The following is a 208,927-nucleotide window of genomic DNA, read 5'->3' on the forward strand; positions in this document are numbered from 1 at the left end:
GAGAGCAGGGTTTACAAATGATTTATTATTATTATTATTATTATTATTATTATTAATTAATTAATTTAAAAATGTCAAGGTTATGTGACCAAGAGAGTTCAAACTTCATCAGTAATGGGTATCTTGACACACACATGCACACACTGGGGATAGCCCATGACAATTGTTTAAGCTTTCCTCCCAATAGTTGTGCTTGAAAAGCTGACATGGAATAAAGGAAGTCTAGGTAGAGAGATGGCGCCCATGTGCTAGGTAAGCACTATTTCCATTTTTCCAGCTGAAAACGCAGCACTTTTAATATTTTCTCATAGTTTTTGTTTGGCTGTATTCTTATGGGGGAACATTAAGCACTCAGTTCTCCAGCAACATACATGGCATACTTATTCTTTTGTGCTGGAGCATTCTGACACAAGTTGAAGGATCAGCCTAAATTCCTCCTGTGCCTTCTTCCTAATTCACCATGAGAAGGGCGCCTGTAGTAACGGTTTGTGCTTGCTTTATTTATGACAAAAACTCCCCCCCCCCCAGTGACTATGTGGTTCCCCACATTAGAACTATCTGGTAGCCATGTGTTGAACACATGGGAGCATTGCAAATCTTAAATGATAGTAAATGCCATGGCAGAAACCTTTGCAATTACAGCCGACAGAACTTTGAAGATCACGTACAGCTAACGCTATCTAGGGTGGTGGGGTTTTTTGGTTTTTTTTTTAAGGTTTCTGGGCACAAGGGAAGGAATAGGGTGAAAGGTTCCAATCTTGAAAGGATGGGGTGACTAAAATCATTTTTCCACCGAAAATGAGAATAATTGCTTTCTGCAGAAACATGGAAAATAAGAGTGTCGGTGGCACAACATTCCCCCATACAATTAATTTGTTGGATTAAGCTGAAAGTATGAAGAAGGAAAATAACTTGGTACCTCCAAGTTCTTGTCATACTGCCCTTCTGTCTTCGTCACAGGTTCCTACCCCAGTGCGCATGGATTAATAAATGTTAAGCAGATGCTATTGCAGACCTTGTCATCTCTTTTTAAAATCCACTGTGCTTCCAGTGACATACACAAGGGCACTTAAAATTCGCTTAGGAGACCTGAGTGAGGAAACTGAGCTTAGGAGACGTGACTGAGAAAATACAGTAAATTAAAGTCAACATGCAGTTTTCTCTTCATACCCACTTGTAACTCTGCCACAATTAGGTATGGAAGCCCATTACTAATTATTACAGGTTGCACCCAACTAAGTTCTCAGAATACAGTCACTGAAATAAATCGAATTGTTAGTCAAGTCAACAGCTTTTAAAGGGTTTCATCCACATATGACTTTTTAAAAAGGGTAAAGGACCCCTGACAGTTAAGTCCAATCGCGAATGACTCTGGGGTTGTGGTGCTCATCTCGCTTTACTGGCCGAGGGAGCCAACGTTTGTCCACAGACAGTTTTTCTGGTTCATGTGGCCAGCATGCCAAACCACTTCTGGCAAACCAGAGCAGTGCACGGAAACGCTGTTTACTTTCCCGCCGGAGCAGTACCCATTTATCTACTTATCCAGGTTGGGAGGAGCAGGGACTGAGCAACGGGAGCTCACCCCGTTGTGGGGATTCGAACCACCGACCTTCTGATCGGCAAGCTCTAGGCTCAGTGGTTTAAACCACAGCGCCACCCACATCCCACATATGACTTAGTTCAACACAATCCAGTAATTCTATGCCTCCATTGTACAGTCCTAGCAATGTGAAGGTCTCCTGCTGTCTTAACTTAGTCCACTCATTCTCTTTTGCTGCCTCAGTGCCTGAAACTCCTCCCTGGACATCATGGTGCCACCTCTGTCTCTTCCTTCACAACTCTTCTCCAAACCCACCTATTTAAAGACTCCCAATTTCTACTAAAACAAAGCCCAAGTGTGCATAACTGTATTCACTCACATTAAAATGTAATTACTCTCGCCCCCCGTCTCCCACCCCTCCAGCTCTGGTTTGGGCCTGGAGGGGCCTGGGCAAGATGTTGGGGCACACCGATTCCTCGTTGTTGCCATTGCCCATTTGCTTTATCTTTTCCACTGGACGTACATCATTTTCCAGCAAGAGAGAACAGGGTATCTGGAGGTTATTGCTCCCACTTCTCCTTGCTCCTCTCACTTTCTTGCATAGGGCAGGTAAACAGGCAGCAACAGCAAGGATGAGCAGCAGAACCAAACTGCCTTATACAGCGTCAAACCACTGGTCCATTTAGCTCACTACTGTCTACATTGGCTGGCAGTGACTCTACTGGGTTTCAGGCAAACAAGATTCCAAGCCCCATCTGGAGATGCCGAAGACTGAACCTGGGTCTTTCATGCAAAGCAGGTGCTGTCTTTCAGCTGCTGCCCATTGGCAACCCCAAATGCGTAGGAGCACATGACGTGTTTAGCTGGTCAAGCACTTAAGAAACAACCACTTGTATCATAGGCTATACTGCCATATCACCTCCAGCTAACAGGAAAACCAAGGAACTGATTCAGCGCGTCTCTAGGAGGTATAATGTGAAACAGATCATTGTTCTTCAGCTGACAGTGGACCCAGGGGGTCAGTGCAGACAGTCTTTATCAGGTCCCAAGCCCTGTCCACCTGGTCCGGACAGATTGGCCAGGATTCAAATAAACAGATGGCAGGAAAGTCCGCCAGTCTCCAGCAGCTCGCCTAGGAATTCCCTTATGGTTGATCACCTAGCCCATGCGTTGCTCCCAAGGGAAAGGAGTTTCGCATGATGGGATGCAACAGCCGCCCACCCTGTGACTGGGTAAGCAGCCATTTCCTCATTTCAGAAGTTGTCCAGGTCTTCAATAAGGCCACCAGTAAGGGCAACAGGGCATTGCCCCGAAGCCAAGGGGCTCAATGGTGTGCCCATAACAAAGGATTAGAGCTACGACAAGTACCCCAGATCACCATTATTCTGACCAGAATGGAATGTCAAACTGAGTGTATGTCTAGATTATTGTACAGGGGTAGGCAACCTAAGGCCTGGGGGTCGGATGCAGCCCAATCCCCTTCTTAATCCGGCCCACGGAATCAGCGTGTTTTTACATGAGTAGAATGTGTCCTTTTATTTAAAACGCATCTCTGGGTTATTTGTGGGACATAGGAATTCGTTCATCTCCCCCCCCCCGCCCCAATATAGTTCAGCCCACCACATGGTCTGAGGGGTGGTGGACTGGCCCACGGCTGAAAAAGGTTGCTGACCCCTGTTATTGTAAATCACTCAGTGATCCTCAGATGAAGGGCCATATAGAAATTTAATAAATAACAAGAATAGATTACTGAAAATGAGGCACTTTTGCTAGTATGCATATTCTGAAACGATGTTGACCAAAACATCTTAATCACACACTGAAAGGCGAGGGATCTGCTCACTTGCTGCTTAATTTTGTCACTTGTGCCTGTCGTGGAGAGAAAGAATGAGAGCTGATGCAGTGCTGGGATAGGGATTGGCTGCAATTCTTATTAAGCATCCAAATGACTTGCTAAACAGATGGCAGAGAGCAAAGAATAGGGGCCAGCTCGAGTGAACTGAGCATCTTTCAGCCACCTTGTGCCTCTCTTCCTTTTTGTGCCCTGAGAGTATGGGTCTCACTCTCTGGCCCACTCTGTGTCGCAGCAGACAACCCAGAGGCATCTTGAGGGCATGCCTGGGACAGGCGTGGGGCACTCAAAGCATATTTCCATGTCAGCTGTGCTCTCCCAGTCTTCCTGACTCTCTCCATTCCTCTCGCCCACGCCCGGAACAACTGACCTCTTCCTATGACTGGAAGTGGTTTTTGAGCATTAGGAGCATTTACGCTTTGGCAACACACTGTTTATACTTTATGACTTGTCCAAATTTATTTAAAAACACAAAAGATTTGAAGCATGATTTATTGCACATTCTTATGTTTGGGTTGCTAAACTGTTCACAAAGCCCCACTTACCGTGTGGCGAATTTCCACATTTGGACACATCGTTTATATATCTGCGCATGCGTGTGTGTGTGTTATTCACAACCCTTTAATGTTTCAGTCAATTAAGTCAATTACATCAACTGGATTTTTTTTTAAAAAAAGCTAATAGGCAACTTCAACTGTTTGTGGAAAATAAAATATTACTAACCCCCCCTTTCTTGGCTTCATGCAGCTCAAATTTACAAAAAGGGATGAACCATTCTTGATGTGGATGTGGTCAGGGAATAAAATACAAGAACTGGTGAATGCTAATCACATTTCAAGATATTAGAGGCAGAGATCAAGAAGTAAACGTACTATTGCCCTAAGCGAAAGTAGGGCAGAACAGGGGTTGGTTTTTTTGTGTTTTGTTTTTTTTTGATAGAAAAACATATGAAGGAAAACAGAACAGTTGGAAATAGAAAGACAAAAGATTTGGCCACAGGCTTGTGGTACCATTTCCCAGAAATGGAAAAGCTCTTGGCAGTTTCTTAAAGACATGAGAGAAGTTTGGTAATAATACAACTGAAAGGTAGAGACGTGTTTATTTTTGCAATTCATAGTTTTGCTTTAACTTTACAGGCACTTAACTTATAATCCAAATCCTTATCATCCATGATTACATTGGCAGCTGATAATGTGGTCTTAGGCAGAATGGTAGTAACAGCTTGTAAGATGAGTAATGTTTTTCATTACTTTTATCTTCACCTGGACCTGAAAGGCTGAGAACTGGTCCTTCTGTCATATTTTAAAAGGTTTTTGCTTCATATATTGTGGTTCAGCAAAGAGGAAATTAAAAACCAAACTACATGCTAAAACCTCAGTGAACTTAATGGCGATCACTGAATCGGGATCTACATATTTGAATGCTCAGCACCAAAATGCACTGCATACAACCCTACTGTACTGGAATTTATGTGCAAATGACTCATCAGCTTTCTTGTCATCCTTATTAAAGAGTTCCACATGTGAGACTGGCTTACACATTGAAAACCATATTTTCAAATCATTCATACATAAGAATTCCTGCACCCAGCAGCATAGTGTGGGTTGCCAGCACCCAGGGCCATGTGGAGGGAGGGAAACAGACAGAAGACGCATGTGCATTCAACTGCCTAATGGCGTCTGCATCACCCAGGAGATTGCAGCCACAGAGATAAGAAAAGAGTCATTATGTTATCTAGTGAGGTTAACAAGGAGAAGCCGTTTTCAACGGAGGCCACTGACAGAAGTGCACAGCTGTATCGAGCCAGCACCGGGTGTTGAAATTTTGTGCCCCTAACAATTTTGTGCCCAAGGCAACTGCCCCTGTGGCCACCCCCACCCCGCACTACACCACTGCCGGCATCTGAGCCATGTCTGACTCTGATCCTCCTATTTCAGTGCTGGACTGAATGTCGTGATCTATCCAACATCTTGCTTCAGCTTTACAGTGTATGTATGCAAAATGAAATACGACCTGAGAAGAGTTCTTGGACTGAGCTGATCCCAAATCAAAATCATGGAACCTACCATATTTTTCTGTGTAAAACATGCTCCCGTGTATAAGATGCCCCCCCCAATTTTGGGGGACTTAAAATTAAGAAAATGGGGGGGGGGTTCCCCCGTGTATAAGACTACCCCCCTTTCTTAACATTTTTTTAGTAAAAAAATATATATCCTGGTCTTATACACAGAAAAGTATGGTAATTTAGAGGCACTTATTTTTGACAATACGGCACATACAGAATTAGGAATAGCTTATCTATAGCCCATGTACTTAGCCTTTTAATGAGGGTGAAAGAGGAGAGCGCAAAATATGGTCTGAAGCTCAACATCAAAAAAACAAAGATCATGGCCACTGGGCCCATCACCTCCTGGCAAAATAGAAGGGGAAGAAATGGAGGCAGTGAGAGATTTTACTTTCTTGGGCTCCATGATCACTGCAGATGGTGACAGGAGCCATGAAATTAAAAGACGCCTGCTTCTTGGGAGAAAAGCAACAACAAACCTAGACAGCATCTTAAAAAGCAGAGACATCACCTTGCCAACAAAGGTCTGTATAGTTAAAGCTATGGTTTTTCCAGTAGTGATGTATGGAAGTGAGAGCTGGACCATAAAGAAGGCTGATCGCCGAAGAATTGATGCTTTTGAATTATGGTGCTGGAGGAGACTCTTGAGAGTCCCATGGACTGCAAGAAGATCAAACCTATCCATTCTGAAGGAAATCAGCCCTGAGTGCTCACTGGAAGGACAGATCCTGAAGCTGAGGCTCCAATACTTTGGCCACCTCATGAGAAGAGAAGACTCCCTGGAAAAGACCCTGATGTTGGGAAAGATGGAGGGCACAAGGAGAAGGGGACAACAGAGGACGAGATGGTTGGACAGTGTTCTTGAAGCTACCGGCATGAGTCTGACCAAACTGCGGGAAGCAGTGGAAGACAGGAGTGCCTGGTGTGCTCTGCTCCATGAGGTCACGAAGAGTCGGACATGACTAAACAACAACAACAGCCCATGTACTTAAGTTCTCTGGAATCAGAAAAGAGCAAGAGGATCAAGATTATGGAGCAATTCCCTTATGAAGAAAGATTGCATCATCTGGGGCTTTTATTTTAGAGGAAAGGCGAGTAAGCAGTGACATGAAAGAAGTTCATGAATTTATGCATGGCGCGAGGAAAGTGCTGAGAGAGAAGTTTTTCTCCCTCTAGAGCACATGGACATCCAACAAAGATGAATGTTGAAAAATTCAGGACAGATAAAATAAAGCACTTATATAGTCAAATACAGAACTCGCTACCGAAGGAGATAATGATGGCGACCAACATGGATGGCTTTAAAAGGGGATTAGACGAATTCATGGAGGACAAGGCTATCAATGGCTACTAGCTATGATGGAGGTTATGCTCCCCCTCCTCACTTGGAGGCAAATATGCTTCTGAATACCAGTTGCTGTAAACTGCAGGAGGGGAAGTGTTTTTGGACTCAGGTCTTGCTGGTTTCCCACAGGCATTTGGGTGGCCCCTTTGAGAACTGAAGGCTGGACTAGATGGGCCACTGGTCTGATGCAGAAGGAGAGCCAGTGTGGTGTAGTGGTTAAGAGAGGTGGACTTGTAATCTGGGGAACCGGGTTCACGTCTCCGTTCCTCCACATGCAGCTGCTGGGTGACCTTGGGCCAGTCACACTTATCTGAAGTCTCTCAGCCCCACTCACCTCACAGAGTGTTTGTTGTGGGGAAGGAAGGGAAAGGAGATTGTTAGCCGCTTTGAGACTCCTTAGGGTAGTGATAAAGTGGGGTATCAAATCCAAACTCTTCTTCTTCGTCTCTTCTTTTGAATCACCGTGCTGCCAGCCACTGCACCACAAACCCGTGTATGAGGTACTTTGTAGTAAGCCGTTATTAAAACTGGACACATCAAATAGCAGGATGGACCTGCCATTCCTGCCTCAAACATGATGCCTCTGTAGCCACATCAACACAAGCCACTCTGGGCACCATCACAGTCACGTATATCTATGGTTAGTTTGACATGAACAGAACAATTTCAAAATTATCCTGACTGGGGCTGGTAAATACAGAAGTGGTTTGTAATGTTCAAGTTGGTGTGGCTGAGTGTTTTAAAATCTCCTCTCTTCTCTTCTTTAATCTGAGTTTTGCACTTCCAAACATGTATGAAGTGTCATGATATTTCCACCACTGAACGTCAGCTGTGCAGCAAACATAATGGCTTTTACATCAGAGGATATAAGAATGACTTCCAAACACAGCTGAGTCCCAGTATCTCTCATTTAGATATTAATCAGTCACACAGATTACAGAAATCTTGAGAGAACAGCCTTCCGCAGGTGGTGATGGGTGGAAAGAGGCATACTGGAAACCAAATAGCTAGATTGTGCTCACATGAGGAGCAAATAGTAGTGGCATGGCAACTGCCGGTAACCACGCAAACATCACCACGCAAAGGATAAACAGCCCACCAAAATCCTCATCATCGTTCACTGAGGGTCCACATCAACAGTGACTGAAGATGCATAATAGGTTATTCTTTCTTACTGGGTTTTCCACATAATAGGTAAATTCAAATTAAATAAAGAAAAACCATGGGCTAGCATTTTGATGATGCTGACTGCATCATACGAAAAATACAAAAAACTTCCATGCATGAGAAGCACCAGTTCCACAATAAACTCCCTTCTGGAAACACCAAAGACATACAAATGTGTTTCTTTGAGTCAACTCCCTTCCACTCTTTTGATTGGGGTAGGGGGTGGGAGGGGGTCTCTGCCCTCCATAACGCATCATGCTTGAGTTAACCTGACTAAAAGAATAGTTCCTGTAGAAGGGACTGAAGAAAATTTAACAAAACAGAGAGGAAAAGTGATTTCCAAGGCCCCCTAGTGAATGATGGGTGTAATAGCTAGAGCATCGGACTAGGACTTAAAAGAGTAGGACTCAAATTCCCACTTGCTCATGACACTCACTGGGTGACCCTGGACCAATCACAGGCTCTCAGCCTAACCTACCTCACAAGGTTGTTGTGAGGATAAAATGGAAAGGGGGAGAAGCATGTACAGTATGCTACCTTGAGTTCCTCAGAGGAATAGAGAGAGTGAGTTGGTAGAGCAGGAGACTCTTAAACTCTGGGTTGTAGACTCGAGACCCACGCTAGGCAAAATAATATTACATTGCAGAGAGTTGGGAGTACCTAACCCTCGTGGTCCCTTCCAACCCTACAATTCTATGATTTGTAAAAATAAAGATAAAAGCAAAAATAAAAATAAAAAATAATTAGAATGATTTAACATAATGATGAGCTCCCGTTGTTCGGTCCCAGCTCCTGCCAACCTAGCAGTTTGAAAGCACGTCAAAGTGCAAGTAGATAAATAGGTACCGCTCCGGCGGGAAGGTAAACAGCGTTTCCGTGCGCTGCTCTGGTTCGCCAGAAGTGGCTTAGTCATGCTGGCCACATGACCCGGAAGCTGTACGTCGGCTCCCTCGGCCAATAAAGCGAGATGAGCGCCGCAACCCCAGAGTCGGCCACGACTGGACCGAATGGTCAGGGGTCCCTTTACCTTTACCTACATACAATAATACATAACATTAGTATATAAAAAGTAGGACTGGCTACACAACGCTGCAGAGTGGTCCCAACAGACACTACATAGCATTCTTTCAGCACTGAACATAGCCAGCACTGGGCTATTTTGGAGTGCCCCCCCCAAAAAAAACCTCACTTCTGCAATGCTTGTTTCCCCCCCCCCCCCGAGCCTGCTGATACCTGCCCCTTGTCTCTCAGTAGCCTTGTTTTGGTTACACAGCAATAATATCCCAAGGTCACTTTCAATACATCTATTTCATTCTCCTTCTCCCTCCCAACACTCAGTTACCATGCCATACCCAGTGACCATGTTCAGTCTGCCTCAACCGAGCTGTTTGTGGCTTCTCCCTCACCCACCGTTCAAGGCTTCTCCATCCCTATTTGCTTGTGTGTGTGTGCCAGCCTTCAGATTGCGAATACCTTCCTCTTCTGCATAGGTAGTGTCTCTTGGCTATATAAAGGCAGGTGCCCAGAGAAAGAACTGGCCGTTAATATACCTGATGATAAAATATCAAGCTATACTCAAGTCACCACGATTTTTAAAAAAGTGAGTAGCATATCTAAGCAATTATCACCTCAACCAGTGATTGCCTGTCTTATACCACCATCAATGATAACTGGAGAGCCAGGTTATAGACAAAAGTTTCTGCCAGAGTGACGGTATGTACCAGCGGCAATTGCACATTTTCTGTGATAAGCGAACACGATCCCTGATTGAACTTTAGCAGTAAAACTTCCAGAAGAACATTCTTGTCTCCTTTTGCCAACATTAACTGGCAGACCTAAACAACTCTAACAAGAAAGTATCTGCCCCAGACATACATTTCTGGATGCAGGTGTGGCAAACTCTTGCTGATAACAGCATCAGTTTAATTTAATTTAATAGTCTACTTTCTTGTGGGGTGGCTTTTAGAGTCTTCCAATAGCAATCATCAGGGATGTGGGTGGTGCTGTGGTGTAAACCACTGAGCCTTGGGTACCGCTCTGGCGGGAAGGTAAACGGCGTTTCCGTGCGCTGCTCTAGTTTTGCCGGAAACGGTTTAGTCATGCTGGCCACATGACCGGGAAAAACGGTCTGCGGACAAACATCAGCTCCCTAGGCCAGTAAAGAAAGATGAGCGTCACAACCCCAGAGTCGTTCGCGACTGGACTTAAGTGTCAGGGGTCCTTTACCTTTTTGAATAGCAGTCATCAGTGGATTAATTTCTGAGCATAAATGCTTGGGACTGATTTGCATGGCTGAAATCCTAAAAACCTGGGATTATGAGGAGGAAGAGGGGTGGGGTGGGGAACTTTCAGGTCTCTGGCTTGTGATCCTTCTGTGCACATTTACTTGCATACAAGGACCACTGTGATTACTGGAACTTAATCCAAAGTGTGTGTGGGAGGACTGCATGAATCCAAGCTCTCTCAATCTTTCCTGAACACACCAAGCTATATCACAAAGCCTGTGGATTGATGGTCCTGCTCCGCCCTGCTGTGCGGAAATGATTTTAGACGGTCTTTTGCTAAGAGTTCTTATTTTCAAAGTATCTAAAGCAAGCCTGGGTACGTACACAAGACTTTGAAAGCGAGCAAAAGTCTCTTAAAGACATCGAGCCCAACTCCAGCAGAGGCATCAGTGTCGGGAGGAACCCCCCCCCCCCAGTGGGGGAGACTATCGCCCGCTGTCTTTGCCGATGGGTTCCGCCCCTGCCGGTCGCGCGTCCCTCGGCCACGTGGGGATGCGGGTAGCAGCCAGCGGGTCCCTCGCCCGCCAGCGCCGGTCTGACCTGGAGGCTCAGGGAGGAGCCGGGCGTCGCTTAATTGGAGAAAGGAGAGTTCTCCTCCCTGGCGGGAGTTGCTGGAAGCGTTTAGGGGGCGTATTGGGAGGCGGCCGCTGGCCAATGATCAGGAGCGCTGCTCTCAGCTGGCAGGCATTTAAATGGGAGACAGCGCGGTGCGCCTGCAATTCGGAAGCGGGGCCCGAGCTTTCCTTGCCTCTCCTTCCGATGGGCTCGAGGGACTGGGAGCAGAGCAGCAGCAGCAGCCCGAGCCGTCACCCCGCGCACTGAAGCGCCCCACGCCGGAAAGGAGCCGCGGAGCAGGACTCGCTCTCCGCCCACGCGCAGGTGAGGCGGCAGCGGAAAGGATCCGGGGCTTCATTGGGAGACCTTGGGTTGCTTTACGCCGGAGTGAAGGATGGCGACTGCCGCTCTGCTCCAGGCAGGCAGGAGGCGCTGGGTTGTAGCCCCCTGGAAGCAGTAGGGTTACTCGTGGCGTAAGTGATGAGAGCCTTAGAAACTGCAGGTCAGTGTATTCTGGGAAGAATACCGACTCTGATGGGGTAGGATAACTTAAGTTAGATTTATGCCTGGCATCGTGGATAAATTGCTTTCCTGGAATTAATCCAGGAAAGCCTGTCGAATATATGCTACAAAATACCGAAGCTCTTACCTTTCCCCGTATCTGTGTAGCGCCTGACTGGAGGGAGGGGAGCCGCTGGAATCCCCTAACCCCCACCGCACATTTCTCATCGCTGTGCTTTTTTGGGGGGGGGGCTTGGCTGGCTTTTGCCACAAATGGAACTACTGGTAGAACCAATACCATTTTCACACGTGATTTATAGCGCAGTTCCATGCATATTTACTTGGAAGTAAGGGCCATTAACTTAAATGGGGTTTACGTTGCAGTTGGTAAACATGGGGCTCCAGACCGAACAAGTTATCTCTCTGTGCACCTGAAATTCTAGTATTGACTCCATTCGTTGGGATGCCAGCTAAAAATGGGGATTCCTCAACCCTGCAGTAACAATCTTAGCACTTGGTGTTTTCCAAGCCCGGGTTGCTCGAGGAAACCTCCTTAAAAGCTCGTCGGATTGCCAAGGACACTCCCACGGAAAAAGAAGGCCCACTCTTTACAGGGTGCCCAGGATGTGACCCAAGTCCGTCTCCTTCCCCAATAAGCCTGTGCAGCCGCTCCCGCTTTCTCTGCGCTTCCAAAGCGACCGTAACACCCCGCGGGTCGGTATTCGCAACCGGCTCTCCTCTAGGCTTTCCTGGGCGCCCTGTGGTGCCACTGCCTAATGGGCTAATTTAATCGAAAGGGCCGAAAATTGCTCACAGCCGCGCGGCGGCCGGGATGGGCGAAGAGGGCCGCGGAAAACTCATTTTAAAAGGATTGGCCCCTTGCAAGGGGGCGGGCGCTGGCTGACAAAACGGGCTGGGCCGGCGCCTCAAACGGGCCCTGCTGCGCGGAGGCGCACTTAACATGCAAGCCTACTCGGAAGTAACTCCCACTGACTTCAACGGGGCTTGTCCTCCGCTGTAGCCCCCGGCTCACTAGGACCATTGGGGCTATTCCAGGTGCCGGCGGAATTTGCGGGGTTGTGTTTGCGCAGCCCCGACGGCAAACGGGCGCGCACCGCGGCGTTTGCTCCGGCGGCGACGGAAAGCCGTCGGTTCTCCCTTCCCGCGAGCGGCTCTTTCCCTGCCAAGGGCGGAGCCGCCGAGGGGAGGCGGGTGTCTCCTAAGACCCCGCCGCGTGACTTACTCAAAACCAAACAAAACGCTGGCGGAGGCCTCCTGCGCCTCCGGTCGTTGGGCCCCGCAGAGCAACCCTGGAAACGGCCTGTCTTGGGCTAGGCTGAGCTGAGGGCGCTGCCCTCGCTTGGCGGGGAGAGAAAGAGGCGCCACCCAGCGCGCCGCCGGCCACCCTCTGCTGCGCCTCCCGCGCGGCGGCCTTCTGGGCGGCAAGACCAGAGGGAACCGCCGGGCATCTCCGAGGGGGCGAGGCGTGGTTCTCCGTTCAATACAGCAGCCTTCGCCAACCTGGGGTGCTCCAGCTGCGTGGGACTACAACTCCCACCAGCTCCAACTGGCTCTAGGTTGTCAGGAGGGAGGAGTTCAGTTTAACCCTGGAGCAACACCCCAAGAAGCTTCATGGTCAGGGCCGAAGAGTAGCCCGGTTTGAGCTCTCGTCATTGACACGCTGAAACATGTAGATGTTAATGTGGGAGATAAATCCAAAAACGCATTTCCCCCCTCTCCCGTTGTATATTCCCTTCTCGTTGGCCAAACTTATTTTAAGCTTCCCATAAGAAATGCCTCAGTCTTTTGCTATGAAAGATCTATCTTCAAATACTTTGTGCTGTATGCCTTGGCTCATGCTTCTGTTCTTCTGATAAGGCTAAGGCACCTCCCACCCGCCCCAATATTTTCTATGGGTTATCCCCAATCCTTCAGAGCCATTTTGGATACATCATATTCAATCCAGCCATTATTGTCAAAAAACGACCCCACCTAAGTTGTAAAAACTTCTCAGTTCCAAGCAGATGACTGAAGAACTGCAAAATGCAGTGGGTAGGCAACTGAATGGTGATGCAAGGCAAGGACATCACCTTCCTTAGGTGCCACAAAGTGAAGTGATTTGAAAGAGAATTGACTCCACACCACTTGCTACTTTAGATATCATGTTTGTGGCCTGCCCCCATCTTACTCACTTTTTTTAAAAAACTAAAGCCCTTTAGACTGCAATGCTATACACTTTCCAGGAAGCAAGTCCCACTGAAAGCAATGGGACTTGAAAGTAGATGTGAGCAGATACACATATGACTACACTGTTAAACCTCTCGCAGTAAATGATGAAGTTTAGTTGTTCCTTTCTGCATTGTCCTGAAGCTTTGTAATTTCTTTTTAGAGATGAAAAGGCCAGAACTGCATTCCAAGTGTCTGTTCCCTTGCAAGTAGGGACTGCCAGTCATTTTTCTGAGGTCTAAAAATATGTTTCACAGTTTAAGAATGAGTTTTTTGGGGGGAGGGAGAGACAGAGAACAGACTGTGATATGAAACACACAGGTTCCAGATTCAGATCTAACAGAAGTGTATGGATGTCTGAAGGATAGTGATTTGTGAATTGCAGACAGAGATTCTAATGTTATCAAAAGATCAGGTTTCTAAATCAGTCTAAAGGAAGACTTTATTGAAGATTACAAGTGCTCCCAGGACTGCAGGGAGATTTCTTACAGCATGGACTTTTTCAGATTTTAAGGTTGCCTTCACCAAACGCTTAAAAGCCCTGTTATCAGAGAGTCAGGGTACTTCCAGTGAGATTCAAGCAAGTTGCGCAATTTAAGCTGATACACAATTTTTGCACAGCAAACCTGCTTTGCACCCCAAATCAGATATGGAAAAAATGAGGGGATCCTGCAAAGTGTGGAATAACATTTGATGCAACATCCTCTAACTTGCCTGCAAACAAATCAAGGAGGAATGCTCAGTTCACACTCAGACTAGAAACCAGAGGTGGGGAACCTGTTGAGATTACAACTCCAATCGTGACCACTGACCAAGTTATTTCCCTTAGCACTATGACGAACACAAGCCATTGAGTTGATTTGTTAGTGAAGTGATCACTTTCACCTTTAATCTTTTGTATTCATTGGTTACACCGAAGTAGTTCAAAAGCAGACAACACAGGACACAATTTTCAATATATAATCATATATAAACACACACCAAACCTTCAATTTAAAAGAAGAGTCCTTAACTGCCAATGCTGTCTGCTATGCCAACCCAAAATATGAGCTTTGTCCTGAAGGCTTTTAGGTAATTGTTGCTAATAGCAATATTGGTGTTCTTACTCCTCATAGACCATCTCACTTTCATTGTGATTTCCTTTAGAGCTGTGGTCTAATGATGGATTTAAAATAGAGCCTTTACTCAAAAGTGCTCAGGTTTCAGCTATTGAACTTAACAGAAGAGAGGTTGGTCTAGGTCAGTACTGAGCCCTTTGAAAGCCTACACCAAAAACTCTCTTCTGGAAATGGGACGAAGGTATGCAGGCTCTCCCCCCTAAAATGTGTGCTTTGCTCTGTGAATGTTCCTGAAATAGGAATATACTTACTGTTTCCTATTATATTTATTTACTCTAGTATTGCAAGCTAGAACTTTCAGGCAAGAACATGGCTATGTTTCTTGAGCAGGTTCAGTGTGCGTGTGTGGAAGTGTGTAATGGAATTGTTAGTCATCATTTGTATGTTTGAAATGACACTAAGTTGGAACCCTCAAGTCTTTTATACTGCCAACATGTTCAGCTTCTATTTCTTCAACCTCCAAGTACATTGGCTTAGAATCTACATAGTAGTCATGAAGGTCTCCCTCACTGAGTGTTGCTGCAAAATTATCACAGCAAACTTAAACATAATATAAGTATTTAAATAAAAATAAATCTGTTATCCAGCCCTAGAGTTAAAGAGTAGGGGAGGAAAATTCTTGGTTCTGGAAAATCCATTGCTTCCAGAAAACCGGGTCAGAGCTGTTGCCTTTTCCATCTGCAACTGATCAGGAGAGGCCTTTTCGTCTCTCAGCGACAGAGAGGTGGGCTCTTGTTTTCTGACTGTAAAACGAGTCCTATTGCAAATGTACAAAAGTAATATAACTGAACTAGTTCAAAAACGATGACACAGTTGTAATCCATGTTGCATGAGTGAAAGGCAGCTGCCACAACTGATGTTTTCCTCTCTCTTCAGTCCCCTGAGTGTGCACACCCCCACTTCAGAATCTTGAGGGTGACCTTCTGAGCATTATGGAATGTCTTGTGTGGCTACTGTGGGAGGAGAGGGAACTTTGTGTGAGCAGTACGAGATTGTTTTGCCTAGTTTTAGGCCTTTTGCCCTCCTTCCACTACCACCCTATAAGTCACAGTCCGCAGTGTTCAGCAAATCTCTCCTGAGCCTCAGCAGGGACTTTTTAGGGACTACAGGTGGGAGGAGGGGAGGGAGAAAATTGGTTTCCTGAGCCTACCATCCCTTTGTACAACCCCTTCGGTACAACTCAGAAAAATAAGTGCCAAGTTTACAAACTGATACAACACACAGTATGACATAAAGAAATCAAAGAATCAGATATGATGTCACAGGTTGATAAAGTGATTTTCAATATAATCATAAGAGCATACAACTAATAGAATTATATGATGGGCAGCTGGCAAAAATCTGTTCCAGCTAAGTCTTCAGAACTGCCAATGTACTTTGAAAATCCAAATCTCTTATGAGAACATAACTATCAATGAATTGCTTTGACCATCCCTTTGACAAAGCTTCTAATTACATATGGAAAACTCAGACTCATAAATGGATGAATTTCACATAGTATTCCCTGACATTCCTGTAACTCATTGCAATGCCTTCTACACATGCAGGATGCAGCTGTTAAGTGTCCTAACTGGTGTTGGGATATGGGCACATATTTAACCTGTTCTGCGCCAGTTTCTCTATTTTCCTGCATGCTTTTAACCTTGAAAGCCTTGCATGGCCAGGTATCCTCATGCTGGAAGGACTGTCTCTGTCCAAATACAAACCCGTTTTCCAGTTTAGGTCAAGTTAGCTGATTCTGTAGCTTATGTCATATACACAACATGTTCAGGCAGTGGCAACTAGGAGCCAGGTTTTTCTGTTGGCAGTCACCTGTGATAAAATTGGCCCTTGCATTTCCAAATTTTACCTGAGGGAAATTCCATACAGGTTGGAATCTCTCAAGTTGCTAGATTTGAAAGAGGAGGGATTTGCTTTACTCCCTGTCCCTTTTCTCCCATTCCTGAGAGGAAGGTTGGTATTTTCACTAGCTTTGGGATAAGGGGTGATGTGATGCACTGTGTAACTTTTTAGTTGATGCCATGTGAAATAGATATATCCTTTCTCCCCAGGATGAGTCGCACAGTTTCTACAGTTGGTGTCCTCCTTCTGTTTGGACTTCTGCTACCCACCGCAGAGGGGAGCAAGAGGAACCGTGGAGCCCAGGGCGCCATCCCCCCGCCTGACAAAGATAAACCCAATGATTCGGAACAGCCGCAGCAGCCGCCGTCGCCACCGCAGCAGTCGGGCGCCAGGATCCGTGGCAAGGACAGAATCAAGCCTCCATCTGCTGAAGAGGTGCTGGAGTCGAGCCAAGAGGCGCTGCACGTCACTGAGCGACAGTACCTGAAGCGGGACTGGTGCAAGACGCATTCCCTGAAGCAAACCATCCACGAGGAAGGCTGCCACAGCCACACCATTATCAACAAGTTCTGTTACGGGCAGTGCAATTCCTTCTACATCCCCAGGCATATCCACAGAGAGGAAGGCTCCTTCCAGTCCTGTTCCTTTTGCAAACCTAAGAGACTCACCACCATGTCTGTCACACTGAACTGCCCGGAGCTTCAGCCCCCGAGGAAGAAAAAGAGGATCACGCGAGTTAAAGAATGTCGCTGTATATCCATAGACTTGGATTAGGAGGCACCACGATGGGTGTTCCAGTTCTTGCCCTTGACTACAGACGCCCGAAACCCAACCTGTCTGAATGGGACACAAACAATAGAGAACTGCAACAAAAACAATGTATTCGTATCTGTGTGCAAGTGTGAATGCCAATACATCAATTACAAAAGCATGCATATGGAATAGCACCACTACATGGAGTGCAAGTTGTCACCTATTCCTAGGGTCAGTATCTCACTAGTTCACCTTGTGCTGGGGTTCCTGCGCTTCCATTTTCCACCAGCATCTGTGCCATTGACTTGTGTACCTGTTGCAAGTGAGAGCGTTGATGTGCTCTAGGTCCAGTGTTATTTCTTGGAACAAAATGTTAACAGGGATGCAGCAGTAGACTTACAGAAATGCCCCTTGTAAATGGTGTTCAGTAAAGGGTGCAATTATAATTGGGAATGAATGTTCAGAAGCAGCTTTGTTTGGATCGAAAAACACAGCCACTAGCATTAGAAGACTTTTTAAAGAAGGTAATGGGCAAGAGAAAGAAAAAATGAGAAAGTACAAGAATTAAGAGCAACAAGGGAAGGCAACGTGCATATTGACTCTACTGATGCTTTGAATGTACATTTTTGAGTTAAGAAGTAATTGTTAAACATTTTTGAGTTAAGAAGTAATTGTCTTGGGATGCTGCATTCTTTGACTATAACTGTAGTGTTTAATTCCATCATTAGCTTTTAGGTTTGGCCTAATAATTTGTCTAAAATCTGTTAATGTATATGTGTACACATCTTTTCTATCTCCATTATACTATCGGGTAATTCAGCTTAACACAGAAAGCACAATTCTGCAGTGATCGTTTGGGACTTCAAATGCAATAAGCATACAAAGCTATATATACTTCAGAGCTTCAGTGGGACCTGTGTGATAGATGCTGCTTAGTCTCTGGCCCAAAGGATGTACTGCCTTGCCCATTTACCTTGCATTTATCCATATTATCTTTGATTTTGGATTTGCTAAACTTTAGGTGCTGTTGGGGGCTGGGCTGGGCGTGTGACAGAGTGCTCAGTCTTTCCTTCAGCATTTACTGAATATAAGGGCCTTTTCTTTGAACAGCTCATGTATAAACATGTAGCAGTAATATATGGTGAATATTGCCTTTTGTCAGAACAGAACAGCCTTGAGAGCGAAAAATGGTTTTTAAGTGTAAAATTCATTATGTATTACTATTACATGGTTTGTAGCTGAATTCATCTTTGACCAGTTCCCCCTATGTATGATAGGATACCACCTCTCGTGCCTCCCCTTTGCTTTATTTTTATTTACATATACAGATGTGGCCACCTCTGTTTCCATCCCCATTGTAAACCTCTGGCCTTTATTTATATTGTTGAAGCCCCTGGACAGATAGACTGGCTTTTGAAAGTATGAACACATTAACCAGCTGTCTATCACAGTAGGCAATTTGTGGTTCATGCCACAAGGAGAGGACAGGTATTTATAGAAATAAAACACTTATTTGTCTGTAACAACGAGGAGCCTGCCAATAACGTGTCTGCTTCATAAGCAAATGTATTCATATAAGAAGCATTCTGGCTCTTGACATATCACACAGTCCTCAAATATACCATAATAAAACAACCCATATTTATAACCTAAACTACCCATTTATCATTTAGCTGTATTGCTGCTTCTTCCATCTTTAGAGGATAAGTCAACAACTGTTTTTCTTCTTTTTAAATGTTTCATCTTGTTTTAGAGGCTATAGCTGTATCCTCTAGTTACTTATTCCTCTATTAAGTTGTAGTCCCTTGCATAACAATTAGGGGATACCTCTTTCTATAAAACCCCCCAGTTCACTGGGACCTTGACAAGCATGATCATGCGTAGCCAGATGCCTGTCAGCATCCTTTCACGTGCAAATGTTTTTTTACTGCCTTCATCTATACAAGTAACAGATTGCAAACTTGCATATCAGCCATATCAGGATCACCCACTACAATCTTTTTTAATAGGTATTATCATACATTTATTTCTGTGTAGATCATTTTTAAAAGCCTGATTTCTGAGTTACAGGAGAAAATTTCCACTGTGTGGAATGTGAATAGTTAAGCAGAAAGATATTTAATGGTTTTGGCATTTCCATATGATCAGAGAGCTTTCCACTAACTACTTCTTAGAAGGTATCAAGGTTAAAGCATTCCCTTTGCCTTCTGAACTCTTGGGGACTTTATGTTAATTCTTGTTTCTCTTCCTATAATTCATATACAGCTCTCACCAAGCAATATATAGTTCTGGCTTTTTAAAAGTTTTAACTTTCCATACAGCACATTTTTGAAGCAACAACTTGTAAAACAATTTAAGGTTTATAGCAAGGTGGAGTTGGTTATCTAGGAAAGAATAATAGAAGATCCCTCTTCAGAAAAATATATATGTTGGTTTCATAGGCAGGTCATTTATCATTGATTTTTCAGGTTTCAAGGAAACCAAAGATGTAGCTGCAAATGATTTCAAATCAAACCATATGTACTGTACTTAAATCTGAATTTTTCTTATAAAACAATGAAGAGGAACCCAAGCTGCTGTGTGTTCTGTAGAATTTCACAATGCAAAAGCTGTTTAAAAACAACTTTGATTTTGTAACTTGCCAACAGTTTGTTCACTTGCTATAATAAACATGTTTTTAAAAAATATATATGTTGAATTGCAGGCTAAAATGAAATTGCAAGAGTTTTAGAACTGGATTTTCAAATGGGTAAATATGAGAGAGGCAGAAATGTCCAATTCCCATTCTTGGCATAATGGCTTTAGCTGCATCTCACAAGACAGCCAAGAACAGTGGTAAGGATTTATGCAGCCACCACAAGGAAGGGAACAGGATTATGGTACAAGTTGGGGAAAGCGTGGAATAAGATTCCTGTACATACTTTCCTAACTTGGTATGCAATTAAGGTAAACCCAAAATATCCTCCTGGGGCTCTTCAGATTCCTACATGGTCCATATCCCAAGCCCCATTTCCTCTTGCCTAACATGCTGGGAACAGATGGGATGAAGCGGGAGGTTACTTGAGTACAACAGCAGGTTTCTTTTTAGCCTTGTGGGTGTTTATTAATTGGGACACCTTTCACAAAACCCCAGCAGCTGCTGCAAGGGAACCCTCTGTTTGCAATGAAGCTTCTTGACCATGCCATGGGAGACTGCTGGGAACTGCAGCTACTGGTAGCTCATAAAGCTCTTAGCAGTGATGCAGCAGTGAATTCTAAACTGCAGACATGCTTCGTGACATCCCCATAGCCACCTAAGACTATGCAACAATGTCATGAACTGGTTGGACACAGAAGAATGGTGGCAGGAACCAGCTGGGGAACCGCATGGGGAAGAAGGCTCAGAGCCTGTGGATTGGTGGTGGGACAACAATGAGTGCTCAGAGGGAGAAGCCTGGGAGGTGTCAGAAGCTGAAGAGGGAACAGGGCTTAATGAGCAGGGAGAGTCTGTGGCAGAGAGCAGTCCAGAGGCAGAAGCTGAAGCAGGAGAGGAGGGAGTCCAAGAGGCAGAGATGAGTCTGGCTGGGGCAGAGTCACAGGTGTTTCCCATCTCCTGCTGTGACCAGCTCCCCTCCCCTCTGGTCTCCCAGAACTCTGGTTTCCTATGAACTGGCCAGAGAAGTTAGTTTTGTGCAGGAGCAATCTCAGATTGCTTGGGAAAAACCCTGGAAAGAGGGAACTTTGACAGCTGTGAGTAGCTGGGGACCTTCAGTCCCATCAACTGCTTCATGGGGGCAAGAGCTACCCAAGTTGAGTTGCTTTGCTCATTAGGCACTCCTGTGCAGATCTCAGTTTTGATAGTGAAGTTAACACCAGCTTGCTTGGTGTGATTTACTGCTGGCTCGCTCCTGTCAAAGCGAACATGAATTAAAAATAAATAATCAATGCATACATTTTGATTTCAATATCAAGCCAGTTTTTTGTTCTTCATCCCCCCCTTTCACTTTGCTTAACATTAAGAGTACTGAAGAATTCTGGGCAACGCTAAAGTTTGCTCACTATTTTGCAACATTTTGGTTGGCCATACTAAAGGGACTTTGGAATTGCTCAATATAAAAGTGGCAGTTTAATCTAGAACCACATATGCTAATGTAATGTAACCTGCCTGTCCCTCTGCTTGGCTCATTTGGGTTTCTCTCTGCTTGTTGGCTTGCAGAAGATTGGCCAATAGTACCTTAGAAGCAGGGGTGGGTCTACTATGGAACTAAGGAAGTTTAAACTTCAGAGCGTCTAATCTCACAATGCTTTTAAACAATTGCGTTTAGTAGACCAAATATGAGTCACACAACTCTAACTGATATTTTGTTGTATATATCACAAAAATCCCAAAGTTTGAGAGTCGGTAGCACAGGTGTTGCAAAGGCAGAGTGTCACAGTATTTTGAAAACTATAAAGTGTATGAAATTTTCATTCACGCCAGTGACTTTGACATGTGAGATAATCCAGTTTAGCAATTTTAATAAAAATCTGAGATATAGTAGTTATTTTTTAAAAAAATGTGGTCTGTCATAGAACCACATTGAGGAAGATAACAGTGGTTATCCAGGCCCATACAGTGGTATCTCAGGTTAAGAACTTAATTTGTTCTGGAGGTTCATTCTTAACCTGAAACTGTTCTTCACCTGAGGTACCACTTTAGCTAATTGGGCCTCCTGCTGCTGCACGATTTCTGTTCTCATCCTGAAGCAAAGTTCTTAACCCGAGGTACTATTTCTGGGTTAGCGGAGTCTCTAACCTGAAGCGTCTGCAACCTGAAGTGTCTGTAACCTGAGGTAACACTGTACATTATAGCTTTCCATGGAAGCTGGATTCCAGAATTCCAGTAGAAGTCAATGAACATAGACTTCCCTGGCTTGGTTGTTCATCCCCACAAAGTGCGGATATTGGAAATAGTAACAGGGCAGCCACATGATGGAGCTGAAGTTAACAGCAGCCCCTCTTAATTCATGCATCATGCTGTGTCACAGCTAGTCACTTGAAATGAATACTTTGAATTGGTCTTAGGTACTGATCAGGGACCTGCTGAACTGTGACTCATACCAGTTTTCTTGCAAGGCATCTTAATGGGCTTATTAAAACGCACCCACCCCAAAACCAATAACATTAGTTCTCAGTTGCAATCAGTTTTTTCCTAGGCGTTTTGCAATATTTCCAGACTATTTCCAGAGTGCTTACATTCTCTGTGCCTTTTATTCGAAAGTTACAGAGGGTGGCCACATACAAGCATTTTTATCATACACTTTCTGGGTGCAAGGTTAATTTATCCTAATTACTTGGTAGTATGATACAAGCCCTATTCAGGTGATTGGTACCCATGGATATCAAATGCCTATAGGATTTCCTCTACATCTCCTAGATGCCAATGCATGTGCCTACCACACTTCTAGTCAATGCATATTTGACACCAAACTGCAGGGGTCCTATGCACTCCCATACATATGAGCATATGACTGTATCCATGGGGATGGGTTGCTTGACTGATCAGATTTCCCCTCCCCATGGAGGGAGCCATACATGGGTAGGCCCTCTTCAGGATGCCCTTGACTATGCATCACTTCGTAACATCAGAGCCCAGGAAGTGGGGTAGTCTACATATTTTAAAGCAGAGTCTCCAGCTGTTGCTAGACTTAACCTATCATCACTCCTGGCTACTAGTAAAGTTGGTGGGGGATGTTTGGTATGGTAGTCTAATAGTGGGGACTCGAGGCTGAATAACACTGCTCTAGAGAGCTCCTCCATGGCGTTTGGTAGTGAATGCCTGAACATGGCTACAGATGATCAAGTTACCACCGAATAAGACCATCCTGATGTTGTTGGTTATCTGTATGCCATACGGACTCAACTAATCCCTCGTCAACTACACACACACACACACACACACACACACACACACACAGTGTTAATCTTCAACTTGTTAAGTGGTCACCTGTATTGGTAAATGGCTGTCCTGTCTATGCCAAATCCATGTACAGAAAAGCAGGGAATCGTCATGAATATCTATAATGGCATTTGAAGTCCAGTTAGCTGACTTTGCTGACTAAGAACTGTTGACTTTAATATGGTTCCACATAATACCCCATATGGCAAATGGCTGACTTCTCAGCTAAGCTTTGATGGTGGGGGTGGGAGGGGCAATGTTTTTTTAATTGCTGCTTGATTGTGCTTTCATTATTTTCCCATCTGATTGGAAACAATATTTATAACCACGTCCCTTTTAAGTAATTACAAGAAGATGTGAAAGACAAATATACTGACATAAAAGGAGAATGGTTTGATTAACAGTAAAACAGGAACATTTCTAAGATGTCTCTTTCATCTTTTGTTTGATACAGATGTAAAGTCACATCATTCAGGGATGAATCAGTTGGAGCAGAACATTTGCAGTGGTTCCTAACAAAAACACTGGCATTTATTTCTCAAATTAAACATTCAAAAGCAGATATATGCTGACAATATAGTGATTGAGTTAGAGACATGCAGCCAGATGCCCTGAGTTGGAAGATGTAGTTGAGGCAAGGTGTGCTATTGAGGCAGTAGCAGTGAAAGCTACTGAAAGGATGGGTGAAATCTGTCCATTTTGCTTTCTCCCAGTTTCTCATTTTTCAGTTCAGTTCTCCATGTTTTCTCATCAGTTTGCATGTGTTTCTTTTAAAGTCCTCATCAAAATTCACCAGCATTATAGTGCAAATCTGTTACCAAGTGGTTCCCAATCTTTGAGGATCCCTTCTCCTTCCCACCCCCAAATGTCATGGACCCAGCATACAAAAACTTGCCAAGGCTTTAAGACAATGATCCCCTCCCAGAGAGCCAGTGTGGTGTAGTGATTAAGAGCAGTAGACTCGTAATCTGGTGAACCGGGTTCGCATCTCCGCTCCTCCACATGCAGCTGCTGGGTGACCTTGGGCTAGTCACACCTCTCTGAAGTCTCTCAGCCTCACTCGCCTCACAGAGTGATTGTTGTGGGGGAGGAAGGGAAAGGAGATTGTTAGCCGCTTTGAGACTCCTTCGGGTAGTGATAAAGTGGGATATCAAATCCAAACTCTTCTTCCTCTTCTCCCAGTTGAGCCTCCAGAGGCACAAATGGAAGCAAGAGCTGTCTTGAAGCCTCTTGCAAAAGTAGACTTTGAAGCAGCTTCCCTGCTCCTCTTTTAAACACTGATGTTTGGGAATCACTGTTGTAGGCCATACTTCAGGATGCTTAAGCAAACTTTAATGCGAAACAGCAGGTTTTGTAACTTGAGAGAGAAAAATATGTACCATCCTATGTGCAAAGTGGAATGTGCCACTGTAAGTCTCAGAGTTCCTTAGTTTTTTTGGGGGAGGGGGGGCTTCTACTATTCCATATGTCACAGTTCCTGCTTGCCTTTTTGTATACAAGCAGTAGGAGCCAGTCTCCCTGGCATACTTTATCAACAGTAGTATCAGATGTAGGAGAGGACATGATGTGAGCGTCAATCCATTTGGAATGTGCATGCAATTAAGACCATTTTTTCCACAAATGAATCAGCATCCATGTGAAGTCCTGCCCAGCATTGTTGTGGCCATTTCCATGGATGGAAAGTTGCTTTCAAAGAAGCATGGTGGATGGTTTGGCTCTTAAAAGGGTGATGGAAAGAGTCACGTGTTGAATTAACGTATTTCCGCCCATAAAGGCACATACTTCCTATCTCTGAAGGAATAGCAATAAATGCATCTCAGGCAGTGTGTGGCCACACAGAACCAAAACAACAGACATACAAATATAGGCATATAAAGTGAAAAATGATTGAAGAAGTTTAAAATAAATAATTGCTCGTATAGGCTAAAATACTCTTGTCCAGAACATAAATACTGGTATTTACAGTGCAGACCATGAAGTCAAGTACATATTGACTTGGAAGCAAAGTGTTCAAATGGGGTTTACACACATTGCCCAGGTAAGTGAATAGATAGATAGAATCTTTGTTTGCATCAGCCACTAGTCTTAGCAATAAAATAAAATACAATGTACTGAGGATAGAGGGTTACATCAATACAAATGGCAGAATTAATACGTACACAAGTAAGTGAGTATGTTCCATCCACTTTTTATACAGGCTAGGTAATTCAAACTACAGACAAATAGTCACCAGGTAAGTATAACTGAGTAACAATAGTCACCAACGAACTCATGGCAATCCTATGCCAGTCTACTCAGAAGTGAGTCCCATTGAGTTCAACAGAGCTTACTTCCAAGAAGATTGGTTTATGATTGCATGCTAAATCTTTGTTGAAGCAATGATTCTTCAACATCAACTTTGTTGGACTGGTCATATTGTGCGGATGCCTGATGATCGTCTTCCAAAGCAACTACTCTATTCCGAACTTAAAAATGGAAAGTGTAATGCTGGTGGTCAACAAAAGAGGTTAAAGACTGTCTCAAGGCAAATCTAAAAAAATGTAGTATAAACACTGACAACTGGGAAACACTGGCCTGAGAGCGCTCCAGTTGGAGAACAGCTTTTACCAAAGTTTTCATGGGCTTTGAAGACACTCGAACTCAGGACGCAAGGGAGAAACATGCTAGGAGGAAGGCACGCTTGGCAAATCCACACCGTGATCAACTCCCGCCCAGAAACCAATGTCCCCACTGTGGAAGGACGTGTGGATCCAGAATTGGCCTCCACAGTCACTTACGGACTCATTATTAAAACCATGTTTATGGAAGACAATCTTACTCGGCTACGAGTGATCGCCTAAGAAGAAAGAAGAAGAAATCTCTGTTTGGGGCTTAAAAGATTTTGAAGGGCTCTTGAAAAGAGTTGAAAAGTGAAGCCACTATTTCTAGATTGTATTTGTTTGTAATCCAGATGTATGAAAAAGTGAGACTTTGCAAAATTAAAGCTGTCAAAGGGAAAGGAAAGATCAAGTTGTATGTATGACGGAGAGAGAACTTGGCAACTGGATTGCAAGATGGCAACAGGAGATGATTGGGTCTAATTTTTTGCAGTGGAGCAAATGCCAGATGTTTTCCCCACTTTGATCTTAATAACACTTTAGGCTGCAGACAATAAGATTGGTTTAAAATTTATTGTCTCTTTGATTTCTACATTCTAATGCTTTTAAAGGCCTTTACAAAAGACAGATTTCTAAATATTGGCAACTGAGGTGGCATCAAAAGTGTCAAATCATTAAGCCCCCTCACAAAAAGGTCATGATTAGAACCCCATTTATGTTTCCACGCATTATTAGTAAATGAGTTCTTGTGCAGGCAATCATCAATTTTCTTCATATAATAAAAAGACCTATTGTGTCACATATGAAGATACTTGCAGCATCTGTAGCCCAGCTTCTTATAAACCTTTCATCTTGCATTAAGATCATTGGAGGTTATAACAGTATATTAAAATAATAGTAAGGGACAGGAGTTGAAAGATGTATTAAATGATTCACTTTATTTGGAAAAATCAGCTGTTGTAGAACTTTTATCCGCATGGTAACAAATTATTTAAATATCTCTGGGATTTTATCATTGCTGTAACCAATGCACACTCACAATTTCCATTTACCCATGTTGAATGAATGCCATGAGATGTAGAAAAGTGTTGTGTATTCTGCAAGAAATTCATTAACAGCAATGATCTGGAAGCCCAGTTGCAATACATAGAAGTGCCAGAGACTAAATCACACTTATGAGAGTTTCATGTGCAAACACTTCCCTAAGCAGTATGGGAATTTCGTGTGAGTGTCATCCTCAATATGACCTTAACAGATTGGAGAAATGGGCCCAAACCAACTAAATGAATGTCAATAGGGAAAGATGAAAGGTTCAACACTTAGGAAGAAATAATCAGATGCACAAATATAGGTTGGGGTTCACTTGGCTTAACAGCTCAAAAGGCTCTAGTCGACCACAAGTTTAACAGTGTGTTGTAGCAACAAAAAAGCTAATGCAATTCTAGGCTGCATCAACAGAAGAATGGTGTTCAGATCAAAGGGAGCAATAATAGCAAGCTTGTTCTGCTGCCCAAGAGTGTAGGCCCCAAACCAATAGATTCTAATTGCAAGAAAGGAGATTCCAACTAAACATTAGGAAGAACTTTCTGATGGTGAGAGCTACTTGACAACGAAATGGACTACCTTGGAAGATTAAACAGTTTGGATGGTCGTCTGTCAGGGATTCTTAAGCTGTGATTTGTGAATTGCAAAGGATTGAACTAGATGACCCTTGTGACCCAGTCGTGTGATTCTATGATCCCATGCTTGAAAAAGCATAGTTCATTACTTCTCCCTTATTTGTAAAACTGTGACTTCATTGAATCCATCCCCATGAATAACTACTACTCTCTAGACAGTGGATGATTTCCATGCAAACATGGAACACTATCAGAACTGGCCCAACACTTTTGGTGCCTGAGATAAAGTATAAGACTGCCCCCCCCCCAATTCTATGTACAGAAGCTGACTGGACTAGCAGGTGAATTTCACTTTAATGCTGGCGATGGAATGGTGTATTCCATCCCATCCGAATGCAGCAAACTAGCTTAAGAGTTGGACCATAAAGAAGGCTGATCGCTGAAGAATTGATGCTTTTGAATTATGGTGCTGGAGGAGACTCTTGAGAGTCCCATGGACTGCAAGAAGATCAAACCTATCCATTCTTAAGGAAATCAGCCCTGAGTGCTCCCTGGAAGGACAGATCCTGAAGCTGAGACTCCAATACTTTGGCCACCTCATGAGAAGAGAAGACTCCCTGGAAAAGACCCTGATGTTGGGAAAGATGGAGGGCACAAGGAGAAGGGGACAACAGAGGATGAGATGGTTGGGTAGTGTTCTCGAAGCTACCAGCATAAGTTTGTCTAAACTGTGGGAGGCAGTGGAAGACAGAAGTGCCTGGCGTGCTCTGGTCCATGGGGTCACAAAGAGTCAGAGACGACTAAACGACTAAACAACAACAGCTTAAGAGTGTTCATTGCAGGTTGTGTGGCACATGTAGCTTAGTGTCCAAAACTACTCACTGCCTCAAAACATCTGGTGCCTCAGGTGACCATTCCGTCAAGACAGCAAACTCTAAAGTAATAAATAATAAAACCATCCATACAAATGCTAAAATCCATGAAACAATTTAATCAAATATAAAAGTTATCTTCCATAAATGACTGGGTTACAACTTCAGTGAAAGCCTTCCTAAATAAACATGTCTACTGTAGGTGCCTAAACATAATCACACTAGGTTTCTTTCTGATTTCAGCTGGTAATTGTTTCAAGAGGTTTCCAGCAACTGGTATTCAGAAGATTATGGGAAAACATAGCAGCAGTTTTCAAGTATCTGAAGGGCTATCATGCAGAAGATGAACCAGACTTGTTCTCTGTTGCTCCAGAAGGCTCAACTTAATTGATTGGGTGGAAATTGCAGGGAAACAGATTTCAGGTCGACATTTAGTAAAAACTCCTTGAGTAAAAGCTGCTCAGCAGTGGAACCGCCTCCTTTGTTGGAGGCATATATGCAGAGGTGGACAGCTATCCACCAGAGATTTGGGTGTTGCAGATTCTGAACTGAGCATGATGCTGGATTAGGTTACCTGCGAGGTCCCTTGATCCCTGTGTTTCTATTAATATAATAGATAAAATACTGTATATGATACAGAGCCTGAAAAGAAGTCATGCCACTAATGACATGCTACTGTTAGAGTTAAGATGACAAGCAGGCCCACACCATGAATAGTACACAGGACAGAAGTAGGAACAGTAGTCAGACCCAAACGTACAAGGCTTGTATGCACAACATCCTTCTCTAAAGCTGGGAGTCAGAAATACGTGTATATTTGATTCGAATGGTTTCCTGCCCGATCCCTGCTGCGTACCTGGCTACCTGGGGCTCCCATCACACTGTGGTCCATTGGGCTGACCCTGGAAGGAAGTGCAATTGAAGTTTAAACAAGGACATGTTGTGAGGGAGAACTTCAGCCAACTGAAACTCAGAGTGCCTCTTTCCCTTTCGGTTAGAACTGGATGTGGCTCCCTGAGGCAAAAGGTCAGCACGTCCGTCACGCATAGGCGAGACCGTCTGCTCTTCTCAGTTGGAGAGGGATGTTATTTTCTTAAGAAGCAGGATGTTATTCCTAGAGGTCTGCCACTTGGCGAGGTCAACAGTAATATTTTATGCCTAATGTTTATGATTAATTTTGGCTGCGGCCTTTCCTTTCAGCATTTGTATGGTGTCAACCTGAGCTGGCGAGGGTCAGAACTTGACAAGGTTATGGCGTGAACCATACATTTGCTTTTCTTCCCCAAACAAATACTAGAATAACAATGCACATGGGAGCTGGGAAACACATGGTTAACTCATACCATAAGATCTACACACTCAAGAAACTAGAGTACAATCCAGGAATCTTTTTCTTTCTTTCTTTCTTTCTTTCTTTCTTTCTTTCTTTCTTTCTTTCTTATCTATTTTCAACTAAATGGAATCTTATTAACCGCAGCTATAGTTGTAACCAAATGCCAAAATGTTGGGGTATTTATTTATTTTTGCCTTCTTTCTCAAAAAAGCTTTGATGACTGTAGAGAAGCTTGATATTATATTCAACTTGCAAAGGTGTGGTTTGTAATGTCAGAGGATTTGGGCTCCACAGCAAAAGCAACATTACTATTCACCCTTACTTAGGAGTAAGCTCAGTGGAACTTTCTTCAGAGTAAATGAGCATGGTATTAGATGATATAAAAGACAAGGTAGATTAGAACACAAACTTTCCGAAAGAAGCTGCTCTTGCAATGATGAAAGCAGAATGATTGTGAAGATTCTAGCTTACTTCTCAAAATACGATGTAGAAAATTTCAAGCATAGCAACAGCATCTGACCATGCTTGGAATTATATATACAGTAGTTTCTGCAATAGGGTAAATTTTGGCCACAGCAAAATGGGACTGCCCACCTTATAGACCTGTAAATTCACTTAGATCATCTGGGGGAGATTCTCCTTGTGGCGCTGAACCCTACAGTATATAATAAATCTGTGACTTGAAAATGGGCATTTTCTGTGGTTGTTGCTAATTTCATTCTATACCACTTTATTTTTTTCAAAGAAAAAAGATCAAAGTGGTTTACGACAATTAAAATGTTAAATAAAATAATCCAGAATAAAATGTTCTTGAAGAAAGTCAGATATAAAGTGTACATTCAATTTTATTAATATCATAAACATAGAATGTATCTGCTGCTGTTGCTGCCAATCTTGCCCATGGTGGTTCATGATGGGCGGCAGCTGTGGAAGCGCAGGGTTGATGACTTGGGTTTACACTACGAAATAGCCAAGATGTTCTCTGGCCTCTGCAGCAGCCTCAGCTGTTGTAGTTGGAGTCAGTCAGGGCCCTCCTCTCCCAGGCCAGGTGTCAAAAAGCATGCAAGACACAGAACAGGTCCTCCAGGACTCACAGCCAATATGGTCACAAGACAATTATTGCCCTGTTCTGTGGAATTTCCTTCTTTCTGCCAAGGGGGAAGATTCAGACTTCTTATAAAGACTTACCTTTTTTGACAAGGCTTTTCTTGACTCACAAGATTGGAGCCCGATAGATGTGAATGAATTCCTCCTAAGTTTTATTTGCTTTCATATTTTTGCACTTTAAAAAAATTATTTTAGGCTCTATTTTTGGTTGAATGGATACACAGAGTACACCATTTAGAGATTTTTAAATTATTAAGCAATTTAGAACGGATTTGAAACGAATGAATGAATGAGTGAATGAATGAATGAATGAATAAATATATAAAAATTGGAAGGCAGAAATATGTAGCAAGGGAAACACTACTCTGAAACAAAAGGAACAAGTGTTTTTTTTGGGGGGGAGGCTAATCAAAACACACTTATGTTCTTCCATGTGTAGCCTCATTCATGCCACCACAGTTCAAGGCACTTTGAAAAATAAGTACAGTGGTACCTCGGGTTACATACACTTCAGGTTACATATGCTTCAGGTTACAGACTCCGCTAACTCAGAAATAGTACCTCAGGTTAAGAACTTTGCTTCAGGATGAGAACAGAAATCGTGCTCCAGCGGCACAGCAGTAGCAGGAGGCCCCATTAGTTAAAGTGGTGCTTCAGGTTAAGAACAGTTTCAGGTTAAGAACGGACCTCCGGAATGAATTAAGTACTTAACCCGAGGTACCACTATAAAGATGATTTCATTTTTAATCTACAATTAATCTACAATTTTGGAAACTTGCTAAGAAAGTTGTTGCAATGCGTTTGGACCCCTCTTACAAAAACTATAACCAAATTGTGCATTATGGTTCCCGAGATGAAGAAGCAGGTTTCAACTTATATTTGGATATAATTGGATGCCATTTTGAATCAAGATGGCAGGCTGACCCTTTCAAAATGGCACTGACTTTTTTGCTTTCCTGGAATTCCTGAGCAAGACTGGGTATGAGGCTTCTAGTGGTATATTTTCCTTAGAAAGAAAGATGCAAGTCAGGTAAAACAGTTTTTTGGTTTTTTTTACCATTACAGATACCTAGTTCTCATTAGCCACAGATGGGCAACCTGTGGCTTTGAGGCTACATATGGCCCTCAGGTTTTGTTTCCCCAAAGTCCTCTGCTGGTCATTAGTTAAAACATCTAGCAAAAGTGACCTGTGTCTCTTCAGCAGCTCAATGGGTGGAGGAAAGTGGGAGACAGGGAGAAAGCAAGAGAAGGGGGAGCCAGAAAGACAAAAATGAAAGGGATGGTACTCTCTGCCTTTGGCTCTTCTTCTTCCCATCACAGTCATACGTGACCCAATCACTTACCCTCAAGGGTTACATAAAACTTAAAACAGTTGCAGACAACAAAACCAACACACTTTAAAATTCCTATTCGATTTTTAATGTATGAACTGGTAGAACACGAATTAGAATAACATGTTTCGAAAAGTATTCTGTTGATCAGGTGATCTTTTGGTGGTTATAAAGCTATGGCGGACGGGATCAAAAAGTGTGTAACAACATACAGGTTTGCAACAAATGAAAAGTAGATCAGCCATTAATGAAACACCTGCAAATGTTTATCTTGTAATATATATCTATATCTATATCTCCGTGGAGTCAAAATACATCATTCTTGTTTTTAAATAAATAAAAGTTTCCACTGCATCAGGGTTAGTCTGAAGCTAGAGATTTAGCATATAAAAATACAGAGCAATAATACGGAAAATATATTCTATTATTTACATGCAATGGTCCCATATCTCTCTCTTTGAAAAATAAAAGCATTTTTACAAATTTAACTTATCTTGAAATTTCCAGTAAAATTAGATTTTAAAATACTCAACGGGAACATATGGTACATAAAGGTATTGTAAAGAAAAACAGCATAATCCATTCTTCTTTTTAACAACTGGGAACTTCCCTGAAAGGAAGAAAAGCATTGCTATTCTGCATATCCCCCCCCCCCCTCTATATTTACATCCATGCAACAAGCATTTCCTCAGCATGCCTGGCAATGCTATTCTGGTAAAAGAGCAGTACATTCTAGAATTATTGATGGGGCAGCTTGCCTTATTAATGTCACTTCCAGAGACAGTTCCCATTTCCACCCCACTCTCCACCTTCTCATTGGTCTTATATGTATTTTATACATACTACTGTTTCTTTAACAATATTAATCCTTAGTATCTTTATACTGAGCCCCCCACCCACCCAGTGCCTCAAAACAGCTAATAAATCTTACCTCTTTAATCATTGCAACAGCCTTACTAGGTAGGACCAGTGTTATCATCACCACCCTAGATGGCAGAATCATAGAATCATGGAATTGTAGAGTTGGAAGGAACCAAAGTGGGTAATAAGGTGCAGACAGGCTAGGACCACGAGACTCCAGATAACCTAAGACTTCCCAGTAAATTTATGATTAAGACCAGTGCTATTTTTCTAGAAAACGAGGCGCCAGAACTCACCATGAATGTCTCCCTAGTTCTCTTATAATGGCAATGGTGCCCATCTGAGAGGTGCTGGAACCAAGTTCCAGCAAGTTCTGGTTGAAAAAGAAGCCCTGATTAGGAGAAAATTTGATCCATAAAGTTATTGCCATGTTCTTAACTACTACACAACCCCCGCTGTATTTAGAGGACAAGACATTCGGGCATTTCAGTTTCTTCATGCTTAAAATCTTTATATGCACTGAAAATCTTTATATCAACAGCACTGTCAAGTCTCAGATGTTGCTGCAAGCTCAGGAATTTATTTCATATCACACAAGTGCCTGCTCCTTATGCAATAGTCTGGATTGCATCATTACACAAGGATTGCTGACTTGCCTCTGAAATCTCGGGAACAGGCCCCAGAAGACTGGTTCTCATGGAATGAAGCTTTACGGAATGGCATTGATTTGAACTTCAAATCTTTCAAAGCTGTGTTCGATTAACCAACTCACGCCCAACCTAGACATGGCACACAATTGAATGCAACTTTCTCGCTTTTCTCCCTCTACCAAGGCAGTCCCAGGAGCCTGTGAGTTTGGTGTTGGTGATGGGAAATACCAAGGAAGAGGCTGCTTAACCCTGTCTGGCCACTCCTCCCCAATCCATCTATGATTTCTAATGCAAATGCACATTCAGATATACACCAAGTCCTCAGTTGATGCTACAGCTGCCAAGTAATGCATATGCATGTTCAAACCAATGCTCAAAGTCTGTCACTCTAGGTGTACCTAAGGTCCCCTGCACCCTTAACAAGGAGCTTTATTGATCTGTGCCCCCCCAAAAAAATCCCACTTCTCCTGTTGGGGTCCCTTGGCAAGGACCTGTACCAGCACTCCCCCCCAAAAAATCACTTTCCCCACATTTGATCTCGTCACAACAGTGATGGCACATAACCACACACATCTAAGTCACACACTCCATAGTCTCCAGCCGTCTACCTTCATACCTTCTTGCCATTTCTCCTACTGCTCAATTTCCAGCTCTTGCCTAAACTCATGACATTACAGAGATAACTGGAGACTGATTTCTGGGGTGGTTTTTGTGCCCCTTCCCTCAGACCTGTGCTCCCAGTAGAGCTGGCTTTGCCAACTCCTAGACATTCCTCTGTTTTAGCTGCCCTGCCACGGCTACTGTGAGAAATCCAGCCCTTGGGCGCTTGTGGCACAGAAGTGGATTGGGGTAAACCTTTCCCAAGCTGCATTAAATGTTGTGCCAAGGCAGTACAGTTGTGCCAAGGCAACGGCAGGGGTTTGCTGGTGGTAGAGTAGCACCAATGCTTGTTATTGTGCTGGCAGTGGGGCTAGGGTCAAACATCATGCCCTTGCATTCTCATGGGATTCTCATACCAAGGTCCCGCGTGCGCCTTTGTCAGCATATTGACTCATGGAACTGGGTCATAGGGGAGACACACTAGCTTTCACCCTCAATTTCAGGATGAATTTCCTTTTTAACCATTGGCCTATGAGATCAATTGCGTGCTTAATAATATTTGTTGACTGGCCGGTTGGAAATATCCATGTTTTCCTGACCTTGCTACAGTCTCTGTGGTTTCTGTAACATGCAAATTGGGAAGAGTTGTTTATGATGTTTATTTATTCAAGCACAGAGGAATGTTTTTATTGCATACCAAACAAGGAGGTGATGTAATGCAGCTGAACATCTTGATCTAACTTTCATTGAGGGAAAAATCCATTTGCATTCACTAACGAATTACTACCAAATTGCAAAAAAAAACCTGATAAAAACTTTCGTGATAGATTCTAAAAACATTTTATCCATGATTGACACTAACACCTCAAGAGTTCAACTACAAGTGAGATGCGTCACTGAAATATGAGAGGCCCTTCTTTGTTTCCTGCCAGGGGTGGAGATATAGATGATGACAAGAGATAGGGCCTTTTCAGTGACTGCACTGATAATGTGGAATATTTTGACCCACAAAGGAATACACTTAAGTTCTTGTCAGAATGGTTAGAAACGGAAGAGGAACTAAGATGACTTCAAAATTCTTTTTTTTGTTTTTTTTTTGTTTATCTAGTGCCATCTACGTACATGGCACTTTTCAAATGACGACAGATCCCCGCCCTGAGCAGCTTACAACCTAAAAATCAACACAACAGAGGAAAGGAAGAGAAATGAAGGCAGGGATCAACAGTTATACACACTTGGCTTGGTCATACTAGATATGGGAATGAGGAGGTTATGTGAAAGGCTTCATGGAAAATACAGATTTTGAGAACGGATTTGAAGGAAGAACAAGACATTATAGGAGGAAGAGGGAAAAGGGCATCAAGGGGGAAAGGACAAAATCATTTGAGGGAAGAGGAAGCCTTGGGAAAGGTGACGGTGCTAGAGCTCGATAAGAAAAGATCACCATCAGAGATACTGTAGAACTGGAGGAGTCAAGTAGAGATGGCAGGAGGATGTCTTACCCAGACCCAGAAAGAGCAGTCTGCACACAGACCAGCTATAGTTAAAAAACAACAACCAAAAACAAACCCAAGGGTACCAATTATCACATCCAAAACTGGAGGTAAACACACATAGTTCCTCAAAGTGTTATCTTATCCAGAGTTCTTTGCAGAAGGAACCAAAAGTGTTGCAGAAGGTGGTGGACAACCTTGTATTGTCCCTGGATCAGTGACATGGTCTGGAGACAAAGGAGGCTTAAACCACTTGCAAAATGCTTCAAATAGACATTGAACACAGACAGAGGGCTTCCCATAAACCAGACTTTGCAGATACTGAACTTTGTTGTGTCCATATAGCAGTATTATACAAAAGGATACTTTCAAGTCCTAAATTTAACTTACATTTTTACTCGTTCAGAAGGTACAATTATTGGGCACAATCTGGCAACAACAACATTCATCATAAAGTGTGCTTAAGTTCAAGTGATTTAAATGGGGGAGATTTAAACATGTGGTTTCTCCTACTGAAATAATAATAATAATAATAATAATTTATTATTTATACCTTGCCCATCTGGCTGAGTTTCCCCAGCCACTCTGGGCGGCTTCCAATCAAGTGTTAAAAACAATACAGCATTAAGTTGGACTTTTGTGACACAACAAATTGATATTTTGCATTTCCAATAAAAATGACAACACTAAAAGTCGATTAGCAGAGTTCAGTTAGTAGACTTCACTAGTCTAGACCATCATCTTTAGGAACAGATATAACTATCCTCCTTAACAAAGAGGTATTTGCATTTTCTTCTATACAGGAAAATTAGTGAGGTCACAAACTGAAACACACATCAGTGCCAGTATATAGTCTGAAGGCACACAAAACCAACACCCTTCTGAAGTTAGGCAGTTTTGGGTCTAGTTAAAGCTTGAATGGCATGTACACTGTCTTAGGTTCCATGATGGGAAGAAAGATGAGATATACATGTAAGAAAAGCTAATTAATTAATTAATACAATACTATGGAGTAACCCCACCTCCCCAAATTGTGAGTCAACCTCTATATGATTGTGCTGCCAGTCATATTTGATACATTACCTGCGAAAACTTGCCAAAGGCTTATAAGCTAGTGAAGCTGTTTACCTAAGTAAGATGTGTACGCATTATGCAAAACTGGATCCTCTAACAACAAACTTCAGATACCATGTTCTCTGTTTCTGATGAAGCGTCTAAGATGACAGAGGTATGAAAGGCATTTAATCAGATATCTCTGCAAAAAAGAGAAAGCATGTAATTGCTTATGATCTCATATGTGGTAGTAACTGAAGAGGGAAAAGGTAATGTCTTTCTACATTGGGAAATAACTTTGCATATTTGGCATTCTCTTCTCTAGCTGGTTTAGCATTGTGGTTTGGAGTTATTTGCATTTTTTTTCTAAACTAAAAAACTGAAGTGGTTGTTAAGACATTTTTCTTGCATAAAGAACTGTTTGTAGAGTAGGGAGTTTGAAGACTTGAGACGTGTGAATTAAAAATACCACTCATATGAAAACCTAGCTTGATCTGCTTCATATGAAACCTTAAACCTATAAAGCAGCATCGTGAAGCCTTTGGGAAACAGAATGATTTTGTGTGGAACTATTTCTCTGATTTTGGTTCTGTGTTCTGCGTGGGAGACTATTCCCATCCTAGACAGTTCAAATTTGTCTTACTCAGAACGAATGCCAACATTATTCTCAACACACTAGAAGATTCCAGCACTACTTAGAGGCCCAACAGAGGACTTCTGAATGGGAAAACCAGAGCAGCCAGGCCAACAGAAACAATTATTTCTGCTTTCTTGCCTAGCAAGAAATTGAAGATGGGTAACTATTTTATGAAGGGATTGTAAGTACCCATGTCTGTCACATCAAATGGGAAAATACTGAAAGAAAATTTATATTACATATTCTTTGGAAGGTTTCAATGTCTGAGAAAAACAAAAGTGTTATATGACCAAACTGTGATTCTAGTGCTTTTTTTTAGAATAAAGAGGGAAAGTGTCTACAGCTTTCATAAGAAAGCAACCCTCAATGATGAGATTAAATTTCCAAATGTAGCAAGAGACAAAAACTGAAAAATAACAGCTACAAGGAACTCTAGCATGGAAACAGGGGAGAGATGCACTTATAGCAAAAGCAATGCAAGAGTAGGTTCTTCTGGTATGGCAAATCGCTTTGGGATAAAAAAATGTTGGATGCAGCCACTCACTAAACCTGTTCATCAAAGAGTTCAAGTTTTCAAGCTAACTCTGCAATACTTCATTGTTCAGCTCAGTAGAAATTATACATATTATAATTTATTATTAAGTCTTTGTGAATCAAAATGGAAAGGCAGCTTTTTCTCCATTATACACATCATAATCCATTAGAACATTCTCCTGCTTCTACTTAATAGTTACACAGTGCTGTCAGAATGGTAGGTACAAGTGGCCTAACCTTAAAATAATCAACAAGGACACCTTCAAGGCAGTGAATCTAAGTTTGGCCTCATTGAGAGGCAGAATTTCAATATGAGTAGGAAAATGAGAGTAGCCCTAAACATTATTATTTTTTAAAGAAAAAATGCACTGAGTCAAGGTATTTTCTTTGTAAATATTCTTACACTTTGCATGAGTTCTGAATCGGGTTTATTTCTATTCTACTTGATTAAGGGGTTTTGTGTGAGCTGAAAGTTTGCATGATCTTTCAACAATATAAACTGTCTCGTTTTCCAAAACAACAGTTGTGCCAATTTGTGTTAGGCAGAAGAAAAACATTATTCTGGCAGACACTTGATGACATAATACACCAGCTAAATAAAATTCACATCACTGAATATTATGCTGTGGATGTTGCTGGTTCAATGCATCTAGCTTGGCACACATTAAAATGGCTGTATGAGTGCCTCACCACATATCCAACATGCAGTTCAACTCAGTTACCACATCTTTCATATAGCTTCCAAAAACAGATTGAGCAGTGATGTGGTGAATGTGGATGAAACTATTATATGACTGAGTAGTGAATCAAATAACTGTTTTCGCCATGCGCTGAACTCTGCGTATTCCCACTCAGCTCACATTCTCAACACACTAGTTTACTGTGGAAATGGCCCTGAATTTCAAGGTGTCATAGCATTTTAAATATCTTTTATCAATTTTGCATCAGGGAGTAGAATACAAAGATTATTTCCCCCCCCCCCCAGTTTGCAGCAGGATAGTTAAGTATTAGGAAACAAAAATGCAGAGCATGAGTTGGGACCAGTTGTTTACGTTCCATTTGGATCCATTTCCAGTGCTACTGTAAGTAAACTTTAAATAAACAAAACAATCCAGAAATGGGCTCTGAATAACTGTGAGATGCTAATGGGCTTAGGACAAAAGATTCTTCTCAGACTAAACAGTACTATCAGAACTCGCCAAACAAGAGGGGTGACTGTTATAACAATACTGTAAAAGGAGTTCTGCTAACAGCAACACAGTGGAAATGTATTAATGTACATTCCATACAGCTTTGGCCCAGAGATGTGCAATTTCCCACTGATGGTTCCCACATTCAGTCTTGAATTGGATACCACAAGAAGACTATCTTATACTGCTCAAGTCCAATGAAGCTGGGAGTCACATTACGGGTCCCCTGACACCCACCCACTCGCCCCACAATGCATAGCAATGACTACAGCAGCGTTTCTCAAAATGGGAGGAAATGTGTTGGGTTTCCAGCAAGAGATTACAATTTTGCACGCTGTATTGGTAGTAAGATTTAAAAACAATCAAGGCTAAGGACTTCCTTAGCACAAGCAAAACTGGCAATTTCACTGGGTACCATTTTGGGCTTTTAACTGCATCCCGCTTTAATCATCATCTATTATGAAAAGCAGAGGAGATTCAGACAGAGATGAGAGCAACAGTGAAGAGGAAAGATTTGAAAGGAAAACCTGAGGCAATTCCTTATAGTTAACACATACTATAACCATATGCTGCTCCTATTACAAATGCAAAACTCCAGCCGGACAACTGCCTTTAACTGTAGAATGGCCCAAGTGTTTTCCTAGCCTCTGTGCAGCACAGCTGCCCCATCCAAATAGGTTCACATCCCTTAGCTGAAGGCATGAAGAGGCTGAGGTTTTTCTGCCTCTACACCATCCAGAGTTTCTAGTAAGAAAGGAATGTGCTTAGAGTGCTGGACTAGGACCAGGGAGACCAAAGCTCAGCCTTGAAGCTTACTGGGTGACTTTGGGGCAGTCACTATTTCTCAGTCTAACCAACCTCACAGGGTTGCTCTGTGGATGAAATGAGGAGAAGGAGAGTCATATACACCACCTTGAACACCACCTTGAACTCCTTGAAGGAAAGGTGGGATATAAATGGAATAATAAGAGGGGCACAGGCAAATACATGTCTCCTTGTTGACAAGAACATTTCACTGCTAACCATCATAAGCTGATCCACAGGACCAGTTTGGTAAGAAAAAATGGTGATCTAAGTCAGAAAATGGTGGTTCAACTCAGAACATGTTTCACATATTTACAAGGCTGCTCTAAAGAAGAGAGGAAAAACAGCACCAGGGAAGAAGCAGTAAATTCCCGAGGCAGCAGGGCAGAAATCAGATAAACTGATTCCTAGTGAACTGTCCAGAGAAGCTTAAGTTCTAAGCAGTTTAAGATCCAGGGGATTCTATCAATGGCAGATGGAAAGATGAGATGATGAAGGGGAAATAAAAGCCTCCAAAATCACCTACGACAGTTCAGTTTTAAAGCAAATACTGAGAACTTCCACTTGGAATGGGTTTCTCATTCGCTTAAATGCCCACTGGGGCTCATGGGACTTGGAGCTCAACAAATGGAAAATAAGAAGCCAAATGTATAATTTTTGTGTGGATGCTGCTTGGCTCCACTGAAACAAGTAAAAGACACCACACATCGCACAGGGTTGCCTTGACATGGGTGCAAATGTATAGGAAAGCAGGGCCGGTCCAAGACATTTTGGCATCTGATGCGAACCACCAAATGGTGCCTCCCTACCAGGGAACAAGGAATGAGTGAAGATCTACACTGGGAACGGGGGGGGGGGGGGGAATAAAGATCTATACTGAGAACAAAAGTGGGAGGACAGCACCAGTGCCTCCTATTTAAAAGGCTGCTGTAGAGGCAACATTGGAGGGAGAAACCAAGGAGACGGCAGGCCCAGTCTTTAAGAAGTGTGCAACAGCTGTCATTGCCACCGTGGTGGCGGTGGCAGAGTGCGATGTATTCTTGGGAGGCTGGATCTGCTGCTCCTGTGGATCCTGATGCCTGAGGCAGTGGCCTCATTTTGTCTCATGGGTGGGCTGGCCCTGAGTAGATGTATTTATTGACAGTGCTCACTGGTTGCCTTTCCAATAAAAACTGGCCAATACAATTAGTAGGATCTAAAGATCCTGTGCGCAGAGTCCCATACATCAAATGGGCAGGAGGTGAATGTCTTTAACTCACTCTTTCCCCTGAAAATCTGCTCTGGAGACTAGGAGCTGGGAGAGGGAATAAGGAAAACTGGCAAAAATCACCTCCCTGCTCCCTTCCATGGGTGGCAGCAGCAGCTTCTGGGTCTCTAGCCCTTCCATTCACAGAAGGGCTACCCTGGACCTAAGCCCTCTTACAAAATAGTAACATACCTAACGGTATTTGAAATATAAGTGATAACTAATTTTTTTTTTAAATCATACATATTTACTCAGTAGTGCTTTCAAGAGATGAATCAATTTTTGATTATTTCGTTTTTGCTACTCCCCCCACCAGTTCTGGTATATTTAAACATCTGCATTCATTGACTCAAGAGGTTTTACACCTCTATCACATTGCTTTTAACATACCATTTCCAAATTCTATAAATATACTCTAAGATCACTATCAATATAAATTCAGACTCTTCAAAGTACAATATAAAAAGACAAATTAACCACGGCAAAGCAACTGTAATATTTCACATTATTATTACAGTGTAAAACCAGTGACTGGCTTACAAATAACCTGCTGTGTGCACAGAAGACACTTCTGCTCATGTGGGTGAAAGGGAATGTCACCCCCAACACTGCTTGGGGGGGGAGTGTCCCCTGACTCTCTGAAGTCTGTTTTCAAGAAGAATGAGAAACTCTCTCTCTCTGTGAATTATGATCCTGCTTCCTGCAAGGACAGGGGCTTTTCTCTTGAGCAATGGGTGTTTTGCATCCAAGCAGATATAAGTTAAAAGATCCCTAAGATATTTGAAACAAACTGTTCCATTCCATAAGCTTTGCAAAGTAAAAAACAATATAGGTTTTCCCCTCTCGTTTTCAAAATACAAACACATGCACTTTGCTGCACTGCTGTGATGATAACATTTTGCACTAAACATGGCTAACTATCATATATCCATGCCAGAAAGTAATTGCACTGAATGAAGTACACTTTTACCACTGGATATTAGTTTGCACTTACCATAAACTACAGCGTTATTACTTTCCCCTTCTCCATTTTAAGGAAGCTAAGAGAACAGAGCCCTTTCCTACATTTGTAAGTCTAAGGCTGTGTTCATACCATGCCTTTAAGGCACGTTCCCCTTCCCCCAAGAATCCCGGGAACTGTAATTTCCCTTTCACAGAGCTACAGCAGCCTTAACAAACCATGGTTTCCATGGGGGTTTTGCGGGGGGAGGGTGTGTACTTTCTATTTATGGTGCCTATGCAGCCTTAAACTTGCATCTGGCTCGAAGGAGTTTTGCCACCCGCATTCCACACTCACAACCAACTAACATTACAGAGAGTGAAATCATTCAACAATTCATCAAGCGGTAAACCTGCACACGACGACTTGGCAGCTATATGGATGCCGAGTCCTACCTGATATGGAGGAGAAAGTTTTCACTCCCCTGCTTCTTTGGATGAGGTGCAGAGGTGTGACAGGATTCACCCCACCACTTGGCAGTACCAGCTTACTGAGTGGTTCCATGCACTTATTGAATGGTCATGGGCACTCATTCGCAGCCTAGTTCAGGCATAGGCAAACTCGGCCTATGTGGTGTAGTGGTTAAGAGCGGTAGTCTCGTAATCTGGGGAACCGGGTTCGCGTCTCCGCTCCTCCACATGCAGCTGCTGGGTGACCTTGGGCTAGTCACACTTCTCTGAAGTCTCTCAGCCCCACTCACCTCACAGAGTGTTTGTTGTGGGGGAGGAAGGCAAAGGAGATTGTTAGCCGCTTTGAGACTCCTTCGGGTAGTGATAATGCGGGATATCAAATCCAAACCCTTCCTCTTCTTCCAGCTGTTTTGAGACTACAACTCCAATCATCCCTGACCACTAGTCCTGTTAGCTAGGGATGATGGGAGTTGTAGTCCCAAAACAGCTGGAGGGCCGAGTTTGCCTATGCGTGGCCTAGTGCCTCCAGCCACATTCTCCAAGCTTTCCTCTTAACAATGTGAGCCGGTGAAAGTAATTGCAGAGCACAAAGAGAGTTTTAAGTCTCATTGCTTTCAGTGGGCGAATTAAGCGTCTCTTAGATCACTTCAGATGGAGTCAGGGGATTTAAAAGTGCTTTTGGGTATCAATATTAGCTTGAGTGCCCACCTGTCCCCAATACAGGCGTCTCCCAAGATCCAGCGGCTTACATCCCTTATTTGCTTCCCCCGCCCGCAACTTCCCTATGCATATAACTCAGCTCTTGCAACATCCTGTGGTAAAGTACTGTCTACCAATCCACTGTGATTTGGACCAGTTCAGTCAAGGGGAAATTTCACTCATTCATTTTCTGAAAAAAATGATAATACTTGCCAGTGGTAGTTGTGCCTTCACACTGCTAGCATGTGGCTTTTATGTTCTGCCAGTAGCATTAAAGATCTCAAGTCTCTTGTGAGTATTGACATTACATTGCTTGTGAAAGAATACATCAATTAAGATCAATGTCAGTTGAATTAATTGTAGTGTGGCTGCTGCTAAGTTTTAAATTGTGGGTTACATCAAAATGCCCTTACATTTCAACTGCATAGCTCCATTATAACACACACACACATATTTGACCAGAAGCATGTCACTAAACCTCCACAGGATTTTGTAATAATAATAATAATAATTTATTATTTATACCCCGCCCATCTGGCTGGGTTTGATCATCATGGTCTGACTACTGTTGCCCTACTCTTTGGCTTTTCTAGACTGTATTGCTACTTTGGTCTGTATTTCTAAAGATGCTGTAATTTTCCTGTTCCTGTACTTCATACAAACACTTTCAATTGTTTTAAGAATTATGTTTCCTTCAGCATAGGAAATTGTAGGGCTATAAATGATAAATGTTTACATTAAGAGGGAAAAGATAAGTTCATTAACTGCATTCTAATGTCTCAATATTTAGGATACTAACTAAATTTCAATGACATTTGGATACCAATAGGAGACATAATATGTGCTGTCTGAGAACCTCGCCCTTGAACTGTGTAAGATAAATAGCATGTTTCATATTAAATCTTTCAAATAGGTTGTTCATACAGTTACATTAACTTCTGATAATAAGAAATGAAAAGTTATTTTTTAAGATAAATGATTGATTCAATTGTGGCACTTTGCCTAGGCCTATTACGAAATATCATTCTCCTGCATTTGTCCTGTAGGTGACAAAGTTTCCCTTTCTTCCACACTCTTTTCTCAATTTAATTTACCAGACTCCCTTATCATACTTTATTACAAGTGTCCTCTAGGACCCAGAACCCCTGTTCATCTCCTTCTTGGTACACTCTTTAGTTGTTGTGGCAACCATCTGTTAGCCTGTGTTTAAGTATTTATGATATACAGCATTTTATTTTACATAATTTTTCCATTGCAAGGACTGCTCTTTAATTTTAAGGGTGTGATTCTGTAAGTTCTCTCAACTACAGCCTAGAGGGGAGAGATCCTGACATACCTGACAGAGATTCTAAATGGCACTTCACATGAGTCACTTACAGTACCTCAATGGGAGAGCAATGAGGTATTTCTATTCAAAGTCTATGGAGCAGAGTGTATGAATAATGTATGTTCAAGAGCGCACATATGTCTGTAAATGATCTTTCTCTCACACACATGCACGTATGTACGGGAAAATGTAAACATGTTCTAAAATCAGTTTCACCAAAATGCTGACTATGAAAGAATATAGGCTTTGGTATAGATTAATGATAAATAATGGAAATGTGTGTTCTACAGCTAGAAGACCAACTATAAATAAAGCATTATTGAATATTGCTAATCTGACCTCATGTTGATACAGAAAGTATTCATTTTGCCATCAGACAAATGAAGAATATAGTATGAACAAAACACCAAACGTTAATGAATGTAGCAGTTAATTATCTATGCCTTATTCAAGTATATATATATATACCTTATTCATATATGCTTTCGTAGATTTCGTATATATATATATATATATATGAGATTTCTTTCTCCACATGTGCAAAAACAGTATTTCTACTTCCATGGCATTGATTGGGGTTCCTATAAAAATAATCGTAATAAAATACAGAATACATCTGATACACTTAACTTCCACCATTTGCAAGAAGGTAAAGTTAATCCTTTGGATACCATCAAAATCATTTTAAACAGACATTGACTTAGTAAATATTACGGTCTACCAGCACATGAGCCATCCTGCAGAGCTGGCATAAAAGCTATTTAATTCACTGTCTAAAACCCTGCTTTTGCTGTCTTTTACATTAGTGCATTTTGCATAGAGTACTTCAAACAACTTTTAAGAAAAGAACTGCATTTAAGCCACATAAGGAAGAGTTACATAGAACTCTTCATAATTCCCATGTAAACAAACTTCTTATTGTTCCCTCTTCTGCACAAGCCAAGGGATTCAGAAGTCTTTTGAGGATTGTCTGAGGAAGAGAAGAGCAAAGCAGAACTTCCTAACATCTAAAATAAGGTGCTCTCTAGGGAATGGGCAGAGGGAAGCATCATGCAAGGTATTAAGTCACACTGTGATTATGTTCATGTGTCTTCTTTCAGTTGGTGGTCGCACTGGCTTCCTTCTGACGTAGCCTCTCTTTCTGTTGTTTAAGAAAAAAAAGGAACTTTATTATCATTCTTCTCTTTAATTTTCCATCTGTTCTCAAATTGCACAGAGTATGTGGTCTAGTACACTTGAAGAATGGAGCAGTCCAAAACCAAAGTAGACATAAGCTTTTTCTTTTCTGAAAATTAATTCCTGAAGTGCCAAGCCAAGACAATGGCAAGCTTTATACAAGCATACTTAGGTTTGCATCTAAGTCACACCCAGAGTAGACACACTGAAATACAGTGGTACCTTGGGTTACAGACGCTTCAGGTTACAGACTCCGCTAACCCAGAAATAGTACCTTGGGTTAAGAACTTTGCTTCAGGATGAGAACAGAAATCGCGCGGCGGCAGCAGGAGGCCCCATTAGCTAAAGTGGTACCTCAGGTTAAGAACAGTTTCAGGTTAAGAACGGACCTCCAGAATGAATTAAGTTCTTAACCCGAGGTGCCACTGTAAATGAATGCAAAGGAGTCATGACAAACTTATTGATTTTAATGTATCTACTCTGAGTATGACTTACCTGGATACAAACTTAGCCTCTCATATCATCCTAAATATATGCCACTGTATTCTGAAATGCCTTTATAGTTAACATTAGCTAATATTGCACAGCCACAAAATATTAGTAATGTGAATGCAAACAAGAATACTTGGGGAGGGATTAATGTCTCTAGTTACAGAAGTCGATTTTTTATTTTTTTAAAAGAGAAATGTACTGGAGCTGATTTTAGCAGGGGCATCCCTTTCCCACAAAGTGGGACAATACTGTAGTGGTTTCTCATTGCACATACGGAGAGGTCCCTTGATAAAAAAGGAAACTGTAATAAACCCTGATTGTGTGGACCTTGGGTACATAGAAGTTGTGGACTAAAGCCAGTATAGACCAGATAAATTGGCTCACACTCTTCCTTAGGCCAAACTGATAAATGACCATCTCCCCTCCAGGATCACCCCTTTATACCAGACTGTACCAATAATAAATGGCACAAGCATGATTTAAGCACAGTTGGTTGTTTTTCCCCCTCAAATATTGCTGCTAAATTGGATCCACCTTAATTTGGCAAGCCAGCACTGGTTGCATCCAAATATGGCAAAAGAATTTTCCATTTGTCTGTGCACAAAAAGAAGAGACAGCAGCCTATACTGGAGAAAACCCAGGAAGCCAGGCTCGTTCCTAGATAAACAGGGTGACAAATGTAGGAAAAGGCCGAAAATAATGCCCTATTTGCTGCCATTTCAATCTGATCTCCACTCTCATCCCCTTCAGAAATGTGATGGAATTTTTAGGAGCACATGTTGTAAAAGCAGCCCTTGAGATTATTCAGAGTACAGAATGCAGCAGGAAAGAAGAACACCAATGGGTCAGAGACAAGTGACAAAACCGAGACAGCTCCTGAGGACTGATTTTTCCCCCATGCAGACTAGTTTTCCTGGCAAAGGTCTGTGCATGGACATACTGAATTTAAAATTGCAAAGGCTTTTGAATTGACTCCCAGTCACTGCTTCAATCACTCAAACAATATTACTTGAATATATGTACTTTGGGATTGGAAAGGACATGATAGTAAATTGCATTTGAATGGACTAAAACATGCATCCTATTAGCTGTTTTTAAAAGCAAACTAGAAGACAAAGCCATTCCAAAAACACATCATACCAGGCTGGCAGTAGGGTTGATTTTCTTTGTTTCCACTTTCTTTTCTGCAGTTAACTTGTTCACTGTTTGTTGAGCCATTTTGAGCCTGAAACAAAATACACACAACAAATCTTACTGGAGCCAAAGAAACAGTACATATCCAGCATATGCAAGCTGCTTTCAGGAGCGCTTAGTTGTTGAATATGAATAAGGCTGTGTACACATGATAGCTTTATAGCATATTCAAAGCATATTTCCGTTCTCAAAGCATCCTGGGAACTGTAGCTTGTCAAAGGTGCTGCGAACTGTAGCTCTGTGAGGGGAAAATTGCAGTTGCCAGGATTAAGGAGGCAGGGAGAGGGGGAAAATGTGCTTTGAGTGGGTTTAAATGGTATCATGGGCTTACAAAGCCAGTGTGCAAACAAACAAGACAGTATCAAGCCTGAAAGGTTGAAAGGGAACGGTACGCCCCTCTCTGAAAGGCTGGAGAAGATGTTAAGAGCAGAGGCTACAACTATTAGAGGTGGCACAGTGCAAGGGCTGAAAGAGAAAAGCATCATGGCGCCAATAGCAGCATTTCCGCTTGCTTCTCTTTCTATAGACCCAGCCTGGGATGTTTCCTGATCATTGTGTTGTCTGACAGAATACTGGAATCAAGCTTTCATATACATCTGTGATTTATGAAGTTTACATGTTGTTTTCCTGTCCTCTGAAGGGTGCCAGTGTGGTGTAGTGGTTAAGAGCGGTAGTCTCGTAATCTGGGGAACCGGGTTCGCGTCTCCGCTCCTCCACATGCAGCTGCTCGGTGACCTTGGGCTAGTCACACTTCTCTGAAGTCTCTCAGCCCCACTCACCTCACAGAGTGTTTGTTGTGGGGGAGGAAGGGAAAGGAGAATGTTAGCCGCTTTGAGACTCCTGAAGGGGAGTGAAAGGCGGATATCAAATCCAAACTCTTCTTCTTCTTCTGCAGTAATATGAGAAAGCTTATTCCTTTAACAGCACTTTGTATTCCTGCAATTTTCACTGGTTAATATGCTTTATTACCTTACGCATACTACCTAAAGATTTTTTTTTTAAAAAAAACCTACATTGCTTGTCAAAATGGTGCCCATACAGCTGTTCAATGTTTGTGACTTCATTATTCTTGCTTAAGGAAAAAGTCACATTACTTTCCAGAGGTCTTATTTCAAACCATACGTACACAGTGTGCTGATAAGAGATACAGAAATGCACTCCCCGTTAATTAAGCATTCAGTGATTAAATCTCAAAGGCTTAACATACTATTGTATGTGACTAATGTTGGTCAGATTTCCTCTCCCTTCATACTTAGTACAAACATAAAACCTCCACACGTTACAGGGATTATAAATCTTCCCATGAACTGCTCTTCATTTTTGCATAACGTTCTTAAGCTTTAAAATGCATTGACAAATTATGTCCCTGGATGACATGGCGCTGCAAGACCCAAACAAAAGAATCACGGTTGGCTTTCATTTAAAAAGTTCAATGAATATGTAGCTTATATAGCCTTCAATTAATCTACTAACTGTTAGAAGCGTAAGTCCGGCTCACACATAATGCTACACTATGATGGGGGGGGGGCAACCTGTGTCCTTCCAGATGTTGCCAGACTACAATTCCCATAATCTGTGACAATTGGCTTTGCTGACTGGAGCTGAAATCCAACATCTGGAGAATCATAGGTTCCCTATCTGCACAAGGAGAAAGCAGCTGCCATAAACCTCAGGCTCCTGTACTTCCCGATATCTCTTCTCATCCCACAAGTCCAGGAAAAGGATTTCTGGCACAATTTAGTTTCACTTTCTACTTGGGTTATCATTACATAGGAAGCAGGGATCATGGCTTAAAACAAACTTTAGCCAGTTTCTGAACAGGTCAATTTTAGACCATGCGTTATGAAGCTGACTTGTTAAACCACAGTCTCTGATTCATAGGAACAAGTTGGGGCTTGGAGAAAGTGAATTTGTGCTCTCCTTAATTGTTGTTTTTACTAGAAACTGAGAATCCTGTGGCCCACCACTTCTCTTTGCATCTTCAACAGCATAAACTCAGGATCTCATAACAGTTAAATCATAACTAAACATAACTATGAATCAGGATCAGCCCAAGATTGTCCTAGTCCAGCATCCTTTGAAAGAATCCTCGCAATCAGTGAGCTCTAGGTAGCCAACTGGAGACTGGCCAATGGTTCACCACCAAAGTCTATTTTTTGCCTGGCCTCAGCATCAGGAAGCAATCTTGTCAAGCTGGGATACTGCTCCAATATAAGTTAATAGAATATGGAGAAAACTACAGTTCTGGATCCAATACAAAACTCAAAATCAAGCAGATAAGGCTACTTCTTCACATGACTTTTTTAAAATCTTGACTGGTGCCAGTGTTTGGATATTGTGACCACTTTCCTGTATCATAACTTGGGCTAAAGTAAGGTTTTTACTTCTATTTTCCATGTGTATGTGAAACTTTAGGGACAGCTTCATATTTATTCCCTCAATACATTCAAGAACTTTATGCTACACATTTTAGCATTTCCATGAATGAATGGCCTTATATTCTTTTTGTAAACAATTTCAACAACTGAACAGAATAGTTAGAACAGGACTCAAGGCATTATAGTGCCATTGAAAATAACATGGTCATAATAAACCATAGTCTTCTGTTTATCATTTTGGTTGCAGATACTTTACAAACAGATGTTTTATGGGTATATGCAAAGTGTTAAAAAATTCTCAATAGCATACATATAAACATAACTGAGGTTACTTTGTGAATAATTTTGCATTTATCAAAAATAGAGCTGTGAGTTTCTTTGGTAACTCTTTCCACTGTTTTAGATTTAACCGGCTTTAATAATTTGGTGTCATCTGTTCAGCATAACATGCAAACTACATTTTCTGTTGTGAGAACTGATACTAACTAGAGTTTGCAGCCTATTTAATCCACAGAGCAACATCCCCTCTTAATTCATATAATTAACTTTTTTGAACTTTTAGGAAGGGACTGTAACACTACTGCGTTGCATTGATCTGTGAGTGATGCAGCCGGGACCCACTTTCCATTCAAGACAATTCCCATTAATATTTTTTGAATCTTCAGTTAAAATGGAGGGGGAGGGAGGCAAAGAATCTTAAGGAATGCAGTTAGTTTAAACCATGAAATCTGACCATATGTAAGGGGAATCCGTTCAAAAGAAGATTTAGGATCACTCATCATGGTGCAAAGAAGGTCAAAATACGCAAACGAATTGAGAAGAAAGGTTGCTGGTGTCAGCAGTAATATTAACACACTTTTACAACTGTTGTGTATTGCCATGCCGTGTGGAAAACCACAACTCAAAGCAACAGAAAAAGTAGAGTTCTGTATTTCAAAAAAACCTTAAACCACCTGATTATTTGCTTCAGGAAAAAAAAAGGAACAAAACACACAGCAATTGAGTTTTGGGTAAGAAGTTAAATTAACTTCAAATGTCCCTACCAAATTCTGTTCTGAGGGATCACATTTTCAAACCTATATATTTTCAGATTAAATGCAAGAACCAGAGCTATTTTGAAAAAAATAATAATTATACAAATGAACTATAGAAGTTCAAATGAGCCTTTTTTTAAAAAAGTAACTTTGCGTCTATAAAGTAAAAGAATAATTTTCACCTTTACAAGAACATACATAGTTGTGCCAAGGGTTAGGAAGAAAAAACACTGCTTACTTAACCCTGTGGCCTCTTCTCATTCTCAACATAGAGGGAGGAAAGAATAGGAATTAAGCCATGAAGTGATCCGATACCCAGAGACTGATTATTAGCCACAGACGGCTTCCTTGCTGGCGCAGCAACCAGTAGATTGGACCTTAAGTCAACAACTGCTATTAAGTGCTTGTTGGCACTATACATCACCATATTAAATTCCAACTTGATGATCTGTATTTATGGGATGTGTAAAGGATGCTAGGGTATACTTTGCAGTATGTTATTGAACAGGGTTACTAGCTTGTTGAGGCTGTTGTGTTTTTCAATAAATACAAGCTGTAACTGACAATGTTCTGTTCTGTGGTAAGCTCAATGCTTGTTTTCAAACTGAAGCTTGGAATGTATATTACTTTTTTTGTGGAGGATACTTTTTTTGGGGGGGGGCTTTATGTCAGGTCCACATATAATGCCAAACTACGACATGGCACAATAGAAATGAGCTTGTGTGTGCCTCCCTCTCCTTGTCTGCTCTTCTTACTTACTTACTTACTTCCTGGTTGACTGCATACCAAGTTCGCCATTTCATACCTTACATCAGCATGGCATGTTTGGCACTTGCCCTCAAAACCATGATTTCAGGCTGCAAACTAAAGAGTTTCCCCACAAATCAGAAAGCAGCTAATTAAGTGGAGTTTCAGCAAAGGCTCAGTCACGTAATATGAGACATGCAAACTGACATCTATTGTATGAAAATCCATTGTGACTTATCTGAATTCGTGAGACATGCGAAGAATACCAACCATATATTTATTTTTAAAAGCACCGATATCATTCTGTACATGCTTCTGTAGATAAGACCACACATCCCCACCCCTGCTGCTCCATGGTTTCAGGAGGGAGGTGAACAGATTTTTCAGAGACTACAGTACTAACAATGGCCTTTTACGTATGTATGTGACTACAGCAGCTAGAATGCTGTATGCACAGAAATGGAAAGAAGAGACGGTTCAAATGAAGGAGGAATGGCTTTTAAAATCAATAGAATATGTGCAAATGGCAAAGCTGACAGCAGTATTAAGAGATCGAAATGATGAACCTTTTTTAAAAAAGAAGAATGAAGGCCATTTTGGACTACAGTAGTACCTCGGAAGTCAAATGGAATCCACTCCGGAAGTCCATTCTACTTCCAAAACATTCGGAAACCAAGGCGTGGCTTCCGATTGGCGGCAGGAAGTTCCTGCAGCCAATTGGAAGCTGTGGAAACCCCGTCGGATGTTCGGGTTCCAGAGAACGTTCGCAAACTGGAACACTCACTTCCAGGTTTGCGGTGTTCGGGAGCCAAAACGTTCGACTCGCAAGGCGTTCACGAACCAAGGTATGACTGTATTTGAAAAAACACTAGTCAAATGAAATCATGGGCAAGATTTGAGAAAGGAACAATGGAAGAAAAATGATAAAGTAATTGTATTAGAGGGCTTTCCATAACAGATAAGTTTGATATATAACACAGTAGAAAAGGGTTTGAAGAAAAACACTGTGGAAGTGTGGGTGGGAAGTCAATGCATGAAACAATGTAACTATTTAATTTGAAGTCAATTTGGGGGGCAAAAGGAAATTTGATAAAAATTATATTATATAAAGAATACTAACAATGGCCTGTGAGTGGATGCTCCCACAGATGGAAGGCTGGGAAACATTCTCTCACCCCTTTACAGTCCCCAGTAATTCCCCAAAAGTGCCCTTCAGAAAAGTGTTGGAGATGGTACAATGGGTTCCAGGGGAATTAGTGTAAATTCTTTCCCATCACTTCTACCATCGAGAGCCTGCACTGGATTAAAGGCTCTTCTGTGAATGAAAGGAGCCCTTCCACTTGCAGGAGGGCAAGTCTAGATTCAAGTCTTTGTAACTGTAAGTGGCTTTCCAAAAGACTATCTATACAAATGTCCAATATACTGCATTTTCACAACTGGGAAAATGCAATACTCCTATAACAGCGCTGCTCCGTTAAAGGAGAGCGGCTGTATCATCCACAATAACTGAATATACTTTTATTATATAAGAAATCTGATGAAGCAGAAAGGCCCTCAACACTCCAATGGCTGATTTTTTTATATCCATACCGAAATCAGGACTGACTAAAAGTCACTACAGATTAAAAATAAGCCCATGAAAGTGACCGTGTAAATTGACCCTAAAACGGTGTCACATCCCTGTGGTATTGAGAATACCGCATGGTACTGAGAGTAAGATAATACTTTTCAGCTACTTCATTCAAAATTTTCACTCAGCTGAGCAAAACAGCCATACCAAATTTATGACTGTTGGGTACACGTAATATATTTCTGCTTTATCCTTTTCATGTAATATTCATGTAATATTTATGTTCCTGAGGTAATCCAGGAATTTCATCTTAACTGCCTTTTGATTTAAGTAGTAAGTATGTTTGCTAGTTATATATAATGTTTGTACCTTTGAGTACCCTCAGATTCCTGTATGCTATGCAGATTTTGTCTTGGGGCGAAAATCAGCTATATTACACAGGCAGCTAATTTATTTTCATGGTAGGTTAAGTGTAGGGCAGCATGGTTAAAGTGTTTCCTCTTCTAAAATGTCTGATAAAAATCTAATTAGATTTCTACACTTTTCTTACATTAAAAGTCAAGTAGTTTTCAGACAAAACAAACCCTTGCAGCCTAGCCCATTGGTTAAAGCTACCATTAACTTGCTTTTTCTTAGTCCGCTAAGAGATGTTGCACTGTCCTTTGAATAACCTCAAAATACTCTAGTAGAACCAATAGTGCCAATAATGTTTGATGTCTTACTATGTCTTAATTTGGTGGAAGGCGCCTAGAGTGGCTGGGGCAACCCAGTCAGATGGGCACCACCATCATCTCATAATTGACAAGTTGGCAAAATAGGATCATTTTGTTGCTAGATGGGCATCCTGTATAAAATTTTGCAAACTTGCCTCTGTTCACATTTGTGTTTTAAAATGTTGTAAAGAAAAGAACAAAAATTATCAACTATTTGAATCATCAGGTACATCGACTTCCTAAATGTTTGCAAACCAAGGCGCAGCTTCCGATTGGCTCAGGCACCCAGGAAACAATAGCTAACAACCACATCGGACGTTCAGCTTCCGAAAAACATTCAAAAACTGGAACACTTACTTCTGGGTTTTTGGCATTCGGGACCCGAAATGTTTGAGTACCAAGGCATTCAAGAACCAAGGTATTTAACCTTTCTTAATCTAATTGAATGAAACTATTTTTGTGTCTCTTTATTTGACATGTAAACTCTTGTTTATGAAGATGTGCATTGCAAAAAAATTACTAAGGATTCACTGTAATTCTTTCTGGTTGGCCACTGTGAGAACAGGATGCTGGATTAGATTGGAAGTTGACATGCCCCTTTCCTATGTGTAGAGGGGGCCTTTGTTTTTTGGCACAGGGCGTTCAAACATGCAAACCTTCCTTCTTCTCTCTGAGGAATTTTAAATGCTGCAGTCCAAGAAATAGTTACAGCTTGGGTGTATAAACTGCCTCCTTTTCTATTCTGCTGAGGTTATGAAAACAATATGATTACACTAAAATACACCTTAGGAAAATAATTGTTTTTCAAGACATAATGGTTATTTCTCAGTTCTCTAAATGTGTTTCTTCCTGGAAAATACGGCTGGCAAACTGTCACTCATACTTTGTAAAATAACAACCTCTAAAGGGTCATGGTTTTCTAAGCCATTTGAATGTGATAAAGAAACAACTCATCTGTCATTCAAACTTATATACTTGACATCAGTTACTCATTGTCTTCATGAATCATCTACAAGTTGAACTGAGAATAAACTGAAACCTTTAAAGGCTAAAAGTAATCTAATGAAGTCATTAGTAAATAAACACAAGCCCCACCAAAGTATATGAATAAAATTCATGTGTTAAGAAGGAAAAAACAAACCATTCATTCTCATGACAAAATATATGCAAGTCTTATCCTGCTACTCAAGAAGGCTAATCCAGACTCAAAACAGCATATCCAAAATCACATATTTTACTCTGAATTTATTAATATGGAATTCATCACTCCCTCTAGACTCACTGTCTTTCACTTCTTAAGAGCCTGACCTGTTTAAAACTGATTTTGGCTATATACTTTAAAAGACTTGGAGAACTGCTCCACAGTCAGAAGCAGTACCCACCACTGGAAACTGCAAGAGGGGAGAGTGCTCTTGTGATGGGAAACATAGACACCTGACTGACCACTGTGAGAACAGGATGTTGGACTAGAAGGGTCATTGGCCTAATCCAGCAAACTTTTATTATATTCTTAGGTACTCCTGACATTTGAAGAAGTGATAGCATCACACCCACAGTAGAGTTGTCTCTGCAGATCCTGTTCATATTGTATCAGCTTTCCCGGTAACAGCAGGTGGAGTCTATTCCACATTCCGAAATTCCAGCTTTTCTCACTGGCTGCAGTTTTCCATTTCAGTGTTGGGTGAGAAAAGTGAAACGAAATCCAAATATTTCTTCTCCTTGCACTCTTTCTTGTGCAAGGAGAAGCATGAGAACTGCTGCAGAACCTTCCTGTTACACGATGCAAAGACTCTTCTACAAATGTTTGCAGCAGCCCTCCGTTATGCTTGATTCTTTAGTTCACCCAACATTTGGAGGAGATACGCTGAGCAACACTGTCCCCTAGCAAACATGTTCCTTGAAATGGCAAGCAAAATTCACTTGCTCATAAGTAGATCTACTCAAGTAACAAATTGCAAAAATTTCTAAAATGACCAATTTCACTTTAGAAGTATCTCTCCCCCCCCCCCAGCATTTTCCCTCTTAGCAGCGAAACTGACTATTCTAGAAGACTGCTGCTTGTGACAAAGGAATCAGCAGATCTATGTGTATAATTAGTATGACAATTTACTGGATTATCTCTATCTGCATCTAATTTAAAATTGCATGCTAAAGGATATTTAAGCTTCTAATGTTGAGCCTGATTAACACTGCTGTTTCATACAGAAGGCCAACTAACTGATAAATGATTCAGATTCCAGAGTAACAATTATTTCTTTATATTCTTAGTACACAAAATAACAGACCTCAAAATATAAAAAGTATCAAGTTTATGATTTCTGTTTGTACATATTAGGACTTGGAAGATGTGCAAAATATCTGTTTGGCTGCATCTTGCTTGGCATTCTTCATGCAATCACCCACTGATATTCACCCTAAGGGGCATGGTTCACACTAGGCCTACAGAAGCTGTGACCTGCCAAGCCTTAGTATGTGATGGATGGACTACATTTGTCTTGGTGAGTCACAAATTCTGCAGCCATCTTGTAATCTTTTACTGTTTACACACCACTTTTTCCCCCAATCAAAGGCTTGCACCTATTTAAAAGAGTGCATGCTTCTGAATGATTGCTCTGGACTCCATCTTTATCACTGAGTGCTCACTGGAAGGACAGATCCTGAAGCTGAGGCTCCAATACTTTAGCCACCTCATGGGAAGAGAAAACTCCCTGGAAAAGACCCTGATGTTGGGAAAGATGGAGGGCACAAGGAGAAGGGGACGACAGAGGACGAGATGGTTGGACAGTGTTCTCGAAGCTACGAACATGAGTTTGACCAAACTGTGGGAGGCAGTGGAAGACAGGAGTGCCTGGCGTGCTCTGGTCCATGGGGTCACGAAGAGTCAGACATGACTAAACGACTAAACAACAACAGACTAGTCCTAGAGAGCTTGTTAATTTTATCTGCTCATTTTAAACTGGCCTCTTCAAAATTCAATCACAAACTGCAACAAATTTGTTGGGAAGCACTGATGTGACTGATCATATTCAACATTTAATAAGAGAGAAAGGAACAAACAAAAAATAATGAGTCTGCACTTGTCCAGAAGAGGGAAAGGTGCACATTAGAACAGGACAAGAGGGACCTGCAACAAGATGTTGCAGCATGGAGTGTTTCTGCTAAGGATAACAGTCATGCCCTCTCCTACGATACTCCATTGGATTCTTCCCACCCTCCCATAGTTTTCCATTACCTGTCCTACAGTCAGTCAATGAGCATGCCCGATCCTCATGGGACTGTTTTGGGAGATCTCCCCCACTTAGCTTAAAGTTTTACTTCTAAACAATTTTGTGAGGTTCCCACAATGTTAATGCTACCTTGCTACACAAGGAGAGGCACTCAAGGAGATTTGTATTTCCTATTAGTGTACATGAAAAGAAATACAATAAGAGTGCTGGACTAAAAACACCTATTGGGCAATTCCCTTAATTATTTTACAATAGAATGCCATAACAGAGCAATTGCATACAGTAAAAAAAAGGGGGGGAGGAAGTATATTAAAGAAAGTGCTCGTTTTTCTTTTAATTTTTTTAAAAACAAATCTCAAGAGGTGAAACCTTTTATTTTTAAAAAAGGTTTTAACTAAACCTAATAAAATCACAAGACAGTGGGAGATGCTGCGGCATGGAGTTTGATGTCCACAGCAGGATACCAAGAAGCGGTGCTGTAAATTCAGTGTGGGACTTCAACGCTGTGCTAAGTGTGGCCTGAATCTCATAGGCTACCCTTTGATGCAAGTGTAGTATATTAACTGGAAAAAGCATTCACTTTTATTTGTCTGTCCTGTCTGCAACAGCAATATCGCCTCATTTAGAGCAGCCCAAGACAAAAATGCAAAGAGAAGCAATCTGTTACAAATTAGCACAGCTCCCCTTTCATTTTACTAGCTAGTAATTGGAAGGGGTTAAGAAAGTGTAATTTATCAGATTATATGTGTTTATCTTTTTGTGGGGACAGCATCCCTTTGGTGAATTTTCCTAGGCACCCTGAGGGAATAATCTTTCCTTGATGTCCATTTGATCTGAAAGAAAACAATGACGCCTGTGAAATATGGGAGTATAATTTGTTGAGTTTAAAAAGGACCAGTTTCCCAGACTTCTAAAAAAAATTGTATTAATGGCTTTATTAGAACCTTACCTTTCTTTGGAAATGTTTTTGCTCTCTCGTTTCCAAATGGCCTTAAAGTCGCTGCAGAACTCATACCACACCGTGAAAACGTAGTTTGGCGTGGTCTCCTTCTCGCCAGACTTTGGTTTTATCCCGAAGTATCCCACCAATTCTTCAAAGCTACAGTGTTGGGCAGGGGAGGGGAAAATTGTCAGCACATAAACCTAAGGTGGAAGTTCAGTTTCCCTCAGGGCAGATTTCTGACTCAGTAACCTAGGCTGGCAATTAACATAAATCTGCTATAATCTGGACACTGTACCAGCAATGGATCCACCCAGCACTTCTGAATTAAATAATAATAATAATGGTGCTGTTTTGGTGGGTGTGTACATTAAGACACAATATGAATGAATATGGGCACGGAAACATTTTAGAAAGCGTCTGATTTTGAAACAACATTTATTTACCAGAATCCTATTGACTTATGCTCATTACCATGGGTATCTGGAAGCCCCCAAAGTCCTAGATCTGAGGTAGCATACCTATTTTTGTGCCTGGGGCATATCTGGAAATTTAAGGAACTGTTGCGGGCACCACAAAATACCCATTTCATGGAACAAAAATTGCTGATGCTCAGTAAAATCTTCCAAGCAACAGGCTAAACCTCTCCTGCTTCCCCTCCCCCCAAAACACAAAAATACAAAAAACCAAACAAAACGCAGGCCACAGCTCCTGCCCCCAAATAAGCAAACAACAAAAGCCAAAAAGGTCAGTTAAAAAAATAAAAGATTCTGAAGGAGAAAGTGGTGGGCTTCTTCAAGGATGAATACCTGCAGACACCATAGACTAGACTGAGATACTGTACAGAATTCACTTCCGAAACAGATTTGGTTTTCTTAGCTCCTTTCCTCCTCCAATTTTGTTGTCACATTAAGGCATTTATATTTCAGTTGGCATTTGCAGCTGTGCAACTGCTTAATGGTTGCATTTTATGATCTATTTATGACTTATTTTTAATTACATTCTTATGCTGACTCTATTGCTACTGTTAATTGTGTTTTCCGTGTTTATTTCTAGGAATTTTGTTTTATTTTTATTATGGTGCTATTTTATCCTGGAAATTTGTTCTATTTTTAAGCAGTCTTTCCAAGTTGCTTGGAATAGTTTTGAGGAAAACGACTACCTGTCTTGGCAGGGGGTTGGACTCGATGGCCCTTGTGGTCTATTCCAACTCTATGATTCTATGATATATAAAACAGTTAAATTTCCCTTCTAGGGGCACCTAAGTTTAGAACTCTATTCTTACTTCAGAGCCTACGGTGTCCAGACTATGAGATGAGCCTGGCTCTGAAAAACCATGCATAAACTAACTTCACCTTCTGTGGGGCGAAGAAAACTAATTAACCAACTAACAAAAAACCTCAACCCCTTCAGCCTTTTTAAGGGCTCATTCATACTAAGTTTCCTTCACACTTTCTAGGCACAGGTTTCTCTGAGCACTTTTTTTTTGCACTGCCGTTTTGCCCACAAAAAAACCCTGCTCTTTAATGCTCTCATCAATCTGTGAAAAACCCAAATTGCCATTTGCTCCAATTCAGCGTTAAAGAGCAGGTTTTCCTGGGGAAAGTGGCAGATACGGACTAGGAAAGTATGGACCTATGGCTGGAAAACACAGGCAAAAGGTAAGTGTGGATGAGCCCAGAATTACAGCCTATATTTATTAAAAGCAATGTCAACATCACACCAGTTGATACCCAATGAAAGTCTCCAGGTATAATACCCTGAAAACGATTTATTTTCTCAGGATCTTGGTAAACTGACGACAGCAGCAATGAACAACAGGTGTTATTGCTAATACTTTAAGATTTACCTGGTCCATACTATAGGCTGAAGTACTCTTGAAATACATTAGAAAGAGTCTTCTACTGTTAAACTTGTTTTGCAACAAACTTGTATTAGAATATTAAAATGTATATTAATATCTATACACCTGAAATCTGAACATACAAATCAGTGAAGAGAGGAACAGATGTTTCAACGACAACAACAAAAAGCATTTGTTGCACCAGCTGGGATTCGATGTATCAACTGGGCTTTAGTGTAAACAACAATCTGTACCTACACAGCAAATCCCTTTTGAAGCTGATGACAATTGTAGTTAAACGGTATATAAATTGTCAAGCGTGTGGTAAAATTGTTCCTAGACCGCACCACTTCAGATTACAGGTCTGCATTAAAAAAGACACAGCAGAAATTCTCCCTTCACAAAAGCCAAGATGCTGGGATGAAATGTTCTAAGTCTGCTGCTATGGCTAAGGAACTGCTCTATGGCGCTTGCAGTTTGAGTTTGAGTTCCCAGAGATTCTCTCTTGGAGGAAGGAACACAGCTCAGTCACAGGGTGTTACATGCAGATTCAATCCTGGCATTCCCTAGTACAGCAGAGTGAGGCCCCTGGCTGCAAAACTGGAGGGCTGCTGCCAATGGCTCAGTTTGGAAGGAACGCTGAGTCAAGTCATTCCTTACCGTGAATATGCAAGTGTAGTGAACGCCACATGCAAGCATGCAGACTTATGGAGAAATTGCAGCCGCTTTGCTTCTTCTTCAGTTCTGCTGCAACCACACTACTGTGTCCTAAGCCATGACTCAGCACGCCAAGCTCAGTATGTTGCCTAAACCCAGACTAGTGGTTTGTCTCTTTCCAACAAACGTAGCTCAAAGCAGCAGCAGCAAAACTGGTGGGGGAGCAAAACATTCCCAGTCTCCTGTCTTGGGAGTCTACCCACTGGTGCATTCAGGCTAAACCATAGTTTGCTTTAGTGCTGTATGCGAACTATGTGTAGACGTTTGAGCCACGCAGACCAATGACCTCACTTAATCTAAGGCAGCTTCTTATATTACCAAGTCTCTGCTTTTTCTGTGCATGTGATTATTTTAATCAATCATTCAACACCCCTCACCAAAACCTGGAGTCTGCAGTAGAACACTCTAGGAACAGTTTTTACCACATAATGAACTGTTTTGTCTAGAAAGCTTCCATTTCAGACAGCTTGTTCCCTAAAGTCCAAGACAAGCTGTATGAAAATGTTGGAAGTATGAGCATGTGTTTAAAAATAAGGACTCTGGTGCATTTGATGATTTTTTTCACTTATTCAAATATATTTAAAGATGAAGTAGGACCTTTCATAACGCAACGTGTTAAAGAATCTGTAATACTCACCACTTCTGCACATTCTCCAAATGGCTCTCCACTGTCTTATGTTCTTCTACAGCTACAAATAAACAACATGTTTATTATTTAAGAAAGCAGAATATGTATCTGCATTCTAAAGTTTTTTTTTTTATATTTCAGATTTCTCGTACTAAGAGTGAGCTCTTTCAAGCATTATAGTGTATTCTTGTAGACACTGTAGGGTGTAGTGCTGAAGCTTTCCATCCTGAAAATGTGCAAGGATTGTGGAGCCCAGTGCAGTGGGGATAAAAGAAGTATTTCTACAAATATCATGTGGGCTCTAAACTTAATTGGATGTACATGCACAGCTTTCAAGCTGGGTATTACTTGATAGAAAGAAGCTTTTCAGGGTGCCTTTTATCAGAGAACTATTCTTGCTGTGTTGCAAAAGCATCACATTTATAGTGAGGACATGCATAATTGTCCATTTCCCTGCTTTCCATTTAGCTCTTGCATGCTGAAGCAAACCAAGACAGGTACCTTGTTGCAAGCTCATCATGGCTTCCTAATGTGTGGGTTGAATGCTTGTCTCACACTTGTTTCTATACATGATGTGAACACGAAGGACACGTAAGTATTAAAAAATGTGGCATGGAGTCACCCTTGCATACCTGCTATTGTTCCTAGAATCACAGAATCATAGAGTTGGAAAGTATACCAAGGGATCAAGTCCAAGCCCCTGCAATGAGGGATCTCAACTATCTAACACCTAGAGGATCCATCCATTACAGGTGCTCTCCTCCCTCACCCTTTAAACCACAGATTTCCTTTTATTCAGAACTTTGGGTGTTCTCGGTTAATAAGTATAGGCCCTCAATTTAGGATCTGAGAAGTTTTCCGCATCTTTGGAAACGAAGCCATTTATTTTCCATTGTCAGTATAATGAAGGCAAGATTAAAGTTCCCGATGGAATTTCAAGATGCTGCTCTTCTCATGCTAGGAAGGACAAATATATGAAGACGTCACCAGAGATCTTTCCCCAGGAATCAGAGGTAACCTATAAAGATTCATCAGTTCCTGACAAGGGACATAAGCCATCTCTCCAGACAGTCTGGCATCAGACCAAGAGAGAAAGTTGTGCTGTCTGATCCATTCTTGACAAAAACGCATGTTCTGGGAAATCTCTTCTGGAACTCCAACACAACATAGCCTCTGGAGTAGAGAGGCATATATCATGTAATAACTGGATTTCAGTAAGCATTTCTTTTGCATTGAATACGCCATTAATACCACTGATCTAAATAAAGGCCTGCTGGATCTGGTCAATGGCCACTCCAGACCGGCATCCTGTTCTCACAGTGGCCAGCCAGATTCCTGTGGGAAGCAGGACCGGAGTGCAACAGCACTCTCCCCTTCTTTGGTACCCAGTAACTGGTTTTCAGAAGCATATAGCTTCCGACAGGGGCAGCAGAACATAACCATCACTGTTGGTAGCCACTGATAATCTCATCCACCATGAATTTGTCTAATCCTCTTTTGAAGCCGCTCAATTCCACAGTTTAACTATGTTCTGGCTGTTAAACTATGTGCTGGCTGTCTTGAACCTTCCAATATTCAGTTTCAATGGATGTCCATGGATGTACTATGAAAGACAAAGGAAAATGTTTCTCTGTCCACCTTCCTCATACTATGCAAAATTTTATACACCTCTATCATATCTTCTCTCACTCGCCTTTTCTTTAAACTAAATGTTGCAAAGGTGCAAGCTACTGCCCAAAGTAGGTTTTCTTTATTTAATGATTGACAATTATGTAGGCGATAGACAAAATGAAATGAATTTGACCAGATTGTGAATTAATTCAAACCATTTTTTAAAAAAAATCATATAGAAAACTTGCTTTATGTGAGGAACTCTGTTCCCATTGATACACAGAACTAGAGCTAAAAAACCTGGCTCTAGCTAGACAATTATTGAGTACAAATTCCATAAAAGACAGACATGTTAATTTGCTGTGGCAAAAACTACACAAAGATTGGTGGCACCTTTCAGACTGATGGAGGGCATTTTCACATCTCACTGAAATAAATCTCTGAGCTTCCATTCATTTTAATGGATCTCAATAGCACTTTTTGAAAAGTAAAGTGGGTTAAGAAAGCTCCAACACCAGACTGGAGATCACCTCATCCAAATCAGGCAGGGAGACTATTTGAGCAGTGGGTTGTCTAGCACATTAATGGTATCTCTGCTCTGCTCAGAAGTCCACCATTAGGTGCATACACTCAAAATTAAAAAGGTAAAGGACCCCTGACAGTTAAGTCCAGTCGCAAATGACTCTGGGGTTGCAGTGCTCATCTCGCTTTACTGGCCGAGGGAGCCGACGTTTGTCTGCAGAGAGTTTTTCTGGTTCATGTGGCCAGCATGACTAAGCCGCTTCTGCCGAAACCAGAGCAGCGCACGGAAACGCTGTTTACCTTTATGCCAGAGAGGTACCTATTTATATACTTGAACTTTGACATGCTTTCGAACTGCTAGGTTGGCAGGAGCTGGGACCAAGCAACGGGAGCTCACCCCGTCGTGGGGATTCGAACCGCCCACCTTCCGATCGGCAAGCCCTAGGCTCAGTGGATTAGACCACACTCAAAATTAAGTGATTGCTAAACTGGACCGGAAAATAAAAATCACATAAACTACTGCAACTTTACCTCCCTGCCCTCCAGAATCACTTAGATTTGCCAGCTGCTGCATCAGGAAACCAAGTGCACAAAATGTGGACCAATTTACAATTCCTGTCCCATCCAGCCAGATCTCCAATATATGCCAGGTCAGTTCATGTATACAAGGCCAAATTCTGGATGACCAAGTCCTTGACATGTACTCGCCCGATATGTAGCATAATTAATATTAAACACCCCCCCCCCCAAATCATGGTCCTGATCCTTCCTGGTTATTTGATTATTTTAAAACTCTCTGTGTTAATTGCTTATGATCAATTAATGTTCCCAAGTCCCGTTCCCCCCAGCATGGGGGAATTACACTGGTGTGGCCCAGCTGTACCAGGAATTGGCTGGCTAAATCAGAGAACTGCTCAATCCTAACTTGCTCATCCTAACAGATCTTGGGTTTGGATTGCTCCCTTAAGATGTACAAGAGACCTGCGGGTATAGGGCAGTACAGTGGTACCTTGGGTTACATACGCTTCAGGTTACAGACGCTTCAGGTTACAGACTCCACTAACTCAGAAATAGTACCTCGGGTTAAGAACTTTGCTTCAGAATGAAAACAGAAATCGTGCAGCAGCAGCAGGAGGCCCCATTAGTTAAAGTGGCACCTCAGGTTGAGAACAGTTTCAGGTTAAGAACGGACCTCCAGAACAAATTAAGTACTCAACCCGAGGTACCACTGTATACAAATTTAATTAATTAATTAACAACAACAACAACATTTTTAAGGGGCAGTGTTTAACAAATCTTAAAAATGCCAGGTTTTATATGCGCAATACTGTAACCTAACCTGTTTTCAAACCAGTGTTGCTTTGATGTTTAAGAAGTGTACATATGTAAGTATAGTGTATACATATTTGTGCATGTGGGTGTGCAAAGGGTAAGATACTACTCATCCCTAAACTGGAGGGATTTTGGAAGTCTTAAAATTTTTCAAGTCCACGGTACATGAAATCTCGAGTATTCACATGCAAAAACACTGATTATATTTATGCATTCAGCCCACAGAACAAATTCAACTGTTTATTATCAGAAGTAACACAAGGAAACTAAGAAAATATGCTCTGTTTAAAATAGGATAATGTTGCCTATATATTTGTCAAAATAATGTTGAAGTTTAGTTTACTAGGTATTATGGCAGTGAGGCCAGCTAAGCCAGATATTATAGATTCATTTTTCTTTCGTATCTTTCAATATAAACGACAATCTTCTCCCCCTAGAAATTTGCTTTTGAAAGACAGATTGTTTTACTTAAAGAAAACTTCTGCTTAGAAGATGAAAGATGATATTTTAAATTTTGTTTTCAATTAATATATTCTTTAGCAACACTTCACTAAAATATACTGGTGCTAACAGAATACCCTGCACGACTCTAAATTTAGATTATGCTGAAAGTAATGTTTTTCTAACTGGAAACTGCAAAAATCTAATTTTGCAAAAATATTCCCACGCAAGTAGGTTAAAATGACGTTAATCTATCATTCCTTTTCCAGATGGGATTACAGATAATAACTTTTAAAACACGTTCTTATTAAACATAACAGAAATGTATGCTAGTATTACAAACAGAATGTCATTGATTCATACTTCTGAGATTGCTAAGCATACCCAAACAGTTTAAGAAACTTGAAAATTAGTTTTAATCCCTTTTAAACTCAGTAAATTTAAACTAATCTGTTCTGCAGGCAGATTTCACATATAAAATCTTCTAGCAAGAATTAGAGAAAAAACATAAAGATCAGCACATTCTTAGTACAGGGTAATATGTTCAAAATTATGATAAATGATGGTCCATAAGAATAGGAAACAGGTCTTCTCTAAAACATGAGACTGTTATAAATACCCAGCTAACAAGTAAATTGGTTTATATACCTAGCCTGATTTGTAAAGAATGGGTCATTGTGTGTGTGTGTTGTGTGTGTGTGTGTGTGAAAGAGAGAGAGAGAGAATGCATAGGGGCAGAATGAAACTAATTTTAGGAAAAAACATATGAAAGTGAAGGCTTGAAATGTTTTAGAAGAGGAAAAACCACAGCCTTACCTCCTCCTGTGGGATGCTAACAATGATTTATGAAGCTGAGGTTATTTCTTCACATTGAGCTTTGTAAAGATTGGTTTCACATGATCAGGTAAAAATACAGGCATGCAAGATGTGCAGCAGACTCACAGATCAGAACATATGCAAAACTATGTTTTCCTAAAACAGTTAAAAGGTGGAAAGGATATAAAAAGAACCAAGGGCTTTCATTTTCATTTATTTTCCCTCCCTCATTAGGGCATTCTCCTTTTATGAAGTTAAGCCACTTCTGGTGGTCAGGAGCAGAGGCTCATTGTAAATGCACAGCAGGACAGTGGCAAAGCAGAGATTAATTCTTCATAGATTTATATAGACTTTTTCCCACTGTTAATTGCTTTGTACCATTTCAAAGGTGCTTATGTTGCCTTTTTTATTGTTGGTTACTGACTTTATTCTGGCATATGGTGGTTGGCGCCAAGTCAGAAAATGAGCATTTTATACCAGAATGAAAATTGGATATTTGACAGTTTCTGAAAGAGAGCATGGAGGAAAGAAGTTGTGCGACAAGATTTATAGCATATTTTATATGGAGCACATCTGTTTCTTTGCTCATTTAAATGTATATTTCAATCACAGTGAATAGATTAAAGGCAAAAATGGATATGTGTGTAAGTGTGTGTTTGGAAAAATAAAGAACTGCAGTACTCAGTTTTTTTATCCAAGTGTTGCTTGGAAGAAAGTGAAAATTTCAATAGCTTTTTTGCTTAGAGAGTCAGAAAGCAATATCTGAGAATATTCAATGTTAGAAATGGTTTGCAGCGGCTTTAATATCCATAAAGCTACTGGTCAGATTGAGAATTGCATCTTAATATACAAAACCAGGCCACAAGCAAATGATCCTGCATAATGTTAAAAATGAAATGAACATGTGAGTCTATTTCTATTCTTTTCCTTCATAATTTACACCTTTAAAGCTGCATGCATTGATGCTGAGCTAGAGAAAGAGCTTGGCTGGACCAGTGGTCAAAACTGCGCTGAACAGGGTTGCTGTTTTTTAGTTCAGAATATAGCCATGTCTGAAACATCATAACTAGATTGAAACTACCTGCCCAAAGAGTTAAATGAATTATGTAAGCCTCTTTACACTTGTTTCTCACACTTATTTCACACTTTGGCCAACATTATAACCAGATGCAAATAAGGTACTGACAGTATGTCCATGTTTAACTTGTACGGAATTCATAATAGGTAGTAAAATCAAGTAATATTTACTATGTGTGCACACTGGATCTGTATATTCCCTGAATAACAAGGCAAATTGGGGTGATTCAGGGCACATCCTCATGTTCCCAAGTCAGAGCATACCATTAACAAGGCATGTTGAAGTGGATCATAAGAAGTCTACATGATTTCCACATCTAGGAAAGTCAATGGAAGACTCTAGGCCAAACCAGGTCACCGAGGGTACTACTTGTCTAATGAAATTGTCATCCTAGAGACAAAACAGGGATGTTGAGGGACAAATGTCTATAGAAATAGGATTTGGCAATTTAGTGACCTTGAAGAGATAGGGCCAGCCTTGGCTCTCCACACCCCCGACTCTATTCTCAAAGCAGTTCTCCTGTGAAAGCTAGTTGCTGACTAAGGCCTTGGGATCTCATTTACCTTTTCTGTATCTTCATGAAGCATGTAGGCTGAATATTCATGAAGGATTTATATCCAGTCACCTGATCCCTGTTCACAAACCAGCCTTCCTAATGTGGACTAACAAATGTGCTCACCGACATATGATGGTGACGTAGCAGACCAAATGGTGCTTGGGCTGAAAGAAGGCAGATCGCCACATATTCAAAAATCATGTATAGGAGTCATTGAGGGATATTAGGACACAGGGCAATTGTTAGACCAGTGTGAAATAGTCATTCCTTCCCACTAAACAATACTCTTAGAAGGTACTTCAGAATTTTAAACATGGAAAACCTGAAAATGAGTTTGTATAAGACTGCTGCATTTAAAATGAATAACCACATCAATGAATAAGGGTTATAAAGAAGTTAATCCATTATGGCTTGAATGCTATACAACTGTGTCTATGGACATGAATAATTCTGATGTGGTCTGAGATAACTTCCGTTATCAAAAGAATAGTTACTTCCTGGCTGAAAAGGACAGCAACTGCCAAACCAGGTGGTTTAAATGAGTTAACAAGTACTAATTTGATCCCTTTATATACAACACAACTGTGAAGAAGTAACTGTAATGGTGTTAGGACAGCTTTCTTTTCATTAGATTGCAAAATTTCAATTAAGAGTAGCGTTTGCTACTTCAAAAGGCGAGATCCATTTCAGATCCGAATTTGTGTACACTGAGCCTCTTTCTACAACTGCACACAACAATTACATGGGCAAATAAACATTCCTGTTGAAAAGAGAATCTCAGTATTATCTGCTTGTAAGATTCAGTTTTGCTGTTGAGAGCAGACAGTCATATCCTATCCCTGGCACTACTAACATTTTTCCAGTCGCCTGCAGCTGTTGCAATTCATGGCCATGGAAAGAAAGGGGAAACATGCCTGAGCATGAGGCAATGAAAATCAGGATCACAATAAATGTTTAGCAACAAATGGAATTTGAAAAACATGGAAATTATGGTTATTCAAACACTGTTTCACTAAAAACATATGCCATAGACGGAAAAATTGATGAACTGTGAAGCATATTTCTGATTATTTTAAATTACTATTCCATTATGTTTTTACCACTAATTAAAAATATCCACTAATTAAAAATAGTAATGTGGCATATCATGCTTTGGCTATCAACCATCCAGGAGTTTCTTCCCAGATCAGTCCTTTATGAGTAAGAGCAGCTGGCCTCACATATGCTAACATGTTCTGCCTCTTCTGTAACAAAGAATATAAAGCCATTTTGCTTTCCTACATGGAGATTATGTGTGAATGTTATGTATGCAACAGCAGACCAAACGTACAAAGAATAGGTGAGTAAGTAGCAGGGAATGCTTAAAGAAACGTATCATTAGACTATTATGGGATACTTCATTTAGGGCTGGGGCAGGGGAGAGTTAAGAATTCTTTTCCTTACTCAAGTTGTCAAAAGTAATAGTTGATTTTTCCAGTAATTATCATTTCTCGACCTTTATAGAGATGATTTTTTTAAAACGTACTTTTGCTCTTAAAAAAAATACCTGCACACCAGCAGATTCAACAAAATAGCAAGATTTTCTGCCTCATGCACAGCCTGTGCAAATGAAACACTTCCAATCCCTTAACAATAGCTAAAGTACTGGGAATAGGTGGTCTGCACAAGCTTTTACTAGGTAAGATATTTAGCCTTATTACTACAGAGAAGGTATCCTGCTCGCAGGAAGACAGACACTTGAACAACAACCAGTAAAGCTGTAAACTCCTGCACTAGTGGAAGGGAACACACAGCCTTTAAGGGAGGCGTGACCAACATGGTGCTCTGCAGATCCTGCTGGACTACAATTCCCATAATCCCTAACCACTGGTCTGGTTGACTGGGGCAAATGGGAGCTGGAGTCCCACAGCGTCTGGAAGGTACATTTGCTACTTTTGCTTCAGGAACTGGAGGTGCAGAGCTGAAAACTTTGAATACTTGTTTTAAGTCTAGCAATAATCAACACTATGCTATTCTCAGCAAACCGCTGAGCTGAGCTGAAATTCTGAGAAACAATTTAAAGATTAATGTAGTGTGGTCCATCAATGAACACATTTCTAGGCACAGGATAGTAATACGCGGAAGCAAGATTCTATTGCATAAGTGAATAATTTGAGGGGGTTCATCATTTTCCAACTTCATCACTGTCAAAATCAAGAGAACCATGATTCTCTCACGCTTCCTGGGGCGACAAACACGACAACATCCATGCAATTAACAATTGCATGAATGGTTGTAAAGAGCGGGTGCAAGGGCCCCAATCCAGATCAGGACTAGAGAGTGGGGGCACACTCTATTTATTCCTACCCCATTCCTAGGGCCCCCAAACCTGCTATTTCCTCTAAAGTGGTGTAACATCCATTTTGCCCCTAGGCTCCTGAATAATTTCAGCATGACAGTCCCTTTTAAGCAAACCTCGCATATCATAGAATACATTGTGGGGAGACAAGTTTATCTGTAGAAAAAGGCTGGGAAATTATTAACAACTGGAGGTAGGTTTTTCCCATATGCTTTTTTTGATTATTTAGGGTTGCTTAATTTGAACAGAAGGCTGGCTCAGAGTTTAGTAGAAGGCAATATATATCAAAGTGTGCGAGACTGCTGGTGTTAATGTGCACATATACACAGCGCTTTCTCAAGCTCACTTACTGCTGGAGCCATAAATATAAACTGCTAATTAAATGAGATGAAAAGACCACCAGAACAGACATACCTGTGACTGAAACAGTCCTACTGTGGAGGCCTTCCCTTGCAGGAACCCTGCTAAGTTTATGGGGGAAGCTTAATATATGTATTACATTTTCTAGAAACGTATCATTAGTGAGAGGCAGGAACCTATGATGAGATGTTTATAGTCTAGGGTTGTAACCCACTGCACATTTACACGGGAGTAGATCTTACTCAATACAGAGTGCAATATACTTTGTTTTGAATTTGGGAAGGTAAAGTTTCAGGTCTCTTTCACAGCCATGCTTGTGGAAGAAAAATGAAATTGTAAGACTAGCCACTCACATCATCAAACATGCCACCACGCATGTGATTTCTCAGGCATTTGGCAGTAAATTGCTGAAGACTTTTTTTGGAGATACTGCCCGCTTGGGAATATCAATTTCCTTGAATAGGCACCGCAAGTTACAATTAGCTCTGCTTTCCCTTACAAGAGTCTCGTAGAACTGCTGTGACAATAGGAGATCTGTGTTCCTAATTGTAGTAGTAGATAGGTAGCCGTGTTGGTCTGCCATAGTCAAAATAAAAAATTCCTTCCAGTAGCACCTTAAAGACCAACTAAGTTAGTTCTTGGTATGAGCTTTCGTGTGCATGCACACGAAAGATACATGAGTGTATCTGAAGAAGTGTGCATGCACACGAAAGCTCATACCAAGAACTAACTTAGTTGGTCTTTAAGGTGCTACTGGAAGGAATTTTTTATTTTTCCTAATTGTAGTTTGTGATACTCAAAAGTGCAGTCCAGAGAGAAGGAGCATGCATTAATGCTATTGACTTAAATAGAAACAAATTTTACTTTTTTATGGAAGAAGGGGCATCAAATGATAAATGAGGTACAAGGTGACTAAAGTGTAAGGTAATACACACTGGGGCAGAAGAATCACAGGGAAACTGATGGGGGTCTTAACCGGCAGTGACTAACCAGGAAAGAGATCCTGGGGTAACCGATTTAAAATCCTTTATGTGCAGCAGCAGTGCCAAAATGCAAAATTCATACTAGGGTTACTAGGAAACATATTAACACTAAAGCTGCCAGTTTTGTAAACCTCTTCAACAAATCTATGGTGCCTATGGTGCCTTTGGGATACTGTGTACAGTGCTGGTTGCCATGTCTTAAAAAAAAGAAGAAGTTATCACAGACCTGAAAAGGGAGCAAAAACAGCAGTCAAAACGCTGTGGAGAAAGTTGACAGAGAGGACTTGTTGTCTGCTCAAGAATAGAAATTGATAGGCAGTAGATTTAGGCTAGCTATGGGAAAATACTCCACAAAATAAATGTATGGAATTTGCTGCCACATTATGTGGCACAAAACAGCACTGGCTAGGGACACTAGCAGAGTTCTTATGAAGAAGGTTTTGAAATGAACTTCAGGGGCTCACAGAGGCCCACCTGAAATGAGAGGTGAGTTTTTATAGCTCCCAGATTCTTTTCCTTCTTGGATTTAACTCTGAGCTGGAGAACAACTGCTGGCTTACTGAGCTGATAACTTTGTCAGAATAGATACCATTTTGTACGCCAAAGCTCATGGAAGCTTCTCAAAATGGGCCACAAGCAATGCAAGAGAGTTAGGTTGCCGTATTATATTTCAGGCACTGAATTTAAGAGGTGTAGGGGCAAAATGTTAATGATGCTGGGAGGAAAGCCACTCCCTGTGAAGGACCCAGGAGGAGCGGCCTTCTTCCTACCCTTGGGTCTGTCCCCAGCAGGACTGGCACAAGGGAACATATCCCGCAAGTCTGAAACAGTGGTCTGTTTTTGAGCACTATTCAAAGTCCTGTGCTTACCTTTACAGTCCTTTACAACTTAGTCTCTGGGGGATCATTTTCTCCCACGTGTTTCTGCCCATGTGTTAAGATCTGTATTGAAGACATTTCTTCATGTACCCCCATCACCTGCAGTAAGCTGAGTGGCAACCAATAGGACTTTTTAGCTGTGGCACTTTTTCTCTACAACATTCTCTTCCACTGAGATTCACCTGCCACCTTCTCATGTATTTTAGCACCAGGTAAAAACCATTTTATTTTCCATGGCTTCTTAAACACTGGCTAATTTTGATTTTAATCTGCTCCATGAAGCGTGTTTTGTTATCATCTTGTCGGCTTTGTTTCGCTGTTTCTTGTTTTAATATTTTTTTACAGATTGTAATCCATTCTGAAGCAATGGTTAGAAGCAAAACCAGTCAATGAATTAATCTTACACAAAATATAAGAGATTAAAATGTTAGTAGAGATTGGCACAGAAGAATCTTGCTGGGTAGTCTGCTTCATCAATTTGGCTCCATGACTGACAAAGCCCTAACACATGCCCACACAGTTTCAGCTTTCAGAGTCAGCCCAACATTAGGCAGAATGAGGAGGCTACCCCAGACAGCAGATCACAGAGCACAATGAGCGGCAGCAAGGTGTAGGAAGACTGTGAGTGGTATGTGGCCTAACCTGTTGCTCCTAAGCTTTTGGTTTTATATGCTGAGCTCTTATTTTATTGTTCCACACTATGAGATCATGGCTGAGACTAATGAGAACTGTAGTTTAAATCATCTGGAGGGTACCATGTTGGCAAACCCTTTTCTGAGTTATGTAGTGTCTTTGTCCTTTGAATGTAAAGTAAAATTATGGAAGCTAAGAGACCATGTGGAAAATTGTTACAGTACCATCTGAAAAGGTCTCCCTTCCCCATCTGTATGAAGAGATGGGCACCAGCATTCAGTGCAGTCTGAGCCATTATTAAGACGAGAACCCTCATGTGGCTGTATAAAGTATGAGAACACATATAAACAAACGTTTTTTGGAAAGCACATACCTTCCAGGAAAAAAGTTTCCATTTTATCCTTAAAGGGCTGGAGATGTTCTTCTGGTGAGTCTCTGAAAACCACTTTCATCTGTTTTTCACAAACTGCAACGACAAGTTCAGTGTTACCTTTTAATAAAACTTTTTAACCAACTAAAATAACATTCAAGTATTCTCAAACATTCAAAAAAAAACCACTGGCTATTTCATACCGTGCCTTTTATTGTAGAAACAAACAAGAGCATGAATGCAAGAACTGTCTCCTATCAAAACAGTAGAAGTATTATTTGAATTCTTTAAGAAAAAATGGTTTTAAAGATAGTGATTCTGCTGATCCACATTGGCTGCATTCTTAGTCATTAAAATATCTGATTTTTAAAAATGCCATTCCCAGCAGGGAATATCTTAGATTATGGTTAGCTTCAAAATCACAGTTTGCTCCCATGTCATGAAACAGGATTTGTTGTGTATTAACCACCCCCAAATTAGCCCTCATCACCTATATTAAAGTACAGCACCAAAAGACACTAAAAAACTCAACAATGTGCCTTATTTTAGAGGTGTCTACATGATTCAACGGATAGTTTAGTAAAACAACCCAGATGGCTCAAGCTTTATACTAAGAAGGCATTTTGAAACATTTGGGAGTTATGATTATATTGCTTCTGTGATTACTGAGATCCTGGCTGCAATCCTACACTCACTCACTTAGCCCCAATGAACTCAGTGGTGCTTACTTCTGAGTAAACATCTAAGGAGCAGAGTGCACCCCCCCCCCGATGACTTACAAACAGAGAAGTAAGCAAGGTCCCTTCCTTATGTAATTTACAGTTTCACATCTTGGTCCCATAGTCATATTTTTGGAAATGAGGCCAGTTGACTTACACTGATATCATTTCTATATGTTCTATATGTTCCTAGGGTTAAACACTAGTCTAATACACACATCTGAAGAGAAAACAGCAGATTGATTGATTTGCACTTTGTTATAATTGCATTATCTTAACTTCAGTGAAATTATATGTGAAGAGTGGCAATTAAGGGAGATATGGTGTGGGGATTTAAAGAAAAACAATTATATAAGAAGGAAAATGTTATAGCCAATAGCGATATAAATGATTTGTAAATGAGGTGATGATGTATCAATGCTTATTTGTATGTAATGAGAATACCTCCATACAACATTGTAAATTCTCTTGCAGAAGTATATGCTTAAAAGACATCGAAGACATGCATAGAAGTTACTAGTTTCTTGTGAGTCAGTGATAATCCGGTTAATATTTATTTTACTTAGTTCTAATAAATGGAAAGAGTACCTAGATAAATGGCAGATAGGCACTTATCACTGGTTATATAGGTAGTAATGTGAGAAAAGAACAGAAAGGGAGTGATAAATGCCTGGATAAGAGCTTTAAATATGTGTAACTTAATATATTTTTCAGAGTTATGTGATTTTCAGTTAACAACTCCCCATACTCATTACTACCTATAATTACCTAAGGGAATGGCACAGTTACAATCTGTGCAGCTACTTTTGAAAATGGAGGGGATTAGGTGGAGTTTTGTAAACCAGGAGATCTAATAACACCCACTCATGGGAGGTTCAAGTCATATTTTCTTGACAGCTTTTTTTTTTTTAAATGCTATTCCATGTACTCTGCATAGTGGCTGTAAGTTATTATATAATGGGGAAAGCAGTGCAATTATTTAGTAAGAATTTGAGGCGGACTTGCTTTTATTGCTTTGGGTCGCATCAACCCAAAAAGGATTTCTTCTACTCTAGCAAATTTCAACTTCATGTTGAGTGTCAGGTACATGCACTGAAGGGAAAGATATGGAAATATTAAGTGATATCCTGTGTTTTCTCAAATTGGCAACAAGCAATGGGGCAGAGGACCCTTACTCTTTGTGCCAAACCTATTCCCTGTGCCACCATGGCAGCTTGGCACGTAGGGAAAGTATTGGCCTTATCTCAGAAGCACTGCAGTTGCCACAGCTGAAGACAGGACATATGTTTCCTCTTTTCTGATGAAACATAAGTGGACATCCTATCTATAATAATAATAATAATAATAATAATAATAATAATAATAATTAATAATAATAAATTTTATTTATATCCCGCCCTCCCCAGCCGAAGCCGGGCTCAGGGCGGCTAACAACAGTAAAATAGTGCAACATTATAAAAACATCATAAGAATTAATTAAAATCAAAATTGATGGCAACCATAAACTAAAGTATTGTAAAGATTGCCAAAGGAGGGAGTCAGGCTGTGCCCTAACCAAAGGCCTGGTGGAACAGCTCTGTCTTGCAGGCCCTGCGGAAAGATGTCAAGTCCTGCAGGGCCCTTGTCTCTTGTGACAGAGCGTTCCACCAGGTTGGAGCCGCAGCCGAAAAAGCCCTGGCTCTAGTTGAGGCCAGCCTAACCTCTCTGTGGCCTGGGACCTTCAAGATGTTTTTATTTGAGGACCGTAAGTTCCTCTGTGGGGCATACCAGGAGAGGCGGTCCCGTAGATACGAGGGTCCTAGGCCGTGTAGGGCTTTGAAGGTTAAAACCAGCACCTTAAACCTGATCCTGTACTCCACCGGGAGCCAGTGCAGCTGGTATAGCACCGGATGAATGTGATCCCGCAGCGAAGACCCCGTAAGGAGTCTCGCTGCGGCATTCTGCACCCGCTGGAGTTTCTGGGTCAGTCTCAAGGGCAGCCCCACGTAGAGCGAGTTACAATAATCCAGTCTGGAGGTGACCGTCGCGTGGATCACAGTGGCTAGGTCAGGGCGAGAGAGGTAAGGAGCCAACTGCTTAGCTTGGCGGAGATGAAAAAATGCCGCCTTTGTTATAGCTGCAATCTGCGCCTCCATGGAGAGGGAGGTATCGAAGATTACACCCAAACTCTTAACGGACGGTGCTGGCACTAATTGCACCCCCGCAAGAGATGGGAGTTGCCCCCTCAATCCCATATCGTCCCGTCCCAGCCAGAGGACCTCTGTCTTCGAAGGATTTAACTTCAACCGGCTCCCACGTAACCATCCAGCCACTATGAAGTATGGAAGTGACAGAGGCATGCATGAAGATAGGGTGGCCTGCTTACGCATTGCTGGGGTGGGGTGGGGGGAAGAACTACATCAGTGGGCAAGGTTCAGAAAACAAAAGAGGGCACACAATTGCACAATATCCACATATGCTAACTTTTATTTTTATATCAGAGATATAAATTTGTTGTTGTTTAGTCGTTTAGTCGTGTCCGACTCTTCGTGACCCCATGGACCAGAGCACGCCAGGCACTCCTGTCTTCCACTGCCTCCCGCAGTTTGATCAGACTCATGTTTGTAGCTTCGAAGACACTATCCAACCATCTCGTCCTCTGTCGTCCCCTTCTCCTTGTGCCCTCCATCTTTCCCAACATCAGGGTCTTTTCCAGGGAGTCTTCTCTTCTCATGAGGTGGCCAAAGTATTGGAGCCTCAGCTTCACGATCTGTCCTTCCAGTGAGCACTCAGGGCTGATTTCCTTCAGAATGGATAGGTTTGATCTTCTTGCAGTCCATGGGACTCTCAAGAGTCTCCTGCAGCACCATAATTCAAAAGCATCAATTCTTCTTTATAGTCTTCTTTATAAGCCTTCTTTATAGTCCAGCTCTCACTTCCATACATCACTACTGGGAAAACCATAGCTTTTACTATACGGACCTTTGTTGGCAAGGTGATGTCTCTACTTTTTAAGATGCTGTCTAGGTTGGTCATTGCTTTCCTCCCAAGAAGCAGGCGTCTCTTAATTTCGTGGCTGCTGTCACCATCTGCAGTGATCATGGAGCCCAAGAAAGTAAAATCTCTCACTGCCTCCATTTCTTCTCCTTCTATTTGCCGGGAGGTGATACATCAGCATAATTATTTAATTTAAATAGAATTATAGTACACAGGACCCTTGAGAAGACTGTGAATTGTGTATCTGCTCAAACTGCTGATTTAGGTGATAACTGCTGATGGGCAATGTCAAGATTCCTACTTTGCCTTATGGTTCTTTATCATTAGACCAGACTTGGACCAAACAGCCCTTCAAATAGATGACAACAAGATGTCCCCTGTAAAGAAGGACACAAGGCCACCTATTTATGGGAGTTAGGCAGAGAAGTACTTTTGGGAGAAGAAAGAGGATCACAAGGATCTTAACAAACATAAAGTTTCAAACAAATCCATGACATACCACTGTGTTTTTACAAGCTGGTGCAGAAGAACTCCAATCAAAGCACACGATACATGTGGACCACCGGGAACATTTAGCAGAAACCTTCCAACCAACGAAGACTAAAATAGCTATTTTTGGAAAAACACAACACTTCCCCTACAAAATGCCCCCTTCAGTATTATGTAAAATTGATCTTTCTGCCACTTAGTGTTGCAGAAAAGGCATTCCAAGTGTAAATTTCGTATCCTTAAAAATGGAATATAAGTCATTTAAAAATAAACAATTAAAGAAGAATATAAACAGTAGGGCCTGTGCTTGTCCCAAAACACTTCACAGTGCTATTTTCTTAACTGTTGACTTGGCAGCCACCAATGCTTACAACAGAGCGTGATAAAATGGGAGGAAAAAAAGAATGCAGCTTCCTGAAGAATATATTTGAAAAGAGAAAACCTCACCTTTCAGTCTGACCCCAGAACTTAAAAATTGAAAAACTAATGCAGCAACCTACAAATCAAAGTGCCCAAGTAAACTAAAGACAACTAAGGTAAAGGTAAAGGATCCCTGGATGGTTAAGTCCAGTAAAAGGCGACTATGGGGTTGCGGCGCTCATCTCGCTTTCAGACCGAGGGAGCTGGTGTTTGTCCACAGACAGCTTTCCAGGTCATGTGGCCAGCATGACTGAACCGCCTCTGGTGCAACGGGACACTGTGACGGAAACCAGAGTGCACAGAAAAGCTGTTTACCTTCCGCTGCAGCGGTACCTATTTATCTAATTGCACTTGTATGCTTTCAAACTGCTAGGTTGGCAGAAGCTTGGACAGAGCAACAGGAGCTCACCCTGTCCTGTGGATTCGAACTGCCGACCTTCCGATCGGCAAATTAAATGTTCATATATCAAAATTGATTATGAAATTCATTGATGTGGGTTTTAAAGCTTACATGACTTTTGCAAACAACCTGATTCCATTCATATTTACAGTGGTACCTCAGGTTACAAAACACTTTGGGTTACAAACACTTTGGGTTACAGACTCCATTAACCCGGAAGTAGTACCTCAGGTTAAGAACTTTACCTCAGGATGAGAACAGAAATCGCATGGCGGTAGCGAGGTGGCAGCGGGAGGCCCAATTAGCTAAAGTGGTACCTCAGGTTAAGAACAGTTTCAGGTTAAGAACGGACCTCCGGAACGAATTAAGTTCGTAACCAGAGGTACCACTGTACTCAGAAATAATTGCCAATGACTTTAAAAGTATCTAATGATACTTTTCTATATTTTTATGTGGGATTCACTACAGAATGCACTGCATATTTTTATTCGATGGTTGAAAATATTAATGGAAGCGAACATATGTATATCAATATGGAATATTTAAAGAACTGACAGTCTTAATTTCATGGAGACTTGCTAAGTAGCAACATGGCATAAGATCAGGCAAGGGAATCCTTTGTCCTTGAGCAAGTTCTTTTCTTTACAGCCTGGGAGCAGCAGAACCCATCAGTGATGGAGAAAATGTCCAAAGCATGCAGCCCAGTTCAAGATGGAAAGGTAGGCAGTATCTCCCCAGACAAGTAACTTGACCCTTCCCTTCACTGCTAGATCCCTACTGTTATTTCAAGGAAGATAATTTTATTTGTTACTTGAATGGAAATCAAAACTAGATCTCATACTGGAAATTAAAAGAAAGCTGCAATACTAAACATGCTTACTTGAAAGGTAACCTTATAAAATAAATGTAGTTTATTTTAGAATATATTGGTTCAGGGTAGAAGCATGTCATGGACTGGCTGGCTGGAGAGGAGTGGTGGTGGGAGGGCTAGCTGGGGAGAACTCCCAAGGGAAGAAGGCTCAGAGCTGGGGATTGTTGGCTGGATGATGATAAGTGGTCAGAGGGAGAAGAGGAACTGGGAGGTTGTGCGGAAACTGAAGAGGTAACAGGGTTTTATAAGCAGGAAGAGGCTGTGGCAGAGAGCAGTCCAGAATCAGAGGCAGAAGTGGAGGCTGGAGAGGAGTGGGCCCCAAAGGCCGAGATTGGCAGGCTGCTCAAGAAGCCAGGGGGTCTCCTCCTGCTGTGACCAAGACCCCTCCCTGTAGGTCTTCTAGGACCAGACAAGGTATGAAGAGGTCAGAGTAGAGACAGATGCGTCAATGGGGTCTCAGACTGCTTGGGAAGAACCTGGGGGAGAGGAGGCTTAGACAATTGTGTGAAGGCAAGGACCTTCGGTCTTCACAACTACCTCACTGTAAGGAGTTGCTGTGTTCACTAGGCCTGGCCCCCCTGAGCTGTTCATTTCTTTGAATAATGACTTAACTTCACTGATGCCGTATGAGTTATTACTGACCTGCTCCTAGCACCTGCCCCTGACAAAGCATTAATGCGAAATATATCATTTCTTTTTTTATTTCAGCAATGTAGGTCCTGGTGCAAAGCTCTCTTCCTCATACCAAAATGCTTTAAAATGAGGACGTCGGGCAGAGATGTCTTACCTCCCTTGCTGCGGGTGCTGGTCAAATCACAGCAGCTAAAGGAATAATGTTGTCATTCACGAAGGGAAAGAAGCATGCATGTTCAATGTAAAGGTGCATACTTATATTTATCCTAGTCAGTTTTATTGAGAAGTGGGGTGACTGTTTTGTTTAAACTGAAGATAAGGAAGGTTCTAAAGGAGACTGGATTCTTTAAAAAAAACCCTGAATACAGGCATGAAATGACTTCCTCAATGGACTCTTAGAGAGGTCTGGAAGGAACTGTTTCTGCTAATGACTCTTCATGCTCCTTTCCAGTCTTCTCCCTTGATAATGAAACGTACTGTAGTAAACAGTCGTTCCTCATCCTGTGCCACACTGGAATGATGGCTAAGGAATTATGGCTAAGGGCAGATCTGAGGATTAAGAATCCAACTTGAAAATGCAACACTTTTTCTCTGGAGAGATTCAAATGACTTTAGCTGGACGATGCTGTAGCAAAGAGTAGCAGCCAAGAGGCCTGGAGAGTTAAAGAAAGAGACAGCAGTGTAAATGGGACACTGTTTCATGAGGTTGGTTGCTACACTAGTGTGGCTCTCTGGTTCACGAAGGATATCCTTCCTGAATACTGGCCTGTGTATATAATAAAGAAAATACGACTAGCTGTCAAATAGGAGTGCTTCAAAGTTCACTCAACAAACCATGGCCCAAAGAACCTTGAGGTGGGCATGGAAACTGCTAGTGAATCAAACTGAATTCCCTTTGTAGTGGACTGCAATATTCAAATAGTGTATTACAAGAATAGAGCCCTTTAGCAGGCCTTAGCATATGGGGCGAACTCTCTCCCCTTCCTTCTCTAATGTGCACCCTTTCTTCTCTGTCCTGTGCTCCAGCACAGTTTGCCCATTAAGAAGTTTGCCTGAAGACCTTGTACCAACAGCTGCAGCTGCCTCAGCACAGAACACAGGATTAGTTACAGTAGGAAGAGGTGTTCCCTTGGACTGACACAATCTGGAGCTAGGATTCCATCAAATTCTTTTGGCAGAGCTACATGGAACCTGAAAGGCCTTTAGACAGGACCGACTGATTCTCATACATTTGGCATTACCAAATGTTTAGCAGTCAGAACAGCAGCTTTGCAGATCAACATATAAGAGTGATGGGGTTTCTTAAGAGAGAGCCCGTTCCAATTTAGTATCAAATACAACTAGTTAGCATCATGTGCAAGCAGCTTTATGTAATCGTTTGCCACAGTACATTTTTAAATAGATTTTCTGGATGCCTGCCGTGTGTCGGCTGCATCAACCTTAAAACGAGTATTAAAATTATCTATACTGCAAAATGTGTATGGAATGTAATGAGAGGCATTCCTCAAAATTCCTCAACTTGCGTACTGTTAGATGTATATTGTGGTTCCCACGGCAAAGCTTAGAAATCATTAGCAAAATGTTCAAACATAGCTTGAGCTGCTGATTAGCAGTTTGCCACTCTCTACAGATTTAATGGGGTATTTGGCTCAACCTGAGGGGAAAAATCCCCAAACAAACTAAAATATTTACAAAGCTGAGTGTCTCTCGCTTAATGCCTGTTGGGCAAATTGTCTTTTAAAACTCCACAGACACTTGTAAATCTGTCCAAAGAATCATGACATATAAACAAACCTTCATGTAAGGGGTACTGCAGTGTCAATCAGGAGGGAGTTGGTATTTCTAAGTGTCATTTTAAAAGTAAATGTAAAACTAGAAATAGTTCAGTGTTGATAAGAGTGAATTGCTGAACAAATACTAGGACCTACCAGTAGCGCTTATGGGAATCATCCTGACAGTGAACCCAAGTATTTAACAGCATGGACCCCTGTAAACCTGTCACTGATACTATCCTTCATGAATTACACACCAGTGAAAGTTTCTAACAGCCACTACTGTTTGTGTATCTCCTAATGTCTGCTCAGAGCCTGACAGTTAATACCATCACAGGATTGTTAAAGACATGCTTATTTCATAGTCCATTTGAAACCATGTGCCTCCTGGACAGAAGCTTTATAATTGGGACGTTAAACTCAGGGCATAAATTATTTTTCTAAGGAAATAATACTGAAAAGATTGGTATTATTTGTTATTAGCTGCTAGGTTTGTATTATTTTATATGATTTTAACACACATAGCTTGTATTTTTTTGCTGTTTATAACAATTATTTTTGTAAAAGTGACTTTATAAAAAATACAATTATTTTAAACTGAAAGTAACACATACACACCGAGAGATATGAAACAACAGAACTGAGCTCAGAAACTGACTACATATCTTTTGCTTCTACTTCATCCACAATTAATTCCTAAGTACCAAATATGTTTATAGCAACCAGTTTTTTATGTGATTACTGCCATTACAGTCGAATGGAATCCGTTCTGGAAGTCCGTTCGACTTCCAAAACGTTTGGAAATCAAGGCACGGCTTCCAATTGGCTGCAGGAAGTTCCTGCAGTCAATCAGAACCCTTGGAACCCATGCTGGATGTTCAGGTTCCAAATAACATTCGCAAACCGGAACACTCACTTCCAGGATTGTGGCATTCGGGAGCCAAAACGTTTGACTTGCAAGATGTTTGGGATTCAAGGTATGAATGTAGAAGTCTGTTCTCACAACAGGGCTTTTGCACCGTCTCTCTACCAAAGACTCCTGTTGCCCCCGCCCCCAAATGCCTCAAATGCCTCTCCTGAGGGTTCGGAAACCTTCAGGAAAGTTCTGGAATATGGTGTGAGAGGTGGAGGAGAGAATTGCAAAAAAAGAAAAGAAAAGAAAAGAAAAGAAAAGAAAAGAAAAGAAAAGAAAGGAAGGCAAAGGTACCTTGTGCAAAGTAGAGCAACATAGATTTAGATTTAAAAAACAAAAACAAATCATGCTTGGGCTTTTACAGTCTTGGTTTGATGAGGCATCTGAATGCAGCCAGTCTCACAGAATCCTTCCACACAGAAATGTCCAATAAAGCTAATGTAGATTTACAGAAGACAAAACTGCACCTGAATTTATCATCACCGCCTATAAAAACTGCACCCCTGTGTCTATGTGAACTGGTCAAATACTTGGTGCTTTGAAAACCATTTTGTAGGACAAAATGACCTAGGACTGGCGCTTTAGGCTTGCATGCTAAATAAATGAATCTCAGCCTGTCTGGGGGTCAGAACTGGTTCTGCATCAGAAGAATACTGGTGCAAAATGTAGCAGATATGAACATGAACTTTGACGTAGTATGGGCTAAAGTTTTAACATCGTTTGAAAAGAGAGATGAAAATTGATCTTTCAAAGTCTACAGTTTAGGCATGATTAAAAGACTATTAGCTTATATATGAAATATTCTGTTTTTCCAATACTGGTTAAACCATACATATCTGGCACTTTTAAAATTAACTTAGGCACACAAACTGGTTAAATTGTGGGTTTCTCAAAAGTTGTTGGAAAGAAGATAGCAGATAAACCTTTGGTTTGATCCAGCAGCACTTATGTTCAAGTTAAAGTTTTTTTGGCTTAAAGAGCTTGGCAAAGCAAAGCAGTATTTGACATCTCGAGTTTTACAAACCACCTTAAACTATTATATTAAGAAGCATCCCAAAAATAAATCAAGCTAAAAGCAAACAAAACAAAAACTGCTAGCAAAGTTAAATATTTTTCACACCATAGCAACACATCTAAGACTCTGGACACTCTATTTGCTTTAAAGCTATTGTTTAGATTTTGGAAATGTTGCAGCCAAACATTTGAAAAGGGGGAAATGGAGAATGTAACAATTATAAACTGAAATACCAGCAAAGAGCTCTTCACTTGAGTCATTCATAGTTTAATATTACGTTGACTGTTAACTAGAAAAAATCCTTTCCGATATACTGGCTTTGGAACTGTGTGTATTACTGGATATAAAGTTTTCATCATCCTCTTGGGCCAATTCCATTTGTCCTAATTGCTCTCCCCATCCCCAATGTATTTTATGTCTTACACTGAGGAATAACATTCTTGTTCCAAAGCTGGCTTCTCCAACCTGGTGCCCTCCAGGTGTTTTTGGACTACAACTACCACCACCCCGATCATTGATCATGTTGGCTGGGGCTGATAGGAGTCCTAGGAATATAGGAAGCTGCGTAAATCAGACCAATGCTCCATGTAGCTCAGATCTGCCTATTCCAGGGATAGCTTATGTGGTGTCCTCCAGGTGTCATGAAGCCAGTGTGGTTAAGAGCGGTAGACTCGTAATCTGGTGAACCGGGTTCGTGTCTCCGCTCCTCCACATGCAGCTGCTGGGTGACCTTGGGCTAGTCACACTTCTTTGAAGTCTCTCAGCCCCACTCACCTCACAGAGTGTTTGTTGTGGGGGAGGAAGGGAAAGGAGAATGTTAGCCGCTTTGAGACTCCTTCAAGTAGTGATAAAGCGGGATATCAAATCCAAACACTTCTTTCTTTTTCAGTGGTGGATCCCTGTTTATGGACTGCTCTCCCCAGGCAGGCATGCTTGGTGGTATCACTATTTGCTTTTAGGAGCCAGGCAAAAACATTCTTATGTACCCCAAGTCTTTGAACCCTAATTTTCAGCATGCCTTTTACTGGGGTGGGGTTGATTTATATATATATATATTACATGTATGGTTTTGGTTGTTTCATCTACAATACTATCCTTTATCCCTTAAAATATGTTTGACTATGTATTAGCTGATATTATATCTTTAAAATCTCAAGTGAGAAAACCCAAGTAAAGGATAAAAATACCAGTGGTCCCGATTGTGTTTGAACTCTTGGTTCCGTAGGGTCTTGGAATTTAAAACTAGAGACTTAGAGCAGAGTCATTTAACTCTGGTGTGAACAGATAATGTGGATTCTTAGCTTCTACATTTTACTTTATTTTGAAGGAATCTCTTAACAGCATTTTGAGATTTGAGTAAGATCTCACTATAGCTGAGATCTTACTGCAAAATTGCTTGTCTTCCATCATAATTTGTTTGCTTTTCTGATGTGAAAAAGTAACACCTTTCCCCCCTTTTCTTTCTTTGTTTACTCACAGAAACTACTTTTGTTATTTTTTAAAAAATTAAATATTATTTGTATGTCCACACCAATTGCTAAGGACAGATCCCACATTTCAGAATGCTCCCCCAAATGAATTCAAGAACTGTAACATTTAATAAGCTAATATAGCCCAAGCCAATCGTATGCAAATCTGGGAACTCATAAACATTAATAAAATCACAACTACCAATTTCACAGTTCCACCATACATCTATTTTTGGATCTATATACCTATAATACAGAGAACTTAATCTTGTCCAAATAACATATATATGAATGACTTTGTTTGTCTGGACTTATGCCTCTTCCAACACATTTTTTTGCAAATCACATCTGTTTCAGCTTTAAGCTTTCACTCGCATTTTGCCAGCAGCCACAGGTTTTTAATGGCTACCATAAACTACAGATGCTCATCAGATCTTTTGTATATGTACTAAAAAACAAAATGCTCTTCAGTTAAAATATTCCATGCAGAATTTTCTACAATGTTATACGGGGGGAAACTTTTTATTTATTTATTTACTGTGAATTCCCATTTTTGGAGGTCAGCAGAGCACAGTCTTCACCTCCGAGACACCTCTTCTGGGCAGACTCAATCTCTTCACCAGTGGAAGCACAGAACACAAGTCCCTCAACCTGGCATTGCTTAGCAAAGAACTATCAGCTAAACACCAAATGAAGCACTGCAACAGTTCAAACAATAACACAATAGAACTTAATGAGAAGAGTGATCCCAGTGAGGTTTTGTCTAAGTTGTTTAGGTCTGACAGATAAGCATGGTGCCCCAAACAAAGTTTCTTCCTTCCTGGCACTTGACAGCTGTACCACCTTCTCTTTCATTTGAACAAGGAACACCTCTAGCAGGACAACCAAATGCAGGACTGGCACAGCCACCAGGCAGGGTGAATCTGCCTCCCCAGGCAGCAGAATCCCCACAGGCAAAGCCACTGCAGACAGCCTAGTGGAGAAGCAGTGGCAGCATCCGCAACCATTTGCAGTGGGAGCTCAATGAAACTGCATGGCATCTTGTGGAGCACGTGAGATCTTGCCAGAAATCGACACAATGCCAACACCGCTTCTCCACCAGTGCCACTTTTCTGCTGGCAGTAGAGCTGGCAAGGCAGAACGTCCTGTTTCACCTCAAGCAGTGAAACAGGATGTGCCGCCCCTGCCAAAATGTGTAGAACCCATGAAATGGGAATATGTCAGAATCTGAATCTGTAGGAATACGCCAGAATCTGAATCTGTAGGAATGATGTCTCTCTCTCTAGAGAAGTTGCTAGATGAAGCTTCCCATTGAGCAGCTCTTGTGCCTAGACTTGTGATCTTCTTTGTGGTTGGCAAAATGTCTTCCTTTAGTGAAAATGGCCTGCTCTCCCCTGTCCCCTACACAGAGCTCTCTTGACTAAATGAATTCAACCAAATGCACTTCACTCAGGTTGATAAGGCACATGGAACTTTATGTCCCATGCAAAGCAAAGTAGCATGTATGCTAGAGAAGTGCCTGCATAATTTCTATCCAATATTTAGTGAAATCATCAGCTGCTGTAGAAGCAAAGAGTCTAACAAACTCCTCAGTTTAAACAGGCTGGAAAAGATGAAAAGTGAAATCAGCATTCTGCTTTTCTTTCTGCCTTCGTTTTGTAACTGTCATTGACATCATAAGCATGTCAAAGTCTTGAAGCACGGCCAGCAAGAATGAAATCTAGAGCACCAGGACTACACATTTGGAAAAACAGAAGACCAAACACAGATCACGTTTCAGCACAAACTAGCACAAGAGAGGGCAGGCCAAGGGTTTTACAGAGCTAAGAGATGAGAGGAGATAGAGCATTCATGTATGCCAAAGATGAATAAATAACAATTGATACTTCCTTACCACAGCTGACCTTTGAAACTTTCTTTAAGGGGACTATAGGCTAATTCAGCCATGTCTAACTGGAATAATAAATTATTTTGTGAAGACTTTTATTGTTTAACCTTAACAAAATCCTTTCATTCAATATACATAGAAAGCTCTATTTTAAGGACAGTAAGACCAATATTATTATATAGATTATTCCCTATTCTTCAAGGAGTAAATTTATCCCTCAGTTTATGGGCCCAAATAATTTAATTTTGCTAGTCTGTTAGTTAAAATATCAGTGAAACTTTAGTTTGAGTCATTGTGGCCAAAGAACTAGATGTGAACTTCTTTGTTTTCTTTCCTGGAATACCTAGAGAATAAAATGCCCATATACAAGTAAGGACAATTTGTGTGCAACTGGGCCTTCCTCCTCTTGAGTAGCTCCTTCTGTCAAACAGTCAAACCACTCTTCCTTTTAAAAGGGGCCTTTTCTTGGTTCTTTAGGAGTAGAATTTCTCTTTAATCGGCAAGCACCATCTCTATTTGCATGCAATTATTTTGACTGTGCCCAAACTGCTTATTTTATTCTCCATTACTGTGAACAATGAACAGTCCTTCACATGATTATTGCACATTACTGAACTATAGAGACAAGTATACAGGTTATTGGGCTCATCCATTTGCAAGGTTAAATTCAGAGCCCCCCAGAGAAATTAGAATAAATTTGTTTGGAATTCACACATTTCCTGCAGATTTCCTTTGGGAATGAAGAACTGAATGTGATATTAAGAAAAGTATTTGTCACTGGCTTTGAAATAAGAAGTCTACTCCTGGGACAGACCATTGAACAGCATAACCTTTAAGTTTGGTTTCAGGAATAAGCACTAATAACGGGTTGCAATCCCAACCTCACTTGCCTGGGTGTACTGAATTCAATACAACTTACTTCTGAGTAGACATGGCTAAGCTTGAATTGTTAAGCAGTAAGGCTGCAATCCTATGCAAATTTATGGAAGCTTAATAGATTTTAGGGGGACTTACTTCCAATATAACATACAGAAGATTGGCTGCAGATTTTTAAATGGTACCTGGTCCTTATTTACCTTCTAGATCTCTCTTCAGTTTTCTCAAGTCTTTTATTAGGTCTTCAAACTTAACTTGCGATGCTTGGAAGAAATCCTGCGGTTCTGGTAGAGGAAACACACTCCTTTCTGTTCCCGCATCCTAAACAAGACAAAGAAAAAAAACCTGGTAGCTATAATAGTATTAAGATTTTCTGACAAAACAAGCCATTGTTCCCTAAATGTGAACCTATCAATGTGATCAAATAAATAGAACCAATAGATTGTAAGTGCAGCATTTATTCAAGTGGCAGAATGTAAATTATTGTACCAGTCTTTCCCCCTCTTCTTATGTAGTTTAAAGATTCAAGCGGAAAAATAAACTGTTGCTCATATATGCAGCTTATGCACTAAAATTTGTTCTAAGATAATACAGCAAAAAAGAGAGGAAAGGCTATGCAATGTGCTAATGGAATTTTAATATCTGGAGCTGGAATTCTGCACATGGCTTTGTCAAACACAATGGAGAACAGGATGCCAAGCAATTTTCAAGTTGAAACTGCTGGGAGGTGGGCACCAAGTTGAAATCTTAATAAAATAAAATGGAAATCGGGAGAAGCTAATTTATAGTGTACCTAACAGAGAACCCTTGTGATACAAGGATAGCTGCCAAGAAAACTCATGTCAGAAGTGTAGATTTTGACTCAATAACTTTGGCCAAAAAAAAAGGGGCAACTGTGTTGTGTCCGGATTATTCTGAATCCCATTTGTATACTTGCATTAACCTATTTTAATCCCCCCCCCATGATCCAAGATACAGGCATACACAGTGGGAATTGCCTATTGAACTGGGGTTCCTGTGGGCTTCTATGTTTTCTTTCTCAAAGGGGAAGTTATTTGTGAACAGAACATCACAAAACCCTTGGATCATGGCTATTCATTCTCTTAAGCAATGTACCAACACACGATTTACCGTAAATAGTGAATGCAACAAAATAATTTACCTTGTCACAATGGCGTAGGTAATATATCACAACATAGTCCACAAGGCTGATATTAGTATCCTAAAAGAGGGGAAAGATTCCAAACAGTAGAGAGGTAATGAGAACACTTTTAGAAGTACTGCCATTTAAAACAAACATACACAGAAAAAGACCTGTCTCCAATTGTATATTATGTTTAGTTGCAACCAAGATGGAGTGCCAGGAGTCTCTCTGTTCTCCAGCAAGGGAGCAGAGCCTGGTTTGTGTGTGCTCAGGCAATATGAGCTCAGTCAGCAACCATCCCTGGTCAGATCGAGTTATCTCTTGCCTCAGACCTGTCCAGGGTTCTGAAGGATGTGCCTCTGACCTCACTTGCTTTCTGACCTGTGGCTTTTGAGTGCATACAAGTGCCTTGCCTGTCAATCCTGGCTATCCTGTTTCCACCAGACTCCACCATGGTCTTATCCTTGCCAGGACTGGAAAATTCCTAATGGTGGGCCCCATATCATATAATGTATTGACTTATACTAACATTTATACTGCACCTTTCTAAAGGTCAAAGATGTATACTATTTTTTTTAAAGTTCCTTACAACAATTTAAAATAGTATGCAAAATTGTAGCAATGTGCTAAATTGTCCATCATTTGGGCTGGTCATATAATACAGGTACTTCCCATGCTGGCAGTGCATCTCAACTGGACCAATGGCACCATCATGGGCAGTATTTCATGCAATCTGGACAATCACCTACTCAATATCTCTAATGAGACAAGGGACCTTTTTGTAGTAACCAAGGCAAATGGCTTTTTGAAGTAACTAAGGTTCAATTGTTGCTGTCTCCAGGACAATGAGCAATGCCTTAAGCCTAATTGCTCATTCCAGTATTGAACTTCTTAGTCCCCTTAAAACAGTGGTGGAGAAACTGTGACCCTTCAGATGTGGTTGGACACCTGTAACTTTTATCATCCAGAGCTATTTGCCATGTTGACTGGGCCTGATGAGACTTGGAATCCAGCAACATCTGGAGGACTACATGTTCTCCATCCCTGCCTTACCTAGAAAAAAGAGGAACAACTGGTTTCTTTGCATCAGCAATAGTGTGACAGCAATCACTGGTGCTTCTAGTTGCTCCCAATCCCTAATGTATCAGCTCCATGAGGGTCACTGCAGTTCGCTTAGCAGAGAAGAGCAGATGAGGAAGGATGGTGACAATACTATGTCTCCCTAATCACATGACATGTTACGTTACTATGAGATTTACGGGACCAGCCTTCCTTAACCTAGTGCCTTCCGTAAGTTTTAGCCTGCAGTTCCCATCATCCCTGTTCGTCCCTCTTCACTGGGATGGGAACTGTAGTCTAAAACATTTGGAGAGCACCAGATTGGGGAAGGCGGCAATGAACCTACAGAGGCCAATACAAAAATGTACTGTTCTAAACTAGCAGTTAAGGGACTGGCATGCAGGTTTTTCTGGAAGGGTCATAAGACAGGTTTTAAAGATAAGCTGAAAATGCAGATAGGCAGGAGACTTGGGGCTCAGCCCCCGGTCCACCTCCTAACACCACCCCTGGGATTGGTAGCATAAGCCTATGACAGGTTAACCTACACATGCACCAGTGCTATTATGTTTTTTAAGAAAAATAGGTTCCGGAGCTCACCACAATCACCGCCCTTGATCTCTTATAATGGCAATGACACTCACCCGAGAGGTGCCGGAACTGAGTTCCAGCTGGAAAAAAAAGCTCTGATGCTCACCTTCTGACCTATTTACCTCTGCACTACTGCCAGGTGTAACTTGGCCTTTTAAAGGGACTAAAAACCCCTATATAGCCTACAGGCCTTACATTATCTGCCCATTATCTAGATGTCTGAAATAGTGAGCAATCTTATGCAATGCAAAAGAAAAGGGCATCAAACAGATTATTACAAATAGATTTGTGGAGTGTCCTGTAAATATCACACAGTCATTTAAGTGAACAAATGCAAATTCAGTCAAAAGAAAACATTTTACGTAAAATAAAATGTTTTTCTTATCTTGCACTATTTGTTTGACATTGTTCCTTTATTACGCAGGGTACTGAATCAATTCAGTGAAGATTAACTAGGGAGACGGATAAACTGTGCTTTAGGTATGAAATCACTAGTTACAGGAAATTATTAAATAGCACAAAGAGAAAGACATTGAACTGTATTATATATGGAATGCCTTTGAAGTGTGCATTTGCTTTTGAATAGCATACCAAAAGCTACTGAGATAGGATTTCGCTGTGCAAAATACATCAATAGAATGTATTAAATTCAGGGTCCATGTATTCATTTTAATTTTAATACCATTGTGCAGCATCAAAATTCTTAACTGCTTGTTCTAAATATTTTTTTTAAAGAACCATGCAACACAACCTAACTGGTAACTCGACCGGCAGCGCAGAATGGGCCTAAGACTCCCAACAGCATCTGACTATGCATGTCTGTTCAGTAGCAAGTCCCACTAAGTTCCACAAATGTTTAGGATTAATGCTGCAATCCTATACTCACTTATTTGGTAGTAAGACCCATTGAGCCAGTAGATGCATATAAAATTGCACTCCTGTTTTATTATTCAGTACTTCTTTTGCGTGGCAATTCCCGCCCCCTCCCAAGATGGAGTAAATAAAGACACCGGACACCAGTATTTAGGTTTAAGGGGCGAAAATGGCCACAACTTTATTGATTACAATGCCTTAGGCATTGGCCCTAACAGACTATCCAGTCTAACCGGGAAGGGTTAAGCACCAACAGGGGGAGCCCCCAAGAGGCACATCCCTAGGCGCTCCCCAAGGGGTTACTGCTCGGAGGCGCGCTTTAGGCCCTAGCCTCCGTAGGTTTCGGATGAGGCGACGCCCCTCGGAGTCCTTTAACGAACTACCCTTCAAGAATTGGGGGAGGAGAATGTGAATGGGGGCATGAGCCCGCAACCCCCCCTCTCCTTAGTTTGGGAGTGGCTTTGCATGGCAATTCCTGCCCCCTCCCCAGATGGAGTAAATAAAGACACCGGACACCAGTATTTAGGTTAATGGGCGAAAATGGCCACAACTTTATTGATTACAGGTAAGAGCGGTATTGACCTTAGGCATTGGCCCTAACAGACTATCCGGTCTAACCGGGAAGGGTTAAGCACCAACAGGGGGAGCCCCCGAGAGGCACATCCCTAGGCGCTCCCCAAGGGGTTACCGCTCGGGGGGGCGCTTTAGGCCCTAGCCTCCGTAGGTTTCGGACGAGGCGACGCCCCTCGGAGTCCTTTAACGAACTACCCTTCAAGAATTGGGGGAGGTGATGGCGCTCCCCCCCCGAGCTCTGCCATTCTAGCAGTTCTGCTTGTGCATGAAGCTGAGGAAGACCAAGAGATACTTTATGTGTGCAGAAATGCACCTTTGGATACAAGCACTGGTTAGCAGAGCATCCTTTGTGTAAGAAATTGATAGCTACATTGCACAAAATGAGGCTAGGAATGCCTTTTAACAGCTTCGTCTGATTCGCCAGCTATACCCATTCCATGCCAGCGACAGCTTGACTATGGTAGTCCATTCATGGGTGAGCTTGAGGCTGGATTACTGTAACATGGCTTTTTGTGGTTTAGAAGCTCCAGCTGGTGCAGAATTCAGCAGTCAAACTGCTGATGGGGACACCTGGTTGATAAAATGTAATGCCACTGCTAAAACATCTGAACAGGTTGCCCATCTACCACCAAGCCAGGTCCAAAGTCCTTGTGTTAATTTTCAATGCCCAGAAGAACTTAGGTCCATGGCACCTTAGGGGATGCCTGAACCATTCCACTCTAGCTCAATCTCTGAGATTGCCTGCAGGAGCAATGTTGGGTTGTTCTCTGAGTTGGTAAGGTTCATTTGACAACAAGAAACCGAGCCCAGTGGCGAGTTTCATGCTCCGGCACTGGGGGGCGGAGAGCCAGTGGGGATCTGGGCTGGTGTGTGTCCTGGTGGCGGGGCACACCACCTGTAGGGGCATGGCGCCCAGCGCAGGCAGGGGGGCAGCCACGATGGCACCCTACTGGGATTGCACTACCAGGGGCGCCCCACTCCACTTCCTGTACCAGTGACCGAGCCTTCAGTCCTGCGGAACACTCCGCAACACTTTCTGTTTCAAACACCTGCTGAAAGTGTTTCTATTCCACCAAGCTAAGGAAGGCAATTAAAGAACACACCTTTCTATAATAGTGAGGTGAGATCTGATTATAAATTTTTTATATGAATTTTATTGTATGGTTTTATGTATGACTGCTGTAAACCACCCCAATGCTTTTTATGAGCAGCAGTATAAAATATTTTTTTCTACATAAATAAAAGTTGGGAATGAGTCGTGCTTCTGAATCAATTCTTTAAAGTTCTGAAGCGATGCCCTGTGAATCTCACTCATGAATGTTGTAATCCATGTCCGAAACTGTGAGATCTATTTTCTTACACTGGAGACAAGAATATGTGCATACGTTATTGTGGAGCTGGGTTTTTTGTGTTTTTTTTTAATGGCAAAGTCCCCAGTGAGTTCAAGAACTCACTTGTCATTTGCTACTGGGGATGGCTGCTTGTAGTGGTGAAGCTGTAGCAATAAGAAACACCCATTAATTTGTATGGAGAAAGGCTATATCCCAGTGCCTGTGTCTCAGGCATAAAGAAAAGCAAAGAATTGTAGGAAGAAAGAGAGAAGCATTGGCACTTGGCAGACCTTTGCTTAAAATGCCAATTTTAAATAAAATTCTATTAAAAAAACCACCAAAAACTACTTACTCTACTTTTAACATCCTTTAGTTTGGGAAGTATTTCCAAACCAAACCCATCTGCTTGACCACGCGTCCTGTTCCCTCCATTCATGTAATTTCCAAAAGCCAGGATCAATCCTAAAATGTCTTTCACACTTTTTATATCCAGCAAATCCTGAAAGAAGAATGCCAGTGTTTAATATCGGAAAGCAGAGGACGAGTACATACATACCATTCAAATGTTAGCCTCTTTTTACACTTATGAATGCTTTGGTGTAGAATGAAATAGAATTGCACTGACATCTTTCAAAAGCAGCTTTTCAATTTCTGATTAAAGTTTGAATCCAGAAACCTAAAGGTAAACATTATTTCTTAATGCTTTCACAGCTGGATCTGTGCAATGAAGCTACTGCGTTTATGCTGCCATTGTTCTAAAAATATTTTCATTGCTTTTGCATTGTTAGCCATCTTGGATTTCTTAAGGAAAGGTGGGACACAAATGTCTTAAATAAGAAATGAAAAGTAAATTAATACATTTTCTGGTGATGAAATGTGAGTTGTATTGCTGTATTTCCTTCTCTGCCCTCCCCCACTTTATTTGAAGACATATTATTGTAAAGTTGCTTTAGAACCAGCCCAGATCCATTATTTCACCACAAATTTACAATCGGTTCTGACAACTACCTTAGAAACACGGTTAATAATATCAGCTTTACGACGGACTGCAGTTATTCCTTCATTGAAGACAGACTGAAAGATTATACATCGAGCACGTTCTGCGAAATTGGAGATCTGGGATAACTCATATAGAAACCTGCAAAAATAGGTGGAAAAAATAACACAAAAGTTCCCAATTTACCTAATTTTACATTCATCCAATACAATTTATCAGCGAATAATGTCAAATTCCTTTCATAAAATTAGTTTTTTGTGTGATTTAAATGATACAAGATATGGTGCATGCTGCTATTTACCATGAAAGGAGGATGGACAGACTTAAAACTTCAACATTGCAGTTAATGTACATGAGAAACAGCATGAACAAGAACGAGACATAGGGAGAGATACTGCACTCTGCTGGCTGGGAACAGTTCTATATAAACTGTGTGTGTCCCCCTCGCTCTACTGCGGTTGTTTGACGAAGAGAGCAGATTGCTTCCAGATCTGAATACGAACCCAGGAGTTCAGCCATTTCTAGGGTTCACTCCAAACACAATTTGTAGAGAGAAAGTCACATTGAGTGCTATGGGACTCAACTTTATGCTGTTGGTCCCAACACAGAAATCAAGAGTAATATTGTTCTGCCAGCCCTAATGCAGTGATCTTGTAAAGATTAACGAAACAAGGACCACAATGCATTTTGCACTCTTGTGTTCACAACAGGACTTCCCCTACTTCTCTTCCACCCCCTATGTGTGTCACAGTGGATAAGGGTTTAGCATGTCATCTGAACCCAATCTCATGGTGACAACCAGTGGTTAAGGAGGAGAGAGGTGAACCATGAATCTAGGTTCAAACACCACCACACTGGGCTGGGATGAAAGGACTGGGGAGAAGCAAACCAGCTGCAATCTCCTCTCCATGAGCTGCATATTTGTGCTTAGCCGTACTTTGGCTCAGTGTAATGTGCGAATGGAGCCACTGTATGAAACAAAGACTGTTCTGAGCCTTTGGCCTACTGGAGTGGTGCATTAGTTTTTAAATCCATATCTGCTATATTTAATGAATACCAGTGGGAAGCTTAGAACATTAGTTCACTGTTATTTGCTAGGAAAAGAAGCAGGAGGTTGGAAAGGACAGGAAAGTAGGCGTAAGTTAATTTTAAAAGTTCAGCAATAGAATAAAGTGCCAAATTTTATGGAATATCGGCCTTTTGAGATTTCCAACAGAAGTGGACATCCGTCAGAATGGGCTTTCTAGTGTTGGGGTGGGTATTTCACAATATGGCACATGGGAGCTTCTTTGAAAAATTCTATTCTATTCTATGCAGTGCTGTTCCAACTGTTCTGCTTTCCAAAGACTTGTTTGAATGATAGGAACCTATGGTAGGACCCCTGGACCATCTTACTGTTCTGGTTTATCAAGAAGCTTCACTTCTTCTTCTTTTGAAGTGTCATAATGCTGCTTTATTTTCCCCAGTTCATCCTTCTGCGCTCTCTGCAATTCCAATGGGGAAAAAAACAGTAATGAGTTTTCTTAGCCTCAAGAGAAAAAAACAACCCAATGTGTTTCAATGCCCACATCTTTGGAATCACTAAATACTTCTTGGAGTGGCAAGGAGAAAGGGGCAGAATTCAGGGGTAGGTGCTGCTGTCCCACCTACAAACAGAGACTGACAGAACCATACACGCAACATGAACAGGATAGGTTTTCCTAATAAGGTATTTTCAATGTAGAAGCAATTTTGTTTCACTTGACACAATTCAGCATACCATGGACAACAATTAGATTTGAATTGCTAGTATAATTCTTAGCTAATTCTTGTTCACATTCTTGTTCACTCTTCATCCTGGGTGCTCCCACCACTGGTTTGGGAAGCAGCGTACACATGACATTAGCTGTAGTCCACATCTATCCTGTTGTGTCTTATGAAATTCTGTGTTCTGTTGCATTTTCCCGCAAATAAGCCACAGATTGAATTGGAAAAAAGAACAACCTGGCTGCACTTTAGGCTCGTAATATATACACAGCCTGACACACATTATTATCAAATACACGATGAGGCCCAATCTGTGTCATGGATGTCACAGTGTTCTCAGAAGCTGCATAAACTTTTGCACATGTATGCTTGACTGAATCACACACTGCTATGTGAACTACATTTCCCAAGATACAGTGGAACTGTCAAATTACATGTGGGTGCATCTGGAGTCTCTGAGCAGGATGTAATCTGAGCAACAGTGATTTGGCATCAGTGGCACCACTGCTATTTCAGAATAGTTATCTGATCCTGGTTGCACCACAGAAGATTCTAACCTGTGCCAGTTATAGCGGGGCCAATTATAGTGGGGTTCAAATTATATACTCAAACACTGAAAGAAAATAAGGCCAGGAGAGGGGGTTGAGCAGAATTTCATAGACTAGCCCTGCTCCTTTTTACCAATGCCTACAGAAGCCAACCAGCCACCGGTGTATTTTGGCTGGCACGTGAAGGAGTTGTACTGATGTCTGCATGCGGTGCTCCTGTATGTACTCTGTGTTCCTCCCAAGCAACGTTAGCCATCATATGAATCCTCAACTCTTGCTCTGCATGTGAATATTGTACAAGTATGGCATTACTGGAGGAAAGAATGAAAAACGAAAATGAAGGACTATAGAATATTGAAATGTCTGAACAAAACAAGAACTGTATCTCAAGGTGGATTCAACCAGACATCTATTACTAAAGACAATGGGGGGAAACCTGCATTTCTGTTGCAGGAAAGACAGCATTTGGATAAAGAGAACATGGGACATGAAGGTGGGATATGTGCCCACAGCTCACTTTCTATCTGTGAAGTAGCAGTGTGGAACTGACCCTTTTATACTTACGTTCTCATACAGTGCTTCCAGCGTTTCTAAGTCGACGATGGAATGATCCACATTTAGTATAGCTGTAGAAAATATAAAATCATAAATTAGATACTATGTCACAACTGGGTTTGTTGGCTAATCTGTTGCCACAAACAGCAAAGAAAAAAACTAGGGAATGTGTTAGCTTTCATGTGAACATTTCTCCCATGCGGCCTTCCACATAGCTATGAGTTAAGACACTGAAAGAAGGTGGCTGCTGTCCTCTATACGCAGACATTTTTCACTGACCTTTTTCTATGGAGTTTGGTTTACTACTTGACTCTTTTAGACTACTGATGGTATGGCAGGTAAAGCGAATGGTGTAAAAAGACAAAATGTGCTCTTGTATGAAAGAGTTTCTGCTAGCACATTGGCTTTTACTGTAATGTGGGGGATATTTCAATTCCATGTAATCAGAAGTGAAACTAATGTGGACGCAACCAATTCATCATGCCAGCATCTATGGCTATTTTTACTGATCACATTTTCTACAATAAGAGGAAATTCGAATTAAATGTAAAAGAAAGAAGAGGGTTGGCATTTTGATGGCAATGGCATCATGAGGATGACATGAAAAACTTGTATGCATGAATAGCACCAATTCCACAAAAAATCTCTGTGCGGAAGCGCCTTTTGTATGTAATATCACAGAAACCCATAAAAGGCTTTCATTTATTCCAAAAACAAATTATTATTTATAAAACCCACAAATTTAAGTATCCCAGGCATAACATTTCAGTTTGCATCTTAAAGAGAAATTGTTTGCTTAAATTAAAACAGTAGGAATATTAATAACTTTGACTACCAGCTATGATTCTGCATCTGCTGAAGGTTAATAGCTGGTATCTTGATTTCTGCTGCACATATTGCCTTACCTATAAAAGGAGAAGTGACCACTCACAGCTGAACAGTTTAAAAGCTCTTGCTGAGTTTTGCTTTTTTCTGTGATGTTTGAGAGAGGCAAGACAAGCATCTTTAAATAATTATTTAAAAGTAATAAGGTTGCTCCCCCTTCTACCTCTAACCCCATGATTTTACATTGTGAAATTAACCAGCAGGCTAGTAAATTTTCTCCGTGGCAGGCTAATTAATTCTATTAAAAGGTCCAATGACATTTAGAATGCTTTAAAATTCTGCTTGTCAGTTATGATTCTGTGCCTAACTTGGAAACAAAGGTGGTTAGGGAAAAGGTAAATATTATGAATGGCAAATATAAGATCTTAACAACCATGGGAAATGATTGTTACTGAACTTTATTTAAAATCTACAATGCATTCAGATCCAGAGTTGCATACACGGTACATATATCTACCCTGTGGAAAAGACCCTGATGTTGGGAAAGATGGAGGGCACAAGGAGAAGGGGATGTCAGAGGACGAGATGGTTGGACAGTGTTCTCGGAGCTACCAGCATGAGTTTGACCAAACTGCGGGAGGCAGTGGAAGACAGGAGTGCCTGGCGTGCTCTGGTCCATGGGGTCATGAAGAGTCGGACACGACTAAACGACTCAACAACAACAACATATATCTAGTGCCTTTGTGAACAGGGTTTCCCATTTACTTCAATGAAGGGAACAGCTCTGCTCATGCATCCTTTAAAATGGAAGAAGCCACCTTTCTATTAAGGTGAATCACAGAATTGTAGAATTGGGAGGTGCCCTGAGAGTCATCGCGTCCAAATCCCTGCAATGCAGGAATCTCAGCTAAAGCATCCATGACAGATAGCCAGACAACCTCTGCTTAGAAACCTTCAATGAAAGAGAGAGTCCACCACCTTTTGAGGGAGTCCATTCCACTGCTGAATGGCTGTTACTGTCAGAAAAATTTGGACTGAGCTTCTAGGAATGCATACATTGGTCAGACCAAAACTGACCTAGGTGTGAATGTTAATGTCAAAGTTTATGTTTAGTTTAATCAGAGTGTGAGATGTTCGCAGTGCAGACTTTTACCCCCTCCCCGGCAAAATTTGTAGATCCAGCACGGCTTATTCCTGCCTTTGTCACTCAAACGACACACATACAGCCTACATTTCAAATGCTGCTTGATTCTTCCTCTCTCCCCCGGCCCCCATATTTTGGGTGAGTTGCAAGCCACCTCCACCTGACCTTTGGCAAGTCTCACCTCCCACTGCAGAGTTGCGATAAGAGAAAGTATCTTGCAACCGTCCTGTAATGGAATGGGCTGTTCCATTTCAGGCCAGAGGTGGGGCTACTTCAATGACCCCCTTGGTCTTCCTCCCAAGCCTCACCAAACATTCCATTGCATATGAAAGTCTCATGCTCCATTGACCTGCATGCAGATCAGTTACACTTCTAAGCACTAGAATCCCCCAAAAAATCCTAAAAAGAGGATTAGATAATTATCTTTATCCTAAAAATATTTTTGTGCACATGAAATAAGACCCAGTTTAGAACGGAGACTCTTGTCTTTTATGATAACTTTTATCTTTCCACTCCCACAGTTACCTGAGCCCAGACTGCAACATTTGGCTGCAGGGCCCCTGCCTGAATTCACTAAGGTGAGATTATTGCAGCAAAGCCTAACACATTTAGAAACTGGATTCCAAAGCAGCTGCTAAAACCTCATTTTTACGTTTAATCTTGGTGAGCCGTCCTTCTTACACTGTCAGTTTGGTTAGGATATCTCAGCTACACCTCACAATATGTCGAAAGGAAATAGATGCATGCTGTGAGGAGCTGGTAATTTTATTGGGTTCCTCTACCTTTAAAAATCTGTTACTAGGACAAGTCTGGTTTCTGGACTCCTTTTTTGTAGGGAAATTGAGGCAAACGTTTTTATGTGGCCCTATGGTGTCTGCTCACAACAAGAAGAATTTATATACATAAGGATAATTAGCACAGTATTGCGCCCATTAGGATAAAATAACCGTCAGCAAGGACAAAAAGCAGATCAGCACCATGCATTCAGCCTAAGTGCCGCACATAAAAATACTTGCTAACTGCATTACACAAGACGGCAGCAGGACAATAAACTTACTATAAAAACAACTTTGCATATATACCGGTATACACACACACTCTCTCTCTCTTTATATCTAAAATTTCACTATTTTTTCATACCTGCATTTCCCGCCCCCTTCCCCCCCAAAACAGTGTGAACAATGTATTGATAGAACAAGATTTAAGGAAGCCTAATCATTAATTTGAGAGTATATAAAGCTGTGGGCATTTGTAGTTCTTAAAGACTTAAGTCTAAATAGTCCTCTAAATTAAGAAAGCTTTAACTAGCAGAAATTCTGCTCACATGAGAGACTGGCAGCTTCCAAAAAGCAAATATTCTAAGTAATTACTCCCACAAAATAATAATTTTACTACATTCATTTCCTTCCTTTCCTCCAAGAAGCTCAAAATAGTGTACAGTGAGTGGTACCTCAGTTTTCGAATGTAATCCGTTCCGGAAGACGGTTTGAGTTCTGAAATGTTCGAAAACTGAAAACTAAACAGCCAACAGCTAGGCCTCAGAATCTTGCACTCAGCGGAAGCTGCGTGGCATGTTCGACTTCCGAGGCGTATTTGAAAACCGAAGCACTTATTTCTGGGTTTACGGCGTTCATAAACTGAAATGCTCGTCAACGGAGACGTTCGAAAACCGAGGTACCACTGTATATGGCTCTCCCTCTCCACATTTTATCCTCACAATAACCCTGTGAGGTAGGTTAGGCTGAGAGTTGGTGACTGGATCAAGATCACCCAGGGAGCTTCTCTCTAGTCTCTTAGGTGAGGTCCAGGTCTGACACTCCAAACACTATGCCATTTTGGCTATCAAATTACCTATTTTATATACCAGAATTACAGTACTATCTGGTACTGAAGACAAACACAGATTTTTTTTTAATTGTTGGCATGGGATAAATCCTACACTGATAAAAAATTTAACAGATCCAGCCTCTTTATTTCAGATGCATAAGCTCCTCAAAAAGCTCCTTCTACTATTTGACTGTCATGCAAAAATGCTGTAAGATTAATGAGGCAGAAAAGCAGTCTGGGTATAAAAGTGGGCTTAGAAGGTTAGGAAAGCTCAACTGCTGCATGAAGTCATGAGCAAAAGACTCGGGCAACTCATGTTAACCTAACCACATCAGGCTTGGTGCCCGTAGGCAGATTCACAAAAACCATATGCTGCAAATTATCCAGAACAAAGGAAATAACGTTTAAAGGAAATTGTTTCCCAACTTCTGAGTTGTATATTAGAGCTTGCTCCGTATTATACGGACAACACACACACACACACACACAGAGAGAGAGAGAAAGAGAAAGAGAGAGAGAAGTTATATACTATAAAAGTGACATAGTTTTTAACTTCTGCATACAGTAATCTGTTACCAAAACCAGCAGCTCCTTATCAATCATATTCATGCAATACAGCTGTTGAATGATTTTCTCATGTGTCTTCCATAACCAGCAAAATCACAAATTATCCAGGGCTTTTTCATATGCCAGAGAAAATATTCTCAGTACAAAATTCACTCAATAGTTTCACTAAACAGGGTAGAACTGAGATGCATATATGTCTTCACGGCTGCCAGTTTTCCTGACCTTGTAACTGGATAGATATTTGACATGAGGCAAAGAATAAACTTTGCATGAACTTATTACAAGAAAAGTTGAAAAGTACTTTACCATCCCCCCCCCCCCAAATTGCTAAGGAGATGACCTCTCTAGAACTTTGAATGCATATATAATTTGGTGGTACTGTGAAATTATTGTTGTTATTATGTTAAACTCTTATATTGGCTAGGCAGCAAAGGGCATGAATGAAACCCCAGAATAAATTCTCCAAGTTTGGTCTCCCAATAAAAGACTTTGGGACGCAGAGTCATGAAAATCCTTTGCTTGAGATCACTGAATGTTTCTGACAGAACTCACAATACTGGGCTAAATGAGTCACTGACGACACTTAGTGAAAAGCACCTTCTTATATTAAAAATATTGCTTTGCCAACTAATGTGAAGGCAGGCTTCAAAATGTGGCTTTCTGTTTTGCCTTCTTAAAAAGCTTATTGAATTACTTGAACCATGGCACATCAAAGGGTGGTTGCAAGATGATGGGCTGTGGAAAGAGGGTTGTAGCTAAGGCTTTGAGGAAAGGTATTGTTTGCAGGACGTTATGTATGCCTTTAACGTAGAAGAAACTGCTTGAAGAACCTTCCACTCAATTTGGGGGTGTGGGAGTCTCTCAAACATCCATTCTCACTAGGAACAAAAATCAGCAAAGCTCTTGGGTAATCTGCAGCTAACAGAGCCTTATTTAAACAGCAAAGAGTGCTATGGAAAAGTTGTGCCTGGGCCAAATTACAGGGAAATTATTCGCTGTGCACCCTCACCAACGCCATCAGTATAAAATGTAACAGAGGCTTTGGCTGAGATCACACCATACATTTAAAGCACATTTCCCCATACAAAGAATCACTAGAACTGTAGTTTACCCTGCACAGAGCTACAATTCCCAGCATATACTTTAAGTGTATGGTGTGCGTATGCAGCCTCGGTCAGCGATGTGCTGTTTTGTGCTGTAGCTGCACAGCAGCCATGCTGGAAGGAAGAAGCCTGGCGAAGCTTCTGCTGACATTCATACACTACGAAGGAGGTGAAAGTTCCCATAGCCTGGGTCTCAAATGAACTTCTGTGGGAGTGAATGATGGGGTACCTAATAAAGAAAGGATCCTGACAAACCCCTGATGTTCCATGTTGTCCTTGGAATGAGCACTTATTAAAAATTTGCAAATACTTCTAAGCAGCATTTTGGGATTTCCTATAGGTATCAATTATTTTCCAAGAAGGAGACCTACAAGGTCATTCTGTATGTCCACAAAGATATATAAGTAGTGAAAAGCACTTTGATTCCAGTCAATAATGGTGTTGAGGAGACAGAGGTCTGGGAATGCCCAGCCTAGAAAGAAGCAATGACATGCTAATATATATTTGCTTTTTATGAGACACATCCCCTATTTTAATCTGGCACAGAAAGGTTTTGATTTTCTTCCAACGGAGAGCTCAAACTACACCACAAGGCGACAAAACCATTCTCTGTGCTTAATATTGTTGTCTTTTGTCCAGCAGCGATAGCGCCGTTCTACCTTTTTCAGGAATAGAAAATGTCACCCTCTCCTAAGAAACATCTGTGGATGATTCTTCCCGCAAATGTGGCGGTCCTCAATTTGTTGGCTAGTAATCAAATGCAAACCAAACCATATGTGTGCCAGATGTACAGAGCTACACATACTGCCATTGCTAGACAACATGAAAACTGCCAAGTATGTCAGTTACTGGGCTTAGACACAACCGAAGGTGGAAATCTCTCAAGGCAAAAAATCCTACACCACCCTGAGATAGCATTACATTGTCTTCCTATTGCTTCTCTTTTATCTTCTCCCTAGTTTTGCATGGACATCTGCGAATGCGATAGGTTTTCGGAGCAGAAAGAGTTTCACGTTGATGCAAGCTCAGAGGTTATTTAAAAATAATTTCTTCAGGCACTATGGCTTGGATCCAGACATGTCTTTGCAGAAGTTCCCCATTCTGTTGCAGCCCCCCTCCCTGCTCCAGTCCCATTACACTCTGTACTAAATGTTCCCTCAGTCTTCAGGGGCAGCAGCTGAGTCGTGAACCAGGAGAACCCCGGTTGCATGAGTAGAATTCCAACCATCTATCTCTGGACCCAACCTTTCATTCTAATTTTATTTTTCAGTCATCAGTTGACGACATTGGAATTACATACAGTAACAGCTTATCTCTGCATTTGGGGAGGGGATGTGGGTCAGTGGTCCTATGAAACAATATGCTGGGACAGGTGCATGCACACCTGACCTTGCTGTCACTACCTTGACTCACTCTACATCTATCCTAACACATGCCAGCAACAGGGGATACAATTGTCTCTGTCTCACCTCTCATGAGCTGACATTCGCTGCCAAGACTAGAGATGATGATGATGATGATGATGATGATTGTTACTATGCTCTGGTAAGCTGTAATCCCATCCCTCCCAGTCCTAGCACACCAATTACTACTCAAATGACATCTTAAAATCAGAAAACTCAAAAATGTAATTTGTTGATTGGCCGATGAGCTTGCTGCTTTGCTGCTCCTTCATAGGAAGGAATACTGCAAGAGGGTTGAAACTAGATATCTCTACAAAACAGCCACTTTAGGTGTAACACAGCCAATTCCTAGGACAGGAGTGCCTACTCTCTCTCAAGCAAGCGATTATACAAATGTGTGAAATAATTTACGTCTTTCTTATGAGAAATGGCTAGGCATGTTTAGGAATTTAAGAAAAATGGCAACTAAGGCAGATATTTATAGTGTTATGCATGGTATAGCGGTCCTCGTGGGGCAGCAATAAAACTGCTATGGTTTCAGATTGGATGGGGAAACAGCATGTTGAGATTCTTTCATTGCAGGGGGGATGGACTAGATGATCCCTAGGATGTCTCCCAATGCTACAATCTTATGATTCTATGTATAGGAAAAGTCAGAATAGACAGCATTATTCTCCTTTTCTCATAGCACTACAATTTGAGACCCCTTAATGGAATTGATTGGCAGCGGACTGAGAACATACAACCCCCCCCCCCAACTTCTTCACACATAATCAATTTGTGAAATTCATTGCTGTAGGATCAATGATCACTAGCTTAGATTTTAAAGTGGACTAGAGGAGTAAGTGGCAGTTATGGTGTAGCAACAGCTGAATGCTAGGGCTGCTAAGTGGAACTTCCAGTTCAGAGCCGGTGTGCCTATGAATTCCAATTGCAGGGGTGGGAAGCAGGCAGAAGGAAAAGTTACTGCCTATTTCATGTTTCCTGGAAGAATCTGGCTGGTTCCTGTGCAAAACATGATGCTGAACAAGAGGGACGCACAGCTATAGAATGTGTGATGTAAAATATGCATCTGAAGGTTATTTTATTATTGTTAACTTCTGAAAACATCTCCATGCACAAGGTTCCTTTCAAGATGCAAGCAACACTCACCTTGTTGTATGTCCTTCATCTCCAAATGTAAACTGGAAATCAAAATTCCTACAGTCTGAGATCTCTTTCCATCCAACAGTTTGATAATCTGGAAATAAAAATAGTTGGTCATACTTAAATGTCCAAATAAATGTGAAACGTAAAGCAAGCCAACACTTTTTAAAAAGTGACTTAAATGTGACTTCCTTTCCCCTTCATCTTTCATGGTATTTTCTTTTTTAAAAAAACTGTATGCCAGGAATAGATGATAATATGAAAAGTCACATTGCTGTGAGGGGGGAAAGCTTACACACAGTTCTGTGAATCCAACAGTAATGAGAGCTTTACAACCATTATTGAAATCCAGCAAATAAGTGTAACCTAGAATTATTTCTAATTCATTTTTATGGCACTATGTATCTGCCTATAGAATGGGAAAATAAAATCTATGTATACATTCCAATAAAAAAATTCACCTTTATCTGCCACCAATTTTAAGGGAGTGTGCTTAACTCTTCTACTTAGATTTCTGACTTTGATTAGGGATGACCCAATACATTTTGTTGCTTCAGAGTGAAAGACAAAATGGCACCTCCTCCTGTGTCACATACAGAAAGCAACTATGTTGGCAGTTGAATCTTACTTTGATGTTGGCAAAAGGACAGTGTCCTCTGCTACAGCTAAGGGTGGCTAGCTCTCTTAGGAGGCACAGGGCATGTTGTGTGGCACACACAATTCTGCTCTTCGACACTTAGCCAACACCTCTCACCTCCCAGCATCTGCTGCCTGAGACGAATGCCTCACTCTGCATAATAGTAGGGCTGGCCCTGACAGATTCAGATGTGCAGGGCCTATACTGTTAAGATTCCTGCTCCGTGATTGCAGTCATGGGATTGTTGTCTATCACATGATGGTGTATGTTTTCACTCCACAGTGTGGGAAGTGACGGAGACAGGATGTTTGTGTTCCGGTGTTCCGTGAAGTGGGACTATTGTCCTTTGTTCTTTCTCTTTGCTGTCTGATGCTAGAGAGAGAAGGAGGCATGTTGCAGTGCTCTCTGTGTGTTTATATGTAAATAAAGTAGATTAGCCAAAATGCTGAGTTGCTGAGGACTGTTATGCAAGCTGCAAAGACTCTGAGGATCCCTAAGTGTGCCGAGGTCTGTTGGCATCAGTTGCTGTGATGTTTGGGTAGAAGAAAGCTTTTGAAGCTCCCAAACAATCGACCAGGAGGGAGAGAACATACCAGTTGGGTATGTGTCTCCGCCAGGGTCCTACTCGAGAGTAGGATGGGCTCCTGGCATATACATGTCTATGTAGAAATAAATGTCGTTGGCTGTAACGTGCCCAGTTTCAATTCTTAGAATAAAAGGATGATGGATGCTCAGAGATTTTCTGAACTCATGTCTACAAAATAATGGGTGCATTTTTTTTTGGTCTCCATTCACAATTTTTTTAAATAACAAAACAATTTTTAATAACAAAAAATTTGAGGGATAGAAGAAAATTTACCATAGAGTAAATCTACAAGTTAAATGGAAGTTTGTCACAGACATTTCTGAAGTTATAAATGTTATTTGATGAACTTGGCAGCAGATTAAATTCTAATAGGGGTAATTAAAGGCTTAAGTAGAGTGCAATTTGTATAGCATTCACTGACCTCCAGGCTGACCCTTTTCAGAGGAAAATTCATAGGCTGTCATAAACCCCATTAGGCATGCCTAGTTTGAGGCAAAACCTTTCCAGACGACACCTCATACTGGCAATATTATATTTGAAACTACTACATTTGTAGGTACGCTCTAAAGATAGGATCAGGTTAGCTCGCACAACTTTCCTACTCCAGTATCTTATTTTAAACTGAAAATGCCTTTAATATTACATAATTTAAAACTATTAGAGAGAGGTTCACTTCAGAACAAAACAAGCTTTATATTTATAGCCTTTTATGGGAAGAAAGTACATATGGTCACAATTATAAATGCCAAACTAGACTCTGGCTACCTGAAATAGTCTGAGCAAAATGATCAAAAATCCTGTAGGGCTGAAATTTGTCACACTGGATAACAAAATTGTTAAGTCAAGAGAATAAAGGTCTACCTAGGGCACACTGGCTTTCTGTTAGCCTTGAGTAGTAGCTGAACTCTTACTGGGAAGTAAAGAGCAGTACAGTGACTGACTGGAAGGCAGATCAGCGCTGTTGTCCCAACATGCTATCTGCTATTGAATCAAGAGGCATACTGCCTTTGATACTGGAGGTAGTGCAGAGTATCTTATCCTCCATAGCCATATCCCCCTTTAAAGCCATCTAAGTTGCCAGCTATCCCAAATGCTGCATTCAGTAACGGGGTTTACTGTATTACATTAGTTTTACTGGTTATAATGCTGGCGCTTCTTGTCCTAATTTTAATGTTCCTTTTACAGCGCAGTATTTTTGTGTGTGATGGAACAGCTTTTTTAATAAGACACCCCGCCACGTGTCAGGCTAAAATTTAAACAGCAGGAAATAACTTTACGCCGGGTTACCACCCCAAATTTTTGTTACTTGAAATTGCAATGCAAAACCGCTCCTGTGGTTTTCTGCGTTAACAGGATCGCAAAACAGATCAACCCCCCCCCCCCGCAAACAACTGACATAGAAATTAGTATTAGGCCTCTCTACCTGATTTCCCAAAGTGGCTTTTGCATCATGTGAGAGATCACACAAAATGTAGACGTTATCAGGTAAGGAAACATTGGGAAAACAGTGCAGTCTACCACTCTAAGTGGTAGAGAATTCAACAACAACAACAACAACAACAACAACAACAACAACAACAATATGCTATTTATACTCTGCCCATCTGGCTGGGTTTCCCCAGCCACTCTGGGTGGCTCCCAGCAGAATTAAAAGCACAATATGTGCTGTACGTCCTTTCATATGCCCCAAATCTTCCAACATTCCGTTTCACTGAATGATGCCACCTACTGCTATTATCTGAGACAGGAAAAAATCCTCTATCGTCTTTCTCTACACCATGCACCATTTTTTACATCTCTGTGATTTCCCTCCTTCTCTCCTCTGTAACCATCAAGCTGAATGCAGCCCACCAGGCATATGTGTTGCAAAAAGAGTGCACTTGTCAAGCACCTTGCAAGCCCTAATGCACTGCTGAGAAGCAGCTTTTATCTTGGTGGATTATAGATTCAGTGGGTATGCACTAAATTATGTTTTGGAAAGACCAGATTGTTCCATCTGGCCCCAGCTAGTGAAAGATGCTTCAAGCTCCCAGAAGTACGCACTTTGTGCACAGATGACAGTAGTATGTAAGCAACCAACTTCCTAGCTGTTGCCAGTTGATGATAACGATACGCCAGCTGGCAGGATACGCCTAAGCAGCAGACATGGCAGCAAACTGTCTGCCTCTTCTCTGGTTACTAAATATACCAAGGAAATAGATGCAGTATCTCCAGAGCCTGCAACAAGAATGTAAATGCTGCAATCCCATGCTTCATCTTTCCCTTGTACAAACATGGGGATTGTCACAGACAGTGCAAGCCTTGATCATGTTATAGTACTAAAAGTAAAAATTCAAAAATAACATCCCTCCTTCTGAACCATGCTGCAGACTGATGCTCACAGGAGCAGGAATTAGGAAAATGGTGCTCCCTCCGAAATCCACCACTTGCAGCAAAAGCTTACACTCACTATGTAAGAGCAGTCTATAGCAGAATCTCACCAGGTCAGCATGTCAGACACTCAAAAACTATGCAGAGAAAGAGTTCTTCTCTGAAAGTAAAGGACAATTCACACATATCATGGTGTGTTTTTTTAATGATTATCAAGCTTGCTAACCTGGGCTCAGAATATTCTTGCAGTGATCAAGTCCTGCGAGTGATCAGCTACGACCAGATATTGTGATTTTGGAACTCTAACATGTAGTCAGTAGAGAGAAGAATAACCACTTATGGCACAACAACAGGGGTGCAATTACCAGGAGCACAAAAGGATACAGGCCCTTTGACAAGCTACTCACTTGTATGAGTTCACAGTGAGCATATTTTAAATCAGGATTGAAAGGATGGAATCACAAGCACACACATTGCATGAAATGGCCCATTACTAGTTTCAAATAAGTCAGTGAGCAATATATTTAGGAATGGGACCTTTACAAAATAAATAATACTTATAATACTATATTATACTATATTACTATATACTATACTATACTATATACTATAATACTATATAATACTATATACTATACTATATACTATAATACTATATAATACTATATTATTATTTGTTGGTAATCCTTATTGTGAATTCCACTAATAAACAGATTACATTAGTCTTAGTGGTCTTAATGTTGTGAAAATATATTTAGGATTGGCAGCATTCTTATAACATTCTGACCCACGATGGTGTAACACTGAATTATGAAGCCATCTTTTCAAGAATTGCGGAATGTTGTAATTGTTATTATTATTATCATCATCATCTCACAATTACAAAATAGGCAAAAACATAAAAAACCCTGATGACAGATATATCCTCTTTTTAAAACCACTCTCATTCAAAAATATTGACACTCATCGTAAATGAGAACATGTGCTAATAATTACTTGAAATGAGTTAGAGATAATGGACAACAGAAAAGCCATTATCTTCAGTGGGTTTCTTTTTCTGACTTTGATATGATAATCATAGCACTAAAGAGCCAAAGGTGATTGATGGAGTCTTATTTAGATCATGCAGATGACACAAATTATGTGACATTTACCCCTTGACTTTGTAGGAAGAAAATATAACGGCATCAAATTGAATGTTAGCATCCACAAGAATCATTAATATCCAGTAGATATAGAAAAAAGTAAATAATACTGTGAATATTCAAATGTAAAAATCCTACTCTCTATACATTTTTCATTCCATACATGGGACAGCCATCAAGTTTGCTACAAATACAATGGCTTTAACACCTATGCCTTGCCACAAAGTGTGAATGACAGGCATGTTTACTAAAGCATGCACCTGGGAGCCCTGATTGGCTACAGCTCCATAATGTGTTATATAAGTGTTTGTGGTTGTATGCCTATTATTCACATTTTATATGTGTATGTGGTGGGAAATATCAGTACAATATCAGTGCACCTTGGCAACACGATAGTTGTGTAAAGAATGGGTAAAAAAGATGGGGGAGGTAAAGGATCCCTGGACCGTTAAGACCAGTCAAAGGCAACTATGGGGTGCAGCGCTCATCTTGCTTTCAGGCCGAGGGAGCAGGCATTTGTCCACAGACAGCTGTCCAGGTCATGTGGATAGCATGACTAAACCGCTTCTAGTGCAACAGAACACCGTGATGAGTGCCAGAGCGCACAGAAACGCTGTTTACCTTCCCGCTGCAGCAATACCTATTTATCTACTTGCACTGGCGTGCTTTCGAACTGCTAGGTTGGCAGGAGCTGGGGCAGAGCAATGGGAGCTCACCACCATCAAGCAGATTCGAACCGGTGACCTTCCAATCGGCAAACCTGAGAAGCTCAGTGGTTTAGACCACAGTGCCACCCACACCCCAGATTCTAGGACCATTCTATGATGCCTGATCACCAAATGAACTTCAAAGTGTACAGACATATTTATTTACTGCTTTCAATAAGAGAATTTCCCCAAAGTGGCTGAATATTTGCATATATACTCTGATGTGAACTAGGTTCTTTGGGTGTGGGTAGAATCAACCCAACAGATCTCCATGCATTCACACACTCAAGCTGGCTATCAATGAGAAATGAGTCTATTAGCATGTAGAAGAAAAGGTGTCTGCTCTGCCCTGTTATCATGCTCTTTCTGTATTGCCCCAGCCAGCAGCAGCCTTTGTGGAGCTGCGAGGTCACCCTCCTGACACCATGTTGCTGTAGCTTACCTGGACAGGATTGGGGTAGGGAAAGATGGTGGATGGGTCAGGGCTACACAAGGACACTGGTGGAGCAGGCCAGTGTGCCCACACAATCTCATCCTCACTGCTGCCCTCGCCTGTACCAGCCCCATCAAATTAAGCTGCAGTGACATCATTGTGGGGAGGATGGCTCCCCACCAGCACACAGATTGCTCCTGGCCCCAGCTGAACATGAATTGGGGTCTAGGCTTGTGTGTGCTGCTAATGTTTATGCTCTGTTTTAATGGAGTTCTCAAGCCATTCATAAAAATGTGACAAAATTCCAGTATGAATTTTAGACATAGCCATAGTTAAGTACTTAATCCTATTGTCAAAGCTTCAAAGCAAGTCTGAAGACAATTCAATCCCAGGTGTGAGCAATCATTGAAAAGAAAAATCTCATCCTAAACAATGACAGATTATTGGGGGCCACCACATATAAGACCTGTCATTTGAAGATCCTTTTGTATTTCATTGTTCTTGTTGTATTATTGCAAACTAAAATGCATATAAGAAAGATACTCAATAAAAACCTAGATTATTATTATTTAAAAAGATTAAGTTAAAGGTCGCAATGCAGTGATACCTTTTTGGCTTTTGTTTTCTTTTCATAAGACTCTGCTAATGGCTTTTTCTTTTCCTGAGCTGTTTCTTTGGAGAATAAGTATTCAAATTCACTGGCATCACATATGTCAGGCTCTTCCAAAGAATCCCACAGAGTTGGTGCTGTGTTTTGACTAAAATTGGAAAAAGGCAAAATAAAATTACCACAATGTCTCTTTCAAAGTTACTTACTTACTTTACCACATATTTAAAACTCCATCAGTATTTAGTACATCTGGACTGGCCTACTATTTAGAAAGAAGTCCCATACCCAAATCTTTATACTGCTCAATACACTGTTTTGTAATCCTGTCTTCCCCTACATGGAACCTTCCACATGTTGCTGGACTGCAATTCCCATCATCCCTGACTAATGGCTATGGTGTCTGGGGCTGATGGGAGTTGGAGTCCAACGACATCTAAAAGCCATCAAACTGGGGAAGGTTAGCATATTCAATGTGTTTTTCTCACCGCTGCATAGATTGTGTAGCTCTTCAATACACAGATTGTGTATTACTTATTATTTTAAGCTATTTGCATGGACTCAAGATTGCAGGTGATCTGACAAGTATTCTGAACATATACAAAATAGTGGGGAGGGGATTCTAGGCAGAATGCAAGCACAACCTAGCCAAATATTGACAGTATCTTCCATATTCGCCTCTTCATAGTAATATTACACTTAGTATTACCACTGAATGGTGAGATCTATAATTTTAAAAACAATCTCATTTTAATGTTTCATTCTCCGTTTTCAGAATCTTTAGTAACAAAAGAGATTAGATTGCTTTTCTTTGACAACTACAGATTCTTAATAAGAAAATTATCTTTTGGTTTTAATAGTAGCAGCTGGTATTTTCCCTCCAGCAGGTGTCACTCACATGACATTTTATTCCTACTTGTCATTTCATATCAACTCACCTTTCCCCCCTGCTAAATTCGCATTAAAAATAAAAAATCAAGGCTCACAGAATAAGCAATATTCAGAAATGAAAGTATTAGATCTGGACACGTCTTCTACAATGCAAACAGATTCGAGTAAACCTTATAATTAAAAATGCAGATGAAGAAAATGTTATGAATTCTACTTTTAATATAGTACCACATTTAGTTATAGAATGGTGCTTGGGCTGTATCAACTGATTTGCTGACGGAGATATACTCTCAACCAACTTCCACAACAGATAGAAAACAGAAATTTGGTAATGGGGGAAAGGCATTTTTAATGTCTTTTCCTCAACATTTGGGCACATAAACCTGGTTCAGACATCTTAATCCAATCCTGGCTTCCTATCTTGGTTTGTCAGCAGTGATCAACCCACGCTTTCACAGTTTGGATACCCTTCCTTCCTTCCTTGGAGGTTTTTAAGCAGAAATTGGATGGCCATTTGTACTGGATGCCTTAGCTGAGATTCCGGCATTGCAGGGGGTTGGACTAGATGACCCTTGGATCCCTTCCAACTCCAGGATCCTATGAAAAAATAGCGGTAGCCAAGACAGAAACACTAAAGCCAGACATACACAGGGAGGAGGGAAGGGGAGTAGAGAACTCATGCGTACAGAAAAAAAGAAGTTCCAAATAAGGATATGGTGTTATTGTTGTTTGTTATTTGATCTCTATGAATTCATAGTCCAGCCTTTTGTCTTCATCAAGCTAAGCAAAGAACAAGAAGAAGAAAAAATAGAGAAAGTGGGCAGGCAAGGGCAGGAGAGCTGCCTGTCTAGGGTGAGTGGGAGGACATTTCATCACAAACTTAGGGGCAATACAACGGTCATCACTGCACTTTAGAATGCGGACCTTACATCAACTTACACATAAGGCATTCCTTTGTATAAATTCTAAGAATTTTGCTATGCAGTAATCAGTACTTGGTGGAGAGATGTATTTCCAGGCAAGTAAAATTATGTTGCTTACTGACTTGCGCTTAGATTGTGCTTAGCTAATTAGTAAAAGTTATGTCACTTAGGTTCCTGCTAGCTCAATGGGATTTCCCCCTCTTTCCTCCCATTGTGCCTCACCCAAATCTACTCTGGAGGGACAGGTGAGCCCCCTGAACAGAGCTTGGGAGGGACAGGGGGGACTGCTTGGGCAAGCAGAAATGCTTGTGCTGGTTGAACAATAAGAATGTGACAATGAATTCCTCCCTGGGACTGCAGACCTGTGCAAGTCAATGGGGATTATTGCTGAGAATGCATGCACAGCATTGTAAAGCCCTGGCTTTTGATGATGCCACTAAGACCAGATCCCTTAGTAGGGAAATGTGAGAAGTGTTGCTCTAGCCTAGAGAAACATAACATTTCTCTTTCTAAACAAAGTGCAGGAGCTAGAACCAAAGGTTGGTGGGCGGGGGGTTGGCTAGGATTGATCACACATCCACTGTTGGGGACATGTGTGCCGCCTTGCTCCCGTGACAGCCACTGCGTGTGACATTGGCATGCCTGTAGTGTGCGCACATCACACTGGCATGCCCATGTCACTAGCACACATTGCTGGTGCATGCTGACGTGCCACATGCTGTGTGCCACATGCTGTGTGCAAGCCACATCACATCGCACACATGGCCAAATGGAATCTGGGGGGGGGGCAGCCCCTTCATTTAAAATTTGTGGGTGCTCAGGAACCCAGGGCTCCCCATAGTCGGTGTTTGGGGCCTATGTTTGGGGCTATCTGCTGCCACTGCACAGGTATTAGGCCTACAATGTGGTTCATACAGAAGCAGGCTAAAGTTGACTATCTCAACTCCACTAGTTCTTTGTATGTACCACTAAGCTGCATTTAATTGGCATGGCAGGAAGAGCAGTCAAGCATCTGAATGGCAGTGATATAGGCTACTGGAAAGCCAATGGCCTTCTGCTGTGTCTCAGGCCCTTAAGGATTATCATATGAGCTAATCTGATGGCAGAGTATCTCCAGGACCAGGTTCTTTGTAACTCATGCCTCTAGCAGTACTAAAAATACTGCATGTCAAGTCATATTACTCTATTTGTGTGTGCCACAGGGCACAGTTCTGAACAAGAATGTTAGACAGATGATGGAACTTTTGAAAAAGGCTACTCCCTAGCAGTAAACCATCCTATTTTTTTAAAAAAATCTACATTTCAAAATACAAACAAAACCTGAGTTGAGTATTCTGCAATGTAATCTCTTTTTGCTTTAGTTGATCTTGAAATACTGCATACAGGTTTCCACTATACGTTTCAAAATAACAGGGAAGCATAACTTTACCTGCTGTCTTGTATTTGTATTCTGGTCCAATAAAGTGGCTTCATAGGACAGGCAGGTTCGATGGCAGGCTTTCGAGGACCTTGGCTTGATGACAATGTGCTGCTGAAAAGGAAACTGGATCCAGGAGGAGGTGGTGGTGGTGGAGGAGGAGGAGGAGGACCTGCTCCTGATGGAGAAAATCCTGGTGGGGGAGGTGGAGGAGGCGGTGGTAACTGACCTGCAAAAGCTGCAGGAAGTGGAGGTGGAGGAGGAGGAGGATGGGGAGATCCCATGCCTGGTGATAATGTTGGGGGTGGAGGGATTGAACCAGGAAGAGGTGGTGGTGGTGGCGGCGGTGGTGGAAACATCTGAGATACAGCACTCCCTGAGGCATGGCCATTATTGTCCGATGTGAGTGAAACACTATTATTCAAACAAGGTATAGTCAGCTTTTTAGGTATTGTTTGGTTATTTTTGACTGTCCGGCTTTCATCTTCACTTGGCTTTATAAAAGTTTCTCTGTCGGTTTGTATGCATACAGTTCTGTATGTCTTTGGTGGGTGGTCATCTTCAGTCGATACACAGGCATCCTTTGCTTCCTCGCTTCTCCTGTATAATGTATTTTCCAGTTCATTTTCCAAATTTGCAATGACTTCCTCAAGCTTTGCTATGGATGACGCGTGCTCTCCTCGAATATGAAAGACCCTGAGTTCAAACTCGGACTGTGAACAAATAATGAAAAGTCTCCGTTTAAGAAGTATAACTGCAATTGCCATGAAACGTACAGTGCAAGCCTGTGCTTGCTTTCTCAGAAATAAATCCCACAGAACTCACAGGGACCTACTTAGTATGTATAGCACTGCAGCCTTAATTGCCTTAGTTATTGCATGCAATGCCTGCAATCACTTATAGTGACACTGTCTTATTACCTAAGAGGGAAATTAGGTCTGACACTAGGGCTGGGCAATATCTGTTTTTCAACATGATATATTACCAGTGAAACATTGCGATATATCACAATGTCTGAAATAAGGATGGAGGTATATAGAGGCACTGGCTGGCTTCACAGTTTTTCCTGCATTGTGATTTTTGCCGGCCCCTGCTCTTGTGATTCGCTACCTCCTGCAGGAGACAGGGGAGAGTTGAGCCGGCAGAGTTAACAGGGGCTGCAGGAATTGAGAATCATTGGCAGGCTTCACAGTTTTGCCCACATTGTGATTTTTGCATAACAAAACACACATATCATGATTTGTGATATATGGCCTGGTCAAAAATTATGAAACCGATATATCACAATATGGACTTCAAACCAGATTTAGATGATATATTGGCCAGCCCTATCTGACTCACATCAGTGAAAAGCAATACAAGTTACAAGTAAGAAGGAAAATGTATATGCTAAGCTACATAAGAACCTAAGAAGAGCCCTGGCTGGAACATACCAGTGGCCTATCTAGTCCAGTAACCTGTTCTCACAGTGGTCAACCAGATGCCTATGGGAAGCCCCAAAGCAAGACCTGAGCACAACAACATATTCCCCATACCTACAATTCCCATCAACTGGGATTCAGAGACATACCACTACATAAGCACACTTTGATAGACAAATTCATGGAGGATACGCCCACATCTCAGTACGTAACTTAGTTATTGTACACTATTGGTCCTGCCTTTTTTTTCTTTTGAACTACTTCTATGCCAGTGATTCATGCCACTGACTATTTCCATTTTAGGAGTTAGCAAGCAGGGATTCAAGATAATTAACAGTGGTGTGAAGAAGCTGTCTCCCCTGCTTCTACTGTGGGGCTGTTACCGGTAAATAGTAGGAAATCTGGTAACACTGTGGGGGAGAAGCTGCCATCATCATCATAAGAACTGCTGTACGGAAGGGACAGAACAATCATTGCTGTCACTGTCTCAAGCCTGGCCTTTTTTTATTTTATTACATTTTTAATGTATTTTGTTTTTTAAAAAGAAAAAAGCCCCACAAAATCATGACATTCAAGTTGGTTATTGAATTTTTCTGTCACAGTCTGTGTTTCTGGGAATTAACAGAAATTGTTTATTATTCATTTAAACCACACACCAGAAATGAGACTAAAAATCAGGCTGGAGAGTGACAAAGAATAATCTGAGGGGACTTCATCAAAACAAAGTATGAGCAGCCCTGAAAGGGAGTTATCAGGGAAGGACCCTGAGTACCTGGATGTAGAAGATCAACAAAGTCTGGCCTGTCTTGGGAGATCCTTGTGCACATTTGCAGCACTAGTACAGTTCCCAGCCCCTAACCTTTGTCTTCATGGAGAAGGCAAGGACAAGAATGCAGCAAAGCTTGTTGGGACTGCTGGGGGGGGGAGGATGCAAGTGGCAACCTAATACACCTAACTCTCATCATCATCATCATCACTCGCTTCTTTGGTAAACAGTTTGAGGTCCGCATACATGTGCTAGCAATAGCCATTTGAGGAAAGATTTTGAGGAGGGGAAAGGTCTGCAAGACTATTTTCCTGAAAGACAAGTTAGTGTCTACCATTGGTAGAGAGACCCTCCCCTTGCCTGCGTAAGCTGTTCACCCATCTACATCCTGGGAGCAGTCTCTATTTTGCTTTTCTTTATACCATGACTACTGAAAATAAAACACGCTCTCCCAAAACTAATATGCAAACATGAGTCTTCTTAGTATCTTTTATACAGGGAATTAGACCTTGCAGGGGTCAGTTTTGAAGTTTTATTTATACAAGCATATAGTCATGTATGTGCAAATGGTTTTTGTACTTTGTAAACTGCTTGGAAGCTTGTGATGGCGCTGTGGGTTAAACCACAGAGTCTAGGACTTGCCGATCAGAAGGTCGGCGGTTCGAATCCCCGTGACGGGGTATGCTCCTGATGCTTGGTCCCTGCTCCTGCCAACCTAGCAGTCTGAAAGCACATCAAAGTGCAAGTAGATAAATAGGTACCGCTCCGGCGGGAAGCTAAATGGCGTTTCCGTGCGCTGCTCTGGTTTGCCAGAAGTGGCTTAGTCATGCTGGTCATATGACCTAGAAGCTGTACGCCGGCTCCCTCGGCCAGTAAAGCGAGATAAGCGACGCAACCCCAGAGTTGGTCACGACTGGACCTAATGGTCAGGGGTCCCTTTACCCCTTACCTTTAAAGTAAGTAAGTAGGTAAACTAATGAAGAAAATGGTTTCACTGCTCAATACCAGAAACATGAAGTAATGAATTGACAATAAATTTTATATATTTACCTACAAATATTTTTCAGGCAAAGGAACAAATTTAGGGGAGGGAGAAAGAGGTTCATAGACTCTTCTGGCTTATTGCATGATATTCTCCTTCTTTTCACAGCTGCTTCTTTCTTTACCCAGAAACAGCAATAACACACTTGGGCTGTCACACACTTCACATTAAATAACAACAACAACAATACAACTTGTGCATACCCCCAAAATTGGTGGCCTTGAAAAAAACAAAAACCCTTGAACAAAGAATACATTTGTTTTAAATTTCAGCAACTACAATCAGAGGCTTAACAATGAAAGGATATTTGGAAGAACCAAATACTGTATGCCAATTTGCTTAAAAATCAAAATTCCTTTCTCGAGACACCTCAGCCATCATAATCTGTTTCATATGCTGCATTAATATTGTCTTCAAGGACAAGCATTTCATTTTATTCCCAATGCATGGACTGGGAATAACATAATTCAAGACATGACACATGCAAAAATCCCCAGGACACTAAAATATTTGTGTTGTTTAAGAGGTGTCTATGGAATCCAAATGTGCATGTGAGTGAATGAGAGATGCAATTACATGTAGGAGATGTGGCAACGGAAGATTAACAGAAAGCGTAAGGTTACCAAAATACTATTCGGGGGGGAAATTGTGGAAGCATATATATTATATATGGAACTGCTTGATTTAAAACATTACATATGCAGCAGTGGATCTGGATCTGGACTTCTTGAGAGCAAAGCTCCAAGTACAGAATATTTGCAGTGGAGAATAGGCAAAACGACTTCTTCCAACTCCTTCTTCCCCTTTGCTCCAGAAGGGCTGGAGAGCCTTCTAGTACAGTGCGGGAAGTAGCGCCTGGGGGGCTGCAGTTGGAAGGGCGAATCCTCCACCGGGAATCTTCAAATTACAGTTATACCTTGGTTTTAGAACAGCTTAGAACAGCTCCCAAACACCGCAAACCCAGAAGTGATTGTTGCATTTTGTGAACTATTATTGGAAGCCGGACATCTGACTGGGCTTCCTCGGCTTCTGATTGGTTGCAGGAGCTTCCTGCAGCCACTCAGAAGCTGCATTTTGGGTTTCGGAAGTCAAACGGACTTCCAGAACAGACTCCGTTCAACTTCCAAGGTACGACTGTAGTAAATGGACGGAGTCCTGCTGGTAAGCAGTCCTCTAGCTTGCTTACTGGCTTCTGGGAAGGTCGTGCAGGGGTCCTGGGATGCTCTCAGAACCCTAGTGCCCAAAGGCTGGTAAGCAAGGCGCCACCTTCCTTACTGGTCCTCTGGGGAGGATGTGCAAGGGCTCTGAGAGTGCCCAAGGGCCCTCAAGTGACCATCCCAGTGCCTGGTAAACAAGCTCTTAAAAAGCTCTTTCTGTGGCAGGCTGTTACTCCTGCCTGGCAAGGAAGAACCGTAGGGGGGAATAAGTACAGCAATGCCACAAAGTCTTCTGCTATGCTGAGGTTCAAGATAACCCTTCTGCTTTTCAACAAGTCTTCACAAGTCAGTGACATTAGTGGCTATTTTCAAATGTACAGCTATTAATTCTAATGAATGAGACTTGATTCTCTAGCAAGAGGTAGAGGGGGAGCAACACCCTAGAATGCACACTTTATTTCAGCTGTTGCCTGGGAGAGGCAATTACAATGAAGTTCTATCTTGAGAAAATCGTAGCGCCTTAATATTAATGAGTAGGCTTCTTGCATCATTAATCTTACTGCGATCTGACAAGTTTTGTGTTAAGAAATGGGGAGGGGGGAAACCTAAGATAAAAAGATATGCCAAACAAGTTGTAGCAGCAGAAGGTTCAATGGTGTGGTCAAATGAGAGTGGTTGGATCTAATAAGAACACGGTGTGGACTAGAGGGTGATTGTCTCTGATCTTGGAGAATGTTTTTGGACACCTCGCAGCTCTTTTATTGCTGTAGCTGATTAAAATGAAAAGCCTCACAACTAAAATGTTCTTTTTGATGAGGTTTTCTTTCTTTTTTTTACCATGAACTATAGACCTTGTAGTCCAGTGGGACAGAAACCCTTTGATCTTCAGCAGTCACATAAATTCAAGGTCATAAAACAGCGTTGGATTGGATTTTATTAGTGTGGCTGATGCCAGACTTGTAGAGTTGCCATGCTTCTGAGGCAACCACGATCCCACCTTCCTATTCTTTCCATCCAGGTTTTTGTATGTGAAACCACATTACTATTTTTTTGCGATCTGAAAAAAACAAACACCAGAAAAGAAAGGCGAACTGGCAAGAAGACTGGTGGATTAAGCCATAATTTTTAAAAGCTGGTATTAGAGAAGAATATGCCATTATTCAGCGTACGTTAAGTCCATGTTTTGTCAGCCAAAAACATATATGCAGAAAACAAAAGTGAGCATCAGGGAATGAAGTCAATACATTCCTGGTTCAGCTCTGAAATTGGTCCAGTTTCATTCCAGTTCAGGTCAACTAGTGGTCAGGAACACAAATATAATAAAAGACACTCCAATTTCTAGTATAATAGACCATTTATATCCATACAAGATACCCCTTAAGAGACACTATATGTTGTGGTTGGACACTACGCATCCCAGTAGTAATTTTTTTTAAAAAATTAAACAATGGATTGTATCAAAAGGTGGCTTTGCCTTAACAGACAGCTCAGGTAAGACAAGACACCCTACTTTTATCAATTCCAGAAAACTCACTCATTCATCATTTGTGCTATTTCCCCTCTACCACATTGCTTCCTTTTTTAATAATGCTTGTTTTGGATGAGAGGACTTGTGAATATTCCATAGAATTATTTACACATTTCGAACAGTGTGAGTTGCAAAGGGAGATAACAGAAGTAATATTTAAAGAAGGTCCTAAGCCAAGAATTTTCTTTATCATTATGATTGCAATTAGGCAGTCTCCAAAACATCACTACAGCCATTTCTATATCTGGATAGTATTTACGCTGAAATACATATGGATGGGGAACAAAGAGGCTCCTTGTTGATTTTACAGTCTTCTCTTACTGGTTCCTATGAGGGTTTTTTGTGCTTTTAAAACTGCCTGTCTATTGTTTCTGTGCTTTTTGCAAAGACAGGACGTTTGTTCAGACCTTACTACCTATGGCAAAATCCCAGCTGATTGAAGTCTTGCAAGCCCGCAATACCTTGGCCTCTAACCATGGAGAGATAATGCCAAAACCAGGCTGTTCCACATTTATTTGACTGTAGTATCTCTCTTGATACCAGTGCCAGTGAAGAAGCAGGAGGGAGGCAGGGAGTTACTGCAGTCTAATAAACTCAGCACAGCCTGGATCAGACCTTCCTTTCTCTCCTGCAGTGAGGCATGGGAGGGATTGCCCAAGAACCTGAGACTCTAGTTTTAAGTTTTAAGAAACAATTTCCTCTGAGCATCAAAGAACTGAGAGAATCATGTAAATCTTCTGAAGATCTTGGAGCATACCACAGTTCTTGCATTTATTCAAACATGAACTGGAAGAAGAGCCAATACATTGTATAAAAACAATTATGCTTCTATGTTCCTAATAGTATCAAGATGTTTAGTATATGCCTTCCATGGCAAGTAAATATACCAGACGTGTAGTCACGCAAGCAGTTTAGCTTTCAACTTTGCTAATAAGGAGATTTGTATTGAAACTTTATTTCAAGCGTCAAAAATACTCTGCAGCAATACAATGCACCAAACAGTTTATGATTCCCTATATATCTGAGTGGCCTTATAGAGATAACATGAGATGTGTTATTTTAATACTTAGTTTCTTTGTTCTTGATTCCTTACAGTTCTTGTGGGTGCATGTAACTTTAAATAGCTATAAGATATAAATTATCAGTGATTATACACAAAATCCTCCTGCCAACCTAGCAGTTCGAAAGCATGTCAAAGTGCAATTAGATAAATAGGTACCACTCCGGCAGGAAGGTAAACGGCGTTTCTGTGCGCTCCTCTGGTTTGCCAGAAGTGGCTTAGTCCTGCTGGCCACATGACCCGGAAGCTGTACGCCGGCTCCCTCGGCCAATAAAGCGAGATGAGTGCTGCAACCCCAGAGTCGGCCATGACTGGACCTAATGGTCAGGGGTCCCTTTACCTTTACCTATACACAAAATCAGTGGAGTTTCTCATGGAGTTTATAAGTGCTGCACAGTGACATATTCTTAATTCCAATTACGCCAATGGCACCGGACATAGGGAGCTGGTTCCTTGTGTGGATAGTCCCTACACAAAAACAAGAGAGCGCGTGGTCACACAGAAACAACTCTCCTAGCCTCCTGCCTTTGTTAGAGGACAGCAATGCAGGCAAGACAGTTCCTTTCTTACTCTAACCAGTCCTTTTTCCTGGGGGGTACTCAAGGGTACTGGCAACTCCCCCTGCACTGGTTAAAAGTGTGCCACTTATTATAACTACTTCATGGTGAGTACCGGCACCTTTTTTTCTAGAAGAAAAGCACTGACTCTAAGTATTAAGTTGGGGAAAACTGGATTTATGGATCAAATTTTTAAAAAGTGTGTAGTCACATTAATAGGCATTATTAATGACCTGCTGAATCTTTTCCAGTTTCAATAAGCAACTGATATATGCTCAAGAGATGATTTAACACCTTGCCATCTAAAATGGGATGGCACGTCATAAAATTGCATCCCTGTTGCTGAATAATGAGATATAACACAAGGTATTGGAATCAAATAAGGCCACAGCTTTATTACAGATGTCAGAAGTTTGGCATAGGCATTGGGTACCACCACTGACTTCTGACCCACCTGCCAGAAGTAAACTCTGGGTTACCCCAACAGCGGGGTGGGGGATGGAGTGACACTATAACTTACATAAAATAGGAGTGCCCCTTGTGGGATCACCTGTCTTGAAGAGTACATACCCTCCAACATTTCTCCGATGAAAATAGGGGCATCCTAAGGAAAAGTGGGACATTCCAGGATCAAATCTGAAACCGGAACAGCTTCTTTAAATTAGGAATGTCCCTGGAAAATAGTAAAACTGTGCTGTGCCCTTAGCCCCCACCTGGGTATTAGGACAGAAGCAACTCCTCCCAGATTCTTTTAACTGCTAGCCACATGGTTTCAAATCTGAAACCGGAACAGCTTCTTTAAATTAGGAATGTCCCTGGAAAATAGTGAAACTGTGCTGTGCCCTTAGCCCCCACCTGGGCATTAGGACAGAAGCAACTCCTCCCAGATTCTTTTAACCAGATACCTATTACTCAAAGGGGCAGGCAGATGCTAAAACCTCCCCTCCAGCTTACCAGAATGAAATTACCATTGGAAGAAAGGGGGGGCTAGGAGGGGATTTCTTTAATCAATATTAAATACCTTTAGGGAATTTCCAAAGCACAGTTAATTCGTCTTCATTTGTTTTTTGTTTCAATAATAATAAGTTATTATTATTTTCCTTGTTAGTTTGAACAAACATCAGCAAAGAACATATTTAGTTGTTACACCCTGTCACCTGCAGTTTAGTTCATAAGGTTCAATGTGATTAAGGCATGCCATTTGTGCAGCTTTAAGAATAGGAACTCTCCAGAAATAAAACATCCAGCAATATTCCAACAATAACAAAGCAGAAAAGCTCTCTCATTGATACAAACAGATGCAAGAAAGAAAGGGCCATGAATCAGTTCCACTCTCACTAAAGATTCTGTGCATCAGCCTAGGAGAAATGTTGAATCCTCTTATTCTATTACCAATAATCTTCTACACCTCTTCCCAGAAGCTCAGGGCCAAACTAGATGCACACTTAACAAACATCAGGCAGCAACATGTATTGATTTCCTTTAACTAATTACAGGAGATGGGGAGCCACTGTGAAGGCAGTGCAAAGGAAAGGGGAGGGTTATCTCTTTATTCTTCCACTGAGACTGGAATGGAGATAGTTCCTCCATGTGGCTAGCAGCTATGCAAACGACATCCCTATTTGCACCAAAGCAAACAGGCCTGGAATAAGATTTATATTAAGCGGATGCAACTTCCTAGTGGCACAGGACGAGGATGGGAAGAAACACAAGAGGGAGCTCTTTGTGTGTGTTTGCCCACATGCTGCACGAGTTGCCAGAGGTCAAATTAATATTTCAGCAACAAGCACAACTAATTCACATAGGTAGCTGTGTTAATATTCAGATGTTTGGTACTAAAGTGTTATCAAATGTGTAAAAGGAGATTCTGAACATACAGACCGCACCTAGGCGCTGATGCTCCCAGCAACTAACTTCCCTGACTGTGGCGTAATTCATTTCAGGCCAACAAGGACCTACATACATATCAATGAAGTTTCCCTCCCTGTTGAGGGAGCCCAGATACATACATTTGTACACACTTAGACCATGTTCAGACTGGTGGCAATCACATGCTGCTAGGACACATATCAGTAAACAGAAGGTAGGGGGCAGACCATGTGATCTATAATAATAATAATAATAATTTATTATTTGTACCCCGCCCATCTGGCTCGGTTTCCCCAGCCACTCTGGGCGGCTTCCACAGAAACCAAAAGCACTAAAATATCATACATTAAAAGCTTCCCTGAATAGGGCCGCCTTAAGATGTCTTCTGAATGTCAGGTAGTTGTCCATCCCCTTGACATCCGATGGGAGGGCATTCCACAGGGCGGGTGCCACCACCGAAAAGGCCCTCTGCCTGGTTCCCTGTAGCTTCGCTTCTCGCACTGAGGGAACCGCCAGAAGGCCCTCGGCGCTGGACCTCAGTGTCCGGGCAGAACGATGGGGGTGGAGACGCTCCTTCAGGTATACTGGGCCGAAGCCGTTTAGGGCTTTAAAGGTCAACACCAGCACTTTGAATTGTGCTCGGAAACGTACTGGGAGCCAATGTAGGTCTTTCAAGACCGGTGTTATGTGGTCTCGGCGGCCGCCCCCAGTCACCAGTCTAGCTGCCGCATTCTGGATTAGCTGTAGTTTCCGAGTCACCTTCAAAGGTAGCCCCACGTAGAGCGCATTGCAGTAGTCCAAGCGGGAGATATCTAGACACCTTTTCACATGTTCAGTACTGAAAACCTGAATGAGTCCACTCTGTTACATCAAAAACGATAGTCTTGTAGAAGTTTAAAGACCAGCACAAGCTTTTGTGGAGTGCAGTCCACACACTTAGTTACATAAACTGTTATCTCCAGATTAAATATATTACACAGGTATAGATAAAGTTATCAAAAGCAGGAGCAAAAGACCAAGGCATGTGGGAGCTGCAACTGGTGATGCTTCCGCACAAAGCTAAAAAATATTCAGGAAAAGAAGAGCGACTATTGTCAACAACAATAATCAGCAACAACAACAACCTTCCTAATTGTGCTATGCAAATTCATGGGATACAACAGCAGCAAGCTAACTAGATGAAGTTTTGATTTGGTGCAATGGCTTCTTTGTAGGAACCAGCATTGTGTTTCACAGAAATGCTGTACATGCTTTAGGGTAATTTTGCAAACAGTTTCATCAGCTGTAGGGTTCAAAGAATCAAGACTTCATTTGTATGCTGATTACAAGACTCATATGATGTATACATGTGGATGAAACCACGTGCAAAGGGCGTGTACTTTTCAAATAAGAGTGGAATTTATTATGAACCACAAGCTGAAAGACCTTCAGCAGCAGCAACACATGAAATACTGAAAAAGGTAAAAAAGCTCATTAGGTAAAAATTGACTTGGCGACCCTGGCTGCAGCTTTGGATCTTAGTTAGTCAGCAACCAAAAGTTTTCTTCAAAATGTACATGCTGAGCTCAATGGAAGCTCTCTAACAAAGAAATTTCAAGTAAAAAAACGAAAAGGAAATACTCGAGGCATTTCAGCCCTTTAACTGTGATTGTCAAAAGGATTTGTTTCTATAAAATATGGAAAAAGTCATTTTAAAGAGCAACTTGCTTACTTAAGAGAACTATAATGCTCTACATCCAAAGAGTTCCAAGGCTGCAATCCTATACCCACTTACATGAGAGTAAGTCTCACTGAACTCAATGGAACTTAGAATCTTAGAATCATCAAATTGCAGAGTTGGAAGTGACCCTGAGGGTCATCTAGTCCAACCTCCTGCAATGCAGGAATCTCGACTGCATCATCCATGACTTAATTATGAAAATGAATGCTCAGTGATTTGAACTGTAACTGCACGTGTCATTTAGATTAAAAAATAATAAGGCAATAGGCAAGCAAAGTTGCAAAAGGGTAAGCAAACTGCAAAAAGTGCCCCAAGCTAATTTAACAATTCTGCATTCATGTGCAGGCCACCTTTAAAACATTTCCAAGTAGTCCCATCATTGCCTTCCTGGAGAATCCCTCTGTTTGCACAAATTATCCCATGTAGACATAGCTATTCACTCCCTAAACTCTTCGGCAGAACTGCCACTTTAGTCTGTTTCAGATTCTGCTTTGGTTAGGGTTTACAATAATTGCTTCTAATTCTGTTCTACATGCTGTTATATACATAACACATATATATCTCCATTGCCAAAAACATGATTACACAACTAGCCTGGCATATAAACAGGCAGACCAGCTGGGGTATTTCAACAGAGCTAAAGATGTAGGGGTAATGGATACCATACAACATCCCAATTAAAAAGCTTGAAATAATTCACTATATCCCATCATTACTTTTTAATATTTTAAACAGTAGATGAGAATACAAAGAAATCTGAACTATTAAACGTGTCACATTTCCTCTAGCACATGCACATAACATTTATTTCTGTATATTCTTGCACCTATAAATCTGTAATAGCCATGAAATCTTGTGCCCCTGACATTAAGATTAAAGCACACCTGTGTGGCAGCAAATTCCACGGAAATCACAAGGACTAAAGAAGAAGAGAAGAAGAGTTTGGATTTGATACCCCGCCTTTCACTCCCCTTCAGGAGTCTCAAAGCGGCTAACATTCTCCTTTCCCTTCCTCCCCCACAACAAACACTCTGTGAGGTGAGTGGGGCTGAGAGACTTCAAAGAAGTGTGACTGGCCCAAGGTCACCCAGCAGCTGCATGTGGAGGAGCGGAGACGCGAACCCGGTTCCCCAGATTACGAGACTACCGCTCTTAACCACTACACCACACTGGCTCTCATTCCTAGGCTGTGTCCACACTCCTGTTTACTCAGCATCCTGTGCATTCCCGCCCCTGTGTCTATCCTGTTGTTTCATATATAATACTGTGTTTTGATGCTCCCAATCAGGTTTGTTCCAAACAGAGAAAAGGCGTGGCCCAGTTGCATTTTAGGCTGGTAATGTGTACACAGCCCTAGCCTCTGTTCTTCTGCGTGACAATGAGCAGGCATATTCTGCATGCGCTACATTTTCCACACTACTTTCAAGTGGCTCTTGTGAAACCACTGAGCACTGTGCAAAACGTCAACATGCAAAGGGTTCTTTGTGTACAGCTGGCCTGTACATAACCCATTCTGTGTGACAATGACACCTAGAAGCCATGAGCAGTGGTTGTACTGACTATGGTAATTACCTCCTGAAATCAATTCTTTCATTACCGTATTTTTCGCCCTATAGGACACACTTTTCCCCCTCCAAAAATGAAGGGAAAATGTGTGTGCGTCCTATGCAGGCTTTCACTGAAGCCTGGAGAGCGAGAGGGGTCGGTGCGCACCGACCCCTCTCGCTCTCCAGGCTTCAGGAAGCTCTGCGCAACCCTCGGGAGACCAGGGCGACTTCGCGCTAGTCTCCCAAGGGTTCTGCAGAGCTGCCTGCAGTCCCGGGCTTCGCGCAGCTCTGCGCAGCCCTCAGGAGCCCGGCGCGAAGTCGCAAAGGTCTCCGGAGGGCTGCGCAGAGCTGCCTGCAGTCCTGGGCTTCGCACAGCTCTGCGCAGCCATAGGGAGCCCGGTGCGACTTCCCGCCGGTCTCCCGAGGGCTTCGCAGAGCTGCCTGCAGTCCTGGACTTCGCGCAGCTCTGCGCAGCCATAGGGAGCCCGGCACAAAGTTGCATCGGCCTCCCGAGGGCTGCACAGAGCTGCCTGCAGTCCCGGGCTTTGCGCAGCTCTGCGCAAGCCTGGGGAGACCGGCGCGACTTCCCGCCGGGCTCCCTAGGCTTGTGGATAGCAGGCTGTTCTCGGGGCTGGGGTCGGGAGAAGCTCGGGCTTCCCCCGCACCAGCCCCGCGCCTGGGGGAGGGGAAATCATTTTTTTTCTTTATTCCCCCCCCCAAAAAAAACGAGGTGCGCCCTATGGGGCGGTGCGCCCTATGGGGCGAAAAATACGGTATTTTTACACACAGTAAGATACAGTGCAGTGATTTCACCATCAGATTATCACATCAGGGCAATGTACTATATATAAATAGCAAAATACAAAAAAATATATATGCAGTAATGTGTCCCACCCACCCTGGTTCCGATGGCAAAGAGGTACTAATACAGTCCAAAAACAGCCAGGGACCAATGGCTGAGAAATACTGGTGGCAAACCCTCCTTCCCTTACAGCATGGTCCCAATCTCAGCACCTAACTTGTGCTAGCTCTCTGTTAAATAAAAAAATCTGCTAATACCAGAAAACAGAACCTGTCTCTGGTATACAGGAATAGATCAATGTACGAAGCTATGTATGAACAATTTCTTTTTTAAAAAGATGAAAGCTGCAATGTTTGGCATTTTACAAGAATCTTTCTGCGAGAGGAACATGACTTGGTCTGCAGTTTGTGTCTGACAAGCATAAACTAACATCATCTCTTCTTAACTGGCCAACAATCTGGGAGTAGCTAGCAATAATGATGTGAGATAACCTCTCCTATGAGTATGTTTGCTCAGGTGGGCCATTCTTTAAAATAGCGATATGCTGCAGATTATTTGGGTTTTGGTTTTAAAAAAACAACAGCTCCACCTCAACATACTAAAACCTCAACCACTTAAAAAAGAAAAGAAAGCTCTGTACTAAAGGGAGATTGCAAAACAGCATAAACGTTGTAGCATTCCTTCAGTATTATCACAGAATGTCATGGCAACTCTCCCAGAGGTGGACTGTACAGCTTCAACTAGCACTGCCATATATAAGTAAGCTATGAAACATAGGAAGCTGCCTTATGCTGAGCCAGACCATTGGTTCATCTACCTCAGTATCGTCTACACTGACTGGCAGCTGCTCTGCAAGGTTTCTGATAGGGGACATTCCTAGTTCTAGAATGGAATTGAACCTTGAATCTTCTGGAGACAAAGAAGATGCTCTGCTACTGATCTATGGTTTTATAGAGCACACTACAAAATTTGCATGTATACCTCTTGATTTTTTTTCCAAGGAAGAAAGGAGAACACATTTATTTTTCCTCTTTCCAGAAGCTTTTATGTTATCCAGCACAATTCAAACCTCAAGGAAAAAGTAACTTCCAGTTCTTAGAACCTCACCTATCCAGAGCAGTTTTTCAGAGAGTGTAAGGGTAAGAGACTAATGGCAAAAGTTGCTTCCCACCTTCTTCCAGTGGGAGCATCCCATAAGCAGAACGCCACTCAGGGGATACTGCTGCCAGCAGGAACCAAGTCTGGATCCCAGCCATTATTTTATTTATTTCATAAAATCTATATACCCTTGACTGTAAACAACAACCACGTCCAAGCAGTTTACAAAAAACAACACAAGAAAAATCAAGAAAAAAGCACTAAAACAGATAAAATTACCTCAGCATTTTAAGCATCTGGGTAGGTTTGTCTATGCAGAAAGGATTTTAGCAGGTGCTGTTGATGTTCACCTGCCATTCTGTGGACTGGTAACTGAATATTTTGCTTTGGATTTTAAACTTTTGTCTCACTGGCCAACCTGGATTCCACTGATGATAGACCAGAACTATTTCTAATTTAGGCAGCAATCAGAATAGAGGCCTATTAAAAATTCAAGCTAGCCTATGGCCATAGGGAATCCTGGCTCCCTTGGGGATATTCTAGGCCTCTTCCGTGAATTTTCTGCTTTCATTCAAAGCTGTTAAGTGTAAAGCATTAAATCTTCCGGTTTACTGGCCAGCAAATTAGAAAGGCAAGGAGATAACTGACCCAGGCCAGCTCCTCTTTTCAGAAATCTTATTTGTTTTTATGAATATTTAATACAATGAAATAAATGTAAACACAACACAGCACAATTCTAGGTCAACTCAAAAGTCCATTGTATTGAATTCAATGGGGCTTACTCCCCGATACCTAGGGTTAGGACTGCAGCTTTAGATCATCTTTATTTAGGTTCTGGATTTCCCACATTCATTCCATCCCCCCACTTTGGCACCTTAAATACAAAATTTTTGGCCATGGACCTGGAAATAGGACAAGGCAACTGCTCTTTAAACAACACTGCATGTACAAGATGCACTATTGTTTTTGTTTTAATATAAGTACTATACATACTCAAATAAAAGCAAGTTTGAAGCAGCATGGGGGAGAGAGAGAGAGAGAGAGAGAGACTTAACTGACCTCTGGTGGGGAATGCAGAAAATGCATTTCTACAAGAATTGTTTATATGTGGTCTTGCCTTATTGGTCCCAGGGAATGAAAGAGTTGGGCTTTCCAATTTTGTTCTATGTCAAAAATTGAGAAGCATAATGCCAACTCCTTCAAAGAAGTAGAAGACCTAGCACTGACCCTGTGGTATACTGCAGGGCGTGAAGATATGTACCAGGCATGAAACAAATGTACACAGATACTGTCTCTTCCTGCACAATATGGTTGAAGCACGTAACTACGATCACGATGGGGGAAATGTGCAAATAATTGATGTTCTAACATGATATACTGGATATAAACACATGGAAGTACGTCCCACTGTTTTAACAGAACTTACTCCCATGAAAATGTGCTTGGGATCATAGATTACAAGATAAAGATGAGATGCTATGCACAATAGCTTCTTTTGTCCTCTTGTCTTCCCTGATCAAACAAGTCTGCAAATTTTGAAGCACTACACAAACAAGTTTGACTATAGATATTAGCTGGGTAAGTGTGCACACCATCACTCATCCATTTTAATTCATCAGGGCTGCTCTGATGTTGGCTGAATTCAACAATTTATTGGTCCTAACAAGATCGGTTTAACAGATTCTTTTGCACCAAACTGTAGTCTTAGAAAAAAACAAACCAAACTCAACTTTCTCCAGGCTAAGATGAACTGAACTGCTAGTCAACTGAAAGCCATTCAAAGAGAATATATTGAATGCATAATCATATTCTTCCTAATTCTTGTGTATATAGACTGCTAAAATCATTTCACTGGAGTGAGCAGATCCACACGAGTAGAAGAACGAAACCATGGATCTGCATCCTTCCCTGGCACCTCTTGCAGGGAGCAGTGCTCTGTGTACACACTGGGGCTCCTATGCCCGTAAGGAAGGGCTCTATCAGAATAATTAGCAAGTTATACATTTCTAAAATGTATATATTTCTAAAAGGGGGGGATCCTTTATTTAAAAATGAGAATAAATATTTACCTTCAGTTTTTCAACTTCATTTTTGTGCTCCTTCTTTAAGTGCAAAATAGCAGCATGGTACTCTAAAAGTAAAATAAATGAAATTACTGGTCAGATCAATGACACAAAAGTTACTGAAGTTCCAATGTGAGCACTAATAATAATAATAATAATAATAATAATAATAATAATAATAAAAATAAAAATAATAATTTATTTATACCCCGCCCTCCCCGGCCAGAGCTGGGCTCAGGGCGGCTAACACCAATAAAATTACAATAAAACATAATAGGGGGGAAACAAACAAACAAACAAACAAACAATCAAACTGTTAATTAAAATACGGGTTACAATTTAAAATGCAGCCTCATTTTAATAGTAGCTCACAAATCAAAAACATAAGGGGAGGGAAACATAAGAGTCAGAATGAGTCCAAACCAAAGGCCAGGCGGAACAGCTCTGTCTTGCAGGCCCTGCGGAAAGATATCAAGTCCCACAGGGCCCTAGTCTCTTGTGACAGAGCGTTCCACCAAGTCGGGGCCAGTACTGGCCAGCCCTGGCCCTAGTACTCTATCTAACTTGGGCCTGCCAAAGGAAATGTTCTGGCTGCAGTACAGTAAGGAGGAACTAACAGTGTAATTATGGCATTGCGTTAGTTTGAGCATCCTGAAGACCAAGGCCTGTTAAGCCTATGAATGTCACTGTTTATGACAGCATTTTAACGCATCTAACTTTTTACTTTGTATTCTTGAATTAAAAATATTTTAATTTATGGATTTTAATACAATGAAATAAACCAAAAGTGGGTACGCTTGCCCAGTAATCAACAACTGATGCCTCTTTAAGAGAAATGTGACTTGGAGAATGATACTCTTATATGAGTGCGATGGAGTTTAATAATGAGGAGAGATGAGAGGGAGAGGGAGTGGTGGCGATTCAGGTGTATATACACACCTGAATATAGAGCCTGCTGGTCCACCCTCTATGTCCACTTGCCTCCTGGCCCCACCAAACAGTTGCAAGGAGTGCCTAGGCACAGGTAGTGAGTCTCAGGCCGGTCAAAGGTTTGCAGCTGATCAGCTGATTGAAGGCTGCTGAAAACCTTGGTTCCTTTGCCCACATGGCTTGAAATCCAACTATGTGGGCATTTGATGTCATGGTGATGTTAGATGATAGGCAGGTGGACTATCTACCCTATCTGTCAAAGTAGCCTGTGAGGGTTTGGGGAGTTCTGGCTCTGGACAAGGTAGATCCAGCCCCCACCCTTTCCTCACAGTCTTGAAAATGGAACAGGTGATACAGGAAAGGTGTTTAACATTTATTAAATGCCAATTATCCTTGCTAGGTAGAATTTGCATTCACAAGCCACAGACATTCCATCAGCAAACAAAACAGGAGGGATGGGATGAGACAGATGTTTTATGTGGAATAGACAGAACAAATAAGACTAGAGTGGTTGAACAAATAATCACTGAAGAAATTGTTTGTGGTGTTGAAAGGAAGACAGCAAAGTGATATCAAAAACAGAAAGAAGGTGGCTGTTTCATTTACTGTTGCTAGACTAATCTACCAGAATATACATTTATTCCAAGTTTATGGAGACTGTATATGAGGATTTCACTTTCTCGTTTCAAGGAAGGCAGAAAGAAACTGTCCTAAGAACAGCTTGCTTAAAGCAGCATTTGGCTCAGGAAGTAAAAATGTATAGCTAATTCTGCTTTCTAGGAAAGGGATGGAATCTACATTGGCTGTGGCTACCTGGGAAAGTTAACTTCAGGTCATAGTGGAAAGCTCACAAAAGTGACAGCACTGGGTGATAAAAGGTAAAGGGACACCTGACCATTAGGTCCAGTCTTGGACGACTGGGGTTGCAGCGCTCATCTCACTTTATTGGCCAAGGGAGTTGGCGTACAGCTTCCGGGACATGTGGCCAGCATGACTAAGCCACTTCTGGTAAACCAGAGCAGCGCATGGAAACACTGTTTACCTTCCCGCCAGAGCGGTACCTATTTATCTACTTGCACTTCATGCTTTCGAACTGATAGGTTGGCAGGAACAGGGACCAGGCAACGGGAGCTCACCCCATCGCAGGGATTCAAACCGCCAACCTTCTGATTGGCAACCCCTAGGCTCAGTGGTTTAACCCACAGTGCCACCTGCCCCAAGCACTGGGTGATACACTTTAACTATTAGGGAAAAGGGTTAAAAACAAAACAAGGATCATTAACACCACAATATAAATTACATAGTGTGTTCACATTTTGGCTGTTGTGCAAAAGCTACAGTCACCCTATGTCAGAACTAGAGAAAGACAACCAACCACCTGAGATTTTCGCATGAGAAAAGGCTCAGAGGTTGTGGCTTTCCTTTTAAAAAGATTAAAACAAGTTAAACCCTCAATAAAATAAATCTGAAAGTTATTTCTTGCTATGCTAGTTCCATAAAGTGCAGCTAAAATGTTATGGTTTTCTCTTATGCTATTTTAAGACTTGAACACCTCACATCAAAAGGACACAATTTACTTTAAAATGCTTTATTTAAGAAAGGTGTATTCTACCTAGCCCAAGTCTGTACACAATGTGACAAAGGATGACTAGTTAACATTCCTTTGATCGACAATCACCTTTTTCCTACATGTGGCCTCCACCCATGTGGGAAGGGCCCTGTTCGTTTTCTTTTTAAAGCACAACCAGCTGCACCTAGGATATAAACATAGATGAATACTTTCTTCCCTAGCAAAGTGATATTTTTAATATTTTTTAAATACTAGGTGTTCGGGTTGCCTTTCCGTGTCTAGAAGGGACTAAGATCTAACAAAGGCTGGTGGAATACAATTTTTTGTCAGTTCCCCCTTTCCCCCTTTAGAATGTCTATATATGGCACTATATGCCAGAAAATATCTCAAAGTGGTATACAATGAGGGGGGAAATATGAATGATTCATAATTCTGCATGTATCTAAACAAATTTTGTTGTTGTTTTTCTGTTGTTTAGTTGTTTAGTCGTGTCCAACTCTTCGTGACCCCATGGACCAGAGCACACCAGGCACTCCGTCTTCCACTGCCTCCCGCAGTTTGGTCAATTATCTTATATTAGTAAAGGTAAAGGTAAAGGTACCCCTGCCCGTTCGGGCCAGTCTTGCCAGACTCTAGGGTTGTGCGCTCATCTCACTCTATAGGCCGGGAGCCAGAGCTGTCCGCAGACACTTCCAGGTCATGTGGCCAGCGTGACAAGCTGCATCTGGCGAGCCAGCGCAGCACACGGAACGCCATTTACCTTCCCGCTGGTAAGCGGTCCCTATTTATCTACTTGCACCCGGAGGTGCTTTCGAACTCCTAGGTTGGCAGGCCTTATATTAGTAGCATAAGCTTATTTATTTGTATCTTGATGTAACAGGCAAGTTGGCTCCCTCCTTGAGGACAAAACAGCAGGGGTTTCTGACACCCTCTCGTTGGAATTTGTTCTTGGAAGGTACTTGCATCAATTTAATGTCATGGTGCCTGGGTGAAGTTAAAGACGAAGGTTGCATCACTATATCAAATCAGCTGTTTTTTCAATATATTGTTATGCTTATCTGTTACTTCCATATATTTTAAGAACACAAATGGACAGATGCTACTGCTGGTATTCCATACACTTTCTGGCACAGACTTGAATCAAAGGGGCCCAGAGAAGCCAGGCATCACTCCCACAATTCAGAATTAAAAATTTAGGAGGCAGGGACGTCACATGACATTTCATTTGGGCTTGGGGCGGGGAAGGTGCCTTATCACTAACTAGATACATTTTCAAGATTGTAGTTCAACAGAAGTGACCACAACAATAACTTCAGGATGATAATCAAAATCAAATTTGAGTCAGCCAGCATTTAATTCATATTGAATAAAGCTTAGGAAAAACAAATGGGGAAGCAGCAAGACAAGGCTGATTGAACCATAAAGCATAACAGAAAAAACTGCATGCATAAGAACATAGCAGTTACAATGACAACTGTAAGGTGGAAGTAAAAAAATGGGTTTTTTGACAGCATCACATTTAAACTGGGATGTATTTCGAGAAACACAGCTTCAAATTAATATTTAAAACACTTCTCTTACTGGTGTCTTAAAGACATAAAACAGATACCTAATGTAACACAGCAGAGAAACAACCAACAGGTAACACAGTATGCTTTACTGCACCAACATCGGATGGCAAAGAAGCAGGTGAAATAAAGGCAAAACCCAAATAACTTTTCTGCATGCAAATACATAGCCTATTACCCCATAACACTGGAGTAGGAAAGTTGTGGACTTCCAGATCTTGCTGTACTAGTTCCATCATCCCTAACCACTGGTCCTGATGGGACTTGGGAGTTCAACAACATCTAGAGGGCTATAGGTTCCCCACCAATGCCCTAAGGCAGGGGTGAAGTTTATGGAGAAAACATTTCAGGATGTTCAACCCACTCTCCTTATTTGTTACCTGACTTCATTTGATAATTCTCTTGACTAAACAAGATAGCTGTGCAGTATCAGTGATGCCCTCCTGGGAGAAGTTGCTTCCAGTTTTCCACACCTCCCTCCTGCTATACATGTCCCCTATCATTCTCTGCAGGAATAAATACATGGCATCAACCTATTGTGGCACTTCCACAATGTGAAATCTAAGCATAACCTGCAGAAAAATAGTATTAATAGATGAAAGTCAGGGGGCTATAAATGTCACTATTGATCAAAGTACAGCACACAAAGTTATTCTGATGAAGTGCTGGTTGTGGCCAAGAGGCACTGGAGTTTATTTACTCCTCCTGCTATGAATTCTTCTTATATTACATATATATGAAAATATACAGTGCTTCTATATTGCTTCTTAAACTTCCCAACGAATATTTCTAACAGGTCTTGAATGTTCCCTCATACAATTCATGGAAATAGACCTTATGGGACACATAAAGCACAGAGATGACAGACAAGGACATTGGGTGTCACATTTTACCCACCTGGCTTTGCCGTGAAAGATACCAAGTCAGCTAAAGAGGTAAAAGCACAGGTAAAAATGTAGTGCAGCCTCACTCAACCAAAACATCTTTATTTTCACTTACGGTAACTGGATTTACTAGCAATTCTCATAGAAAACATACATTTTATTTCAGTTATTGTTATGTACTGAGTTGAATAGGATCCAAATGCAGCAGTCTGATTGGTCCTAGAACAATGCAGCAGTATGATTGGTCTGCAGGAGCCATCCAGTCCAGCTCCAGGTGGAAGTGAATCTGCAACCTGATTGGCCTACAGGAGAATCCAGGAATTAGCCAATTATGTGTGGCCCATTGTGTAAATAATGTATATAAAGCAGATATTTTGGGGGAACTTTCATTCCTCACTACTATGAGCTGAATAAAGAGCATGAAATCCACACTCGACTCTGAGTATATTTCAGTTATGAAAGCACTTGCTTATGAAAGGTGAAATTAACTGACCATTCATTAACTAAGCTCCTAACTTTGTTTTAAAAGGAAGACTGAAAAGAAGAAGAACGGTTTTTCTCTCATCTCCAAAGCAACCAAAGGGCTATGGAAGTCACACTCCTATGAACCACAAGCTTCTATTAGCACAGGATAGAAGACGCTATGATAAGCAGGGCCAACTGACATTCTTGGCAGCTGCCAGAGTGCCCTCAAAAAGGCCTACATTCAATGCTGGCCCTGGGGCCCTCACGCTGTAGGAGATGCCCACCATTTGCGATAGTTGCCCATATGCTGCTGGGCCAACTTTAAGGCTCTTGCACTGATTTACATGACCCTTGTCAACTTGGGTCAAGTATACCTTAAGGACTGCCTGATTCGTTATATTCCGGCCCAATCACTGAGGTCTTTGGGGACGTCATCATTGCCCCATGACTCATACACACAGCTCATATGCATAGCAATGTGTGCTTAATTCTATGAAACTTCAACTTAGCTGAGATCAGAAAAGCTCCCTCCTCCCTGTTGAACTTCCCGCACCTGGTAAAATCCTTTATATTATTTCATTTTAAGTAAGTTTTACAGGTAATTTTAAATGGTTTTATTTTTTCTATATCTTTTGTCACCTTACTGTACAGGCTATGGTGTTATGCAGTATATAAATGGTTGAGATCATTCGATATGGTTTAATTATCCAGAACTGCTTGAAGCAACGCTGCATCAAAGCCACTTTTAGGAACTAATATGGCAGGTGGCTCACAGCCACCTAGCATAAACTGAAGCACTCTGGTGGACACCAAGGCAAGGGACCTGTCACGAAAGGTACCAATGCATGAGGAGGAACACCAAAGGACACCTGGCAAAAATGGTATCTGCCTGTATGACAGATCATACAATAATAATCACACCAAATACAGCCCAACTACCATGAATAGGGACCCATCAGCAACCCAATAAGCCAATGACTTCTGCTGCCTGCCTGAGACTGCAAGGCAGAATACATGCTTTTGTTCAACTGGGTAGGTTAAAAGTGGTACCAACTTTCTTTTCAGACTCTCTGTATCCTTTTAAAAGTGGTTTACAACAAGGCATAAGACAAGGAAGTCTGCATCAGCTCTCTCAGTCAAACTGTGTCACATAGCAAAAGTATCTTCTTCATCCAAATTATGACGCATAGCACATATTTGATTAAAAGGCACAATGGATGTACTGTATCTTTGTACATTAAGTAACCACAATGCTTCCTTCTTATGTAGTATCTTCAGCAAACTAGGAAACTGTTAGTGGTTTTCAAATATTTGCAGCTGACAAACATGTTATGCAGGACGATCAAATTAATAGCAGACTGTACCAGTGGCGTTGCATCCTTTTATTGGCACAGTCAAATAGTTGCTGCTGCTGCCAGGCGGGCAAGGAGCATGGAGGGTGTGCAGGGGGGAGCCTGGTTGGCCGGCGTGGCCTTTGGCAGGTGCATCCCCACATCACTGGCCAGGCAGCCCTTCAGTGAGGGGGCCAGGGGCACAATGGCTAGGCCAGGCCTAGAGACCCCCGGCAGCAGGCACCCTCTCAAAATCATGCGCCTGGGGCTATGCACCCCCCACTCTACACCCCTGGACTGTACAGTTTTCTCTGGACTTGGTGACTGGTCATCACACAAAGATATTAGATCAACGTAGTTAAAAAGAAAGAAGGATGCTATTTTATAAACCTAACAAACCCATATACAGCTCTGGATTGGCTACAATAATTCTGAAAGGAGACCTTGAAATTATAGTGCTCCCTAATGATTCCTTACCATCCTTTAAAAAAGTGACAAGTGGGGTGCCACAGGTTTCTGTCCTGAGCCTGTTGTTGTTCGATATCTTTATAAATGACTTGAATGAATTGAGGGGATGCTCATCAAATTTGCAGATGACACCCAGCTAGGAGGGGTAGCCAATGCTGCAAAAGATAGAATTGAGGTTCAAAATGATCTTAACAGATTGGAGAACTGGGCCCAAATAAACAAAATGAATTTCAATAGGGACAAATGTAAGGTTCTGCACTTAGGCAGGAAGAACCAGCTGCACAAATATAAGTCAGGGGACATCTGGATTGGCAGTAGTACATGTGAAAAGGATCTAGGGGTCTTGGTGGACCACAAGCTTAACATGAGCCAACAGTGTGATGCAGCAGCAAAAAAGCATATGCTATTCTAGGCTGTATCAATAGAAGTATAGTGTCCCGGTCAAGAGAAATAATAGTCCTGCTCTATTCTGCCTTAGTCAGACCACTACTGGAGTAATCTGTCCAATTTTTGACATCACAATTTAAGAAGGACATTGACAAGCTATAATGTGTGCAGAGAAAGGCAATCAAGGTGATCAAGGGTCTGGAAACCAAGCGTCAAGATGAACAGTTGAGGGAGCTGGGTATGGTTGGCCTGGAAAAGAAGCGTCTGAGAGGAGATATGATAGCCATGTTCAGATATTAAAAGGCTGTCATATGGAAGATGGAGCAAGCTTGTTTTCTCCTGCATCTGGGCACAACTTAGTGATGATGCTTCTAATATTACTGATAATGGTAGAAGATGCTCGTGTGTGTAAAAAGGCAATCCATTTCATCTCAACTTTCTCTCAATGGGTGACAAAGACACAAGTGCTCTCAAGGATTGCTTTTCTTGGTACTTGGTCCCTTCCCTGTCAGTTTTTCATCTTTCTAGGTTCATCCTGCTTAAGAGGTTTTGCTTGCAGAATATTCTGGGACACATGAAGCTGGTCAGGCAATAATTAGAGAAATGAGTGGCTGCCTTCATCCTTTCTTCTCCAGCTCACACTTTCACATACCCCTAATGCTTTCAGCATCCTTTCAATTCTGTGTCTCCCTCCAACCATCACATCTTCTTTTCTGTGCCCTCATGCTTCCCTCCCTCATCTCTTTCTTCACTTTTATCTTCAAATCAATGACACTGTAAAATGAGAGGTGTCAATGGCTCAAGTCAGGCTTGAAATCACTCTCTGGCCTGGACGTGATTCCTCTTCATCACATAAATTGGGGTACTAACCAGATTTTTTCAGCTGGAAGACACTTCACACACATTCAGCACTTTCCCCAGATAATTTTGCACGTTCAAGGCCTGAGTCACGGCCTTCAATTTAGGTTCTGGGAGTGCCCTATTGTAAGTTGAAATTGCAGCCTGTTCAAGCCATAGCAAGGGCTATGCAGAGCTAGCCAACTACAGTGGTGCCTCGCAAGACGAAATTAATTCATTCCGCAAGTCTCTTCGTCTTGCGGTTTTTTCGTCTTGCGATGCACGGTTTCCCATAGGAATGCATTGAAAATCAATTAATGCGTTCCTAGGGAAACCGCCTTCAGACCAGGTCTGGGGACAGTCTGTCCCCGGACCTCTTCTGAAGGCTGGGGGGGGGGACAAGGGCTTTTCTTCCCACCCCCAGCATTTTAAAAAACCCCGGGACAGCGGAGGACTTCTCCGCTGTCCGGGCGATCTTAAAATGCTGGCGGCGGCATTTTAAAATCGCCCCGGGACAGCGGAGGACTTCTCCGCTGTCCGGGGCGATTTAAAAGCCCCTGGGAAGGCAGGCAGGGGGGACAAAGACTTTCGCCCCCCGTCCGCCTTCAGAAGGTTTCCCGCCCCCCGCCCCGCTTCGGAACAGCGTTACATTGGGGGGGAAAGGGGGAGAGGTGGAGGGGGCCATGGTGGATGGGGGTGAGTTGGGTGGCGATGTTTCTATTTTACTTAATGTGTGTGTGAGGTTTTGTGTCAGCGTCATTTGTACAGGTTCTCTTTGCTATTCGCTTGTGTTCCTCAACAAGTGGTATTGATATTATCACGTATGGATGGGTGTCGACTTGGGCTGATGAAACATTTCTGGAAATCTGGTAGCTAAAAAACCCAGGAAGCAGATGTGTCAGCTTTTGGAAGTGCCTTAAAATACGTCTACATCTGGTGGGGAAGAATGAAATTACAAAACGGCTGAGTGGTCTGGAAAGAGAGAACAGGGAGAAGTGATTCACTCTCTCAACATGCAAACTCTTTGTTGCATTTAATATAACAGAAGGTTCTGGGGGGGAATGAAGACCTAATTCTGGGGTGCTCAATGTGTTGCCAATCACCCACCAAGCCCCCCTGACCCTCCCTATTTTGAGGTGGTGGTGGTGATTTGGTTAGGAGAGGGGTTGTGTGTTTGGCGCAGGGTTCTCCCCCCCCCCCCCGGTATGCATTTTATTGGTTTTTATTTGCTGCCTGTTTTAATTTTTTTATTTTTTGGAGAGGGGCAGTTTCTGAGCATCACCAGTTTTTCTTCTCTGAAACCCGTGATGCTCATAGCACAGTTTTTAAGCTTTCTAAATGCCTTCTGGGCTCAACAAAGTTGGGGACTCCTCTACTAATGCGCCTCCAGATATTGTCAAATAAAAGGCTTTAAAAGCTACATGGAAGGTAGCATGAAGAGACAAACGGTTTGTAAATTTTTCAGTAGGGAATGTGATTTTTTTAGTAGAAAAATGGCTAGAAAAAAGGAAAAGGATTAAGGAGCCCCTTCCCCTCACCATTCACTGTCCAGACTCATTGCAGAGTTGCTACAACTGAAAAGTCCGGTAAGAAATGGTAACACACAGGTCCTGTATAATATTTCCTTTGGTCCCCCTGATTCCCCCACCCGCACCTTGCAGTTTTTTAAATTTCCCTCATGTTATTTTCTAATTTACCCACTAGATGTCAGTAGCACATATTTAGTCTACTGAAGCTCAATGCCATTAAAATGCACCAGACAAGTTCTATTTTGCAAATTAGACATCCTCAAAACTGAACTGAAGGTGCTAGGCTGCCCAACCTTTCTGAAAGAATGACATTTGATTTTTCTAACTTGTACAAATGACTTTATGCAAACCAGATCGAAGTAAAAATCAAGATGCGTGGGATAATTACACTCATGACTGCTTTCCATGTGTTTAAATAAGAACTAAGGGAAATACAGATACACAACAATGAATATAATGTGATATGTTAAAAACAAGTTTCAAATAAGTTTTACAAAGTAATAATAATAATAATAATAATAATAACAATAATAATAATATTTTACAAAGTACACTTTGTGGGAATGTTTGGAACTAATCGGTATTATTTGCAAAATAAATGGCTAGGATAATTTCAATCCCAGCTCCAAGAAAAATGCTTTACAAAAGAGGGAGGAAATGCTATATTGGAGAGTGACTGGGCAAGCACAGAGTGACTCAGCCTCTTTGCACATGCCTGGAAAGAACTGCCAAAACTATTCCAGCTTCTACTGTACTAGCCACTCCAAAGTTTGGGTGGAGTGATTTAATTAACTGTCTCACAAAACTTTGTATTCCTGGATCAAACATCTGCAATGCAGCAAAATTTTATAGAAATGCTGTACCACCCCCCGCTCCCGCCCCCCCAACCACATGACAGAGTCTTTGGAATTTAAAGTGGGATCTATTACAGCCTTCTAGATTGCAATATACCTTTCCTTTGTATGGCTCAAGGTCAGGGCCGGATTTAGGTCTGATGAGGCCCTAAGCTACTGAATGTAATGGGGCCCTTTATATGTCCAGCTGTCCTTTGTCAACAACAAATTGTCGCTGTTTTTTGTGTTGAATATATGCTATATGTTAATTTATGGACCTAATAGGTATCTAAAGCCATGTGCACTTGCAGAATGTATGCACCCTATATATAGAAATGAGCAAACCAGTGATATTTTAGGGAGCAGGCTAGCAGGCGGGGCCCATTACTTACATCATAGGAACCTACACAACACAAAACACTGTTGCTGTATGTAGGTTTTATTTTATTTGTTTTTTCTTATATTTTGGAAATATACATCCAGTTTCTTTCTTTTATTTTTTTTGGGCCCCCCAAGAGAGTGGAGCCCTAAGCTATAGCTTGTTTAGCTTATACGTAAATCCGACACTGCTCAAGGTCTTCAAGACAAGGAAGAAAAGGTGAAACCATTTTCTCTCCCACAACTGGAGCTGTCTTTTGATTTCCAGAGGGCGCCCAGGAAACAATTAAGAAACAGCAAGAGGGGCCCACTCTGGAAAAGCTTTCATTCCCATTAGGAAGCATTGCTTTGACATGGATACAGTACAGTGGTACCTCAGGTTACATATGCTTCAGGTTACATATGCTTCAGGTTACAGACTCCTCTAACCCAGAAATAGTGCTTCAGGTTAAGAACTTTGCTTCAGGATGAGAACACAAATCGTGCTCCGGCGGCGCGGCAGCAGCAGGAGGCCCCATTAGCTAAAGTGGTGCTTCAGGTTAAGAACAGTTTCAGGTTAAGTACGGACCTCCGGAACGAATTAAGTACTTAACCTGAGGTACCACTGTACTAATAGAATTTCTGCAGCATTTTCTGTTGGACACATCTAATGTACCATTGCAGATGTGGCCACAGCTAGGTTGCAGAGCACATGCTTTGTCAGGGCCGGGCCCCTCATGAGATCTTGCCGCAAGCAGGTGCCACTGCCAGCACTTTGCGAGTGACAATGCAGGTAAGGGAGGCTTTGCAGTGTGGAACAGTAATCCCGTTTTGCCTCAAGCACTGAAGCAGAACGTGATGCTCCTGCGCTTTGCGTTCCAAAAGGTCCCAGGTTAGTTCAATCCCGGTTATTTCCTGACAAGGGAACCCAGGCAGCAAGGCTATGAAACAACTTTGGGCAGATATTTGAAAGCCATCACAGCAGGCAGACCTGGGTTAGCAGAGACAAGGGCCTGACTCAGCTGCACGTGTACTTTAGACATCTCTCTACCAAATTCAAAAACACTTGTCCGCACCTTGAAAGCCCTGACCGTATGACAAAACAGCAATTAAGAACTCCACACTGGTACTTCTAAATGAATGAATGAATTAATGAAGAAGAAGCAATCCTTGCATAAAAAGAAACCCAAGGTAGCTGAAATGGCTAAATAAATTTATAAAAGAATGAGCATTATAAACAGTAAAGTCCAACAAAACACAACATCAGACAAAGACAGCACAGTCACGACCCCAGTAGCTTAGGACACAAAGATGCTATAAAATAAGAACATTCCAACAGCTTTTTGAAAGGAGTCAGGGATATGGACTGCCATTAAAGAGGGAATTCTATCACTGAAGTGTCATGACCAAAAATTTCCTTGGTGTGGCACTAGTAGCCTGGCCACAGAAGCTGGCAGCAACCTCATAATAATAACCTTCATCTTGCATAATAAGGAACAGAAATGGGGAGGGAAGAGGTAACCAGCACGTAAGAGTTTTTAAAATACAAATACTTGCAAGCAAATGCCTCAACAAACCAATGAGATCCATAGCAGATCACATAACACGTACAAAGAAAAGTTTAAAAATGGTTGTCGGTAGCTGTGTGCATTGCAATTTATGCTGTGTAATGTCTGGGTCAACTGATGGTGTTGGTGTGTGTGTGTGTGTGTGTGTGTGTGTGTGTGCGTGTGTGTGTGTACTTATTGGCACCTTGATGTTTTATACCTAATATCCTCCAGGAAAAACTGGAAAAGAACAGGTTAATTAGTTAATTATTTCTACAGCAAGAGAAGCTTTGCATAGAAAAGATGCAAAGTTACTTTTGCATAAATGTGGAAAAAGCAGAGTAAACATTCTAGCTGACCTTCCCCACGGCTGCAACAAGTAAAGCTACATCTACAATGCGTTCATTTTACAGAGGGCATTAATAACTTCACCGGTGGCTCATGTGCTCTCGGTAAGAATGTAATGAAAACACCACAGCTGGGCATAGCACCTTGGTTTCTGTCTGAGTCAATATCTTGCTGTCTCCTTGTTTACAGGGGAAAAATATATTCAGCTGCCAGATCACATGCTACTCTAATTATCCTGTTTCAGTGCCAAACGTTCAAGATTACAGTACAGCAAATAATTACCACCCAGCTGGCAAACATTTAACAAGGTTAAATAGGCATGTCATTTACATGTTTCACACTCCTGTCACCTATTTCAAACAGTGCAGCGGTAATAATGGAACACCTATTTTGTTCCATAAAATCTAATCCTAATAATCCTATAAGACACATTCAGTTTAGGCACAAGTATGTTTAAGAGAATAAGGAATGTGTCATAGGCTCACATACATTTTTTACACCTTCCAAACACAGATTGGTTTTGTTCAGTACAAACCACAGTTTCCCATTACATGCACACCAACGAACTATGGCTTGCACTTGCTCTAACCAGAATCAAACAAGCAATCACAATTCTGATGTGTTATCATCATCATTTCCGTTCATGAGGCCATCCAATTAATTCTGCATGGTTTCCTAATAATATTTGCAATGCCTCCTAGTTTGGTGCCATCTGAAATACCATAAGCAAATTCCTACCACCTCCCCTAGATTACTAATAAAAATAGCAAATCTGAGGAACTTTATCAAGAAACTTTCCCTTTGACTAATCCCTTTGACAAATCCTTTGACTACTTCTCTTGAATTAGTGCCTTACTTTAACAAAGCTACACCGCACACTAAGTAATAAAACAGTATTCCGATGGCTCTTTTAAAATTTGAAACAGTGCTTCAGAAAGGGGGCAACTGGAACTGGAGAACTGCACAGGGGCTACTTATCCTCTTCATTCCTCACTTTAGAAAGTGCTGCCAGTGTGTCGTAAGTTTGCCTGTAAAGTGTACTGGATTCCTTGTCTATATTACAATCTGGTTATTGATACCTATATTTCCTAGCTTGACCTAGAAAGTGTTCTATGCTGCTGTTTGGGGGTGGGTTTGCTCGATTCCCAAGGATGAAGCCTCATATTACTTTTGGACATATAACACCGATTCTGGCCTGACTGCACTAGTTGCCAATTACAGTGCTACCTCTGGTTACGAACTTAATTTGTTACGGAGGTCCGTTCTTAACCTGAAACTGTTCTTAACCTGAGGTACCACTTTAGCTAATGGGGCCTCCCGCCATCGCCATGCCGCCACCACGCGATTTCTGTTCTCATCCTGAGGTAAAGTTCTTAACCCCAGGTACTACTTCCAGGTTAGTCTGTAACCCGAAGTGTTTGTAACCCGAGGTACCACTGTAGTTTCTGGGCCCAATTCAAAGTACTATTTTTGATATATAAAGCCTTAAACAGCTCAGAATTGCAGACCCCATATGAACTGACCCAGACCCTTCAGTCATCATCTGAGGCCCTTCTTCATGTGGCCCCTCCATGAGATCCAGGGATGGCAACATGAGGACAGGCCTTTTTATGCAGTGGCTGCCTGTTGGTGGACAGTTCTGTCCAGGGAGGTTCATCTGGTACCATCATTATACATATCTTTAGGCACGACGCAAAAGCTTTCCTCTATAACCAGGCCTTTCACCTTTAAATATCTGTGGCCTTTTAGAAGTGGGTGGGATGTTTTTAATATTATTACACGTCGTCTCCCAATCTTCACAGTTTCAGGTGCTTACCCAGGGTCTGTGTTTACTTTTGGGAAATAAGGCACAGCAGAGACTGTGGTGTCTTTATGATATATGGTTTATATAGGAAGGGGGGAGGGGTCCCCCAGCTTTACACTTGAAGAGGGTTTTTCCTCCTCCATAAATCACATTGTGAGTTATGAGGGGCCAATTCAAAACACAGCTGAAATATATTTTTTCTGTTATATACAGTTCTATTCTCAATATTTTATTTAAGGCCCTTTTGGTCTAATAAGAGGTTTCTCATTCACAACCTTGCTTTTCTTTCTCACACTGGCATAAAAATAGTGTTTATAGCGTCAGAGACTGTTGCCATGGAAATTGAGGTGCCATAGAAACAGCATGACTTTGCTGCAGGATGAAGTAACTTAAAAAGGCAATGAAGAAGCAGGGACTTGTCAATATACACAATTAATGAGGAAAATGCTATATAAAAGAACAAATGTGTCATGAATTGTATCTCAGTAAGATTATTTCCAACATTATCATCCAGTCAATGGAAATTGCTACTTTTCTCATTTTTAATATAAGCTTTTTAAATGAAAACGTTTTTTGCAAATTAGAACCACTGCTTTTGTAGCAAAACCCGCCCCAAAAGACCCTCCCCCCAAAAATAGATATGAAAGCCTTTCAGTAGACTTGGAACATGACAATACCATCATCATTTATTGTTGACTCAAAACTACTTGATCATACTGTAGTATCATAAACATAACAGTGAAATAAAACATTCATTATTTTCACACTACCAGATAACATAAGTGAAACAATGGTACACAAATTTTAACACCCTTAGATTTCACTGTCAGTTTGCAAGTCTATGATGCCTCCTACTACACATTTTTGGGGCTCAATTTGATCATTTAGTAAACTTTCTGATGAGAGAACACGAACTTAGTTTAGCCAACACCTCTGATCGATGTTTAGGATGATATGTAATTATGGCATCTGGCTTGCATAATGGATTTCTTCCTGCATTCTCAGGACTTCCCATTCTGCTCTTTCCTGCTGCAGACGCTCCAGAGCAGATTTGGGGAGCACTGCTTCCTCCCACCAGGGGAAAGGCAGGAGCCAGAGTGCTGAAGTGAGCACCCATCGCATATTTTGAGGGACCACTCCCTGCTTGCTGTCCCCTCCCAAGCTTGTCAATGCCACCAGGCCATGGCAACCAAAATCAAGATAATGGAAACAACACGAGTTCTATGCCAACAACACCAAAATGCCCACCTCTGGGAAGCACGACCCTTCCATTCAAAGGATTTATAAACAATATCAAATACATTAGGAACTGGGGGCTAGAGCAGCTTAGGAAAACAGCACAATCCTGTTTACAACCCGAGATGTGGTGAGGGAAAGAGAACAAAGGAGCTCTGTATGTGCCAGACAAGAGCTCAATGGCTCACTAAGGAAAAGCAGATTCAGTCATCACAGTGGAGAAAAAGCACACAAAACCTACTGAACACTGTCTAAAAAACAAAACAAAAAACCCTGAAATTATTATTATTATTCTTTATTTGTTTCTGTGGGTCAATGGCCCCTGATAGAAAACTCTTACTCTAAAAAGTGCCTTTGGGAAGAAACTCAGGATGAATTCCTGGGGACAAACTCTCAAAGAAATGTTAACTGAATGTAACCCACCTCGAATGGGAGGACTCTGCCTACAACCTTGCTGCCTCAGATTGAGACTTCTGCTTGCCATACTTCTGACCCCTTCAACCCTCTATGCTGTCATGGAACCTTCTGCCTGACTTTGATGTCACACTTTCATCTGAGCCCTCTGAACCAGTGCCTAACCTCCATCCTGTCTGTGACATCATCTACCGTCCTTCTGATCTTCATACATCTATGCCTGAAACGGACCCCTAATGCTAGGCCAAAGCCTGACACACAGGCTGGGCCTCCCTTAAGCTAGCCTCTAGACCATGGGAAGGCAAACTAAGGCCCAGGGGCTGGATGCGGACCAATTGCCTTCTATATCTGACCCGCGGACGGTCCGGGAATCAGCGTATTTTGACATGAGTAGAATGTGTGCTTTTATTTAAAATGCATCTCTGGGTTATTTGTGGGGCATAGGAATTCGTTCATTATTTTTTTTCAAAATATAGTCCAGCCCCCCACAAGGTCTGAGGGACAGTAACCGCCCCCCTGCTGAAAAAGTTTGCTGACCCCTGCTCTAGACACAGAAGCCACATAATTATATCTACATTATTGTCTGGCCATAGCTGCTTGTGTAGGTTAGGAAAGTGTTAGAAATGAGTATTATCAGTCACTTCCAGGTGACATGTTTATTGAACATACGTTGTGGTTTGTTTGCAAGGAAGTTAGACAGTGTTGCATCAAGCTTTACAGTGCATTTTCCCATTACTTTCCTTACTGCAAAAAAGTCTAGTTTCGGGGAGAAGCAGGCATGTTGTGCAAGGGGTTCAAATCAATTTTAATTGCACAACCTGAATTTGTCAGTACTGCATGTGATTGAATCCCACCCAAAAATAGGTATAGTCAGTAAGCATTATTTATGGCCAAGGGAAATATATTGCACAGGAAGAGAAAAGGCTGTCATTAAACATTATTTTGAATACAGTCAGTGAAAGGAAGCACATCTCACATTCTCTTAGCAAGAGGAAAGACCTGTTTGGCAACTTTTGGCATCTATAACCCAATGAACAACTAAACAAGAAATCATTGCAGATTTGAGCACAACCATTGTGATAGCATCACTGATTCTAATGGGAATGAGAAGAATTCTATGTTTATGGATCTTCTGGATCAGCTTCAGGGGTAATTATACAGCAGTGAGAAGGTATCAAAAAGCCTCTTGTATGAAGAGCATGAAAGTAAAGTTTATACATGCTCCACCTTACTCATCTGAATATGGTACTTCTGTCCTGTTACGTCTTAGTCACTGCTAAATTCCCATCTCTTTCAGTCACTGAATGAGTAATGACATTACTTCAGAATCCAAGCTCTGAGCAAATTACAATACATTTGGTACGCTGATAATTTCCACTCAAATCACTGCACTCCAACAGCTGGCAGCATTGTACACAGGATCTACAGTGTTCCACTTTTCTCACAACAATAGGTACATATATTATTTTTAAATAGGAAAGTTAAGGGAAAGAATATTAAGAAAAGAAATAAAATGCCATAATTAAAAATGTGGGGTTTTTTTAAGTCTGTACTTCCATCCCACCCACAAGCAACAAACACAGCAGGTAGGCAGCAGCACAGCTGTAAAGGCAACCCTTTCAGGCTACTATTTAAAGGTAAAGGGACCCCTGACCATTAGGTTCAGTCGCCAAGGGAGCCGGCGTTTGTCCGCAGACTTCCGGGTCATGTGGTCAGCACGACTAAGCCGCTTCTGGCGAACCATTTAGCAAGGATAATTTCACTCACAGTGGTCTCTCACTACTTCTGCCACCATCAGCCGAGGAATGGTAGAAACTGGGCCTTGCCCTCCTATTACCATGACCCCTCTCCTATGGTGGTCATCACAAAAGATGGAACCATATTGTGATGAGAGAAACTGTAGAAGAAAAACATGCACCAGGTAGGTCCCTATGTACTGCTTCATTCCTAGCATCATCATCATCATCATCATTATACCATTCTTCATCTGAGGGCCAGTGTAAAAACAGAAAAATACATAACATAATAACAAACAAAACAATACCCCGCCCCAAGTTTAAAAGTCCACAGATTGTTAATTTGCCAAAGGCCTGATAATGCCATAGGGCACTTATGAGGAAACGTAAATAGCCTATAAACAGAGAACAGAATAATTAATATTATTCCTTCTACATTTTAACTCCCCCTCTGTCTCTCAAACACTATTGAGGAATCTATACGGCGTCAAAATTGAAGTAGCGATTCGCTTTAACATGATCCTAACATCCCACATTTAAAAGCCTTTGCAAAGGATCATTCCGACACCAACTTGTATTTAGCATAATACAAATGCATACTATTAAGAAGTAAGCTGCTAATATGAAGGTTTGGCACAGAGATTGCCATAATTACACTTTATATGAGCAGAGAGCAAATATGTTTTTGTTCCTGTTTAACATGCCTTTGGATATATATGGTCGGACACAGTGGATTATTTCAAGCTATTTATTTATTAAATCTATTTTCCCTAATATTTTTTTTTACCTCTGTTGAAATACCCCAGTTGGTTTGCCAATTTAGATGCCTGGCAAGTTGTATAAACATGTTTTTTGGCAATGGATATATGTGTATGTACGGTATATAAAGTAGCAGCGTGAAAAACAAAATTAGAATCAATTACTGTAAACCCTAACCAAAGCAGAATCTAAAAAAGACCAAAATGGCAGTTCCGTTGAAGAGTTTCAGGGATGAATAGCTATGTCTACATGGGATAATTTGTACAAACTCTCTAGCAAGGCAATGATGGGACTACTTCAAAATGTTATAAAGGGAGCTTGCTCATGAATGCAGAATTGTTAAATTAGCTTGGGGTACTTTTTGCTGTGTAGCTTGCCTACCTATTGCCATAAAATGCTTTTTAAAATCTCAAGGACACAGTCAGTTACACTGAACATTCCTTTTCCTAATTAATCCATGGGTGCTTTAGTTGGGATCTCGGCACTGCAGGGGGTTGAACTAGATGACCCTCAGGGGTCTTACAACTCTACTCTTATTATTGACTTCTGTTATCAATACTGAAGAAACATCAAAGAAGGATATTTCCCCCTGCACTGAGGTAATGGGTTGTATTCAACTACCGGTAAGTCCTATTCAGACCAGACCCATTAAATTAATTAACCTGACTTAGTCATGATAATTAACTTCAATTGGTCTAAACTGAATGGAGCTAGTATTGAATGCCAGCCATGACATGTGTAAAGAAAACAGGTATTATTACGTTGTGAGTATAGTATTTATTTTACCACACTCATGTTGGCTGGGAAGCTTCTATACTAGTATAGACGGGTTTGTGACAGTCTGGATGGACCAGGCTATGCATACACCTGTTGAAAAGCTACCTGTAACAAAATTCCTACCTGTCAGCCTTTGAAAACTAATTACAGCACCAAACACAAAGCAATCAACTTTTTCTTTTGAGTATAATATAACTATTGTGAAAGAGCCAGTGCTAAAAACTGGATAACAGGTTCAGGTGGTGGTGGTGTTTTTTAAATAGACATTTTACCATGGTATATTACCTGCTTCTGTATATTTTAATCCTACTTTCTCTTCTTCATCCTTTGCTTTGGGTGGTGGCCAGACAGTCTGCAGTCTACCGGGAGTCTTGTCATCCTGATCGGAAAGTACTGCATCAGTCTAATAAAACAAAAATATTTTAAGAAATATTAACATATGAAGGCACATGGCATTGAAAACTGCTTGTTTATAAATGTTAACAAACAAACAAACCCAACAGCCTTTCCACCTTTCTTTTTGCTTAATATCCAGTCAGAAATAAGTACTGGGGAAATGTGAGAGCTTGCTCACAATTTTGTGACATTTTAGCTAGTTCAATATACTACATTCTGGATTTTTTTATGACCACCTACAATTTCTGTTTGTTTGTTCACATACGATACGTCATAATGACTGAATGCTCTGATGTGCAACAGAGGTCAATAAAGGCATGGGTTTTTCCATTACCTTTATTGTTGGGGGAAAGCCATGGGCACTCCCCGCGGCACACTTGAAACGACCCACCAGTATTAAAGTGTATGCTCTTAATTCACTGTGACACCAGTTTCAGTGGTTAGAGTGACCAGTTAAGGCTGGTGAGGTTTAGGTTCAAATATCCATGCTGCCAATAAACTCAGTAGGTGACCTTGGGCCAGCAACTACCTTAACCTAACCTACTTCACAGGATTTTTGCGAGGATAAAATGTACACAGCCCTGAGCTTTCTTGGGGGGGGGGGGGAGGAAGGCAGGATTGGAATGCTGTTTTGATGTCATGTGTGGCTGGCAGACTGCTGGCTTGGAACTCAAGGACCACAACCCAAATGTCAGATCAGCCACAGATTCAATACCTTCTGGCAAATTAGGGAGAAATCCAAACCAGCACTCCTTATCTTGGCAGGGATTTATGGAATGCTGGGACCACTGCTGCACCTGTAGCCCTGCTGTGCATAGTGACTATATAGCTGGTGCAGTGATTGGGCCCAAACTGGGTCTGATGCTGCATGGATGGCTCAGAATCCAATGGATTCCAGAGGATCTCAGCACTCCCCACCCATATAAAATCCAGCTCTGTGGGTTTCCAAGTGACGGTACATTCAGTGGGTAGAAGGGGGCTCTGTGTCAGCAGAGTGACGAGACTCTGCAGGCGGCAGGAAGCAAATGGAGGCCAGCAGGGCTAGCAGAGAGACACTTCTACACTCATTTCTGCCTGCCACCCAAAAAGGGTGTGTTGATTGCTCTGCTAATCATCTCTCAACTTCAGTACATTTCTGAAATGGGAAATTTTCTGACAATTTCAGTGTGTTGTTATGAGGTTAGACAACCCATATTGTGTATCATATTTTGCATGGTAAAGGGACTATGCAATTTATAAATAATAACCCACATTTCAACAATACCATTCTTAATGCACAGAATTCACCAATGCAGCTTAGTATTGTGACGCTGGGTGCTGTCGAAACAGGCATCCCAGTCTCAGAATGGTAATGCTACGCTTGGGTCTTTTCTATCCAAAATAAGCATTTGCCATACGTATTTTTGATCACACCTATTTATTTACCCAATTAGTATTTTGCGTTAGCCCTAGCATACAAGAGTATTAATCAACCTACTGGTTTTGTGTCAGTTGCTCCATCACCTTTAGACCTTTCAAATACTGCCTTCAGTGATTCTTTTTCATGTCTCATTTTGCGTTTTATCGCTTCTAGCTCTGAAGTATCAGCAGTTGTCTCTTTTTTGGGAGGGCGTGTAAATAAAGCTTTAAATGCATCCAATGCAGATTCAGCGGGGCTTGGTTTTGCCTCTTCAGAGGTGGAGGATGCTTTTCTCACTGAAGATTTGCTTTCTTGGCCATTCTCGCTGCTGCCAGAATCACCGGACACCTCACCAGAATCTTTTTCTTCATTTTTAGGCCCTAAGAGATGAGAGAGTTGTTCTAGAAAGGTAGGGGCCGCTTTGGGCTCTGCTGGTCTCCTCTTAGTTAACTGATCAGGTGCAATACTGGACTTTTTAACTGGCTGTTTTAATTTAAGCATAGCCAAGTCGCTGTCTTTCTGTTTGATTTCAGTAACAGTTTCCTCCTGATCTGAAGAGAATCCTTTCTTCCGTACACGTAACCCACTGAAAAAAGCAGGAAGCTGAAAGGTCTTCTCATTCAAAGATGGTTTTTGGATGGATGCCGTGCTGGAATTGCTTGCAAGAGGTCCTTGCTCATCTACAAACCCCTGAGTATCTTCTCCAGTGAGAGACAGGCCTGTATCGTTCTCATGTAGTGTATCATCCATTTCTGTTGAATGAAGCTGAGAACTTGGTAGAATCTGCTCTGTTTCACCTCCATTTATAATACCATCTATTTCTCTATATCCTTCTGTTTCTGGCTCTTCTTTATTTTGGTCATTATCCTCCAAAGACACAGTACTATTTAAAACAGATCTGTTTGCTATATTTTCATCACTGTTAAGATCTGTAGGCTCATTGTCCGACTCTGTGTCACTTGTTGCATGAACCAAAGTACCCTGAATAAGAATGGCATCCTTGTCATTTTGTTTGCCAAATTCAGACAAAAGAGAGTGTAGAGAATCTGAATGCGAAAGAGAGGGATCATTCTGCTCCTGCAGTTCCAAGTCATCTGGGCCGTAACTGTCAGGCTCATAGTCATCTGGGACAATGGTAGTGTCTGCAAAGTCAACAGGTGTGCTGCCGTAGACTTCATAATCAACATGGTTGCTAATATCAACCTCAAAGTTACCCAGGGCAGCATCAGCATCAAAGTCAGTTGGCACCCAGGCACCCACTCCTGAGTCAACTGGGGCAGTGGCATCAGCCTCAAGGGCAAACATGTCGCAAGTACTGGATTCTGAAATTTCATAAGCATTGTTTGGGCTTTCAGCCTGTGGTATTTCTGAAAGTTGATGATCTCCATCCAGATAATCATCTCCATTGATTCTGCTCCTCCCTTCCTGGTTGTCAGCATGGCTACTGATATCATTGACGTTTCGAAATCCTTTAAGAACAGCTTGTTCTTTTGAAGTGCCTGGTTGCAGTTTAGCCGTAAATCCAAAAAGGGCTTTCATAGAAAATTTTGTGTAGAGAGTTGGGCCTGGTTCAGGTTCGGTTGCCCCCTCTAGACTGGAAAGCTCATTATGGTCTGAAGTCTGATTTGCTTCCATGTTGGGCAAATCACAATAGTACTTATTATATTCCCAGAAGATATCAGTTCGTTTCTATATGATTACTCTCAGGGAACATCTTTCATTCAGTCTATTACATTAAAACACCACAGAGAGAGGCAGTTTTTCACCAGACCACACGCTGCTCTTTCTAACAATGGTCTGAAATGCACATTCCAGCCAAACTTTACAACTTGAACAGAGGCGAAACGGGAAGATTTTGCATCGTGTTGCATACCATAAAAACTTCCCAGCAGCGTCACAACTTATTATTTACACAATGGGCCTATTTTTTGTCAACGCAAATCTGCTACAAACTCCACCGCCTGTTGCACTAAGGCTCACTGTTCTTTTCTGCTACACTCAGCCTTTTTACTGAATAGAAATAGCAGTTAACAAGACAGATCTCTTTCTCTCATTCTCTCTCTCTCAACAGAACAGCTGGTACTTGCAGTTTGCTACTTCCTCATGCCGGCCCGAGAATCAAGGGGAAAATCGTCAGCAGAAAAACTCCTCAAAAGTTTCTTGAAAGGCACCCCACGGTGGTCAAAAGCTGCTTTGAGCAAAGTCGTCGAAGGAAGGCAAGATCAGAAAGCTGGAAAATCCCAAGCAGAAAGAAATGTTTCCAAATCTTCAGACACACACAAACGAGCCTTCTTTTAACTTCTGGAGATTCCTAGTTGCTGAGAAGTCCCAGTTAACGTTGGTGCCCTTGAAGCTGAATAATCATAATAAAAAGAAAGAAAGCACCACTCTTCCGCTTTTGCTTCAGGTTTCTGTCTGGAATGCAGATTCCAGCCAAGGAGCACCAACCAACGAGGCTGGTTTCGTGTTGCTGCGTCTTAAACTCTGCACAGCTCTTTCTGCGGACCATAAACAGGTAAGTTATCAGACAAGGTAACCACACCCACGGATTAAAAACAAGGTAAACAGCCACTGCCCAGAACTCGGCCATTAACTCTGCAAAAGAAGAGAGGGGTGGAAACATGCACGTCCACTGTCTTATCTTCCAAAGCGATTTCTCTTAATTCATTTTTTTCTTAATTCCCGGGTTTCTTTGCATCTTAGATCTCTGCACCTATCTTATTTCCTCAGTCTAGGAGAGGGGAAAAAGAAAAGCGCACGGGTAGAAGTCCCAGAGGGGGAGCTGGGTTACTCCGCGGCAGCAAAAACAGGTAAGAGCCGGTGACGAAACTAGAAAACTCCAAGTAGAAAACTCTGTGTATAAAAAGACTTAGAACCAGCGAGTCAAGGAGTAGCTAACTTAGAGGTAAGTTGCTTACAACGCCTCTCCCCGCCCCCCACCTCAATTCCTTTTCTGGCAAATAGCCTTATTCAATGTTTTATTTTTTCCCCTGTGGATACTCAGGCGTACACATATCCCTAAAAATTTTGTTAATCATCTAAGTTTGGCCTCATTGAGGGGCAGTATTTCAATATGGGTAGGAAAATGAGAGTACCCCTAGACATTATTATTTTTTTGAGAGAGAAAAAAGCACTGGCCTTATTAGATGATTTCTAGCGTTTAAAACTGGAAGGCTGCAACCTTCTGCCCACTTTCCTGCAAAGTGGAACTTCGTGGGATTTACTTCTGAGTAGGAGTGTATAGGATTGCACTGCAAAGGTTTTCAGAACATACAGTACTAATCACACCAGATGGGGGTGGTTAGTGGTTTGTTGTGTTCTTATTTTGTATTTTTATGTTGTGAACCGCCCTGTGGTCTTCTGATAAAGGGTGCTATACAAATTTAATAAATAATAATTATACTAAAGAAAGCTCACACCAGAAATCTATCTAATCTAGCATCCTAGCTCAGATCCTAGTTGTCCTGAGAATGGGACAGAGTTCATGTTTGTGGAACGGAAGATTTCCCTCTTCCCCCTCCGCTCTGATGTGCAAATAAAAACTTTATTGCTCCTTACACAAGCAGAGAGAGCTTAGAAGCAGGCGAGAATGGAGACAGTAGCCCCATGTTTTTCCTCCTTGATTGGTAATCAGAAGTATACTGCCCTTAAATATAGAGTAAGATGAGTTGGGATTCATAACAGACCCTTGTCTGAGGTTACACCTAAGTTATGGAGCTCTCAACCTCTTGTCTTAATAAATAATAATAATAATAATAATAATAATAATAATAATAATAATAATAATAATAATAATTCATTCCCCGCCCATCTGTTTCCCCAGCCACTCTGGGAACAGAATATTAATATTAATATTCCAACACTGCCAACACTGTTTTTTCTCATGTAGGTATTGAATTTGACAGGCTGAAGCTTTCAGTTTGTATGTTGTTCATTTTCTAACCATTTTATTGTTTTTTCTTGGGCTGGGTAACTGGGAGGGATTTCTTCGTTTTACAATTGTTATTAAACTTCCCTGAGTACTGAGCACACAATGGAAGAATAGTATATAAATCTTCGGAAACGGATAACTGAAACAAACATGGTTTTGGCAATAAATTTCATCAGTTGGTCACACTAAGTGAAGTGCTTCCTCCTCTTTGACCTGCAGCTTTGCCAGCCAGTTATACTTAGTAGCCCTGGTCTGTTCAGGTATCATTCAGGTTATTAAAAGCATACCCATTTATAACAGGAAAACTCCAGACTTGCTCATTTCAGCATGGCGCTTTCAATCTAAACAGGCCTGAAAGACCTTTTTATTTAATTTACACTCTCCAGGCCTCAGCTGCTAGCTTTCCAGATGACTGATGCAATTCTCAAGTTGTTGAAGGGGGACACAGGGAGATCCCTAATGAAATCCACCCTGTAACTCTTCCAATGACAGCCTTCTAAAAACAGTTGGCTAAGAGGACTACAGTGGTACCTCGGGTTAAGTACTTAATTCGTTCCGGAGGTCCATTCTTAACCTGAAACTGTTCTTAACCTGAAGACCACTTTAGCTAATGGGGCCTCCCGCTGCCGCCACACATTTCTGTTCTCATCCTGAAGCAAAGTTCTTAACCCGAGGTACTATTTCTGGGTTAGCAGAGTCTGTAACCTCAAGCGTATGTAACCCGAGGTACCAGTGTATACTTAAAGCCCTGAGTTGCAGATAGTCATTGAGTTTTAAGAAACCATAGAAGAACAAAAGCAGCTTGGATTACACAGTTCCGTGTCAACTTTGATCAGTGGATAAATATTTTCAGGAATATTAGGGCAGTTTGCCTGTGTTCTGGCAATCATCTCTCAGCTTAATAAAGCCAGATATGACTTCATTTGCATATCATGGCAAGCCAAACTATAGCTTACTGGGTCCACACAAACGTGAACACATCTGGAAAGGAACTCCCATCTCTGTTTTTACAGCAATCCTTGGCTACTACAGCTCATGATTAGCAAGGCCAGAGCTTAACCACAAGCCTTGGTTTGGTTGACAAGCTGTGCCAAAAAAAATGTGACCCTCAGATTGAAAAGATTTCCACAGCCCTGTGCTTCATGGCATGAGAAAATCAACCGTTTGCAGTAGAAAAACATCTCAACTTGGTCCTAAAGGAATGTGTGAAATGGCCCAGAAGCTTATTTAATAAATAAGAATACAACCAGGCCTTGGACTAATATTCTATGGCCTTTTAAATGGGTGTGAGAGAAGGGGGTTATTGTTTTGTTTTTGTTTAACTGATTATTTTGTGCTTTTATACTGTATCTTTATGTTGTGAACCGCCCTGAGATCTTTGGATGAAGGACCGTATATAAACTTAATAAATAATAAAATAATAAAAATTAGCTGAACCTCTGCTTTCCAAGGTGAATGTTCTCCTGGAGTGGAAATCCTCATTATTATTTTCCCCTCCTGCCATTATGTTCTCTGTACGTGCATAACAATTTCTTACGCTATTTACACTGTAGTGACTGCTTTGCAATTGCAATGACTCTGGTGACTTTATTCATCTGAGGCATGGTCAGCTCATGTTGGCAGGCGGCATACCATCAAAAGGTAGATAATTATAGTGTAATTGTATAATGTGCTTTTATATTTAGAGCACTACTCTGTCTTAAATGGAATAGCCAGGAAGAAGGTAGTAAGTCTTAATTTTTGTTCACTAAACAGGTCACAGCTCTCCATACAGTCAATATTTAAATTCATAATCTACTTTCTGAAATTCCTTTAGCTGAAAATGGAAATATGGAGTGCATATGGAATACCAACTCAATGGATGCTTTGCAACTGTCTTGGGTAAGGAATGGAGGATTTTCCAACGTAGACAACAATGACATTGCAAATATATAGTTTGCCACCACATTTCCTGAAGGAACTGTGACTCACTTTGGTCAAACCCTCCCATTTCTGTGTCATAATCTTTGAAACTAAACATCAAAGGCTAGGATATAACTATGCTTCAATTATAGCTAAATGCATCCTGTATTCAGAAGGACCAAGTAGTTTAATGTTCAGTTAATAATAGTGAACTCATGTGGTTTGATTTTTCTGTTTGGAAGCAAAATAGGACAACCCCCAAACAGCGGAGTGTTTCCTACATACTCTCCCCAGTATGAAGAACAGAATTTGAAATAAAATAAATGTTTAAAAAAAAACCCCAAATGGCCTGACAATAACCTATGAGCTTTTTATGGGCTTAAGTATGCTGCAAGCTGCCCAGAGTGGCTGGGGAAACCCAGCCAGATGGGCAGGGTATAAATAAATTGTTTTAAGTGTGTCTGGTTTTTTGTGTGTGTTTTTTAAGTGTTTTAAATTGTTTAATGTGCAAATTGGTGTGACACAGCAGTTTAGAAGGAAAACATAAATTGAAACACAGTCATACCTCAGGATAAATATGCTTCAGGATAAGTATTTTCGGGTTGCGCTCCGCGGCGACCCGGAAGTAACGGAGTGCGTTACTTCCCGGTTTCGCCACTCGCGCATGCGCAGTCAAAATGACGTCACGCGCATGCGTGGAAGCAGCGAAACGCGACCCGCCCAGTCGTGTCTTACGTTCTGTTCAGGATGCGAACAGGGCTCCAGAACGAATCCTGTTTGCATCCCGAGGTACCACTGTAACAACAACAACTATTATTTTCATATGTGCAGAATCACAGCTTTGGCTGTACAGCCTTATAACCATTAAGAGGTTTAAGCTTGCTATAATAATCCCAAACACCAAAGAAGCAAGCAATTTGAAATATAAGCAACAGGACTGTATTAAAGCAGTGACCTGAAGATACACTGTCAACAAGCAACTCTAGAAGTACCATCAATCAGAACTTTACTTTTTTTTTTTTACATCTCTCACTAATTATTTATAAATTTTGCTTCATTTTTGGATCTCTGTTTTGTGGATGTGACACTTCGTGTAAATATCTCTTTATTTTCCAGGCTCTGCAGGCGCACACATTTAAAAATGCAAAAGTAGGCAAAATATTTTAGGCACAGTTTATTGTTTATAGAGTTAATAACAAATAAATTGACAAACAGATTCAATTACAACAACAACAACAACAACAACAACAACAACAACAACAACAACAACAACAACAACAACAACATAATAATAATAATAATAATAATAATAATAATAATAAATTTTATTTATATCCCGCCCTCCCCAGCCAAAGCCGGGCTCAGAGCGGCTAACATCAAAGTATAATACATTAACATAAAATCAGACAATCAATTAAAATACATCCTCAAATCAGATCAGGATCAGAATAAAATCCAATCGGATGGCAACCCGCAGATTAGGGTTGGGTACCTTAAATGCTCACCAGGCCCAACTGTTTGTGCTGAACTTATATGGGCCTGTGAGAAAAATTGGGAGGCCACTTTCATGCAAGTTCTTATGAAAGGGGAGAGGGAGTCAGACTGAACCCCGACCAAAGGCCTGGCAGAACAGCTCTGTCTTGCAGGCTCTGCGGAAAGATGTCAAGTCCCGCAGGGCCCTAGTCTCTTGTGACAGAGTGTTCCACCAGATTGGAGCCGCAGCCGAAAAAGCCCTGGCTCTAGTTGAGGCCAGCCTAACCTCTCTGTGGCCTGGGACCTTCAAGATGTTTTTATTTGCAGACCGTAAGTTCCTCTGTGGGACATACCAGGAGAGGCGGTCTCGTAGGTACGAGGGTCCTAGGCCGTATAGGGCTTTGAAGGTTAAAACCAGCACCTTAAACCTGATCCTGTACCCCACCGGGAGCCAGTGCAGCTGGTATAGCACCGGGTGAATGTGATCTCACAGCGAGGACCCCGTAAGGAGTCTCGCCGCGGCATTCTGCACCCGCTGGAGTTTCTGGGTCAGTCTCAAGGGCAGCCCCACGTAGGGGAACATTGCTAACTGTTGAAAAGGCAGGGCCTATCACTTAAGTCTGTGGTGCTATAATGTAAGTAGATGTACAAGTGATTTATCAAAAAGCAACAACTGCTAACTTTCAGAATAGGGTGATAAAATCTTACAGGGTTTGGAGGTTTATCCACAGCATCTTTCCACAGACATTGTGTCTTTAAAAGAAACTGATGTATGCAGTGTTTCTAACGGCCTGTGAAATAGCTGATCTGAAGTAGCTATCACTGTAGAAAAATGTTGCACATATTGGACAGTCTGTTATTTTTCTATTTGGAATACACTTTCCCTATCATAGTACAGTCGTACCTTGGAAGTTGAACAGAATCAGTTCCCAAAGTCTGTTTGACTTCCAAAACATTCAGAAACCAAAGCGCGGCTTCTGATTGGCTGGGAAAGCTCCTGCAGCCAATTAGAAGCCGCGGAAGCCATGTTAGACATTTGGCTTCCAAAAATAGTTTGCAAACTGGAACACTCACTTCCAGGTTTGCGGCGTTCGGGAGCCAAAAGGTTCAAGAACTAAGTTGTTCGAAAACCAAGGTACAATTATTCAAAGCCCAGCTATCACTCCTTTCCCTTTAGGCTCATCTTTTTATTGTGCATTGTGATGGAGAAAGTCAACTTATGAGTCGGGTTAGAATGCCTATTTTGTTATTATGGTATGAAGGATTCTTAAATATACAATGAGAGTTTCAGAAATATTACTTATTAAAATAAGATGTTGGCAAAATTCCCTAACTTATGTCAACTCGTAGTGTTAATTGGGTGCACATTAAAAGTACAGGACTCCCAAGTGTGAAGACTGTACAAATACAGGTGTATGAGGGGGGAAAGGGGGGGGAATGTCATTAAAACAAACATTAAAATAGTTTGTGGTATCTGCTGTTGTTTCACATCAGACACAACAAACTAATTAATGAACTCATTTCAGTTTTTTAAAAAATTTAGCTCGTAACTGCTTACAACGTTAGGAATAACTAGTAATAAAGGAATATCCAATTTAGCACCAGTTAGTCATTCCCACCATTTAACTCATACGTAAAATGCTAACATAAAAAGCCACTCTGTAAAATTATAGCCAAAACTGAACATACAAATTCTAAGTTACTTTATCAAGCAAGTAAACATGCACAAAACGAAAGTTTTCTTAAGGGCATGCATGCAGCAATCTGATTTATTTCTAATCCATTCCTGTAGCTTTGCCAACAGATGTCAGCATTGCTCACGTTAGTTCAACTCCGAGCACTGCTGCAGCAGTTGCTGATCATTTGGCTGAAAACTGCTGCATGATAGTATGAAACTGGCTTCACAATATCAGAATATTAAAGGCTTTATTGCCTGGAACCCAATAATGGTCTGTAAACATCTGAGGTTGTAGCATTGCTGACGCTAATCAGGCATGGGCCTGAGCAGTCTCTTGGATAGGAGATTACTGTGAGTCCCGTATTCAGGGTAGAACAGAAGTCTTATAAATTATACATTAAAAAGAAGAGCTAATTAACTATGTCGTTAGCGGACTATTTCATAAACAGCAGTTTGAATCAATAGCAATTACTAAAGTCATTGATAAGAACTACTCACATTTAGGTCCAGGCGCAGTGAATTTCTGTCAGCTCTCTCTGACTCACTGAAACAGGTAGATGGATAAGATTCTCCCAACCTGCAACCTAAAACCCAGGCATCGCCATCTTTATTTGTGGCATGTATATTAGCTGCCTGTTCTGAAAAGTCATTCTTCAAAGCAGCATCTGCTGGAATACCTAAATGATTTTAAAGAAGAAGAAAATTATCCCCACTTATGAGAACTGCGGTGTGCCACTTGGAGCTTTACAGTACCACAACGGAAAGAGTACTATAAATTTGGCTTTCATTTGATTGACAAGATTTCAGTAGCCCGTCTTGGGTGTCCATTTTCTCGCAGCTTCATCTGAAACAGACTCAAAAGTTCATAGCTCCTTTGCAAAAACTCCTATGCTCTATACCAAAAACAGATTTCGTAGGCACACCCTGATTACAGATGATCGACTCAACAGGTCTCCCAATCAAACCTGGATTAGAGAACTAGAAAAATGCTTGTCAACAGGTAAGCAGGAGCAGGAATGGAGAGAGAGCCTGAGTAGTACCGTGGTTCTTGACATCCCAGAGCATCTTTGTATCCTTTGTACGCAGGGTTGACTTTTATCCCTTTGGACGGCCAAGTGACCAAGGGTCAGGAGGGAAAGTTTTGCCCCCAGTGAAGCATATCCCCATTAGAAGAATGTTACTTTAACTCATTCATATACGGAAAATAAAACCAAGAGATGTACATGGGAACACTTGTCATATTTAACATGGACCAGACCGTGATGATCCTGATTCCTTGTGCTAGATCTTTTCCAGCCACATGAAACATATTTAAAGGTAAAGGTAAAGGGACCCCTGACCATTAGGTCCAGTCGTGGCCGACTGGAGTTACGGCGCTCATCTCACTTCACTGGCCGAGGGAGCCGGCGTACAGCTTCCAGGACATGTGGCCAGCATGACTAAAACCGCTTCTGGTGAACCAGAGCAGTGCACGGAAACGCCGTTTACCTTCCCGCCGGAGTGGTACCTATTTGTCTACTTGCACTTTGACGTGCTTTCGAACTGCTAGGTTGGCAGGAGCAGGGACCGAGCAACGGGAGCTCACCCCGTCGCGGGGATTCGAACCGCCGACCTTCTGATCGGCAAGTCCTAGGCCCCGTGGCTTAACCCACAGCGGCATTACTTTGCTCCTAAGAACTTCATGGGAGAAACTGAGCATCAAGCCCATTCCTATCTAAGGGTCCCCACCATAAGTTCCTGTCCCACCACAGATTCTCTCAGTTCATGCACAATATGTGTGAAAAATGATTCATGCGTCGAATGGGGCAGCTGTGCCACTGGCCTTGCCTCAGCATTTAACAGGTGACTCAGCCCCACCCACCAGTGTCCCTGATCACACACAGGGTTTTCCGCACCCATTGAGGCTTATTTGAATAGGCTCCTCTGACCTACTCAGATGGTCAGGATAGCAGTGTGACTTTGGGAGCAGAGCCAGGGTGCAGCCCCCCACTGTCTCTTTCAAAGCATGGAGGGGGACAGTGTGACAAAGAGACAGAAACCAGGAACTGGCTATAAACACATTTGAATGGATGCTAAATGCAACAGCATTTAGCACCTGAGCAACTTCCAGTTATCATTTTACATACCATGCCACAAAACCATGAGAAAATACAAAAGAAATTGGCTCCGTATATGGAGGTGTACTGCAGTTTTGAAGTAGGGGGGCCACAGGCCACTGCAGCAGTAGAGACTAGCATAGACTGAATGGATGTGGGGCTGCCATGGGGAAAATATGGTGAACAGACAGAAACGGAGAACAAGAGCATAGTATGAAAGCTGCACAAGATTGAGGGAAAATGAGGTACATGTTTGGATGCACAGATCTATATATGAGAAGCACACTTGCAGATACGAAGTCCCAAAGGATGGAGTCACACTAAACAGAAGGTACCAGATAGAAATAATATTTATGTAATATCATTAATACTTACAGCCGGCCTTTCACTGAATGTTCCCAGGACTGGTTACATAAAATATCACAATTTTTAAACCAATGCAATACATTAAAATCATTAAAACCACTAAAACTGAACAAAATATCTTAATATTTAAGGAGCTGTTTTGACATTCTCTGTCTGTGTGTGTACACTTTTGGTGCAAAATTGGCTCCTGGCTTAAGAGTTTTGTCTCCCACATCTAAGAACTAACTTGACTTAAGGATTTTGTGCACTTGCATGAATGCATACAGCAGAAGACTGACAAGCTTTCCAGAATGCCAATAACCATTAGAAGAGGATCAGAGGTCTACAGCAAAGTTGCATTTCTCGCTTTACAAATAAATATCCTTGTTCAAGCACAACAACCGCAATTTAATCAGACAGAGCCAGTAAAGATTATTGTTAACCTGATTAGGTAACATGGTCGCGTATCAAGGACTTCTGGTACAATGGAGAATGCAACTGTGTTCCAACCATTATCTCCCATGGCCACTCTTTGTCCCGGCTTGGACTTTTGGGAGTAGTTTTAGGAATTGGTCTTAGAAATATATCATACAGTTGAAGGGGTAGGACACTCACTGACAGTGAATGTAACAAAAACCAGAGACTGTTATGAGGAAGACTGATAAACATCAAATATGTGTTGAATGATGAACACGCTGCTGAGCAAAAACTAGTCAGGTGAAAATGATTCCAAATTCGACAAAATTCCTGCTTAGGCCATGTTCACATAAACTTCAGTTTCGTGAACTCTTGGCAGTGTAAATTTCTTCAGAACTCTCACTAAAGGCATATTCACATGGCTCTTTGAGCGCATAACATCTATAGGGTTCTCTCCCCCTTTTAAAATCAGTTTGTGGTGATTTTCAATTGCACTGCCACAGGCTTAGCAGACCATGTGACCACCAAGCTGAATTTATATTGGATATGATTTTGATGTTTATTTGAAACTGGTGAACAACCCAATCACCACATGGTCTTATCAGTTGCCTGAGTGGCTCATACAGAAGGACTATGTGGCTCCTGTGCAAATAGGTCCTGTGAGAGAAGTATCGCAGTACAAAGAAACACTTTCTCATGAGAAATTCCAAGTAAGGAAAACCTGAAAACTTTTAGCTGCTAATGCTGGGGGTGTTACACATGGAAACATAAGTGCTACAGTCCCCTTCTTAAATAAAATATATTCTTGTGACAGTTCCCCTTGTGAACAAAAGTGCAGTTCAGTAGTGTAGCCAAGGCACAAATGAAAATAGAAATCAATGATTGTCTTTATTTCTTAAAATCCCTAAGATCTAGCGCCCTCTAGAGTTCAAAAGATGCAACAATCCCATGCATATAATATCATAATATACTAAGAAAGTAAATCAATTAAAACTACAGTATTATCTTATAGGAACAGAAAGGGAGGTGTGGCAAGATAGAATACAGCATCTACGAATGTGACTGGGAGAAATGATTAAATAACAGAATAAGCACAACCCATTTTGTGAAATATTTTTCACATGGAAAGAGGTGATCAAAATCAACAGCATTATCTCATAGCATATAACCATACTATATTAGGCACCATCTATAACTGTTATGGGACGCGGGTGGCGCTGTGGGTAAAACCACAGCGCCTAGGACTTGCCGATCGTCAGGTCGGCGGTTCGAATCCCCGCGGTGGGAGTGCGCTCCTGCTGCTCGGTCCCAGCGCCTGCCAACCTAGCAGTTCGAAAGCACCCCCGGGTGCAAGTAGATAAATAGGGACCGCTTACTAGCGGGAAGGTAAACGGCGTTTCTGTGTGCTGCACTGGCTCGCCAGATGCAGCTTGTCACGCTGGCCACGTGACCCGGAAGTGTCTGCGGACAGCGCTGGCCCCCGGCCTCTTAAGTGAGATGGGCGCACAACCCTAGAGTCTGGCAAGACTGGCCCGTACGGGCAGGGGTACCTTTACCTATAACTGTTATAAAAACTGTGGTTATGATCCTGGCACACTTAAGTGCTTTTAGGTCTCCATGATTTTACGAAAGGCTATTTTAAGTTTCCTATTGAAAGCTTGCAGCACCATCTTATGCATGTTTACTCAAAAGCAAGTATGTGCTCAATGGGGCTTACTCTCAGATAAGTAAATACAGTTGGGTCATGCCCGATATTTTAAGAAGACACTATAATTAAAAAATTGTTGATAAAAACAGACTTGTTTCCAATAAGAACCATGCAGTTGTTCATTTAGCAAAGGACCATAATTCTGCTCAGTGAAGATATTTCAACCGCATATTTCAGCTTAGGGCCACACTACACATTGCACTGCAGGTTAGTGTTTCATTTGTGTTTCCAGGACTGTGGACCTGCAAGTACAGGGCAGTATACTACTACTATACTACTACTATACTACTGATACTAATACTAGTAGTAGTATTACTACTAGTAGTAGTGGTGGTGGTAATAATAATAATAATATTAATGCATCCACAGGGGGTCAGGTGAGGAAGATGCAGACAATGTATTTGGTGGTGGTAGGTGGACATAGTGTTTTACCTTACTCCCAGCATCATTTCCCAGTAAAAAGTTGCCCTCCCCACACTAAAAGGTAAAGGTACCCCTGCCCGTACGGGCCAGTCTTGCCAGACTCTAGGGTTGTGCGCCCATCTCACTCAAGAGGCCGTGGGCCAGCGCTGTCCGAAGACACTTCCGGGTCACGTGGCCAGCGTGACATCGCTGCTCTGGCGAACCAGAGCCGCACACGGAAACGCCGTTTACCTTCCCGCTGGTAAGCGGTCCCTATTTATCTACTTGCACCTGGAGGTGCTTTCGAACTGCTAGGTTGGCAGGCGCTGGGACCGAACGACGGGAGCGCACCCCGCCGCAGGGATTCGAACCGCCAACCTTTCGATCGGCAAGCCCTAGGCGCTGAGGCTTTTACCCACAGCGCCACCTGCACTTCAGTAAAAAAACAAAACGAGAAGTTAGATCAATCACAGATTTCCTGTGTCATGTTATTGGGAATGTGTGGCATGGTTTCTCCTTTAGGATGACCTCAACTTGGAAGATATTCCACAGGCCCCGGCTGCTGCTTCCCAACCCAGCCACTGTCACGTGGAAGAGACATTGTTAGCAAAACCCTTTTAAAGGACTAAACAAGGACAGCAGCAGAATCTTCTTGTTTGTTTGTTTGTTTGTTTGTTTGTTTGTTTGTTTGTTTGTTATTTTATTTTTTTGCCTTTTCAGATGAAATCTTCTGGAGGACAGATGTGTCAAGTTTTACTGCCAGAGGAAGGCAAAACACATCATCATTCACACACGCAAAAAGGCTCCGTCAGAAGTAGCCCAAATGAATTATGCATCTGGTTTAAAGTAACCTAGTGCTTGGTTTTCCAGAATCACTGCGACATTTCCTCAACGAGAGGAATTAAGGCATGCTGTTGTTGTGTGCAACAGCATTTATTAACAAAAAGGTCATAGCATTGAAGAGTGCAATTCAACTGTCTTTGGTTCATCAACTGGGGGGAGGGGGGGGTGCTGGCATTAGGATGAGACAGAAGACTCCCAATGCCACCGGAAGTGGAGAAATACTGCCTTAACTGAACACATCTGTGTAAATGCCTGGGAAAGTTTCTGCAGGTGGAGTTCCATCCACAGACACCTAAAAATGGGCCGGAGTTGTGGGCACCACAAGAGGAGAACTGCCAATACCTAATATCCACGGTCATGAGGCAAGGTGACGATCCACAGGGGCCCTTTGTGGCTTAGGGCCCTCGTATTTAAGGGACCGCTTCCTGATATGCCCCGCAGAGGACCTTAAGGTCCATGAATAATCATAGTTTAGAGGTCCCGGGCCCTAAGGAAGTCAGACTCTGTCCCATGAGATCAGGGCCCTGCAGGATTTAACTTCCTTCCGCAGGACCTGTAAGACAGAGCTATTCCGCCTGGCTTTCAATTTGAATTTAGCCTGATCTTTTATTCCCCTTCCTTCCCTTCCCCTCCCCTTTTTATGAAGATTACCCGCTCTGGGATCCCACAGCTAATTCTCCCCTGGTCTCCTGGCTGGCCCAAATAGGACTAATTTAGCCAGCTAGCCCTGGTGATCATCTAATGTTTATTGGATGGATTTCCCCTCTAAATTGATTTTTGAATTCTGAATTTATTGTTATTCACGTTTTATACTGTATTTTATGCAGTTTTTGTTGTTGCATCAATTAAGCGTTTTAAATTTGTTGTTAGCCACCCTGCTGAGCCTGGTTTTCTGAACCAGGAAGGGCAGGGTATAAATAAAAATTGTTGTTGTTGTTGTTGTTGTTGTTGTTGTTGTTGTTGTTGTTGTTGTTGTTATTATTATTTAGCCTCCAAATAATGCATCGCCCGTTGCCACTGCCATGTGCTCCTTGGAGACCAGATCTGCTTCCAGCTCAGAAGCCCCTTACCCCAATGCTGCCTCTGCCGTGGCCTCTCAGAGAAAAGGAGGCACTGCTGGTTTCCACCCACCCCTGGGGAAGAGATGATGGAGGCTGCCCTTTGGGGTCTCCTGGACTCTGGACCTGCCCAGCATGATTCAGAGCTGACCCATTCCTCCCTCTTAGTTCCCAATGTAGATCTTTATTCCCTTGTTTCTGGTGGAGATATTCATCCACCCCTTCTTCCCTGGTGGGAGGGTGTACAGGCATGGCAGACATCTAAACCAGGACATGACACAAGTACAGTGGTACCTCGGTTCTCGTTCCAGAAGTCCATTCGAGTTCCGAAACATTTGAAAACTGGAAGTGGAAGCCTCAATATGGAAAACTCAAAATGGAAACCGTGTATCCTGTTCGACTTCTGAGGCGCGTTCCAAAACCGAGGTGTTTACTTCTGGGTTTTCAGCGTTCAAGTTCTGAAATGTTCGACTACAGAGTTGTTCAAAAACTGAGGTACCACTGTAATTCCCCTGCCGTTGACACCAATGGGAAGATGATACACAGTACAGTGGTGCCCCGCAAGACGAATGCCTCGCAAGGCGGAAAACTCGCTAGACGAAAGAGTTTTCCGTTTTGGAGGTGCTTCGCAAAACGAATTTCCTATGGGCTTGCTTCGCAAGACGACAATGTCTTGCGAGTTTCTGCTGGTTTTTTTCCTCCCCCCCTTTTTCTAAGCCTCTAAGCCGCTTATCAGCTGATCCGATCAGCAGATAAGCTGCTAAAAGCCGCTAATAGCGCTAATCCACTAATCCGTCAATGGGCTTGCTTCGCAAGACGAAAAAACCGCTAGACGAAGAGAATCACAGAACGGATTATTTTCGTCTTGCGAGGCACAACTGTATAGATATTGCTCTCCCCACCTCGTGTTTTGCCCCTCCTTTCATGAGCTGGATATAGTTTTGATGTTGTGAATGTTCTGAAGAAGTAGCTACCACAGATCCTGCCTCACTCTTCCCCAGAAATGTCACTGTGCGTGTTCTGAATGCTTTTATCTTAAGTCTGTGGGTCAGATCTGGTGCGAGTCCTTATCTATTAAACTATTTGCCATGAAATCAGCTCCGTTTTAAATGCTTGGTAGTTTAAAATACCAAATGCTATTCATGAGCAGGGTGCCCAACAGAAAATGACCGTGCTAAGCAAAGAATACCTGAAGTCGGTTCCAACAAGGGACATTAAATAAGAGTTTAGCAGGTATTGTGAAGAAAAAAACCCTGTTAATTTCTACACAGAAGAAAGCCCAAGTATGTTTGATGGGGGTTGCTCTTTGGTAACTGTGTACACAGGATTGCAGCCCAACTCTTTTGTATAGAAATCAAAAGGGATCTAAAAGGGATTACTTTTAAGCCCCTTGCCAGGTAAGTTTTGAAAACCTCTAAAAACAGAGTCAGCAATAAGATGCTGATATTCACTCCTTCATTTAATTTTACAAATCATAAGTACCAGATAAGAGAAACTAAAGAATAACATTGTTAAATCTGGGTGTAGTTCAAATTTTCATTCTAATTTATGATGTTTTGTTGCACAGATTTTCCATACTTTTACTCACCGGGCTAAATTGATTTTCCATTGGTTTTGGTCTGGGCATGTGTCAACAAAGTTGCATAATATTTTCCAACTATTTTTAGTATGGATAAAATTTAAGAAGACAAAATTGTGGAGCTTTAAAAAAAATAAAAAACAGATTATTCCATCCATTAAAATTACTTTCATGAAGGTATCCAATCATTTTTTCCTGGCCAAACTTACAGGCTTGCCTTCTGACAGTGCGGGGACAATCTGTCTCTACCACAAATGCTACCAATTATCCGGTCTGCCCTCCTTGACACGTTCTTCCCCTTGCTTTTTCCTCTCTCTCGGTTTTCCTTTCACCAGCTTCATCCTGCCTCTGTGGGCTACACTTTCCCAGTCCCAGGAGAAGCAAGGTTTGCGAATGTGGCACCCATGGGTGCAGCAGCAGCACCCTCAAAGTTCTCCCCTGTTGCCATAAAGCCTCTGAGTCACCAGCCCCAGCACTTACTACCCCCTTCGTCAGAAGGTGGCATTCCTTTTTTCTTCCTTGAAAAGCACATACAGCTGAAGGAGAAGGTTAGAAGAAAAGCACATACAGCTGAAGGAGAAGGAGAAGGTTAGAAGAATTTCTCTAGTTTTGTGGCTTGTGGGAAGGTGACACTGATCTGGGAAGAGGAGGGAGAGAAGTGACCAGTGACTGTAGGGTAGCGCTCACTCAAAGATCCAAATGGATCTTGAAATGTTGGCAACCTCTGCAGTAAAGGCTTCTCAGGCTTCTTATTCTTGACTCCCCCATCCCATCTCATCTGTGTGCCATTTGAACTACATTATTTATATTTGTATGACCAGCAATGATGTTAATGATTCCATGATGTTAATGATTCCACAGTTAGTAGTTCTCATACATCTCTGGATCCAGGGAGTGTCCTGGAAAAACTGAGGCATCCTGGTTTTTTTCTTGAGAGGATGGTGGCCATTTTGGGTGCCATGATCTCTCGTGATTTCGTGTTGTGTTTCCTCCACTGTAAAAGCTCTTGGGGGGCATGATCTCACGTGGCACCCCAAAATATGTTTTTGGGCACTATGCCCCCAAAAGTGCTTTTTCGGGGGGGGGTGTGTGGATTTTAGTGCAAAATGGCCACCATCCTTCTGCAAGAAAAAACAGGAAGGTGGCATCCCAGAAGATGGCGTCTGTTGAGGGTATGGTGCTACTGCCACTATCAAGGTGTTCCTGTTAATATACAAAGCCCTTAACAACTTGGAACCAGTTCACCTATGAGATCACCAGACCTCATATGTGTCCACTCGACCGCTTTGATCAGCAGAATCAGCACTTTTACAGGTGCCACGTAATACTTGATTGTTTAGTGTGGCAGCACCGACACTGTAATTTTTGTTTGTGCCTGCTGAATACACTTTTATTTATACAAGCCTACCCAGATATTTAGAAAGTCTGTATGACTTTTAATTTGTTTTAGTCTATTCCATTGTGGTTTTAACTTTCTATATGTTTTTAATTGTGGCTGTAAATCTTCCAATGATAATTTTATTGTTTTATCTTTTTTTGTAAACCCCTTTGAGGTTTTTTCCTATTAAAGCAGGACATAAATTTAAACACACAAATAAATGATGGCCAACCTGGTGGTCTCCAAATGTTATTGACAACTCCCAGAATACCTGACCATTGGCTTGAGTTAAGCACCCAACACATCTGAAGAGAACCAACTTGGCAAAGGCTGGGCTAAAGCCATAATGGGACTTGACCTGGAAATTAGCATTCCATTTGTTAATAAGAATGAAATTGAAGCCTTTGAATCAATACAGCTTTAAAAAATATATATTTCCTGATTTAAAACAAAAAGCCCATGCAAAACCTGTTTCACCTGTACCAGCTACAGAGGTTCACCTAGGAGCTCCTTACGAAAAACAAAGCCAATAATGAAGCATCAGTAAAACAAAAGTGTATCGTGTAATGACTGTGCAAATACACAGGCTAACTCAATGCAATATTTAAACAGCAGGCAGCTAACCTGGAAATAAGCTACGATACGAAAACAAGCTATCCTCTGAAATATGCTCACATCCAGATACACTTCCCCAAATTAAAAGGAAGGTTAATTTTATAGCTAATTTTAGAATTCCTTCCTTTCCATTGCACTTTTATCCAGTTTGCTACACTTTAAATTTCCAAAAAGTCCCAGGATAGATCAGTGAAGATCTGACCTTAATTTGCCCTCATTGCAAAGTGCTTTAATATATACTGTACAGCTGAATATCTATTTCAGAAAATGCATTGTGCCAGTAGATTCTTTCTGATCAGGGCCAGGGCAAGACATTTTGGTACCCGAGGCGAACCACAAAATGCCACCCTCCCACCAGAGGAGAAAAATGTGTAAAGTGAAGATCTACATCATAGAATCACAGAATTGTAGAGTTGGAAGGGTCCATGAGGGTCATCTAGTCCAACCCCCTGAAATACAGGAATCTTCTACACCAGGCTTCCTCAACCTCGGCCCTCCAGATGTTTTGAGACTACAATTCCCAGCATCCCTGACCACTGGTCCTGCTAGCTAGGGATCATGGGAGTTGTAGGCCAAAAACATCTGAAAGACCAAGGTTGAGGAAGCCAGTGGGGCTCGAACCCACAACCCTGGGATTAAGAGTCTCATGCTCTACTGAATGGCCTCTGCACCTGCCCAGCGTGATTCAGAGAAGGCCCGTTTCTCCCCCATGACAGCTTTTAATCAGTGGCGTAGCGTGGGTTGTCAGCACCCGGGGCAAGGCAAGTAATTTGCGCCCCCTAACCCGTGGATTTGCGCCCTCTAACCCTAACCCCCAGATGTTGTGCCCGGTGCGACCGGCCCCCCCTGCACCCCCCACGCTACGCCACTGCTTTTAATTACCTTTTCAACCTCACAGGTTGATTTAACCCCCCCACCCTCCGCCCTTGTTCCCGACATAGATCTTTATCCTTCCCTTGTTCCTGAACCTGGGAAACTATTTTGCTAAAGGAAGTAGCACAGATGCTGTATCTTCGCAAGCCCCTTTTCCTTAATTGCAGCAGTTCACCACTAGCTATGGGGAGATATGGCAACTCTCCACCAAAACCTCCAGGGTGGAAAGAGCTCGAGAGCGCAGTATGATGGGTGAGCAGCAACCTCAAAGCAGAAAAGATATAAAGCTCACAATGCTTAAACACCACCAGTTTATAAAACACCACAATCTGGATTACCACCATTCCCCACAACCTGACCTGCTTCTATAGATACCTCTTCTTTCTCACTATTTGATGGACTAGAAATCGGAACACTTGTTATATCTAAAGGTTAGCAAGCCAGCTCTTTCAATTACCTTCAGCAAGCTCTGCTTACATACTAGCATAAGGTTACCTTTGTGGAATCCCGAATTCTTTACGATGCCACAGAAACACATGTCTTTCCTTCGCAAACTGGAACGATTCTTTCTCCACTGTAAACACGCTTTCAGCTGTCCTCCTTCTTTTGAAAGAAAACAGTTCGAAAAAGAGCTCATCTCTCTTCAAAGGGGTCTAACTAACTTGATCAAAATAAAGTATTATTATTATTAAGGCTGTCTACATCTGCACACTGCATTCGCTGTGCTCTAATTTTGGACTGGGTACTGAATCACTGCTGCAACACAGTGGCCTTAAAATCCCAAGCCAAGCCAACACCCAAACCTTTATAGCTATTGTTTCCTAACCTTTGGTCTCAAATAGGTACATATATTAAAATAGCTCTCCAGTCCTCTGTGACAGCCTAATAAAGTCAGGTAAAGCTCTAGTACATTGTCCCAGGATCCAATAATGCTGAAAGTATTCAGCATTATGGATTTATTTTGGGTGATGACGTTCTACAAGAATGGGTGTAGTAAGCAAAATTGTAGAAATTTTATTTATAGAGTTTTGTTTTTGTGGTTTTTTTTAAATCACAAGCTAATGTGGAAATGGGGAGAATTGAAATGCGGAATAATGAGAAACAGAGAGAAACCAAAATGGATCCTGATCTATGTTTCTGCATGTTGGCATCCATCTGTCTCAAGAGACAATGGAGTTCACTTCCGGGGGTGAAGTCAAACTGCTGCATTAGCGGCAATGAGGTGACCTCACTGAGGCACAAGCCTGTGCGGTGTGTATGGAGCTCCAGGGCTGCCCACAAGACAAAAAAAACCCTTTTGTCCTCGCTGATGTGGTCCAAAGGAAAGCAGAGCAATACATTTGGCACCAGCTTGGCCGCAAGAGATGCGAGGAGGAGGAGTTTGGATTTGATATCCCGCTTTATCACTACCCGAAGGAGTCTCAAAGTGGCTAACATTCTCCTTTCCCTTCCTCCCCCACAACAAACACTCTGTGAGGTGAGTGGGGCTGAGAGACTTCAAGAAGTGTGACTAGCCCAAGGTCACCCAGCAGTTGCATGTGGAGGGGCGGAGACACGAACCCGGTTCACCAGATTACGAGTCCACCGCTCTTAACCACTACACCACACCGGCTCACAAGGCACCATTTAACCATCTTAGGAACTCCACTCTGGATTTGTGTAGGGCTTACTCCTTAGCCTTTTCTTCCCCCAAAGATATCCCGCAAGGCAGTAGAGGTTTAGGATCAGAATTTTCCTTCTTCTGGAAGGGCTACTTTCCAAGGTTGACGGGCCCCATCTGCCCCTCACATCCCTCTACAACACATGCCGAAACTGCTGTCTTGACCCCTGGCCCACTACTGGTCTAGTCCAGGGGTCAGCAAACTTTTTCAGCAGGGGGCCGGTCCACTGTCCCTCAGACCTTGTGGGGGGCCGGACTATATTTTTTTTGGGGGGGGGGACAAATGAATTCCTATGCCCCACAAATAACCCAGAGATGCATTTTAGATAAAAGCACACATTCTACTCATGTAAAAACACACTGATTGCCGGTCCGTCTGCGGGCCAGATTTAGAAGGCAATTGGGGTGGATCCGGCCCCTGGGCCTTAGTTTGCCTACCCATGGTCTAGTCTGCTCAATCTGCCAGAGCTTGCCTTTGCATGCTCCCTGTGCAAACAGAACTGAGCCGGATGAAGCAATGGTCTGACTTCATATAAGGCAGCTTCCTGCGTTCCTTCCTTGTTTATCCAATCAGCTGCTGGTTTTCTGTTGTGCTGCAAGTAACATATGTTTGTTGCCTTTAACAAATGAGTACAGTAACCTAAGGCTATTCCAACTCTAAACATATTAAAAATATTTACCAAATAAAACATATCACAATCTCAAAAATGTTATAACACCACCTACTTGTGGCCAATTTTTCCATTAAAAAAAGAAAAAAGTAGAAGCTGGAAAAATAAAGAGCAACACACATTGCTAATTACAAAGTGTGGGAGACAGTTCCAGCTTTTGGAGAAGATCAGAAGGCTAACAATTTCCAGATGGATTAACTGGCAAGGTAACCATGGCCTCCTGCCAAGAAAATTATTCTCTGCCCTCAAGAGTCTTGAACAAATCTCTGAACACATAGACCTTTTTTGATGTTTCTCGTTCTATAGGAATTTATTTGTGGGGGGAACTTAGCCGCATCTTTATAGGTATTATTACTGCACCTATATAAGGCAACTGCACCTGAACAAAACAAAAGAAAACATGCATCACAGGTAGAAGCAGAACAGAGAAGCCTGGCATCTAGGATTCAAACTTAAGCACCTTACATTTCATATATTCACAGGGCCATCTCAATTGTCGCAGGAAAGTTGGCATTTCAAGCTCCCACTCTAGGTCACTGATCACAGGCAGAGCTGGATGCATGCAGTGATTATATTAGGAAAACCACAGAATAAGCTACAAAGTAGGAATTCACAGCCTCTTTTTTTTTAAAAAAAGCTGAGTTTTTAGCCCTTATGACTGCAACAATATGCTGACTTCTGACTGCATAGGTTCGACTTGTAAAACATACCACGCTTTCAACAAATACTTTTAGCCTGTTGAAATATAATCTTTTAATTTGAAATGCAAATGATATTGCAAAGAAGTTGCCGCTTAAAACTGCTAGTATGAGGTATTAATCCCATCAAAGATAAAAAAGGAAAGACGCAACCAACCACTGCGCCATTCTATTTTTTCCTCCTTCTCTAACTCCTTCCTCTGTGTCAATCTGTGACAAAGTTAGAGAAACCTCATTATCATTTTATTCTCTTGCCTGAACAAGGAATGATTATCCTGGCACTCTGGCAGATTTCATCACTGCTCCTGCTCTGCAAAAAGTCCTGGAGCTGCACTTTCCCTCCCCTACTACAGGTGTAAAATAATTTTGTAGTCCAGAAATTCCAACGAAAGAGGAATGGCAGACGAAATTAATGGACTATGCAGAATTGAACAAAATGACAGGAAGGATTTGAAACCTGCGGGACCAGAGATTTACAGAAGATTGGAAGAAGTATATGAATTATTTGAAGAGCAACTGTAATCAACAAATTACGCTAGTAGGACTACAAGAAGTTTTGTAAGGAGAAATATACGAAGTGTTTTTCTACAAAGTAGAAAAAGATCGAGATATTGGTTATGAGTTTGAAATGTAATAGGGAAGATAAGAAATGCATACTGAGAGATTAGACTGGAAAATTTTCAGACAGGATTGATGCAAGTCAAAAATTTGAATAAGAAGTAAAAGTATCTTTAATTACTGTTGAAAACGATATTTTAAAAAAACTAATAAAAATTATATATATAAATAATGTAGTCCATGTAATTGGACACAGAAATGGATACCTGCGTAAGTACTTTTCGTATTAGAGCTGATTCACACACATTTTAGTTTTGACAGTTGCAGGAATCACACTCTGGGGTCAGAGAGCACCCCACCCCAGGAATTGTGTTTGGCACAGGAGCTTTCAGTGGGTGTTTTCTGCCAAGAAGAATCACAACATTTCACTTTTATCCATCCTTTAAATGGCAAAGGAGGAGGAGAAGGGAGTCATTTAGGAGAAGAAAGTATTGTGTAACTCTCCGCTTCCTTTTTTTACTGGCAATAGTTAATTCTGGCATAACTAAACAACACTCTAGACCCCAACTTGCCCTTAAAAAGCAGCCAGCTCAGATCTCTTTAAATATTTTTGTCATTTGGTTCATTTTGACTGTGCAGTGCAATTATACTACATTACTCAGGGAGGCATAACTGTCACATTTGAAAGTTCATGCGCTAACAAGAAATAAAGATCATTACCAGATCAAGTGTTCATTCCATAAAATAATCTGTCCCTGACACAAAGTACCAAGATTGAAGCAAGATACCTATTAACACCAGCGAGACAACTTCTGTCATCTCGGCTTTTGTACTAAAGATAAAACACAAGTTTAATGTTAAAAGCTCACCAGAATCCCATGATTTTCTTATGCATGTCTTTAATAGTAAATTCCAATGGATGAACAAAATTAGTACCCTAACATCACTTACAGGAACACTGAAAACAATCTGATATTCATACAGGTTATCAAAATATTGAAGGCTGCTTTAACTATTTTCTCTCTATACACTCAATGCAATGTGAGAACCATGCAAACCGCTTGGTCTCTAGTAAAATCGATTTTCTCTCCCCTTGGTTAAACATTGACTTATAGTCACTTATTTTTTCTTAGGTTATGTCAAAAGTAACTTAATATTCTGAACTATACATTTTGCTTCCATCAAAAGTGTCTAATTAGTTGCACTTCATCACACTTTCTCTTGAGGATAAGGAGAGAAGTGCCACAAAAGAACAAAGACATTTAAAGTCATTTTCCAGAAAATCCTTACACAGTCTATTGACTCCTTAAGTTCAAAAGTTAACTAGATTTAGTGGCTTTAGCTCACGGATTTAAATTACTTTTCAGTGTAATTCTCACATCTTATTATTCAAAGTAAAGCCAGTTAAAACCAGTATATTATTATTAGGCATACATATTACACTTTAGTGGTTGTAAAAGTAACTTCTCTGATACCTCCATGCAAATATTTTGAATGGATGTAATCCTTTGCCAGTTTCATGAATATGGGTAGAACCTAATGGGTGTCACTCTGCTAATGAAAGGCAATTTTGGGCAATTCCTCCTCCCCGAAGCGCACACACCCCATGTACCCTAGAGGGTTGCCCAGCAATCTGGAGCAAAAAATTCGGGGAAGGGAAGATACAAGGGGACACAAGTCAAAAAATACCTCTCTCCCTTTTCCATTGACAGATGTTCTGTTAGTTAAGAAGGATTCACCAGCCATTTAACTCTGGTTCAGATTATCATTGAACCATAGCTTAATCCTGGCATCATCATCATCATCGTTATAAGAAAAAACTGCTCCTTTTCCCTTATGGGGTACCCAAGAGCCCATATACAGTCCTTATGTAGGTTCTCTATCGGTAGGAGAAAATAACAGAGGCCAACCAGAGAATATTGAGAAGCAAAGCAGCTAGTAAGCCTGATCTTTATTAAACTGTTGCAACAGGGTGCTCACACACACCGCCCCCACGCAGGAGGGAGCAGGAACACAGAACAATGGTGTGCAAGCCCTTATATAGATTTTTGAAATTGCCACCCTGTAGCTCAAGATCCCCCCCAATACATCATACATACATCACAGAAGGGGTGGTCTACAGCAGAATCTTGTCTGGCAGGATACCTGATAATGGTCACTGATTGCTTTTACCTGGGTATCCTGGCCAGTCTTTTGTGATGGTAAATACTCAGTTCCTGAATCCAGGTCGCAGGCTCACCATATTCATACACAGATATGCCCTTAAGACAGGATTTGTGAGCAAATAGACCATGGAGAGGGTTTCCCATTTCCTTCCTCCTTTGAGAGAAACATTCGAAGTCAATTTGGGAGAGTGAAAATGGCTTCAGGACTGCCCTTCAGGCATGTGGCCCATATAATAATAATAATTTATTATTTATACCCCACCCATCTGGCTGGCTTTCCCAGCCACTCTGGGTGGCTTTCAACCGAATATTAAAAACAATATAGCATCAAATATTAAAAACTTCCCTAAACAGTTGTCTTTTAAAAGTAAAATATTTGTTTATTTCCTTGACATCTGAAGGGAGGGCGTTCCACAGGGCAGGAGCCACTACCGAGAAGGCCCTCTGCCTGGTTCCCTGTAACCTCACTTCTCGCAGTAAGGGAACCGCCAGAAGGCCCTCGGAGATGGACCTCGTGTCCAGGCTGGACGATGGGGGTGGAGACGCTCCTTCAAGTATACAGGACCAAGGCCGTTTAAGGCTTTAAAGGTCATCACCAACACTTTGAAATGTATGTTTCTGCCTGGTACATTTATGAACATTTATTTTATATCTTAGACCTTATAATTCTCACAACATCATCATCAATTATTTGTACCCCGCCCAGCTGACCGAGTTGCTAAATAAAATCAGGAAGACTTCCTTTAGCTCAATTCTGAATAGGCTCAGCTAATGTACATCATTTTAGAACATGTCAGATTGGGGGTGGGGGAATTATTATTCAGATGCCAATTCTGAATTCTGTCTGCATTATTATTATTATTATTATTATTATTATTATTATTATTATTATTATTATTATTATTTATATAAAACGTTTATCTCCCTTTACTACACATTTAGGACCTGCAAGCTTTCTTAGAAATCCCTTCATGTATTGATAAGGCAGGTTTTTTAAAAATACAAAACCCTTTTTAACACTATCATGGTGGTACAAACAGGAAATTGGTACTGCTCTTTTGTCCTGCAGAATACTGAATTGTTCATCTGTGACAACCATGAAACATTAAGCTGCGTCTGGGTTTTCATTCCAGTTTAATTCACTTTGCTACCCTTCAGTGATCGGCTTTGAGGAGGAAGCCACATTTACAAAGAAACAACACTACCAATGTTGCTTAAGAGTGTCCTGTTCAAAAACTATAACCGGAGACGCCTTTTCACAGTATCATAATGAGAACACATCAACAAACAACAGATCAGCTGTCTTTTTTTTCAAAGGGCCTGTAAAAGGTTCCTCTGTTTTGTAAACTGGTTTTTTTTTTTACTTAAGGGCACATCACAAGACTTTCCGACTGAATTCCTCTTATTAAGCTTGCTTGTTTCTTTTTAGATCAAAGATCCAATTTCTTGTTCCAGCAACTAGTTGCGGCGGGAGAGGCGGCTAGAGTCTTTGCTGGACTCAGGTAGTGTTGTAGCAATGGGGTATAGCCTTGAGCGGTATTTTTTCCTTCAAGTAAAACTTTCTCAAATACAACTTTGATCACTGAAAAATCGATGCTTCCTGCAGAAATAATTTCCTGTCTTTTGCGAAGACTGTAAAAAGCAATGGCTATTCTACAGGCCAGACTTTAATCTTCTGTACACAGCCATCAGGACTGGGCCATAGGCAGCCAAGCGCATGGGAAGTCAATGTGCCAATCTTGGCAGGATGGAGCACAAACAGCGGGGGTGGGGGTGGGAAATGACAAAGAAGGTCAGTCCAGGGGCAGGGGGAAATGAAGAACAGATTCTGAGCCAAAAGGTCTGTCCAAAGGGTGCGTTGTGCATGCATGCTAGAATGAGCAAACGGTTGTACAATAGCAGGCAGTTAGTTATGCAAGAAACCGGATAGGGAAGGGCAGCCAACTCTCGAAAGCCCCAGCCAATATGGCCAGTGGTCAGGAATGATGAGACTTCTGGAAAGCACAAGGTTGGCTACCGCTGGGATGGGGCATCAGGCAGATTGGGAGGGGAGCAGGAAGACATGCTGCAACAAGGCCGGCTGACAGGTAGCCACATTTGATACCCATCAACTGCCCTAGAAAAGCCAGGGCATCCTGTTTTTTTCTGTGAGAGCACAGCAGCCTTTTTGGGTGCCTTGCGATCATACAATTTCGGGCTGAGCTCTGGCCCCGAAAAAGTACTTTTTCTGGGTCCGCAATCTCATGGGTCACATGACTCATGCAGGATTTCGGACCCGGAAGATGGTGTCCCAGATTTGGGCTGCATCATGTTGGAGGGTATGACATCATCCAACGACTGTTGCCATTTAAATTTTACTATGTTTTTTAACAATTCTTTATGGTTTTGTTACAGGTTTTGGGAACCTTTTGTCAGCCTGAAGGCCACATTTCCTCATGAACAACCTTCCGGGGGCACATGTCAGTAGTGGTTGAAGGCCAGAGGAAAAAATAGACGGAACAATGAGTGTTATTTTTAGCTTTGTAAAGTACCGTAGGTTGTTTGGGAACGATTGAGGGCACAAGGAGAAGGGGACGACAGAGGACGAGATGGTTGGACAGTGTTCTCGAAGCTACCAGCATGAGTTTGACCAAACTGCGGGAGGCAGTGGAAGACAGGAGTGCCTGGCGTGCTCTGGTCCATGGGGTCACGAAGAGCCGGACATGACTAAACGACTAAACAACAACAACAAACAACAACAATGTAGGCAGTGTTCCAGGTCAGAAGGTTCTACACACTCACACACACATTTCTCTATCCAGTGAAGGAAGAGTTATCATCACAGTTCAAGGATATGCAACAACCAGGCAAAAGCACTCAATGGGGGGGACATGGTGTGAGATGAGGATATATGGCTTAGAGTGGGGGTGGGGGGTGTGCACTGAGCAGACTCTCAAAGGGCCAGATAGAAAGCCCTGGAGGGCCACACTTGAAGTTCCCCACCCCTGTTTTATAAGTCACTATGGTTATAGTTTATAGAAAAGCATGGCAAAAATACAGCAAACAAATATCTGGAGCAAGATTATGATGCTTTTGGAAGGCCTATTGTGCAGTTGCCAAGAGAAAGACTCAGACTAGGTCAAAAGGACTACTATGAATAGTCTACCTGGGGTATAGCACTACACTAGGATCTAAGGAAACAATACCTGCCCCTTCTTCCTTCACTGTGCACACCTGAGTAGCTTACCTTAAAAGAACACAGTGCTTAGATAGGGAGGTTGAGCACAACAATAGCCCACAACCCAATTCGAACCAAGTTTACTGAGAGGTAAGCCCCGCACTGATTTAAACAGAACTTGCATGCCTGGCATTCCAGCTATTACTGCAGATACCTAGCAGTAAAACATTATCACGTACACTGATCAGAGAGATACTTTCTATTCAAAGTGTAATTAACATGCCAACTCATTTCTGTTAAGGAGGGCTTCACTGGAAAAGAAAATGAGAAGATATAGCAACATCCCAAATTGTTACTGCCATTATCCTAGCATCTATTTCTATGCAATCTTTCCAATTTCTGATTGCTATATTGATTTTAAGCAGTCCTGGGGCTTGTCTGCAGCAATGAAAGTGACAGTAATTATTCAGGAAAGTTCATTCATCAGAATACAAGCATCTGACTCACCAGACTTGCCTTGTGACTCCAGTTAAAACTACAGAAGGCTTTTCAGCCGTGGAACTGCATTAAATTCTTTGAAACACATTTTGTTTAGTTCATAAATATCCCTGTTTTGTAAATAGGAGAAATTATCTGCTGTGAAATTGGGAACTATTTTACCCTTAATGTACTTCAAAAACATTAATTAAATTATTAAAAGGGAAACTCTGTATATACCAGCACCAATTTTAGAATTAACATTTCACAGAGGAAAGATGATGCAAAATGCAAGACAATTTTAAGAAATAAACTGACTGACATTTTAGGTATTTTTAGGATTTCTGTCTTTTGCATGTGAAAAATTGTATTTTGTCATACCTTATTCAACAATGAATGCAAAACATCTAAACAAAATACATTGGACAGCTATTGCTGATAGTAACAAGAGATTATAATAAAAAAATCTGTAGCAACAACACATTTAACTACATCCGCAAAGCCTATATTTAGAATGCATAGTTAAATTTAATTTAGGCACCAGATTTTGAGATATCAGTTCATTGTGGGCAGAATTCCACTGAAGACTTTGACTTGTTATTTTGTCTTTATTACCATAAACATATCTTACAGGACGGTCCTATAGATGTCTACTCAGAAGTAACTTTTATCAAGTAAGTATGTATAGCGTTTTAGCTTAGTGCTGCAATCTGATACATACCGTACTTATCTAAAAGTATGCCCCATTGGACTTACTTCTGAGTAGACACATAGGACTGTGGTGTTAAAGATGTGTGTTCAGAAAAATAACATCATATGGATGTGTACATATTTCTCCATGAAGCATGCATAGTTGCAAAACCTGAAAATTAAGGTCTCTTGACCAAAATTGTTGCTATGTTTTCAGAAGTAACTCAGGGGGAAACTGCTCCGACTGCCACTTGTAGGTAAGTAGAAGAATATACATTTTAAAATAAATTTTGAAAGCTTTAAAAATAAAATAAAAACAGTATAGAAAAACAACTGAATGTGCCGTGTTATGCAGACACAGTATTATTTTAGTTTTGTGATTCCATTATGCATTTTAAAAAGTGCTGTATGGCAGATTGTATTTGAAACACGATAAAGCAAGTGTTTTTGTTAATTTGTTTGTTAAATATACAAGAATCAAGAAAAGTCTTTGGCATATTTTGCCTATATTTGAAGGCTTGAAGGAAAAAGGTTATTGTGAAAATGTAAAAACATGACTGGTCAATTCACTAGTGGAAATAAAAACAAGCAACAGCAAATTTACAAGGTTAATCTAACGAATCTACTAAACGTTCACACCTTACGTGCATTTCTATATAGATATACACTCCAACAGCTTGTCCTTTGCGGGTCTCATAAATTTCAATAGGACTTACACAACAGAAATTCCCAATGATTTTTGGCTTATTCTTGGCATTTTAAAATATTTTAAATATGACTAACCTGGGTGCAGTTTGTGCTGTAGTTGAACACGGTTTTTTTCTTGAAGGGTGCTTTTTTCAAAGTCGTCCTCACTGGCAACTTGATGTAGCCCTGGTTGTTTCACAGAAAGTCCGGGATGTCCAAATTCAGAAAACCTGAGTTGCAACTGTGCTTCAAAATCTTTGCCCAATGAGAAATTTGTAGTGGAATGTCTTGAACGGCAATCATCACTAGTGCCAGACTCTTCTTCAGTGTCAAGCATGGGCAATGGAAGTATTCTGTGGTGTAGCTGTGGGCTAGGCAGACTTGAGGATAAAGGAGAAGGAAGAGGCGACATCTGTTTGTATGTATTGGACAGTGGATAGGAATTATTAAAAACATTGCTAATTGCTACTAAGGACGGAGACAGAGGCCTTTTATCTTCCTGTTTAATGATGGTCCTTGCCTGGCAAGTATCGGGATTCAGATTTATTGGCAGGTGTAAAGACAAATGCTTTTTGTCCTCCTGGGGTACCGTAGCTCTTTTTTCATATACCAAGCCTGCTGGGCTTCTGTCTGCTCTTGTAACAGCCTGTAATCGCTTCCATTCTGCCGTTTCATCTAATCTGTCATACTGTGTAACTTTCAGTAAGGTTTTATTGACGACTCCTGCTAGACTACATGAGTCGTCAATAACATGGTCTTGTTCTCCTTTATGTTGTGGAATATAGCCTTTCTGCTCTTTCTCCTGTTTTACAGTGGCGAAACCAGAACCGACGGATTCTTTGCTCCCCTCACTTGAGGCATAAGGTACTTCGCAGTATTCCCCAGAGGCGCGTCCAACGTTCTGCAGGTAGCATTCAGAGACTTCCGCTTTTGAGACCACTCCAACATGAGGCTTGCTTTTGCAGTTTCCTGCAATACGCTCATAACCGTGCACCATTTCAGAGGCTGAGGTCTTCTCAAAAGCCTCAGATTCATTGGTTGACGTTCCCTGGAAAGAGGTCCGCGACGGGCTGCTCTGCTGCACCTGGATCCCTTTAAGGGTGTCCTCTACATCATCTAGCAGACTATGGCTATGTGCAAAACAGTGTCCAAACACATCATTGTCGTACTCAGAGAAAGAAACAGAGAGATCTGTATCAGACCCCAAAGCCCGGCTGTTCTCAAGCAAATACCACTCTCTCCTTGATCCTTCTGCTAGTTTATTCACATCTGATGATAAATCATCTTTGTCTTCCACCTTCTCCTGATGAGAACATGCAAATGAGCTGGAATATTTGGCAGAAAGAAATTTATCATTTCCCAACAACATTGCTTTGCTGTTTAATGCTGCTGGCTCCAAAACGCCAGGTGTCTTCCTTTTCATTTTCTTGTTTATGAAGTCCTCAATGCTTTCTCTCCGTTTGCTGAATCTCCTGGTTTTTTTGTTTTTTGGAGTGGACCTCTTCTCCATAGATCCCGAAAGAGACTCTTGTTGATCCTTGAAACCCTGCCTGCCATCATGGCTATATTTCAGGCTTTCAGAAATGTCTTGCAGCTTCCCCTCCTGGTTCCCCATTTTAACACCTAGAATGTGGCTTGAACTAAGGAGAGTAGCCAACAGCCTCTCCTTCTCAGCATTCAGTTTATACAACTCAGTGAGAATATCCTTAGTAGTTGTTTGCTTGAAGAAGATGTCTCCAATGTTTTCACAGGTCTGCTCTCTCGATCCTACTGCCTCCGAGCCTTCGCTCACTCGATAGCAGCGATGAAAATGTTTACTGGACTTGTCCAGAGTTACACAGCCCTTGTATGTGAACCCTCTGACTTTCCCCTTTGGGAGATAGAAGCTGACGTAGCAAAGCTCCATAATGGGTCTGTGCAACTGGAGGACAGTATAAGTGCCTTCCATTGTGTTTGTCTAATTATTTAATTTAAATTATGAGGTCAGTATTTCTAACCTTGCATGACACACCATGTGATGCAAGGAAAGTAGAGGAGGCATCTGACTAATCTTCTACAGTAACATTTCCTGTTAAAAAGAAGAAGAAAAGCTTGTCAGAAAGATGTTATCCTCCCCAGAATTTTTTTTAAAAACAGAACGAAAACAAGTATCTAATCTCCTTCAAAATATAATCCAAAATACCAGCCTGTCACAAGAACTGTGACGCATATGAGTTATTGGTCACATTGCTAGAAAAAACACATACCGTACTTCAAACTTTTAGCGTGTTTCTGAACTATGTTACTATTTTCTTATTGATCTGCTAAACATTAACAAACTGCTTGGCCAATGGAATATGGCTGAAAAGATTTCTCCCAAAATAACTTTGTATTTGTACTGTAATAGGACTATAGTTCAGTGGTATCTCTGCATTTAGAAGGTCCCAGTTTCAGATTGTGACACCTCCAGAATTGTGGTCAGAAAGACTTCTGTTTGAAATCCTTGCAAGCTGCTGCAAGCCAAAGTAGATAATACTGAGCAAGATTTGACAAAATGTTCCTACATACTGAACCAGTAAACACTCTAAAATACTAGATTACACTATTGAAAGTTCAAATGCTGGTGTAAATATTAGTATGAAATAAAACACATCCAAATAAATTAATAAAAGTAAATAAAACAATTTCAATTTGCATGTAATCCAATTATCATTTTTGATATAATGAGATATTGCGTTAACAATTGATTAAAAGTTGAGCGTTGCACCTAAGAGTGCATTCAGATGTGTTAGATTTGCTGATTATAATGCTAGAGCTTCCATCCAATTTTCTAATGTTCCTTTCATACCGCAGGACCTGCTGTGTTATGGAACAGTGGGTTTGGGGCTGATATAGACCCATGCTATGCTAAATTTTATTTACCCTAATGGGTACGCTGTGACACAATAGGTAAAGGACCCATGGATGGTTCAGTCAAAGGTGACTACGGGGTGGTGGTGCTCATCTTGCTTCAGGCAGAGGGAGCCAGCATTTGTCTACAGACAGCTTCCCAGGTCATGTGGCCAGCATAACTAAACCGCTTCTGGCGCAACAGAACACCGTGATGGAAACCAGAGCGCACGGAAACACTGTTTACCTTCCCACTGCAGCAGTATTTGTTTATCTGCGTGCACTGGCATCCTTTCAAACTGCTAGGTTGGCAGGAGCTGGGACAGAGCAACAGGAGCTCACCCCGTCATATGGATTTGAACTGCCGACCTTCCGATTGGCAAGCCCAACAGGCTCAGTGGTTTAGACCACAGCACCACCCGCGTTCTCCTGTGACACAATATCATCACTGGACAACGTCACCACTAACCCCATGAAAACATCAGGAAAGAACTGTATACAGTGATACCTCTGGTTAAGAACTTAATTCATTCTGGAGGTCCGTTCTTAACCTGAAACTGTTCTTAACCTGAGGTACCACTTTAACAAATGGGACCTCCCGCCGCCATGTGATTTCTGTTCTCATCCTGAAGCAAAGTTCTTAACCTGAGGTACTATTTATGGGTTAGCGGAGTCTGTAACCTGAAGTGTCTGTAACCTGAAGCATCTGTAACCCAAGGTACCACTGTACTGGTATACTGCCCCAAATTTCATCACTTTACTCCCATGATCTGAGTTAAAGGGACTGAAAATTGATTTTTTCTGGAAAATGTGCATTAGAAATGTGCTGTATTCCATTAGTTTTCTACAAGTGGTTTTTACTCATATGAAACCTCAATTTTAATGAAGAAATTACCAGCTAGGGAAATGTCAGAAAAAAATAGAACAAACTGCCATGTGAACGAAGCCCTAGCGAATGTTATTCTGAGAAGTCAAGCACTGGGTGTCTCTGCTTTGTGCTCAAGAAGAGCACTTTATATGGAACTTTCCTAATACAGAGTTCTGTCCAACAAAGTTGTCCCATTGCAGGGGGTTGGACTAAATGGCCCTTGGGGTTGCTTTCATCTCTGCATTTCCACAAACCTATTATCAGCGCAAGGACTTCTGCCTGTATAGGAGGACTTCCTCTCCCTGTGCTCTCCCAAATCTGTTCTAGATTATTCCTCCAACTCTCTAGGGCAGATATGGGGGGGGGGGAAGGTATAGAGAGGGGAAGGAGAGGAAGTGCCTCTGTGCACATATAAATAGCATTTCTCCTAAGTGCTCAATGTTATTCATCCATATTAATATCACAGTCCACAAACTGAGGGGATACTATATTTTTAAAGTAGGTTACCAAAGACCACCCAGTGAGATCTTTGCATAAAACCAAATAGAAGGAGGAGGAGGAGGAGGAGGAGGAGAAAGAGCTTAAAATACAGTGGTACCTCGGATTACATATGCTTCAAGTTACAGACGCTTAAGGTTACAGACTCCACTAACCCAGAAATAGTACATCAGGTTAAGAACTTTGCTTCAGGATGAGAACAGAAATCGGGCTCCAGCGGCGCAGTGGCAGCAAGAGGCCCCATTAGCTAAAGTGGTGCTTCAGGTTAAGAACAGTTTCAGGTTAAGAACGGACCTCCAGAACAAATTAAGTTCTTAATCCGAGGTACCTTTGTATATAAATTGGAAATTGGCATGATTTACAAAGCTTTTAAGATCAGTTTTATATTATTTAGCACAGAAAACATTTGTTTCTAAATGTGGATTTCAACCAAAACATTTATTGCCTGTTTTTTGCTTTCATATCTAGTTTGACATACTGTATTATTGATAAGAGTATGATAGATGAGTGTGTACTAGCAGCACTGCGGAAGCTAGGGACACAGTGATTACATTATGGCTCTTTCTAATTTAATTTAACCATGCTACATGCATAATATGCTCAATTCCAGTTCCAGGTCATTTTGGCGTACTCTGTTCAATATGCTCTTTCTTTCTCAAGCAACAGCAAAAGCAACAGGCAATTGCTTTTACCATGTACAGTACTTATGAAACATCTGACGAGATCATACATCTCAATAGGATTTTGACAAATGTGATGCAAAAAGATCATGGTTTCCCATTTCCATAATTGTCAGTACTGCTAGTTCCCTGGAAAACGCCTTTTCTTTTCTTTCATATACAAAATTATCTAGATGTGTCTCTGTTTTTTACAACTGCCCAGTTTTTCCATGAAAGTGGCAGGAATTTAGCAGCACACCCTATTTAACTGATGCAGTACCTCATACAATCTGGCCAACAGATAGCCTGTGGCTCTACAAGTGTTCTTCAACCACAGATCCCATCATCCCTGACCGCTGGCTGGGGCTCATGGGGGAAGGAGTCAAAGAGCTCCGGAAATGCCACAGGAGGAACTCTGTGCTAACTACTTAGGCTGCATAATCTTCAATACAGCTTAAAGTCTAGCCACATGCAATGCCACTGGAGTCGGACAATGTCCAAAATTAAAAGATGTGTAATAAAAATGTGTTATTTATAAGGGCCGTCTTGTGCTGAATGCTGAGCCTGTGTATAAGCTTGACCAAATCACACGTTCTCAAGATGATTTCACGGTCTATAATATGGAAGCATACAGAAAAACGAATTGTTCTCAATACTTAACCCGTGAAGGACAATAATATGTCATGTGGCTAATTCTTGTTGCTTAGGCAGAACAACCAATCAGGGCTAGAAATTCTTGTGGAAATCAAGCATGTTCTTTTCCTAGAGTCTAATACTGCAACTGAAGAAAATTCCTTACAAAATCAATTATCTTCTTCTTGTTATATGATACAGCACCCAGACCCCAAAACTATTTCAAGGTACATAGCATAATTTATTCCTCTTGCTCTCCCCCAAAATACTGATGTGCTTCCAGATGGGGTAGAACTAGAAGCTGTCATTCAGTACTCTTCCACTATAAACTACATACAGAATTACAATTGCTTTCCCACACTTCAAGGGTTATAGGGCTTTGTGTGTGTTTGTGTGTGTGTTTATGTACATTCCACTATTTTCCACCCACACTACTGAGGGAGACACAGCTGTGTGGGTATGGAAGGGGCAGTTCCCCTGACCATACTGTTTTTTGTTTTTGTTTTAATCAATTTGATCAAATTTCAAAAATTATACCAATGTAGTTTTATTTAGGCTCTCTTGTCCACTTGATTTAAATGATTGGGTTTTTGTTTTCTGAAGTCTGGATCCAACCTATTATGTTTGTCCACTCTCTTACACAAACTTACTTGAATTTTTTTTAATTGCGCATTAAAGCTCTAATGATGCTGGGAAAAGATATCTTATCTGGAGACACCTATTATTATCCTCTCTTTATTTAAAAATATTTATAAACCACCTTCCCTCAGTAGAGAAAACAAGACAGCATCAAAATAACTAACAAGTATGAAACAGGCTTCAAGCTGACATGCAAAATAAAACAATTTGCCAAAAATAAAAACAGAAGAGGTGCCAAGCATTTTTCTTCAAGGAGGCTTTTCCATAGTGTCACCCTGATAACTACCTACCTAGGTTCCATAAGTGGGGAGGTCCAGAGCAGAGCATCATAAGCAAGCCTTCAAAATTTTTAGCTCAGTAGTTCCCAAACTTCCCCCTCCACACACATAAACCACTTGAAAATTCCTTAAGGTCTTAGTGGACCACTTACTAATATTCTTCTGTCTGATGTGGCCATTGTGCTAGATGTTATATGATTTTTTAACTGCATTTTTATTTCTTCTTTTATTTCCAACATTGCATTTTATTGTATTGCAATTTAATTTCATAGAATTTAAACTATATGTGTTATTCACAGACGTGACACAAACCACCAGAATGAAACTAGTGAACCCCTGGTTTGGGACCACAGTTTGGTGGCCCTGCTTTAGTGTTTGGCCATTGTAGGCTTTATAGGTCAACAGCAGTCTTTGGAGAAAAAAAATGGGTAAAAGAGAAGAAATGCTGGCATTTGAGAGGAAATGCTGTTCTATCACTCTTCCTTTCTTTTGACCAGAATCATTATGGCTCTGGTCAGATGTTACTTTTTAAATGTGGTTTTGGGGGCAGTGGGTGTCAGGCTTTTGGATAATATAACGTTGTTCTCATTCACTCTCTTCCCAGCCAACTGCTGGTCTAAGCTTACATCAAAGGATTCAGAGTTTAAATTATTAGAGCAGAACTGTTCAAGGAAGAAGAAATAAAACTTGGCAACCTCTATCAGAGATCAAAACGGAGCTCTATGCATGCAAAATGATATATACTTCCACCATGAGCAGCAAAGCAGACAAGTTGATTTGTGAACCTTGCCCAGCTCATATAAAGCGTCAAAGGGATGACTCAGAACATAAGGTTGGAGATCACCAAGATAAGCCACAATGAATCTGTGTAGCGTCTCAAGTACAGGCAGTGATAGTTTTTGAAAACAGAAGCAAAATGAAGCAGAGGACCATGAAAAGCATTGAAAAAGTACAGTGGTACTTCTGGTTAAGAACTTAATTCGTTCTGGAGGTCCGTTCTTAACCTGAAACTGTTCTTAACCTGAGGTACCACTTTAGCTAATGGGGCCTCCTGCTGCCACTGCACCGCCGCCGTGCGATTTCTGTTCTCATCCTGAAGCAAGTTCTTAACCTGAGGTACTATTTCTGGGTTAGCGGAGTCTGTAACCTGAAGCGTATGTAACCTGAATCATATGTAACCCGAGGTACCACTGTAGTTAGGTTTTTATTCATAGTATTAAAAGGCCAGTATTTTCTAGCTGGTAAAACAGTAATACGTTTCACATGCAGACTATAAAAAAACTGTTCAAATACTTTAAGACAAATCTTTGGATAAAAATCAGTTTCCCATCTTCCTTTATGGCATACCATGATGACTACTGTGGTACCTCAGGTTACATATGCTTCAGGTTACATACACTTAAGGTTACAGACTCCACTAACCCTGAAATAGTACTTTGGGTTAAGAACTTTGCTTCAGGATGAGAACAGAAATCGTGCTCTGGCGGCGGTGCGGTGGCAGTGGGAGGCCCAAGGTTAAAGACAGTTTCAGGTTAAGAACGGACCTCCGAAACGAATTAAGTACTTAACCTGAGGTACCACTGTATATAAAGATGAAACAGTAACATTTCAATAGAAGGAATGCATTAAATACTCAATTTTTTGGCAAAAGGTTAGCAATCATACCACATGGTAAACAGCTGGCATAAAACCTACACTATTTTGGAAAAGCAACAACATTACTGTGCCAAATTCTTACAAATACTACTGAGATTAAGTTGTTTCAATGAAGTCAACAGTAACCTGCATTTCCCCCCTTTAACTCCATTTTTGGTTGCAAAGTTTCTTGTTTGTTAAGGGTCAATTGTGCATTGGCTGTTTGCATGTTGCTTTTCACAAGGATACCATCTAGTAATCTATGGCTAGCCTTATGCATGATGCCACAGTCTTTGCTAATACTGTACAATTAATTGTATTGACCCTGAGGTCATGACCCAATGGTGCATGTTTAAATTAGCAAAACTTGTTTAGCTTTTTAGTGCCTGTTCATTCTGCAGAATCTCTTTTAAGTTAGTTATCTGAAGCCACTGCTCAGTTCAGCTGCTTGCTGTTTAAATTACAATGTTTGAGATTGGTGCAATCGTCTTCCATACTTTGAAAAAAACACTGTTCTTTCTGTATATATTCCCTGTGTACAAGACTCTCAGCTGAAACATAATTTCTGATCAGGAGGGCTTATGGCTCAAGCCCCATCATATCTGATTCCAGTGGCATTTGACCTTCTAATATCTGGAGATGACCATCTGTCATGGATGCTTTAGTTGAGATTCCTGTATTGCAGGGGGTTGGACTAGATGACCCTCGGGGTCCCTTCCAACCCTACAATTCTATGATTCTATGAGTCTGACAGTATCTATGTTAGAAGATCTTGGTCAAAACAGTAATGCCAAACAGACATGCCCTTATAATAAAAAGTGCTTTTCTGGTCATACCTTACTGAAAGACTAGGCAGAAGAGACTTTCAAACCGCCTAGCAGTTCTTCAAAATGGGGGTATTTAGAAATGGCTATTTCTAAATGCCTAAGTGCTTATTTAAAATGTCATTGAGATTTATTCCCAAATGAGGCTATGCTGCTTGGGAGAGCACCAGATTGGTGAAGGGCTGCATTAGATGAATAACACGCCCTTTACTGTGTATAGCATCACATCTGCTCTATTTAAGCAAAACAGAAAGCTTTTCTCAAAGCAAAACAAAACTCAATAACCCAAGGCTTGATATTATAAAAGATATTACAGCAAAATATATCTACCTACTCTAAACTGCAGGCCCAGAAGCATGGGAAAGATTCAGCTGATCTCAAAGTCCAAAAGAAAAAATAATAAAAATAAAAAATAATTGCAGGCAGAAGGAAACGCCAATAGCCTCGGGATACAGAGGTCTGACACGGAATAGCTATTTAAGAGAAGGGTTCTCCCCCCCTCCTCCAAGTTAACAAGCTATACAAAGGGCACATTATAGAAATCGTGTTCTAACAGCTTATGGATGCCTGTGTTCAAGCTGCAGGTTCAAGGGTGCCTATGGCAAAATGCCCTTCCAAGGCGCCTCCTTCATCACACTCCTCTCCCTGCCTTACTTAAACAGTGGGCACCAAACCTTCTAACCAGCCCTGGTGACTCCCAATGGAAATTCCACAATGCTCCTGATATAGCAGAGCAACACCACATCAGGGGCATGTGGGGAATTCGAATGGTGGATCTTGACTCAGTTGCAAAGCACAGGAAGGGATACTTGTTCGTAGCGATCACAGCACCATTTCTGGAAGTGTAAACCAAGGGCTTCTTTCAGTGCAAAGCCTGCATCAAGATTTCATTATTATAAGCTGATATTAATAAACTAATGCATTGTACCTTGCCAGCCACAGTCGTTTTGTGTTGATGATGTGTGCTAGTCAGTTCTGCTTGCTCAATGCAATGAAAGAACCAGTGCTGCGTTGAAATGCCTTTGAATGTCAGTAGCTAGGAATCACAAGTGATGTTGCACTCAGATCCTGTTTGCGGGACTTCTCATAGGCATCTGGTTGGTCACTGTGAGAGCAGGAAGCTGTACCAGATGGGCAATTGGTCTGATCCAGCAGAGCCCTTCTTATGTCTTTCTAAAATCTGTTGTCTAATTTTTTCAGTGTCTGCCCCTGCCAGCCCTGTGAAAGGGGCTTTCATTTTTCTGCCTCATTTCCAGGGCACTTTAGAATTTGATTAGAATTTCAATGAGTTGGGAACCTTGAAATTAACTTACAGTATTGTTGCAATGTGGCTGGGGGGAGTGTGTGTACATTTTAAAAAGAATGTTTTATAGTACCCATCTCTTCAGCACTCTGCAGCCTCCCTAGATGTCGACAGTTCCTGATCCAAAAAAAACCCCTACACGAGGAATGACCTCATGATGGTTTTCCCTGGGCATTAATGGGCGTTCTGGCTGCAGAGTGCAGACCACTAATGAGGCGATTTGTCAAATGAAAGAAGGTTCCCTCACAAACAGCCCTCAGCGAACTAAAAAATAAGGTACGTACAAAAAACCCCCAAACCTGCACCCCACCCTTGAGAATTTTATTTTTTTCTCTTTTGAAAATTTTTGAATGCAATTTCTTTTCTGATTAATTTGTGAGGAATGGTTGTTAAAACATGGGGGAATTTTTCAGCACAGCGTTTCAAGGAACTAAAGTATCCCAAACATTTATTCAAGTAAGGGACTGCATCTCTAATATCTATTCTAGAATTCCTAGAGCTGTGGCTTTCAAACTTTCCTCTTCAGAGAGCTTTTTCCTCACCAAATCATCTGTCAACAAACCTTGTACAGGGCAAAAGAGTCTGAAACACATTCTGCAATGGCACAAAGCAGCACTGATCAGGCCTGTTGGGCACAACCAATGCTCTGTGCCCATGACATGTGCACCCTAGTACACACCCAATATACCCCTGCAGGCATGTTAGGGAGGAACATGGGTAGCAGTGGGCAAGCTCTCTTTCAGGGATGTTCATCTACCATTGCTAATCTTATCACTGAGGAAAGCCTCTGAAAAACTGCAAGGTTCCCTGAAAAATAGTGGCCACACAATAATATTTTAGATTTGAAATTAGTAGACATTGTGGCATTAACATGACATCATTCTTCTACATTCAGTTGTTACCGTTTCTCCATATGGGAATTTCCATTTTATTATTTCCAGCTTCTCGGTCATTCTTAAAGCCTATTAGGAGGCTACAGATGGTATCTTCAGGGGGTGGGGGTGGAGAGAAGAGCCTTCATCACAAGACTGGGTTCCTGGAAGTAGTAGCTGTGTTTTGTTTTGCAAACACAATACACTGTACTACTTTCAACCTCTGAAACTTCACACCTCTGCAAATTTTTTACTCAAAATAATTCTGTGAATGAAGCTGAGAGGTGTTGATTGGCCTGTGGTCAGCCAGTCAGCTTTGTGGTTGTATAGGGAATTGAACCTAGATATTTATACTCCAAGTCCAGCTTTCTAACCACAACACCACAGTGGTTCAAGCTCAACTGAGACCATCCATTTCACCTTCTTCTATACCAATCCTCACAAGGGCAGGGGAATTGATATAAAGAGGCACTTTCACTGGCTTACACTCCTCAAGGACGGCAATGCATTGCATCGATCTTTGATTTGTTCTACCTTTTTCATTTTCTGAGTGAAATATTTGTAACTTGCTCTCAGCATTTCAGAGATGGAAATCTTAAAAATCCAGATGCATTTAAATAAGAGATCATAAACAAGTTTTGCATTTGCACAGTAAATTATGAAACAGCATAGCTTATTATAAAAAGTACTTCTAATTATCTAATACATCAATTACTGATCCCCCCCTCCAAAAATACTTTCTAGTTAAGGAAGGGAATAAGGTTTTTGACTGGAAATCCTCCCCCCAATGTACTAAGCATCACAGCTTAATTAACCATCAAAAGTAACTTAAAAAAAAATAAATACTGGGAGCATTGACTTGGTTGCTTTGAAAGAGGGTTTATTCATATCATCATCTGATAACAGTAGTAGATAGGTAGCCGTGTTGGTCTGCCATAGTCAAAATAAAAAAATTCCTTCCAATAGCACCTTAAAGACCAACTAAGTTAGTTCTTGGTATGAGCTTTCGTGTGCATGCATATGTGTGTATCTGAAGAAGTGTGCATGCACACGAAAGCTCATACCAAGAACTAACTTAGTTGGTCTTTAAGGTGCTATTGGAAGGAATTTTTTTATCATCTGATAACAACATTGTTGTTAACAAATATCTGGAAGATGTGTTAAAAGCACTACATTCTTGTAACCGGCTGTGCCGAAGAGAATACGTGTGCCTGCTATTGATTTTTACACAGATCTAGGCAAATTATTGTGACATACAAATGCAATTAGCAAGAAGCCTAAAGCCAATAGCTCTACATCATCAGGGATAATGAATTGTAGCAGTCTGAAGGCGCTAACCAAAAATGTAGCACTCTAGTAACACAAACAGCTTCTGTGGTGCTGGTTATATCAAGCTAGTCAGAAAGGAAAGCTCAACTGGGAAGCCTTTAAAAAACCTACCGTACTTGGCCAAACATTGCTATTATGATCATCAGGTCCCAAGGCAGGTTACATCAATTTAAAAATCTGTAGTAAAAACAGTTGAAAACCAATTCCAGTCACAGGAATAGGGTGTGTCTTGAAAACACACATCTCAGGTATCAAAAGCCAAGGTAAAGAGGTATGTATTCAGCATTTGCCAAAAGCTGTACAGTCGTACCTCGGCTCCCGAATGCCTTGGGAGTCAAATATTCTGGCTCCCAAACAATCGAAAACCAGAAGTGAGTGTTCCAGTTTTCGAATGTTCTTTTGGAAGCCGAAAGTCTGGCGGTGCTTCCGTGGCTTCTGATTGGCTGCAGGAAGCTCCTGCAGCCAACCAGAAGCCATGCCTTGGAAGTCAAACGTTTTGGAAGTCGAATGGACTTCCGGAACAGATTCTGTTCAGCTTCCAAGGTACGACTATATATGGAAGGTGCCAGACGCACTTCTGTGATGAGGGAATTTAACAATTTATGGACTGCCACATAAAATGCTCTTTCTTGAGCCACCATCACTCCACACCTCAGAGGACAGTGAAACTACCAAGAGGGACTCCTCTTAACACCTGAGAGGGTCTGTAGCAACAAAGGGCGGTGCTCTCTCAGATATTTGGAGCCTAGGTTGTTTAGGGCTTTAAATACTAGCATGGGCCTCGAAATGAACTGGCCAGCAATGCAGCTGTTTAGAACTGGGGTTAAAATCATAGAATCATAGAATCATAGAGTTGGAATAGACCACAAGGGCCATCGAGTCCAACCCCCTGCCAAGCAGGAAACACCATCAGAGCACTCCTGACATATGGTTGTCAAGCCTCTGCTTAAAGACCTCCAAAGTAGGAGACTCCACCACACTCCTTGGCAGCAAATTCCACTGTCAAACAGCTCTTACTGTCAGGAAGTTCTTCCTAATGTTTAGGTGGAATCTTCTTTCTTGTAGTTTGGATCCATTGCTCCGTGTCCGCTTCTCTGGAGCAGCAGAAAACAACCTTTCTCCCTCCTCTATGTGACATCCTTTTATATATTTGAACATGGCTATCATATCACCCCTTAACCTCCTCTTCTCCAGGCTAAACATGCCCAGCTCCCTTAGCCGTTCCTCATAAGGCATCGTTTCCAGGCCTTTGACCATTTTGGTTGCCCTCCTCTGGACACGTTCCAGTTTGTCAGTGTCCTTCTTGAACTGTGGTGCCCAGAACTGGACACAGTACTCCAGGTGAGGTCTGACCAGAGCAGAATACAGTGGCACTATTACTTCCCTTGATCTACTTTACATTTCTCCCTGTTAAAGTTCGTCTTGTTTGTTTTGGCCCAGTTCTCTAATCTGTCAAGGTCATTTTGAAGTGTGATCCTGTCCTCTGGGGTGTTAGCCGCCCCTCCCAGTTTGGTGTCATCTGCAAATTTGATCAGGATGCCCTTGAGTCCATCATCCAAGTCATTGATAAAGATGTTGAATAAGACCGGGCCCAAAACAGAACCCTGTGGCACTAGTCACTCTTCTCCACTAGTCACTCTTCTCCAGGATGAAGAGGAACCATTGATGAGCACCCTTTGGGTTCGGTCAGTCAGCCAGTTACAAATCCACTGAGTGGTAGCATAGTCAAGACCGCATTTTACCAGCTTCTTTACAAGAATATCATGGGGCACCTTGTCGAATGCCTTGCTGAAATCAAGGTGGGCTACACCCACTGCGTTCCCTTCATCTACCAGGCTTGTAATTCTGTCAAAAAACGAGACCAGGTTAGTCTGACATGACTTATTTTTCAGAAATCCATGCTGACTATTGGTGATCACAGCATTCCTTTCTAGGTGCTCACAGACTGTTTGCTTAATGATCTGCTCCAGAATCTTCCCTGGTATTGATGTCAGACTGACTGGGCGATAATTATTTGGATCCTCTCTTTCCCCCTTTTTGAAAATAGGGACAACATTTGACCTCCTCCAGTCTGCCAGGACTTCGCCTGTTCTCCAGGAATTCTCAAAGATGACTGCCAGTGGTTCTGAGATCACATCTGCCAGTTCTTTTAATACTCTTGGATGCAGTTCATCTGGCCCTGGAGACTTGAATACATCTAAACTAGCCAAGTATTCTTGTACTATCTCCTTAGTTATTCTGGGCTGTGTTTCCTCTGCTGAATCATTTGCTCCAAATTCTTCAGGTCGGGCATTGTTTTCTTTATCGGAGAAGACTGAGGCAAAGAAGGCATTGAGGAGTTCAGCCCTTTCTGTGTCCCCTGTTTGCATTTCACCATCTTCTCCTCTGAGTGACCCCACTGTTTCTTTGTTCTTCCTTTTGCTACGGACATACCCATGAAAGGCTTTTTTGTTGCTTTTAACCTCTCTTGCAAGCCTGAGTTCATTCTGTGCTTTAGCTTTTCTGACTTTGTGTCTACATGTGCTGGCTATTTGTTTGAATTCCTCTTTGGTGGTTTCCCCCCTTTTTCCATTTTTTGTACACATCCTTTTTTAATCTTAACTCAGTTAAAAGTTCTTTAGATAGCCACCCTGGCTTCTTTAGGCACCTTCCATGTTTCCGTCTCATTGGTATTGCCTGACGTTGTGCTTTTACTATCTCCCTCTTAACAAACTCCCAGTCATCATGAACTCCCTTTCCTTTTAGTATTACTGTCCATGGGATCTCACCCAGCACTTCCCTAAGTTTTATGAAGTCGGCTTTCTTAAAGTCAAGAAATTGAGTCCTAGTATGCTTGGCTGCTCCTTTCCGCTGTATAGTAAACTTCAGAAGAGCATGATCACTCGCGCCTAATGATCCTTCCACTTCTACCCCACTAACCAGGTCATCAACATTGGTTAGGACCAGATCTAAAATGGCTGTTCCTCTTGTTGCTTCTCCCACTTTCTGGACAATGATATTGTCTGCAAGGCCAGTGAGGAATCTGTTTGACCTTATGCTCTTGGCTGAGTTTGACATCCAACAAATATCCAGGTAACTGAAGTCCCCCATTACTACTATCTCCCTTCCTTTTGAATGCTTGGCCATCTGTTCCAGGAAGGCATCATCTATGTCCTCCGCTTGGCTTGGGGATCTATAGTAAACTCCCACAATGAGGTCTCTGTTATTCTTCTCTCCCTTAATTTTGACCCAAATGCTCTCACTTTGGCTTTGAGGTTCTAAATCTTGGATCTCTTCACAGGTATACACATCCCTGACATATAACGCCACTCCTCCTCCTTTCTTGTCTGGTCTGTTTCTCTGAAATAGATTGTATCCCTCCATTATTACATTCCAATCGTGGGACTTATCCCACCAGGTTTCAGTGATGCCTATTATGTCATATTTAGTTTGCTGTACTAATAATAATAATAATAATAATAATTTTTATTTATATCCCGCCCTCCCCAGCCAAAGCCGGGCTCAGGGCGGCTAACAACAATCAAATAAACAATCAAATAATAACACATTCTAAAAATATTTCATTATAAAAATTAGTTAGCTCAAGCTCATCTTGTTTATTTCCCATGCTTTGCGCATTAGTGTACAGACATTGAAGTCCATTAATCATTCCCCCGTGTCTCTTATTTAAGGATTTTTTCCTCCCACCACTAGGTCTGCGTGCTGTTTGCTCCATTTGGTCTATGACATTTGGATGATCATCTTCATCAATTGATAGACTCCTACCTTCAGGAGCACTGTCTCCCTCCCCCACATTAGTCAGTTTAAAGCCCTCCTGATGAGGTTTCTGAGATTTTTGGCAAAAACATTCCTCCCAACCGTTGTGAGGTGCAGCCCATCACTTGCCAGAAGTCCATCTTCAAGAAACTGCAGTCCGTGATCTAAGAATCCAAACCATTCCTGTTTACACCATTTGCGAAGCCAGCTGTTCACTTCCACTATTTTTCCCTCTCTCCCTGGGCCACGTCGTTCAACTGGGAGGACAGGTGAGATGACAATTTGTGCATTTAATTGCTTCAATTTCCTGCCCAGAGCCTCGTAGTCTCCTTTGATCTTCTGGAGGCTATTGCTTGCAGTGTCATTGGTTCCCACATGAACCAAGAGGAAGGGGTATTTGTCAGTGGGTTTTATGATTCCTTGCAGTCGTTCAGTTACATCTTGGATCTTAGCCCCGGGGAGACAGCACACCTCCCGAGACATCTTGTCAGGCCCACAGATCACGGCTTCTGTTCCCCTCAGTAGGGAATCCCCTATCACCACTACACGCCTCCTCTTAGATTTGGTCGGGGTTCTTCCGTGAGCTGTCCGTTCCAAGGTCGCCTGCACATTTCCTGAGGACTGACTTTGCTGCTCGTCTTCATATACCTGATCGACTGTAATGAGGGAGAGATCCTCAAATGGAGTCTGTTCTTCGTCTTCCATGCTAGGGGAGAGGACTTCAAAGCGATTGTGTATTTCTAAACAATCAGAGCGAACCCTGGGCCTCCTACTTCTTTGAGTCACGTTTCTCCATATACAGTGGTGCCTCGCAAGACGAAATTAATTCGTTCCGCAATTCTCTTCGTCTTGCGGTTTTTTCGTCTTGCGATGCACGGTTTCCCATAGGAATGCATTGAAAATCAATTAATGCGTTCCTAGGGAAACCGACTTCAGACCAGGTCCGGGGACAGTCTGTCCCCGGACCTCGTCTGAAGGCTGGGGGGGGGGGACAAGGGCTTTTCTTCCCACCCCCAGCATTTTAAAAAACCCCGGAACAGCGGAGGACTTCTCCGCTGTGCGGGGCGATCTTAAAATGCTGGCGGGCGGCATTTTAAAATCGCCCCGGACAGCGGAGGACTTCTCCGCTGTCCGGGGCGATTTAAAAGCCCCTGGGAAGGCAGGCAGGGGGGACAAAGACTTTCGCCCCCCGCCAGCCTTCAGAAGAGGTCCTGGACCTCTTCTGAAGGCGGGCGGGGGGCGAAAGTCTTTGCCCCCCCGCCTGCCTTCAAAAGGTGTCCCCGCTGCGGCGGGAGGTGTCCCATGCCCCCCGCCCGGCTTCGGAGCACCGGGAGAAGCGATCTCCCTTCAGCCGCTTGCAGCAAAAGATGTTGGGGGAAGCGGGAAGCGAAGCGCTTCGCTTCCCACTTCCCCCGCACCTCTTCTAAAGCAAGGGGCTGGGGGGAGATAGCGATCTCCCCCCAGCCGCTTGCAGCAAAAGATGTCGGGGGAAGCGGGAAGCGAAGCGCTTCGCTTCCCGCTTCCCCCGACATCTTTCGCTGCAAGGGGCTGGGGGGAGATAGCGATCTCCCCCCAGCCCCTTGCAGCAAAAGACGTCGGGGGAAGCGGGGAAGCGAAGCGCTTCGCTTCCCGCTTCCCCCGACATCTTTCGCTGCAAGGGGCTGGGGGGAGATCGCTATCTCCCCCCAGCCCCTTGCTTTAGAAGAGGTGCGGGGGAAGCGGGAAGCGAAGCGCTTCGCTTCCCGCTTCCCCCGACATCTTTCGCTGCAAGGGGCTGGGGGGAGATCGCTATCTCCCCCCAGCCCCTTGCTTTAGAAGAGGTGCGGGGGAAGCGGGAAGCGAAGCGCTTCGCTTCCCGCTTCCCCCGACATCTTTCGCTGCAAGGGGCTGGGGGGAGATCGCTATCTCCCCCCAGCCCCTTGCTTTAGAAGAGGTGCGGGGGAAGCGGGAAGCGAAGCGCTTCGCTTCCCGCTTCCCCCGACATCTTTCGCTGCAAGGGGCTGGGGGGAGATCGCTATCTCCCCCCAGCCCCTTGCTTTAGAAGAGGTGCGGGGGAAGCGGGAAGCGAAGCGCTTCGCTTCCCGCTTCCCCCGACATCTTTCGCTGCAAGGGGCTGGGGGGAGATCGCTATCTCCCCCCAGCCCCTTGCTTTAGAAGAGGTGCGGGGGAAGCGGGAAGCGAAGCGCTTCGCTTCCCGCTTCCCCCGACATCTTTCGCTGCAAGGGGCTGGGGGGAGATCGCTATCTCCCCCCAGCCCCTTGCTTTAGAAGAGGTGCGGGGGAAGCGGGAAGCGAAGCGCTTCGCTTCCCGCTTCCCCCGACATCTTTCGCTGCAAGGGGCTGGGGGGAGATCGCTATCTCCCCCCAGCCCCTTGCTTTAGAAGAGGTGCGGGGGAAGCGGGAAGCGAAGCGCTTCGCTTCCCGCTTCCCCCGACATCTTTCGCTGCAAGGGGCTGGGGGGAGATCGCTATCTCCCCCCAGCCCCTTGCTTTAGAAGAGGTGCGGGGGAAGCGGGAAGCGAAGCGCTTCGCTTCCCGCTTCCCCCGACATCTTTTGCTGCAAGGGGCTGCGGGGAGATCGCTATCTCCCCCCAGCCCCTTGCTTTAGAAGAGGTGCGGGGGAAGCGGGAAGCGAAGCGCTTCGCTTCCCCGCTTCCCCCGGTCTTTTGCAGCAAGGGGCTGCAGGGAGATCGCTATCTCCCCGAGGCCCCTTGCTTCAAAGAGAAGATCCGCTGTCCCCGGGGCAAGCTTCGTTTTGCGAAGCAAGCCCATAGGGAAATTCGTCTTGCGAGGCAACTCGAAAACGAAAAAACCTTTCGTTTTGCGAGTTTTTCGTCTCGCGAGGCGTTCGTCTTGCGGGGTACCACTGTATCTGGCACCTGTGTTGGTGAACTAGCCTCCTTCTCAGGGGTGTCCCCTGTCTCCTCCTTGGTGGAGACCGTGTTCTCTGTTGCTTCCAAGAAGAGCTCCAGCTCTCTAATTCTTTGGAGCGTAGCTACACGTTCCTCCAGTTGCTGGACTTTGTCTTCTAAGAGGGCAATCAACATACAATTGCTGCAGGTAAAGCTGCCTGCAACCTTTGGCAAGATGGCAAACATTGCGCAGGAACCGCAGGCAGGGTTATAGGAGTTCTAAAGAAAACCCCAGTCAGTAATCTGGCTGCTGCATTTTGGACCAGCGGAAGTTTCAAACTTGTCTTCAAGGGCAGCTCCACATGGAGCACATTGCAATAATCCAATCTGGAAATTACCAGAGCATGGAGTACCATGGACAAGTCATATCTGTCTAAAAATCTGGAACTCTTTGGGTAAGAATAAATAATTATGTTGTAGGACCCCATGGACAGAATGAATTTCAAATAAAGTATGGTAAGTGTTAGTGCAGTTTGACTGCTACGTTGGAAGTCAGGTGAAACAACTACACCATTAAGTCTTTGTGTACAGTGGTGCCTCGCAAGACAAAAATAATTTGTTCCGCGAGTCTTTTCGTCTTGCGATGTTTTTCGTCTTGCGAAGCACGGTCCGTCGCAACTGCGCCTCTTCAAGCGGCTTTAAGAAAAAAGCGCAAGACGTTTTCGTCTTGCAAAGCAAGCCCATAGGGAAATTTGTCTAGCGAAGCAACGCAAAACTGAAAACCCCTTTCGTCTAACGAGTTTTTCGTCTTGCGAGTTTTTCGTCTTGCGGGGCACCACTGTATATGTATGTACACAGGTATCTATCAAAGGAAGTATGACTTCCCAAGACTACCCATCCCATACTTCAAACCCTGCTTTGCTATTCTGAGGAGGGTTTGTTGCTATTTTTAAAAAGCTTGGGAGAGGCAAATTTGACAGGAGGCAATATTTGCCACTAGTCAAATATAACTATTTGAATGGATAGCTGCTCTGATCAACATATTTTAAAATGATAATGCTATCTAATTCTGTGGCTTTATGATGTTTTGAGACATTTTATTGTACTGTTTCTACTTCAAATGTATTCAATTTATTGTTTATATTATAGTGTTTAATTTTGGTGTTGGGTTTTTACAGAATGCTTTGTGAATTTTTTTTTCTTTATGAAAAGCAGTACACAAATTACCGAATGAACGAATGAATGTGAAAAGCTAAGACCCATCCAGGAGGGCATCTTAACCCAATTTCCCAACAGTTGGCAATGTCATGGGGAGAAGTTGCAGTATTGCCCCCCCCCCCCCGCGTGTGATCCAAGGCTTCTTCAATTAATTTTGTAGTGTGCCACAGAATGGCTCTGCAGTAGATTGCACGCTGCCAAACTAATATGAACAGTGGATCTTAGAGATCCCGAAGACCTATTGCAGGAGGAGGTTGACAGTCCTGGGCCAGATAAACCACTGAAGCATATCTAAAACACAGTCTTCCTAGTTCATTTGAATGATTCAGGTCTACTGCAAAACAGATGGGAAGTGGGTTGCACCCTTTGGCACATTAAAAAATGCGCAGCATTGAGAAGTATAATCACTGAACTGGGCTGCCAAGGGTATTTTGTAAGCATGAGAAATCTTTCACCTTTCCGTACAAGATGGCACATACCATCACAAGTGGGCAGGCTTGTGTCGGAAAAGGGGAACCATCAGATACAGTGGGCCTAAACAAATTAGGAGTTTAAAGGTCATCACCAGCACTTTCAAGGGAGAAAAGGCTGTCTTTTTCACATTTTCACCCCAGGCAAAGTTTTGCACATACACGTGTAGTAGATGGTTCAATTCATACCAAGGGAGATGGCAGAACAAATGAAGATTCCGGCATTCTTTTAGAATGAATACATATCAATCTGGGATACTAGTTTTGAAATTGTACTTGGCAATGTATTCCATGCTTGGGCTGCTCGTGCACAGCAATGATGGGGGCAAATAGGAACAGAATTCTTCCTTAAGATTCTCCTGGGGTTCTTGGTCCAGCCCCCCCTCTCGTCCATGCTGCTAGTGGGATAGGCCAGCAGGCTCCACCACAGACTAGGTGCATCCATTAGAGCTCCTGTATGCACAAGGGCAGTGGTGGGAAACCTGGAGGCCTCCCAATTTGGCCTGTAAGGTTATCTTGACTAAGCCACACCCACCTGCCACACACTTCATGCCATATATACGATATCAGGTGGGGTTGTGGGCACTGCCAACCTGAGCTTCCATGGGGCTCCACATGACTTGATGATCATAAGGGCTTGCAAGGGCCTTGTGCACAGCGCTTGACAGCACTCGACAAACACTGCTAGCACTTTATGGAGTGTACCCATGTGGTTTCATTTCAAACCACCATGCAGGGGAACACAGGACACCTGATGTCATTGTGACATCAGGTGATTGACAAGTAGACGGTCCCCCCACCATAAAACTTGATCATCCAAAAAGACCATCCAAGTGTTGCAGCCTGAGTATCTGTAGCTACAAAAACAGCTAACAATGGGAGTACTGTATCACTCTACAAGGTGACTCACTTCAAACTCGACATTGTTATTTTGTGGGTGGATTATCACTGTTTTCAAAAAGGTTGGGAGTGGTAAATTTGACATGCAGATGAGTAGGAGAGGGAGGCAAATTTGGCAAGAAGAAGAGTGGGAGAGGGAAGTGCTCAACCTCATCCTGGTCTACACATTTCCCACTTCAAATCCCTCCCCATCCCCCAATGTGTGCTTCCTTTTCTTTTTGATCCCCATGGGACAGGGGAAATAACCTGTGAGTCATCTGAAGCAGAAAAAATTGTCAGCAGGTAAACCTTTAAGCATCCACTCTTCCTCAATTCCTTCTTCATTCACTCACTCTCCAATATATTTTGGGTTAACTTTTGAATTTCCTAAATATGCTAGATATCTGAATACTTTGATGATCCTTTGAGTATCACCATCTCTTTTCCTAGGGACAGTTTTAACTGTCTCCCTTCCACAATATGGGAAAGGCAATATCAAAGTAGTCGAAACTTTGGGCCACGTCTTTTTTGAATGCAATCATAATAGAGAAGAATATAACAGATTTAAGTTCCCTTATGGAGAAAAAGATCCTTGAAGGGCCTGGAATCTTCCTTGGCTAGTACAAACAAGTTAATAATAGATTTAGTGGCCATGTTCCTCTTCTTTGCTCAAGTGCATCATGAGATGATACTTTCAATTCAACTGCAATTTGTATCTCATATTTTTATTTTTGTATCATATTGTATTTTAAATAAGTACCGGTATTTGTTTTAACGATCATGCTTTTTAGCTATGTATGTCTGTTTTAGCAGGTCTGTTGCGATATACTAAATGACAGATTGACTTCATTCCAAATTCTTCCCCAAACCCCAACAGCTGCTTTCCTTTTCTTACAAAAATGCACTGGGGCTCTAATAAGTGCATTTGTTCATAACATGTAATTAGCACCTGTCCTCTACTTACTGATGTGACATTTTTGACACTCTACATTTTAGGATGCTTTGTTCTGTGAGGCACCTCAGTCTGTTGCTCCACCTTCAATTCTAACCACAGAAGGATGCCACATCATCCCCAGTGTTTATATGTTTTTTGGCAAAATCAATAAAGTATAAATGAGCCGGAGATAATCTCGACATACAGCAAGAGAGGCAAAACCAGGATCGCAGTTGCACATGATTCTTCCATCGATGCTCTTTTCACTAGACTGTCTAAAAAGTCCCTTTCCTTATGCTGACTTGCATCATAGCAAGTACTTTGAACTTGGTTAGTCTGGAAAGAGAGAAAAGCAGATATCTATATCTATCTGCTTCTAGTGTATGCACCTCAAAAAATAAAATAAAAAAATCACCAAGTTTCCCCCCCTTCAACTAGTTATTTGCGTGTGTTGCTACATTACACCCAGGGACATGCAAATACTGCCATTCAAAGCAGGGCTGGTCTGCTGCCTGTTTCCCAGTGTGGCTCCCGTAGCACCTTGAGTGTTAATAGACTGCTGGAGAGACTGTAAACATTAATCATGTGCTTTCCGCTCTCTAGCCCACCTAGAGCACGAAGGGGATCCGCAGCCGCTTTAGGGAAGACAAACTGTGTGCAGCTACCTCTTACCCTCTTCGGGTCCCGCGCTCGACCAGGCTAGAGCTACAGTGGCAAGGAGAGGAGCCCCTTGTGCAGTTGCAATTGGTGATCCAGAAAGCCACATCATGCATTAGGAAATGCGGCTAATAAGAGCTGCAGGAGAAAACCGGCGTGATGCAGGAAGGACAGGCGATGGCAGATGTTTGCATTGGGGGGAAAGAAAGGTGCTGACCGTACGGATTTCATCTCTTCCCTGGAGCTGAATGTCGATTTTTGGGGAGGGGAGCGAAGTCTGCTTCCTTCCCTCCATATCTTGGCAAGAGGCGACACTGCAGGGAACTTGGGGAGAGAGAGTTACCCCCACAGACAGACAAATAAAGGGTTGTTATTTACCTTGTGAGAAGTGCAGCCCGCTCCTGGGCTCAGCTATTGCCGCAGGTGCAGAGGAAATGAGAGGATGCCCAGTCCTGCTTCTGCGGCTGCCTTCTGCTAAACTCACATCCCTCGCCCGCCCTTGGTCCCCAGGCAGTCGCTGCTGCTGCTGCTGCTGCTGCCTCACATTGAACTCCCCCTTCCCCCTTAAGACGCGCTCGCCTTCCCGACCCATTCACAACCAGAGCGGCTGTGCGTGTGTGCGGCAGCTTCAACCAAGGGAAAAACTGACAGGGCCGCTGACCAATCTGAAGGCGGAGCAGTCCGCCGGCTTGACTAAGAGGCCAATGGCTCTGCCGCAGAGGACGCCAGACGAACCAATGGTGGGCGGGCGCAGTGGGTGACGGACCCCAGGACAGGGACACAGGCGCCCACAGCAGACTCCAGGAGACATTTATGTATGAGGGCCTATTCAGGAGCCGGTCACCACCCTGACACCACGCCTTCTTGAAAGGTCTCCTAGAGCACCGCATCATCCTGCTACTTCAGAGCATGTGTTTGAGCAGGATCTTTCTTCAGTTCATGCTAAAACATAAACTCACACAATAAATATTTTGAGAGCTTTTGGATTTGGAACTGGGTTAGTAAAGAAGGACGAAATCCTCTCTAAAGGGTGATCTTTTAGTATTTATTTTATTGAACAGTCCACAGGATTGACTCACACACACCCTCAAAGAGTATCAACACAAAAACACACTTAGTGGGTGTGCCTTGCCCCATAATTATTTATATGGTATATAATGTGTTAGCTGTGTTAGAAAAAGTAACAAACAGGTCCCTCCCAAAGTAGCCGAGCGACTTACAGCTTTAAAAATGTAAACTACTTTCCAAGGTAAATGTGCAGCACTAACAACAATTCTCAGACGGCATTACTTCTACATAAATTGTTCTTGACATTCATAATCACCTAAAAAAGTTGAAAACAATGTATATATTGCTGCCTGTATGCTCACTGGCTTATAGTTTTTTATTAATTCTCACAACAGTTTTTTGAAAACACATCATTAGTATTCCCATTTTACAGTGGGAAGCTGAGGCAGAGAGAAAGTGGCAAGTCCAAAGGGGAGCTTCAAGAACAAAAATTTAAACTAAAGACCACAGTGAAGAAAACCATAGTTAATTCCAGGTGTTGAATGGAGTTGTGGTTGCCACTAGTTCTGAAATGTGGTAGCTTCAAAGAGTTTGCAGTTCAGCACCAGGGACTACTGTTCAAGGGTAAATACGATCATTATTGTTAGCTGCCCTGGAAATACTAATGTTCAGGATACATATTTGTAAAATAAATAACAGAGATGTTCAGATTGTGGCAAGCTTAAAATATTGCTGCTAGATATAGTAAGTCCTTACGTTCAAGAGGGGTCTCTTGTAGTTTATTATTTCCC

General features: G+C 41.8%; 4 protein-coding genes across 21 annotated transcripts; 2 read left to right on the forward strand and 2 right to left on the reverse strand.

The window, feature by feature from the left end:
• Positions 1-10,740: 10,740 nt before the first annotated feature.
• On the forward strand, positions 10,741-19,936 carry GREM1 (gremlin 1, DAN family BMP antagonist). Of its 5 annotated transcripts, none has more exons than XM_083510377.1 (2): positions 10,741-11,133; positions 16,706-19,936. In XM_083510377.1, exon 2 carries the CDS (start codon positions 16,707-16,709, stop codon positions 17,268-17,270), a length of 564 nt encoding a protein of 187 aa, XP_083366503.1. In that variant the 5' UTR covers positions 10,741-11,133; position 16,706; the 3' UTR covers positions 17,271-19,936. The 5 variants fall into 5 exon arrangements, with proteins under 5 accessions (XP_083366503.1, XP_083366505.1, XP_083366501.1 ...); XM_083510379.1 differs by lacking the exon at positions 10,741-11,133 and adding an exon at positions 11,603-12,024; XM_083510375.1 differs by lacking the exon at positions 10,741-11,133 and adding an exon at positions 12,306-12,327.
• An 8,181-nt stretch (positions 19,937-28,117) lies between these two features.
• LOC310708985 (formin-1-like) lies at positions 28,118-207,620 on the reverse strand. Its single transcript, XM_083507957.1, has 3 exons — positions 207,507-207,620; positions 184,055-186,026; positions 28,118-28,182 (listed from the first exon to the last, which is right to left on the reverse strand). Exons 2-3 carry the CDS (start codon positions 185,904-185,906, stop codon positions 28,163-28,165), a joined length of 1,872 nt encoding a protein of 623 aa, XP_083364083.1. The 5' UTR covers positions 185,907-186,026; positions 207,507-207,620; the 3' UTR covers positions 28,118-28,162.
• Positions 45,230-154,969, reverse strand: LOC310708236 (formin-like). Its single transcript, XM_083506306.1, has 17 exons — positions 152,976-154,969; positions 151,388-151,505; positions 131,329-131,390; positions 114,705-115,405; positions 111,462-111,612; positions 104,983-105,070; positions 96,971-97,032; positions 95,508-95,596; positions 94,124-94,253; positions 93,468-93,614; positions 88,710-88,769; positions 87,748-87,868; positions 73,110-73,202; positions 61,198-61,249; positions 58,010-58,159; positions 47,338-47,422; positions 45,230-45,670 (listed from the first exon to the last, which is right to left on the reverse strand). The coding sequence occupies exons 1-17, from the start codon at positions 154,530-154,532 to the stop codon at positions 45,626-45,628; spliced, it is 3,711 nt and encodes a 1,236-aa protein (XP_083362432.1). The 5' UTR covers positions 154,533-154,969; the 3' UTR covers positions 45,230-45,625.
• LOC310710079 (uncharacterized protein) lies at positions 154,106-205,537 on the forward strand (the record flags this gene model as incomplete). Of its 14 annotated transcripts, none has more annotated exons than XR_014527784.1 (5): positions 154,106-154,209; positions 154,969-155,412; positions 155,601-155,707; positions 158,584-158,709; positions 162,720-163,189. XR_014527784.1 is itself a non-coding variant. In XM_083510544.1 (5 exons), 4 exons carry the CDS (start codon positions 155,318-155,320, stop codon positions 180,429-180,431), a joined length of 372 nt encoding a protein of 123 aa, XP_083366670.1. In that variant the 3' UTR covers positions 180,432-180,449; positions 181,342-183,083. The 14 variants fall into 14 exon arrangements, 11 of the variants coding, with proteins under 11 accessions (XP_083366661.1, XP_083366666.1, XP_083366669.1 ...); XR_014527785.1 differs by having other exon boundaries at positions 155,628-155,707; XM_083510544.1 differs by lacking the exons at positions 154,106-154,209; positions 158,584-158,709; positions 162,720-163,189 and adding exons at positions 169,062-169,176; positions 180,377-180,449; positions 181,342-183,083 and having other exon boundaries at positions 155,288-155,412.
• Positions 207,621-208,927: the final 1,307 nt, after the last annotated feature.

Source organism: Podarcis liolepis (genome assembly GCF_965112155.1).
Source record: "Podarcis liolepis genome assembly, chromosome: 1".
Classification (NCBI taxonomy): Eukaryota; Metazoa; Chordata; class Lepidosauria; order Squamata; family Lacertidae; genus Podarcis; species Podarcis liolepis.

Excerpts from the sequence above, each read along its gene's own strand:
- LOC310708985 (XM_083507957.1), bottom strand. The coding sequence starts at position 185,906 with ATGGAAGGCACTTATACTGTCCTCCAGTTGCACAGACCCATTATGGAG. Across the intron at positions 28,183-184,054 it reads ACAGCACAAACTGCACCCAG|TCGTCTCTGACTCTTTGTGA; the intron begins GTTAGTCATATT and ends TTAGTCGTTTAG.
- LOC310708236 (XM_083506306.1), bottom strand. The coding sequence starts at position 154,532 with ATGGAAGCAAATCAGACTTCAGACCATAATGAGCTTTCCAGTCTAGAG. Across the intron at positions 131,391-151,387 it reads ATTAAAATATACAGAAGCAG|AGTACCATGCTGCTATTTTG; the intron begins GTAATATACCAT and ends TTTTACTTTTAG. Across the intron at positions 94,254-95,507 it reads CTTCTTGATAAACCAGAACA|GTTTCTATATGAGTTATCCC; the intron begins GTAAGATGGTCC and ends CTATTTTTGCAG.